Source organism: Gopherus flavomarginatus, chromosome 2, assembly GCF_025201925.1.
Source record: "Gopherus flavomarginatus isolate rGopFla2 chromosome 2, rGopFla2.mat.asm, whole genome shotgun sequence".
NCBI classification, from domain to species: domain Eukaryota; kingdom Metazoa; phylum Chordata; order Testudines; family Testudinidae; genus Gopherus; species Gopherus flavomarginatus.
The window spans coordinates 255,056,681-255,345,038 of record NC_066618.1 but is presented as its reverse complement, the minus strand read 5'-3'; the positions used below and the strand labels follow the sequence as shown (position 1 = coordinate 255,345,038).

General features: G+C 43.7%; 1 protein-coding gene across 1 annotated transcript; it reads right to left on the bottom strand.

Moving 5' to 3' along the window:
• Window positions 1-119,578: 119,578 nt before the first annotated feature.
• Window positions 119,579-271,501, bottom strand: SLC26A7 (solute carrier family 26 member 7). Its single transcript, XM_050941497.1, has 18 exons — window positions 271,030-271,501; window positions 250,853-250,963; window positions 247,520-247,692; window positions 232,869-233,033; window positions 212,423-212,575; window positions 205,952-206,034; window positions 204,028-204,175; window positions 200,679-200,792; window positions 194,371-194,448; window positions 192,786-192,881; window positions 170,181-170,287; window positions 166,304-166,370; window positions 133,419-133,556; window positions 131,889-131,937; window positions 126,351-126,454; window positions 125,246-125,300; window positions 125,055-125,158; window positions 119,579-120,021 (listed from the first exon to the last, which is right to left on the bottom strand). The coding sequence occupies exons 1-18, from the start codon at window positions 271,220-271,222 to the stop codon at window positions 119,986-119,988; spliced, it is 1,974 nt and encodes a 657-aa protein (XP_050797454.1). The 5' UTR covers window positions 271,223-271,501; the 3' UTR covers window positions 119,579-119,985.
• Window positions 271,502-288,358: the final 16,857 nt, after the last annotated feature.

Genomic DNA, 288,358 nt, shown 5'->3' with positions numbered 1-288,358 from the left:
AAGGAGATCCTGACGGACCAAGGGACCCCCTTTGTTTCTAAACTGATGACGGACTTGTGTACCATGCTCCACATACGAACCTTCAGAATGTCGGTCTACCACTCCCAGACCGATGGCCTCGTTGAACGTTTTAATAGGACGTTGAATAGCCTGTTACGGAAGGTGATTAGCCGCGACCGAAAAGACTGGGATGCCCTGCTACCTTATGTACTGTTTGCCGTACGGGAAGTTCCTCAGGCTTCCACTGGATTCTCCCCCTTCGAGCTGTTATTCGGTCGACACCCCAGGGGCATACTGGACCTGGCTAAAGAAGACTGGGAAGAGCAGCCTAACCCAGGGAGAAACATTGTGGAACATGTGCTGCAAATGAAAGACCGAATAGCCCGAGTCACCCCTCTTGTGCGCGAACACATGGAGAAGGCCCAAGGGACGCAACAGACGTACTACAATCATCAAGCACGGTCCCGGAAGTTCCAGGTGGGGGACCGGGTGATGGTGCTCATACCCACGGCGGAGAGCAAGCTCCTGGCCAGATGGCAGGGGCCCTATGAGGTAATCAAAACCGTAGGAGAAGTTGACTATAAGGTCTGGCAGCAAGGTCGCCGGAAGCAGGAGCAGATCTACCATATAAATCTGCTGAAACCTTGGCGGGATAGAGAAGCTCTGGTAGCTGCGCTGGGGGCACCATCCCCTAAAGGCGATCAGCCCAACCTGGTAGGAATATCCCCAGAGCTGACCCCGGAACAACGATCCGAAGTGGTCAGCCTGATCAAACGCAACCAAGATGTGTTCTCAGAAAAGCCAGGCAGGACTACTGAGGTTCACCATCACATCTTCACAGAACCTCGAGTGAAGGTGCACGTTAAGCCATACCGGATCCTGGAGGCCAAGAGAGAAGAGATTACGAAAGAGGTCAGGAAGATGCTGGCCTTAGGAGTCATTGAAGAGTCTCATAGTCAATGGTCTAGTCCCGTGGTTTTAGTGCCTAAGCCAGACGGCAGTATGAGGTTCTGCAATGACTTCCGCAAGCTAAACGAGGTGTCCCGATTTGATGCCTACCCTTTACCCAGGATAGACGAGCTGATTGACAAACTGGGAAAAGCCCGTTTCATGTCTACCCTTGATCCTACTAAGGGCTATTGGCAGATCCCTCTGGCTAAAGCCGACAAGGAGAAGACGGCTTTTGCAACCCCAGAAGGACTATATCAGTATACTGTTCTTCCTTTTGGATTGCATGGGGCCCCCACTACCTTCCAGCGGCTGATGGACAAACGGTCCCATCTGGAGTACGCTGCTGCCTATCTTAATGATGTCATCATATATAGCCCCGACTGGGAGACACACCTAAGAAAGGTAGAGGCAGTCCTGGATACCCTGAGAAAGGCCGGACTGACGGCAAATCCCTCCAAATGTTTGATCAGATTAGCTGAGGCCAAATACCATGGATATATTGTGGGGAGGGGCGTGGTGAGGCCCCAACTCAACAAGCTAGACGCCATACAGAAGTGGCCCCGACCACTCCGGAAAAAACAGGTCCAAGCATTCCTGGGACTCGTGGGGTACTATAGACGTTTCATTCCCCACTTCGCCACCAGGGCATGCCCACTCATGGACCTGACCAAGGCTCGGGGCCCAGATATAGTGAAATGGTCTGCTGAGGCCGAAGCCGCTTTTGCAGATCTACGAACGGCCCTCTGCACAGACCCCGTGCTGATAGCCCCAGACTGGAGGGAGGAGTTTATCCTGCAAACAGATGCCTCTGAAGTAGGGCTGGGGGCAGTGCTCTCACAAATGGTCGGAGATGACGAACACCCCATCCTCTTCCTCAGTAGAAAGCTCCTGCCTAGGGAACGGAAGTACGCCATAGTGGAAAAGGAATGCTTGGCGGTAAAATGGGCCGTTGAAAGCCTCCGCTACTATCTACTGGGACGGAGGTTTACCCTGGTCACGGACCATGCCCCGTTGCAGTGGATGCACCAAAACAAGGACAAAAATGCGAGAGTAACGAGATGGTTCCTATCGCTTCAACCCTTCCACTTCACGGTACGACACAGGTCGGGAGCCCAACATGGCAATGCGGATGGCTTGTTGAGGGTGCACTGCTTTCCGACCCAAGTAGCCCAACCCCAGCAGGGTTGGGGGAGCAGCGGGGGGGAGATATGTGGCAAACTCAGGACACTTAGCTACCAAGCGTGGGGTAGTAATTAGTCCCAGAAGGCTTAACCATGGAGGAATAAGGTTCAGCTGGAACAGGGGTTACCAGGGAGGTAATTAGTTTCAGCTGGCCCCAATGGCTGGAGACCTTTTTAAACCCTCCCTGGCAGGGAAGCAGGGGGGGAGAAGAGAAGTAGAGTAGCTGCCAGCAAGTAGAGGCAGCTGAACTCTAAAAACTTTTCTTGCAAGGAAGGTTGCACTCTCCCCAGAAGGAGAGGAAAACAGAACAAGGGCCTGACTGAGAAGGGATCAGCCAGACCCTGCGCGACTGTGAAGGGCTTTTGCTTTGCCCAAGCCTGTGTCTCCAAGGCTGAGGAGGACTGAGCTAGGAGAGGAGAGACAGGTACTTTGCCACACTAGGCATACTCAAAGGGCAGAGGCCCTGTGTAATATCCCCTCCCTAGAACTGTAACCAGGCAGTCCACTGTCCAGCCTCTGTAACTAATGTTGATTCCTCAGACTCCTCCTGTAGCCAGGGCCAAAGAAAGAAGGAAGGAAAGAAAGACAATGTCTGGGCAGACTGACCATGTGAAAAGAAAAGTGCCAAGCAATGTGATGCCCCCCCATCAGTTGATTTGAAACCCCCCTTGAAGTTGGTGCCCAAGGGGACCATCCTGACCACCCACCTCTAAGTCCTTCCCTCCATCTCCCAGAATCTCTCCAAAGGTGTGAGCCTTCTGGGTTAGTTTCTCGCTCTTTCTGGTGGCTCATGGTAGACGTAGCATATAACTTGCACAGATACTTTGAACAGGGTTTTACAGTGTTGTTGCTCTTAATCACACAAGAGATACACAGATCCATACAAACATAATAAACCCTTCATGCATTTCCCTACTCTCAGTTTCCTCACCACTCTAGAACATTCTTTGGTTTGGGGTCAGGGGCCTTTGTGTTGTCCAGAGTCCTTCTGCTCTAGTGCTTAGTTTGTTCTGTAGCTGGAGCCTTCTTCCCAAGCTCTGCTAGTCTAAGTTTGGCTGGATTGTGCCCTTGGTTTCTCCTGCCCAAAGTCGGTCGGTCTCTCTCTCTCTCTCTGAGGGTTTTCCTTCCATGAGTCCTTATTTAATCCCCTAACTGGTCACCTAGCTTCCTTTAGTCTACTCCTCATAAATTTCCAATCTCTACTGCTCTGCTCCCTTAAGACAAGAAGGCTGAAATTGCTTTATTTCCTAAACCTGAGCTCATTAATGGACAATCAAGGTAATGAGCTTAAGGTAATGTAACGCCCCTCCATGATCATTGCCCTAGGAGAATATGGTACAAGTCATGTCAGGTGTTAACATGTACAGAGGGACATTCATAATGCAGCAATTTTCACAGCAACAGCTTCTTAATAACTTCATAAGATCAATTATAATTCATAAGTCAGACATACAGACTCCCCAAAACCATCACAAGGATTCTGTGTTTATTATTTAACCTGTCATAATGTGCATGAGATCTCTGCAAACAGCATTGATTCTAAGAGGCTGGGAAATCTGTGATGGAGCAGCACAAGAAGCAGATAGCTTTCAGAGATTCATTTAATTCCCTTCTGCTGCATCAAATCAAGCGTTCTGTCTGTAGGGGACACTTTTTCCTACCTGCCTGAAGCTGGGATAATGGGAGATGGTAACAACCTCACATAAGGAATAGAACATCACCATCAAGGAGAACACTGATCATCTTATTCTAGCAGCTTTATTATAATGGTTACTTGCTATCATGCCCCAGTCTTGTATCTGGCTGCCCCGGCCCATCTTCTGCTTCCTTCTGTACTGATAATCATACAATCATAGCAGTGTAGGACTGGAAGGAACCTCAATAGGTCATCTAATCCAGTCCCCTGCACTCAAAGCAAGACTATGTAATAACAAGACCATCGCTGACAGGTATTTGTCTAACTTGTTCTTACAAACTTCCAATGACAGAGATTCCATAACCTCCCTAGGCAATTTGTTCCAGTGCTTAACCACCAAGACAGTTAGGAAGATTTTCGTAATGTCCTCCCTTGCTGCAATTTCAGCCCATTGCTTCTTATCCTATCCTCAGAGGTTAATAAGAACAATTTTTCACCTCCTCCTTGTAACAACCTCTTATGCACTTGAAGACTGTGATGTCCCCCATCCTCAGTTTTTTCTTCTTCAGACTAAACAAACCCAATTTTTTCCAATCTTTTCTCATAGGTCATGTTCTCTAGACCAGTGGTTCTCAACCAGGCCCCCTTGAAGGTTGCAAGTCAGTTTCAGTGCGTCGACAAAGCAGAACTGGTGTTATATTGGCTGGGGCCTAGGGCAGAAAGTTCAGAGACTCCAGCCCCGGTGCCCCCAAACCCCACATCCACAGGGCAGAAACCCTGAGCCCGCACCCATGATTTAAGCCCAGAACCCCAAGATCTTCCCCCCCCACCCCCACTGGTTCCTGCAGTTTTTATAGCATGTAAAAGAAAGGCTGAGAACCTCTGTTCTAGACCTTTAATCATTTTGTTCTCCTCTGGACTTTCTCCAGTTTGTTCACATCTTTCCTGAAGGCACCCAGAACTGGACACAGCACTGGGGCTGAGGCCTTATCAGTGAACAGTAGAATGCGAAAATTACTTCACATGCATAGGTGCTGGAACTAAGAGTGCTACCACATCCCCTGGTTTTCAGTGGTTTCCATTATATACAGGGTTTACAGTTTGGTTAAATGGCTCACAGCACTCCCACCAGAGGCAGATTGCAGTTTTGTGGGGCCCTAGCCAAAGTATGTGGGGGCCCCTCCTCACCCCTTGTGCCTGCTGTGCCCCCCCCACCCCTCCCTATCAGGAGCGCCAGGCAGGCGGAGCAGGAAAAGCCCCCACACCCTGACCCCACTCCACAGCAGGAGCACCAGGCTGGCAGAGCGGGGCAAGCCCCCATGCCCTGACCCCGCTCCCTGGCACAAGCACCAGGTGGGCAGAGCAGTTTCAGGTGCAGGGGTGCCCATTTATCCAAGGCACCCCAAATGACCAGGGCCCCATTGGCCCAGCAGTTAATTCGCCACTGAACTCCACTATACAAATTTTTCCACCACCTGTTCATATGGCTTGCTTACAACACTCCTGGTAACACATTCCAGAATGATGTTTGCTTTTTTTTAAAAATGTTACACTACTGATTCATATTTAGCTTGTGATTCACTATAACCCCCAGATCCCTTTCCACAGTACTCCTTCCTAGGTAGTCATTTCCCATTTTGTATGTGTGCAACTAACTGTTCTTTCCTACGTGGAGTACTTTGCATTTGTCCTTACTGAATTTTATCCTATTTCCTTCAGACCATTTCTTCTGTTTGTCAGATCATTTTGAATTATAATCCTGTCCTCCAAAGCACTTGCAACTGCTCCCAGCTTGGTATCATCTGCAAACATTCTAAGTGTAAGCTCTATGCCATTATAAATCATAGATGAAAGATAATGAGCAGAACCAGACCCAGAATTGATCCCTGTGGGACCCCACTTGTTATGCCCTTCCAGCATAACTGTGAACCACTGATAGCTACTCTCTGGAAATGGTTTTCCAACCAGCTTTGCACTCACCTTATAGTAGATCCATCTAAGTTATATTTTCCTAGTTTGTTTATGAGAAAGTCATGGAAGACAGCATCAAAAGCTTTACTAAAGTCAAGATATACCATGCTACTGTTTCCCTCCTATCTACAAGGCTTGTTACCTTGTCAATGAAAGTTATTTGGCTGGTTTGACATGATTTGTTCTTGCAAATCCATGCTGACTGTTATTTATCACCTTATTATCTTCTAGGTGTTTGCAAATTGATTGCTTGATTCTTTAGTCCATTATCTTTCTGGTTACTTAAGTTAAGCTGACTGGTCTGCAATTCCCTGGGTCATCCTTATTCTCCTTTTTATAGATGGGCACTGTATTTATCCTCTTCCAATTCTCTGGAATCTCTCTTATTTTCCATGAGTTTTCAAAGATAATAGCAAATGGATCACTCAGTTCCTTAAGAATTCTAGGATGTATTTTATCAGGCCCTGCAGTCTTCATTTAACTTGTCTAAGCAATTTTTAACTTATGATCTCTTTTCTTGCTCAATGGTTCTCTCGCAAGTCTCCTTACTGAAATATCTTTAGACTAAATTCAGAGCTGCAGATTCCACTCTTGGGTCTTCCCTACTTTTATGTGATCAAGACATTGATCTTCATAAATTCTCATCTTGTTTAAGTAAAGGACTCTATGGTGAAATATAGAGTGGGACAGATCAGTCGAGGGTGAATCCAAGCACTGTTTCATCCATAGGATTTGAAAAGCGCACATAAAAACAATTCTTCAGTAATACCCATCAGGGAGTTAGCACTGCAATAGTCTTTTATTTTACTGAATGCACCATGAAAACATTTCCACAAGAGACTATTTGATATATATTATAATTAAGCAGATAGCTAAATTGTGCACTCTGTTTTATTTACCCAGCAAAGTTCAGATCAGATGCAACATCTGGTTTTCATTGAGATCTTCCTTAACCAATTCTGCAGCTGGGTTGAGAGAGACTCAAGGAGGGCAGGTGGCTGGCATGTGACTGTAAGTGAGTTTATGGTTGAACTGGAATCAAAATAGGAGTCTCCACTGAACTCTTTGTTAAGGTTATGCATGGAGACTGTACTGGTAACAGGCCTTGGGGACTAACTCACTAGCTTGCATAAATATAAATTTTGCCTGTAAAATAAAATGAACAGAGAATTCTATTTTCTTCTTTAGGAAGAAAACAGGTTTCTTTTCATTAAGAAAAACATCCTTGGAATTTCTTATTATAGATGACAATTTCCTAACTCAAAAAATTATTGCATCCAACATGGGGACATTCTAATTTAGATCTTGTCTTGACAAATAAAGAAGAACTGATCACAGAATTGAAAATTAAGGGTAGCTTAGGTATATGTGACCATGACATCATCACATTTATAATTGGCAAATATAATAAAGTCCAGACCAGTCATGTATATACTTGATGCTTTAAAAGGGCTGAAAACAATTATAAGCCAAATCAGCTGGATGGAAGGATATAGTCAGAAAAAATGTGAATGATAATTGGGAAATCTTTAAGAACACTTTACTAAAACCCAAAAAAAACATAATAAAAAAAGAAGGCCATATTGGTTAAAAAACTGACCTGGTTTAGAGGGGAAATGAAGGTAGTTATTTAATATATAAAATTTATATGACCTTCATTTCCCCTCTAAACCAGGTCAGTTTTTTAACCAATATGGCCTTCTTTTTTGATTGTGGCTTTTGGGGATTTTATTAAAGTGTTCTTAAAGATTTCCCAATTATCATTCACATTTTTTCTGATTATATCCTTCCATCCAGCTGATTTGGCTCATAATTGTTTTCAGCTTATATATATCTCCATATCCAGCAGAGGTAAGAATAATAAGGAGTTTCTTAGTATATTAGGAACTAACGAATCCTAACAATGGTATTGGTCCATTACTATATGGAAATGGTAGAATTATCAGTAATAATGTCAGAGAAAATGAGGTAAGATCAGAGGCTAAAGTAGGAAAAACACAAGTTAAAAATTACTTAGACAAGTTAGATGTCTTCAAGTCACCAGGGCCTGATGAAATGCATCCTAGAATCCTCAAGGAGCTGACTGAGGCGATATCTAAGCTATTAGCAATTATCTTCAAAAAGTCTTGGAAGACAGTAGAGATTCCAGAGGACTGGAAAAGGACAAAGATAGTGCCCATCTATAAAAAGGAAATAAGGAGAACCCGGGAAATTCCAGACCAGTTAGCTTAACTTCTGTACCTGGAAAGATAATGGAGCAAATAATTAAGCAATCAATTTGCAAACATCTAGAAGTTACTAAGGTGATAAGTAACAGTCAACATGGATTTGTCAAAAACAAATCATGTCAAACTAACCTGGTAGCTTTTAACAGGGTAACAAGCCTTGTGGATAATGGGAAGCGGTAGACATGTTATATCTCGACTTTAGTAAAGCTTTTGATACTGTCTTGCATGACCATCTCATAAACAAACTAGGGAAATTCAACCTAGATGGAGCTACTATAAAGTGGGTGCAAAACTGGTTGGAAAACCATTTCCAGAGAGTAGCTACAAGTGATTCACAGTTATGCTGGAAAAGCATAACAAGTGGGGTCTCACAGAGAACAATTCTGGGTTTGTTTCTGTTCAATATCTTCATCAATGATTTAGATAATGACATAGAGAGTACACTTATAAAGTTTGCGGACGATGCCAAGCTGGGAACGGTTGTAAGTGCTTTGGAGGATAGGATTAAAATTCAAAGTAATCTGGACAAACTGGAGAAATGATCTCAAGTAAATAGGAAGAGGTTCAATAAGGACAAATGCAAAGTATTCCATTTAGGAAGAAACAATCAGTTGCTCAAATACAAAATGGGAAATGACTGCCTAGGAAGGAGTACTGTGGGAAAGGATCTAGGGGTCATAGTGGACCATAAGCTAATATGAGTCAACAGTGTAACACTGTTGCAAAAAAAGCAAATGTAATTCTGGGATGTATTAGTAAGAGTGTTGTAAGTAAGACACAAGAAGTAATTTTTCCGATCTACTCCGCAGTGATTAGGCATCAACTGGAGTAGTGTGTCCAGTTCCGGTTGCCATATTTCAGGAATGTTATGGACAAATTGGAGAAAGTCCTGAGAAGATCAACAAAAAATTAATAAAGGTCTTGAATACATGACCTATGAGGGAAGCTTGAAAAAACTGGGTTTGAGTTTGTTTGAGAGGAGACATGATAACAGTTTTCAAGTACGTAAAAGCTTGTTACAAGGAGGAGACAGAAAAATTGTTCTTCTTAACCTCTGAGGATAGGACAAGAAGCAATGGACTTAAATTGCAGCAAGGGAGGTTTAGTTTGGACATTAGGAAAAACTTCCTAACTGTCAGGGTGGTTAAGCACTGGAATAAATTGCCTAAGGAGATTGTTTAATCTCTATAATTGGAGATTTTTAAGAGCAGGTTAGACAAACACCTGTCAGGGATGGTCTATAATACTTAGTCCTGCCATGAGTGCAGGGGACTGGACTAGATGACTTCTCAAGGTCCCTTCCTGTCTTATGATTCTATGATTAATGTTGATTTTGAAGCCTTGGAATACTGGAAGTTCCAGAAGACTGAAAGCAATATGTGCCAATATTTAAAAAGGGTAAATGGGGATGAGCCAGGTACTTATAGGCCTGTCAGTTTAACATAAATCTCATTCAAGATAATGCAATGGCTGATACAGGACTCTATTAATAAAGAATTTAAGGAGAGTAATATAATTAATGCTAACTATTGGGTCTTAAATGTAATTATAAATAGGGAATCATCATTAAGTGGTTGTGTTTCAGTAGAGTCCCACAGCAATCAATTCTTGGCCCTATCATATTTAACATTTTTATCAATGACCTACAATATAACATAACATCATCACTGATAAAGTTTGCAGATTACTCAAAAATCGGAGGACTGGTAAATAATGAAGAAGAGAGGTCACTAATGTAAAGTGATCTGGATCACTTGGTAAACTGGGTGCAACTGAACAATATTTATTTTAAAATGGCTAAATGTTCATTTAGGAACAAAGAATGTAGGCCATACTTACAGAATGTGTCCTGGGGAAGCAGTGACTCTGAAAAAGATTTAGATATCATGGTGGATAATCAGCTGAACATAAGCACCTAGTACGACACTGTGGCCAAAAGGGCTAATGAGATTCTGGAATACATAAATGGTGTAGCCTGATCCAAAGTTGGGTAAATATAATTGTAACTCAAGGATTAACAGATTCTTGTCCCAAGATCAGGCCCAGTAAGATTATTGTAAAATTATCATATAATTTGGGAACCCTAATGTGCACAGGTGCAACACTCACACTATAGGAACTCTCTTTATATATAAATATATGATGTATTAATAATTTAGCAAAGATCATATACACCTTAAACTTAAAGCAGATACAGATAATAATGGAAGTATATTTGGATGTCCATACTTACACCCTTATCTTTCATACTTAAACCTTTATATATCACTGTCATTGTCCCCATCTTCCCCAGTGGCCATCATTCTGGCCCCTCCCAAGGTCTACATTTCTCCAACCTCTCTCCAACATTTCTCCAAAGGTCCATTTAGCCCAGTGTCCTGTCTTCCAACAATGGCCAATACCAGGTGCTTCAGAGGGAATAAATAGAACAGGCAATCATAGAGTGATAAATCCCTTGTCTTCCATTCCCAGGAAGGATGTTGATAAATTTGAGCGGGTTCAGAGAGAGCCATGCGAATGATTAAAGGATTAGAAATCATGCCTTCTAGTGATAGACTCAATGAGTTCAGTCTATTTACCTAAACACAAAGAAGGTTAAGAGATGACTGGTTTATAGTCTGTAAGTACCTACATGGGGAACAATATTTGATTATGTGCTCTTCAATATAGCATGGAAAGGTATAACATGAGCTAAAGGTTTGAAGTTGAAGTTGAAGCTATAGTATTCAGAGTTGAAATAATGTGTAAATATTCAACAATGAGGGTAATTAACCATTGGAACAATTTTCCAAGGGTTGTGGTACTCTCCCCATCACTGGCAATTTTAAAATCAAGATTGGCTGTTTTTCTAAGTTATGCTCTATAAATTCTTTGGGAGAAGTTCTATGACCTGTGTTATGCAAGAAGTCAGACTAATGATCACAATCATCCCTTCTGGCCTTGGAAGCTATGAATCTATGAAGAATATTGATATGTACTGCAGTGGTTCTCAAAACCAATCCGCCACTTGTTCAGGGAAAGCCCTTGGCGGGTCGGGCCAGTTCGTCTACCTGCCACATCTGCAGGTTCATCTGATCGTGGCTCCCACTGGCCGTGGTTCAGTGCTCCAGGCCAATGGGGGCTGCGGGAAGTGGCGTGGGCCGAGGGATGTGCTGGCCGCCCTTCCCGCAGCCCCCATTGGCCTGGAGCAGTGAACCACGGCCAGTGGGAGCCACGATCAGACGAACCTGCAGATGTGGCAGATAAACAAACCGGTCCACCAGGGGCTTTCCCTGAACAAGCCGTGGACCAGTTTTGAAAACCACTTTTGTAGTTGGACCAATTGCTCCACTGCACAGGTTCCAAAAGTCAGGCTCACGGGCTGCCAGCTCATCCCCTTATTACACAGATTCAGTAATAATACTAAGTTCCATACAGATTGCTTCCTACCACAAGGACAGGTTTTCCCTTTCCTAGCAGCCATGCAATTATTTATGTGGCTGTCTGAGTGCTGCCTCTGCCGAGACAGAGCATGACTGCCACTGCAGCTAGGAACAGGATGCCCTGCAACAACTGATCAAAGCAAGGAAAGAATGTCGAAAGGGCCATGTATCCCTTACACACATTGTGTCCCTGGCTGGAAGTTCTATTCCAGAGAGCAACCACAAGAAAGAGAATGTAAAGATTCTCAACAGTGGAACCTCAAACCAACTGGTAATGGCAGAAGAGAGTCTCACTTTCCTTCTGTTATCCATGATGTGATGTACCTGTTCCACAGTCAGAGCCTAGGGTCATGAACACCTACCAGCTCTGATGATGAAGGCAGTTAAACTCCCACCACCTTCTCCAGCAAGCCCTGCTCCTGCCTAATAGGGCTTAGAACAGCAGGAGACGGCTGTGATGGGGGAAGCAGCAACAGCTGGAGCCATGCCTCAGACAGAACACAGCTGGCCCTTACAAAAGGGCTGTGAGCCAGGCACTCTGAGTGCACCTGGGTAGCTAAGGTGGAGCAGGGCTGGGGGAAGGCAAGAGGAGCTGGGGAGCTCCAGCCTGGAAATGCCCCCAGGCTGCAGGCCTAGTATAAGGCCGAATAGGTACTGAGGTTGCAGGGGGCAGCCCACAGGTAGGCAGAGGCAGCAGGCCCAAACCCTCCTTGCCAGTGATGAGTGGCAATCATACTGCAGTCTGTCCCAGTGAATGGGGCTAGATGGGGACTAGCAGTAGCCAAGACTGAGGCAAGGTGGGGATAAGGGGGTGGGGGTTCCCTGGGAAGGGGAGACCCACTGAGACTGCAGGGGTACTGCAAGGGGCAAAAACCCAGTGGAAAGGGGCATCAGGGTCCAGAAGGGACACGGGGGCCTGGCAAGGTGAGACAGGGGCCTGCAGAGGGCACTCCAAGGCTGTGAAAGAGCTAATTTCTAGGATGACAGCAGGAGGCGCCGCAGCGATGAGTCCTCACACAGGGACTTTAGCACCCATGCAGCTGAATGTTTATGGTGTATTTAATAATAAAAACATAATGGTCTGGGTCCCATCCACCACCCCCTTTTAATTCCATTTGAGGACTTTAACACCCAAGGAACTTGAAGCCCAAGTGAGACGAAACACATGGATGCAGCACTGTGCAGGCAGATGCTAAGCATGGGAAGCAGACTGCTAACTTACGATATCCAAACTCCACTAGCAGCACCACAAATCCCTGCTGTGGAAAATGTGTTGGAAAATGTGGTCTGCTGCATAAACTCAATGCATAGCCCACCACAGACAGCCCTCCAGGGCTTGCACAGCTTGGCAGGTCACAGTTATCTTCTTCTAAAATGAGCCCCAGGGGAAAGGATTTCATCAAGTTATTGCAGTGATTTCACTTTAAGGTCAATGAGAAATTCAGCTCTGAATTGGAGGGAACACTACTATAAGCAGTGGTTGATAAGCAGATACAGTAGTTACCATTTCCGAAGTCTTCACCTGCCAACTTTTAGTGCACAGTGGAATCTGAGATTACCATTATTTTCCTTCTGCTTAGAAAAGGGGATAATTGTGGTGACTGTGTAGTAACAGGTTTCAGAATAGTAGTAACAGCTGGCAAAGGTTGACTTTTTATTGGCTTCTATTGATGGTAGAAGGAAAGGATGTGTCATTGTTAGTGACTGTTTCACAACCATCAGTGACCAGGGCATGACGGAGTCAGTCCATATTTTGTCCCTCTTCCTTTTCCCACCCCCAAAGAATTTTTCTTTTCATGTTATGAAAGATAGCATTTACGTTTTAATAAGCCAGCAACATGAAGTTCAACTTTATTATCAACAGCCAGATTTCATAGATCCCCTGTGTCTCTCTCTTGCTCAGTTTTTTTCAAAACAGCTAGTGGTATCATGAAAGAACTTGGTAGATGTCTTTGTTATCACTGCTTCATTGAGTGTGATACCAAAAATGATTGACAGAAAACAACAAGAACTAGCATAAACTGAACACAGACACAGCAATGGGAAATTAGTAGCTAGCTCCAAGCACCAGCAACACACCTTGTCTTGTTCGAGAAGGCCCTTAATGCAGGAAAGCTTCTGACACAACTCAAGGTTTTGATTTCTCAGCAATATAGCGAGCTCTCCAGACCTCTCACTGGAGGATGGAGAGGAAGAGATACAGAGCTAGAGCAAACCAGAAAGAACTGGGAAAAGAAATGAAAGGAAAATACCAGGGGATACTGGCTGGCCATGATTTTTAGGATTCAAAGGGAAAGAGAAGTGTCACTTAAGCCCCACACCTAGCAGATTTCTCTGGAAAACCAGGTGAGTGCTTGTACAACCCTGACAAGTATTAGCATTCTCTTTGAAAGAAGAGTGAGGTTTTCCAATCCATCTCACCTCTCTAATTTCACAGTGGCTGGGTAGATGTTTCATTTTCATTTACTCGTATAAACCTTCTGTCAGGTGGAGTCAGCAGCACCAAGGGTCTGATTCAATATCTAGGGGTTCCTCTTAACAATACAAACAGAACTGGCTCAAGCCCTCACCCAGTAATGTGGGAAAATTAAACACCACCCTGGGCACCTCTAAGAGGCAATACATCCCTTCTCGCAAGCACTGAGTCTGTGTATAGCAAAGTAAAGTTTTAATATAAAGGGGAAAGGAACTTGGCATTAACTTGGGGGAAAGAACAGAACCATGATTTGAAAGCATATGACACTGAGCAAATCACCTAGCCCACAGTACTTGGGCAGTGTCCTTTGCCTCTTGCATTGCAAAAGTCCAACAAACAAAAATTCCTTTAACACCCACTCCCCTCTCCCTGCACCCCACTCACAGTTGCTGTCCTCAGTCAGCAAAGACCCAGAGTTCAGAGCTGCGTTCATGTGAGTTCACCTCCGTCACACATTTTTTATTCAGAAATATTTCATGCAATTAGTATTTGAGACTGCTTTATATTCAGCTGCACTCAAAGAACTTTTCTCCAGGTCCCAACCGAGCATGCAAAGAATCTTATATATAATGTCAGAATAACAAAGGCATGAAATAATCTACCTAGATTTTCTGTATATTACTGACAGTTATTAAAATATCTTTAGTGGAAACATATCAGTTTGCAAAATCTTGGCCTTAGTATATCTGTGCCTAAGTTTCTCTATCTGTAAAATGGAGAAAGCAGGACTCGTCAGAGGGAAGCTGCATTGCCGAGAAGGATAAAGCAGAAAGGCCTATTGTGAGTAAACAAGCATGGAATAATGACAGTAAGGAAGGACCTAACTTCTCTATTTCTAACTCTATGTCTCCTGAGGGGCAACCCAGGAAGAACCCCCATGCAACTGTCATAGCTAATCAGGATCAGGCTTCTCGGTGGGATGACCACAATGGAAGGATTATTTTAGGATGCCTTGGCATAGATTTGTGATACATCTGAGCTAAACATAGGACATGGACAAAAGTCACACGAGGGATTTTGTTGTTTTGGCTCTTAAAATCATTTGGATTCTCACTTGCACAGCTGAAAACTGTGATCCACCTGCTAGGCAGCAGAGAATTCAATGTCACCTTTCACTCTGATAATGAACTGGATTTTTTCTGGGAGCGATTTGCAATTTGGAAAGACTCATCAATCTCGCAACATATTTGTTCAAGTTTAACTCATGCCTGCAAAATACTTTGAGCTTCTCAAAAAAAAAGTCAAGTGTTATTGCGACAGAGGCCCATTTGTGGTTTACTGCTCTTCTCAGCAGTTCTTGTCAGGTGTGACACACTCACTACACCTAATCCAATGTTGTCATAATCTATATCCAAAAGGTGTTGTAAAATATGATTAGAGAATTAGTAACTCACTGATCATTAATATTCTTTCATGATATATGTACAGGGTGTGCACAAAGAGCTATGAATATGCGCTGGAATTATGTCCTTAAAAATGTGTTTGGCAAGCAATGCATAAGTCCAGTCTGTCCTAGACAAAGGACTGTGTGAGGCACAAACAATGAAGGCACGCTTTCATAAAATGTAAACAATGCCATTCATCTGACAAGTGGGGGAGATGGCATCTTGCAGGGTCTGACCTTCAAATGATAAGTAATTGAGTCAAGTGATTGTATACAATATTAGTTCTATAAAAGTAGCTTTCAGAAAAGCTCTCACTTGATAATGACATGCTGGTGATTAGTATCATTGTGAAATGTATGTATCAACACCATAAGAGGAAATATGGATACTTAATGATGTTATGCTTTAAAGTATGTGATCAACCATAGACAGAAACAGGTTCTTTCTCAGACAGGAGGGAACATCACAGCTGTCGCCAATGAAATTAGGCAAGGTGTTTAAGCAACGGAAGCTCCACTTACATGCAAATGAGCAGGGGGACAGGAAGTCCACAGGAAGGGAAGAACAGCAGGAGGTCATCCTGAGTCTAGGGACAAAACAGTGAGTTTTGGAAGATAATATAAGGAGAGAGAAGATAACATCTTGGCATCCATCACTAGACAGACACAAAGGGCCTGAGTTCTTGCAAGCTGAGAAAGATGGGCCCTTCAACCAAGGGTGAGCTGAAGTCTCTGGGAACTGAATGCAAGTGAAAAAGCTTGTTTAGTAAAAGGTCTTTCACCCAAGACGACAAAGGAACTGAGCATATTGGATTTTGTGAGAGATCCTGACCAGAGTGATGGTCAGCCACCTGGCTGGAAGATAGTGTAAAGAAAGAATCTTACCTTGAACCAAAACTGTAACGTTAAGTCTTAGCCTCTAGAAAGTGTTTTTCCACTTTTATTAGCTTGTAACCATTTCTAACTCTATCCTTTGAACTCACTTAAAATCCTCTCTCGTTTTGTTAATAAACTTGTTTTACTTTTAATCTAAACCAACTCAGGGCTCGGCTTGAATGACAGCAATAGTTAATGCCAGTTAAAGTGATGAGCTGTGCATTTTGTCTCTGCAGAAGAGCAAACAAACCTTATTATTCCTCGGAAAGCTCTGGCCATTGCAGATCATACAGTTTGGGGAAAATTTGGGACTGAGAGGTGTTGGGGTCATCTTGCCAAGTGTATACCAGAGTGTGGCTGGGGTGTAACAAGCAAGTAGTTGTAATCAGAGTGCTGAGTCAGAGCTGCTTAGCATAGACACTCAATGCATGCTTGTCTGCTGAGTATCAGTGATCAGGCTGTGAGCCGCAGCTGCATAGCATTTAAGGCCCCTGGGCTATAGGGCACAAGATGACCCAATCCCTCACTGCTCTGGATTTCATCCCAGAACATGACAGTTATTAAAGGAGAAGGACGCTGAATCTCTGAGGTCATGTTGACTGAGAAGATTTTCACAGGTGGCAGAAATGCTATGGGGAGAGGAGAGATTAAATTTTCCATATATATTTAGTGACTTTCTCCAAGATCACACAGAGATTTTGATAGAGTCAAGAACAGAACTAAAGCCTCCTGGCTCCCAGGGTCCTGCTTTAACTAAAGGAGTGACTGATGTTCAGAGGTCTCACAAGATATTTTTTGGTCCTCAGAGTGCGGCTACCGACTTGCTGGTGGCCGCTTTGACAATTTTTCCTAAAATACTTAATCAACTTTAGGAAAATCAAATCAATACACACATATGTATGTCCCAATCATTGAAATTTATTTATGTAGGTTTTTATTGCAGACTCAATAATAAGAATAATGTACAGTTATCTCTATTCTTTACTGGGCCCAAACAGAATGTAAACAAATAAGGTGCTTTGCATGTTCTTGTCTTTTTTGTTGTTTCTTTTGCTTTTTTGGGTTGATATTTTTTTTTAGACTTGCTAGCTGGTAAGTCTGTTTCTGTGAAAAGTGATATGTATGTTTGTTAACACTGTTTTTCCCCCCTGTGATGAGAGTCACTCACCATTCTGGTGCCTACTACCAGTTGTCTTGGGAATTAGCTCTGCTCTCCAGGACACCCTCATCTAGTGGTGCCTCACTGCTATCACTTTTGTTCCAGGACCCACACCACTCCCAGGGGTGTGGCATCCTCTTCACTGTCCTTCAGCTGTGCCACACTGTATTCCCCCCTTCCGGGTGACCTGCAATCTCTGTCCAGCCACTACCTCAGTGGCAACTGAAGTCCATTGTCCTGGGGCCGTTTCCCATGCGACTCCAGCACTCTTTTCTGCCCTTAACTCAGTACCTTGGCCTGAAGGCCCTAGCAGCCAGCCAGGAGCTCTCTCTAGCTCCCCCGGTGCCAGGTGCTGGTGCTCCTTCCTCCTGCTAGAAGCCTGATCTTCTCCCCAGGAGCTCCAGTCAGCTGCTGAACTCTGCTCTGCCCTGAAGCCCCTTCTTATATGGGGCTGCCGAGACATGTTTGGCTGCTCCTCTCAGCCGCTCTCTAATTGGCTGCCTCCTGAGGGCTCTATTAGCCCCTTATGGGCCAGTGTGGGGCTGACATCCCATCACCCCCCCCACCCCAGTCACTGCCCAGGAGGCTGTAGCTGCATGCACATTTGAGAACCACTGTGGTAGAGTTTATAATCATATTAGATCAAACTGAACCTAAAGAAACTGCAACACTAGTTTTAATCCTATTTGTTGCCTGGCAGTTAGGAAGAAACTGAAGCCCCAGAGATAATCTGACTCACTTTCATTTAGAAAAGAAAATGTTCTTTCTTTCAGCACACACCTGTAAGTCTCTTAAAATGTACCTCCATTCTGAAAAGTAATTGCCAAAGAATGGCACATTCTCATTCAACAGCTCTCTTCCTTGTGCATATTTATATCTAATTAATTCAATGACTAAAATATGTTTTACTTCTTTTTTTCTCCAGTTATAAAATTGACACAGCTCTTAGAGAATGAGTTGGCTTCTTTTTGACTCATGTTTCTCTAGAAGAACTATTAACAGCTTTCCAATTCCAGAGTCAAATTCTGCATCAGTTCACACCTCTGAAAACTCAGAGGACAATTGATTTGCACTGGTTTAACTGAGGGCAGAATTTGGCATACTTATTTATTCCTGGGGAAGTTTCATGAGGGAGAAGGTGTACAGCTTGACTTCAAAATCCCAGGTTGAGCCCACAGGTCTAGTAGTTGGGGAAAACAACATATTTTCACTTCTAAACTGAGAAAAATGAATTCAAATAACTGAGATGCAATAACACATGTCAAGGGATATTCTGCAAGGGGTAGATACTCTTTTATTCTGTATTTAAATAGATGAGAGAAATAATTTTCTCTATCAGATAATTTATTCCACTAAATTACATTGTATTATAGTCTCATTGTATAGACTAATAGTGGAATTTTCAAAAGTCCTCAGCATTGGCTTAATTTTGTTGCCATTAAGTCAATGTAAAACTCCCTACAAGGTGAGACTGTAATACGATGGTTTTAGTGGGAGAAATCTATTGTATAATTGTCTGTAATGTATTTATTCATTTGCACATAAGTATTACTATGCACTTGGCAGTATCTTTCCCTTGCCTGTTTTATCAGCCAATTCCAAGGCTTTCCTGCAGTAAACGCAATCCCTGTATTTTCAAAGCTTTGCATGAGGTTTTAGTCACCCAGCTCTCATTAAAGTCAATGATAGTTGAGCTAAAACCCTGAACAGTCCTTTGAAAATCTCTTAACTGCCCTCTTACCTATGTAGTAAGACAGACAAGCCTATGATTATCTTTTTCTCCCAGGAGCAGAATGTTAACCTGCAGTCTACTAAACATAGTTTTTATTAGATAACCCAGGGTCCTTCCAAGCATTACTGAGTGCAGTGCAATGCATTTTGTTTAGTCCCATGTTACAGCAGGAGAAAATACACGGCTCCGATGTGTTCATACAAACTGCAGTGGGATCTGTTCTCGTATTCCATTGTGATAGCAAAAAAAAAAAAAAAAATAAAAAAATCAACCCTATATATTTGCCAAAAAGCAAATTTATTTTATTCTGATGATAGCAGAAGTGATAGTTTGATAGTTCGTACCATTTTCAAAGTAATATCCACCCCCAGGCTTAAATAAACTCCAAAGCCTAAAACCTAAGATTATAGCATTTGGCCTTGGAATTTATTAGCGCTATATACATCTATTTCCTTTAAAATGGGAGGGGCCAACAGGTTATTAAAATAATATTAATCTGAATGGTGCATTTAAATATTTATTCTCTCCTCTTCTATTTTCCCTGTGAGCCACATTCACCTCTCCTTCTCAATACTGTTAATCCATCTGGATGAGGAAAGCTCTTGTCAAGAATACGAGTAATGTGTTATGCTTCTAACTGCAAGTGTGGGATTTTTTTCTCCAAATTCAGATGTGAAAGATGCAGCAAAGATATCAAGTAGCAAAGACGCTGGGGCAGTAGCCCTGCTCAGAGTGGTGTGGAGGCCTATGCAAGCATAGCTGCTGGAACTAGGGTGCTGTGGGTGCTGCTGCACCCCCTGGCTTGAAGTGGTTTCCATCATATCCAGGGTTTACAGTTTTGTTCAATAGCTATCAGCACTCGCACTATAAAAAATGTTCCAGCACCCCTGTATGCAAGATAAAAAATAAGCAGCCACTTGTTGGCTGCTGGCAAAAGCAGCTCTGAACTTCACCCCTCCCCACCACTACCATTATCCTGCCTCCCATCTTACTTACCCAGCAGTTCTTTAAGAATTTTCCCCTTAATGCCACATATTTGCCTACATAGTCTTTCCAACTAACACACTAATTTAAGCACAGTCCTTCTAATCAAGCTGCTCCCATCTCTCTCCCTTTTCACAAATGGTGAGAACATTCTACTCTCCGTTGCATTTCAAATCCCTTCTATTGTTTCAGTTGCCTAGATGTGAAAGGGTGGATAACATGACACATATGAATTAGCCTGTCCTCTTCAAATATGATGGTGTAAAAACTCAGCTGAAACCACTGGCTTCCTACGAAGCCTAGAAGGTTGACCTTGAACTATAGATTCCTTTTCTTCATATATAAATGGGCTGCTTGAAAGCAAAAGTCTTTCAGGTAATTTAAACACAGAACACAATTTTACATCTATTTCTAAAATACAGTTACATGCAGCTATTCCTGGTAATTAAATACATCATTGAAAACCATAATATGAATGTGCTAATTTGGGTTCACACTAGAAGCTCAAAGGAAATAAATTAACACAGTCTTCCCCCCTTTCCCTTATTTTTATGATTACAACTTTGCTATGAAACTAAATGTATTTTCTCTCAGTGCTAAGTAAATGCCTTCAGTTCCTGCAACCTCATCAAAGTCTTTCTTAAACTAAAAAGAAATCAAATGTTGGTTAGGTAATGTTAGCTTCTAGATATGATCAGGGTCTCCTATAAAATGCCAGCGCCTGACAAGTGAGCCAAATTGAGTAAGATATTACAGAGATGCATATGGACATGTCTGATTTGCTCTATGTATTATTGTCACTGGCATGGTAGTGAGCCCCAACTTCAAACCAAAACAAGACAATGTCTATGATAAATTACATTATCTTTCTGATATCTCATTGCTTCTGAAAGATCTTGGAATGTTGAAGAACAAATGATACATTGTGTTTCGAGCAAGAAATGCCCAATTATCCTGAGTAACAACTATCCTGTCTCGAAATAAAATTCCATCAAAATTACTATGTACTAACATTGATATTAATATTTGTCCTACATAGGTTATTCCAAGTACCCCAGAAAAGAGCATCTGTTGGAAGAGTAACACAATAAAATACTAAATTTATAGGAAATTCTTGGAATGTACTAGGGACAAATTTCTGTTTCAGAAAGTGAAAGTAGTAACTGGAGGAAGAGCCATTTTAGACTTGATTCAGACCAACAGGGAGGAATTGGTTATAAATCTGAAGGTGGAAGGCAATGAGGGTGAAAGTGATCATGAAATCTGTCGTTTCATGATTCTAAGGAAAGGAAAGAGTGAAAGCAGCAGAATAAAGACAATGGACTTCAAAAAGCACAATGTTTAACAAGCTCAGAAAAGTGGTAGGTAAGGTCTCATGAGAAAAAAAAATCTAATGGATGAAGGAGTTCAGGAGAGCTGGCAGTTTCTCAAGGGATATTAAATGCACAACTGCAAACTATCCTGACACAAAGGGAAAATAGTAAAAGGCTAATATGGGTCCTTCAGGAACTCTTTAATGCCCTGAAAATCAAAAAAGGAATTCTATAAAAAGTGGAAACATGGACACAATGCTAAAGAGTACAAAAGAATAGAAAAAGCATGTAGGGACAAAATCAGAAAGGCTACAGCATAAAATGAGTTACACCTAGCAAGGAACATAAAATGCAATAAAAAGAGATTCTTTAAATATATTAGGAGCAAGAGAAAGATGAAGGAAAGTGTAGGACCTCTACTTAATGGGGAAGGAGTCTAAAAACTGATGACATCGAGAAGGACGAGATGTTTACTGTTGTTTTGCTTGTCTTCACTGAAAAAATTAATGGTGACCACATACTCAGCACAATATCAACAAGAAGGGGGAAGGAATGCAAACCAAAACAGGAAAACAACAAGTTAAAGAATATTTAGATATGTTAGATGTATTCATGTTAGCACAGCCTGATGAAACTGCTGTACTTAAGGAACTAACTGAAGCAATCTTGGAACCATTAGCAATTATCTTCAAGAAATCATGGAGGACAGGTGAGGTCCCAGAGGACTGGAAAAGGGCAAATACAGTACCCATCTTTAAAAAATGAGAACAAAGGTTATCCAGGCCAGAATTATAGACCAGGCCCTCTAACTTTGATATCTAGAAAGTCACTGGAACCAATTATTAAACAATCAATTTATAAGCACCTAGAAGATAACTGAGTTATAAGGAACAGCCAGCATGGACTGGTCAAGAACAAATCATGTCAAAACAAGCTCATTTCCTTCTTTAACAGGGTTACTGGTCTAGTAGATGGGGGAAAGCAGTAGATATGATATATCTTTATTTCAATAAGGCTTTTGACAGTCTGATTCTTATAAGCAAACTAGGAAAATGTGGTCTAGTTGCAATTACTGTACAATGGGTGCATGATTGGTTGAAAGATGGTACTCAAAGAGTAGTTATTAATGATTCTCTGTCAAACTGGGAGGGTGTAAATAGTGAGGTCACACAGAGGTTAGTCCTGGATCTGTTACTATTCAGTATTTTCATTAATGACTTGGATAATGGAGTGAGTGTATGTATAACATTTGCATATGACACCAAACTTGGAGGGGTTTCAAACACTTTGGAGGATATTATTAGAATTCAAAATGACCTTGACAAATTGGAGAATTGGTCTGAAGTCAGCAAGATGAAGTTCAGTAAAGACAAGTGCAATGTACTTCACTTATGAAGGGAAAAACAAATGCACATCTACAAAATGGAGAATAACTGGCTGGGTGGTAGAAGTGCTGAAAAGAATCTAGGGTTAATAGTAGATCGCAGATTGAATATGATTCAACAATGTGACGCAGTTGCAAAAAAGGCTAGTATCATTCTGGAGCGTCATCTGTAAGACAAAGGAGGTAATTCTTCCACTTTACTCAGCACTGGTGAGACCTTATATAGAGTACTATATCCAATTCTGGGTGAAAATATGTGGATAAATCGGAGAGAGTCCAGAGGAGAGCAACAAAAATGATAAAAGGTTTAGAAAATCTGACCTATGAGGAAAGGTTAAAAAAAACTGGGCATGTTTAGTCCTGAGAAAAGAAGACTGAGAGGGGATCTGATAATAGTGTTCAAATATGTTAAAGGCTGTTGTAAAGAAGACAATGATCAATTGCTCTCCATGTCCACTGAAGAAAGGACAAGTAGTAATGGGATTAATCCATGGCAAAAAATATATAGGTTAGTGTAGCGGTGTGGGACTCACCACTGTGGCACCTCCTGCTGGTCGTTGGGAATTAGCTCTTGTCCAGCCTCTGGAGCACCCTCTGCAGGCCAGTGTCCCACTGCCGCTGGCCCCCATGTCCCTCCCAGGACCCAGTGCCCCGTTATCTGGGATGCTTCCCCCTGGCAATGCCCCCAGTCTCAGGGCTCCCCACCCAGGGGAACCCCCAACCCTCTATCCCCACCTTGCCTCAGTCATGGGCTACTGCCAGTCACCATCTAGCCCCTACTCACTGGGGCAGACTGCAGTGTAAAAGCCACTCATCATAGGCAAGGGGGGATTTGGACCTGCTGCCTCTGCCTATTCATGGACTGCCCCCTGCAACTGCAGTACCTAATTGGCTTTCTGCTAGGCTGCTAGCCTCCTCAGCTCATCTGCCTTTCCCTAGCTCTGCTCCACTCAGGTACTCTGCTCAGGTCCCTGCAGCCAGGTCCATCTCCCCCTACAGCTAACAATAAAGAGACTGACTGTGCTTTGGTCCCACTGCCCTCTTATAAAAGCCAGCTGGGCCCTGATTGCCCTGGCTACAGCTGTGGCTGCTTTCCCCATCAGCCCAGCTTTTCTCTGCCATAGCCCTCTCCTGGGCTGCTTTAAGCCCTTCCAGGCAGTAGCGAGTGACCACCCTGCTGCACACACCCCACCTCAAGATCCCCTCCACCAGGGGGTGGGAGTGTTCTTATCTCCCAAGTTTCCTTCTCAGCTTGGCCCACAGGAGATCTGTCTCCTGCTGCAGGTTTTCATTAAGAGGAGCAACCTGCTTCCCTCTTCTGCAGTCTGGGTCCCCACCGCAGGTCATCCTACTCCTGCGTGGGTTCCACTTTTTATCTGGGGCCTTTCTGCCCCAGACAATCCCTTTTCTAGGGCCCTGGTTCTAACCACCCCCTCCGGGGCAGTTCCAGACCCAGCCCAATCCTTGGGCCTCCCCCTCCTTCTCTGGGGGCAAGGCCGTCTTTCACGGCCATCCTTGTGGCACAGGAAGCACAGCCACTGCCTTCCTTTGGCCACCTCTGGGCTAGGCCTGGCCCTGTGAGGGCACTCCCTCTTCATGTGCCCTGGTTCCCCACAGGCCCAACAGTTTGTCTGCCTTGGCACCAGCCTCCTGCCCCAGATGCCTGGCCCCCGATGATACCTCTGTGCCCTCCCCTGCAACAGCTGTAGCAGCCTTGCCTGCTGCTTAGCAACACAAGCCACACAGGCTCTCCAATAATAGTCTGTCTTCATTTTCTCCATCTTTGATCGCTCAAGTTTCTGATCCAGGCAATAGTCCACAGTCTTTGCCCTTGCGCGGACCACACATGCCCGCATTCTCCACCACTTGTAGCAGTGTGGGACTCACCGCTGCGGCACATCCTGCTGGTCATTGGGAATTAGCTCTTGTCCAGCCTCTATAGCACCCTCTTCAGGCCCGTGTCCCACTGATTGTGCATCTGGCCCACTGACCTCTTATAAGAGCCAGCTGGGCCCTGATTGCACTGGCTACAGCTGTGACTGCTTTCCCCATCAGCCTAGCTTTTCTCTGCCACAGCCTTCTCCTGGGCTGCTTTAAGCCCTACCAGGCAGGAGCAGGTGACCACCCCGCTACACTTAGATATTAGGAAAAACTTCATAACTGTAAGGGTAGTAAAGCACAGGTGTTTCCAAGGGAGGTTGTGGAATCCCCATCATTGGAGGTTTTTAAGAACAGGTTGGACAAATACGTGTTAGGATTGTTCTACATTTACTTGGTCCTGCCTCACTGCAGGGCACTAGACTGGATGACTTCTTGATGACCCTTCCAGCCCTACATTTCTGATTCTGTTATTATCTGTGGGTTTCACAGTTGCTGTATTCTGCTCGTCCATTGCATTTATGCCCTCACAAATCTACTTTGAGGGCCTTTCACCTCCCAATTGCCCCATGAGTCAGAAAAAGCTGCCAGAACAATAGTTTAGATTCTTCCTTCAAGGCATCATTTTGTGATACAATCTACAGCAGCCTATGCAAAGTGATTAAACTCTGCAGAGTTTAAAGGTCACCTTAAACATGCTTGAAAATCATTTGACCGAGTCAACCTGCAACTAATTCCTTTTACATAAGGTAAAAGTTAGATACATTCAATAACAGGTATAAATCACACTTTGTGACTAACGATAGTTAATAGTGGCTTTAAAAACAACTGGATTTGACATGTGTCTGACAAAGTGGGTATTCGCTCACAAAAGCTTATGCTCCAATACATCTGCTAGTCTATGAGGTGCCACAGGACTCTTTGTTGGATTTCTAATGATGTTTACAAGTTGCAAGAGGACAGATTGCAGAATAAAAATATAGTACTGGAGCTTCAAATTTAGTACAGTATTTCAGTTACTACCCTTTTTTATTAGCACATCAAGAAATTTGTATAAACCTCCAATACCTTTAGTTACATATACCCTAAGCAATTGTCAAATGTTATTCAGTGCTGTTAATGTGCCCCAGTTCTAAAGAATAAATTTGTTAAGAATGCAGCAAACTGCTATTTATTCGCAAGAATTGCAAACAACAGTAATGTATGGGTCTTAGTATCTAGATATGGAGACAATACTTTCTAAACTGATTGAAGCCCACAAAGTTCTATAATGGAATTTGCTTATATAAAATAGGGATGGTGACACACAGATCACCAGAGAATGATGCACAATTAGGCTGCCCCCTAAAATGAATGACATTTTAGAATATTCCTTTTACTCTTATAATCATGTTGGTTTTTTACCTTGAGTCATTGTTTATTAAAGCTAAAAATCCAATTCAACAGCTATATTTGTTCACATTCACTTATGCTGCATCTATCAAGATGAATAAATGAACTTGAAATGACAATGTGAGTGTTAAGAATATTTAGAGGGTAAAGGCAGATAGAATTTTGATTTTCAATGGGACCTGGGCTCCCAGATCAGTTTAGGTGCTTTTGAAAACTTTATCCTTAATATTTGTGTCACAGAAAATGTGTTAAGTTACACTAATAATTAAAAACACGTATAAGAAATATTTGAATTACTTGTATAATGTACATAGTGTGATAGACCCAGGCCAGTTGGGTACAGCAGAGTAGCAGAAGGCAAATATACTGGCCACTGGATTAACAGTTTTCTGTTCCCTGACTGACCAGAGCAGGGGCTGCTCCTGGCTAATGAGAACACCTGACTCCAATTAACCTGGAAAGAGTTGGGCTAATGTGACCACCTGACTCTAATTAATGCCCTTCTGATACTATAAAAGGGTTCACTCCAGTCAGGAAGAACAGAGGAGAGGAAGTGTAGCTGAAGAGCTGGTTAATGAAGACACCCTCAAGTCATTGGTAAGAGAGCCCTAAGGTAAGGGTCAAGAAGGGAGATGCAGGAGAGCTGTGAGGAAGTGACCCAGGGAAATGTAGCAACTCTGGCAGTGAAAAGTTGGCTGTCTACAGCTGCTACCATTAGGGTCCCTGGGCTGGAACCTGGAGTAGAGGGTGGGTCCAGGTTCCCCCCAACCCACCACTACAGGAAGACCTCCTGGGAGGGGAAGTCAGGCCCCTGTCAGGACAGGAGGCTAAACTGTTCTGAAACAAGACAACAGAGACTGTGGGAGTTCTCTTGCCAACCTCCTTGCTGGCTTATGCTAAAAAGGGCTTAGTAGACTGTAACCCTGGCCCTAGAGAGAGAAGGGCTACATGGAGGGTTGCAGTGAGCCACTGAGGCTAGCATATACTACCTAGAAGTGTGGGACCCATGGGGACAAGGTTGAAGCTCTGTAGGGTGACCAGACAGCAAGTGTGAAAAATTGGGGTGGGCAGTAATAGGAGCCTATATAAGAAAGACCCAAAAATCAGGACTGTCCCTATAAAATTGGGACATGTGGTCACCCTAAAGCTTTGCCACAATAGTTATAATTTAAGAGTATTCTGAATACACACAGAGAAATACATTTTCAGCTGAATCTTTACCTGGTGTCCACATATGTGCATTCAAAATTGCACATATGCTTTGCAGATACCCATGTGTGCACTTTGGAAGCTTCTGACAGTTTGAGCAATTTATGAATTGTCTAACACGTGCATGAACAAATGCAGAAGTTTACACTGTTAAAATTGGGGCCAGCTGGTTTTGCAGGTGAGTTTGTGCAAATACAGGTGCTACACTAGTCTCATCATACACATATTGTGACCAGGTGAAACAGCCAGGAAAGGGATAAGGGCTGCCTACTGACCATGTGACTTGGCAACAGATTTAAGGAATGGCTATGTCCTCTTTCCTGGGGCTGAGAGAAGAGGCCTAAATACAGAGGACCTGGAGGATACGTCTACACTGTGATTAAAAAACCCATGGCAATGAGTCTTAGAGTCTCGGTCAGCTGACTTGAGCCCCAGCTGCAGAGTTAAAAATAGCAGTTTAAACATTCAGGCTAAATCTAGAGCATGGGCTCTGAGACCCTCCCTGTCACAGGGTCTCAGGGCCCAGGCTCCAACCTGAATCCAAATGTCCACATTGCAATTTTATAGCCCCACAGACTGAGTACTGCAAGTCTGAGTCAGCTGACCAGGGACAGCCACAGCTGTGCCATGGGTCTTTTATTGCAGTGTAGACATACCCAGAGAGACTTGCTATGAGAAGTACAGTCTGCAACAAGGAGTGAGGATAGAAAAGTAAGGGACATTGAAGCTAAGGCAAGACCTACAACAACAGTTTTGGGCCTGACCACCTTATTCCCCAGAAAGGCAAAAGTCTGTAGTCTAATAAAACAGCAAAGATGGCGATATCTGACCCAGCCTTTTTCTAAGCATTACACCTTCAGGCAAGAAAACTGAAACAAAGAACCACAGAGCAGATAAAAGCCTGAGCCCCTAAGCTCAAGGAGAGAGAGAAGCAGTGACTACAGGGAAGCAGAATGAACCCCCAGAAGCAGGAGGCACCTGCAATAAGATGAATCTGCCTTAGTTTTGGGAGAAAGGCTAAGCTTTAGATAAGAACTACATATGTAGGCCTCCTATTGTTTTAACCTTTTTCTCTGAATGTTATGTTCATAGGGATTAAGAAATAATTTGTTCTGAAGAAGCTGTTTGGTGTCACTGCCTTTAACCGCTGGTCAAAGCTCGCAAAGTGAAGTCTTGCAGGTGCCAAACCCAGTTGGACCGGCTAAGTAATCATGGTTGGTAAATGGAGTGTTACAGCTCAGGAACCAGGTCTGTGATGTGGGAGAACTGTGGGATTCAACCTTGAGAGAACTGGAAGTACAGGGTTTGCCACTTGAGAGCTACTAAAGAGGGATCCAAAGGTGTAGCTAACCCTTTACTCATGATGCTTGGAATGGTAATAATAGGGCCAGATAGCAAATGTGAAAAATTGGGACGGGTGTGGGGGGTAATAGGTGCCTATATAAGACAAAGCCCCAAATATCAGGACTGTCCCTATAAAATCAGGACATCTAGGGTTGCCAACTTTCTAATTGCACAAAATCAAACACCGCTGCCCTGCCCCCTGCCGCACCCCCAAGGCCCCAAGGAGAAAAGTACCTGAACAGTCTTTTCTTTCTTCCTTCAGTTATATGTACACCGTGTAATGGGTTTATATTAGCAAAGGGAAGGTCAAAGGAGTGGACCTTGCACTTGAAAAGGAAGATGGTGAGGTTTGTGATGTTCCTTAATTCCTGTCTGCTTAACCTTAATTCACTCCCTTTGTGTGAATGCATTATGAGGCAGTCTTTAATTACATAATCAAATACTATTTATTCCACGGGATCCCAGACTCATTCACTAAATGGGTAATTATTCTTTTTTGTAAATCCTCCTCATTAAATGTGTGGCTCAACACCTAAGATTCATTTAACACACTCCATACAAACCCGGCGCTGAATGCAAAATTATTAATTTCCTCCTATGGTGCTTCCAGTAAACATTCTTGAATTTGTCTACCCAATACCCCTGGGAGATTAGGTGGTATCATGATCCCCATTTTATAGCTGAAAAACTGAGGCACAAATTAAGGCCAAAATTCTCAAAAGTATCCACTAATTTTGGATATCCAATTTCAGAAACATGGAGCCTGATATTTCAACACACTTAGCAATCTTTTTAGCACTTTAGATGTTAAAAGTACTGTTCCACTCAACTTCAGTTGGAGCACTCAGCACTTGGGGAAAATCCAGCCCCAAGTGTCTCACATTGGGCACCCAGAAAATGAAGAACACACAATTAGTGGCCATCTATGGAAAATAGAGTTCTTACATGTTAGGAAAATCATGTAAACTAGATGGCAGAGTGATGGGTTTCCCAGGATGCAACCTGAACTGTTGGACCGTTGAGATCTCTGTCCCAGCAACCAGGGCTCCTTCTCACACTGTGATGCTGTTAGCAAGCTACAAACTTCTGGCAGGTACTGCAGTCACACAGACATCCACAGGCAGGGACACACCCAACTGATTTACTCAATGGAGGCAGGAAACAATAACAGAAAATGTGGAAATGGCAGAGGTGCTTAATGACTTTGTTTCAGTTTTCACCGAGAAGATTGGTGGTGATTGGACATTTAAAATAATGAATACCAGTGAAAATGAGGTAGGCTCAGAAGAGGTTAAAATAGGGAAAGAACAAGTTAAAAATTACTTAGACAAATTAGATGTGTTCAAGTTACCAGGGCCTGATGAAATGCATCCTAGAATACTCAAGAAGCTGACTGAGGAGATATCTGAGCCATTAGCGATTATCTTTGAAAAGTTATGGAAGATGGGAGTGCCAATCTATAAAAAGGGAAATAAGCTGACTGGTCTGTAATTCCCTGGGTTCTCCTTAACTTCTGTACCTGGAAAGATAATGGAGCAAATAATTAAGCAATTAATTTGCAAACATCTAGAAGAAAATAAGGTGATAAATAACATAGATTTGTCAAGAACAAATCATGTCAAATTAACCTGATAGCTTTCTTTGACAGAGTAACAAACCTTGTGGATGGGAGTTGGGGGCGAAGAAGGGGTAGATGTGGTATATCTTGACTTTAGTAAAGCTTTTGATACAGTCTTGCATGACCTGCTCATAAACAAACTAGGGAAATACCTAGATGGAGCTACTATAAGATGGGTGCAAAACTGGTTGGAAAACCGTTCGCAGAGAATAGTTATCAGTGGTCCACAGTCATATTGGAAAGACATAATGAGTGAGGTCCCACAGGGAACGGTTCTGGGTTAGGTTCTGTTCAATATCTTCATCAATGATTTAGTTTGTGGATGATTCCAAGAGGTTGCAAGCACTTTGAAAGATAGGATTAAAATTCAAAATGATCTGGACAAATAAATGATGAAATTTAATAAGGAGAAAGGCAGAGTACTCCATTTAGGAAGGAACAATCAGTTGCACACATAAAAAATGGGAAATGACTGCCAAGGAAGGAGCACTGCAGAAAGGGATTTGGGGATCATAGTGAACCACAAGCTAAATATGAGTCAGTGTCATGCTGTTGCAAAAAAACCAAACATCATTCTGGGATGTATTAGCAGGAGGCGGCCAGCACATCCCTCGACCCACGCCACTTCCCGCAGCCCCCATGGGCCTGAAGCGGCAAACCGCAGCCAGTGGGAGCCAGGATGAGCCGAACCTGCAGATGCAGCAAGTAAACAAACTGGCCCGGCCAGCCATGGGCTTTCCCTGAATAAGCGGCGGACCGGCTTGGAGAACCAGTGGTCTAAGTAATACTTAGTCCTGCCATGAGTGCAGGGGACTGGACTAGATGCCCTCTCAAGGTCCCTTCCTGTCCTATGATTCTATGAATGACCTCCCAGCCACTCATGAACCAACAATAGAGAGGGTCCAGCTAATTCTCCCCAGCCTTGCACCCCAGACCTGTACCATCTTACCCTGGTCAGAAGCTTCACCAGTGTAAGTTCATTACCCAGTCTGCCCCTCCCTCCTTCCCTCAATGAGGAGAGGATATACTTTGTAAACTGAGCTGAGATTTCCCAAGCACGGCAACCAAACACAGTTTTAGGTAAAATATAAAACAGGTTTTTTGAGTACAGAAAGATAGATATTAAGTGAGTATAAGTAATAAGTGAAGAGATCAAAGTTGGTTGCCTAAGAAATAAAATAAATTTGCAGTCTAAGTTCTATAAACTAAGTAGGATTTGAATCAAACAGTGTCTCGCCCTGATAGATGGTACAAACAGGTCACAGATCTTCAGTATACAGGCTGGGACTCTCCTCCAACCCAGGGCCACCCTCCCAATTCAAAGTCTTTGTCCTCCAGACACGTTTCCAGGTGTTTAGTTGTTGGGGGAGTGAGGCCAAGTCATGATGTCACTTTAACTCTTTACAGTTTCTTCCAGATTGCTGGAAAGACCTTTCTGACGTGAGGACCAGGCAGTTCCCATTAGTCAAGCAGTCTCCATTGTCTAACTGTTCTCTCTGAGAAGTCTCCATTGCGTACAGTTTCTGGGATAGTTGATTCTCATTAATGGGCCATCAGTGCATCTGGGTACTCCACTGCTGTATCTATAAAGCTGGTTGTGGTGTTCCCAACCTCACAACATGTTTCAGTAACACACATAGCAAAACTTCATAACTTCACGTATAATGAGAGCACAGACAATCCAACAGGATATTAATGTTCAACAGATAAAGACTTTCAGAATGATACCTCACAAGGCATACTTTGTACAAAACGTATCAGCATTATATGAGAGTGGTGAACATGGGGGTTCCAAAGTATTGCTTTGAGGTACGGCATGCCACACAGAGGCAGAGATAGAATCCAGTTCTCAAGGGTGGCACTCAACTATCTTAACCATGTGACCCTCCTTTCTCTTCCTTCTTCACTACACTCCTAACTTCTTCAGTAAATGAGGCAGGGGTCCTATAGACAACAGTCTCCTTCATCTCTATTCATTCCCAGAGCACCATCCATCTTGTGCACTGAATGAGGCAGGAGTCCTGTGGAAAAATGTGATCATGTAGTGAAAGACTATCATAATACATATGTATGAGTGTGGAAGGGACTTTTAAAGTTTCACAAGCAACCTTAATCCTGGCTTTTTGCAACTTTTGAATGCTGAAATTTGCAACATTAATGTACTTTGGATGGTTTTTTTTAATGTAATATAGCTTTAAAATGCCCCAACCCCTTGTTATTTAAATAAATCTAAAACTTGCCTCAGTTATCACTAATGTGGTACTGCAGTCACCAAACTGTTTTCCTGCACCCAATTTTCCCCTGCCTTGCATATTGTGTAGTAATTTGCACATGTGCAAAGCAGATGTAAAATAATATTTGTGTGAGGTGGAAAATTTTGATTTGGTAGCAATTTACATCAGCTATGCACTTGCTTATTGCTGTTGTTAATGATTATATAAAGGTACTAAGAAGTGGATAGTCAGGCCCTAAAATCTTAAAAAATGGATTCTGCAACCCTCAGTCACTGGAGTCTTATGTTATTCTATCAGTTGTGTGGAATAACTTATGTGACCTGAGGTTGCAAGATTCTGAAGTGGAACCACATGGTAAGTGAGAGGAAGCTCTCTAGGGAGAGTAAATTGAACATAGAGAGAACCAAAACTTTATGGTAATACCTCCGCTGTTATCAGTTTCGAACCTGCTATGTAATATTGTTCCAAATGCACAAATTGAAGTGGGACCCTCACAATTGTCATGAAACGGTAGCAACTTCTCCACCCTGTAGTGACTGGTAAAGTTATACACAACTTGGAGCATGTGCTGCAGTGACATTCTAGAGTTTGGCAGCTGTTTGAATCCCAGTGATCCATTTCAGTGCTACTCTTAATACACAATTAAGCAAAGTGATTGTGTTTATTGCTAAATTCATTTACCGTATATGTTAAGAGATTTTTAGCCAAAAGAAACTGTTTTGTTTGAACCCATATCACTTGCACTGTAAGTGACTCTTGACCCTGCTGCATCTGTACTCCCTTCAGAAAACAGAGCGTGGGTTACAATAGCAGCAGGAGCGCTGCCCACGCAGCCCCGCACATACAGAGGCAACTTTAAAGAAGCCATTCCAATCTACTGCGCACGTGGAACTGCAGTGAAAAGGACAGAGAAGCAGATGGAATTTACCTAATAGAGTGTCTCATTAAGATTTGAGAAATAGGTGAGTGGTTTAATGTTCTTAAACAAGTTATTGAAAGGAAATGAATGTGAAAGGTCTCAATGGTGTTTAATAGACAGAATTACACTGATATGCTTTTGAAAAGGAGCAGTCCTCTTTCCTCTACTGTAACTCAGTCAGGCTTTGATCACTTCTCTCTTGTCTAGGTCACAACTGGGTTTGTTGTTGTTGCTTTTGAGCCATGCTGCCGAGATTGTGCCATGGCTTAGTGAATAATCCAGACTGCGATGTGTCTCTCACTTCAGTGCCCTGCAGAGCAGCGGTGCTGAGCTGCACACACTGGAGTTATAAATGCTTCACAGTGAGATTTAGGGGCCTAACTGATATTTGTGCCTTTGAAAATCTCCCTTTAAATGAGCAAAGCAGGTAGCCTGAGCACCATCACCACCTATTTCCAAGAACATGTTGATGAGACAATACGTAGGCACAGTGTCATGATGAGTATTCCTGAAAAAGTAAGGAGGGAGTCAGACTGACCAGTCCTTTTTTGATCCTATACCTCATTTCCTGAACCTTCCTTTTAAATAATCCCTATTCTCAGCCAGGTTCTGGATGTGCTGTTTAAAACTTTTGTTTTATGACATCATTGAAACATCTCTGTTATGCTCCACCTAGGTAGCAATTTGTATGAGGCACAGGTTCCAAGGCCATACATTCATCCCTGAATATAGAAACTCTTACATTGCATCCCCTTTTGACTCTCTTGTCCCATTAGATTGTAAGCTCTTTGGGGCAGTGTCCCTCTTTTACTTTGTTTGCACAGTGCCTCGGACAATGAGGCTTTGATCTCAGTTGTGTCCTGCTGGTGTTACCATAATGCACATAAATTATATAACTATAATTATAGTTCCATCCAAATCTGAATTTTGCGTTAGGTCTATAACTGACTTCACCAAAAACCTAGGATTTGAACATCCTAAAACTGTCATGTGTTCAGATTTCAGAAGAGGATCTAAATGTTGCCACTCAGGACCATCTGGGACTGTCTGAAGTAGTTACCCCACCTGAAAGGAAGAAGGTTGAGGGGTATTTAAGGGAACAAATGAACCTATAGAGAAAAAGACAATATTTAAAAACATATTTCTGATGGGAGTCAAGTACATTTCCTCAACTCTCATCTCTGATCAGAAATACTGTGCTCACTTTCCCCCTCAAAATGCCAGTTAGTCTGAAAAAATAGTCTACTGGCAGAGAGAGCACATTTCACACAGAAGTAGGTAGTATGCTTACATTTGATTCAGGATCTAGTATCCCTCAGAGTATTAACACCTATAGTGTATTTGTATTACATTAAAATGAGGTAGAAATAAGGGGGAAAATACTAAATACAGTTGTCAGATTCTGGGGTGCAATCCAAACCAGTGAGGAGTTGTGTCACCACCTGCCCTACAACTTGGGTGCCTCACAATGATTTGCTTCTGAAGCTCCCAACTTGGGCTGCTCACAAACAGTCAAACAGCATGCAGGTCATATCCTGAGTGTCTGTGTATAGCCACAGCCTTGGTCCAACAACACTGACCCAGCAACATACTAGTTACACTCTGGCTTCCGGCAGCCTTGGTTATTACTTGCAGGGTGGCCCCAACACACTCCCAGTCCTGAATTTTCCACAAAACTTGTTCTGCACCGTTCAGCCCACTCCTGGGCAGTTCAGATATTAGAGGTCCATCGCCCTTGAAAGGGATCAATAGTCAGCAGCTTGCTGCTTTAATTACAGTTACCCAAACAGCTCAGTTTAACCATAATACTGGATTCACTTTAATTAAAAACATTAAACAAGTTTATTTAACTACAAAGAGAGACCTTTTAAGTATAAGGTATTAAAGTTAGAAGTGGTTAAAAAGAACTAAAGGTAAAATGCTATCTAGGAGCCAAAACTTAAACTAGACTTAGTCCAAGGTAAAATCCTTACCACAGGTTCCCAGCAATATTGCTGACCAAATATTCTGGTCAGCTTCCTTCCCAAAGTCAAAAGGCTGGTTCCTTTGTTTCCTTAGGTGGGTGAGAGAGATAGAGAACACCTGGGGTGATTTGCCCTCACTTTTATAGTCCAGTCACCCTTTGAAATGCACTGTCCTGAGGGCTACCCCAAATGAAGTTCCTTCCAGCTGTCAAGGTGGAAACATGGAATCCCATGGTGAAAGAAGTTCCCTGTAATTGTTTGCTAAAATGCAGTTTGCTCCGTTCGTGCCCCTCCCGTCATTGCTAAAGAATGGCCATTTGACCAGTAATTGCCAATCAACTGGCTAGAGGCATCTGCTTGTCTTTGAGAAATCCATCAACCCATGCTTGCTGTCCCAAGGAACCTGTTCACTACTTAGATGTACACTGAAATAAGCAGACACTTCTTTGTTTATGATAGACCTGTTTAACAACTTCTGCCTAGTCAGGGCTACATGGGTTTGAACATGTGGGAACATCATACCGGGGGGAATTTGTAAGTTCATATGTAATGTGGCTATACATATTTCACCATGATATTATTGACTAGTGAGTTATTAGTTTTCAAATGATACCTCACAAGGCATATTTTGGACAAAGGTAATTACAATAATGAGCTAGAGGATGGTGTGGACTGCATCCTCAGAAAGTTTGCAAATGACGCTAAACTGGGAGGAGTGGAAAATATGCTGGAGAGTAGGGATAGGATACAGAAAGACCTAGACAAATTAGAGGACTGGGCCAAAAGAAATCTGATGAGGTTCAACAAGGACAAGTGCAGAGTCCTGCACTGAGGACAGAAGAATCCCATGCGCTGCTACAGACTAGGGACTGAGCGGCTAGGCAGCAGTTCTGCAGAAAAGGACCTAGGGGTTACAGTGGATGAGAAGCTGGATATGAGCCAATAGTGTGCCCCTGCTGCCAAGAAGGCTAATGGCATTTTGGGCTGTATAAGTAGGGGCATTGCCAGCAGTTCAAGGGACGTGATCATCCCCCTCTATTCAGCATTGGTGAGGCCTCATGTGGAGTACTGTGTCCAGTTTCGGGCCCCACACTACAAGAAGGATGTGGAAAAATTGGGAAAAGTCCAGCAGAGGGCAACAAAAATGATTAGGGGGCTGGAGCCAGGGTCGGCTCTGGGCACCAGCCCAGTAAGCAGGTGCTTGGGGCGGCCAACGGATAGGGACGGCACCTCCAGCTCTTCGGCGACAGGTCCCTCACTCCTTCTGAGAGCGAAGGACCAGCCACCGAATTGCCGCTGAAGACTGAACTAGCAACGGTAGTGAGGCAGATCATGGTAATGGCTTTTTTTTTTTGGTCCCTTTTTGCTGCTTGGGGAGGCAAAAATCCTGCAGCCGGCCCTGGCTGGAGCACATGACCTATGAGGAGAGGCTGAGGGAACTGGGATTGTTTAGTATGCAGAAGAGAAGAATGAGGGGGGATTTGATAGTTGCTTTCAATTACCTGAAAAGAGGTTCCAAAGAGGATGGATCTAGCCTGTTCTCAGTGGTACCAGATGACAGAACAAGTAGTAACGATCTCAAGTTGCAGTGGGAGATGTTTAGGTTGTATATTAGGAAAAACTTTTTCCCTAGAAGGATAGTGAAGCACTGGAATAGGTTACCTAAGGAGGTGGTGGAATCTCCTTCCTTAGAGCTTTTTAAGGTCAGGCTTGATAAAGCTCTGGCTGGAATGATTTAGTTGGGGTTTGGTCCTGCTTTGAGCAGGGGGATGGACTAGATGACCTCCTGAGGTCCCTTTCAATCCTGATATTCTATGATTTTATGAATAGTGTGTGAATACAGGGGTGCATTCTGTCACAACAACTATAAAAGGGACACTATTAAGCTCTTTGGACCTTCAAATAGGAAGTTGTATCCACAGAGCATCTTCTTGTCCCTGGAGCTGTTTCTCCCAGGCCAGGGTTGAGGCACACTGGAAGAAGTCTTGTGCAGTTCACCTTTTCAATGGATAAAGACAAGCCTTCAGACTCCAAGGCTCATATCCCACTGTTATTGCCGAGAACAAATTACACACAAACTGTTGAAAATAAAAATAACTTGCACTCTCTCTCTATCTATAAGCACAAGTTTGAAAGCCGCTATTCAAGGATTTGCTGGTATAACTCATCCCATGTTATAGCTTCACAGTGCATCTGAGGTATACGTGCATATATAATAATCATATATTGCATAGGGATTAGATATGGATAGCTAGAAAATTCAAATAACGGGCCAGATTCTGACAATCTTATCAGGTCTGGCTCCAGAATTTTTGCAGCCCCAAGCAAAAAAAAAAAAAAAGTCCAGAATGATGCCGCTGAAACAAAAAAAAGGTCGGAATGCCGCCCCTTGAAGAGGACCACCCCAAGTACATGAGCACATGCTTGGAATGCTGGTCCCTAGAGCCAGCCCTGAATCTTACTTACCTTGAGCAATACCTTACTCTGAGAGAAGCCCAATTTAAATCAGTGATCAGTGAGTAAGGTACTACACTCAGTGTAAAGTGGCAGAATCTGACCCAAAGTAAAGGTGAGAGAGTGACTTAAAGTTGTTATTACTTCAAGTCTGAGATCTACATAGTGGTGTGTCATGCAGCCACCTCAAATTCATGCTAAGCATAATTATAGCACCATACCCTCTTGTACATGCTATACTATTGGGGGGCACTGTCCAGTTTCTACAAGTCTCCCTAAAAAAGTGACTGAATTTTCTAGCAACAAGCGCCACCACATAGCTTGTTCATGGTACTTGATTTGATCCGTTTTAACCCCCCCCACACACACACACAGCCCCCTCCACTTTTCCCCCCTTTGAAGTACATTAGTTACTATAGTAACAATGATGCCATTTTCACGGGCAGAGCTCAGAGGCATTCGTAATTGCAGTATAGAGTCTCATTTAGAAAATGGATGGAAATTTATACTATGGTTTGTTAAATGAAAAATGTGTTTATGGGCCAAATTCTGATCCCACAGAATTGGATCGGAATTTCACCATTTACTTCGATAGGATCCAGTTTTGTTCTTATGTCAGAGGCGATAAATATAGTGTGTCTCTCTGACCACCTCTCCTGCTAGGTGGTTTGCTTTGTGTAAGGAATACCAGTGTGACACTACAGATTCACAAAAACTAGACTAATAATTTGTCAAAATGATTGCACTGTAGGAGCCCTACAGCAAGATTCATTTTTAGTGCTGTGTAGCACTACTAGGTGTTCTGGTTCCTGACTGGAAAAACTGTCTAGCTGTTCCCTCGCTTACTGTGTTACATCCTGTATTGTGTAGCTGCTGTTTTGTATTACCTGCTGGCTATCACTTTTAAATGAGGAAACAGTAAGCATTTCAGATACAAAAGAGGTGGGACTCAATCCAGGGGAGAACTCAGTTGGTTGAAGGATGAACCTGGAAATTATGACAAATCTTCCGACATCTATTTCACATGCAGTCCCATTATGGGAGTGAAATAGAGAGACTCTTTCACTTATATAATTGAAAATGGGTGAATAGTGGATGTGAGCCTTGGAGACTGACAGCCTGTCTTTATCCATTGAAAAGGTGAACAGCACAAGACTCCTGCCAATGTGCCTCAACCCTAGCCTGGGAGAAACAGCTCCAGGGACAAGAAGGTGCCCCAGCCTCTGTGCTACAGCGACAAGCCTCTCTGCTGAACTGGCTGAGAACTGTGCTACTTAGTAGCAGGGTGTGGACATCTCTCCATTGGAAACTGGACTGGAGTCACTAAACTCATTTAGCTTTAGCCACTGAGAAGCAAAGAGTTTATTATTTTAAAATAGACATGGTCAATCTACTTAGGCCACAAAATATAGTTGCCTTAAAGGAAAGCAAATTCCCTCCTAAACACTGTAGGGTTTCCTCATGAATTTTTAAAGTATCATTGGGTTCTTAATATTTTGGTCAGGTCATTAAAGATACAAGCAATAAGCCAATTTCCCCACTGGTGAAGCAAGTGCAATTCCACCAAAGCCAGTGGAGTTATATTAGTAAAGAGTTTGGCCTTTTCCAGGCAATGGGGCAAATTGTTCAACAAGGTAAATTAGAGCAGCATTTGGTCCAGCATATTGCTGCATTAAATTTCTGTTCTTTAGACTCCCTATTTGGAGTTCCAAAGAACTTAATAGTGTCTCTTTTACAGTTGTTGTTAAAGAATGCACCCCTGTATTCACACTCTACATGCTATTGTAATTATCTTTGTACAAAATATGCCTTGTGAGGCATCATTTGAAAACAATAACTCATTGGTCAATAATATCATGGTGAAATATATGTAGCTACATTATATATGAAGTTATGAATTCCCCCTGTAGGACATTGTTACCACATGTTCAAACCCATGTTTCTAAAAGACAAGCTGCAGCATCTAGCCAGGTGTCATCAAATTACCAGTCAAGTGGCCATTCTTTGGCAATGAACAGACCAATCTGCATTTTAGCAGACAACAACAGGGAAACTCTTTCACCACAAGACTCCATATCTCTATCCTCTCAGTAGAAAGAAACGTCGTCTAGGGGCAAACCTCTGGACAATGCATTTCAAAGGGTGATTGGACTATAAAAGTGAGGGAAAAAACACCCCAGGCTCTCTTTCCATTTCCCTCTTTCACCTGAGAAAAACAAAGGAACCAGTTTTTTGACTTTGGGAGGGATCCTGACCTGAGAATTTGCTCAACAATGTTGCTAGGAACCTGTGGTAAGGGTTTTAGCTTGGATCAAGTCTAGTTTAAGTTTTGGCTACTAGATAGCATTGTATCTTTAGTTCTCTTTAACCACTTCTGACTTTAATACCTTTATGCTTGTACTCACTTAAATGCTTTCTCGTTGAAGTTAAATAAATTTGTTTTAATCAAAATGAATCCAGTGTTGTGGTCAAACTGAGCTGTTTGGTAATTCCAGTTCATGTAGCAAATTGTTGGATATTGACCCCTTACAGGGAAAATGGACTTCTAATATCTGAACTACCCCCATGAGGGGGCTCTACAGTGCAGAACACACATTTTGGGGAAAATTTGTGGACTTGGAGTGTGTTGGAGTGACCCTGCAGGTAATAACCAAGGTTGCTGAAAGCCAAAGTGTGGCTGGTGTGTCGCTGACTGGCTGTTGGGTCGGTGTAGCTGGACCAAGCCTATAGCTATACACAGAGATTCAGGGTGAGGCTCAAAATCAAAAGTACTTTCACAAAACTGTTTGCAAAGTGCTTGCTCGCAACATTGATTTCAATTACCCTATTCACCCAGTTTCAATTAAAGTAGCCTACTGAAGGCCAAGAGACCCCATTCATGTATAAAGGTCCAAACATCTGGATGCTTTTGGATAGCATGGGGTGCTAGTTTATCAGTAGTTTTAATAGGAAGAAAACATTGTTTTACATTAATTTTGTCATGAATGTGCCCTCAACTCAACTCTGCCTGATTCCTGGTGCAATATGGGGCAGGGTGTACTAAAAACTCTTGTAGATGACTGAATCTTATATTGTTGTGCAGCACAGATAAGGCACTACCCAGGCTGACTCACATATACAAAAGGAAATGCTTTACTTAATTTCTGTGCTTTTAGGTCATCTTAGTGGTCTATTTTCAATGTCAGCACTGTTTCTTGTGAAAGAGAAACAGTGACATCTTGTGGGAAAACTTTATTCTGTACTTTTTCCCCTAAACACATTCACATTTCTTAAATGAGATCTCAGTTTTACCTATCAATCTAGCAGAAACATTCCAGAATTTGTCCATGAAAAAGTTCAACCATTAATTAGTTAATATCTATACAGCATTTTAGAAATGCAAAATGCTATGTATACATTAAGGATAAGTATTAAAATCTTTATCCTAAACAAAACAACTTATTTTGAGAGCCATGATAATCAACTCAACAATAACTATTGTTAACTGTGTACTCTAATTATAATTGTTTTTCAAATTTGTGTGGTGTTTTTTCTGTATCTATAGGCAGTGGTTTGTTCTGATTTCATAAGCTAAGCCACATCAGCTAAGCCACCTAATGTCCAGTCCTTGCTCACATAAGTAACTTTGTGTTATCTGCGAAGTCAATTGAACCACTTGCATGAATTAAGCTACTCACATGCATTTGTGTTTACAGGATTTAGACAGGTATTCAATACCGGCTGGAAAAATCTCCAAGGGTGCTGCAAGAAGGAGTAATAGTCATTTTTAAGGAGTACTTTCCCCTCCGAGTCACTATTGATTCAATGATGACCTGGAATGATCATTGTTGCAAAGAAAATAAATAAAAAAAGGACTATGGTATTTCAGTGTGAAAGGTCACTTTTTCACATACAACCATTGTCTACCCCTATTACTTTGTCATTGCAACAGAAATCTCCTGATGGTCCTATGTTGACATGAATGGTACCTCCTGAAAAGGCTGTGACAAAGAAAGATCATGTATAGTAGAGTTATCCTAATGAAAGCAATGAAGATTTTGTTATAGTACCAGAACGATGTTAACACAGAGGCAGAGGGCCTGCAGCTGTGGAATTCCCTTCCCTTGGCACATGCTAGCATTGTGTATTCATGGCATTCTTCAGGACTAGATTTAAAAATGTGTTTCCTTTTCAGATTGTTATGTTTCATCAGGGTTGATTCCCCCATACTTTGTTCCCACTGTGGAATTTATTCACCCAGCTAATGTAGTCTCATCCTATTTTCTTGTAGCCCAATTGTAAATCTGTTTCTAGTTTAGATTTAGTTTACTTTTGTAAAAAGGCCTTTCAGTATAGGAGCTTTTAAATACCAATAGGTCTCTGATCCTCATTGGGACCTAGGGACACTGCTGCCATACAAGTAGTAAATGTTGTTGCACCTCACAACTGTGAAGCCCAAATGTGTGATACAATGCATGACAAAGATCCAAAAGGAAGGTTCTGGGGAACACAAACATTTTAAAACAGAAACACTGAAAATTACAGTCAGAGTCATTGTCTGAGAATACCGCAAGAAGGACAGGAGACTTATTATGGGTTTTAATCACGCCGCAACTTTATTTTATAGATGTCTGGGACTACCCGGCAGATAAAGCGTAGCAGGCAAATCCATGCTTATTCAAATCAATCCTCAGGGGCTTTCACCTGCCCCCACTTTGTTTCCATCCAGGTCCCCCAACCAACCCACGGTTTGGACCTTACCATCCACCAGCCTCGTAAGAGGGTTAAGGAGGGCTATGAAAACAGGGGGAGGAGGGTTGGCTCCCTGCCGTACCAATCATAGGAGTTCCAGGACCCCTTCCCCCATTCTGTTTCTTTATCCTGCACCTTCTTTTAAGTCCTTTACCAGACCATTTATCTGGTCACTGGCTGCCCTGCCTATGGAGTACCTGTAGCATTGAACATCGGCCCAATATTACAAAATAAGTTGCGACATGTGGTCTACCACCTTTTCTATTCACCAGAAAAGGTCCTCCCTGATGCCCGCTGTGGGGGAGGTGACAAAACCACACTCCACTGAAGCCAATTCTGGTGGTGCGGGGAAAATTCCTTCCCAGCTCCACTTTAAAAGGGCGCAATTAGCATAATGCCCACAGCAGGTCCTAACCCAGCCTGCCATTCGCCTCCACTAGGGGCTTCCTCACTGCTCTCACATAGAGACTTGCCCCAGCCAGGTCTCATAGCTTTATGCACATTCCTGGGGAGAGGGGATGAGTCATTGCTGCAAAGCTGACCACCAAGCACCTTTTGCAGCAGTTTCTGACTTTCTTTCTCTCCCCGCTCCCCTCACCCCAACCACAAAGCAGAGCTGCTCTTCTTTGGGTAAGCCCACACAAATTCTACTCCTTATAGTTGTGGTGCCGTCATTCCTTGACTCAAGAACTTCAGTGTATTTACCTGTTCTTTCCTTTTTCAGCAGGGTGGAATGTAGGTAACTTTGGGAATAAAAGGAGAGACATCCCTTGATGAAATGTATGAATGTTAAATAAAAAGAAAAAAATGGCTATGGATTATTTATAAACTATCATTAAAATGTAAACATTTGGCTGTGCACCTTTTTTATACATCCAAATAAATTCCAGAGCCTGGATCTGAGACAAAGACTCTTAAGACTTCAAATTTCTAAGACAAAAGACTAAATCATCTGACATTTGCATTTATTTCATTATGTTTGACTGGCATTTGGTGATCCATAAGCTTGCTGTTAATATATTGGTGGTAGATTTTAATTAAATCGGTGGTCTTAAAAAAAAAAAAGGCACCTCATCTCTTGAGTAAGTTATAATCTATTAAGTTTTAATGCCTTGGTCTCAGATACCATCACTTCAGTGGGGCTAACATTGTTGCGGATTCTGAAAGTTACTACTGAATAATTTTTAATATAGTCTTGAAAAAGTGTAGCAATGGATTAAGCAAAACTCTACCCCCAAGGATTTGCCCACAGAAGGATGAAACTGAAGAACAGAACAAGCTATAGTTCAATCTGTCAATTAGATTTGACTCAAAGGAGTTTGAAAATTAAGTTTTTAATTTCCACATACCTCTTCCACTAATTAGGTTTGTGAACTTGTCAGCTGAGAAGCCAAAAGAGGAAAAACTAGACTCTCTTGAATCAGCCAGATCTTGAAAAACTCCCCTAGGTCACGGTGCTCATTATAAAGGGAATTAAGTCCTGGTTTCTTGGGCAGCGGAGCAAACATCTGCATTCTGCAAGGAGCCAGGTGCTCTGAATCAGGGCAAAACTCAGTCATCCCAAGCAGCAGAATCTGAGCATATCCTCTCTCTCTCTCTCCAGCCTGCATGTATCCATGTTGTGATTGTGTCTGCAGCTGCAGTGACCTCCCAACTGCATAAGCACACCTGGAAATATGGATGAGCAGCAGCTGTCTGGCACCCACAGCTGAATTCCCAACGGGTGTCAGGTGTTTGTATAACTTTTCCTAGAGGAGCAGGGTGCATGTTCATTGTGCAATCGCTTAAAGTGTCATTGCATTATGTCAGTGCATAATATTGGGCCTTGAACTGATATGGCCATGGAAAGGAAGGTTCTAGAGGAGGGATGCCCATTAATGACATAACTGCACGCTACTTTTTCTCATGAACTTCCTTTGAATAAGCTTTTCAAAGAGCTAAATACACCCTTTTGTCTATAGACCATTTAAGAAAAAAGATGTGGTTTTTACAAATTTATTCAAATAATTTTGCACGGTGACCAGTTATATAAACATATTTGTATGTATTGCCTGCTTGCTATTTGCTCTGACCATTGCTCCAAGTATCTGCTCTTTATCCTGTGTGACTGATCAACAAAGCCACATGGTATCTGCTCCCTAACTTCATGACTCCCAAATCTACAAGAGCTTTCAAGAGGGCTACCCAAACACTCAAGAAGTGAAAATATATTTGCATGCAGATTTGTACACACACAGAGATATTTGCATACAACTGATGTGTTAGCAGGTGTAGTCACAATTCCTTCAGCCATGCTTGCAAACAAAATGTTACATGCTTAAATGTCTGCAAAAAGCAGAGACTGCAAATCGCATCTAATGCTGCCTTTATGCACATGGGTCACAGAGTGCTATTTCACTGTGAATCTTTGTGCAGCTGGGAGCTACCTTGAACTGCTTCAGCTGTGCACATTTACCTTCAGCTTGGCTTCATTCTCAGCTTGGCTCAGGACATTTCTGTTAAAAACCTTTATTTTTACACTATCTTGAATGAAACATATTTGTTGTGCTATAACTCACTATTTTTATAAGCAGTAAAAGGTAAAGCAGGGACATTTGTTAGGGGCCAGATTCATTTCTAGTGTCAAATGGATTTAACCAAGAAATGGATTATGTAACAAGTGCTGATCCTTTACCTATCTGACCTGCACCATGTCGGTGGCATGCACACACCGTATACACCGTAGCCGCTCAGTCATGTAGTAGAGAGCTAGCATGTTTAAATGTCCTTCTTCTGAAGCTATTGATGTTCTTTCCTTTTTGTCTTGTTTTTAATCCTAATAGTGACTATGAGATTTACTTGCTATTTTTAATTCTCTACTAACAATAACTATAGAAGCAGTGTCAAAGGCAAGCAAGGTTAGACGGCCCACCTAACACAATTACCAAGACAGGCTCAGTGAAGGCCTGCATAATGCAGTGGGTTTGGATATGGGAAACAGGGCTAGCTTTAGGGAAAATGGTGCCCTAGGAGAACTTGTATTTTGGCGCCCCGGCTAGGGGCACTTTACCCCTGGCCTCTGTGGGTACCCCTCATTGCTGCTAGACCCTTTGGGCTCCCCACCTCCCCTTTGCCACTAACCCCTGCTCCCCCCTTCTGCACCCCCCTTCTGCACCCCTAATCCCTACACTGTGCCCCCTTTGCCCCAATCCCTGCTCCCCAACAACTGCACTGTGCCCTCTTCGCACCAATCCCTGCAGCCCCTCCTGCACCTCTAACCCCTGCACCTCAACACCTGCACTCTGCCCCCTTCGCCCCAATCCCTGTACCCCTTCTTGTACCCCTAACCTCTGAACCCCAACACCTGCACTGTGCCCCCTTCACACCAATCCCTGTACCCAAGACCTGCCGCCTCCCTCACCCCTAACACCTGCAGTGTGCCTCCAGCACCCCCCTCCTGCACCCATGTGGGAAAACTGAACTAGATAAATGGAGCAGCTGGCATTGCTGCTTGCTTCCCCCTCAAATGCTGCCGCTTCACGCACCCCAAGGGGGCTGTAAGGACCGGAGCAAGGAGCAATGTTGGGACTCCTTGCATCCAGGCCATTGTCCCTACCTGGGCTGCGTCAGGAGAGGGCAGGAGAGCAGGAGCACCTGATTCTCGCCTCACTGCACAGCCCAGGTGGGGAAAGTGACTTGGATGCATGGAGCGCTTGGAATTGCTCCTTGCTCCCCCCAGCTCCTTAGAGGGGCCCAAAGGAACATTGGGCGGGGGAGCAATATCCGAGAGTCACTACTTCCTTCCCCCTCATGTTCATCCACGGGGAAGAAGCAGATAGAAATCTGGGCATCCCCACGTCACTCCTCTTGCCAGCGAGGAGCAGTTTATGACTGTACGCCCGCAGCGCGCACCTCTGTGCTGCCACACGGCACTCCTGTGACCATGGCGCTCCCGGGCAGTCGCCTGGGTAGCCAATGCCTGAGGCTGGCCCTGATGGGAAAATAGGGATCAGGTTATTGGGGATCAGTTGCACACAAAATGTCTGACAAAACCAGGCTGTTTGTACACTTCAGTCTGTTCGTTTTCAAACCCTTTGCCACCAGAATGCTGAATAATTAGCTTGTCTTTGACAATTTCTGTGGACTATTTGACTTAAACATTGCGTATCTGTAGCTTACCATCACACAGTGCACTCCGATTATTCATCCCTGATTTAGTGGCAACAGTAACCTGATGCACTGTCAGTCTTGTCTGCTTCTACAGTTTTATGCTCACTGATGAGATGAACCTGCTTGTTATAGATGGAAAAGTTTGTCTCACGAGCTTCTGCTTGTTGGCAAAGTGTAATTTACAAAGCAGAGAGTTGCGTTTATTGGGTGACCTTCACTGTGCATTTGTAACACCAACAGGCCCCGGTCCTCAGTGGGCAGGATTGAACTGAGGACCCTCTAGAGCTTAGTGCATGAGCCTCTACTGTGTGAGCTAAAAGCTAACTCCCTGTTAGCTAAGCCTGTAGAGCAGACTCATTCTTCTCTCTCTTTCAGTGGTCTCAGTGCCACTAGATGGGACACACCACTACACCCAGAAGGTGTGTGGGCTGCACATTTCCATACTTTCCAGTGCTTAAGTTTAACGTTTGATTCTGAAGTTGTCTTTTGGATAACTACTGTCTTTTCTGGTAAGGTTTTTAACATTTCAGATGGTGATATTTGCTTTCAACTCTAACTTGGCCAAGTGAAGTTGTTTGCCTCAGTTGTAACTATCCATCAGCCTGTCTAGGAAATAATATCTTGCAAAGAATAAGGTGTTGGACCTTGATTTGTGACAGTTAGACAGTTTATAAGACTTTTTATTTTAAAAGATGTCTGTCTATTCCAAGGCAAACACATTCAGTTATGATTTTGTACCTTAACTAATGTTAAGGTAGCAGATATCAATTAAGCTAAAACAGTATTAGAATGTTATTTAAAAAAACCCTCACAAATATTTGAAACTAAATGTTTTCAAAAGTTAATGGTCCCCAAAAACCTTAACTCTGAGTCCTATTTCCTGTTCATCATCTACCTGTATTACACTGCAGTACCTGATTAGCATCAGGAAGTTACAACTATGCAGTATATTCATTCCATTTACTATATATTGTGAAGCTGGCAACCGATGTTCTTTGGCTCATATTACAATGGTAAGGTGTTTACGGGATAAGAATTGAGGTCTAAGTGTTTCTTCTTGGCTACGGGTGTTTGATCTCAATAGTTCCAGGTCTTTATGTCTTTACTGTCATTAAAGTATATTACTTGATGGTTTGCATACTCTATTGAAAAGGTGGCTGAGCTGTGAAATGATGTAAGATACCACGATGAGTATGTGAAAGAATATTGCTGATGGATAGGAAGTAAATGAGTGATTTAAGGAAGGGACAAAATCAATGTCAAACCAGGTCCTGCCTTGACTTGGCAGCCGGCTGACAACTGCTGACCCAGGACCCATGAAGCCCAACCCTACCTTGAGGCTCCACCCAGTGCTTAATCTGTGCCAGGGCTGAACCCTGGCACCTCCATGCTTGGCAATTTATAGCCCCAGCACCTCTGGGCCAGCTGACACTGCTCTCCAGCTGCCCAGCTATGAAGGCTGCAGTGCCACCAGCCAGCAGCAGTGCAGAAGTAAGGGTGGCAATACACTATACCATGCCACCTGCACTTCTGTGCTGTTGCTGTCTGCGGTGCTGCCTTCAGAGCTGGGCACCCAGCCAGCAGCCACTGCCCTCCAGACATCCAGCTCAAGTCCCAGCACCTCTTTCATTACAAAAGAATGAACCCCTGAACCCCCATTGGCAGCATCCTAGAGCAGCTGATTGGCCTGCTGTCCCTACTTACACCAGGAACAAGAAGTTGTCTGAACAACTGGGATTCACCCTGCTCTGGACCATGTACCTTGTGCCTCCTGTTCCCGAAGCTTTGAGCTTCCTGACCTGGCTTGGCTCCGGACCTCTGACTTGTGGTTCTGATCTCTGGTTTGTCTCCTGCCTCTGACCTCCTGGTATTCTGACCCAGCCTGATTCCTGACTCTGGACTCTGTTTCTGACCACTAGGTCTGGCTGCCCACAACCCTGCCCTGACAATCAGGCTTATAATGAAAAAGCTAATTCTCACCTTAAATATAGATTTGCTATGTTACTTCCCTGTCACATCAATGGTGTCAAGAACTTTGCCATCTCTTAATATTTCATTCTTTCTTATTCATACGTTAGCCATTACATCTGTCTGTTCATTGTAGTTTAACTTTCAGGAAGGGAGAAGTCACCTTAAGGATAATGCCTTTTTTTGTGTACTCATTGAAGTCTCACTCCTTTCATTCCTGCAGTAGGTTCTCTACAAGCGAATGCTAGCAAAGAAGCTAATGGGTAATTGTAATTGTGCCCTTGTATGAAAGTTCAGGTCTCTCCCTAGGATTGCTGGTGCTCAGGATTTAGCATTTATTCAGGCACACACTAGAATCAATTCAATGTTTTCTTTATTGTTGCTTCTAGCCTACATTGTACTGACTCAGAGAGAGAAAACCGCAGGGCAGGATTAAAGTAACCTTAGGGAATGGAATCCAAATATCAAAAACATGCTGTTTTAGTTGGACTCTTATTCATAAAAATGACAAACTTAAAATAACACGTATGCTGCACATGTATATTCCCCTGGATTCAAAACAGATATTCAACACACATTTAATCAGTTTTGCTGTCTCTGGGGCTTATTAATATTTGGCACTCTCCTCTTGTCAATTAAGAGCTGCGTCTCTCGCTCTTAAATTGAGCCGTTAGGACATTTCTGTGTAAGCATTTTGTTGGAAAATGCAGGTTCTGCAAAATTGAAGTTTTCTGCAGGAAATTACTATTTTCGCACAGTTTTTTTTTTAATTGGGAAAATCAAACCAAAATATTTTGTCTGGGGTCACGTCAACCCCGATTGAAACAGGTCAGTTTATCAAACTGATTCAAAACATTTTGCTGGTGGACAGTTTCATGTTAATCTGTGTTCACCTGAGCTGCTGCAGTGTCTCAGGGGAACTATAGTTCTGGTACCTGATGCCCCATTTCTTCTCTATGGGCCAATCTCCCTAGCTGGACAACATCATCAAGGATGCATTGTGGTCTCATCTCTGGTGGAACCATTCAATTATGGGATATATAGTCCAGATGGGGAGCCTAGCCCTTAAAGCAAAGGGGAGCATGAGGCATTGTTGTATTGATTTAGATGGAATAGATGGGCCAAAGGTGTTACCATAATCCAATCATTGCCTGACATTAAACAGTTTTAAAGGTTTGGGGTTTGCTATACAGAGACCTCAGCCTGCTTAGTACCACAGCAAACACACCATTCAAAATCCTTTAAACCTATTAATAAATATACAGAAAAGGAAAAACTAACTGCTCCTCTCACCAGCAGCAGAGTGAAAAGCACAAGAAAAGTTATGATAAACGTCTTTATGGCTTTGGTAATCTATGAACTGACTGTACAGTGAAAGGACACACAATTAAATGTATAGTGACATCAAACAATGAACAGTGTTTAAATGCCCCTCCTCCTCCACCCAGAACTGCTGACAACAATTCCAGGCCCCAGGGCAGAACTGTCAATGGGCCCCCAAGCACACAAAAGTCGTGCCCATGCAGATATGATCCACCTGACATTTGGGTGATGCTCCACCTGTGCTGCTGGTGCCCAGTGAGCTGCCGGCTGCACTGCTGGGCACGCTTTTTTAGCACAGCCAGGGCTTTCACATGCCTGCCCGGTAGGGTTGCCAACTGTCTAATCACGCAAACCCAAAGACCCTTTCCCTGCCCCCTGCCCTGCCCTTTCCCTGAGACCATACCCCTGTCCCACCCCTTCTCCAAGGCCCCACCCCCTGCTCACTCCATTCCCCCTCCCTCAATCGCTCGCTCTCCCCCACCCTCACTCACTTTCACCAGGCTGAGGCAGGGGTTTGGGGTGCAGGCTCTGGGAGGGAGTTTGGGTGAAGGAGGGGATGTGGGGTGCAGGCTCTGGAAGGTAGTTTGGGTGTGGGAGGGGGTGTGAGATGAGGAGTCTGGGAGGGAGTTTGAGTGTGGCAGGGGGTGCAGGCACTGGGAGGGAGTTTGGGTGCAGGCTCTAGGCTCGGGCAGGGGGGTTGGGTGCAGGAGGGGGTCAAGGAGTCAGCGCTTACCTCAGGCTACTCCCGAAAGTGACCAGCACATCCCTCTGGCAGTGGCTCCTAGGCGTGGGTTCCAGGGAGTCTCCATTCACTGCTGCCTGCAGGCTCCGTCCCTGCAACTCCCATTTGCCATAGTTCCAGGCTAATGGGAGCTGCGGAGTTGGCACTTAGGGTGGGGCAGAGAGAGGAGACCCCCTCCCCAGGGGCCGCAGAGACGTGCTGACTGCTTCCGGGAGTGGTGAGGGTGGGTAGGAAGCCTGCCTTAGCTCCACTGCACTGCCAGCGACTGAGGGCTCCTGGGCCCTTTTAAATCACCCGGGCCTCTAGGCCCCCTTTGCTTCCCCTGTCAGTGGACCTGCCTCCATCTCCACTAAACCCCGACCACTGTGAACCTTGCATATAGCATGCTAAATAGCTGGTCAATGCTACAGTCACAGCTGTCAGGGAACAGTATAAAGACAGCAGTTTCTGAAACCCTTCCCAATCCCTTACGGAACTGTTTTTACAATTGTTCACAACTGATTGAGTGCTACCAATGTCACTCTTTACCACAGGTATTACTGTAAAACAAAAATGTTGCACTTTGATGGCAACTGAGCTGCCTCAAAACCTTCTACAGAACAAACCCATCATCAAAGGTGTTAACCTTGAGGAGATGCCCTCATACAATTGTCTGTGGTCCATTGGTGTAGACATCGGTTGCAGGGGATCAAAACCCAGAGGTAAGGGCATGCAATTTAGGCCTGGTCTACACTAGGAAATTAGGTCAGAATAACTATGTCACTCAGTGGTGTGAAAAATGCACACCCCTGAGCAATGTGGTTAAACTGGCCTAACCCCAGGTGTAGACAGTGCTAGTTTGATGGAAGAATTCTCCTGTGGACCTAGATACCTGATCTTGGAGAGGTAGAGTACCTGTGCCGAAGGGAGAACCACTCCCACTGGTGTAGGTAGCCACTTCACTGAAATGCTACAGTGGTGCAGCTGCGCCACTGCACTGTTTTAAGTGTTGACAAGCCCTAAGTGCCAGTGTTGGCCAGTGCTTTTCCCACAGCAGCCTGGAGTGACTGTCCATCAGCATACCCACAGAAGTTACCTTCTGGCTTCTAGCTGTTCCAGGATGTGACAGCATAGTGCATCCTGGATTTCCCTTGACTGCCAGGAACAGTATGCATGTGGCTGGGATCTGTCTACCTGTACAACCTTTACAAGCCCATTCTGTCCTGTGCCCACTCCATATGGAACTATTCCCCGTTTCCTTCACTTATGTTATGAAGGGCACAGCATGCCACTATAATGTCAACTGTGTTGGCCACACTGGAATCTAGACGGCTATGCAGGCATCACCAATGAGCTTTCAGATGCTCAAAGGTGCACTCAGCAACCACTCTGTAGCTACTGAGTCTGTAGCTGAATTCTCTTTTGGCTGGGTCAGCAATACTGAGTGGACTGTTTCACAAGTCAAGTTAGCAGCAGGTATGTGGGGTCACTCAAAATAACTGTTGGCTCTGACACACCTGGCAGGGTCACATTGTTTCTCGGGAATAAAGGGCCTTCTTCCTCTCTAAAGTACAATCCCAATCTCCTGAGCACTCCGGCATCAGGAACCTTACCTTTGTGTCCATCATCCATGTTCATGAATCAACCCCTGTGGTCCACTGAGCTGTGAAGAACAAGTAAATAGTAAACTTTTTGTTCACATATTCACGCACAGCTTTAGGTGTACAGAGTTTGGGGACATGGGTGTCATTGATGGCCTCTACCCATTTTGGAAACTCCATTTACTGAAATCCAGTTGTAATTTCTGGTACTTGAGTTATGGCAACCACCCCGGGGTAGATGGCAGTATTGATATCCTGGCAAACCTATGCAACCACTTCTCTGACAGTGGACTTCCCACCTCAACCTCCCGCCCAGCCAGTTGGTTTGAAGCAGACTGGTAGCTGTCAGGTGCTGCCAGTGTCCAAAGGGGATTAGACACTCGCTTCCGCACCAGTCTGGGTCTCTGAGAACAAGTGATCTAGCACTGAAGGGTTGGTGCAGACTTCTCTCCATGCTCCCCGAAGGTCTGCGTCCTCATTCAGAAGTTCTGAAGCCTGGTTGTCATCGCAGGTTTCCAGAATGATTTGATCCTACCACACTGTGCTGGTTTTCCTGGACCAAATGTGGTGGTCCACCCAGCAGCATACTGTGGTGATACCAGCAGTGATAACATCTGTTCCATGGGATCACTATGGATAGTCACTCACCCTCTCGGTCTGCCAACTTTGGCTTGTAAAAATATTTGGCCTAATTCCTTCAAGTATCTAACAGGTTGTTTACCTCATGAGCATTTTTCTTGTGACAAGTAGCAGGAACAGAACCAGATCATCCAGGACTTGATCCATGTCTTCTGGCAGAAGGGAGAGGTGAGCGGGAACTGCCATCAACAAATGTGTTCCAGCAACATGCAGGAAGTTGGTTCCTAGAGTGTCTCCTATGACACACACAACTCTGGGATACCACCCCATAAATGGTAGCACTAACACTGCGTGCCAACAAGGGGCAGCATGAACGTGCACATGCAGCGTATCGTCAGGCCCAGGGCAGAATATGTGGACACTCAGTACAAGCATGGGGTACACTTAGGGCCGGCTCCAGGCACCAGCGCAGCAAGCTGGAGCTTGGGGTGGCCCTTGGAAGGGGGCGGCACGTCCGGGTCTTCGGCAGCAAGTCAATGGCGGGTCCCTCAGTCCCTCTAGGAGGGGAGGACTGGCCACCGAATTGCCGCTAAAGAATGAAGTGGCGCAGTAGAGCAGCCGCCAAAGTGCCGCCGATCACGGCTTTTTTTTTTTCCCCTCACCACTTGGGGCAGCAAAAAAGCTGGAGCCAGCCCTGGGTACACTTGCTAACAGTATATGGACTACTACCCCTGGATGCTTGCAAGTGCATTCATAACCTATCCTTGAATCACAATTTCTTCCTGGGTCTACTTCTGGGACAGAGAAACTACATACCATGCCTTTCTCAGGGCTAGAACAAAGGTTTGATCCTTAAAGCTTGTATTTTGAAGTAATTTCTTGGAACCAGTAATATCTAAAGTGAATCAATGAAAATTTGGCAGAGCAGAACAGCGAAATTTGGCTCAAATCTGTTTCAATCATTTTGTTGTACCATTCTCCTTGAAGCTAAAGAAGAAAGTGAGCTTTTTTTTTTTTTAGAAAAAAGTATTGTGATACCATTCTCCCTTTACATATACTGACAAAATCAAAATTGTTCCTGTTGCCTTTGTATACCTAGCCAATGAACTGTTCTCAACATTGTGGTATCTGAATACGCACCTAATCTAAGCCTTATGTCATGTGTTTCACTCCATGGTTTGTTGTACACGTGGGTCAAAACCTTTTTATAAAAATACTTAAAGCTCCTGCCTATGGGTCTTTGTCTCTGAGTTAAATGACTGAGAACCTGATGTTGGCACCACGCGATGAATCTGTGTACTGGGATTTCATGCGCTCGCACCATATACATTAGCCAGCCTTCTCAAGCACACACGCTCTCAGCAGGATTTGTCAAGACACTTCCCAGCACTCCATGCTCAACATGTGGTGCAGTGTGTAGGGGTCCAAGTCACTGCAGTGTGTGTGAGGAATATTTCTGAACTGCAGTAACATTACTGCTGATGAGTTCTGTGAGAGCCTGTTTAACCCTTCTGAGATGCAGCACTGCAATGCGTTTTCCGTCAGCCTTCCCTTGGTGGCCCTTTATTTAGCTTCCCGTCTTCATAAGAAAGCCGTGGTGAGAAATTGTTTGGGTGTTTTTGAGACTATTGCAGGAGCAGGGGCTCTCCATTCCCAGCAAACACAGTTGAATTCACCCATGCTCTCATTTGTCTAGGCTCTCATTACTTCCAGGACTGACTATTTTAATTTGTTCCTGGTGGCGTTCCAGATTGTTTGCTAAACTGGCTGCAGATGGTTTTGAATGGTGCTGCTGCCAGAACTGTTACTAGGACTTGATCTGCAGATCATATTTCTGCCATCTCGTGTTCCCTCTACGCCAGTTGCCTGTTAAACAGCATATGGCTTTAAAATCCTCTTCCTGACCTAAAAAGCTCATGGTGGTTCTGATTCTGTTTACCTTTCTGACCTTTTAGCTTTTTTACACTCTGGCTAAGGCTCTTTATTCCTCTACTACAATGTCTGTTGATAGGGCACAGCCAGGGGAGCTAGTGCTGAGTGTGTTCCAGGGCTATGCCATTAGGGTCTGCTGTAGCCCCACTGAAGTCAGAGGGATGGATTTGCCTCCTGTTGCCTACTGTGCATCATGGCTCTCCACATCTCAGGGATATTAGGGCATCACAATTAGCTTGTATGTGCATCAAGGCAAAATCAAAAATTGTATTTGTACAGGCTCTTTGCTGAGCTTAAGAAAACTCAAATGTGATGGGTCATATCCTTAGCTGGTGGAAATGGCAGCAGCTTTATTGAATTTAGTGGAGCTGCTCCCATTTACACCAATGGAGGGTCTGGCTCATTTGCACTGCATTATGTGATGCATGACCTAAAATCACACAGAACTTGCTCATATCTCTTATGAATCACCTGAGTATCCAGAGCTCAATAACTCTCCTCCTACCTATCTTGACCTGGTACATTTCTCTGGTTCATTTTTTAAATCTGTTTTCATTCTGAAATGTAACTGTGACAGAGATGGCAATTTCATGCAGTATCCTTGGGGAAAAAAAACATATTGAATAAAGTTGAAGTATCTTGGGAGTCCATTGTATGAAATGCAAAGTTATGTATTACTGAGGGCCCAGATTGTATGTAACCTCTCTGGGGAGAGATGTGATGGGAGCCCTGGGAGTTCAAAGGACTATACTGAAAATAGAACAGCAGTACTTGTCGCACCTTAGAGACTAACTAACAAATTTATTTCAGCATGAGCTTTCGTGAGCTACAGCTCACTTCTTCGGATGTATAGAATGGAACACACAGACAGGAGATATTTATACATACAGAGAACATGAAAAGGTGGAAGTATGCATACCAACAGGAAGAGTCTAATCAATTGAGATGAGCTGTCATCAGCAGGAGAAAAAAAACTTTTGAAGTGATAATTAAGATGACCCATAGAAGGTGTGAGGAGAACTTAACATAGGGAAATAGATTCAATCAGTGTAATGACCCAACCGTTCCCAGTCTCTGTTTAGTACTGAGTTAATTGTATCTAATTTGCATATTAATTCGAGTTCAGCAGTCTCTCTTTGGAGTCTATTTTTGAAGTTTTTTGTTGCAAAATTGCCACCTTCAAGTCTGTCACTGAGTGGTTAGAGAGGCTGAAGTGTTCTCCCACTGTTTTTTGAATGCTATGATTCATGATGTCAGATTTGTGTCCATTTATTCTTTTGTGTAGAGACTGTCCGTTTTGGCCAATGTACATGGCAGAGGGGCATTGCTGGCACATGATGGCATATATCACATTGGTAGATGTGCAGGTGAACGAGCCCCTGATGGTGTGGCTGATGTGATTAGGTCCTATGATGGTGTTACTCACCAGCAACTGCACACCATACAACATAAACACTAACCCAGGAACCTATCCCTGCAACAAAGCCCGATGGCAGCTCCGTCCACATATCTATTCAAGTGACACCATCATAGGACCTAATCACATCAGCCTAAACAGAGACTGGGAAAGGTTGGGTCATTACACTAATTGAATCTATTTCCCTATGTTAAGTTCTCCTCACACCTTCTATGGGTCATCTTAATTATCACTTCAAAAGTTTTTTTTCTGCTGCTGATGATAGCTCATCTCAATTGATTAGACTCTTTCTGTTGGTATGCATACTTCCACCTTTTCATGTTCTCTGTATGTATAAATATCTCCTGTCTGTGTGTTCCATTCTATGCATCTGAAGAAGTGAGCTGTAGCTCACGAATGTTCATGCTGAAATAAATTTGTTAGTCTCTAAGGTGCCACAAGTACTCCTGTTCTTTTTGTGGATATAGACTAACACGGCTGCTACTCTGAAACCTGTAATTATACTGAAAATGTTTCAGACAAGAATAGGCTTTTGGGACAATAAGTGTGAAGTGAATTTCCTGGGGAATATCTAGGAATGCCAATTCCCCACCTCTCGTTATGCAAAAACCCAGCCCTCTGAAGCAAAGGTCTGAGGAGAGGGTCATTGTCTGCTGATCCCAGAGACTAGAGATCAAAGGCCTGAGCTGTAATAAGAAATGGCTGACCTGCCAAACCTGGTTTCTGGTTCTGAATCTGAGACAGTTTTGAACATGAAAACATGGGGGAAACCCAGTTGTAGGTTTTGGAGTTCTGGCATCTACCAAAGCCTGAGGTGGGACTTGGGGGTGACCTCCAATAAGCTTTTTAGTATGTGTGTAGGTTATTTTATTGTTTTTAATATTTTTTTGGTAATACTTGCAGCTTAAGAATAAACGTGCTTGCTTAGAAAGAGCTGTGTGGTAACTTATAACTGCTTAGTTACGCTGTTCATAGCCTTTAGAGAAAAAGTAGAGTGCAGACATTGTGTAGATGGGGAACTGTGCAGACTAAAAGCACCCTGGTCAGATGGAGCAAGAGAGATGCATGTCTCCACTCAAGAGAGGTGATGGCTGGGAGTCCACGGCAGGTGCGCTTGGTGGACTGAGGAGGTGGAATAGAGGTGCAATTGCTCTGAAAGTGTGAAAATTTCACCATCCCTGTGTGTATTGAGTCTTATTTGCTTTCTTTCCCAACAGTCAGAAGCTTCTGCTGATTTTTATTCCTGTAAGCACTGCAGGGCCAGCAGAGCTATGGGCATGAGCTGAATTCTGTTTGTGTGCATGCATCATCAGTAGAACTGTTAATTCAGTTCCCCGCACAGGGCCAAATTCCACCCTCATTTGTACCTTCACATTCCTAGTGAAGATGCAGAACTGCTGGGGTTACCCAAAGGAGAGCTACTGAGAGTCTTTATTGCTGGTGATGCTGCATGGGCCAGAAAAACACATGATGAGTGAAATATTGGCCCATTGAAGTGAATGGGAATTTTGCCATCATATACAGTAGGGCTGTGTTTATAGCATTGGTAGAGGCAGGAAATATATTTTTTTTTTTTAACTGAGCCTATTTACTCTGGAAGGCATTGAGACTCAAACATGGAATCCCACAATTTCCCTTTGCTCTCCATTTTCAGAGCAGAACCACACTTTCTTCTTATCTGTTTGCTTTTACTTTTCAGCATCCGATGTAGAGTTGATTCATGTATTCTTGCTAGCCTCGGACACCTTAGAAATACCAAGATGTTTGTCTCCTTTTAGGAGGAATTTCAAAGTGCCTGTTCTGTACCCACCACAGCCCTTGAAATCATCACAAGAGATCAAATGCATTCCAGTGTTTTGTTTTACATTTACTTGGAACATTAGTAATAAGCATGTTGTTGGGAGGATGTATCAAATCAGTTTCAGTCCAGAATTCTAGGGTCTGATTATATTCCCTTTAGAAATGTCTTTGCCCTATTTCCTTGTAGTCCTGCTGCCTGTGATTCTCCCACTTTCTCTTATTTTGTACTCTACTACCACCATCATCTTTTCACCTTCTTGTGTTCGTCACCTCTGTCTGGCAATCTCTTCCTGCTTTTATGTGCAAAACCTTATCCTTTTTAAAATTCAGATCCCTCCTTAAAACACACTTTTCCCATAGCTGATCATCAGGCTAAGCCATCTTAGTTTGTAGTGTTGGGGTGGAACATATTTTATATATATCATCTGACATTAAAGTGTGTTGTGTTTGTACTGTACTGCCAAAATAAGAGCTACAATGTGGCTGGCAGCAGTACCAGTGGGGGTAGGCACAAAACATTCTCACGTTAATGATTCTTCATGGAATTCCTGCTATGGAAAGAATTATGTATGGTACAGGAAAACATGTCTAAATTCAGAATCCCCTTGGAACGTATGCTACATTAGGGTTATTGCTGGAGAGTAAAGGACACTTATTCGAGGGGAAATTGTAGTACATGATGAGAGTTCACCTATCCAAGGAAAGTTCCAAAGTGTAAGGAAGGCAAATATAATGAAAGTGGCCGTTAAGGAAGGTGTGAAGACTACATGTGAGCTTTCATGAATATTAATGAGTTCTCATCATTAGAACTTTACAGTAATGTGGTAGATTTATAAACTTGGAATGCTGGGGAAATTCCAGAAGATTGGAAGAGTGCTAATGTTGTGCCAATATGCAAAAAAAACCAAGTGGGATTGCTTGGGTAACTACAGGCCAGTTAGCCAGACATAAATCCCTAGTAAAATAATGGAAAAGCTGATACTGGGTAAAATTAATAAAGAATTATATGACCAGAGCATAATTAATGCTAGCCAACATGGTTTCATGGAGAATAGGTCCTGTCAAACATACCTGATTCCATTCTCTAGGGAGATTACATGTTTGGTCAATAAAGATAACCATGTAATATACTTTGACTTTTTTGTAAGGCATCTGATTTAGAACAGCATGATATTCTGATTAAAAAATTAGCACTATACAGTATCGATCAAGCACATGTAAAATGGATTAAAGATTGAATAACATCTCAAAAAGTAGTCATCAGTGGGGAATTATCATCAAATGGGGCTTTTCTAGTGAGTTTCCAAAGGGATTGCTACTAGGCCAGTTGCTATTCAATGTTTTCATCAATGATCTGGAAGTAAATATAAAATCACTGCTGGTAAAATTTGTAATAGCCCAAAGATTGGCAGAGTGGTAATTAATGATGAGAACATGGCAGACATGCAGAGTGATCTGGGCTGCTCGGTAAGACTGGCGGATTCAAACAAAATTCGTTTTAACACATCCAAATGCAAAATTTCATACATCTAAGAACAAGGAATGCAGGCCACATTTACAGAATGGGGAACTATATCCTGGAAAGCAGTTATTCTGGAAAGGACTTAAGGGTCATTGTGGACATGAAACTCAACATGAGCTCACAGTGTGATGCCCTGGCAAAAAGGGCTAATGCAATATTTGAATGTATGAACAGTGGGCTACTGAGTAGGAAAAGGGGAGTGATTTAACTTCTGTGTATGGTATTGGTGAGTTCAGTACTAGAATACTGTGTACAGTTCTGGTGTCCAAGTTTTAAAAAGAAAGTTAAAAAAAAATCAGAGATGGTGCAGAAAAGAGCCACAAAAATGCTTTGAGGGCTGCAGACAATGCCTTGCAGTGAGATTTAAAGAGCGCCATCTGTCTAAAAATAAAACGGAGAGGTGGCTTGATTAGTGTCTAGATACTTTCATGGGGAGAAAACACTGCATACTAAAGGGTCTTTCATCTAACAGAGGAAGGCATAACAAGAACCAATGGCTGGAAGATGAAGTCAGACAAATCCAAAGTGGAAATAAGGCACAATTTTTTAATAGAGCTACCAAGGAAAGTGGTGGCTTCTCCGTCTCTTCAGATCCAGACTGGGTACCTTTCTTGAAGACACGATTTAGCTCAATGCAAGTTATTGATATAAATGCAGGTGTAACTGGATGAAATTTAATGCCCTATGATAGAAGAGGTCAGACGAGATGATCCAAATACCCTTTGGGCCTCAAATGCTCTGATTCCGTGTAAAGACTGACCATTTTTATGGCTCAAGTCCTGCTTTCGATGTACTGTGTGACACTAGGCACCGCCTGTTTTAAGTAAAAAATTGGATCTTCTATTTTACAGAAATTCTGGTATTTCAAAATTTGTCTTCATCCTGAACTGGGATAAAAAGGAGAAAGCTTCCCCCCCCTTCTTTAATAGAATTAAAATTGCCAAAAATTTGGATAAGTTGAAACATTCCCTTCTTATATTTCTGATTGAAATGAAATATTTTGACATTCCCAAATTAAAATATTTCCTTTTAATTTGTTGAACTGAATCTAAACCTATTGTTTCACATCAGTTTCATATTATTTTGGGTTCTACTTAGCTGCTGTGGTGCTGTTGTAATAATTGGGTCTACAAATTTACCCTAATTTTGCCAGCTCAACTATAAAAAGTGAGTGAAAGTTTATAAAATGTCAGTCACCTATAATAACAAATGTTGATGGGAAAAGGTACAAAAGGAGAGACAGTCTGAATTAGTCCAAACAAGAAGGACTCCTGATATAAATCTAAGACTGTGTTAAGATCATTCCTGGTAGACAAGACAATGTGAGACTGAAAATCAGTGAACCAAAATTTGTGTATCAGAAACTAGATGGACAAAATATTCTACTCATCACTCCCTTCTGCGGTCCTTAAAGAAAGAGCCTTTGGGGGAGAAATTGCTCTGAGACTGAGCTTCAGCATCATAGCTTCTACCCTCACTGTCCTCTGGTTACTTGACCCTTTGTCATCCTGAGAGATGAGCTGCCCAGACCGGCCCAGAGAGAGGGACCCAGCTACCTCTACCTGGCTCTGGCTGTATCCCAAACAGCACCTGGGTTGTGAGAGTTTGTCTCTCTCTTTCTCTCCCCATGTATCCTTTTCCTTCCCCAGCTTATTTCTTCTCTTTCCTGTCCCTCTCCTTTTTCCTTTGGTCTAATAAGAGTCTGGTTTAGCTGACCAAGACTGCATATTTTGCAACACTGCTCTAAGCCTCTGATCAAAAAGGCAGCTAAAAGCAATGTCCTTAACAGCCGATGCTCATTCAAGTTTGCCAGGTCTCAGAGTGGCTAAAGTAGGGGTGGGCAAACTTTTTGTGCCAAGGGCCACATCTGGGTGGGGAAATTGTGTGCAGGGCCAGGGCAGGGGGTTAGGGTGCGGGAGGGAGTGTGGGGTGTGGGCAGGGGTGCAGTGTGCAGAAGGGGCTCAGGGCAAGGGATTGGGGCAAAGGAGGGGTGCAGGGTGTATGAGGGAGCTCAGGGAAGGGGGTTGGGGTACAGGAGGGGGCTCCGGGCAGAGTGCAGACGGCAAGAGGGGCTCAGGGCAGGGGTTGGGGTGCACAGGGGTGCAGCAGGGAGCGCAGGGCTGGGGGTTGGGGTGCAGAAGGGGTGCGAGATGTATGAGGGGGCTCAGGGCAGGGGTTTGGGGTGCAGGAGGGGTGCAGGGTGTATGTGGGGGATTGAGACAGGGGGTTGGGGTGCACAGGGGTGCAGCAGGGAGCTCAGGGCAGCGGGTTGGGGTGCAGGAGGGGTGTGAGGTGCAGGAAGGGGGCTTAGGGCAGAGAGTTGGGGGGTGCGGTGCAGGAGGGGTTTGAGCTCTGGCCCAGTGCCGCTTACCTAAAGCGGCTCCATGGTGGCAGCGGCACGCACTGGGGCCAGGGCAGGCTCCCTGCATGCCTGCCCTGTCCCCAGCCCCGCGCTGCTCCAGGAAGCACTGCGGCCCCTTGGGGGGAGGTAGGGAACGGAGGGCTCTGTGTGTGCTGCCCTTGCCGCACCTCCAGGTGCCTCTCCCGAAGCTCCCATTGGCCGCAGTTCCCCATTCCTGGCTAATGGGAGCTGTGGGGGTGTGGGGGTGGTGCCTGGAGGCAAGAGCAATGTCCTCTGCCCCCCTGCCTGGGGGCCGTTTCTGAGGCCTGCGCTGGGCCTGTGGCGCCACAGGGGGCAATCCTGCAGGCCCAATCCAAAGCCCTGAGGGGCCAGATCTGGCCCGCAGGCCATAGTTTGCCCACCCCTGGGCTAGACCATGTAATGGCCTGTGTTTCTCTAGCAGTGAGGTTGCAAGTGAGAGCTAACATGAGAGACAGAAGCTGCATTTTCTATCTTTGCTGTTCTTTTCTCCTCCCGTTTGTGTACGTCTTGTTTTGTCTTCTAGAAAATGAGATTGGACAACAGCAACAATGCCGGCTCTAGCCCATCTCAACTACCTTTTCATTTTCCTCCCAAAAAGGACCATTATTACCAGGGGTGTTTTCCTTCTAAGAGCTCTCTCCAGCTAACAGGAAAGGGAACAGGAATGCTGTGAAAACGAAAGCCTTATTTAATACTTTACAGTTCAAAAGCTTAAGTTCTGAGCATCACTCACTGTCTGTACCCCTCTGCAGCTTTCTTTGACATTAGGATATTTTGGGCCCAGTCATGGGAGAGACAGAGAAGTATTTGCAGCATTATGGCACCACAGAGTTGCAGAAATAAAATTCATATGCTGTGACTCTGGGGAACCTCTCTCAAACCTGGAAAAAAAATCCCCTTCAGCATAGTCAGGAAAGAGGGTCTACACACAAGAAAACTGAACACTAACATTGTTGAGAGTGATACATGGAATAGAAAAACACAGCAGGACTGACTTCTGAGCAACGTACATGTTACTGTCTGTGAACCCATCTCCTTGCCCTTGCTCTCCTCCTCCCCCTGACGAGGGGTGAACAGGTGTGGCAAAATTGGGCCAGCTCATCCTGGCACAGGCATGTGCGTGGGTCCCTCCCAGATCCTCGCTGGGCACTGTCCTTCAGACTCATGCTTCAGAGGTTCAGATGTGGATATAGGGGGGTTATGGCACAACAACACCCATGTAGGTGTAATGCCAACAGTCTCCAGGATCAAACCAGGGATCTCTGGAGCTTAGTGCATAAGCCTCTATCACATGAGCTAAATGCCAACTAGCTGTTAGCTAAGGTTGTAGAGCAGACTTATTAGTTGCTATCTCTCTCACTCCATGGTCTCGGTACCACTAGATAGGACAGAACACCACACCCAGGGGGTGTGTGGGTTACATAGGCATGTACGTCGCTAGTGTAGATGTCGATTCCCTGTCCCTAGGGAGAAGTAATTTACTGGGGTCCATGATAGAGTGCATCTCACCATTTTACTTCTCCCAATGTGTTAGCTCAGTTCTGCTGGTGGAGAGATGGGTATCAAAGCTCTAACTCCTCACTTTCTTGACCTTCTTTTCACCCACTTTGATCACAGGATAGGGGGTTAGTATCCCCACAGAGCACGCTCCTCCCCTTCCACCCACAACCTTGATACAAAGAGCCTTAATGCCTTATTCTCCTTTACTCCTGTGTGGCTGGGTAGAGCCACTCAAAATCTAACCCTAAATCTGTAGCCCCTCCCAAAAAGGCTGTTTATGCCCAAGCAGGGTTTTCTGAAATTTCAGCAGGAAAGCACACACTCGTAAAACAGTCATTCAATTTTTGCCTGGAGCCTTTTGGCAGAGAGACTGCTAGACCAATAACAACTGATATTTTGAACCGATGAAGCTGACACTAGAAAAAAGGAGACTATTCTCTGGCTTTTTAATTGTCCTTTCTAACTCAGCCATGGTACAGATTAGAACTGAGTGGTTTAATAGCTGACCCAGCTGCATGCCTTTGATGACGGTTTTATTCAAATGAAGAACAAGCTGCACCTGCTAGGCATTTGCTGAGAGGTTTGGAGGAATAGATGACAGCATCCAGAGCGGGAACAAGAATCAAGATGTTTCCTCCCTGCATTGCCATGAGCTCCCATCCATGGCCTCACACCTCAGGTTCATCCTGCTCCTTGTCTCTTGACCAAGGTGCCTAGTAAGTTTGGCCCCTTGGAATGAAGCCCAGAGCCAGAGTCCTGTGGCTAGATCTGGGATGGGGGGCTGAAACCCAGAGCCCCACTCTGGGGGACTGAAGCCCAGAGCCTGGAGCCCCACAGCTGAAGCTGGGAGTGGGGCCTGAAGCCCAGAGCCCCACCGCCGGAGCCTCCAGCTGAAGTGGGGGAGGGAGGACTGAAGCCCACTCCTGGAGTCACCTGGCTGAAGTCGGATAGAGAGGGCTGAAGCCCACCTGCAAAGCCCCTGGGCACTGCAGGAAAAACCCCTGGTGGCTGCATGCAGCCATGGTGGCTGCATTTGATTTGGGGGCTATGCCACTGGCCAAATACACAACCCAGGCCAACAGTACACTTACTAAGGCAGAAAGAGAAGCAGTGCTTATGAGATGGGCAAAAGGAGTACCTAAATACATAGTTCCCTTATATTTGGAGCTGTCAAGTCCATATTCACTTACATTAGAGAAATGAATGTAGCTAAAAACATGACTTCTGCACTCATCCCAGCATTATCCTCCACTTCCTATTATACACACCACCTCCTCCAGCATACCTATATTCATGTAACCATGACACTGAACACACTGATCACTAACACAGTAGGGTCAGATATACATGGAGATCAAGAAGTGTGCAAAGAACCAGCTCCAGGAATCTAAAATGGCATGGCCGTGGGCTACATGACATGATGCAGATTAGACATAAGGAGAGCTAAAACAATGTTATCCAAAAAACAGTTGTCAGCTTTGGTCTAACAGTACCCTTGATAAATTAGAATTTTCATGAGTCCGTTCTCCTACCCTTAGTTGCCTCTAAAAAGAAAATGGAGACAAATATCCATCTATGCACCCTGGGCATTCCCTGTGCCTCAGGTTTTGATATCCCAAAGCCCAGCCTTAATGAGAAAGATCACATATAACTATATTGCACCTTGGCTTGGAATGTGGAAGATTTAGAGCCAACCAGGTAAAATGCTGTAAACTCTTGGAGGCAACATATTCTCATCCTGTCCACAAGGCACCTGTCCAACCATGGCTTCATACACACCATAATAATCTAAAGGACTGCAGGAAACAAACATTCTTCCAACATTGATAAAAACAGCAACAAATACATTAGCAAAATGTAGATAATGCTAAAATGATTTAAATTACCTCACTCCATTATATTGTTCAGTTCAGAAAGGTCAGAACTATGTGAATCTTTTGTTACAAAACCAGAAATCTGGGGCAGGTCCACCAAAGATTTGTGAGTATGTGCCATCTCCTCAGGAACAGAACATGAAAATCAAGTGAGAACATAACAGGAGCTAACAGTACTTACCAGCTAGAAGGAAAAGAGATGCAGCCTACAGATTTCAGATCAAAATGGCCACTTTAGGCGCGCTGCTGCTTTTATCTCCCACATTTAAAAAGAGAGCTACCAGAAAAGCATGCTGGGAAAAAGTGATCTAACACTGAAATTTTGGGCTGTGCGTGTGTGTAGTGATCACATAAATAGGGAAGGGTTTGGTTTGCCTCCTTTCTGAGTTGAGGTATCTGCGGGTATCTGAGTGGAAGACATCCTTTCAAAACTGGAGCCTTGTATGTTTGGAATAGTTACACCCATTTGTTTTCCTTTAGCATTAGGAGGATACTATTAGAGCTAATTTTTCAGTTTGCTGGCAGTTCGAAAAAATTGCAAAAAATTTGTTCATGTTGAACAGAATCCAAAAATTGCAAAAAATATCATGGAATCAAAAAATCCATTTTGGGTTGAATGAAACATGTTTGACCTGAAATATTATGTTTCATGCATTTGAAGGGTCTAGATTCTATAAGATACTTTCCTTATAAGAGAAAGCATCCTTCCTTATAACCTTTAGCCCAAGGTGTTAAGGCACTCACCTGTGATGTGGGAGACTCAACTTCAATGCCTCCATCTGCTTGATGGGGAGTAGGGATTTGAACTCATGTCTTCTATATTGCAGGAAAGTGCCCCAGACACTGGCATATTTCTGAGGCATGACTCTTTCACTCTCCCCTGTTGAAGCTGTCCCACTCTATATAAATCATTAAAGAGTGATTGGAGCAGGGACTTGTGTCACAGTTCGGAACAACTGCACCTGTATTTCCCCAATGTGGTCCAACAATGGCATCCACCTTTAGGCTTCCAGCTCCCAGTCATCACCTGTCTCGGGTGGAGACCTGCATGTCTCTCTCCCTCCTGATCAGGAGTTTTCCAGGCTGCATGATTCTCTTCCTACTGTCCGTTACAGCTATTCCCCTATTCCATTTTGTTTCCCCAGACTCCATTTTGTTTTCTGTTCTCCTGTGGCCGCCCTTCCCTGGCTGTTAAGTTGTTTACCAGGGCCACTGCCCTTCTCAAAGGGAGAGCCCCTTAAGTTGTTTAACAAGAGCCATTGCCCTTCTCAAAGGGATGGCCACTTGTGCTGCATGCTAAGTGGGACCACTGCCCTGTTCAAAGGGTTAGTCCTGTTATCACCTCGTTGAACCTGGGCTTGGTGTAGGGTAGGCAATGTCCAGAGCTGCAAGGCCTATTGTGGTTTTAAGATCCTGGGCATGAGTCATAGTCTCATGTGCTCTTGAGTCACCTATTGCACAGGACTATGTCCAGGCATGTCTCTGGGCTTACCTTCAGTTTTTCCCGTGCCCCCTCCCCTGTGACAGAGGGAGCCTATCAGGATTACTGGTGGGAAACTGCCCAAGTTTGCCTTTAAAACCAGACATTTTTGAAACACACCTCAGAAAGGTTCCTGCATTGCTGCCTGGTCTGATCAGCCAGGGGTTCTGGGGGGTCCTTTCTCCGCTCTCGTTTTATTTTTGAGCGTACCCCCGTTTTTGAAAACCCCCCCCCACGAAGAACGAATTGCTACCTGAGAGATCTCCTGATTATTGAGACTGTACCGAACCCTCCTTGCCTCTTCTGATGTTACTGCTGCTTCTGCCTTTGCTGCTGCCTTGGGGACTGGTAAGAATCCCTCTGTAAAACTTTCTATACTTTTATTTTATTATTTTAGCTGCTGGCTCTGTTTCCCCAGCACACAGACTCAAGCTAAACCTTGGTCTGTGTCTTAAAACCTCTCTTAAACTACAGGGCTCTTTGCCACTGCTAAGCTCTGCTCCTGTGGGCTTTGCCTTGGGGCTCTCTGCTTTCAGCTGTATCCACCGCTGTAGCCACCATCCCTTGGCTTCCTTGGGAGCTGGGTCCTGGATACATACCACTCTGCCCTCTGTAACCTCCCCATAGCATAAGGTGCACCATAGGTCTTGTTTTTTTTTAATTTAATAAGTCATAGTTTGTTAAGATTGTAGAGCTTGTAAGTTTCTGTGATATTTGTTGTGTTGCCTAATTGTTGTTTAAGATAAGTTTAGAAAATCATTGCCTGGTTGTATTCTGTAGCTGCTTGTCATTTTATATAAGTTTGATTAAGTTAGGGGATAGATAAGATTTTTACTATTTGAATTTGTCTTCCCACTGCCCCAATCCCCCTCCCCCCCGAGCTCCCCAGTCACTCATTGCAGTCTCTCTGCTGTTTAAACTTGCAGCCTGTCTGCTCTCTGTGTCTCCCTGAGTTTAAACCTCCCTCTGTAGCGCCTCTATCTTTGGTTTCTGCTCCACCACGTGCTCCTCTTCCCCCATCCCCTAACCTCATTCCTCTACCACTGCCTTTCTCTCTCTCTCTCTCTCTCTCTTTTAATCCCTTCCCCCACGTGTTCACCCCGCTCCTACTGCTGCCAAACCTCAATTGTATTACTGAAGTCTAGCATAAAACCCCATTGGTTACCCTTTTTCTCTCTCACACACCTCACATTTTATATTTACACCACTGACACACATTTTTATCTAGAGTTGTTGGTTATTTAACGCATTTTACCCATAACTGTTAGTTGGTTATATGCTGCTGTGACACACCCTTTACCTAGAAATTGTTAGCTACCTGTTACATTTATACTTCAGTGTTAGTTGGTTACCAACTGTATTGTACCCCACTGTATTGTACCCCACTATTGAAACCCCCTATACTATACTAAAAGAACTCCCTCCCCAATTGCCTACCTTAACAAACCCCATACCCCTCACTATTAAATTTTCCCTGTTTTTGCATTTTCTTAATAAAGTTTATTTTGCACCCCACCTGTGTGGTAATTGCTCCCCAAGATCCCATATACCTGCAGGCAGGGACACCTACATTGTGCTATTGCCAGCAAACCAGACTGGCTGAACAGGCCAGAGTCCGCACTTTACTTTCTCTTCAAAGGCTATGAATAGCTATACACATGCTAAAAGCTTACCTGTTAGCACTATGAGGCCTTACTAGCCAAAGTTCTCCCATCTCAATGGGGTCCCCCTTGGACAGAAGGTCCTGGATCAGAAGAAGGCCCTAAGTCTACTGACCCAAACAGGCTATTGATCCAAAAGTCCTTGCTATGTTGGTCTCTGAGAATCCGGTTTGAACTAGTATTTGTGAATCTCTTCAGATGATGATACCTCTCTGGAGATGTCACACCATGAGTGAATTTTCCTAATCACTCCCCACTGTTCTTAGTTCCTAGAGGACTGTGGTCACTCTCCCCCATGGTATTACATAGAATTCCTTGCCCACAATCACACATAAATATAATACAGCAAGATCTCCCAAAGATATTGTAGGAAATTACCCTCTCTGTCACAACATGAACTTGATTAAAAAAGTATCCTGATCCTACTGTATTTCTGAGGGGTAAACTGTTCTCTGGATGAAGCAAACAATATTTTCTAAACTGTTCATAAATTCATAGATGTTAATGCCAGAATGGACCATTATGATTATCTAGTCTGACCTCAACCATTCAGAATACTGCTTTTCAATAACAGCATGTGAAGCAATGTATCTCTTGTGTATTGACATCCATCAGACAAAATGACTACATTGCCATCAGTCATCTGGTAAAAGAAAAATAGTGTTATTGTAATGGCTCTAGATCAATATCTCCCGCTTGAAAATAAATCTCATTTCAATAAATGCATTGGCTATAAGACAACAGGAGACTATTACCCTGTGAAAATGTTCTATTCCTGTCTGATTCTCTCTTAATTAAAGTTTATGGGTATTCTATTGAGAGAACAGTCAGGACAATAATCTCTTCCAAAAAGCTACAGCTAACTAGCTTTGTGGTAGGAATTGGAGGACTATGGAAAATTTAGCCTCTTTTCTCTGGTTCCTGTGGATGGTGAAAAGGCTAGTTTCAGAGCCAACAGAATCTCTGAGTTTCAGCAAACTTCCATTTCAATTAATAATTCTTTATACTTAAATATCACACTATCTAAAAGCACTCCCTGAACTTTTAGATAAGCCTTTCCACTAGAGCTGGCCAGGAAATAGATTATCCATTCTATATTGGGACAAAAAGCCAAAACCTTTAAATGTTCCATGAAACGGATTTTTTAAATTGTTTCAGATCAGTTGAAATGTTTCATTTAAATAAATCTGAAACTTTTCATTTCAACTCAGATCCTTTTTAAAAAGTTATATAAAAAACATAAAATAAATTTCTCAATAAAACTTCTTTCAACGTAAAAAAAAAATCTTTCATTCAAAAAATATTTGAAATATCCTGAATTATTTAGAATTAATAGAATTATGCTGGATAGATAGATGAGATAGATTAGATAGATATGCTGGATAAAATTTAACAAAAGAAAATATGAACAAAATTTTCTCCCACAATTATTTTTTTCCATGGCAGGAAAGCCAGCAAGAAGCATCATGAAATGTAAATAGCCTAAGTTAACAGGGATGTGACGAAATGTTGTATCCTTGGGAGTTTACAGTAACTGAGAAGCTTTGAATCAAGAATCCAAAATCTGCTCTCAGATATTCATGTGATTCTTCCCTCCACTACACCAGTTTTACACAGTGCTTCTCTCCATTGCTTTTAGTGATGTTAAGCTGGTATCACTGAGTAGAGAAACAAGTTCATGGAGTTCCAAATGATTGCAAAAGAGCTTTAATTGATTTCAGTGGGAATTGCAGTCATGTATCTGAGGGAAGAATTTAGCTCTACAGCTTTAAAATGCAGCATCTTAACATGCCTATATATTGTTAAAAAACTCGTTAAAAAGGATGGTCAATTATATGGTGCTTTTGTCAGGAGATGCTACAGATTGAATGCGTGCATCCGACGAAGTGGGTATTCACTCATGAAAGCTCATTCTCCAATACATCTGTTAGTTTATAAGGTGCCACAGGACTCTTTGCTGCTTTTACAGATTGATTATTCATTTTGAATGGGTAATAGTAAAGTGTTTAAATAATTGGGATTCTTTATGAATTTGCAAAGTATTTGAATAAATTGGGAATTTTTATATTTTGTAGATGGTTCACTTCAGGAGACCATCGTTAATTTCACATAAGAACACCACATTAGACATAACTGTGGTTCACAGTAGTTAGCCTCCCAAAAGATTCTATAAATAGTACTGAGAGAGTCAGAGGTTAAGGGTGACCATACAAATACTATCACTGGCTAGAACAGTATAGTAGACTTTCTTGTTCTGGCCTGCATATAAGTGAATTTCACTTAAAAACCTTTTTGCTTGAAACTGTGGAGCTGGTAGCCAGATGTTCTCTGTGGAAAGTCTGCTGGCTCTGGAATTCACTTCCTCTTATAGTCCATGAGAGCCCTGCTTTGGCAGCCTTCGTAGTGTATGGGACATATTTATTCAACCAGGTATTTCCTTTATTGTTAGCAAGACAGCTCTGGGGGATGTGCTTGTCAGTGGGTGTGGATTACTAATGGTGGCAATTGTTTTGTTACCTACGGTGAGTAACATTTATATATGCGTGTGTGTGTTTTATTTGATTGTCAACAGATGCCAACTCAATGGGTAATAAAAGCAGCAAGTGGTAGTATTTATTTCCTGTTTACACCTTCTTTTCAGGATAACCTGTATTCAGTGGACCAACACTCACTTTATGTCAGCAATATGTTTGGCCCAAACAGAGCAACTGCTTATTACTTCTCTTTTGTGTCTCCATATGTTTTACATTCGTTGTGCATTAACTGAAGCAAAGGAGTACATCTCTGTTTGTTCTCAAAACTTGTCTCAGGGAATTTTTATATCAGGTAGGTTCTTCCTGCAGAAAGTGCAAAAATTATCTCTTTGAGAATGAAATGTTGTCAGTGTCGTCGTGCTCTTACTCACTTGACTGTCATTAGCTCACAAAACTCCTTCGGGCAGTGGTAGCATAAATAAGAATTCAAAGATTTATGACTTCACTTGTTTAACTAGATGGCACTAATGCATCATGTCAAGACCAGCTGTTGGAAAAGTCAGCTCAGATACCATTCCTTTATGAAAAACTGGAGTTCGAGATAAGGAAGGGAAAAAAGAAGTCTCTGGTGAACATTATTATTTGTTGGAAATTTTCCAATTTTTTTTGCAGTTTCTCTATAGAATATGGCCAGAGTTCATTGATCCACAGACTATCATCCTGAGTAACAGATAAAAAACAGATGGTCATGGATCAGCTCTTGGCTAAAACCTCAGAAGAAACTGGAGGGCATATGGTGGTGGTGGAGCACAACTGAAAATAGGGGATGAATTGTTTTTTTTTCCTTTTTTGGTTTCCCTATAGTTTTATACAGAGTCCATTATAGTTAAAATTTAAATATTATCACACATAAAGTACATGAAGTACACTGAATATAGACAAAAAGTATACAAAGTACACTAAAAATACACAATAGACTTTTTATATGGGATCTGTTAGGTTATTCTGCTGGAATGTTTTATTTTTCAGTACGATATTGTCAGTTAAAAGATACTTTGCAAAAACTGTGTGAAACTGATGGTGGGATCTTTGCTTCAGTGAGTCTGGCCATGTAAAGAGAGGGCATAATTCATATGTCCTCACAAAGAGGGTAAATACACACTAACTGATAAGGAGATACTCTACCACAGAGTAAGTCTGTATAGAGTATTAAGACATATTGTATATTAAATTATAATGCATAAATATAACAGTAAAGCTAGTGTGCTAATATAATAAAGTGTAAACTAGATGACTCAAAATAATAGTCAAATCAATATTTTAGCTCATCAAAATGGAATATTTCAACATTATCAGAACAAGAAGATCAAACCAATTAACTCTTTTTCCCATCAAAAATTTTGTTGAAATCAACATGTTCCCGCAAAACACTTCCATTTTGATGAAACCACATTTTTCAACAAACAAGTATTCTATTGAAAAATTTTCAGCCAGCTCTACAATTTTGGATATAGATAGAACTGAGTTAATAATTCACAATTAATAATGAATCCAGTTAATTTAATCTCTTTCTGCCCATCAAATATCTGTGAGCAGATCACAGCTTCCTCAGTTTATGACAAAGAATATTCCAATTTCCTGTGCATTTTTTAAATTATAGATTAATTGCAAACAGTTCTCAGCAAGTGTTTGGTGTATTCATTATTTGCTATTGAAACTGATTGGCTAATGTGATTGGTCAGAGACATCACATGGTATCGTTTCTGTTCCTAGATTGGCTTACTGCACATGCATATTCACCTATGTAAATTTAAAATTCAGATTCCAAGAACACTTGTGCATGCAATTTTGAAATCCATTGTCCACATACACTACTTACTCCTGGGGGACTTCTGCACCAGTGCATAATGCAAAATTTTGCAGAAATTAACATTGTGCATTTAGAAAAGACGGTTACTCACCTTTGTAACTGTTGTTCTTTGAGATGTGTTGCTCATATCCATTCCAATTAGGTGTGCGCGCGCCACGTGCACGTTCGTCGGAGACTTTTTACCCTAGCAACACTCGGTGGGCCAGCAGGTCACCCCCTGATATATACTCCTGCTGGCCCGCCCGCTCCTTAGTTCCTTCTTGCCGGCTACTCCGACAGTGGGGAAGGAGAGCGGGTGTGGAATGGATATGAGCAACACATCTCAAAGAACAACAGTTACAAAGGTGAGTAACCATCTTTTCTTCTTCAAGTGCTTGCTCATATCCATTCCAATTAGGTGATTCATAAGCCTTACCTACGCGGTGGGGTCGGAGCGAGACGTTGCGGAATGTAAAACCTCTGCGCCGAATGCGGCATCATCTCTAGCCTGCTGGACCAGTGCATAGTGTGATGCAAAGGTGTGTACAGAAGACCAGGTGGCCACGCGGCAGATTTCCTGTATGGGGACATGGGCCAAAAACGCGGCAGATGAAGCTTGAGCCCGGGTAGAATGGGCAGTAAGAGGACCCGTCAGAACGTGGGCCAAGTCGTGATATGCCCGAATGCAGGATGTCACCCAGGATGCGATACGCTGGGAGGAGATTGCCATGCCCCTCATGCGTTCCGCCACTGCCACAAACAATTGAGGTGAACGGCGGAAGGGTTTGGTCCTCTCAATGTAGAAAGTGAGAGCCCTTCGGACATCTAAAGAATGGAGCTGTTGCTCCCGTCTGGAGGAATGCGGCTTTGGGCAAAAGACTGGCAGGAAGATGTCCTGGTTAACATGAAAGGTGGAGACGACCTTAGGGAGGAACGCCGGGTGTGGTAGCAGCTGTACCTTGTCCTTATGGAATACAGTATATGGAGGGCCCACGGTCAGTGCCCGAAGCTCCGAGACTCATCTAGCTGAGGTGATAGCGACTAGGAAGGCCACTTTCCAGGACAGGTAAAGCAGCGAGCATGTGGCTAAAGGTTCGAAGGGGGGCGCCATGAGCCTGGTTAAGACAAGGTTCAGGTCCCAAGTAGGGGTAGGCTGTTTGACCTGAGGATATAGTCACTCCAAGCCCTTGAGGAATCTTGACACCATAGGGTGGGAAAAAACTGACTTGCCAGCCTCGCCTGGATGGAAGGTGGATATAGCCGCGAGATGTACCCGTAGAGAGGAGATCGCCAATCCCTGCTGCTTGAGAGACCACACGTAGTCCAGAATAGTGGGGACTACTACGGAATGTGGAGAATGGCCATGCTGGTTGCACTAGTAGCAGAAGCGCTTCCATTTCGCAAGGTAGGTTGAAAGCGTGGAAGGCTTTCTGCTGCCCAGCAACACTTGTTGTACTGCTGCGGAACAGCGCAACTCCGACTGGCTTAACCAGCCAGGAGCCATGCAGTTAGATGGAGGGACTGTAGGTCTGGATGGTGCATCCTGCCGAAATCCTGCGTGATCAGATCCTGCCAAGGAGGCAGGGGAATTGGGTCTGCCAGAGACAGGTCGAGCAGCATGGCAGAACTAAAAATTACTAATTTTAACACTAACTATAACTATGACTACAATAAAAGAACTATATACACGATACTACACAGAAGTGAAATGCTAGGGAGGTGGAGAACAGCTAGCCGTGCTCCACAGTTCCAACGACCGACACGGGCGGTAAGAAGGAACTGAGGAGCGGGCGGGCCAGCAGGGGTATATATCAGGTGCCATACCGGCGCCACTCCAGGGGGCGACCTGCCGGCCCACCAAGTGTTGCTAGGGTAAAAAGTCTCCGACAAACGTGCACGCAGCACGTGCACACCTAATTGGAATGTATATGAGCAAGCACTCGAAGAAGAATTTCCTTTCCCCAACAGAAATGGGCTGCAATGCTGCTATTTGCCCCTAGGCACCACTGGACTGGGCAGAACCCAGTTTGCACACAGAAGACACTGCTAGGGGGAGGGAGAGGGAGCTAGAGGGTTCCTGGCAACTGCAATTCCCAGCATGCCCTGAGAGAAGGAGAGGGCGGAGTGCAGAAAACTCTGTGCAAATCTGGGACCGAACATCAGGCTGTTTCTCTCTCTGGATCCCTTGGCTCTGCAGGGAAAGGGGACAGATGTCTGGGCTGGGGGAGGCCACTGTGCTCTGGAAGGGAGAAGGGGGTGCGGATATCTGGGCTGGGAGGGCCCTGTGGTTAGGCTTTGGGAAGGAAGGGGTTCAGGTATATTGGCTGGGGGCCCTCCCACAGGTGTGCTCTGGGGTGGAAGGGTTGTGGATGTGTGGCCCCCCAGCTGGGCTCGGGTGGGGAAGGGGGCAGAGAAACAGGAACTGGGTTGTTGTAGAGGTTTCTTTAACTCTCTATTCCTGGGGGGATTTTTGTGTGTGTCTATATTGTTACAGACATACTTGTTGACAGGTATTTTGAATAAAATTACCAAAATAATTGAAACTGGTGTGATTATGTAGTATTATTTTGACAAATAAAATCAGCAGAATTTTAAAATATTGAGTGCAGAATTTCTAATATTTTTGGTGCAGAATGCCCCCAGGAGTAACTGGTGTCTGCAAAACTCAATCACAAAAATATTTGTGGAAAGTGATTACAAAAGAGCACAAGCACAATGAAACTCATTTAAAACTGTGGGTGAATACTGAAATTTCCTGAAGCAGATATATAAAAAGTTTTATGACAACATTTTGCTGTTGATTATTGATGATCAAGATTTGAGTCAGATTCCATCTATCTAACTGAGACAAGCATTTTATATTAGATGGTGACAGCACCTCAGAATCTGTGTCGTTTGGGATGATTAAATGAGCAGGAATGAAGATGCAATAAACTGCTAGCCAGACATGATAAAACCTGTGCTCAAGACTTCTCTAAAAGCTCTGAGGTCAAGTCCTAATTTTGTAGGCATCCACAAGATCAGCTGTTATCCAGATTAGCTGAACCTGAGGCAGGTTCCTTGCGGAGTCTTCCCTTCAACAATGCCTGTGACTTTTCCTCTCTATAAAATACCTCTACTCTTCCCCAACACTTTATCCTCTCATTTATACCAATTTTACCTCTGTGTACATCCACTGATTTGGATGATTTCATCCTCATCTATACTAAACCTGGTTGACATTCTTCTGTCAAAACCGTTTTTCCCTGATGGAAAATGCCTTTCTGCCCAAGATAACAATTTTCTCCAATTTTTTTTTTACTTGGTTGACTTTTTACGTGTGTGTGTGTGTGTGTGTGTGTGTGTGTGTGTGTAATTTCAAAATGAAAAACACTGAACAGTTTCAGAAAGTATTTCATTTTGGTGCAGGAAAATGCACATCCTTTTCGTACATTTCTATTTTCAACCTCCTTTTTAAAGTGGAAAAAAATAAAGTGTTTTTCCCCCAATGACAAAACTTTTTTGTAAAAGTACTCCCCCTACAAAAAAAGCAAATGTTATGAAAATGTATGTCTTTTGAATTTTTTAATGATATATACTTACCTTTTTCCAACCAACTCTAATTTATTACATTGTCTGTAAGATCAGAATTATGACATTGTCTTCTTGGCCGGGGACAGGGAGGTCAAAGGCACTCTATCTAACTTCTCCCTCTTCATGGTGCAACCTGGAGAATTCACTTCTTCTTTTGATGGCCTATGCTGGTCCCACTCCTCTCTCTTAACAAACCATTCTGGGATAGGCCAGCATGCCGGCCTCTTCCCTTACTAGTAGATTTGTTCCAAAGAAACTCCAGCCTGGTGATGGCTGGAAATAATCCATCTCATGACACTGTGGCAATTCCAGGTTTAGCTCTATGCAGACATTTCAAAACACTCAAATACTTCAAAACCACAGTTATTGTTAGCTAGGATAATGAATGCTCTTCATCAATTTCCATCTTTTACAATCTGCATTTTGGGTTAAATTAAGGGTCAACTTTCTAAAGACTTGCCATGATGGAGGGCGGGGGTTAATCAATGGATTAATTTTCAATATATAATCCCTCATATAATCCAAATTTTCTGGTCCTGAAATGATCATTGAGCCCTTGTCTACTCAATAGAGTTTGTAGTCTGATTCTTTATTGGTTGCCAACTGCTACTAATTTAATGAACTGGGTGTAATAGAATTCTAGTCTCAGAATCAGACACAGCAGAAATAAAACTAACAAGCTCAGTATCTTGAGGGAACCCTGGGGTGTATGGCAACAGCACTCACACTGAGGGCAAAGCAAATCCTTAGCCATTTTTATTCACACAATCAGTAAAAACAAGAAAGCGCCAAACCACATAAACAATTAGCAATAATATAGTATTGGAGATATCTTTGGTATCATTCTTTGCACACGCTCATGAAGAACTTGGGGATCTAAAGGTGGAGGAGGCCTGGAATTACTTCAAGTCAAAGTTGCAAAAACAATCAGAAGTCTGCATCCCAAGAAAGGGGAAAAATTCATAGGCAGGAATTGTAGACCAAGCTGGATGAGCAAGCATCTCAGAGAAGTGATTAAGAAAAAGCAGAAAGCCTACAAGGAATGGAAGATGGGAGTGATCAGCAAGAAAAGCTACCTTATTGAGATCAGAACGTGTAGGGATAAAGTTAGAAAGGCCAAAAGCCATGTAGATTTTTCCCTTGCAAAGGGAATTAATTAAAAAATAAAAGGTTCTATGGCCATATAAATAAGAAGAAAACAAAGAAAGAAGTGGGACTGCTAAACACTGAGAATGGAGTGGAGGTTAAGGATAATCTAGGCATGGCCCAATATCTAAACAAATACTTTGCCTCAGTCTTTAATTAGGCTAATGAGGAGCTTAGGGATAATGGTAGGATGACAAATAGGAATGAGGATATGGAGGTAGATATTATCACATCGGAGGTAGAAGCCAAACTCAAACAGCTTAATGGGACTAGTTCGGGAGGGCCCAGATAATCTTCATCCAAGAATATTAAAGGAACTGCCCATGAAATTGCAAGCGCATTAGCAAGAATTTTTAATGCATCAGTAAACTCAGAGGTTGTACCGTAGGACTGGAGAATTGCTAACATAGAGCCTATCTTTAAGAAAGGGAAGAACAGTGATCTTGGCAACTACAGGCCTGTCAATTTGACATTTGTAGTATGCAAGGTCTTGGAAAAATTTTTGAAGGAGAAAGTAGTCAAGGACATTGAGGTCAATGGTAATTGGGACAAAATACAACATGATTTTACAAAAGGTAGATCGTGCCAAACCTCCTCCTTTGAGAAGGTAACATTTTTTAGACAAAGGAAATGCAGTGGATCTAATTTACCTCAACTTCAGTAAGGCATTTGATACTGTTCCACATGGGGAATTATTAGTTAAATTGGAAAAGATGGGGATCAATATGAAAACTGAAAGGTGGATAAGGAACTGGTTAAAGGGGAGACTACAACAGGTCATACTGAAAGGTGAATTGTCAGGCTGGAGGGAGGTTACTAGTGGAGTTCCTCAGGGACTGGTTTTGGGACCAATCTTATTTAATCTTTTTATTACTGATCTTGGCACAAAAAGTGGGAATGTGCTAATAAAGTTAGCAGATGACACAAAGCTGGGAGGTATTGTCAATACAGAGAAGGGCTGGGATATCATAAAGGAGGATCTGGATGACCTTGTAAACTGGAGTAATAGTAATAGGATGAAATTTATAATGAAAAGTGTAAGGTCATGCATTTAGGGATTAATAACAATAATTGTTATCAGCTGGGGAGGCATCATTTGGAAATAACAGAGGAGGAGAAGGACCTCGGAGTATTGGTTGATCACAGGATGACTATGAGCCGCCAATGTGATACAGCTGTGAAAAAAGCTAATGCGGTCTTGGGATGCATCAGGCGAGATTTTGCCAGTAGAGATAAGGAGGTGTTAGTACCTATATACAAGGCACTGGTGAGACCTCCTCTGGAATACTGTGTGCAGTTCTGGTCTTCCATGTTTAAGAAGGATGAATTCAAACTGGAACAGGTTCAAAGAAGGGCTCTTAGGATGATTCGAGGAATGGAAAACCTACCTTGTGAGAGGAGACTCAAAGAGCTTGGCTTATTTAGTCTAACCAAAAGAAGGCTGAGGGGAGATATGATTGCTCTCTATAAATATATCAAGGAATAAATACCAGGGAGGGAGAGGAATTATTTAAGCTCAGTACCAATGTGGACACAAGAACAAATGGATATAAACTGGCTATCAGGAAGTTTAGACTTGAAATTAGACCAAGGTTTCTAACCATCAGAGGAGTGAAGTTCTGGAACAGCCTTCCAAGGGGAGTAGTGGGGGCAAAAGACATATCTGGCTTCAAGACTGAGCTTGATAAGTTTATGGAAGGGATGGTATAATGGGATTGCCTAATTTTGGCAATTAATTTGTCTTTCACTACTAGCGGTAAATATGTCCAATGGCTTGTGATGGGATGTGAGATGGGGTTGGATCTGAGTTACTACAGAGAATTCTTTCCTAGGTGTCTGGCTGGTGAGTCTTGCCCACATGGTCAGGGTTTAGCTGATCACCATATTTGGGGTCGGGAAGGAATCTTCCTCCAGGGCAGATTGACAGAAGCATGGGGCATGGGTCACTTGCTGGAAGGTTCTCTGCACCTTGAAGTCTTTAAATCATTATTTGAGGACTTCAATGGCTCAGACACAGGTTTGATACAGGAGTGGGTCGGTGAGATTCTGTAGCCTGCATTTTGCAGGAGGTCAGACTAGATGATCATAATGGTCCCTTCTGACCTTAAAGTCTATGATTCTATGATATACTTATATCCTTCCATGGGGATCTGGTGGTAAGAAACAAACCTGTCTCTGGTATGCCAAATTAGCCCAATGACCGGGACTCCATGCCAAAAAGTCGTTGGTAGATTATGATAATGAAGAGCTGAAAGGTCAGTGATGGAAAGCTTGCCACCCAGCTACATGGTGACTTGGCGTATTATAGGGCCTAGGCACTATGAATATTCATTCAGCTGCCCAGCCTCCCATGTCCATATCTAAATTCCTCACCCTCATAATATTGGGATACCTGTATCCTATAGGTTACCATATTGGTGCCTTTTAGCTCACTACCATATACAAGAACTCTTGCTAAAGCTAGTTTGTGGTTAAACATCTGCCAACAATTTTATCCTAAAATAAATACCCTAGTATCAGTTGAATATTCCTGCAGTTACCTGGTATCGTTATGTACCTTCCCAGTTCCCCAAAAGAAACAAACCTGTCTCTGGTATGCCAAATTAGCCCAATGACCGGGACTCCATGCCAAAAAGTCGGTGGTAGATTATGATAATGAAGAGCTGAAAGGTCAGTGATGGAAAGCTTGCCACCCAGCTACATGGTGACTTGGCGTATTATAGGGCCTAGGCACTATGAATATTCATTCAGCTGCCCAGCCTCCCATGTCCATATCTAAATTCCTCACCCTCATAATATTGGGATACCTGTATCCTATAGGTTACCATATTGGTGCCTTTTAGCTCACTACCATATACAAGAACTCTTGCTAAAGCTAGTTTGTGGTTAAACATCTGCCAACAATTTTATCCTAAAATAAATACCCTAGTATCAGTTGAATATTCCTGCAGTTACCTGGTATCGTTATGTACCTTCCCAGTTCCCCAAAAGAAACAAACCTGTCTCTGGTATGCCAAATTAGCCCAATGACCGGGACTCCATGCCAAAAAGTCGGTGGTAGATTATGATAATGAAGAGCTGAAAGGTCAGTGATGGAAAGCTTGCCACCCAGCTACATGGTGACTTGGCGTATTATAGGGCCTAGGCACTATGAATATTCATTCAGCTGCCCAGCCTCCCATGTCCATATCTAAATTCCTCACCCTCATAATATTGGGATACCTGTATCCTATAGGTTACCATATTGGTGCCTTTTAGCTCACTACCATATACAAGAACTCTTGCTAAAGCTAGTTTGTGGTTAAACATCTGCCAACAATTTTATCCTAAAATAAATACCCTAGTATCAGTTGAATATTCCTGCAGTTACCTGGTATCGTTATGTACCTTCCCAGTTCCCCAAAATCAGGGTAACTGTCAGGCCATTTTATCTATACTAAGGGTCACAGGCCTGCTTTACTTATGCTTACTTGTTTAAGCCAGTGTCTTACAGGATACATGCCTGTAGATCTATTGGCAACATGTGGCAGCCTTCCCCCTGGGCAAGCAAAGGTGAGTATTAACGGGCATTAAGGAAAGCGTTCAAAAAGGGTAGGCTCTTCTGAAATGCGGAGTGAGTGAGTATCTATGTATTTATGAAATGCTGGGCAATTAGTCATAAATTAAATATATACAGAGAGTTAGCTTGATTATTCTGGTTCAGTGGGTTTGTGCAAAGGAAGTTTATTTTGCTTAATTCATCATAAAACAAAATTAATTCTCTTTTCATCTTGATTAATTAAGTTAGAGCTACAATTCTATGAATGTAAATACCAAGAAATTAGCTATCTCAGCTGGACAGGGCCCAAAGCATAGGAATTCAATAGGTTATAATCCTTTGGTTTCTCTGGTGACAAAAGGGGTCCAAGCCTTCAATACTAAATACTGGATATTTTGGAATTTATGTACACAGTATATACTTTTGAACTTTGTTAAGGAACAGGACAACAATGAAGGTCTTTCATTAAAGTGACTGTCAGCCAAGTTCACAATACTTCTTTGATTAGCAAAACTGGTTTTGCATGTTATGCCTTGGGATGTTTCCTCAAGTTCCCATTTCCCACATTTTCTAGAGTTTGGCTTCATTAACTTTTTGTGTGCTGATATGTTTTAAGTGAGCACTACACCTCCATAGTTTTGTAAGCACAAAATATAAACATTATTTAGATCCTTGTAGCTAAAGCAAATGCTTTGACAATATTTGTCATTTTATATACTTTTTATTTTTTCCATTCTCTCTCTTTTAATACAATAACTTTCTCCGAAGGAGAGATTGATCCAGTATTACACTTAGGTGGTGATGAGCATTTGTCTTTTTGTTCTGCAGGCCTAAATATGGGGCTAAGTGTAATATTCCAATACAGATCTGAATCTGGATTCTGAACACCTTCCCAAAGTTTGGGATTCTTCTAATCAACATAGTTTGGTTCAGATCCATCTTTGATTGTAACAGCAGCACGGTTCCGACTCACTTTGAATAGAAAAAACGGTTACTCGCCTTCTCGTCACAGTTGTTCTTTGAGACGTGTTGTTCATGTCCATTCCAAGCAGGTGTGTGCACGCCGCGTGCACACCAGCTGGAAGATTTTCCCTTAGCAGAGTCTGTAGGGTTGGCCCGGGCATCCCTTGGAGCAGCATCACCATTGCGCCCTATATAAGGGCCCGCTGACCCTCCACCCCCTCAGTTCCTTTTTGCTGGCTGGCACTCCGACTGTGGAGCGAGAGGGTGGGTATTGGAATGGACATGAACAACACATCTCAAAGAACAGCAGTTATGAGAAGGTGAGTAACTGTTTTTTCTTCTTCAAGTGGTTGTTCATGTCCGTTCCAAGCAGGTGACTCACAAGCCTGAATTTAGGCAGAAGGGTCAGAGTTCACTGCAGATTGGAGCACTGTGTGGCCAAAGGCTACATTTTCTCTAGCCTGATGCATGATGGCATAGTGCGACGTGAAAGTAGGGACTGAAGACCATATGGCCGCTCTGCATATTTCCTGTGTTGGGACTTGAGCCAGGAATGCCACAGAAGAGGCCTGTGCCCTTGTGGAGTGGGCTGTGATCAGAGGGGCAGGCACCTTAGCCTGATTGTAACATTCATGGATGCAGGCCGTGATCCAGGAGGAGATACGCTGTGATGAGACAGGTAGCCATTTCATCCTGTCAGCCACAGCAACGAAAAGTTGGACTGATTTCCTGAATGGCCTGGTTCTTTTGATATAAAGTGCAAGGGCTCTGCGAACGTCCAGGGAATGCAGCCTAAGCTCCCTGCTGGAGGAATGTGGTTTGGGATAGAACACAGGGAGAAAAATGTCCTGACCCATGTGGAATTGGGAGACCACCTTAGGGAGGAACGTCGAGTGTGGCCTGAGTTGGACCTTGCCCTTGTGAAAAAATGGTATATGGAGGCTCAAATGTCAGTGCTCTGAGCTCCGAGACCCTCCTGGCCAAGGTGATAGCCACGAGGAATGTGACCTTATAGGAGAGATACAGCAGTGAGCACATAGCGAGGGGCTCGAAAGGGGGCCCTGTGAGGGCAGAGAAGACCAAATTAAGGTCCCAGGCCAGGATAGGTTGTTGCGTATACAGGAAGAGTCTATCCAGGCCCTTGAGGAAGCGGCTGACCAGTGGGTTAGCGAAGACTGAAACTCCATCGGCTCCTGGGTGGAACGCAGAGATGGCAGCCAGGTGGACCAGGACCGAGAAGAGGGAAAGTCCCTGCTCTTTCAGATGGAGTAGGTAGTCTAGTATGAGAGGAACTGGGGCAAGCAATGGAGCTTGACCCTGCTATTCTGCCCGGATGAAGAAAGTTTTCCACTTGGCTGTGTATGTGGCCCTGGGGGAGGGCTTCCTGCACCAAGGAGGACTTGCCTAACCTGTTGTGAACACTGCATTTCCACCAGGTTCAGCCACGGAGCAGCCAGGCTGTGAAGTGGAGCGACTCCAGGTTCGGGTGCCGTAAGTGGCCTTGATCCTGTGTGATCAGGTCTGGGGGCAGGGGCAATGCAAAGGGCGCCTGTCTGGACATCTGCAGTAGTGATATGAACTAGTGCTGGTGCAGCCACACCGGCACTATCAGTATGACTTGATCATGATCTCTGTGAATCTTGAGGAGTACCCTGTGGACCATCAGAATTGGAGGGAAGGCATAGAGAGGCCCCCTTCCCACGAGAGCAGGAAGGCATCTGTGAGTGATCCTGGGCTGTGCCCTATGAGGGAGAAGAACCATTGGCACTTCCTGTTGTTCTGCAAGGCGAACAGGTCTATCTGGGGATAGCCCCAGAGATGGAAGATTGAACATACTACATCCTGGCAAAGGGACCACTCGTGACCATTGAAGGGAGGTAGGATGCCGTCAGGTGGATTGAATTCTGTATGCAAAAGTCCCACAAAGCAAGGGCTTCCCGGTACAGGGAAGAGGAGAGTGCACCCCCGTTTGTTGATATAGAACATCACCGAGGTACTGTCTGTGAGGACCACTACACACCTGCCTGTCAAGTGGGATTTGAAAATCTGCAGACAAGGTGCACCACCAGCAGCTCCCTGACACTGATGTGCAAGGAGAGGTTCTCCAGGGACCAGAGGCCCTGGGTCCTGAGATTCCCTAGATGCAACCCCCTCTCCATCCCAGATCTGATACATCTGTTACCAGGGATAGAGATGGTTGAGGGCTGGCAAAGTGTACTCCTGTGCAGACCTGTCACGGGTCGAGACACCACTGGAGGAAGTTCAGCACTGCTTGGGGAAGCATCTCCACAGAGTCCAGTGCATCTCTGGCTGGTCGGTACACGGTCACTAGCCAGGACTGAAGAGGGTGCAGTCTGAGCCTGGCATGATTCACCACGTAGGTACATGAGGCCATATGCCCCAGTAACTTGAGGCAATTCCTTGCCGTAGTGGTTGGGAAGCACCGGAGACTGAGGATGATGTCGGACATAGACTGAAACCTGGACTCTAGGAGGTACACTCTAGCTTGCATCGAGTCCAGGACTGCCCCTATGAACTCCATCCTCTGGACGGGAGACAGGGTAGATTTGGCCTCGTTTATCAGGAGGCTGAGCTCAAGGAAGGTCTGTCTGGTAAAGGCCAGCTGAGCCTCCACCTGATCTTTGAAACGGCCCTTGATGAGCCAATCATCCAGGTATGGGAACACCTGGATTTGGTGCTTGTGCAGGAAAGCCACTACCACTGCCATGCACTTTGTGAAAACTCTTGGGGCCGTCAACAGTCTGAACGTCAGGACTGTGAACTGGAGATGGGTGCCACCCACCACGAACTTGAGGTAACGTCTGTGTTGAGATATTATTGTGATATGGAAATACGTGTCCTTCAAGTCGAGGGTGGCTTACCAGTCTCCTGGATCCATGGAGGGAATGATAGAGGACAGGGAGACCATGTGGAATGTGAGTTTCTTCACAAACCTGTTCAGATGCTGTAAGTCCAGAATGGGTCTGAGGCCATGGCTACACTGGCGCTTTACAGAGCTGCAACTTTTGCGCTCAGGGGTGTGAAAAAATACCCCTCTGAGTGCTGCAAAATACAGCGCTGTAAAGCCTCAGTGTAATCAGTGCCGCAGCGCTGGGAGCGCGGCTTCCAGTGTTGCAAGCTACACCCATAAGGGATGTGGTTTACGTGCTGTGACCACAACTCACACTTCAAAGCGCTGCCCCGGCCATACCCTGAGGCCCCCTTTCACCTTTGGTATTAGGAAATACTGGGAGTAGAACCCCCTGCCCGTGAGTTCCTGAGGAACTTCCTCCATGGCCCCTACCATGAGGAAGGACTGCACTTCCTGGATTAGAAGTTGCTCATGAGAGGGGTCCCTGAAGATGGACGAGGAGGGGGGCTGGTGGGGTGAGAAGGAGAAAAACTGGACAGAATATCCCCTCTCTACCATACGTAGCACCCAACTGTTCGATGTGATTCGAGACCAGGCACGGTAGAAGGGGGACACATCCATATGGGACAAAAAGGTAAGGTTGGTAGGATCCAGGGTCCTGACTGGTAGGTTGTCCTCAACCTCATCATCAAATTTGGAGTCTAGTCCCCAATGGAGGCCACAGTTGGCCGGAGGACTGTCCGGAGGACGGGTGTTGCGTCCTCCTGCTACTTCTACTCAGCCTATGTGGGGTCTCTGGGTGGTTTTGAGGCTGGTACGACCGCTGAGCTGGCTGTGGCCTCAATTGCCTGCGCTGGGTGGCTGGAGTGTGCAGGCCGAGTGAACACAACGTGGCTCTTGAATCTTTTAGGCTATGGAGACTTTTGTCCATTTCTCAGAGAACAGCGTGGGCCCTTCAAAGGGAAGGTCTTGTATGGTGTGCTGGACCTCATGTGGAAGGCCGGAGACCTGAAGCCAGGATCACCGCCGCATCACCAGTCTGGTGGCCAGTGTGCAGGAGGCTGCATCCGCCGCATCCAGGGCTGCTTGGAGGGATACACGCAAAATCAGCTTCCCCTCCTCCACCAGAGCGGAGAATTCTGATCGCAGGAAGGAGTTCAGAGAACTTGGACAAAGCTGAGCATGTGTTATGGCCATACTGGCTAACTATAACCTACTGGTTGGCTATGCCCAGCTGCAGTCCCACCCATTGAGTACACCTTCCTACCAAAGAGGTCTAGCTTCTTTGCCTCCCTGTTCTTTGGCATAGACCCTTGAAACCCCTGATGTTCCCTTTGGTTGGCCACATCCACAACCAGAGAGTCTGGGAGAGGGTGAGCATACAGGTGTTCATGGCCCTTGGAAGGCATGAAATAGCGCCTGTCTTCTTGGCCATAGGGGTCAGGGAGGCTGGGGTCAGCCATAGGGTGCGGAACGTGTCAGCTATTGTTTTAATCAGCGGTAGGGCGACCCTAGATGGGCCTGAGGGAGCCAGGATGTCCACATCCACCTCTGCCTCCTCAGCCTGAATAGCCAGGCTCTGGGCAGCTCATTTGAGCAGTTGTTGGAGCACCCAGTTGTCCTCCAGAGCCAGTGCTGCAGAAATCCCCATTACCGCTTTGTCTGGAGAGGAAGAGGAGGAAATCACTTGCAAGGAACCTTCCTCGTTACCCTCAGCTCCTGCCAGGTCCTGCGGCACATGGTACTCGGGTTGCGTGGCCGATGCGGATGTAGGAGGTGGCACCGCAACCAGTACCGGGGTTGACGCCGAACGACGAGGTGTGCTGAGCGGTGCCTGCAGCGTCGAAGACATAGCCCCCATCGGTGCTGGTGTCTGACAGGGTGGCGCCAGATCCTGTTGAGAAGGAGGCATGCTTCTTTCGGACAGCGGTGCCGCTGGTGGAGGCATTTGCACCAGAGCCACTGATGTTGAGGAGACTGACGCAGACCTTGATCGTGGGTCGTGCACCTGACCCAGGAACAGAGTAAGCCCAGGGGGTCCAGAACGGCCACTGGCAGGGCAGTTGCCAAGGCGCTGGGTAAGGTCGCTGACTTCTTTGTGAAGCTGACCTCCTGCTCCTTGATCTAGGCACTAGCAAACCAAGCACGCACTTGGGGTGGCACATTTTCAAGGGTGGGATTCTGGCCATCCTTTTTTTTTTTTTTTTGCTTCCAGCGACAAAAGCCTAGAGCTGGCCCTGGCAGCAGCAGCAAGTCTGCACGGGGATGTGCCCTGGGGCCACTGCGGTTCACGCCATGGGGGAGCACTGCCGCACTTTGTGGCTGGGCTGGGCAGGCTCTGAGTGGGGGACATTTGGGCTAGGGGCCGCCCCGCGGGGCACACAGCTGCTGGCAGGTGCTGCAGGGTGGCCGCCCCCCAGCACTGCAGCCGGGGCTGGGCAAAGTGGCCTGAGCCACCCAGGGACTGTGTCAGGGTGGCCAGAAGCAGCAGCAGTGGGGCAATAGAGGGCGGAACGTTGCTGGGCAGGGCCTGTGTCCTGCTCTCCAGGGCTCCGTTCCCTCTAGGTCCACTCTGCCCTGGCTCCTCAGCCCCCTGCCGTGGCTGTCCCTCCCCTCTGCCCTCCTGGGTCATGGCCGGTCCTGGAGGCAGGAGTCCTGACTGGAGGGACCTTGGGCTGAGGCACAGCTGGGAACCCTGCTGCCTACCCCGATGCTGCCAGCGCCAGACCGGCTGGGGGCGAGAGGGGAGCAGGCGGAGTCAGCACTGGTGGGGGGGGGAGCTCAGCACTTGGGCGGCAGGGGGTTGTGGGTGTGGGGGGAGGGGAGAGAGAGACCAGCACTGGGTGGCAGGGGATTGTGGGTGTGGGGGGGGGGGGAAGAGAGAGACCAGCGCTGGGGCGGCAGAGGGTGCGGGTGGGTGGGGGAAGAGAGAGCCCAGGGCTGGGGCGGCAGGGGGTGCAGGTGGGGGGTGGGAAGAGAGAGATCAGGGCTGGGGCGGTAGGGAGTGCAGGTGTGGGGGGGGTGAGAGCCCAGGGCTTTGGTGGGGGGCAGCCAAAAATTTATTTGCTTGGGGCTGCAAGAAACCTAGAGCTGGCCCTGATAAGAAAGAAGGGGCAGACACCTCAAGACACTCCTCTCTCTCCCACTGTCCATTGCATTCACTGCATCTGTAGAAACAAAGGAAGCAGCTGTTGGACTCTGGGGGAGGGATCTGACAGTAGAAGAAAAAGAGTGCCTGAGACATGAGGCCTGGTATAAGAGGCCTGGTGTAAGGCCTAAGGCCTGAACTAAAGTCAGACCCTGCTTAGATAAAGCAAAGTTAGCAAGAGTCAAGCTATGAGCAAAAGTCAGGCCCTGTTACAAAACATGCCAACTTGCAAGTTCACAGAACCGGGCAAAAACAGGGCTGTTATTGCAAAAATACTAATACTTCTAAGAAGAGCTATGCACTGTCCCTTCATAAACACATTCCAGAAGGCTGATGCCAGAAGGCCCTGATGCCAAGATATGATGTAAACGTGGTGCCCAATGATGGTACAAAGACACATTGACCTCTCTTAAAGATAAGGTCAGGATCATGGGGTGATGGATAGAAATATTTTGACTGAACCAACATATACAAGGTAAAAGGTGGTAACTAACCACATCAGAGGGGCAGTACGTAACTTTTTTGTATCAGTCAGGGCCGGTGCTTCCATTAAGGTGACCTAGGCAATCGCCTAGGGCGCCAGGATTATTGTGGGGGGGCGGCATTTTGCCGGGAGGGGCGCGGCAGGCGGCTCCGGTGGACCTGCAGCAGGCGTGCCTGTGGAGGGTCCGCTAGTCCCGCGGCTCTAGTGGACCTCCCGCAGACACACCTGCGGCAGCTCCACCAGAGCCGCGGGACCATTGGACCCTCCACAGGAACGCCTGCGGCAGGTCCACCGGAGCCACGGGACTGGCGAAATGGCCGTGCGCCTCGGGCGCCAAAAACACTGGCGCCGATCCTGGTATCAGTATATAAAAGAGGGGGCCACAGGGGCAGTGTCTTTGTCCAGCCAAGGGTGGAACAAAAAGTCCTGCTGTTCACTGAGCTGAGTCAATTGTCAAAGGCATACATGTGCTAGTATAACTGCAGACATTGATCTGGGGAGCTAGGACCATGCTTTGTCAGCAATAAACCAGTCCAAGTGCTTTCATCACTGAACAGAGTCTGTGGTCTTCTTGGGCAGTTTGATCGAGGTCTGCTGTGTCAGTTATCTGCGCAGAGCCGGCACAACACACATCGAGAACAGACATGCAGCCAACAGCTGACGACTGTGGGTTTTTTCTGTTTTGTGTTTTTTTGTTTTTTCTCCTGTTCAGTTTGTAGAGGCTGGTAAATGGCAATTTGCTGTGAGGGAAGCAGAGCCCTGATTAGGGGATGGAGCTTCCCTAATTAGGGGTCCTATAAAGGCAGCCAAACAGTCAGCCAGCAGCACAAGAGCCAGCAACAGAGCTATAAACAGGAGAGTTTGAATGGGAATTTTATTGGAAGAGTCGGGGGGGCAGGGTATCCTGGTTTTGCTTTGTTTGTTTGGGGTTTTCATTTTGTTTTGTTTCCTTGAAAGGACTTTAGGTGGGAAGGCTGTGACTGACACAGAGGCAGTGACCGAAGCAATGGAAGAGACAATGAAGATGCCCTGGTATGGAAACTGCAGGATAGGCATGATCCTGGAGCAGGTACCTGAAAAAAGACGGTTACTCACCTTTGTAACTGTTGTTCTTCGAGATGTGTTGCTCATATCCATTCCAGTTAGGTGTGCGCGCCGCGCGTGCACGTCTGCCGGAAACTTTTTACCCTAGCAACTCCAGTGGGCCGGCAGGTCGCCCCCTAGAGTGGCGCCACTATGGCACTAGATATATACCCCTGCCGGCCCGCCCGCTCCTCAGTTCCTTCTTGCCGGCTACTCCGACAGTGGGGAAGGAGGGCGGGTGTGGAATGGATATGAGCAACACATCTCGAAGAACAACAGTTACAAAGGTGAGTAACCGCCTTTTCTTCTTCGAGTGCTTGCTCATATCCATTCCAGTTAGGTGATTCCCAAGCCTTACCTAGGCGGTGGGGTCGGAGTGAGAGGTCGCGGCCTGGAGCACTGCAGATCCAAAAGCAGCATCATCTCTGGACTGCTGGACCAGGGCATAATGCGAAGCAAATGTATGAACAGATGACCAGGTCGCTGCCTTACAGATTTCTTGAATGGGCACTCGGGCGAGGAAGGCCAGCGAGGATGCCTGTGCTCTGGTAGAGTGAGCAGTCACTCGGCCCGACGGAAGTTGGGCCAAGTCGTAGCAGGTCCTGATGCAGGACGTAACCCATGACGATAACCTCTGAGAGGAGATCGGCAGCCCCTTGACCCTGTCCGCTACTGCCACGAATAACTGAGGGGTCCTGCGGAAGGGTTTTGTCCTGTCCATGTAAAAGGCTAGCGCCCGTCGAACATCTAGCGAGTGGAGCTGCTGCTCCCTGCGGGATGAATGGGGCTTAGGGAAAAAAACTGGGAGGAAAATCTCTTGGTTGACATGGAAAGCTGAGACCACCTTAGGAAGGAAAGCAGGGTGCGGCCTCAGCTGTACCTTATCCTTGTGGAAGACCGTATACGGTGGGTCCACCGTGAGGGCCCTCAGCTCTGACACCCTTCTAGCTGAGGTAATGGCCACAAGGAAGGCAGTTTTCCATGAGAGGTAAAGCAGGGAGCAGGTAGCTAATGGCTCGAAAGGAGGGGCCATGAGCCGGGACAGGACCAGGTTGAGGTCCCATGAGGGGGCCGGAGGGCGAATTTGGGGATAGAGCCTCTCCAGCCCCTTCAGGAATCTCGCCACCATGGGGTGAGAGAAAACAGAACAGCCGTCCACGCCAGGATGAAAAGCGGAGATGGCAGCGAGGTGAACTCGTAGGGACGACAATGACAACCCCTGGGTCTTAAGGGACCAGACGTAGTCCAGAAGAGTGGTTACGGGAACCTCCGTAGGACGAAGAGCTTTCTCTGCACACCAGCAGGAGAAGCGCTTCCACTTGGCTGTATAAGTCGCTCTGGTGGAAGGCTTTCTGCTGCCCAAGAGAACCTCGCAGACCGGGGTGGAGCACCGCAGCTCAGAGTCAGTCAACCATGGAGGAGCCACGCCGTGAGGTGGAGCGACGGAAGGTCCGGGTGACGGAGCCTGCCGTGGTCCTGCGTGATGAGATCCCGATGAAGAGGTAGGGTAACTGGGTTGGTCACTAAGAGGTCCAACAACACGGGGTACCAGTGTTGTCTGGCCCATGCCGGAGCTATTAGAATCAATTGGGCTTTGTCCCTGCGCACCTTGATTAGAACTCTGTGAATCAGGGGAATGGGCGGGAAAGCATAATGGAGGTGTGTTGTCCAAGGGATCAGGAATGCATCCGCGAGAGACCCGGGCTCCCAACCCTGGAAGGAGCAGAATGTTCGACACTTCCTGTTCACCCGGGATGCGAAGAGGTCTATCCGGGGACGACCCCACCTCTGGAAGAGTGAGAGGGCGACGTCCGGACGGAGGGACCACTCATGTGAGAGGAAGGATCTGCTCAGCCGATCCGTGAGGGTATTCCGCACTCCGGGAAGGTAGGAGGCGGACAGGTGAATAGAATGGGCTATGCAGAACTCCCAGAGACATATCGCCTCCAGACAGAGGGGAGAGGACCTGGTGCCGCCCTGCTTGTTGACGTAGAACATGGCCGTCGTGTTGTCGGTGAATACAGCAACACAACGACCGTGGAGGAGATGGACAAATGCTTGACAAGCAAGGCGGACCGCTCTCAACTCCCGTACGTTGATGTGGAGGTTGATCTCTTGCGGGGTCCACAAGCCCTGAGTCCTCTGAGTGCCGCAGTGAGCTCCCCAGCCCAGGTCGGAAGCGTCCGTGGTTAGGGATGCGGAAGGCTGGGGCGGATGGAACGGGAGCCCCGCACACACTACGGATCGGTCCAGCCACCAGTGTAGAGAGTCCAGCACCGCCTGAGGGACGGTGACGACTGTATCCAATGACCATCTGGTCGATCGATATTGAGTAATCAGCCATGTTTGAAGAGGTCTCATGCGGAGACGGGCGTGCGCTGTTACAAACGTGCAGGCCGCCATGTGGCCTAATAGGGCCAGACACGTTCGGATTGAGGTCAGCGGGGCCGCTCGCAACCGGAGAATAATGTCTGACAATGACCGGAACCTGGGCAGGGGCAACAAGGCCCTGGCGAGGGTAGAGTCTAGAACAGCTCCGATAAACTCTATCCGCTGCGTGGGGAGTAGAGTGGACTTGTCGGCATTGATTACGAGGCCCAAAGCAGCAAAGAGGGAGCTGATCCTGGTGACATGATCTCTGACCTGTTGCTCCGACGTACCCCTGATCAGCCAGTCGTCCAGGTAGGGGAAGACGTGGATTTGGCATCGTCTGAGGTGAGCGACAACTACTGCCATACATTTTGTAAATACTCGTGGGGCCGTAGAGAGGCCAAATGGGAGGACCGCAAATTGATAGTGCTGGTGGTCGGCCACAAAGCAGAGGAAACGCCTGTGATGGGGGGTGATAGCAATGTGGAAATAGGCGTCCTGCATATCGAGGGCGGCGTACCAGTCTCCGGGATCCAGGGACGGGATGATAGTTCCAAGTGACACCATGCAGAACTTCAACTTCACGATGTACTTGTTGAGTTCCCGCAGGTCGAGGATGGGCCTGAGACCGCCCTTGGATTTGGGGATCAGGAAATAGCGGGAGTAAAACCCCTTGCCCTTCTCATTCTCTGGAACCACCTCTATGGCTCCTTTGGCCAGGAGCGTGTGCACTTCCTGACGGAGGAATTGCTCGTGAGAGGGGTCCCTGAAGAGGGACGGGGAAGGAGGGTGGGAGGGTGGGGGTGAGGAAAACTGCAGGCAATAACCGTCCTGTATCGTGCGTAGGACCCAGCGGTCCGATGTTATTTCGGACCACGCCGGGAGGAAAGAGGAAAGGCGGTTGGAAAACTGTGGGAAAGGATCCGTAGGGGAAACTGGTACTGCACCCTCAGGCGCACCTTCAAAATGAAGGCTTAGGCCCTGGGGGGGCCTTAGCGGAGCCCTGACTTTGTCCCGCCTGACCTCCCGACTGCCTGCGGCGGTTGTTCCTGCCCTGGTGTCGCGAAGGGTCCTGTCTCGGGCGGAACGGGGGGTATGGACGCTGCTGCTGCTGTTGGTTTTGTTGTCTGAAGGACCTGCGTTGGGTCGCCGGAGTATGCATTCCGAGCAACTTTATGATGACCCTATTATCTTTTAAGTCCTTCAGCCTAGGGTCAGTCTTGTCCGAGAACAGACCCTGGCCTTCGAAGGGGAGGTCCTGGATCGTGTGCTGGAGTTCCGGCAGAAGGCCGGAGACCTGCAGCCACGAGAGGCGCCGCATGGTGAGCCCAGAAGCCAGGGTTCGCGCGGCCGAGTCAGCGGCATCAAGGGAGGCCTGGAGTGATGTTCTCGCCACCTTCTTGCCCTCGTCCAGGAAGGTGGAAAACTCCTGGCATGCGTCCTGTGGCAAGAGTTCCGCAAACTTCTCCGTCGCTACCCAGGTGTTAAAGGAGTAGCGGCTGAGGAGGGCCTGCTGGTTGGATACGCGGAGCTGTAGAGCCCCTGCCGAATAGACCTTGCGGCCCAAAAGGTCCATGCGCCTGGCCTCCTTTGACTTAGGCGCCGGGGCCTCCTGTCCGTGGCGCTCCCTGTCGTTCACCAACTGGACCACCAATGAGCAGGGAGTCGGGTGAACGTACAAATATTCATACCCTTTAGATGGGGCCATGTATTTCCGCTCCACTCCCCGAGAGGTCGGGGGAATGGAGGCCGGTGACTGCCAGATGGTATTGGCATTATTTTGTATGGTCTTTATGAAAGGCAAGGCAACCCTGGTTGGCGCATCGGCTGCCAGGATGCTCACCACTGGGTCCTCCACTTCCTCTACCTCCTCCGCCTGTAGGTTTAGATTTTGAGCCACTCGGCGGAGGAGATCCTGATGTGCCCTTAAATCCAATGGTGGGGGGCTGGAGGAAGAGGTACCGGCCACCGCCTCATCCGGGGATGAAGACGATGAGATTCCGGGCAACAGAGTATCCACGGGGGGTTGTGCAAGGGGCTGCACCTCGGTATCCTGAGGGAGCTCTGGGTCCCGGGAAGTGTCCTCCGTTTGCGGAGAGAGGGGTGGCCTGGACACCGTAGCCTCCGGTGGTCTACGCTCCGCCAATGGACGGGGGGTGATGTGATGAGGACCTTGTGTCTGGGCGTATGCCCACGGGGTCCAGAATCCCCACTGCGGATGTCCTCTATCTTGCTCCGGGAAGCGGTTTTCGTGCCTGTCGAGTGTCTTGTCATAGGCACTATCATCGAGGGAGGAGACGGAGGGCTCCGCAGCAGGCCAGGGAGGCGCTGAGCTGGAATGGTACAGTGCCGCCGGTGCCGCGACTGACTTTCCCCTCGGTGCCGAGGGTCGGTGCCGTGACTCATACCGGGACCGGGACCGGGACCAGGACCGGCGTGATGACCTGCGCCAAGATTTCGACCTGGAGCGGGAGCGATGTCGATGTCTGGAGCGGGATCGCGACCTTCTGGAGGCCCGGTGCCGAGACGGCAATGGAGACCGGGACCTACTACCAGCGCAGTGCCGGGAGGTCGACCGGGTGCGGGACCTGCCACCGGTTCGGTGCCGGGAGGTCGACCGCGGTGCCGAACACCGAGGCGAATGACTCCTGGAGGCTCGGTGCCGATGGTGTGATGAAGCCGATCGGGACCGGCCAGATGGTGATCGGTGCCGCGAGTATGACCGGCACCGTCTAGGCGATCGGTGCCAGGACTCCGAGCGGTGCCCCGAGCGTGAGTGGTCGCGCCTTCGGGGTGATCGGCGTCGGGACGCGGGAGAGGACGGACGAAGCATCGGCTTGCCCGTGGATACGATGCATCCCATGGGTGGCAGCTGTGGTTGAGTTGGCTCCGTGAGAGCAATCAAGTCCCGAGCCGAGGCGAAAGTCTCCGGCGTTGATGGGACCCTTAGCTCGACCCCTGATCGTATTGGGGAGCTAGGAGGAGCTGGACTCGACGGACCCTCCGGGCCCGGAGTCGACAGTCCTGCAGGCGGTGCCACGGCTAAGGTAGGAGCCGGGCGGTCCACTCGGGTCTGCCTGGGTGTGGAGACAGACATCGAGGGACGTAGGTCTGTCCCCGGTGCCGGAGATGGTCGGTGCCGGGGAGTCTTGCCGGTGCCGGCGCGGTCCGGTGCCGGAGCCGAAGCGGTGGACTGCGCTGCTGGTGCCGGAGAGAGAGCCGCTTCCATGAGGAGGGCACGGAGACGTTGGTCTCTCTCCTTTTTAGTGCGCGGCTTAAAGGCCTTACAAATGCGGCACTTGTCACTAATGTGCGATTCCCCCAGGCACTTCAGGCACGCGTTGTGGTGGTCGCTTGTAGGCATCGGCTTCTTGCAAGTCGAGCACTGTTTAAACCCTGGCGAGCCAGGCATGGGCCTGGTGCCGGGGAGGGCAACAGCCCACCCACAGGCAATGTTCAATAACTATTTACAAAAAAACTTAACTAACTACAACTATACTGAAAAGGTAACTATAACTAACTGAGAAAAAAGGTTTTAGAAACTAAACGACGAGGAGAGCTAGGGACGTGGAGGTCAGCGAACCGCACTCCACAGTTCCAGCAACCGACACGGCGGTAAGAAGGAACTGAGGAGCGGGCGGGCCGGCAGGGGTATATATCTAGTGCCATAGTGGCGCCACTCTAGGGAGCGACCTGCCGGCCCACTGGAGTTGCTAGGGTAAAAAGTTTCCGGCAGACGTGCACGCACGGCGCGCACACCTAACTGGAATGGATATGAGCAAGCACTCGAAGAAGAAGAGCTTCATTTGTATGAAGTGTTGCCTGATAGAGCTGATGGAAGAGAAGACCTGAGGTTTGGAGATGCAGTTGGAAACTATGGTTGAGTTTTGAAGGGGATTCAAGCAGATGATGGAGGGAAGGCAAGTGGAAGTTGAAGGGAAAAGTCAAGACTTGCAGATGCAAGCTGGACTGAAGAACTCTGAGGGGAGACTGCTGGGTGAGGAAAGTGGCTAATGAAAACATGTGACTACAGGAACCAGGCAGAGGAAAAGACTGAGTAGTCAAAGAGAAATAAAGCTCAGGAACAGGTTTGCTGAGTTGGTGAATGAAGAAAGGGCACAGCAGGCAGTAAAACTGAAGGTGGGAGGAGGAAGAATAGAAGAGAGGCTATCCCTATAAGAAGAGAGGAAGAGTCTGTCATAAACAGATAAGTAGGAGTTAATAGAACAGAAGTACTTCATATCTCTTTTGCCTGTAAAGGGTTAACAAGATCTGTGAGCCTGGCTGTCACCTGACCAGACGACCAATCAGGGAACAGGATACTTTCAAATCTTGAGGGAGGGAAGTTTTTGTGTGTGCTGTTAGTGTTTGGTTGTTGTTCACTCTGGGGGCTCAGAGGGACCAGATGTGCAACCAGGTTTCTCTCCAATCTCTCCGATACAGGGTCTTATAAATTCAGAATAGTGAGTACTAGGTAGATAAGGCAAATTAGGTTATGTTTGTTTTCTTTATTTGCAAATGTGTATTTAGCTGGAAGGATTTCAAATTTGTATTTTGCTGAAAAGATTTTAACTTGTATTTGTATACTTAGGCTGGGAGGGTATTTCCAGTGTCTATAGCTGAAAGACCCTGTAACATATTCCATCTTAAATTTACAAAGATAATTTTTACTGTTTTTTTCTTTCTTTAATTAAAAGCTTTTCTTGTTTAAGAACCTGATTGTTTTTTTTTATTCTGGTGAGACCCCAGGGGACTGGGTCTGGATCCACCAGGGAATTGGTGGGGAGAAAGGAGGGAAGGGGGAGAGAGAGAGGTAATTTCTCTCTGTGTTAGGATTACTGTCTCTCTCGGGGAGAGTCTGGGAGGGGGAGAGAGAAGGAGGGGGAAAGGTGCATTTTCCTCTCTGTTTAAGATTCAAGGAGTTTGAATCACAGTGATCTTCCAGGGTAACCCAGGGAGGGGAAGCCTGGGAGAGGCAACGGTGAGGGAAAGGGTTTACTTTCCTTGTGTTAAGATCCAGAGGGACTGGGTCTTGGGGGTCCCCGGGCAAGGTTTTCAGGGGACCAGAGTGTACCAGGCATTGGAATTCCTGGTTGGTGGCAGCACTACAAGTACTAAGCTGATAATTGAGCTTAGAGGAATTCATGCTGGTACCCCATCTTTTGGACACTAAGGTTCAGAGTGGGGAATTATACCATGACATGGTGTGCAGCGTGTGGGATAGATAGATAGAAGTCAAAAAGCCAGTGAGGTTTTTATTTCTCTCCCTGCTAGCTATCTGCAGGCAGACTGAGAGGTTGGGTTTAGAAGCAAAAGCCAGTAGGATTTTTTCTCTCTCTTTTCTCTCTGCTAGCTGTTTATAAGCAGGAGAGAGGGTTTTTAAAACTACAGTCAGAAAATTTTTTCCTTTTCTCCTTTCTGGTTGTGCAGAGAGACTGCCTGAAGGCAGAGACATTAAGTTTAACAAGGGTCTTTTGTTAAACAAAGGGACTCCAGCTGTGAACAGCAGACAACCAGCAGAAGACATTTGCAAATCAATTGTTTTTTTCTTTCTAACTCTACGGGTATAGTAATAGTTAGAAGTCTCTGTTGCTAAGCAACTCTGAGCTGCAGCATTCAAGACACTCAACAGCAGAGGGAGTAACCAGCACAAAAAAGCAGGAGCCATGAGTTCCAAAAAAGCCATTAGACAGGAACAAGCAAAGCTAGAAGCCATAGAAAGAGACAATGAACGTAAAAGAAAGATGGAACTAATAAATGCAGAAATAACCAGGGAAGAGGCAGCTCACAAAAGAGAGCAAGAAGCCAAAGAGGCGGACCACAAAAGAAAAATAAAGCTCCAAAGGGAGGAACACCAGCAGTCCCTGGAATTAGAACAGGATAAGCAGAAGAACACAGCCAATCCTAACAACCCTTCGCCAGTTATAGTTCCACATCCCAAGAAATTTCCCACATACAAGGCAGGTGATGACACTGAGGCCTTCCTAGAAAATTTTGAAAGGATCTGCCATGGGCACAGCATCTCTGAAGACCAGTACATGATAGAGCTAAGGCCACTGATCAGTGGACCCCTAGCAGAGGTGGCGTCTGAAATGCCTAAGGAGAACATGAACGATTATAAACTTTTTCAAACCAAGGCCAGAATCAGAATGGGGCTAACACCTGAGCATGCCCGTCAGAGGTTCAGAGCCCTAAGGTGGAAACCAGATGTGTCATTCACCCGACACGCCTACCACATTGGAAAGAATTATAATGCCTGGATATCAGAAGCCAATGTTAAATCTCTGGACAACATGCACCTCCTAATACAATTGGAACAGTTCTTAGAGGGTGTTCCTGAAGAAATAGAAAGCTACATCCTAGATGGAAAGCCCGGTAACTGAGGCGGGGGAGATTGGACCCAGATGGGTGGAAGTGGCAGAAAAGAAAAGAGCTACTATCAAGGGGAGCGAATACCACAGGGGGCACACCGACAATAAACCCTATAACCAAGGACAACCCAAGACCCCACCTGCAACTCCAGGAAAGCCGCCGACATCCTATTCTCTCACCTCACCAATCTCCAGTAATCCATCTCGGCCCAGTGACCAGTCAGCTGGGCGATGCTTCAAGTGTAATGAACCGGGACATATAAAAGCCAACTGCCCCAAGAACCCCAACTGAGTGCAGTTCATTATATCTCCATCACTCCAAAGATCCCCAGGCCCAGATGCCTCTCAGAAAGCCTCGGAGTGAAGGGAAATTTTGAGAGTGGGCGGAAAGAAGGTTATCGCGTGGAGAGACACGGGGGCACAAGTGTCAGCTATCCACCAATCCTTAGTGGACCCCAAATTCATCAACCCAAAGGCCCAAGTGACAATTTACCCCTTCATGTCACAAGTGGTAAACTTGCCTACAGCTAAACTGCCTGTCCAGTACAAAGGCTGATCAGGAATGTGGACTTTTGCAGTCTATAACAATTATCACATCCCCATGCTACTGGGGGAAGACTTGGCCAACCAGGTAAAGTGGGCCAAGAGGGTGGGAATGGTTACACGCAGCCAAGCCAGGCAAGCTTCCAGACCCATCCCTGTTCCTGAGCCGTCCACAGGGGCTCCGTCTGTGTTAGCAGAGACCCAGACAGAGGTAGTGGACCCGGATCCCCTGCCAACGACTGCAACAGCCATAGTACCTCCAGTCCCAGACCCGGACCTGGAATCGCAACCAGCACCAGAACCATTGCCAGCACTGACGCCAGCGCTTGCAAATGCATCTTCAACCCCAACACCAGAGGGCGCCAGCGAGCCTGAACTGGCAGAAGCAGCAGACAACCAGACCCAAGAGGCTCAACCGGAGCCTGAAATACCACCTGGTGCACCAGCGGAGAGTGGTTCACCAGCCACGAAAACAACCCCATCACCTACATCGCTTCCCAAAGGACCAAGCCGAAGTCCACAGTCTAAGGAAGAACTGGTGTCTCCAGCCTCCAGGAAACAGTTCCAGACTGAGCAGGAAGCAGATGACAGTGTTCAGAAAGCTTGGGCGGCGGCACAGAGCACGGAACCGCCTCTCAGCTCTTCTAACCGATCCCGGTTTGTTATAGAACAAGGGCTTTTATATAAGGAGACTCTTTCTGGTGGACACTGGGAAGACTGGCATCCGCAAAAACAGTTGGTGGCTCCAACTAAATACCGTGGGAAGCTCTTAAGCTTAGCCCATGATCATCCCAGTGGCCATGCTGGGGTAAACAGAACCAAAGACCGGTGGGGGAAGTCCTACCACTGGGAGGGGATGGGCAAGGATGTTGCCAAGTATGTCCGATCTTGTGAGGTGTGCCAAAGAGTGGGAAAGCCCCAAGACCAGGTCAAGGCCCCTCTCCAACCACTCCCCATAATAGAGGTCCCATTTCAGCGAGTAGCTGTGAATATTCTGGGTCCTTTCCCAAGAAAGACACCCAGAGGAAAGCAGTACATACTGACTTTCGTGGACTTTGCTACCCGATGGCCAGAAGCAGTAGCTCTAGGCAACACTAGGGCTAAAACTGTGTGCCAGGCCCTAATAGACATTTTTGCCAGGGTAGGTTGGCTGTCCAATATCCTTACTGATTTAGGGACAAATTTCCTGGCAGGGACCATGAAAGAACTGTGGGAAACTCAGGGGGTGAATCACTTGGTTGCCACCCCGTACCACGATCAAACCAATGGCCTGGTGGAAAGGTTTAATGGAACTTTGGGGGCCATGAAACGTAAATTCGTGAATGAACACTCCAGTGACTGGGACCCAGTGTTGCAGCAGTTGCTCTTTGCTTACAGGGCTGTACCACATCCCAGTTTAGGGTTCTCACCATTTGAGCTTATGTATGGCCACGAGGTTAAAGGGCCATTACAGTTGGTGAAGCAGCAATGGAAGGGGTTTACACCCTCTCCCGAAACTAACATTCTGGACTTTGTAAGCAACCTACAAAACACCCTCCGACACTCTTTAGCCCTTGCTAAAGAAAACCTAAAGGATGCTCAAAAAGAGCAAAAGGCCTGGTATGATAGACATACCAGACAGCGTTCCTTCAAGGTAGGAGACCAATCATGGTCTTGGGCGCAACAGGCCCATAAGATGGAAGCATCATGGGAAGGGCCATTCACGGTCCAAGAGTGCCTGGGAGCTGTTAACTACCTCATAGCATTTCCCAATTCCTCCTTAAAGCCCAGAGTGTACCACATTAATTCTCTCAAGCCCTTTTATTCCAGAGACTTACAGGTTTATCAGTTTACAGCCCAGGGAGGAAATGATGCTGAGTGGCCTAATGGTGTCTACGATGAAGGGAAAAGTGACGGTGGCGTGGAAAAGGTGAACCTCTCCACAACCCGGGAACCTCTGCAGCGGCAACAGATCAAGGAGTTGATGCATGCTCCCATAAAAGTTTCCCAAAATCAACTGGTTAAAAATTGTCCTTACAATGTGAAGACTCTTGTAGTTGTACATAATTAGTAGCATATGTAAGGGTGAATGAGTTTATTGATCTGTTTATTCTAGAGTTCTAGGGAAAAATCACTGCCAGTCTGGTTCCACACTGTCAGCGATTTGGGGGACGTGTCATAAACAGATAAGTAAGAGTTAATAGAACAGAAGTTCTTCATATCTCTTTTGTCTGTAAAGGGTTAACAAGATCTGTGAGCCTGGCTGTCCCCTGACCAGATGACCAATCAGGGGACAGGATTCTTTCAAATCTTAAGGGAGGGAAGTTTTTGTGTGTGCTGTTAGTGTTTGATTGTTGTTCACTCTGGGGGCTCAGAAGGACCAGACGTGCAACCAGGTTTCTCTCCAATCTCTTCAATACAGGCTCTTATAAGTTCAGAATAGTGAGTACTAGGTAGATAAGGCAAATTAGGTTATTTTTGTTTTCTTTATTTGCAAATGTGTATTTAGCTGGAAGGATTTCAAATTTGTATTTTGCTGAAAGGATTTTAACTTGTATTTGTATACTTAGGCTGGGAGGGTATTCTCAGTGTCTATAGCTGAAAGACCTTGTAACATATTCCATCTTAAATTTACAAAGATAATTTTTACTGTTTTTTTCTTTTTTTAATTAAAAGCTTTTCTTGTTTAAGAACCTGATTTTTTTTTTCATTCTGGGGTGAGACCCCAGGGGACGAGGTCTGGATTCACCAGGGAATTGGTGGGGAGAAAGGAGGGAAGGGGGAGAGAGAGAGGTTAATTTCTCTCTGTGTTAGGATTACTGTCTCTCTCGGGGAAAGTCTGGGAGGGGGAGAGAGAAGGAGGGGGGAAGGTGCATTTTCCTCTCTGTTTAAGATTCAAGGAGTTTGAATCACAGTGATCTTCCAGGGTAACCCAGGGAGGGGAAGCCTGGGAGAGGCAATGGTGAGGGAAAGGGTTTACTTTCCTTTTGTTAAGATCCAGAGGGACTGGGTCTTGGGGGTCCCCGGGCAAGGTTTTGGGGGGACCAGAGTGTACCAGGCACTGGAATTCCTGGTTGGTGGCAGCGCTACAAGTACTAAGCTTATAATTGAGCTTAGAGGAATTCATGCTGGTACCCCATCTTTTGGACGCTAAGGTTCAGAGTGGGAAATTATACCATGACAGAGTCAAAGGAGATACCAAGAATTCAGAGCCCCAGGAGGATATAGGATGTCTTGCAGAAGATTGCAAGGGAGAATAAAAGACAAGATGACTTGCAGCCAAAAAGAATAGGAGGAAGGCTGAAGAATCACACCATCACCAGGAAAAGGCAGGTCTACATGATTGTTTGTCTTAGTAGGGAGTCCCCAGACCCAGGCCTGTGACCAGAGCTGATCCTGAGAACAGAAGGGTGTGCTGTCTGCTGGGAGCTGAGATATGGGATGTGGACCTGAGGCTGAAGAGTATCCTAATGGGAGCAGAAAATAATTCACTGATTGTCCTTCATGTTGAAACAAATGATATAGCTAGATTCTTGCTGGAACATATCCAGGGAGACTATGTCAGGTTGGGGAAGATGCTTAAGGAAATGGAGGCTCAGATGTTCTTCAGTGGGATTCTACCTGCCCCTAGTGGAGGATAACAAAGGTGAGATAAGATTATTATGATCAATAGATGGCTCAGGCAGTGGTGCTCTAAGGAGAACTTTGGGATGTTTGATCACTGGGAAGAATTCATGAACAGAGGATTGTTCTCATGGGATGGACTACACCTGAGTAGGGAGGGAAATCGATTTCTAGGGTGGAGGTTGGCACAACTGAATAAAAGAGCTTTAAAGTAGAAACTCAGGGGAGATGGTTGGGAGATGCTCATGTAATCTCTATGCCTGATTCTAATACTGAAAGGGAGGAAAATCAAATAAGAAAGGATACAGCAATGGAGAAATGAACAGCAGTGGGTAGGAGAATGCATATTAAGAGAAAAGATAGTGCCAATACCAATGAAGCTAACAGTCAGGAAGGCTACACTGGCAGTAGAATGACTGTACCAAATTGGGTGAGGAATGTGGAGGAAACCAAGCAGCACCAATTAAGATGTTTATACAGCAATACAAGGAACCTAGGTAACAAAATGGAGGAACTAGAACTACTGGTGCAGTAAGTGAAACCAGATATTATGGAGATAATAGAAACATGATGGAATAGTAGTTATGACTGGAGTACAGGGACTGAAGTGTATGTGTTCAGGAAAGACAGAAATAACAGCAAAGGTGGTGGAGTAGCATTGTATATTAATTATGGAGTAGACTGTAAAGAAATTAGAAATGATGGAATGGATATGACAGAGTCTGTTTGGGCCAAAATCATTTTGGGGAAGAAAGCTAGTGGAGGTTCCCCTGGGCTAGTGCTTGGGTATGCTACAGACCCACCAGGATCCAATTTGGCTATGGACAGAAACCTCTTTAATGTTTTTAATTAAATAAATACTACTGGGAATACTGTGATTATGGGATTTTAACTTCCCAGATATAGATTGGACAACTCAAGTGCTACTAATAATAGTAGGGCTCAAATTTTCCTGGATGTGATAGCTGACAGAGTTCTTCACCAGATAGTCACTGAACCAACAAAAGGTGATATCATTTTAGATTTGGTATTGGTGAGTAGTGAGGATTTCATAGAAGAACTGGTTATAGGGGACAACCTTTGTTTGAGTGATCATAAGCTAATTTGGTTTAAACTAAATGGAAGGATAAACAAAAATAGGTCTGCAACTAGGATCCTTGATTTCAAAAGGGCTAACATTAAAAATTAAGGGAATTAGGGAAATGGACTGAAGAACTCAGGGATCTGAATGTGGAGGAGGGTTGGAATTACTTTAAGTCAAAGTTGCAGAAGCTAGCTGAAGCCTGCATCCCAAGCAAGAGGGGGGAAATCGTACGGAAGGGTTGCAGATTAAGCTGGATGAGCAAGCAACCAGTTATTAAGAGAAAGCAGGAAGCCTACAAGAAATGGAAGATGGGATGGATCAGCAAGGAAAGCTACTTCTTAGAGATCAAACAGTGTAGGAATAAACTGAGAACTGCCAAAAGCCAAGCAGAGTTGGACCTTGCAAAGGGAATTAAAACCAACAGTAAAAGCTTCTATAGCCATATAAATAAAAAGAAAACAAGGGGGAAAAAGTGGTACTGCTAGCCACTGAGGATGAGATGGAGATTAAAGATTATCTGAGCATGGCCCAACACCTAAACAAATACTTTGCCTTAGTTTTTAACTAGGCTAATGAAGAGCTTAGCGGTAGTGGCAGGGTGGCTAATGGGAATGAGGATGTGGAGGTAGAAATTACCACATCCGAGGTGGAAGTCAAACTCAGACAGCCACTGGGAAAATTGCAAACCCAATAGCAAGGATTTTTCAATGTGTAACCTGTAATGAATCTGTAAACAAGGGCGTTGTACCATATGACTGCAGAATTGCAAATACAGTTCCTATTTTGAAGAAAGAGGGGGAAAAGTGATCCAGGAAACTACAGATCTGTTAGTTTGACCTCAATTGTATGCAAGATCTTGGAACAGATTTTGAAAGAGAAAGTAGTTAAGGACATAGAGGTGAATGGTAATTGGGATAAAATACAACATGGTTTTAGAAAAGGTAGATAGTGCTAGACCAAACTGATCTCCTTCTTTGAGAAGACAACTGATTTTTTAGACAAAAGAAATGCAGTAGAATTAATCTACCTGGATTTCAGTAATGCATTTGATATAGTTCCACATGGGAAATTATTAGTTAAATTGGAGAAGATGAGGATTAATATGAGAACTGAAAGGTGGATAAGGACCTGGTTAAAGGGGTGACTACAACGGGTCATACTGAAAGGTGAAATGTCAAGCTAGAGGGAGATTACTAGTAGAGCACCTCAGGGATTGGTCATGAGACCAATCTTAACATTTTTATAACTGACCTTGGCACAAAAAGTGAGATTGTGCTAATAAAATTTGTGGATGACACAAAATTTGGAGGTATTGCTAATATGGAGGAGGACCAGAATATCATACAAGATGATCTGGAGAACCTTGTAAACTAGAGTAATAGAAATGGGATGAAATTTAATAGTGCAAAATGCAAGGTCACGCATTTAGGACTAACAACAAGAATTTTTGCTATATGCTTAGTACCAATCAGTTGAAAGTGACAGAGGAGGAGAAAGACCTGGGTGTATTAGTTGATCACAGGATGACTATGTCACCAATGTAAGAAAAAGGTTAATGCAGTTCTAGGATGCATCAGGAGAGGTATTTTCAACAGACAGAGGGAAGTGTAATACCATCAGATAAGGCACTGGTGAGACTTCATCTGGAATACCGTGTGCAATTCTGGTGTCCTGTGTTTAAGAAGGATGAATTCAACCTGGAACACAGGCAGAGAAGGGCTACTAGGATGATCTGAGGAATGGAAAACCTACCTTGTGAGAGGAGACTCAAAGAGCTTGGCTTGTTTAGCCTAACCAAAAAAAAGGCTGAGGGGAGATATGACTGCTCTCTATAAATACATCAGAGGGATAAATACCACGGAGGGAGAGAAGTTAAGTACCAATGTGGACAGAATAACAAATGGCTCTAAACCAGCCATCTATATCTTTAGCCTTGAAATGAGAGGAAGGTTTCTAACCATCAGAGGAGTGAAGTTCTGGAGCAGCCTTCCAAGGAGAGCAGTGAGGGCAAAAAACCTAACTGGCTTCAAGACTGAGCTTAATAAATTTATGGAGGGGGTGATATGAAGGGACTGCCTATGAAGGCATGTAGCTGATCTGCATCTGCTATTAGCAAATATCTCCAATGACTGGTGATAGGTCACTACATGGGGAGGGCTCTGGGTTACTACAGATAATTATTTCCCAGCTGTCTGGCTGGTGGGTCTTGCCCACATGCTCAGGGTCTAACTGAGCACCATTTTTGGAGGCAAGAAGGAATTTTCCCCTGGGTCAGATTGGGAGAGACTCTGGGAGTTTTTTCCCTTCCTCTGCAGCATGAAGCATGGGTCACTTTCAGGTTTAAATTAGTGTAAATGGTGGATTCTCTGTAACTTAAAGTCTTTAAATCATGATTTGAGGACTTCAGTAACTCAGGCAGAGGTTAAGGGTCTCTTACAGGAGTGGGAGAGGAAGGCTCTGTGGACTGCAATGTGAAGGAGGTCAGACCGGATGATCATGATGGTCCCTTCTGACCTTAAAGTCTATGAGGCACATAGACTCAACCACCCACACACACACACTCACACTACCTCACTCCAATGAGGATGACAAAGAAAAAGACTTAAAAGGATAAATTCTGCAAGATCCTGCAAACCAGTGCTACACTGGACTGAGAAGAAACAATCTGTGGTCAATGCAAGTTACAGTGGTGGACAGCCACTGAAGTTTGTATATCATGTGTGCCTGCTTGGTCACTTGCATTGGAGCTATACATACTTACAAGGGGCTCTTGGTAAAGTACAGTGCACCATGGGTAGATATCCTAGTGTGCCATGCACTGCTATCTGGTACTATGCCTTCTGGAAACTCCTCTAAGATTTAATGAGAGCTGCTTTTGATTCATTTTGGAATCCTTCAGCCTTTTGAGAAGTTGAATGAAATAGTGAACAAATTAAATGTGTGAGAATGTGCATCAACCTCTTAAAAGGACAAGAACTTTCTCATTAACTGTGCATTTGTTTAAATCAGAAAAAAAAGACAACTTTTTTGTTTCATTTCTCTTTTTCTGTAGATCTTAAAATTTATGTGGAATTCCACCCCTTCTCTTTCTAACTTGCCTGTCTTCGTATGTGTAAATGTTTTTGATCAGATAGGTGCATTCTGTGCAACAGGGAAAGAAACATTTTTAATACTATTTCAAATATCCAAAGGCTTCACTGCAGACTGAGAACCTGCCTGAATGTATTTTCTAGCAGCAAGCAATTCAGGCTATAGGGCATAGCAAAACCATTCAATTAAAATATTGCCAAAACTATCTGCCTACATACATCCCATTGACTTCATAGGGAGTTCAATGCAGGAGGGTTGTAGGACTACACTCATAATTTTCCCCTTTAAGAAGCCATAATTTGTAGCTCATTAACAAAATTGCTTGTGGGAAACAATGTAAGTTGGGAAGGCAGCGGCGCGCATGTTGTACTCTAACACTTTTCCTAGTAATAACACCAAACACAGGGGCTAATCCTGCCATCTCCACATGCCCCAAAATGCCACTGACTTCAATAGAAGTATTGTGTGAAGAGGGCTTGCAGAATCAGGCTCAGAGGCAGTAGCTGTTCTTCCAAACAGTAATGTCTGAGCCAAGTAATAACTATTTTAAAACATCAAAACTGGACCAGTCCCCACAAAGAAATCTTTTACCACCTTGACCTCTCCCACTAGTCTCTGTAATGTAAATACTGAACGTAAAAACTTCTACAGTAATAGTGAAAACAGGGTCTCCAATTCAATATATATCAAATAGACAAAATTCTTCTAATTTCAGCACAGGGCAGAAGGTATATTTGAATCTGCAGCAACACCAAATGGTAATTGTGGCCTCAAATCTTTGAGACGAGGTGGATCTATTATGGGTAATAGCAGCATATGCTCCTTTCTGAGTCAGTTTGTGTTATGTCATGGGAAGCATCACCAATTAGTAATTAAGAGCATTTACACATCAGCTAAATTACTAAGCTGGGTCCATAAAATATAAAATAGCTTGACTCATAAGGTAGATGCAGTACTTTAAATAGATGTGAAATTCAACACAAATAAACAAAACAATGAAAATAAAACCTTAAGAAACAAATCAATGTGATAAGTGGCTTTTTTCCCCTTTAAATATGTCAAAGCACCATGTACACTGATAGCCTACCTTTAACTGGCTTAGCCTGGGAGAATTAAAGGAGACATTTGGCTTTCATGGGTCTGTATCAGAACCTGCATGTCCTGAGGAGAAAAGTAGCTGTTTGAAAAGCTGTAAAGCAGCGATGAACAGGCAAAGATTTGGAAAGTCTGAGTTAAATTTTATGGAACAGATGTTGTGTCCCAGAGTTCCATAGCTGCCACAGGCTTTGTCTGGTGTCAGCCCTTTGGTAAATGGGTTTTCATAATGGATTTAGTTGTTAATTCACACATAAAAAGATCTATGTTAAAATAATGATAAGGGACTGTCTTAAATATACAAGAGCCAAGGAATTCAGGCTAAAGGATTGAACTTGACTTTGCCCTAAACTTAGCTGATACAGTACTTCCTAAGTGTTGCAGAATATCTAGTACTGGGTGATGTTACATATTGTGGGATAAATAATGACTGTTTTGTGTTGGAACATAGTCACACAAATCCTATTAGTGCTAATGGTAGCTGTGTATCTAAATCTCCAGGCAGCACACGGAAAGCGTACCCTAATGTCAGCTATAGTACTTTGGCAAAGAGCAGCACAATGCAACACATCCATGAGCAACATCGCTTTTTGAAAATGGTAAACAGGCAATCATTTCCAAAAATGAGTGACAGGTGCCATTTCAGGCTTAGTTCTGAATTTCCTGAACACTGGTAGTTTAAGATAAATTGTCCAGAATCATAGCAGTTAGAGATGGAAAAGACCTATTAAATCTCTATCCCTTTACAATATTCCAACATTGTTCTCCTGGGTGTGTATATCTTCCTCCCTCCCTTTATTAGGGGACAGGGCAGAAACAGTATCTGAATGTTAATGGCCACCACAGGATATATTGCTCACAGCTGCTGCCAGGCTGTTGTTATTTATTTACTATCTATGTCTCCCAAAAGCATGGTAGGCATCAAAAAGCCCATATGCGATGACATTGTTTCTATTCTGAAATGTTTACAAGCAAATTTGAGACATGATGCACTGAGCAATGGTAACAAATGACAGGGGAATAGGGTGAGAAGGAAGGATAAGGGTTAGAGTAATAAGCTCAAGTGGTAACTCAGTAATGACGTGCACAGCTTGATGGGCCCACTCAAAAATAATTTTTATGATCAGTTGTCTCATTTCGTGTAAGTGACACAGCTAGGGGTCCTGTATACATGCTAAACAAATACTGTAATCGTATGCTTTGGAGCTCCCATTGCTTAAAACAAAATATGGCTAGAGAAACAGCCTGCACTGAATGCTTGTTTTTATTCTAAATGTGGCTAATTGGCATTAATAGCATTGCTGTCACCGGAAGTATGAAGCCTGCTGTGTCTCCTAGGAATTCCAGCTAACAGAGAGAGTTTGGCACTGATATAAATCTCAATGCTAAGCCAAAGCCTCTAATGGTAGATCTGGGCACTACTGCTCACAGAGCTGGATAGCAACAACGAATGGTATTATTACCACGAATGCTGTAGAGTCTTTTCTGGACTAGTTGGTGCTAAATAGTGTCTGTTCATTTTCACCTGTAGTGCTTTACCTGATTAATTAATTTTGATATCTACAAAACATATCCAGCAAACAGCTAGTGGGGAGGTCACCAGCCTGGGTGTCAGGACTACCATTCACATAGATAAGGGATTGCCATATCGGGTTTCTGTTAACGCTTCTTACTGATGTGAGTGGGGATTGAGGGTCTTTAAGGGACTGGGCCCATAAATAACCCAGCTAAGGAACACCAACAGAGCTATGTAATTGATAAATAACAACACTCCCCAAATTAATGACTTTGACAGATAAAATCCTAGTGATCTCTCCCATGATTCTAGCTCTGATTAACTGATGACCATCTGTTTTTCTAGATTGGCTTTATATCTCCCACAAGCCCTACTCTCACCTACTTTTTCTCTGACATTTTCTGCACCTTGTACACTGTCCTCCACTGCCTGGGTGCATGCCATGAATGGTTCAGTCATTATTCCCTGCTGTTGTCCAAGATGGCATTTGAAAGGTAATATTGAAAGAGAAATGGCTCTGGTCTTTGGGCTGAATGATAGACATATCCTACTTCTTTAGATGATGCTTGTAATGGGTGTCAATAAGAAGTGGGTGGCAGCTTGGAAGATGCACTATTTCTGCTGCCTCTGAAGGTACCATAAAGAAGGTACCGTGTGACTGAAATGAGGAGGCTGTGAGTTCAGTTAAACACCTGTTTAATGCTTCTGTTGATGAAAGAGCTTATGAACACATCATTTGTCTAAAAAAAGTAACCAGGTCCAAGAAAAAGCTATCTCCTTTTTTATTGCAATGAAGCACTTTATAAGCTGTTTAAGAGCATATGATTAGGATCAATGGATGTGTCGGGGAATTTTGCTCATACCAGTCAGACTATATATACATATATAAAAAAATAAAATAACCCACATGCCTTGCAAGGGATTATCAAAGGCAACCTAATTTGGCAGGCACAGGTCATATATTATATATACGTCTTTATTTGTTATATACCATGTCATGCAAAGTAGAAGCCTCTTTAGAAGCCAGTGCTGGGTGCCATTTAAATATACTCCTTTAATAGGAGTATATTCACTTGCATGGGGCTGGATGGTATGCCCATGAAAATGGTATGTAGAGAGATCTATTAGCTTTGATAGCTGTGCTGCACTTCTCTTTGGCACTCAGGTTTTCTCATTCTGCTCAGCTTTCTTTTTCTCAAAAATCTTTTTGTTTAAAAGACAGATTAGATTGATAAAATTATGGGTAAGACGTGATACAGTGTTCCCCTCTATCCCCATCCCTTGTTCCCTTGTTCCAAACTAGGGAAATACAACCTAGATGGAGCTACTATAAGATGGGTGCATACCTAGTTGGAAAACCATTCCCAGACAGTAGTTATCAGTGATTCACAGTAATGCTGGAAGGGCATAATGAGTGGGGTCCCACAGGAATCAGTTCTGGGTCCGGTTCTGTTCAATATCTTCATCAATGATTTAGATAATGGCATAGAGAGTACACTTATAAAGTTTGTTGACGATACCAAGCTGGGAGGGGTTGCAAGTGCTTTGGAAAATAGGATTAAAATTCAAAATGATCTGAAAAAAATGGAGAAATGGTCTGAAGTAAAAAGGATGAAATTCAATAAGGACAAATGCAAAATACTCCACTTAGGAAGGAACAATCAGGTGCACACATACAAAATGGGAAATGACTGCCTAGGAAGGAGTACTGCGGAATGGGATCTGGGAGTTATAGTGGATCACAAGCTAAATATGAGTCAACAGTGTAAGGATGTTGCCAAAAAAGCAAACATCATTCTGGGATGTATTAGCAGGAGCATTGTAAGCAGGACACAAGAAGTAATTCTTCCACTCTACTCCGTACTGATTAGGCCTCAATTTGAGAACTGTGTCCAGTTCTGGGGGCTACTTTTCAGGAAAGACGTGGACAAATTGGGCAAAGCCCAGAGAAGAGCAACAAAAATGATTAAAGATTTAGAAAACATGATCTAGGAGGGAAGATTTCAAAAACTGGATTTGTTTAGTCCGGAGAAAAGAAGACAGAGGGGACATGATAACAGTTTTCAATATATAAAAGGTTGTATATAAAAGGAGGAGCGAGAAAAAGTGTTCTTCTTAACCTCTGAGGATAGGACAAGAAGCAATGGTCTTAAATTGCAGCAAGGGCAGTTTAGGTTGGACATTAGGAAAAACTTCCTGACTGCCAGAATGGTTAAGCACTGGAATAAATTGCCTAGGGAGGTAGTGGTATCTCCATTACTGGGGATTTTAAAGAGCAGGTTGGACAAACACCTGTCAGGGATAGTCTAAATAATACTTAGTCCTGCCTTGAGTGCAGAGGACTGGACTAGATGACCTCTTGAGGTCCCTTCCAATTCTATGATTCTATGACATATTTAATCAAGGATATTGCATATAGAGAACAAGCAAAAATAGGGAGAGTCTATCATTGAAGGCAGGCAAAACACAAAAAGCAATGACTAGTAAACACAGGGTAAAGTGCTTCCCAGCTCCTGGGAGAGAAAAGAAGGAAGGTTCTGATCCAATACATAACCCAGAAGAAGAAGAGTCTCCAGAGTGATTGGATGCTGGCCAGTGTGTGTATATATGTGAGGAGGAAAGATAGAGAGTGACAGAGAGGAAAGTGATCCGATAGGTAGGTGGAATTGTAAGATCTTTTGTTTTCTGTGTGCTGCACCTTTACATTTCTAAAAACTCTTCCCATTTGTAGATTTCAACAGCCATTTTGTTCTCAAAGCTGATGGAGCCTATGCAGAGGGGCAGTATTCCCAACTACCTGTAGTCACAATTCACGAGTCAAGCCTCAAACAATTATGAATTAAAAATCATAAGGGTTATTTTTAACTAAACGTTAGATTCTTTTTATTTCCCCATTGATCTTTTAGACTTTATGGTCCACTTATGTCAACATTTTTAGCTTTTCTCTGCAATTGTGAAGGACTGAAACATTTTTTTTCTAAAAGAAAGCTGAGATTCTCACCTAATCACAGGATTCCAGGAGCTGAGGCTTTAAGAAAAAACATCAGATATTTTGAGACTCATGGTAAAATTGCAAGATTTGCCAAAACTGTCAAGCACACACACTATGCTCTCTCATGGTGGTTTTACTTCTACTCTTTCTTGCTTGTGGTTTTGTTTCATTAATCTAAAATAAACCAAATAAAGTCATATGTTTTTCCTTCTGTGTGAGCATCACATATTAAAGAAAGTAAGCAGGGGCCTGCTGGCTGGCTGACAGTGTGTGGCTGGCTGGAGTACTGGACTGTGAATATGGTGCAGGTGCTCCCCTTTGGTTGCTGGTTCAAGTGCAGCAAAGGTTGGAAGTGCCACAGTTATTACTATCTGATAGATGTTCAGGAGCCTTTAGTAACAGGAAGAAAAACAGAGGCCAAAATATTTCCCATGTAATTCAATACTGATTTATACCTTTGAAGTCATTTACCCTTGATGTGTAAAAGTGAGTGTAAAATGCTACCAGCTCAGCATGGCAAAGTGTTGCACTCACTTTGCCTCAAAGTAAATGCCTTCACAAACTGAAAGGCACGGAAAATGAGTCTGTTTGCCTGAAGGGGCCAAATTTTCAAAGGGATCTCAAGCTTGCCTCCTTTTATACCATGCACAATGTTTGGTGTATTTTTCCTTATCTGTGCAAATGAGAGAATATATATACATATGCAAACTCCCTTAGCATATACAAACTGCATATAGGTTTCAGAGTGGTAGCCGTGGTAGCCTGTATCAGCAAAAATTAGAGGAGCCCTTATGGCACCCTAGAGACGAACAAATTTATTTGGGCATAAACTTTTGTGGACTAGAACCCACTTCATCAGATGGACGGAATGAAAAATATAGTAAGCAGTGTGTGTATATATATATATATTACAGCACATGAAAAGATGGAAGTTACCTTACCAAGTGGAGGGTCAGTGCTAAGGAGGCCAATTCCATCAAGGTGAAGTGGTCTATCCCCTATTGCATATACAGTCTCTAGCATCTGCAGATAGAAGCAACAGTGCAAAGAAAATGGCACATACAAATGACTATGTGCAAACTGTGCATGAATAAACAGAGGCCACATTTTGAAAGCCTGGCCCAAGATTTCTGTGTTTGGTTATTTGGAGGTAGAAAGAAAGATCTATCAAGAGAGTTTCCTTGCAACCCATGAGGAAGCAGATCCTCTAGATACAGTGCAACTTTTCTATATCCTTAATAAGATTTAATACATTATGAGGCTAGAGAAGGCATCATATGTCATTACACAGTGTTTAGGACAAAGTGTAAAACCTGTTAAGTATTGAAATAATGAGGACATTTTTCACTTTCCACTTGTAAATTTCCATGTTTCAATTTATTTCCATATAAATGTATTGTTGCATAGACTAATACAAAATATTACAAACAAAAAAAAATCCCAATCAAATGTATTGTACAACATATGGGAATGTTCAGATTATGTGATCTTTACTAAAAATCCATCTTAATGATGAAAGCACCATTTAACATCCAGACTGGAACTGCACTCATTCATTTATTTATGAGAGAGCACTTTCTGCAGAGAGGGAAGTATGCTTCCCTGCATAGGAGTGCATTATTTTCAAGGCATTTGGTATGTTCAACAATTCATTAATTTATTTTGGTAACCAGTAAATGTCAAACAATATCCATACATACTATTGACACATGAAGGTTTTCATTAAACAATGAAGATATCTTTCCTCATTACATTATATATTTATAGCATATAGAGCTGTCAAATAAATTATGGCAAAGCAGCTAAAGCCAGACCTTGTGACACCTGAATCATAGAATGAGGGCAAATAACCTTTAAAATGAGAGATATATGATGAAAATTAAGGCCATTTAATTTGCATAAATATAATGTTAACAATCTTCCCCTTATTACATATTTTATGCCTAATTTATAATTGTCACCATGTTTGTTTCTTAACACTGGTTTTGAATACTATTTTTTTTAATCTTCACTTGCTTTGTTTTGGAATGAGCGAAATGCTAACACTTTAAGAAGTAGAAGCTGATACCTGCATTTTAAAAAAGTGTTGAAGGACACATTCTAAGAGGGGAAAATCATAATTCAAATTATGGGGATTTGGAATTCATGCCTAAAAAAGGATACAGCAAAAAGTCAAATAAGTATAAGAGCTCTGAAAATACTAACCTCCTCTTGAAAACAAATACAAGTCAATGCCCTCCTATAAACTGACACATACCAAAACTCTTAAATACTGTACTACTGATTTTCGTAAGCTAAATGAAGTCTAAGTTTACTGCTTTGAGATTTGGGACTGCAAAGTTGGGCATCAAAATTAATATTTAGACAACTAAATAAGTGACCTTATCTTTAAAGGTGCTTAGCATCCAAGGGCCTCCCTTGCTTAATTTTAATATGCCTCCTTTACTTGTTTAATAGTAAACATGAAGTTTCCCCTAGCCTGTTGACCTCAGCTCCCTTTGAAATGCCTTTGAATGGGAGCTGAGGGAATTCAGCACCTCGCAGGATAATGTCTTCACTGAGACTGCAGGACAAACTTATTTATCCAAACCTCACTTATCTAAAAACTCTATTACCTAATATAGTGGCAGGTCCCCAGGTGTTTCAGGGGTGTTCAGATAAGGCTAGAATATGAAAAAGTGACTGTCTGGCTCAATAGGCACAATAACTAAGTCCCTTCATTCTACTGGATAAAATTCAGTCATGTGCAGTGGGCCAGCACAAGGCCAATAAACCACTAAAAGTAAGTAAATAGTGTATAGACTTCATACTGACCCTCTGAATAGGGGTGAATTGCACCCACTAAACGCTGCTGAGTCAGCTGAATAACTTTGGGGAAGCTAGTTTGCAGTCTTGTACTGAAGCTTATGAGCACGTATGTCTCAGTTCTGCTGCATCCTGCCAGCTGGCCTAGGGGAAGACAGATGATAATCTATGATAAAGTGAAAGTGTTGTGCAGGTTTCCTTTGAGGATGAGGACTGATATATCAGACACAGAGTGATCGCTTTGTGAAAAGTATTCACCTACATGTGATATGGTGTTTTTGTCTTTTATCATTTTCCTATGTGAGTTCATTCAAGAGAGTAGTGATTGCCTGGTTTCACCCATGCAGCTGTTATTGGGGTTTTTAGTGCACTGGTTGAGGTACACCATGTTGTGATATGCACGTGTAGAACCCCTGAATCCTAAAAGGTGTGTTGATCATTGCAAAACGCCTGCAGGTTTTGCATCTGCTGTTCTGGCAAGGTCTGGCACCACTTTGAGTTGATGTGTCCTGGTCTGTGGGCAGCTTACTTCTGATGATGAGCTTGGAGAGGTTACGGGGGTTGTTTGCAGGCCTGAAGACTTCCTTCAGGATGAGGTCCCCATCGAATGTGGGTCATAGTTGTTAAAAGACAAATGACAAAAGACAAAAACACCCCATCATCTGTGGGTGAACATTTTTCACAAAGCGATCACTCAATATATGACCTATCAGTACTCATCTTCAAAGGAAACCTGCACAACACTTTCAAAAGATGAGCCTGGGAGCTTAAATTCATAACTTTGCTAGACATTAAAAATCATAGTCTTAATAAAGACACTGGATTTATGGTTTATTACAACAATGTGTAACCCACAAATTTCCTTTATATCCTATGACTACAGGGGTGCTAATGGGCCACTTCGCCATGAATGGTCCCTTAAAATATGCGCAAATTACTTATGTTAAGATATCTGTTCAATCTTGTATTTAGCTCTGACACTCAGGGCATGTCTACACAGCAATTAAAACCCTGTGGCTGGACCATGCCAGCTGACTCAGTGTTGTGAGGCTTGGGTTAAGGGTCCCAGAGCCTGGGCTGCAGCCCAAGCCCAAATGTCTACACTGCAATTAACAGCCCCTTAGCCCAAGGCCCACGAGCCCAAGTCATCTGGTATGGGCCAGCTGCAGGTGTCTAAACTACAGCAACATACCCCCTGGGTATCTCTCCCAGACTTGAAGAGCTCTGTGTAGCTCAAAAGCTTGTCTCTCACCAACAGAAGTTGGTCTAATAAAGGATATTACCTCACTCACTTTGTCTCTCTAATATCCTGGGACCAACACAGCTACAACAAGACTGCATACAGCAAGGCATTACCTTAGTCTCACTGAAAATAATGAAATGGAAATTATTTTGAAAGAGGGTAGTTCTGTGTTGAATTCTCTGTAGTAGAATGTTATTCATTAGTACCTGTTATAAGAGGATCTTCTAGCTATGAAGAATAACAAGGAATAATGACCATTAATCCTACCAAATGTTTTCAAATGAATCTTATGCAGAAGATTTCAGGGAGTTTTAACAATAAGGGAAGTTTGAAGCATGTTTGTTGTTCCATTATTAAGATACTTCAAAAACAAAAAATGTTCTGATGCTGAGTGCTGAATTTCTTAAATAACCCTCTTTTTAAAATTATCTTCTCAGTTAAACTCATTAATCAATTTATTTTAAAGTTCTCAGAAAATGCACTCTGTACTCAAAGAGTACATGCTGCAGTTTGGGGGAGGAGATGCATCTTTCATAGATAAAGAAGAGGATCAACCTCTTGCTTATGTGCAAAACTTAACTACAGAACTACAAGTGGTGCTTCCACAATTAAGGGTACATTAAATAATAGTTTACAAAGAGTTAATAAATTATTAGTAGCTGTTTTAGTAAATAATTAATCAATTGTTACAGACTGTTATAGAGTTCAACAAGGTAAGAGGTTGCTTGCACCATCTAGAACACTGATCTTCCACTGATGTACTTACCTGTAGAATATACTATTCATGCCTGTAACATGCTTTTAACATTTATTAATCAACCCTTTACAAACCATTTATCAATGCAACCTTAATGAAGTCTGACTAAGAAACTTCTGACCATCTGCAAGGCACTAAGGGGAACAACTCCAGGATTCCCCTACATCCTGTGAAATACAGAATTATACACCTCCATTTCCCAAAATCTTTATTAATCAGGTGAAGGGACAGAACAAAAATGAGGGAAAAGCCATCCTTGGCATGGACATGCAGAGGGTCGGGAACCAGTGATACTCCCTAGCCTCCTGCAACACATACATCTGCTGGAGATAACTGGTTGGAGTTGGTGTAGCAGGGAAAGTCTAGCCAGACTCTGCTGCCAGGAACTGGCTGCCTGGACTTTGATCTTGCCTGTTCTCTTCCATCTGAACAGGGCAGCCTGACACTACCATTCTCTCTGCTTTGCCAAAATGACTCTTAGAAGTAATGTGTCCTGCTCACTTTCCTTTCATGCCTTCTATCCCTTTAAGTCAATGGGGGAAGGAATCCACAGCTCGGAGTGAGGCTGGGAGAGTGGTGTCGGGAATATATGCCCTCCCGTTTCCTCTTGCTTTCTATTTTTTAAGTAGGCTCATGCTGGGCTATATAACTTACTGGACCCTCACATTTTACTGCAGTTGTTTCACAGATCAACAAATACCACACGATACCTATAACCATAAACAGCATTATTCAACATATTTCAAGATACATATTTGAACTGTGGTTTCTTGGACCCTTTTATGTAAGCGCATTTGTCTTTTATTCTGTGCGTAACTCAAATACATAAATATATAGCAGCACTGTATGTTGTAAATGTTTTTGGAATAATCTTCCTCTGTATTGCACATTGTTTTCAGTTGTAATGTGACTGTCGCAGCTGCTTACAACAATCTATAACATATTGCAAATTTTAATGACACTCCAGTCAGACCTCAAACTAGTAGAACAACTTTGGGCTGACTGAAACAAGAAACCATTGTGGCAAAAATGTCATTTTTCCCCTGATTTTTAAGCAAATTTTAAAAATTTGATGAAAAATTATGTTAAAATCTCAAACCTTTTGTGATTAAACGCAGAGCCAGCACAAATCTCAAACCGAGTTCTCCAACAGGTTCGTAAACCTTTTGGTGTGCCTCTTCTGAGGTTTGAGTGACTAGTTCCTCAGTGGGGCTACTTCTCCCTCGACATGAGATGCCTACCCCTTGAGGTCCATACCTGTTGCCCTCTTCTTCCTTTCTCCTTCCCCACTTCTCCTGGTTGTCTCTACACTGCATATCATGGCCATTTGGAACAGGGAGAGAGAACTCAGATGATTCTGGTCCAGAAGGACAGATTCCTAACAAGCAGCAGCACTTGAACTAAAAGAGAATTTCCTTTAACTGTTAACAGGTTAGCGCCAATAACAAACAGTGGAGCAGCTGTGATTCCATCCAGTAAAGGAGCAATCAGATATATACACACTATCCAGTACATTACAATACAAATGAACTACCTGAAAATTAAATAGAGGGTGCTGTCTCTGTGATGTGGCACCAATAATCTCTTGGGAGAGACAGACTTCAGTACTTCTGACTAAAGAGCAAATCAGTAAAGTGTAAATAAAGCACTGAAGGTACCTCAGACTAGCTACAAAGAGTCATCTTGCCTTATTTTGCGATGCTTTGGGGACTTAATTTAATGACACTAACATTTACCTTTAGAAAGAAGGAACTAGATAACACACAGCTATCAGTGCACTCTAGTAATCACTTCATTTTTTAATCATAAGATTAATAATAAATTAGGCCAATTTCTCAATTTTACAGAGGGACAGATTACACTGTACACTGCCCTACTCCAGCGCACACTGATTTACTCCAGTAAATCTGGCCCAGAATTTACAAGGCCAAATTTTCAAATTGGTGCCCCAAAAATGTTCATGCATCTGCTTCTATGTACAAGACCCACCTTTACATGTGCACCTGGGCAGCTGAACAGACCATTATCCCACCTGCGTAGTGGGCAATTGCTCATTTACCCACTAAAATATATGTCCTGCATGTGGAATTTTAGGCCTATTTTTGAAAATCTGCTCCATGATATGATGTTTTGGCTAGATCCTCAAGTGGTGTAAATTTGTGCAGTTCCATTAAAGTCAATGGAGCTATGTGGATTTATACAAATTGAGAGTGTGGCCCATAATATTCTTGGGCTTGAGCTGTGTATTGAGCCAGAGTCACATATGTATGCAGACTCCACACGCATCGGTGAGGATCAAACCTAGGACCTTTAGAACCAAAAGTAAAAGCCTCTTCTTCCACTTAACTAAAGAACTCCTTTGGTTTAACAAAATAGCAAGCTGTAATAGTCACTGGCACTGGTCTCTGGAGGGAGACATGATAACATGTACTAAGCCAGTATATTCTTTGCACATCCAAAATTCCCATTGATCTCCCATTAGGCATTAAATAGTATACAAGGATTAAGTCTGCAAGAACTGCAGGACTGGGTTAAGTGCACAAGGTTATACAATATGATATTGCTATTGCATGTGTTTGGTTTTAAGAAGAAAAGGATTAAAGCAGATATTTGAAACAAAATATACTGCATATACCGCACCAGTGACTACAGATTATTTGCAAAAGTTCATAATGTCTTACTCTTCCATACACAAAACTATAATTGTGTGCTACAAATTAAGTTACTATAGAATGAGCTAAAACAATATAAATCACTGTAATAAAAGCTTGATATCCCATGTCTGCTTTCTAATATTTTGTATCTAAATGTGTACAAAAATACTATAAATATCCACAATAGAACCCATTGTATGAACACTCTCTCAGCAGCAGTATCTGAAGAGAACTCTTTGGCAGCATTGATGTCTATTAAACATATTTGGCATACAAAATACTACCTACATGATCTCATGAAAAAAGATGTAAGGAAAAGCAATGGTGTAGTTCATTCTGTATGTTAGCAGATCAAAACAGCCACCCTGCGTCATGTAGACTTCACACTTCACTGTGATCACTGAGTTTGCTGAAATTCTAAAATTGAAGAAACAGAAAGGTTCACCGTATTATCATGTATTACCAAATTATCATCCACATTGTGAGTGCAAAGCACACGAAACAGTAGGAAAGCAAGTACCTCATTTAAAAATCTACATCAAGCACTGCACAGAGAGAGAAATCCAAAGGCTATCCAGCTCATCCTCATTATAAACAAAACAACGAATGAGCCACAAGCCTTTTGGCATCATTAATGAAATTCAGACAGTATGATGTCACTGCTGGAAATCAGATATCCAGAGCCTTGATATTTCAGAATGACAGAGTTTGACGTGGGAGGTAACCATTATGCCAGCCTGTCCCCTCCCTAGCAGTGCAAAACTATTCTGTCCTGCAGAGGCTCAAGCATAAAATAAAACACACAGACACTTTCCATCAGTAGGAACTCCTTCTACCCCATTACCAGTGGTGTCTTCCTCATCTCCCCTCCCCCCATGCTACTTCTCTGCCATCTTCTCCCATCCCCAGGAGTAATGAGAACAAGGAACATATCAAGACACCTAATTCCAGTAAACTGAATGCTCTCTGTTGAGGTTTGAAATTCCTTCACACAAGTTAAGTATAATGGGCCAACTGTAGCATTTAACCACTGGCCTGAGTTGGGGGTGTGTGTATGTGGGGCTGCAACACTCTGGAGGATCTTGGGGACAGATTGTGCCTGAACATTTTTCAAGCCCTTTAAGAATTCCTTGGCTCGTCTGGGCCATTTTTAACTGCCCTGGTTCCTTGCTCAGGAAGATTGGAGGAAGGAAGGTGAAGAGTCATTGACTAATGCATAAGGCACAATCCAATCTAATAAGTTTCAACATTTCTACCTGCCCAGCATGTGTCCTTCCTGTCGCTCTACACCCCATCTCCCTTTCCTCAAGTACTCCATCCTCTTTCCTTCCTCCTGCTGTGATGAATAGCTGACTATGATGAGTCCCACAATGCAGCACTATGATCTTACACACCTCGGGGTAGCTCCTAGACATGCAATGTACTGTGAAGTACAATTAAGTGTGGGAAATATTACAAAATGCAATAGTTGCCATTAAAAAGTTCACATTTGCCAACAGTTACCAGTAGCTACCACAGTTTTCCCCTACACAAAACAAGAAATAACTCTGTAGTAAAGAGTGAGTTTTTAATAGTAACTCTACTTGCCACAGTGCAACTGGCTCACAGCAGAGAAGGGAGCGGTTGGTTGGAGCAGATAGCACTAGGGTCTGTGGGATTCTAACAAATGAATGGTAAGTAGGTGATCAGGAGAAGGGAGGAGCTAGAAGGTGAACATCTGGGCAAATTTTATCAGTCTCTTTAGGAAGATAATCCCTATTATTGGGAGGACAAATGAGTGGTGAGCAGCAGCCCAGACATAGTGGTGGAGGTAGATAACAAAAATCAATTCCTGGTTCAGATTGGAACTTGGTCCAGGATCCAAGTTTTTGAGGGCCCATTCAAGCTCTTTAAGGCACCTCTGAAATGTTTGCATTTTGCAGCATCACTAGAGGAGGGTGGCACTGGACATCAGGATTCTATTCCCAGCTTGCCACCAACTGCCTCTGTGTGTATTGAGGGTTAATTAATGTTGAAGCATCTGGAGAGCCTTAGATGAAAGTTGCTTTTAAGTACAAAGCATTATGTTTTATAACTTAACACACTCAGAGCCAGCAGCGTAGCCAGGTTCTAAGTGTAGGGGGAGCAAACATAAAAAAGGTGCCCCCCCCTTGGCCCCTCCTCTGGTCTCGCCTCCCAAGCCCCGACTCCACCCCCTCATTCCCCCATTGGATCCTTCCCCAAATCCTTGCCCCCAGCCCAGCCCCCTCACTGCCCCATTGGATCCCAAGCCGGGCCTGGGGAGGAGACGCCCCTGTGCAGCATCCTGGGCACATGGGCCATGGCTGGCTGGGGCCAGGAGTGCTGCAGTGCGGAGTGGGCAGGACCTGGGTGGGCAGCGCGGCCCGGGAACGTGGGCCGCTGGCCGGAGACAAGCGGCGGAGAGGGGCTGCGGAAGCAAGACTTGTCCCAGGCGGGGTGGCCGGCGAACAGGGGCGAGGAGCCGGTCGGGGTCCCCCGAACTGATAAACATCCCCGGCACTGCCGGGGAGCCCCGTGCCTCTCCCGCTCAGCTGTGCTCCAGGGGCTCCTTCCCAGTGGAGTGGCGGCTGCCCGGCCGGGAAGGACCCCCTGGAGCGCAGCCGAGTGGGAGAGACGCGGGGCTCCCTACTAGTGGTGGGATGCACCACATGTGCCCAGGGCAGGCTGGGGGGCAGGAGGCTCAGCAGGGAGGGCAGCGCGCGCGGCCAGGATGCTGTGTGCGATCCCGCGGCGTGGTCAGGGCCTGCTAATGGTGGCTGGGACAATGTTGGGGCCTCGCTGAGTGTAGGGCGCGATGGCTGAGGAGCCGGCCCCCTCGCTTCTCCAGCCACGTCTACCGCGCCCCTCCCCCATAGCTCCTCTGGCCGTGCTGTCCCCAGCGCCGGCCTGGCAAGCACTGCTTTTGGAAAATGTGCTGAGGGGAAGTGGCTGCTTCTCCTGTACCCCGCTAGCTAAGCTACTGCTCAGAGCATGGGGTTGTATCCCTGATCATCTTGGCTAAAAGCCATTGATGGACCTATCCTCCAGGAAATTCTCTAATTCTTTACTGAACCCAGTTATACTTTTGGCCTTCACAACATCTCCTGGCAATGAGTTCTACTGGCTGACTGTGCATTGTGTGAAGTACTTCCTTATATTTGTTTTACATTTGATGCCTATTAATTTAATTGGGTGACCCCTGGTTCTTGTGTTATGTGAAGAGGTAAATAACACTTCCACATTCACTTTCTCTGATATCAGTCATGATTTTATAGACTTCTATCATATCCCCTCCCCCGCAGTCATCTCTTTTCTAAGAGGAAGAGTCTCTTTTAATCTCTCCTCTGCTCCATATCCCTAATCATTTTTCCCCTTCTCTGTACTTTTTCCAATTCTAATATATATAGAGAGATACATATATAGAGATATATATCTTTTTTGAGATAAGGCAAACAGAACTGCACACAGTTTCAAGGTGTGTGAGTATATAGTAGCATTATGATATATTCTGTTTTATCTATCCATTTCCTAATAGTTCCTAACATTCTGTTAGCTTTTTTGACTGTCACTGCTCACTGAACAGATGTTTTCAGAGAACTGCCTACAATGATTCCCAAGATCTCTTTCCTGAGTGGTAACAGCTAATTTAGATCCCATCATTTTGTATGTATTGTTGGGATTACATTTTCCAATGTACTTTACTTTGCATTTTTCAACAGTGAATTTCATCTGCCATTTTGTTGCCCAATCATGCAGTTTTAAAAGTTACAAAGGGATCTTATCTTAGCTAGCTTTGGACTTAACCATCTTTAGTAATTTTATATCATCTGCAAACTCTGCCTCCTCACTGTTTACCCCTTTTTCCAAATCATTTATTAATATGTTGAACAGAACTGGTCCCAGTACCAACCCTTGGTGGACCCAATTGTGAAAACTGACCTTTTATTCATACCCCTTTTTTCTCTATCTTTTAACCAGTCCTGATCCATGAGAGGACCTACCCTCTTATCCCATGACAGCTTACTCTGCTTAAGAACTTTTGCTAAGGGTCCCTGTCAAAGGCTCTGACTGCCGGAAGCTGGGACTGGACAACAGGGAATGGATCACTCGATAACTGCCTTGTTCTGCTCATTCCCCCTGAAGCATGTGACAGTGACCATTGCCAGAAGACAGGATACTGAGATAGATGGACCATTGTTCTGACCCAGTATGGCTATTCTTATGTTCTTATAACATTCTTATTATATGCAAAACCAGACAAAATAACAAGTAATTGTCCCAGTCAGCAACATTGAGGTTCATCATGTTTTGCACCCTAGTTCCCTACTTCACTAAGACTTGTAGTTCTCAGTGTAAAATGGTGTGAAAACAATGAACTGAGCATATTTCTCTTATTCTGTAATCCACAACACTAATATCACCAATGCACCTTAATGGGGTGGATCAATGAAGAGGGATTTTGTTGGTGGAGGAGAGAGAGGAGGCATTTATAACCTAAGTAGCAAAATGTGCCTGTTTATAGCAACAGAGAAATACCCAGACCAATGACTAGTTGAATCTTTCTTGGAGGCGGCTCTAAATAGGCTTCTTGCCATCTCTGTATTGCTGAATCAAGCTATGGGAAAACACATTGCTTACAGTGTACACTCAGTTAAAAAGGCATTACAACGAGAAAGGTTTATACTGTTAACATTATGAGCAAAGAGCAGGTTTTATACTTCTTTTAACAAGGAATGCAAAAACTGTTTTTTAGCAAATAAAAACTGGTTCAAGCTTCAACCCTTGTTTCCTGAACCAAGCCTCCCTCACACACCCACATAGCTCTCTCTGCTGCCTTTCAAGAATCATCTGTTCTCTCATCTGCAGACTCTCACCAGAATGCCTTCCTTCCCTAGGGTTCCCCCTTTTACCCTTTCCTCCCCTTTTAAATTCAAGCTGAGGAACTCAGTAGCACCTGTGTAACTTTGTTTTGGTGTAACCTAGATTGTATTACTCACCAGAGCATAGAGGCATCAGAACCTAGCACAAAAAGCTACCAAGATACATAAATCATCACTAAAGGAAGGGGAGGGACTGACGTGAAGAGAGAATCAAATAAGTGAAGTCCAGAGGTTGGAACACCAGCCAGTGGTCATTTGTAAACATGAAACATTAATAATGGGAGTGAGTTGTTTGGTGTGGGTAGGGTGACCAGACAGCAAATGTGAAAAGTCGGGATGGGGGTGGGGGGTAATAGGAGCCTATGTAAGAAAGACCCAAAAATCAGGACTGTCCCTATAAAATCGGGACATCTGGTCACCCTAGGTGGGGGAGAGTTGGTAGAAAGGTAGGTTTGTGTCCAAAGGACTCACTGGATATATGGGACTTCTATACTGTGACAAATTTTTATAAGCACCCAAATCAAGCCTTTGAACCTTTTGGATGTCACCTTTCACTGCTTTAAAACTCACCCTGTTTAAATGAATGGCACCAATTGCAGAGGAAACAGATTCAAAGAAGATAGGATTTTCTGATCCTAGATTTCCACTGTACTGCATTGCTTTTACCAAGGACGCTGTGATAAGACACATACATGAACATTAAAAAGATAATATGAACATTTAAATTACTATTAAAAATTTGTCTGTGGCCTGATACTTGCCTTTACAATGTGCTAGTAACACGTCGATACTTCTGTTTTTAAAATCCATGTAAATCTAAAGGAGTGACAACAATAAAGATTTTACAAAATTGTTTGAAGCACTGACTGTGAATAAAATGCTCAACTTAATTTAGATATTCAAAACAAAACAAGGAACATGCAGTAACAGATTCAAGTTTTACCAAAAACTGACACCAGAGGGAGCCATTCTATAATATAAACAATACTAAGCTATTGGTACAGTAATTTCCCCAGTATGGCCTGACACTGTTAAATACAACAGAAGAACAGTCCTTCATTCCCTTTTAGAATTAATACAGCTATTTGTTTATATGTTCAGCAACTTTATTCTCGTTTGGAAATTTCCATGAAATTGGATCTGTTCTACAGCCACCCGTATCCATTTCACATTACAATTGGGCAGCTTGGATGCTACAACCAGAACTTGACGGATCAAGGATTGGCAGGTCAGACTGAAGAGCAAAAGTTATTTAGGGCCCGCTTGTGCCATCCTAATTTAGTCGTTATCCAGCAAATATCTTCCGCTACATTCAATCCCAACAACACCAACAGGAATTAGCTTTTGGAAAGTAATTTCCGAATATAGCTGAATGATCACTATTATCATTAGATTTATTATTTTTACTGTAGTAGCACAAAGGGGCCCCATTCCTGGGCCAGAACTCCACCATTCGAAGTGCTGTTCTAACACAGATGTGAACAAAATGTGGTGATCACTAAATCCTAACTCCAATGGATTAGGTAGAAAGCAATATTTTCACATAAATAAAAGCCAAAAGCCTAAGGGCCAAAAGTAGGCTTCTTGTAAGTACATGCCAGTCCACTGAAGTCAATGCAACTGCACAAGGTCTGATATTGGCCCTAAATCTGCTTTAGATTAAAAAAGCAGGGGTTTGGGGGAGCGATTGCAGAAGATCTGGCCCCAAACCATTAAACATTAATTTTCGATGTAAACACAGTTCAGTTTAAAGATCAAATCTACGATCACTTTTCTCACACGAGAAATCCTATTGGACCTATTTGCGTGAGTGAGGAGAGCATGGCTTTGGCTCCAGTTCTGTATATAGAAAATATATATAAATACCTGAAGAAGCACAGAGACTCCGGTATAGTCAAAGAAAGTCAGTCCACTGCAGTCTAATATTAAAGCACATCTCTCGTTGGGGCATGGCTGTAATGACAGCTCACCTATACATTTGACAGAAATACTGTTAAGTGTGAAATGCCTATTAGAATCTCCACAGGAATACTGACATTTCTCTAAAAATAAATGGAAAATACCAATGCAAAACTTTCTGTTGTATAGAGAGAAAATATCAAGCAAGAGAATAGCTCAGTTCAGGTGCACAGTAGAAAAATTGGTGTGAAGCAGTATCAGTGGGATAAGGGATGAAATTAAGAAAGGGGGAAATTAGGCTGGATATCAGGAAATGTCTTGCCAGTGAGAAATATTAGACACTAGAATAGTCTCCCTAGGGAAACGGGGGAAGCCTCTTTGGTCATGAATTTCAAAATTAGCCTGGTCAATATTCTAACAGATGTAGGGAATGCTGGCAAGGAGATGGACTGGATCATTAATAGTTCCTGTCCACTGTAATAAGAATGATTAGCATTTATATAGAACTGTACATATTTAAAGCAACAAATAAACATTAATCAGTCCGTAACTAAGGCCCCAGGCCAGCAAAGCCTTTTAGCAAATGCCTGAGTTTAAGCCTATTAAGTATGGCTACGCAGGGATAAAAAAGCCATGGTTGGCCCAGCTGACTTGGGCTCATGGGGCTCAGGCTGCAAGGCTAAAATTTGCTATGTAGTCATTTGAGCTTGGACTTGAGCCTGAGCTCTGGGATCTTCCACCCTTTCAGGGCCTCAGAGCCCAAGTCCGCTGACCTGGGCCAGCCATGGCTCTGCTGCAGGGTTTTTAGTCCTGTGTAGACATACTCTTAGGATTCCATTGGAATCAAATGGATGACACACATATGTAGAACTAAGGACATATTTAACAGCTTTGTTGGATTTGGGGATGAGACTAAGTATTTTAAGGCTTTTGTAATAAGGAAAAGTAGGAAACAAAATATATTTATTGATGCCATACTGTGAATAAATGTTAACTTTAAAGTTAATTATCACAACATACAAAACACTCAAGAAAAGATGGGAGCTTGACTATAAAGATGTGTTAAGTTAAATAGTTGTGACAGAATAGATAAAGAGATTTAAAATCCTTAAGGGGACTTAAGAGTTCCAGCATGGTGTGGATTTATATTGGCACTAATTCCATCCTGTGAGTAGTCTAAAACGCAGAGGTAATCAAAGCCAAGAATGCCTTATTGCTATTGCAGCATACTCTACAGCTGCTTATGCCAGAGCTGAACTTAGCTCAGGGTGTCAATGTTTATTTTTTATTTATTAAACCAATCCCATTCCAGACATCATAAACATGTTTATATAGCGCTAGACTGGGACTTCGGCTCCGTGCCTACACAAGGGAGTGAAGGCAGAAGAACAAGAAAGAATTCCTCAGTATGCCACCCTTGTATGGGCCACACAGCTTTTGGGTCTGGGCATACAGCATATATTTACTCCCTTTCAGAGTAAGTGGGGAGACAATGGGTGGGAAGGAGCAAGGCTGGATTTTCTTCCCCTGTTCACTAGCTAGCACAACTAAGTAGGCACAGTGATGTTACAATTTGCTGCTGGTATATGCCAATGGTAATTTACTACTCCCCTAGAGCAAAAAGGAAAGAACTTAGGCCACGTCCAGACTAGGGTATTAAAATCGATTTTAGATACGCAACTTCAGCTACGTGAATAACATAGCTGAAGTCGAATTTCTAAAATCGAGGTACTCACCCGTCCAGACGGCGCGGCATCGATGTCCGCGGCTCTCCGTGTCGATTCCAGAACTCCGTTCGGGTTGATGGAGTTCCGGAATCGATGTAAGGGCGCTCGGGGATCGATACATCGCGTCCAGACTAGACGCGATATATCGATCCCCGAGCAATCGATTTTAACCCGCCGATGCCGCGGGTTAGTCTGGACGTGGGCTGAGAAAGCGATAATGTGTCTTCCTTCCAGTGCTACTCTTGGAGTGATGCTCAGAGTCTAAAATCAAAATGTAGTCCATAGGTTAGTGGTATAACCACAAACATCCACAACTATATTCCAGACATATATCTCTTTTGAAGAACTTCGGGACTATTTGTTGGTGCTTATTCTCATGCTGCTAGAAACTCTGCTACTATGTTGGTTTCTAGAAGTGGAAGTCCACCTTTTCTTCTCTTTCTCATGTAAATGAACCCAAGTGAAATTCACTGCTGTGCAGAGATTGAGCACTAGGTCTATGCACCGCTTAAATCCTCACAAGAGGGTTTAAGTGTGATCTAAGAAGTACATAGGTCTTATGCTAGCTGTCAGCATGGATACAACTTTTGCACACTGTGAAGAATCAGTTCAGCCAAATGAAATCTGCATTTCACATTGGTTGACATTTCTGTGCTTTTAGGGAAATGCTGCTACAATACTTTATAGTCTTTACTAGAAGTTCTTACATTGCTGTTCTTTACAGCTATAGCCATGCACTCAGTTGCTCCAAATAAAACAATCTAATGCGATATACACATCATAAACAGAGTTAATAAAGGTTAGTAGTTAACAACAGTCAGATAATAGCCCAAATTCAAGTTTTCCTCTATAGCCTGAATGCTAACAAGCTTTTTACAATAGATGTAATAGCTGAACTCCATCCATGCTTGAGGTCACCCATATAAAGAAAAGCCTGCAATTTTTCTTAGCCTCTATGAATGTATGCACTATGTTCTGACATTTTATGAAGTGTGGTATGAGAGGGGTTTAGCATTTAAGTCTTAAATAAAAACAAACCTTTCGTTTGTTCCATATGCTGAAGTAAGGTACCACTGTTAATTTCAATCTCCATTTTCTTTGCTTTTATTGTAAATGGCTTTAAAAGCCATAAAGTTTTAACATGGTTTTAATCCTTTTGTACCTTTCAGTCTTGTACTAACTATGGCTCCAATCCTGCAGTGAACTCTGAGTAGGCACAGGGGCCCACCCGATGCAGATCTTGTTGCATGATCAGGGTATGCAACTGTGTTATTTCCTCATTTTATGAGCAAATGCTGTACATTTAATTTTTGTGTTTCAGTTGAGAGAATAGGTGCCAACTTTCCGATTTTCTGAGGGGTGCTTCCTACCCTCTGTCCCACCCCTTCCCCTACTCCAACCCTTCCCCCTAGCATGCCCAGGACTGGTGCCTCCCCGTATTGGAGTGGCACAATCTAAAGGGGAGGTCATGTGTCTCCACCCACCAACTCCTCCCCCCCATGCCCCCACGGCATGTTCCACCACTCTCCCTGGCAGGAGGGAGCCCAGGCAGGGAGCAGGAGGGAGCTGCTTCTAATGTCGGCCCCTCCCACTAGCTGTTCTGCAGCCTGCCAGCTGCCTGAGAGAGCCTGGTTGGGAAAGAGTTGGGCTCGACTGCTGGGGACCATGGCTGAGCGGGCAAGAAACGTGCTGGGGGGGGAGGAGGACTCCGGCTCGCTCACCCCCAGTCCCCAAGCATGGGCAGGGAATGGAAACTGCCTCCTCCCCAACCATGCTCTCTCAGAAGCCGTCAGCCTGCCATGCTGCAGAGCAGCGTCCCAGTGGCCAGAAGTGGCTGGTCCCGCCTCTTCCATTCCCTGGCATATGGGGAAGTCCCCCTGTTGTTGCTCAGTGCTGCCTCTTCCCACTTTGTTCTGCCCCCTCTCCCCACCTCTTCCAGCGCCCCACCCCCTGCTTCTCCCCCTCCCTCCCAGCACCTCGGGCACACCGCTGAACTGCTGATCCTCGGGGGGGGGAGGTGCTTGGGGGAGGGGGAAGAGCTGATTGGTGGGGCCCCCCACAGGAAAGGGAGAGGAGCGCCCCACCCGTGAGGGCTGAGCACCTACCATTTTTTTCCATGGGTGCTCCAGCCCAAGAGCACCCATGGAGTTGGCGCCTATGGTTGAGAGGCTGAAGTCAGGTCTCTAGATCAAATCTGGACCAGAGCAGTAATAATTTAAATCACCCTGTGGTTAGATTCATGGAACCCTGAGATGGATTCATGGTAATTCTTCTGAAATAAGCTGGCAGTTGCTGAGTATAGCTACATTGGATCAGAATGTGACTGTAGCACACAGACACATCCCAGCTAGCTCGCATCTAGGCAGCTTGAATCACAATAGTAGTGAACCCACAGCAGTACAGGCGGCAGCACAGGCTAGCCTCCCAAGCACATAGTCAGGTCTCCAGGTCGGCTCTTACAGGCCATGCTGCCACAGCCTCACTGCTCTTGTTATTCCAGCTACCTAGATCAAAGTTAGCTCAGGTATGACTACACGTGCTGCAGTCACACCTCAGAGTCCTATCTAGAGAAGAGATATCTCTGCTGGATCCTGTAGTGGCAATCTCAGAAAGGAGCTCAAGAACTAAGTGTAGAACTAAATGAGCATTCTCATTTCTACAAGGGGGCCCTCCAGACCAAAGTTAAGGAAGATTGACAGGGTATTGTGGGGGAAATGGAACTGTTTGTGCTCATGCAATGTTAGTTCATTAATGACTTGGATAATGAAGTAGGGAGGATGCTAATAAAATCTGCAGGTGACACCAAGCTGGAAGGGGTTGGAAGCACTTCGAAGCACAGGTTTAAAAGTCAAAATGGCTTGACAAACTGGAGAATTGGTCTGAATTTCACAAGATGAAATATAATAAAGACAAGTACAAAGTACTTCCCTTATGAAGAAAAAATCAAATGCACAACTACAAAATGGGGAATAACTGGCTCGGTGATAGTACTGCTGAAAAAGATCTGGGGTTATAGTAGATCACAAACGGAATATGAGTCATCAATGTGTGCAGCTGCAAAAATGGTTAATACAATTCCGGGGTGTATTAACAGGAGTGTTGTATGTAAGACACAAGAGGAATTGGTCCCGTTCTGCTTGGCTCTGGTGAGGCTCCAGCTTGAGCACTGTGTCCCAGTTCTGAGCACCACAATTTAGACAAGATGTGGACAAACTGGAAAGAGTCCAGAGGAGAGCAACAAAAATGATAAAAAGGTTTAGAAAACCTGTCCTATGAGGAAAGATTAAAAAACCCAGTCACACTTATTCTTGAGAAAAGAAGACTGAGGGGGACCTGATAAGTCTTCCAATATGTTAAGGGCTGTTATTAAGAGGATGGTGATCAATTGTCCTCCATACCCACTGAAGGGAGGACAGGAAACAATGGGCTTAATCTGCAACCAGGGAGATTTAGGTTGGATATTAAGAAAAATCTTTCTAACTATAAGGGTAGTTAAGCTCTGAAATAGTCTTCCAAGGGTAGTTGTGGAGTCCCCATCATTGGAAGCTCTTAAAAACAAGTTGGACAAACACCTGCCAGGGCTTGTCTAGATTGACTTGATCCTGCCACAGGGCAGGGGGCTGGTTTTGATGATCTCTTAAGGTCCCTTATAGCCATGATTTTATGCTTTACTTGGTGTGTGTCCATGGCATGAAAATTCATTTACAAATAAATGGGAAAATTTGGAACCATCTGACACGCTTGAAACCCCCTCTTGTATTTTACATGGTAAACTCACCAAGGCAGTTTCCATTGGATACTGGATTGAGCAACGTGTTCTGTTCACACTGAAACAAAAGCAATGAACAATATAAGTACTCGGAGTGAAGGGTAATCAGGTCGCGTGCCTCATTTGTCAATTTCCTTATTGAGAAACAGAATTAAGAGTCCAGAAAAAATATCAAAATTGTCTTTCTGTGACTCAATGTTGTGGATCCATTGTATTTGTGGAATAAAGGAAGCAAGCATTTCCCAGTTATCTCAACCTGTTTACTATTGCAGCTGACTTTCACCTTCTGAGCCAACCACCAACCTGAATCTGGATTCAGCGAATGTATTTTTTTAATGACTCTTCAAAGGATGTTAAACAGGGCTGGTAAAAAGACAGGAAAATAATTTTTTGAAAAATTTCAGTATTTCAAAGTTGTTTCCATTTCACAGGGCTCAAAATGGACTATTTTCTGTAAAATTATCTGCAATATTTTCAATTCAATTCTTTCTAAATTCTTCATTTACCAAAAATACGTTTTATTTAGTAAAAAAAGATTATATATATATATATAAACATTTATGATAAATATTTCAGCAAAAATATCAGAAACTTTCACAGAGAAAAAATCAATCTTGCTAATTTTTTGCAAAAAGTTTTGAAAAAAAGGCCAATTTTCTACGAAAAAACTGCAAAATATTTCAGCTAGTTCCAGTGTTTAGCTCTTTCTAGTACAGAGAAAAGACTAAATCCCTGCACCATGAAACCTCTAAACTAATTTCAGACACAAATCAAATGCATTTCTTTCTATCTAGGTACTTATATGACTCCTCTCACTGTAGATTTGTAGTACCTTCCCAGTAATGAAAGAAAAAACATCAGCAACAGTAAAACTCTCTCGCTCCCCTAAAACTGGAATAGGTATGAGTGAGTAAATTGGAATAGCAGGATGCCTTTGGTGACACTCCGTAGAACCACAGTTATATGCATTTACTTTTTTTAATACTCTATTTTTCCCAAAAATATTAGCAGTGTAAAAAATGAAACAGAGTTATTACATTAGGGCCTGATTCTCAACAGTTTTACCAACATAACTCCCTATTGATTCCAAATGAGTTGCTCCTGATTTATAGTAGCACGGGAGGAGAATTGGAAACAGAGTTCAATTTCCAGAGATGTTGAGCACCTGCAGCAGCCATTGACTACAGCTGAAGATTTCTTTTGAAAATCAGGCTTTTAAATCCTGATCCAAAGTTCACTAAAATTAATGGAATGCATCCCTTGGACTTTGGATTGGCGCATTAGCATCTTTCACTGAATCACATAAACAAATATATTACAGATATTAGAGATATTCTTTCAAAATAATAGGAAAAACTAAATATATTTAATCTCCTGAATTTTAGACTTGAACTTTATTCCATGGTAAACAACTAATTTATAGTATAGTCTGATTTTTCTACTGCATTATCTAATTAAATGCTGTGAAATCTTCTGATGGAATGCACAAGAGAAATGCAAGTAAGTTTCATCATTACTAATGCATGCAGTATAACCTACCTTGTTTAGATCATCGTGTGGCTGGGTGCTTGCACCATCCTTCTGGATTATCCTTATTAGGTCATGATGGAACTTCTTGGCATTCAAAAATACCAGTGGGTTGTTCACTGAAACTATCTTTACCTGTTGTAAAGATTCCTTTGGGATGAAATAAACAAAAAACTTAGTGCCTTAAGATTTAAAAAACGGAAATTTCTTTAAAAACCAGGGCCGCTCGGGGGGGGGGGCGCGCGCAGGGCAAGTGGGGCAATTTGCCCCAGGCCCCGCAGGGGCCCCCACGAGAGTTTTTCAGGTGTGGGGGGTCCTTCCGCCCCAGGCGGTAATTCGGCGGTGGGGAGCCCCCACTGCAGGTATTCGGGGCACTTTGGTGGCGACTCCCGGAGCAGAAGGACCCCCCCTGTTGCCGAATAACTGCCAAAGCGGGGGCTCCCCGCCGCCGAAGACCCCAGGTCCCTTGAATCCTGTGGGCGGCCCTGTTAAAAACCCTACATAATACCAAACAACAATCCCATGAGAAAATTCTGAGTTACCATGGTGCTTTAACAGATTACTAATTTGATCAGTCTTCACACATGATTCTATCTTAAATTGAGGAGGAAATATAAGTAAAATTAAAAGAGTATTTAAAGGTATTCACTGAGTGTCACTTGAAGAATTTCTACCCAGTAGATAAAATTTCTGAGCTTTTCATGCATCTAAAGCTCTAACACATGAAGAAGCCTGAGCTACTCTGAAGCAAGGCTGAATCATCTATGAACTACAGAAGCCATTTCTGATCTTCCCAACATCATCCTCGACTACAGGCATAAAGCTAGAACCACTCTCAGCTAGCCAGAATAACACAAATTAGAGCCAACTCCAGGTGTCCCAAAGTAATATGAGCTTAATTGTGCCTTCCAGACACATCCCTAATGGTATGATAACCGCTTCTTATTGGGGGTGCTATTGTATGATTGTGTCTAGGACCTGAGAGAATTCTACTTTCAGGAAGCAATTGATGAGAGGACACTGTAGATGTGGAGAAAGGAGTATAGCCTGCATGTTGCACTGTCTCAGTTCTCTCTCTCTCTTTATGCTTGCACACAGAACATTGTGTCAGAAGTGAGTCATCTCCTACAGATAGGTGAAATCAGAATCTAAGACTATTACAAAACAAACCAAGAGAAAACAGTAATCTAATCATGACAACATACCAGATTCCTGTCCTTGAGCAGATGGCCATGAAACAGAACATGTTTAGCAACTGTATATTTTTTAGAACACAGGGGGAAAGCTATGAAAAAATGTCAATAGAGCTGGATAAAAAGGAAAACAAAGTAAGAACAACCACACTATTAGCTGTAATTAGGAAAGACTGCCTCATGCTCCAACAGCCTCTGGACATGTCAACAGCACAGCAGGAGGACCCTGGAAACAACCTAGAAGTGCATCAAAAACATTTTCAACCCACAAAAAATGTTACATACGAAAGGCATCTTCTCAACAAGGGTAATCAAGAATCTGGAGAAACAATAGATCAGTATATTGCCAGATTGTACAAAATGGCTGACTCGTGAAATTACTAAATCTTGAAAGATCAGATTTGTGCTCGGTTAGTAATTGGGACAACAGATGCAGGAACTGGAATGAGAATGCTCAGAGAGCCCACTCCACAGGTGTGCAAAGCTAGTGCACAAACTTCCGATAAAATGCAGAGGATAAGTGGAGCAAACACAAAGATAATTCACCAAGAAGCACAGGGAAAGCATGAAAATACACAGTACATTCCCAATAGACCCTGAAACAAAATGGCAATGGACTTTTTCACTGCAAACCACACAAACTATCTAGTTACTGTAGACTTCTTTTCAGAATAGTCCTCTGGGAACTAGTCAAATGGTCATACAGTACTGAAGCGACCATCATCATAGACAAAGTCATGAAGCGTTTCACATTTCAGCAGGCACAGTATCCCAAATTGTGTAGTTTAGGACAACTAGTCCAGTTTACTTGCAGAGCATTTGTGCAATTTACCCAGGAATGGGAATTCAGTTATAACATTTCACTTCATCACCATACCACAGCCAACTGAACAGCAAACCTGAAATGGCAGTTGCAAGTACGAATCCGGCATTAACGAAAGCTGCAGAAAGAAAAAAATATAGGGCAAGGCATTCTTGAATGGAGAAACACTCCCACAGGAGACTTTAACAGCAGCCCAGTACAATGCTTGATGTTCAGATGAACACGCATCCTGGTGCCTATCATCCCAACATTACTATAACTGGCAGTAGTAACATACAAAGAGGAGAAGAGACCTGCAAAGGCCAAAACCTACTATGACTGAGAAGCTAATGTCATGTACTTCTTATATACAGTAGGTTGCAGTGCTGCTACTAGCAGATCAGGCTTCTGTGTCAGATATGCCAACTACAGAGCTTCTTTCTGAGAGAGAGAGATTCATCAGAGATATGTCTTACATAAAATCCTTTAATGCTCTCCCAGGGATGGTTGAGGTTAGCTTAAATAAGGAGAGGTTACTTACCTTACAGTAACTTGAGTTCTTCAAGATGTTTTGTCCCTATGGATGCTCCACCATAGAAGGTGCCCACACCCATGCACTCTTGACCAGAGACTGCAACCAGGGCACATAAGGAGGCCTGGGTATGCTGCCAGTCAGTTCCTTCTCAACTGCAAAGCCTAACAGTTCAGAAGGGAAGGAGGGCAGGAGGTGAAGCACCCATAGGGATAAAACATCTTGAACTAAAGTTTCTATAACATAAGTAACTTCTCCTTCTTCTCTGAGTATATGTCCATATGGAGGCTCCACCATAGGAGACTCCCAAGCACTAACTCAATGAGGAAGAGGGTGCTGAGGAAGTAAGTCCAGGTCAGTTTGAAGGACTGCATCATCAAAGGCAGTATCATCTCTGGAAGCAGGTAAGATGGCATGGTGTTTGGCCAAGGTATGGAGAGAACGAAGACTAACAAATCTCTGCTCTGGGAATGTCTTTCAGTAGAGGTATAGATGGAAACTGATCTCTAATAGAATTTACTGTCACTCCATGAGAGGGCTGTACGTCCGCATTCTCGTAACAGGTCCTGATGCAATCTGAAACCCCCTTATATAGTTTTTGTGTAGAAATGGGTTGGCTGTTCATCCTATCCACAACCAAAACAAACAGTCTAAGAGAGGCATGGTATAGTTTAGTCCTCTCCAGAAATAAGGCAAGGGTCTTCCTGACATCCAAAGAATGAAGGCTTGACTCTCCTCTGGAGGCATGAGGTTTTGGGCAGAAAACTGGTAGGTGACTTTCCTGGTTAATGTTATGTTCTGAGGAGACCTTTGGGAGAAAATAAGGATGGAGAGGTAATATAACCTTGTTTTTGTATAAGGTGGTGTATGGTAGGTCCACCATAAGCACTCCCAGCTCCCTCATTCACTTCGCGGAGGTGTTGGCAATCAGAAAAGGAATTTTGAAGGAGAGATGGAGGATGGTTCACTATAGGTTTCAAGGTGGGAAGGCCCACTAGCACTTTCACTTTTGTAGGTAAATATTGGGAGTACTGGGCTTTCTACTGGATGGGAGGAAAAGGTCAATTCCATGCTTGAGAGCTACAGACAAGCCATGCTCTCAGATTCATGGAGGAGAAGTTGGGATGAACAAGGGACCCTGAACTCTGTATCAACAAATCCTTTGTGATAGGAATTCTGAGGGGTGTTACCTCTGAGTAGTGGATGAAGTTTGAGTACCACACTTGCCTCCGCCAAGCAGGTGCTATGATAATAACTCTTGCTCCTTCTCGATGCAGCTTGTGAAGGCTCTTGAGGATTAATGGTATAGGTGGGTAGGCATAAAGAAGGGTAGTGAGCCATGGTGTTACCAGGGCATCCCCCTGGAGACCCACGACTGTAACCTCCCTTAGAGCAGAACAGGTGACATTTTGCATTGTTCAGTGTGTCAGAAAGGTCTACCCCAGTATACTCTAGGTCTGGCAGATGCTGTAGAAGACAGAGTCCTTGAGACCCCATTTGTGATCCTGCCAAAAGTGTCTGCTCAGACAGTCTGCAGCTGTACTCTGGAAGCCTGGTAGATAGATTGCTGACATTGCTATCTGATGAGCGATGCACCAGTTCCACAGCCTTAGCAGCTCTGCACATAAGGCCTGCGGACTTGCTGTGCCTTGTCAGCTGATATAGTATATTGCTGTCTTGTTGTCTAGCATTTCTCTGACTAACATACCTTGTATGGCACAAAGAAAGTGTTGGCAAGTATATCATACTGCATAGTGATGTCTGGATAGGCTGTTTGTTTGGAATATATGCTGTTTTTACTCATGTCTGGAGGCATCTGAATGGCATCTTCGCATGGAAAGTCACATACATAGAGGCCAACATGTGGCCCAAAATATTAGGCAAGTCCTCACTGTTGTTTTTAGGCTGCACTGTAACGTTGAGATTAGAGAAGGTAGGGTGAAGAATCTCTCCTACGGTAGGCAGGTTCTTGCTGTTGTGGAGAGCCTAGAGCAGTTCCTATAAAGTCTATTATCTGAACTGGAGATGGCATGGGGTGTCATAAACAGATAGCTAAGGGTTAATGTCTCTTTCACCTGAAGCACCTGACCAGAGGACCAATCAGGAAACCGGATTTTTTTCAACTCTGGGTGGAGGGAAGTTTGTGTCTGAGTCTTTTGTCTGTCTGCCTGCTTTCTCTGAGCTTTGGAGAAGCAGTTTCTACTTTCTAGTCTTCTGTTTCTAAGTGTAAGGACAAAGAGATCAGATAGTAAGTTATATGGTTTCTTTTCTTTGGTATTTGCATGAATATAAGTGCTGGAGTGCTTTGATTTGTATTCTTTTTGAATAAGGCTGTTTATTCAATATTCTTTTAAGCAATTGACCCTGTATTGTATCATCTTAATACAGAGAGACCATTTGTATGTATTTTTCTTTCTTTTTTTTATATAAAGCTTTCTTTTTAGACCTGTTGGAGTTTTTCTTTACTTCAGGGAAATTGAGTCTGTACTCACCAGGGAATTGGTGGGAGGAAGAAATCAGGGGAGATCTGTGTGTTGGATTTGCTAGCCTGATTTTGCATTCCCTCTGGGGGAATAGGAAAGTACTTTTTGTTTCCAGGATTGGGAACAGAGAGGGGGAGTCACTCTGTTTGGATTCACAGGGCTTGTGTCTGTGTATCTCTCCAGGAGCACCTGGAGGGGGGAAGGGAAAAAGGATTATTTCCCTCTGTTTTTGAGACTCAAGGGATTTGGGTCTTGGGGTCCCCAGGGAAGGTTTTTCAGGGGGACCAGAGTGCCCCAAAACACTCTAATTTTTTGGGTGGTGGCAGCAGGTACCAGGTCCAAGCTGGTAACTAAGCTTGGAGGTTTTCATGCTAACCCCCATATTTTGGACGCTAAGGTCCAAATCTGGGACTAAGGTTATGACATGGTGTAGCAGTGGTGGGATATAGACAGAATCCAGAAGCCAGTAGGAATATTATATTTTTCTTTTCTCTGCTAAGGGCTTTTTAGCAGAGAGAAACAGTTGGTTTTAAAAGGGAACCAGAGAGAATTTTTTTTTCTGCTCTCTCTGGCAGTTTGTGGCTTGCATGTTAAGCAAGAAGCCATTACCAGACTGTTAAGGGTCTTTTGTCACACAATAGCACTCCCATTGAGAGTCATTACCAGCACTATATAAATGCAAATAAAGTGGTTTTTCAGGTTTACTTAACATTGAAAATTAGCTAAAGGCACTGTTGCTAGGCAGACTTCAGGAGGCAACAGAGAACCTGCAGTTCAGAAGATAAACACCGGAGGGCACCCCAACACAAGAAAACAGGAATCATGACTTCTAAGGCAAAAATTGAGGCCGAAGAGCAATTCAAAGAAGCTGAACACAGGCGACAACTGGAAATAAAACAAACAGAGATGGAAATAAGAGAGAGAGAAAGAGAGGCAGCACACAAAAGAAAACTAGAAGAAGAAGAGGTGGCCTACCGAAGGAAACAAGCAGAAGAAGAGGCGGCCCACCGCCGAGACATGGAAAAACACCAAAAAGAAATGGAAAAACACCAAAAAGAAATGGAAAAACAACAAAAAGAGAATGAAGAGAAGGAAAAACAGAGAAAACATGAACTGGAGTTGGCAAAAGCTGGGCTGCATGTGCCAGCCAACCCTAACAACCCGGCGCCAATTATTGCTCCACAGCACAGGAAATTTCCCACCTACAAGGCAGGTGATGACACTGAGGCCTTCTTGGAAAATTTTGAAAGAGCCTGTCTTGGGTACAACATCCCCGAAGACCAGTACATGGTAGAATTGAGGTCACAGCTCAGTGGACCTTTAGCAGAGGTGGCAGCTGAAATGCCTAAGCACCAAATGAATGACTATAAACTTTTTCAAACCAAGGCCAGATACAGAATGGGGATAACCCCAGATCATGCCCGTCGGCGCTTCAGAACCCAAAAGTGGAAACCAGAGGTGTCATTTCCCAAACACGCCTACTACATTGCAAAAAACTATGAGGCCTGGATAACAGGAAACAACGTTCAAACCTTGGAAGAACTAAACCTCCTCATACAAATGGAGCAGTTCTTGGATGGTGTTCCTGAAGACATCACACGGTACATACAAGATGGAAATCCCAAAGATATCGCTGAGGCGGGGGAGATTGGAGCCAAATGGATGGAACTGGCAGAAAGCAAGAAAGCTACTGTCAAGGGGAACGATTACCCCAGGGGGCACACAGACCATAAACCCTACAACCGAGGACAGCCAAAGACCCCACATACCACCCAAGTAAAGCTACAGACACCCTACCCTTCCACCTCACCAGTCTCCAGTAACTCACCTCGGCCCAGTGACCCATCAGATGGAAGATGCTTTAAGTGTAATGAACTGGGACATATCAAGGCAAACTGTCCCAAGAACACCATGCGAGTGCAATTCATTACACCACCATCACCCCAAAGATCCCCAGGCCCGGATGCCTCTCAAATACCCTTGGAGCGAAGGGAAAATTTGAGAGTGGGCGGAAAGAAGGTTACTGCGTGGAGAGACACGGGGGCACAAGTGTCAGCTATCCACCAATCCTTCGTTGACCCCAAATTCATCAACCCAAAGGCCAAAGTTACAATTTACCCCTTCATGTCACAAGCTGTAGACTTGCCTACAGCTCAACTGCCTGTCCAGTACAAAGGCTGGTCAGGAATGTGGACTTTTGCAGTCTATGACAATTATCCTATCCCCATGCTACTGGGGGAAGACTTGGCCAACCAGGTGAGGCGGGCCAAGAGAGTGGGAATGGTTACACGTAGCCAAACCAGGCAAGCTTCCAGACCCATTCCTGTTCCTGAGCCGTCCACAGAGGCCCCGTCTGTGTTACCAGAGACCCAGACAGAGGTAGTGGACCCGGATTCCATGCCAACCACTGAAACAGCCACAGCACCTCCAGTCCCAGGCCCGGAACTGGAACAGCAACCAGCACCAGCAAGTTCAACCACATCTTCAAACTCAACGCCAGAGGGCGCCAGCGAGCCAGAACTGGCAGAAGCCAAAGACAGCCATACCCAAAAGGCTCAGCCAGAGCCTGAAATACCCTCAGGTGCACCAGCGGAGAGCGGTTCACCAGCAACGGAAACAACCCCATCACCTACATCGCTTCCAGAGGGACCAAGCCCAAGTCCACAGTCTGAGGAAGAACTGGTGACCCCAGCCTCAAGGGAACAGTTCCAGACTGAGCAGGAAGCAGATGACAGCCTTCAGAAAGCTTGGGCGGCGGCACGGAACACCCCACCGCCTCTCAGCTCTTCTAATCGATCCCGGTTTGTTATAGACCAAGGACTTTTATACAAGGAAATTCTTTCTGGTGGACACCGGGAAGAATGGCAGCCGCAAAAACAGTTGGTGGTTCCAACTAAGTACCGGGGGAAGCTCTTAAGCTTAGCCCATGATCATCCCAGTGGCCATGCTGGGGTGAACAGAACCAAGGACCGGTTGGGGAAGTCCTTCCACTGGGAGGGGATGGGCAAGGACGTTGCCAAGTATGTCCGGTCTTGTGAGGTATGCCAAAGAGTGGGAAAGCCTCAAGACCAGGTCAAGGCCCCTCTCCAGCCACTCCCCATAACTGAGGTCCCATTTCAGCGAGTAGCTGTGGATATTCTGGGCCCTTTCCCAAAAAAGAAGCCCAGAGGAAAGCAGTACGTACTGACTTTAGTGGACTTTGCTACCCGATGGCCAGAAGCAGTAGCTCTAGGCAACACCAGGGCTAACACTGTGTGCCTGGCCCTAACAGACATCTTTGCCAGGGTAGGTTGGCCCTCTGACATCCTTACAGATTCAGGGTCTAATTTCCTGGCAGGGACCATGGAAAAACTGTGGGAAACTCATGGGGTGAATCACTTGGTTGCCACCCCGTACCACCATCAAACCAATGGCCTGGTGGAAAGGTTCAATGGAACTTTGGGGGCCATGATACGAAAATTCATCAACGAATTCTCCAATAATTGGGACCTAGTGTTGCAGCAGTTGCTGTTTGCCTACAGGGCTGTACCACATCCCAGTTTAGGGTTTTCACCATTTGAACTTGTGTATGGTCACGAGGTTAAGGGGCCATTACAGTTGGTGAAGCAGCAATGGGAGGGGTTTACGCCTTCTCCAGGAACTAACATTCTGGACTTTGTAAGCAACCTACAAAGCACCCTCCGACACTCTTTAGCCCTTGCTAGAGAGAACCTAAAGGATGCTCAAGAAGAGCAAAAGGCCTGGTATGACAGACATGCCAGAGAACGTTCCTTCAAGGTAGGAGACCAGGTTATGGTCTTGAAGGCGCAACAGGCCCATAAGATGGAAGCATCATGGGAAGGGCCATTCACGGTCCAAGAGCGCCTGGGAGCTGTAAACTACCTCATAGCATTTCCCAATTCCTCACTAAAGCCTAAAGTGTACCATGTTAATTCTCTCAAGCCTTTCTATTCCAGAGACTTACAGGTTTGTCAGTTTACAGTCCAGGGAGAGGATGCTGAGTGGCCTGACGGTGTCTACTACGACGGGAAAAAAGACGGTGGCGTGGAAGAGGTGAACCTCTCAACCACCCTGGAACGTCTGCAGCGGCAACAAATCAAGGAGCTGTGCACTAGCTTCGCCCCATTGTTCTCAGCCACCCCAGGACGGACTGAACGGGCATACCACTCCATTGATACAGGTAATGCTCACCCAATCAGAACCCCACCCTACCGGGTGTCTCCTCATGCCCAAGCTGCTATAGAACGGGAGATCCAGAACATGCTACAGATGGGTATAATCCGCTCATCTACCAGTGCATGGGCATCTCCAGTGGTTCTGGTACCCAAACCAGATGGGGAAATACGCTTTTGCGTCGACTACCGTAAGCTAAATGCTGTCACTCGTCCGGACAACTATCCAATGCCACGTACCGATGAGCTATTGGAGAAGTTGGGACGTGCCCAGTTCATCTCTACAATAGACTTAACCAAGGGATACTGGCAAGTACCGCTAGATGAACCTGCCAAGGAGAGGTCAGCATTCGTCACCCATGCGGGGGTGTATGAATTCAATGTCCTTCCTTTCGGCCTTCGAAATGCACCCGCCACCTTCCAGAGGCTGGTAGATGGTCTACTAGCTGGACTGGGAGAATTTGCAGTTGCCTACCTCGATGATGTGGCCATTTTTTCAGACTCCTGGCCCGAACACCTACTACACCTGGAAAAGGTCTTTGAGCGCATCAGGCAGGCCGGACTAACTGTTAAGGCCAAAAAGTGTCAAATAGGCCAAAACAGAGTGACTTACCTGGGGCACCAGGTGGGTCGAGGAACCATAAACCCCCTACAGGCCAAGGTGGATGCTATCCAAAAGTGGCCTGTCCCAAAGTCAAAGAAGCAGGTCCAATCCTTCTTAGGCTTGGCCGGATACTACAGGCGATTTGTACCACACTACAGCCAAATCGCTGCCCCATTGACCGACCTGACCAAAAAGACCCAGCCAAATGCAGTTAAGTGGACTGATGAGTGTCAAAAGGCCTTTACCCAACTTAAGGCAACGCTCATGTCTGACCCTGTGCTCAGGGCCCCGGACTTTGACAAGCCATTCCTAGTAACCACAGATGCATCTGAGCGTGGTATAGGAGCAGTGCTCATGCAGGAAGCAACAGATCACAACTTCCATCCTGTCGTGTTTCTCAGTAAGAAACTGTCTGAGAGGGAAAGTCACTGGTCAGTCAGTGAAAAGGAATGCTATGCCATTGTGTACGCCCTGGAAAAGCTACGCCCATATGTTTGGGGACGGCGGTTCCAACTACAAACTGATCATGCTGCACTAAAGTGGCTTCATACTGCCAAGGGGAACAACAATTAAATTCAACACATCACAGGAGCTTCTAATAAAGTTGCTGATGCACTCTCCCGTGAGAGTTTCCCAGAATTCAGTAGTTAAAAAGTGTTCTTAAAATGTAGAAGTCTGTTAGTTATATACTTAGTAGTATATGTAAAGGTGCATGTGTTGTAGTAATCTGTTTATTTTAAAGTTTTAGAAGGAAATCGCCGCCAGTGAGCTTCCCCACTGTCTGCAATTTGGGGGGCGTGTCATAAACAGATAGCTAAGGGTTAATGTCTCTTTCACCTGAAGCACCTGACCAGAGGACCAATCAGGAAACCGGATTTTTTTCAACTCTGGGTGGAGGGAAGTTTGTGTCTGAGTCTTTTGTCTGTCTGCCTGCTTTCTCTGAGCTTTGGAGAAGCAGTTTCTACTTTCTAGTCTTCTGTTTCTAAGTGTAAGGACAAAGAGATCAGATAGTAAGTTATATGGTTTCTTTTCTTTGGTATTTGCATGAATATAAGTGCTGGAGTGCTTTGATTTGTATTCTTTTTGAATAAGGCTGTTTATTCAATATTCTTTTAAGCAATTGACCCTGTATTGTATCATCTTAATACAGAGAGACCATTTGTATGTATTTTTCTTTCTTTTTTTTATATAAAGCTTTCTTTTTAGACCTGTTGGAGTTTTTCTTTACTTCAGGGAAATTGAGTCTGTACTCACCAGGGAATTGGTGGGAGGAAGAAATCAGGGGAGATCTGTGTGTTGGATTTGCTAGCCTGAATTTGCATTCCCTCTGGGGGAATAGGAAAGTACTTTTTGTTTCCAGGATTGGGAACAGAGAGGGGGAGTCACTCTGTTTGGATTCACAGGGCTTGTGTCTGTGTATCTCTCCAGGAGCACCTGGAGGGGGGAAGGGAAAAAGGATTATTTCCCTCTGTTTTTGAGACTCAAGGGATTTGGGTCTTGGGGTCCCCAGGGAAGGTTTTTCAGGGGGACCAGAGTGCCCCAAAACACTCTAATTTTTTGCGTGGTGGCAGCAGGTACCAGGTCCAAGCTGGTAACTAAGCTTGGAGGTTTTCATGCTAACCCCCATATTTTGGACGCTAAGGTCCAAATCTGGGACTAAGGTTATGACATGGGGTTTCTTTGAAGTCGATAAGGAGGCCCAGAAACTGGAATAACATTAATGCTGTGGATGTTGCCTCCTGGCCCTCTGGGGGTGACAGGCTGTGACAAAGTGGAAATGTTATGTTGTATTTTTATGACACCTGTGAGTTGCATTGTTACCCAGTGGGTGGAAAAGGACTGTTTGTTCTCAGGGCAAGCTAAGAGAGAGAGGTATGAATGTCAGTTAGCTGTCTGAGCTGGGATGGGTCATTAAAAAGTACTAGCCAAGGTTGATCCCATATGAATGGAGAATCTGAGAAGAAAACAGAACACCCAAACACTGACACCTAGCAATCAACGAATCACAGGGAGAGAGGTTTCCCTACCCCACAGCAGGAAAACTGAGCTGTATTTCCCAACTTGGAAATAAAGGACTGGAAAAGTCTTGGATGGGGGATAAGAGTTGGCTGCTGGAAGGAGTCGGAGACTCTTACCTGGGATCTGACCAAGAAGATCAGACTGAGACACAGACAGAGCCTGAACAATGGGGTTTGGCTACAGTTTGTCTGGGCTCTGGGCTAACCAAAATGGTGCATGCTTTAATATTAATTTGCTAACCTAAGGACTTCCTATGATGTGTTCCAGCTGACTATTAAACCCTACCATTTTGACAAATCTGTTTGTGTCACTTGTGATACAGCATGGCCAGAGGGCAGCAGGAGAGTGTTAGCAGGGAGCCTTATTCCCTGCAAGGGGAGGAAGGTTTGTTATAGATTAACTAGAGCACCTGAAGCCAGTTAGAGCACCTGAAGCCAATTAGAGCACCAGCAGTCAGTCATGTGATAAAAACCCCCTGCTTCAGCCAGACAGTGTGAGAGTTAGAGCAGGAAGGTTTGGTTGGAGCAGAGAGCAGTTTGAAGGAGTTGGAGAAGAGAACAGTATTGAAGAGAGACAAAAGGAAAGTTTGGAGGAGTGCTGCGGTGGGCTGAGAAATCCAAAACAAACCCTAGGTAAGGGGCACCTGGCTTGTGTAAAAGGAGGGCAAAAAGCCCCTTCCCAAGCTGAAGGGCAGGAGAGGGAAGTAGCCCAGGGGAAGGAACCGCTAGTTCAAGGGGTTCACCACAACCCTCAGGGCCCCTGGGTTAGGACCTGGAGAAGAGGGTGGGCCCAGGTACCTCCTTCTCCACTCCCCTCCTCAAGGACAATAGTGGGGTAATTAAAATACCGGTTCAGAGGCAAGCAATGGTGCCCTGAAACCTTCCCCAAAGAAAAGAAAGTGTGAGACTCAGCATAACAGTATTGGCAATTTGCCACACACTATAAATGCTTGGTGAGTTGCATTAATCCCTGAAGAGTGTACAAATCTCTACCAGGAATCTATCTCTGTTGGACTCACTGAACAGAGTTCACAATATTAAGCAACAGTGCTGAAGCCCCAGAAGTTCAGTCTCGGGAAGTAGTGAGGCCATGTGGCTTACCCTAGAGAAAGAATGAGATCACTTGAGGTCTGGCACATGAAGGGGTTCCTCCAAGAGACTGCTCCAAAGCTGGGGGTGTAGCACTAATCTTGTGGATCCATGACACAGGCCCCAGAGAAGCTGGTCACCAGATATGGAAAAATCTATATTCCCTACTGACGTAGGCGGGCTGCTGAGAGAATCTTTGTGAACACCCTTGGGGACATGGAGAGTCCCAAAGGAAGAACTTAATATAGGTAGTGATCTGCCCCTATCACGAATCTTAGGAAATGCTTGTGTGACAGGTGGATGGCTACGTGGAAGAGGCGTCCTGCAGATTGAGGGCAGTGAACCAGTCTCCTGAATCTAAGAATGGAATTATGATTGCTAGTGTCACCATTCTGAAGTGTTGTGCTAGGACACAGTTGTTCAGGTTCCTAAGATCAAGGATTGGTCTCCCTTTCTCCTTTCTGGGGAACCAGGAAGTAATTAGAATAGAATCCTCTTCCGATGAACTCTGTTGGGACCAGTTCTATAGCTCCCAGAAGGAGAGAGTGGATGTCTTGTTTTAAGAGTTCCCTGTGAGAGGAGTCCCTGAAGAGGGACAGAGCAGGGTGAGGGTGGAAAGGGGAAATAGTGTGGCAGTTAGGTAGTTACATAATTGGTTTCCAGAGGGACGGGGGTAGTTGCAAACTGTGATCTAGTGGAGTGTAATACTTGATGTTCTTGACCAAGGGAGGGGATAGTTGGGTAGAAGTAGAGGTGAGAAGGCTCCATTTCTGAGGTCTGGCCTGTCTCTTGAAGGGGTTCTGAGTCTTAGGAAAAGAGGTAGCAGAATGGTCTCAATATTTGAGTGGTTTTGGATCTACTAAACTGTCTTCTCATTGCAGGCACCTAAATTCATAGTAGTCACAGCATTGCCATGGAATCCTTGACTGTGTGGACAGAGGAGTCTGTATGCTTGCTAAAGACCTTAGGTCATTCAAATAGGAGGTGTTCCACCATGTTATGACCTTCTCTTGGAAGTCCTGAGGATTGGAACCAGAATGCTCTCTTGGACAGTCTTTAAATCTTTTGCATAGAAGGGCAGTGGTGGTATTACCACCTCATCTGGAAATGAAGAGGACCTTCCAGAAGGTGAGACCTACTCTGTCAGACTCTGGTTCCTCTTGTATATCTTCCGGTACTGGAGAAGTGTTGGGTACTAAGCTGCATAGTGCTGGCGTGTGCTGTACTATAGGATGATCTGTAGAAGCCAGTGGCTGGTACAGTACTCGTGGGTACTGGTGCTTTCTCTTAGATATCTGATTAAGCTGGTTGTCATAGTGGCCCCACAGGTCAAGTAACTGAAGGGGATAATGGAAAGGACCCCAATGATAATCATAATCTCTGGGCCTATGATATCTGGTAGGTTCCCCAGGCTTATCTTCATGCAAAGGGCTCATAGGGGTAGGGTACTATGGTCCTGGAATTCATGTACAGAAATCTGAGTCTGAGCAGTCTTTCCCTGAACTAAAGGGGGGCGGGGAGCTCCAATGTTCTTATTGGTACTGAAGGCTGGAAGTTTAAACCAGTCCCAACGTGCTGCTTTTGTAGCGGTAACATGGAGATGGTGCTGGCAGATCCCCTCCATAACTGGTGATTCAGGCTCATCAGCAATGAGATCCTCTGAAGAAAGAAACCTGGAAAGATGTTAAGAATTCTGATGTCTTCACACAAAGTTAGAGTTAGTATCAAGTGGTGAGACAGAGGCTGCTGCAGTACAAGATTATTATAATATCCTGTCCCTTTCAGAGGTACAGTAAAATACCAACACTGACATGAATGGTAGCCCTGCATGTCTCACCATGCTGCAAGGGAACAGATGACGCCGCTGCACTAGTTGCTCTTCTGGGAGGCACACCCAAGTGGAGTGTCTTCCTCAGTACCAACATGTCAGTATCAAACTAAGTCATAGCCTCTACTGCAGTGGTTCCCAAACTAGGGTTCATTACAGGGGGTTCTCAGGAAAAATTCCCTAATGGCAGACAGAGCTATCCCTAGGGACCCCAAGCGCACAGGACCAGCAACTCGGAGCCCCTGGACTTCCAAGAATTAAGCAGATCAAAGCAAGCATATCTATCACACAGAGGAGATTTAAACTTCAAGAATCCTTATAAGAACTGGAAATGGAGGTGGATATTTGTTGCTGTTTTTAAAATTAAATAGGCAGCTAATATTGTTTTTAAAATTATTATGAAGAACAAGTTTAAGCTTTGTTGTAATGTGTGTTGTTTACCTGAATGCTCAAGACCTGAATGCTTGTGTAAGAGGAACTCTTTGATCTGGTTTCTAAGGGTGTGTCTACACTACGGGATTATTCCGATTTTACAGAAACCGGTATTTGGAAACAGACTGTATAAAGTCAAGTACACGCAGCCACACTAAGCACATTAATTCGGCGAAGTGCATCCATGTACCCAGGCTAGCGTCAATTCCGGAGTGTTGCACTGTGGGTAGCTATCCCATAGTTCCCGCAGTCTCCACCGCCCATTGGAATTCTGGGTTGAGATCCCAATGCCTGATGGGGCATAAACAGTGTCACAAGTGATTCTGGGTAAATGTGGTCAGTCAGTCCTCCCTCCGTGAAAGCAACGGCAGACAATCATTTCGCGCCCTTTTCCCTGGATTGCCCTGGCAGACGTCATAGCACAGCAACCATGGAGCCCTTTCAGGCTTTTGTCACTGTTACCGTATGTCTACTGGATGCTGCTGACAGACGCGGTACAGCAGCGCTACACAGCAGCATTCCCTTGCCTTTGCAAGTTAGCAGAAATGGTTACCAGTCATATTGTACCGTCTGCTGCTGTCATGGGTGCTCCTGGCTGGCCTCGGTGAGGTCAGCCAGGGGTGCATGGACAAAAATGGGAATGACTCCCCAGGTCATTCCCTTCTTTAAGTTTTGTCTAAAGGTAGAGTCAGTCCTGCCTAGAATATCAGGCAAGTCTACTAAAGAACCAGAGAGGCAAACAGCCACTCTGGGTCAGATCCCCAGATATCCTGCAGAAATGATGAGCTACATGCCATTCTAGGGGGTGCCCCTGCAACAACCCCACCTGTTGCTTCCCTCCCCCCCCACTCCTCCTGGGATACCGTGGCAGTTATCTCCCCATTTGTGTGATGAAGTAATATTGCGTCTGCAATCAGAGATAAAAGGGGGAGGCAGCCTCCAGCTGCTATGATATTCCAGGCAGGACTGAATCTCCAGGAGACAAAGCTTCAAGAAGGGAATGACTGGGAGTCATTCCCATTTTTGCACAGGCACCCCCAGCCGACCTCACTGAGGCCAGCCAGGAGCACTCACGGGATGATGATGATGGATACCAGTCATATTGTACCGTCTACCATCAGGAAGGGAAGGCAAGGGGATGCTGCTGTTTAGCGCTGCAGCACCGCGTCTGCCAGCAGCATCCAGTAGACATACGGTGACATTGAAAATAGGCGAGAAACGATTTTTTTCCCTTTTCTTTCACGGGGGGGTGGGGAGGCTGACAACATATATCCTGAACCACCTGCGACAATGTTTTTGACCCTTCAGGCATTGGGAGCTCAGCCAAGAATGCAAATAGTTTTCGGAGAGTGCAGGCACTGTGGGATAGCTAGAGTCCTCAGTCCCCCCTCCCTTCCTCCTTGAGTGTCCATTTGATTCTTTGGCTTTCCGTTACGCTTGTCTCAGTTCCATAAGTTTCATGCAGCACTGTGTTGAGTCCCTGTTGTGGCCTCTGTCTATCATAGTCTTGGAGATTTTTCAAATGCTTTGGCATTTCGTCTTTTGGAACGGAGTTTTGATAGAACAGATTCATCTCCCCATACAGAGATCAGCTTTGTACAGTCCATGCTGGAGCTCTTTTTTGATTCTGGGACTGCATGGTCACCTGTGCTGATCGGTGCTCCACGCTGGGCAAACAGGAAATGAAATTCAAAAGTTCGCGGGACTTTTCCTGTCTACTTGGCCAGTGCATCTGAGTTCAGATTGCTGTCCAGAACGGTCACAATGGTGCACTGTGGGATAGCGCCCGGAGGCCAATACCGTCAAATTGCGGTCACACTAACCTTAATCCAAAATGGCAATACTGATTTCAGCTCTACTCCCCTCATCGGGGAGGATTACAGATATTGGTATTAAGAGCTCTTTATATCGATTATAAATGGCTTCATTGTGTGGACGGGTGCAGGGTTAATGCTATTTAACACTGCTAACTTTGATATAAACTTGTAGTGTAGACCAGGCCTTAGATACTGTCATGCTGTTTCACATCTGATACTTCTTGATTAAACATAGGAAGCTCGTCTTACAATAGGCTTATTCAAAGTGATACAAGCTACGAAAGTGAGATCTTGGAAGACTGTAGCCATTTTCATAATGTAATAAAAATAATGTAATGATAAATAATAAATAATAATAGTGTGTAATAAGCATGTCATAAAAACAAATTTTATATTTCCAAGATCAATGCTTTTATAATTTATACTCAGGTAAAACAGAAAATCCCAGGAAATATTCATTTTTAGGAGGAGGTTTGCGAGACTTGACATTATGGTGAAAGGGGTTCACAGGTTGTTAAAGTTTGGGAACCACTGCTCTACTGTACCCTTAGAGGAACAAGAGGTCTCCCAAGAGTGGGTTGTTTGTGATGATCTTCCCCTGTTCTTTATTTCCCAGTTGGGAGAGGAACAGTTCCTTTTTTCTGAAGTTTTATTGTCCAGAGCTGAAGATCAAGCAGCTACAGTGACCTGAGCTGTCTTTGACATAGATGTCAATGTGCAGGGGGAAGAGGGCCTCAAGGAGCTAAGGCACACTCCATTAGTATAAGCTTAGTGTATCCTTCCTGTCCTTCTTGGATCTACTCTTCAAAGCCAGATAGACCTTGCATTTGGTAGGGGTTGTGGGAGCCCCCCAAACACTTACAGGGAAAGGATCTGTGGCAAGTCTTATGGGTCTTAGACCCTGAGGTTTTCGGCACAACAATTATGCTCCAACACAAAAAATCAGAAGAGGAGGAGAGGAAGGAGCCAACACAAAATAAAGTGAAATAAAGGTATAATGATATTAATTAAAAGAACGAAACTACTAAAACAAATAAGTAAAACAAGAATTCACAAGTTAAGGTGACAAGCTGAATACAGCAGACAGCAGAACTCTCCATCTCATGCTATAGGCAGTTGAGAACAGTAGCGGGCTCATGCCTTCCTATATTCCCTTGTTCAAAGCACAAGGCACTGCTTTGTGCAGGAGCAGGCCTGCAAATACTACTTCGCAGTCTCTGTTTGAGAGCACATGAGTGTACGGATATCATATGTAGGGGGCACCCATAGGGTCCTATACTTGAAGAAGAAGGTATGTTACACACAGCTTCACCTAGAGGCTGAACAGTATGGTACAGTTTAGTATTCCACTACATCTGTCCCTTTAAGTTCTACATTCCTACCATTTATAAAATTTACACTAGCATGCTGTCTTCAAAATTCAGTATGGATCAGTCTGCTAGTCTCTAAATCATACTGGTTATCTAGTTACACGACCCAAACACATCACTGCTTGATCATCCGACTGTCCATTAGTTGCATGGACTGGCTGCTGTTGGTCTTCTTCTTGTTCCACATTCACCATCTATAGAGTTTACTCTGTTGATAGTTCTTTCTGAGGGAATACATAGATGCTGAAGGTTTCTATTGAACTCTCCAAGTCTGTTGGTCTCAATAGCATATGATATTGGTGATGAATTCTCTCTCTTTACTACAGTTGGAATTGTCTATCCTTTTTCTCTATCCAATTTGACACAAACACAGTCACCAGAGTCTGGACCCAGCAGTTCTCAAACTGAGTGAGGCCTGTTGTAAAAGTATCTGTAAGTTCTTTGACCTTTTTATCCTATCTGGCTACTCTCTTCATGTCTGGCCACTTTGATGACAGGCTCTTTTGCAAAATCAGAACAGTAGTTCTGAGTTATCTTCCTATCAGGAGTTGAGCTGGACCATATCCAGTAGCTGCTACTGGTGTTGATCTAGAATGGATCTTCCTGCCATAGGATTTTCTTGGATCTCTGTACACTCTCTAAGCCTCTCCATTCACTTGTGGGTAATGTGAGTTGCTAGTAATATAATCAAAATCATATTTCATTTGGAACGACTTAAATCCTGCTGCAGTGAATTGTGCACTGTATTCCATCACTAGCTGTTCAGTAATACCAAAATGAGCAAAAGTGTACTTCAGTTTTTCGATAATATTTCAACATGCCATGTCTTTCAAGTACATTACTTCAATATATCTGGAAAGATAATCCGCTATGACCAAGTAAGGATGTCTTCTGAATTCACATAAATCTGCAGCTAATCTCTCCCAAGGTCTATCTGGTAGAGATGTTGTATTTAAAGGTTTTTTGTGTTGTTAGTCTTTTAGTTCTGCAATGTTCTTATTCTTTATGTCCTTGCTAATGCCCAGCCATCACACTAACTGGTTGGTCCAGCATGGAATTTAGTTAATCTTTGATGTCCTTCATGGATGAGAGTTAGGATTTCTCTTCTGATTTCATTTGGAATTACAGTTCAGTCACTTTTAATCACGAGACCATTTAATTGTCCAAGTACTACAAAGTAGTCTCTTGATACTTCCCTGACCTGACCTGAAGAAGAGCTCTATGTAAGCTCAAAAGCTTGTTTCTCTCACCAACAGAAATTGGTCCAATGAAAAGATATTATCTCACCCACTTCATCTCTTACTTGGACCAGCCACCTTTGATGTAACTTAGAACTACTTGAAGTCGTGTGTCAGTCAAGGTCACTTATTGTAGCAGGTGTACTTTTCTGACACTGGTCTGTATGAGTCCACAGCAGCCACATCCTTTACACTATTTTCGAGCTCATGAGTAATTGAGTACAATACTGGGCTGCATGAGAGAGGGTCTGTTACTACCAGATTTTTCCCAGAAACATATTTAGCTATTGTGTTAAACCTAATCGACCTTATCAATATATGGTGGTATCTCAACAGCACCTAATCCAGTTCTTTTCTGCTGATCAGTGGTTTATGGTCTGTTATCAGTGTAAATCAATCCAATCTGCACAGATATCTGAAAAAGTTCTCATATGCCCACACGGTTGCCAGCCAGGCACTCCTTTTCAATCTGTGCACATAGTTTTTCTGCTTCTGTTAGTAAGTGAGAGCAGCTTTTCAACTGGCTTCTACCAGATCCATGTTACTGCAACAATACACCATCTAGGCCATAGCTGCTTGCATCCACATTGACCACTGTGGGTTTGTTCAGATCATAGTACTTGAGAATTGGAGCTGTTGAGATCATTTCCTTTACCTTCTTGAAGGCAACTGCTTGATTTGGCCTCCATAGCCACTATGTGTTGGACTTAATAGTTCATTCAGCGGTTTTGTCACTGTAGAAAGGTCTTGTAGGTACTGACCAATGTAAATTTACCATCCTCAATATGCATCTCAGTTCTGGTACATTCGTTGGTACACTCAATTGTCAAATTCTCAGAGCTAGGACTGATTCTTTGTTTGTCTGTCCCAAAAACTGGGTAAGCAAAAAAAAATTATTTTTTTCTTATTTATCTTCAGTCTGGATTGACTGACTGGGCTTAGAATTTTGTTGAGGGTTTTGGTGTCTTCTTCCATTGAAGACCCATTTATCAAAATATTGTCCATGAAAACTACAACTCCATTTGTGCTTATTAACAGTTCTGCCACCTTTCCTTGGAAAATATCAGATGCAGTGATAATCCCAAAAAGTAATCTTTGAAAGCAAAATCTCCCAAAGGATATGATAACTGTAGTAAGTTTAGCACTTTCTTTTGCTAAAGGAATTTGCCAGTATCCACTTCAGATATCCAGTTTGAAGAACTGTAGCTCCTTTCACTTTGGGGAGGAAGTCATCCAGTGTTGGGAAGATACAAGAGAAAAAAATATAACTGCTTCATTACATCTTTTAAGATCAACACAGTTTTATATGTTTCCATTTTTCTTTCTAATGGATACCAATAGGTAACTCCATGCTGTTGGCTCAGAGATTTCCTTGATTATGCCAATCCATTCCATTCTCTTTCTCAGTTTCTACTTTATGAAGTAATGGGATAGGAGTCCGGTGAGGTGTATGTACGCTATATGGTCCAGTATTGTCTCTTAAAGCGATTGGTACTGGATCTCTTTTCAAAAGTCCAATATCACCAAGTATTCCATTGAGTTCTTCCATCTTTCTCACTAGACTCATCATGACTGCCATACTGCGGCTGATAAGGCAGTTGGCCAGTGAGCATTTGATCACATACACTCGAAGATAAAGCTTTTGTCTTTGTAAGTTTTTTTTTTCTGTGGTGAGCTGGCCCATGCCAGAGTACCTTCTAGGCTAGTCAAAACTGTGCCAGGAGACTTCAGCTCTCAGTGGGGTTGTAGGTGATTGTAAGTCTCTTTTCATGTCTGGTACATCTGCTCCTGAGTGAATTTTAAAGTCCATAGTCTTTTGGGAAAATATTCAGCTTCACTCACCAGGCAGGCTCTGCATCAACACATGTGATAGATTCCAGAAACAACAGCTCTTGATTGTCTGTACCATGAGTAAACTCCCTGACTGCCTTGGTATGGCAAACAGCAGCAAAATGTCCACATTTTGTGCATTTACTACAACTTGTGCCTTTGGCTGGACATATGTCATCTTCTGGGCTACACATTTTTCCACCTTTTTGTGCATTTAGCATGAAAACCTTTAGCGTTCAACTGGAATTTGTCCCTCAGCCTGGGAGTTCTCTCTCCTTGCCTAGGGGCTTTATGATGACATTTAGCACTCATGCTGTTTATAGCTTCTAAGCTAATTTTTTTTTCAGTTTTTTCAAGTTGCTCCTGACTTTTGTTCTGATTGCTTTGATATCTGTATAGCTGTGTCTAACGGTTAAGTCTGCCTTCAACTTTAGTGGCTGTGAAAGATTCTTGTCTGTGAACACAATAACCAGCCTGTCTTCTATTTTCATGTTTGCAGTCCCCAAATCAGAGTTTTTAGCCAATATATGCGGACCTCTTATAAAGCATTCGACATTTCCCCTGGTCTTTGAATTACCTGGTGAAAATATGCTCTTTCATAAGCCATACTTCTTTGAGGTATAAAGTATGCATCAAACATAATTAGAAATCTTTCACAGTAATCTTTGTGATAGTCTTCAGTAAAGGTAAAGGATTTAAAGACATGCTCTGCCTGCTTCTCCATAGTTTAAATTAAAAAGCATATCTGAATGTCTCCAGTTTTCTTGTGGAGTTTGTTTGCAAAGCAAAATCTTGCAAAATGTTGCTTCCAACTTGTTGATACTGTAGATTTAGCAAAACTGAAGTTTTCTAAGACACTGAAGAATGGCATGTTGATAAGACTGATCCTGCAAGCTTTGTTCCTTCTGTTGCAACCTTTGTTGCTGCTTTCCTTCTGTTTCTGTTCTCTTCTGGCACTAGTTTATTCCTAACATCATGTCACGTATTTCTTGTACACAGCAGGTGGCTAGGCACGTCAGGTTTCTGTATCAGATAAGGACTGACTATGTAACTTCCTTCTCAGGGTACGTCTACACTACAGGATAAATTCGAATTAGCTTAAACTGATTTTATAAAACAGACATTATAAAGTCGATTGTGCGTGTCCACACTAGGCACAGTAATTCGGTGGTGTGCGTCTGTGGTCAGAGGCTAGCGTCGATTTCTGGAGCGGTGCACTGTGGGTAGCTACTGTAAAATAATGAGGCCAATAACGTAGATTTGCGTCCACACTAACCCTAAATCGATATATGTAATAACCTTAGTCCCAGATTTGGACCTTAGCGTCCAAAATATGGGGGTTAGCATGAAAACCTCCAAGCTTAGTTACCAGCTTGGACCTGGTACCTGCTGCCACCACCCAAAAAATTAGAGTGTTTTGGGGCACTCTGGTCCCCCTGAAAAACCTTCCCTGGGGACCCCAAGACCCAAATCCCTTGAGTCTCACAACAAAGGGAAATAATCCTTTTTCCCTTCCCCCCTCCAGGTGCTCCTGGAGAGATACACAGACACAAGCTCTGTGAATCCAAACAGAGTGAATCTCCCTCTCTGTTCCCAATCCTGGAAACAAAAAGTACTTTCCTCTTCACCCAGAGGGAATGCAAAATCAGGCTAGCCACTTCAACACACACAGATCTCCCCTGATTTCTTCCTCCCACCAATTCCCTGGTGAGTACAGACTCAATTTCCCTGCAGTAAAGAAAAACTCCAACAGGTCTTAAAAGAAAGCTTTATATAAAAAAAGAAAGAAAAAATACAAATAGTCTCTCTGTATTAAGATGACACAATACAGGGCAATTTCTTAAAAGAATATTGAATAAACAGCCTTATTCAAAAAGAATACAAATCAAAGCACTTCAGCACTTATATTCATGCAAATACCAAAGAAAAGAAACCATAGAACTTACTATCTGATCTCTTTGTCCTTACACTTAGAAACAGAAGACTAGAAAGTAGAACTACTTCTCCAAAGCTCAGAGCAAGCAGGCAGCCAGAAACAAAGACCTTAGACACTCAATTCCCTCCACCCAAAGTTGAAAAAATCCGGTTTCCTGATTGGTCCTCTGGTCAGGTGCTTCAGGTGAAAGAGACATTAACCCTTAGCTATCTGTTTATGACACGCCCCCCAAATTGCAGACAGTGGGGAAGCTCACTGGCGGCGATTTCCTTCTAGAACTTGAAAATAAACAGATTAATACAACACATGCACCTTTACATATACTACTAAGTATATAACTAACAGACTTCTACATTTTAAGAAAACTTTTTAACTACTGAATTCTGGGAAACTCTCACGGGAGAGTGCATCAGCTACTTTGTTAGAAGCTCCTGTGATGTGTTGAATTTCAAAATCAAAATTTTGGAGAGCTAAACTCCAACGAAGAAGTTTCTTGTTGTTCCCCTTGGCAGTATGAAGCCACTTTAGTGCAGCATGGTCAGTTTGTAGTTGGAACCGCCGTCCCCAAACATATGGGCGTAGCTTTTCCAGGGCGTACACTATGGCATAGCATTCCTTTTCACTGACTGACCAGTGACTTTCCCTCTCAGACAGTTTCTTGCTGAGAAACACGACAGGATGGAAGTTGTGATCTGTTGCTTCCTGCATGAGCACCGCTCCTATACCACGCTCAGATGCATCTGTGGTTACTAGGAATGGCTTGTCAAAGTCCGGGGCCCTGAGCACAGGGTCAGACATGAGCGTTGCCTTAAGTTGGGTAAAGGCCTTTTGACACTCATTAGTCCACTTAACTGCATTTGGCTGGGTCTTTTTGGTCAGGTCGGTCAGTGGGGCAGCGATTTGGCTGTAGTGTGGTACAAATCGCCTGTAGTATCCGGCCAAGCCTAAGAAGGATTGGACCTGCTTCTTGGACCGTGGGACAGGCCACTTTTGGATAGCATCCACCTTGGCCTGTAGGGGGTTTATGGTTCCTCGACCCACCTGGTGCCCCAGGTAAGTCACTCTGTTTTGGCCTATTTGACACTTTTTGGCCTTAACAGTTAGTCCTGCCTGCCTGATGCGCTCAAAGACCTTTTCCTGGTGTAGTAGTTGTTCGGGCCAGGAGTCTGAAAAAATGGCCACATCATCGAGGTAGGCAACTGCAAATTCTCCCAGTCCAGCTAGTAGACCATCTACCAGCCTCTGGAAGGTGGCGGGTGCATTTCGAAGGCCGAAAGGAAGGACATTGAATTCATACACCCCCGCATGGGTGACGAATGCTGACCTCTCCTTGGCAGGTTCATCTAGCGGTACTTGCCAGTACCCCTTGGTTAAGTCTATTGTAGAGATGAACTGGGCACGTCCCAACTTTTCCAATAGCTCATCGGTACGTGGCATTGGATAGTTGTCCGGACGAGTTACAGCATTTAGCTTACGGTAGTCCACGCAAAAGCGTATTTCCCCATCTGGTTTGGGTACCAGAACCACTGGAGATGCCCATGCACTGGAAGATGAGCGGATTATACCCATCTGTAGCATGTTCTGGATCTCCCGTTCTATAGCAGCTTGGGCATGAGGAGACACTTGGTAGGGTGGGGTTCTGATTGGGTGAGCATTACCTGTATCAATGGAGTGGTATGCCCGTTCAGTCCGTCCTGGGGTGGCTGAGAACAATGGGGCGAAGCTAGTGCACAGCTCCTTGATTTGTTGCCGCTGCAGACGTTCCAGGGTGGTTGAGAGGTTCACCTCTTCCACGCCACCGTCTTTTTTTCCCGTCGTAGTAGACACCGTCAGGCCACTCAGCATCCTCTCCCTGGACTGTAAACTGACAAACCTGTAAGTCTCTGGAATAGAAAGGCTTGAGAGAATTAACATGGTACACTTTAGGCTTTAGTGAGGAATTGGGAAATGCTATGAGGTAGTTTACAGCTCCCAGGCGCTCTTGGACCGTGAATGGCCCTTCCCATGATGCTTCCATCTTATGGGCCTGTTGCGCCTTCAAGACCATAACCTGGTCTCCTACCTTGAAGGAACGTTCTCTGGCATGTCTGTCATACCAGGCCTTTTGCTCTTCTTGAGCATCCTTTAGGTTCTCTCTAGCAAGGGCTAAAGAGTGTCGGAGGGTGCTTTGTAGGTTGCTTACAAAGTCCAGAATGTTAGTTCCTGGAGAAGGCGTAAACCCCTCCCATTGCTGCTTCACCAACTGTAATGGCCCCTTAACCTCGTGACCATACACAAGTTCAAATGGTGAAAACCCTAAACTGGGATGTGGTACAGCCCTGTAGGCAAACAGCAACTGCTGCAACACTAGGTCCCAATTATTGGAGAATTCGTTGATGAATTTTCGTATCATGGCCCCCAAAGTTCCATTGAACCTTTCAACCAGGCCATTGGTTTGATGGTGGTACGGGGTGGCAACCAAGTGATTCACCCCATGAGTTTCCCACAGTTTTTCCATGGTCCCTGCCAGGAAATTAGACCCTGAATCTGTAAGGATGTCGCAGGGCCAACCTACTCTGGCAAAGATGTCTGTTAGGGCCAGGCACACAGTGTTAGCCCTGGTGTTGCCTAGAGCGACTGCTTCTGGCCATCGGGTAGCAAAGTCCACTAAAGTCAGTACGTACTGCTTTCCTCTGGGCGTCTTTTTTGGGAAAGGGCCCAGAATATCCACAGCTACTCGCTGAAATGGGACCTCAATTATGGGGAGTGGCTGGAGAGGGGCCTTGACCTGGTCTTGAGGCTTTCCCACTCTTTGGCATACCTCACAAGACCGGACATACTTGGCAACGTCCTTGCCCATCCCCTCCCAGTGAAAGGACTTCCCCAACCGGTCCTTGGTTCTGTTCACCCCAGCATGGCCACTGGGATGATCATGGGCTAAGCTTAAGAGCTTCTCCCGGTACTTAGTTGGAACCACCAACTGTTTTTGCGGCTGCCATTCTTCCCGGTGTCCACCAGAAAGAATTTCCTTGTATAAAAGTCCTTGGTCTATAACAAACCGGGATCGATTAGAAGAGCTGAGAGGCGGTGGGGTGCTCCGTGCCGCCGCCCAAGCTTTCTGTAGGCTGTCATCTGCTTCCTGCTCAGTCTGGAACTGTTCCCTTGAGGCTGGGGTCACCAGTTCTTTCTCAGACTGTGGACTTGGGCTTGGTCCCTCTGGAAGCGATGTAGGTGATGGGGTTGTTTCCGTTGCTGGTGAACCGCTCTCCGCTGGTGCACCTGAGGGTATTTCAGGCTCTGGCTGAGCCTTTTGGGTATGGCTGTCTGTTGCTTCTGCCAGTTTTGGCTCGCTGGCGCCCTCTGGCGGTGAGTTTGAAGATGTAGTTGCACTTGCTGGTGCTGGTTGCTGTTCCAGTTCCGGGCCTGGGACTGGAGATGCTGTGGCTGTTTCAGTGGTAGGCATGGAATCCGGGTCCACTACCTCTGTCTGGGTCTCTGGTAACACAGACGGGGCCTCTGTGGACGGCTCAGGAACAGGAATGGGTCTGGAAGCTTGCCTGGTTTGGCTACGTGTAACCATTCCCACTCTCTTGGCCCGCCTCACCTGGTTGGCCAAGTCTTCCCCCAGTAGCATGGGGATAGGATAATTGTCATAGACTGCAAAAGTCCACATTCCTGACCAGCCTTTGTACTGGACAGGCAGTTGAGCTGTAGGCAAGTCTACAGCTTGTGACATGAAGGGGTAAATTGTAACTTTGGCCTTTGGGTTGATGAAATTGGGGTCAACGAAGGATTGGTGGATAGCTGACACTTGTGCCCCCGTGTCTCTCCACGCAGTAACCTTCTTTCCGCCCACTCTCAAATTTTCCCTTCGCTCCAAGGGTATTTGAGAGGCATCCGGGCCTGGGGATCTTTGGTGTGATGGTGGTGTAATGAATTGCACTCGCATGGTGTTCTTGGGACACTTGGCCTTGATATGTTCCAGTTCATTACACTTAAAGCATCTTCCATCTGATGGGTCACTGGGCCGAGGTGAGTTACTGGAGACTGGTGAGGTTAAAGGGTAGGGTATCTGTGGCTTTACTTGGGTGGTATGTGGGGTCTTTGGCTGTCCTCGGTTGTAGGGTTTATGGTCTGTGTGCCCCCTGGGGTAATTGTTCCCCTTGACAGTAGCTTTCTTGCTTTTTGCCAGTTCCATCCATTTGGCTTCAATCTCCCCCGCCTCAGCGATATTCTTGGGGTTTCCATCTTGTATGTACCGTGTGATGTCTTCAGGAACACCATCCAAGAACTGCTCCATTTGTATGAGGAGGTTCAGTTCTTCCAAGGTTTGAATGTTGTTTCCTGTTAGCCAGGCCTCATAGTTTTTTGCAATGCAGTAGGCGTGTTTGGGAAATGACTCCTCTGGTTTCCACTTTTGGTTTCTGAAACGCCGACGGGCATGATCTGGGGTTATCCCCATCCTGTATCTGGCCTTGGTTAGGAAAAGTTTATAGTCATTCATTTGGTGCTTAGGCATTTCAGCTGCCACCTCTGCTAAAGGTCCACTGAGCTGTGACCTCAATTCTACCATGTACTGGTCTTCGGGAATGCTGTACCCAAGACAGGCTCTTTCAAAATTTTCCAAGAAGGCCTCGGTGTCATCACCTGCCTTGTAGGTGGGAAATTTCCTGTGCTGTGGAGCAATATTTGGCGCCGGGTTGTTAGGGTTGGCTGGCACATGCAGCCCAGCTTTTGCCAACTCCAGTTTATGTTTTCTCTGTTTTTCCTTCTCTTCATTCTCTTTTTGTTGTTTTTCCATTTCTCGGTGGTGGTTTTCCATTTCTCGGCGGTGGGCCACCTCTTCTTCTTCTAGTTTTCTTCTGTGTGCTGCCTCCTTGGCTGCCTCTTTGGCTGCCTGTTCTCTTTGGTAGGCTGCCTGTTCTCTTTGGTAGGCTGCCTCTTTGATCTGTTCTTCTCTTTCTTTCATCTCCATCTCTTTTTGTTTTATTTCCAGTTGCTGTTTGTGTTTTTCCATCTCTCGCCTGTGTTCAGCTTCTTTGATTTGTTCTTCGGCGTCTATTTTGGCCTTAGAAGTCATGGTTCCTGTTTTCTTGTGTTGGGGTGCCCTCCGGTGTTTATTTTCTGAACTGCAGGCTCTGTTCCCTCCTGGAGTCTGCCTAGCAACAGTGCTTTTTTCTTTTTCTCTCTCTAGCTAATGTTCAATGAAGGGAAACCAGAAAAACCACTTTATTTGCATGCCTATAAGTGCTGGTACTTGACTCCTAATGGGAGGGCTATTGTGTGACAAAAGACTGTTAATAGTCCTTAACGACTTCTGCTTAACATGCAAGCCACAAACTGCCAGAGAGAGCAGAAAAAAAAATTTCTCTCTGGTTCCCTTTTAAAACCAAACTGTTTCTCTCTGCTAAAAAGCCCTTAGCAGAGAAACGAAAAATATAATATTTCTACTGGCTTCTGGATTCTGTCTATATCCCACCGCTGCCGCCATGTAATAACCTTAGTCCCAGATTTGGACCTTAGCGTCCAAAATATGGGGGTTAGCATGAAAACCTCCAAGCTTAGTTACCAGCTTGGACCTGGTACCTGCTGCCACCACCCAAAAAATTAGAGTGTTTTGGGGCACTCTGGTCCCCCTGAAAAACCTTCCCTGGGGACCCCAAGACCCAAATCCCTTGAGTCTCACAACAAAGGGAAATAATCCTTTTTCCCTTCCCCCCTCCAGGTGCTCCTGGAGAGATACACAGACACAAGCTCTGTGAATCCAAACAGAGTGAATCTCCCTCTCTGTTCCCAATCCTGGAAACAAAAAGTACTTTCCTCTTCACCCAAAGGGAATGCAAAATCAGGCTAGCCACTTCAACACACACAGATCTCCCCTGATTTCTTCCTCCCACCAATTCCCTGGTGAGTACAGACTCAATTTCCCTGCAGTAAAGAAAAACTCCAACAGGTCTTAAAAGAAAGCTTTATATAAAAAAAAGAAAGAAAAAATACAAATAGTCTCTCTGTATTAAGATGACACAATACAGGGCAATTTCTTAAAAGAATATTGAATAAACAGCCTTATTCAAAAAGAATACAAATCAAAGCACTTCAGCACTTATATTCATGCAAATACCAAAGAAAAGAAACCATAGAACTTACTATCTGATCTCTTTGTCCTTACACTTAGAAACAGAAGACTAGAAAGTAGAACTACTTCTCCAAAGCTCAGAGCAAGCAGGCAGCCAGAAACAAAGACCTTAGACACTCAATTCCCTCCACCCAAAGTTGAAAAAATCCGGTTTCCTGATTGGTCCTCTGGTCAGGTGCTTCAGGTGAAAGAGACATTAACCCTTAGCTATCTGTTTATGACAATATAGTAATATCGATTTTAGCGTTACTCCTCTCGTTTTGTAGGAGTACAGAAATCGATTTAAAGAGCCCTTTAAATCGATATAAAGAGCAGTGTAGTGTGGACGAGTGCAGCGTTAAATCGATTTAATGCTGTTAAAATCGGTTTAACAGCGTAGTGTGGACCAGGCCTCAGAGATACACTAGAGATATTTCCAGGAGGCACTGGAGATGGATCGGTCATGTGCTTCAGATGAAAACTGATTCTATCACCAGAGTAGCAATAAAGATGGACACCCAAAGACAAGCGAAAACAAGTCTGCCCGAAAACAACATGGCAAAGAAATGTGGAAGCCGAGCTGAAAAACCTGGGGCACAGCTGGTAAATTACTGAAAGACTTGTCAGTAACAAACAGGAGTGGAGGAGTTTCGTCACTGCCCTACACGCCATAGGTGCTGACTCCGTGGGTGTTCCGAGGCTGGAACACCCATGGGGAAAAATTGGTGAGTGTTCTGCACCCACTGGCAGCTCCCCGACCCCTGCCCCTGCACACCTCCGCTCCGCCTCCTACCCTGAGTGCACCACCGAGTCCTGCTTCTCCCCCCTCCCTTCCAGTGCTTGCGCCACGAAACAGCTGTTTCGCGCAGCAAGCGGTGGGAGGGATGGGGAGGAGGAGGAATGTGATGAGGACATGGAAGAGGCAGGGCCAGGGTGGAGATTTGGGGAGGGGTTCAATAGGGGCAAGGAGGGGGTAGAGTCGGGGGCGAGCACCCACCAGTGCCAAGCAAAGTTGGCACCTGTGCTAAACGCCAGAAGCGCAATAGGCAGATGATGAAGAATGGCTGAGATTAGCTTAAACAAGCACCACCCAGTTGCTGAACAGTATAATACATTTGAGCATTTCATTACAGCCCCAAACCCACCAGTCCAAGAATACCAACCAGGAGACCCTGTCAAAATCAAACTTTTCCTCAGGATATGGTTGAGGGGAACTGTGACAACTTTAGATCTGGTTTAGTTCTAGCTGCATTCTGGATGCATTTCAAAATCTGATCTCTATCATTCTGAGAAAAACTGAGCTCCTTTACAATGTATCCTTCCCAAAGAGAAAAGAAAACTGTTTGAAGCAGCCTATTCACTAGCTTCCTAAGGACATCCACAGCTCCTGCGGGCATTACTCAGCACCACATACATTTTGGCAAGAGTTTGATCTAATAGTGTCTGTGATGTGACACGTTTCACATACGTTTTTTAGGAAGTATTCTCTCAATATTTTCCATATTGACGTTTCTGTTTGCTTATTGATGGAATAACCTCTATAAATCCTCAGCACCGTGATAGTATGACAGATGATGAAATTTGCATATTTTCATGTTTAGGTATCCTGTTTGTCACTAAGTCGTCATTTTCAAGGGGAGCCTCAACAATTCCAGCATTCACAAATTTAAAAACTCACCGTGAACAACTGCAACCCAGCAGTTCTAAATTAAGTTAAAAGGCATGTGCCAAGGCAGTTTTCTTAATCTTGAAAATATTTTTCCTCTTTGTTTTCTGTAATAAACTCTTGAGAAACCTGCTTCCTTACTAAAACTTTACTCCCTCCACAGTGCGTAGGCTGGTTTGTTATTGTATGTTCTCAGGCATTGATCTTTCTTGGTGATTTAGGAAAAAAGAGCTAAAGCAGAAAGTTGGAGAAAAGAGATGAAAAATATTTTAAAAAATTCCTTTTAAGAGAAAGAAATATAGATCAAATTTGAGGTCATGTAACTCTCTAACAAAGTTCCTTTAACTTTTTTTCTTAATACTGAAATTTGATCTAATAATCAACAACTGGGACAGGCATCACAACATTGTTTTTAATTAGCATTTTAGAATCCTCCTCTCTCTTGCTTACCACTGTTTTTAGCCTTGTCACTCAAAATGTCTCAGCATGCCAAACAGTAAATCCTCTCAGGCAAACTCTCAACTTTTGAGTCCAAGATAACCCAGATTCAAGACATAATTCAGATATCAAAAAATGAATAATTTGGATTGGAGAGTTTCACTAACGAGGTAATAACTGGCAGGCACGTTGCTAACTGAACTATTAAGAAGACTGGATGGATGAATATTTGAAAAGTCATGTGGACACAGCAGAAAATGCCACACTGAGAGGCAGAATGGTTTACTAGATGTATTTCTAGCACAGCCACGGATGTGCTGTTTGATTTTGGGCACGTCACTGCACCCGTAGGTGCTCAAACTGGGGGGTGTGCTGCCGCATCCTCTGGCTTGAAGTGGTTTCCATTATATACAGGGTTTACAGAGTGGTTCAATGGCTCTAAGCACTGACTCTATAAAAATTGTTACAGCACTCCTGACTGCACCTCTGTTTCCCCTTTAACTTTTGGTCTGTCTATTAGAGCAGAGTGTTTTTGATTATGTATGTGTAGAGTGCCTGGCACAATGGAGCCCTGATCTGACCTGGAGCCCACAGGCACTACTGTAATACAAAGTAATCATAACTGTAATGGAAAAGAAGCAAAAAAATTGTAATCTGCGATTGGGAGGATAAAAGACAGGTGAGAATGCAAGTTCAGAAAACAGTCTCTTGAGGTAGGATCATTCCGTCTAGCTCTCAAGTGGATCCTGACCAAGGTGATCTTGGCTGAGAGGTGTTTAAAGGGGTCTGTGCCAGCTCCATGCAATCCGCCTTCCTTTCCCTACCAAATGTGGGTGCACTGTGAAAAATCAGGTTCTAGATGAGCTGATGGGACTGAATCATGGCTGGGAAGGGGCTCGTGCACATACAGAGTGTCAAAGGGTTGCAGAGGAATAAGGAAATCAGACAGAAGGAAAGAGACAAGTAGTAACTGTCTGGAAACCACTCGTCACTAGTAGATCCCCCAAAACCTGTGGGACTCGGGCAGCTTTTCCCATGACAGGCAAACTCCAACAGAAGATGAACTTCCATAAATTGAAATTCACAGAATTTCATAGCCATGGAACCAAAGATAACCATTGACTAGAACCCTTAATTTTTTTACAGAAACTTCATATTCTGCACACATAATTGAAACCCATAAAGAGACCCAAAGCACAAGATTTCCATGGCATATATTTCCACTGGTTCTAGAAATGGCCATGTAATTGTCATTTTTTGAGTGCACTTACTCTTATAACCTTGGTAACAAACTAAGGGAGATAAAAAGCTATAGATTAATAAAGGATAGAAGAATAGAGGAAGAGTACACTTACACAATCAGCTTCTGTTTTGAATTTACATTCCACTTCTTTCATATTTTTCAGACTCAGTGTCTTTGCTCTGTAATCAACACATGGAGAAAAGATGTGAGGCAGATCATCAATACAGTAATCTTGAATATGGATAGGTAGAGATACAGGTCTAAAATATAACAGAAGGCTGCAGTGTTCTAACAATAGAATTGCTATATATATTTTTGCATGTTTAAAGTACATTTCATATTGTAATCATTCTATAAAAATCAAGACAGGCAGTTACTGGGGAAAATATCCTTCAAGTGTACAAATGCTAAACAGCTAGGTAGGTTTAGGTTGGTTCTGTAGCCTCTTTAAATTCTGAAAAGTTGTTATAGTATATAACTTCAAAATTTCTGCAGCTTTATTTTTCAAATTAAAGTTATGAAAAATGGGACTTTTTTGTAAAGTAGTATTAATCTTCACTTATGTACTGTTACTCCTGTTATGCCGCTGAAACTATATTAATAGGCACTGATTCCATGGGTGTTCTGGGGCTGGCGCAACCACAGAAAAACACTGTGGGTGCTTAGCATCCACTGGTGGGTCCCTCCTTGCCCCCCCAGCACCTCCTGCCACCAGTGGTCCCGCCAATCAGCACGTCCCCTTCCTCACAGTGCCTCCCACCTGCTGCAGATCAGCTGTTCAGACACTGTTGTGCAGCATGGCGGGCTGGGAGCTGCCTGAGAGGGCCTGGCTGGGGAGGTGGCTTCCACACACAGCCCAGCTTCAGGTGCCTGGGAGTGAGAGAGCCACAGACTCCCTCCCCGCAGCATGTTTCTGGCTCACTCAGCCATGGTCCCCAGGAGCTGAGGCCGGGCAGGGGGCAGCTGTCTCCTCAACCAGGCTCTCTCAGGCAGCTGCTGGGCTGCAGAGCAGTGACCGAGAGGGGCCAGCAGTAGAAATGACTCCCTCCTGCTTCCGGCCTGGGTGGCTAGGTGCAGTGGGAGGACAGAGCGTTCCCCCTGCAGGTAATGTGGGGTGGGAGAGCGTGGTGGCCTTGGGGCAGGGTTACTGGGTGGGGGGATCCGTGACCTGACCTCCCCTTTAGATTGTGCCCCCGCCAGTATGGGAGGCACCAGTCATCCCTCAGGGCAGGGGGAAGAGGCGGGCTGGGAGTGTGGCTTTGATGGAAGGGATGGAGTGGGGGCAGGGCCTGGGACAGAGCAGGGGTGGAGCATGCCCTGCCAAATCACAAAGTTGGTGCCCATGACTGTATTTATTATTTGTATCATTGTTCCACCCAAAGACCTCAATCAGAACTTGGGCTTTGTTGTGCTAGGTGCCATACAAACAGAGTAAGAGACACTCCCTGCTTAAACATGCAAGCAATGCCAACACTTTGAGCTAAGAGGTTGCTTCGCAAGCTCCTGTACACATACACACACTAGATCTCATCGAGTTACAGACAAATTTGTACTCAGTATGGCTCAGCTGTGCCTCTGCTGCTGCTCCCCACGCAACTGTAGGTATACTGCTATTTATAGTCATGCTAGGGATGTAAATATCATTTTAAAAGTAAACCGTTACAACAATTACAATTATATAGTTTAACTGGTTAACTGATTAAAGGGAGAGGGGATGGGGCTGCTCCAGCCAGTGGCCGCGGGGGCTCGGGCTGCTGCTGGGGTGCCGGTTGGCACGGCCTGGGGATGCTCTTGGGGTCAGCTGGCTGGCAGGGCCCAGGGCTGCTATTGGGATCGTCTAGTGCAGCCTGGGGCTGCTGCTCCGGCTGGCCGGCCAGTGTGGCTGGGGCTGCTCCGGCTGGCCCGGGGCTGAGCTGGGGGTTAATGGTTAGGCTGGGTTAACCAGTAAGACTAATACTCACCAGTTAACTGTTTACTATTTGACACCCTTAACTCATGCTAGCTCATTAAGAGCTAGTGCAAGGATGTGTACACACAGAGAGGAGTCACATCCCTAACTAACATCCCTAACTCACATTGTAGGCATAGCCCTCAACAAGGTGTGTAATGTATGTCCACATTCCTGAAAAGAAAAAGTGATGGCTTACTACTCATCACTGGATTTAGTTAGCCTACATTTACCTGCACAATATGAACATGAGGAAGAGAAAAAATATTGGCCTGGAAAATTAAAGTTACTACAGAGAGGTGAGTTATAAATGGCATTCACTTGCTATCTGCAAAACTGAGACATCTTTGTGTGACAAAATATAAATATTTCAATAGTTGTCTCAGCATACGGAAACCATGAGCAACCAGAGGGGAGATTGGACGAGACTTGGAAAAGTTGATTGCACTCTTCTGTATGGCATGACCTCTTTCTATAGATTCTACTGTGTTTAATTTATTTTGATTTATAAAACCATGCTCCCTCCAACGCTCTGGAGGCACCCATCTGAACAGCAGTGCGTCTTCCTCAGTGTAGTATCTACAGTATTTTCATCACTTTGGTAGGTGTTTCTAGCCATTCCTACCAGTAGTCACTACACACTTTTCTCCCCAAGTGGATGGCATGCCACACATTATCTTATGCTGCTCAGTTTTGTAGTAACATTTTAAGGCTCTTATGCCTTTCATCATCCTTATTACAATGATCACCTGAGACCTGATACAAAGCCAACTGAAGTCAATGCAAAGACTCCCATTGACTTTAGTTGGTGTTGATTCAGACTCATGGCCAAACTCTGGGCCAAATCACTCACCCATTCCCACCGTAGAAACCCAAACACTCACTCACAGGGGTGTAACTTAAATCCAAATTTGGCCTTTTCCTTCTAACAGGACTTTCCAAACATGTACACTCTGTTCATTAATGAGTAGTTTCTAGCTCTTATACAATGCTGGTCATCAGTGGATCTCAAACAGGGGGCTGCCAACACTGCACTGATGAATTCAATCAGAAGTCATCTACTGTAATTATAATCACTGAGTATTTTAACCTATTTTCACCCTGATCCTGCATCATGCAAATCACTCTGGAAGGACAGATCTTATACCCAGCAGGAGCCTCATTAGTTTCAACATGCATTAAACCAGGCCCTTTATACTGTACTTAACTTCAGTGAAGTTCTGCATGCATGCAGGCAACCAGTCACATGGGGTAGGTAACTTGCAAGATCATTGGTTTACCAGCACTGGGAGGATCACTGACCTCAAAGAATATTTTCCTTTATTCAAAACCTAAGCATAGTTATTTAGTTGTACTGTGAAAATAATGCATATTAATATATGCTATTTGTAGTTTTTTTCACTGTTTGTTTGTTTTTTGGAACTTGTACACAGAATTTACAGTGTGCGGTTTTTTTTCTTTAGACACTGGAATGGTTTTCCTATTGGTTTTTATTACAATATTTTAAAATGTGTAGAATGTCAGCTGGCGCCTCCTTCAGTACAGTATCTAGAGATTTATAATGACACTCAGTAACTAAGGTTTGCCAGACATCCTGCACTTTTCAATGAGCAAAAAAAGGCTCTAATGGAAGGAAATTTATATTGACCTTATTACTGATCTTACCCTAGCTTTGATTTGTGTTCTAGAGATTTGTAATTATTTTTAAAAAATCATAAAATAATTTCACGTTATGAAACTGCTTTAGAATTCTTTAATGTCCAGTAAATGCACCGGTCTGATGGGTTTTCCTTTTATTTGTAAGTGTAAATTCCTTTTTATAAGGGCATTAAGACATGCCACACAGTGCATTTCAAGGCCATTATTGCACTTAGTAGTTAGGGCATTATAAAAATAATCTTATATCTACAATTTTCTATTAGTTACAAAAAATGAGATTTCATTATTTAACCCAGTGTATTGTACATCTATACTGAGAGTAGAGCAATATATGTCACAATGATTGGTTTCTAGAACATTTCAAGAACAAAGAATGTCTCACCTTTGGAAGCGGAAAATCACTATAACTATAGTGCAGACAACTCCATACAATAGTCCCACGTTAGCAGCAAAGCATACTGTAAATACATAGGTACTAACCCATATGCTCTTCAAGGAAGGAAACAAAAGACACAGTTAGTTTAAGCTCTCCATAAAGCTGTATGATTATTTTTAATTTGAAATAAATATGTTTAAAGTTCCAGCAAGAATGATAACTAGAGATTGCAGCCAGACATCTCTGAACTGGCAAATGAGGAAGACTGAATTACCAATGAAAATTTTACCTCTCCCTCAGAGAACACAAGTGATCTGACATTCTAATAAGTTTAAGGGTCATGGAAGTCCATTTTTGAAGCTCTTGTAATGACATATGTTGCTACAGTAGCAATGTTATTCAGGCTGAACTCAACTTGTATTTCAAAGTGAAGTAGGAAAGGAATTATAAATTAATACTTATCTTACTCTATAACTGGTTTAACGATCAGCAGAATGCGTAAACATGATTGTTACTAATAATTAAAGGTCATTTGTAAAACTTCTGACAAAACTTACTCATCTATTGCAATATATGTTGGAAACTTCTAACAGCCAGGCTGAGAGAGAGAGTCAGAACATTACATATGAAAGGCCAAATTATTCAGCCAGGCCTCTTAGTAACTTCCAAGTGAGCATGTGCAAACATGGTTTCACAGGTATAAACACACTTTAAAAACTCCTACAGTGGTACTCTAAAAGGAGCCACACTATCCTGTCAGTTACACATGCATACTAGATAGGAGCCAAGTGCTAGAATTTGCATCAGCATTTACTCATTTATTTGTGTGCATGCAAGTGTAGACATTGTTCAAAAGTGCACATATATTTACACAGACACAGTAATGTCAACAAGGAATTTTACACACTCAGAAGTAGAGGCCTCGGCTGAAGATTTTCACCTCAGAATTGGCTTTGTTTTCATTCTTAAAGTAGGTCCAACAGTTCTGCTCTGTTATGAAACCCCAGAAAGTGTTATGTTGCTCGCATCACAATTACTATAGAAGTTTGCTGGAGCATGGATCGAGCCAGGAGGGGTCAGAGATTGTTAACATCTTTTTTCAAAAGTATATTTCACTGGCATGCAAAACTTGTAATACATTGTTGCCACATTTAATTGGTTCCTTCAATAAAGGGATCAGAGTCCAAGGGCACCTGGACTGGTTACCTGCTGCCCAACTGGGCTCAAGGAAAGGCAGCGGGAACTTATAAAGGGGAAGACATCTGTAGATGAGCTAAGCCGATACCTGAAGACACTGCAGGAAATAAGAGGATTCCTTCAGGGCCAAGGAGTTAACAAGCATCAGAAAGGAAGCCTGTGGAGAAGGCCAAATTCCCGGGAAGAAGTGCCAAGAGAGCAGGATGACAGACCCTCAGCAAGGAAGAGCTGTGCCCAGTTTGGGATTAGGATGAAATAAACACATTTCTAAAGAAAGGATAGACCCTCAGGGAGGAGGGTGGGAGAGAATGATGGACAATAACAGATGAGCCAGCTTTCTGGTCACTGAGCTTCAATTAAACACTGCAGAACAGACCTTGTTAAGAAGAGCTGTACCTACCTAATTGCGGGGTGGAGGAGAGCCGGAAGGATAATTAAGCCATTAGGCAAAAAAAAAAAAAAAAAAAGAAGTAGAGAGAGGAAGAGAGAGATTGATTTTCCCTGCTTGCCTCTGGGGCTGAAGGCTCCCAAAGTCTGTGGGACTAAGGCGGAATGTTGTACAAGGGTGGTGGGAATCAACATTGTAAATAAACTGCTCCAGGTGTTTTATCAACATGAAAGTTTCTCAGAGGTTTGTGGACTTGAGCAGAGGCAGGAGCGAGTGAGCCTGCCACATGTGGGGACTTGTCTGGGATCTTAGCCAGCACAAGGGTTTGGAGGCCTGGATGATGGAGGAGACCCTGCAATGGCTGGTAAAACAGTAAGAACTGCAGAAGACCCTGCAAAGATTTGAACAATCCCACCAACATGGAGAGGCAGGCTTTGCTTACCTGGCAGGCAGAGCAACAGAAAAGCTTGCAAGATTTCAAAAGGGAATAAACCAATGTGCAGCAGTAACTCCTACAGAAGGTGGTGAGTCCCATATGGGGGATAGTGCCTGGACACAGGGCATAGGACTACATAAGACTGGCCCTGCAGATGACCCTGATGCATTTCTGGGCACTTTGGAGAGGATAGCTATGGGTGCAGGCTGGGATAGGTCCACGGGGCTCTGCGGCTGGCTCCCTATCTGGCAGAGGAAGCCCAAGAGGCCTGTATGGCTATGAGTGAGTAGCAGGCCAGGAATTATGAGGTGATGAGGGCAGCCATCCTAGATCAGGTGAGTCTGTCCACTGAGAAGTACTGCCAAAAGTTCTGGACTGGGGGTTTACAGGACCAGGCATTCACCCAAGGCTTGATGGACTGGCCACCCACTGGTTAAGACCAGACACCCAAACAGTGGGGGAAATAATGGATGCCCTAGTGCTAGAACAGTTCCTTCAAGGCCTCCCTAAGAACCTATAAGCATGGGTTAGACAGCATCCACCAGGTACAGTGGATGTGGCTGTGAAATTGACTGAGGAATACACAGAGGCAGACTTTTCTGGGAAAGAAGGACAAGCAGTTATGGGTCTAGAGCTTGGGAGGAAGACTGGAGAACCCACAGCAGGAAAGGGTGTAGAGAGCAAGAAGTAAGAACCCCAAGGACTTCCGGCTGGGGCTTATCCCATTACATGCTATCAGTGTGGATGATAGGGACATACAAAAAGGGACTGCCTGTATATGGACTGTGGTTTTGTTGAGTTTTGTGGCTGGGATGGGACAAGGAGGAAACTCTAGAGGGACCTTGTGGATACAGCCTCAGCTTGCTTCCTTGTCCAGAGCGAGCTGGCAAAGGCTCACTGGATGATTTCAGGAGCAACTACTCACATGGACACATTCTATGTTCATAAGAGAAAAAACTGAGTCCATAGGAGAAACCGTATCAGCCCCTAGTCAACAGCACCCAAGTCAGAAGGAAAGGAGACTTCCCTAGGCAATTGAAGGTGGAGGGGATGGGAATTAAGAAAGCACAAGCTCCTCAGTAGAGGCTGAGGGACTGATGGAACCTCTGCAACACATCCCCAAGGAGAAGAAACCCAGGCACAGTTTGGAGGGTTGGGAGAACCGGAGACCCTAACCGGACAGGAGGATAAAGGAAGCAACCTCAATGCTTTGCCAGATATAAATGGGGAGAATAAGGGAGGAATCCCCAGGGTGCCCATGGTGTGAAGACTTGTGGGCTGAGATGGAGCTAGGGAGGTCTCTCCCCTCACAAAGTGCGATTTCTGTGGATGGAGAATGAGCAGATCCCCACAAGAATGACCAGATGATCAGCCTAGGGACAGGGAGAGACTCCTGCAGGGTGGCACCTCTGCTAAGCGAGGTAAAGCATGGGGAAAGAAAAATCTTACTGTCAGGTAAGGGGGTGGGGCGGTGACAGAGTGCTGGGCAATAACAGCTGAGCCAGCACTCTCGTTATTGCAGCTCCAATTAAACACTGCAGAACAGACATTGTTAAGAAGAGCTGTGCCTAACTGAGGCCATGTCTACATCTAAAATTTTGCAGCGCTGGTTGTTACAGCTGTATTAGTACAGCTGTATAGGGCCAGCGCTGCAGAGTGGCCACACTTACAGCAACCAGCGCTGCAAGTGGTGTTAGATGTGGCCACACTGCAGCGCTGTTGGGCGGCTTCAAGGGGTTTTGGGGAAGGCGAGAGCAAACCGGGGAAGGAGACCAGCTTCGCCGCGGTTTGCTCTCGCGTTCCGCGAACCACCCTGCAAACCGCAGGGAAGGAGACCTGCTTGTTCGGGGAACGCGAGAGCAAACCGCGGCGAAGCTGGTCTCCTTCCCCGGTTTGCTCTCGCGTTCCGCGAACCACCCTGCAAACCGCAGGGAAGGAGACCTGCTTGCTCGGGGGTTCGGCGAACGCGAGAGCAAACCGGGGAAGGAGACCAGCTTCGCCGCGGTTTGCTCTCGCGTTCCCCGAACAAGCAGGTCTCCTTCCCTGCGGTTTGCAGGGTGGTTCGCGGAACGCGAGAGCAAACCGCGGCGAAGCTGGTCTCCTTCCCCGGTTTGCTCTCGCCTTCCCGGAACCACCCAGCAAACCTCAGGGAAGGAGACCTGCTTGCTCGGGGTTCGGGGAACGCGAGAGCAAACCGGGGAAGGAGACCAGCTTGATTACCAGAGGCTTCCTCAGGTATGCTGGGATACCTGCTTATTCCACGGAGGTCAAGAAAAGCGCTGGTAAGTGACTATACTTGATTACCAGCGCTGGATCACCAGCGCTGGATCCTCTACACCCGAGACAAAACGGGAGTACGGCCAGCGCTGCAAACAGGGAGTTGCAGCGCTGGTGGTGCCCTGCAGATGTGTACACCTCCTAAGTTGCAGCGCTGTAACTCCCTCACCAGCGCTGCAACTTTCTGATGTAGACAAGCCCTGAGTGGGGGTGGGGGGTGGGGGATACAAAAAGGCACAAGAAAGAAATAAGAGGGGAGGAGCAGAGAGAGACAGAGAGAGAGATTGTTCTTCCCTGCTTGCCTCAGGAGAAGGTTATTTACCCCGTGCAGTAACTGAGGTTCTTCAAAATGTGTGTCCCTATGGGTGCTCAACTTGTAGGTGTGGCAGCACCCCCTGCACCTTGGATCAGAGATCTTCAGCAGCCGTGCTCATCGGACCGCACATGCGTACCTCCCCACATAACGCGGTGTGCCAGACATATATATAGTGCTGTGCGGTCCAACCGTCCTCAGTTCCCTCTCTGCTGCAACATGTTTTTGGCTCCAAAGCAGAGGGGAGGAGGATGGGTAGGGGAGCACCCATAGGGACACACATCTCGAAGAACTGAAGGCTCCCTAAGTCTGCAGGAGTAAGGCTGTATGGTTACAAGAATGGTGGGAATCAACATTGTAAGTAAACTGCACTGGGTGTTTTATCAGCACAAAGGTCTCTGAGTAGTTTGTGGACTTGAGCAGAGGCAGAAGCAGAGACAACCCATACCTGCTGATAGTGTGTGTGGGGGGGCACAATTTAAAAGTTCGGCCACCCCTGGAAGAGCTTAAGTCACCCCCACCCCCTTACCCTCAGTCTCCCCTCCCAGAAAGCAGCAACCAGCTGTTGCTCCTGCCTCTCCCCGTGGGACGCAGCTTGCCGGTACCGGCAGCTACCATGCAGGGAGGGGGCCCGGCCGCACCATGCAACTGAATGGGGCCAGCAAACCCTGGCAGAAATCTGGGAGGGGCACATGACCCCACATGCCACCCCATGTGTTGCCAGAGCAAGTGGGCCATGCCACAGAGGGGCTTGGCCCAGATGAAAACTGACATGAAGACTTTGTAAGTTTCAATTTTCTTTTGAAACACTTTGTGCAGAACTTAATATAGTGGACCCCAGAAAGGGGAACGGCTTGAATATCTGGACTGTGTGGACTTTTTAAGGGTACCTTAAGGGTAAGGGAAATGGAGGCAGGACTCAGCAGAATCATACTGGCCAACACCGGGCACTGCAGGGAAGGCATGCTCTTTGACAGTTGACTATGATAACATTTAAAAAGTTTTTTCAAAATTGTAGAGCGTACTAAGACAATGACATTTAAATGTGACAGGCCCCATGCCATGTTCCAGTGGATTTCTGTGGTTGACAGAACATCTTAAATATAGCTCATGCTGGGAATTCACATGAGAATGGAAGCAAGCATCAGAACAGGAATACAAACCACAGACTTAAAATAAAAACAAAGTATTAAATGAATAAATGTACTGAATGCCTGTCTCCTGGGGGCACTCAGTAAATATTGGTATAGTTGAGGGAACTTTGAGCAAAGAGTGGCATCTAGTCTTATATAACGTCTCACAGAAAGATGGAAATGAGTTTACAACCTCAGGGATATACCTTTTTCTCCACAGCTGCATGTATCTCTGATTAATTGCAATACTAGCTGTTCAAGTTTGTGGCAAGAACAGACCATATTACAATCACACGACCAGTGTTAACAATGTCTTTTCTCTTCAAAAAAATGGCTGATGCTACAGCAGTTAGTTCAGAAATGCCAGATGCAATTCAGTACTTTGGATCTAATAATGGAAGTTTTTGCCTGAGTAAAGACTTCAGGATTTGTCCCTTTATTGTCAAATATAAATCACATTTTATACAGTTATGCTTTACACAATGTGGAATGTTGTAATACTTTGCTGAGCAAAGTGTTTTCCTTCCAATTCTTTAAAGTGCCAAATTACAACAAAAGAATCTGCTGTCTTTCTTAGGTGATACCTCTTTTGAGCAAATAGCAAAGAGGTAGCTTATTCCTTGAAACCAAATACTGATAAATTCTAGACATATCTTAAAATTAAAACTTACACAAATTACTGTGCATGAATTTATACAGAATATCACCAGGGAAAACAAAAAGTCAAAACCTATTTACCAGGCTGTTTTTATTACACATGAAAAGGCTAATCCAGCAACTTTGAACTTTAAATACAGACTGAATCAAACAGAGCCCATTCAGCCATGGCTTAATCTTTACTGCTTGTCAGACCAAACCACTTGCACTTCAATTTGTAAATTTCTCAAAGCCTCAATGCTACAATGTTGCTAACATCTCACCTCACTTTACCACACTTATGACAGCTACAAAAGTCTCCACAGGTTGTAATAACTCATACACTTACCAATTTTGTAAGCCATGATCTTAGTTTGTTCATTCAAAGCTTTTAAACCCATAGTTTTGTCCAGAAATTTGTATTTCAGCTCTGGACATCACTGAGACCCTCATTAATCTAAACATTTGCTGGACAAATGGAAGCAAAACAGGCTTTCAGCTACTTATAAACGGTATTAGCAGGGATATAAGGGAAATGGAATTGAGAGTACAATCTCATTCTGAGACAAATGGTTCCTTTATAACATGACTAAGATCCACTGGTGGGACAGTGTAGGGAAACACACTGATACTGCCTGTTCTGCACATGCTCAGTGGAGAGAATGCTTTAGATTCAAGGGCAGAGACCAAAGAAAAAGCGAAGGAGAAAAATCAGCCAATCCATACAAAGTCTATGCTCGGGGATACAAAACCAAACACTGTTGAGAACTATGGGCACAATTGATTTTTATTACCCAGATGATGCAGGTCTCATTTAAATGCTGGATCCTAATGCTACATTAGTATGTGTACCCCCCTCAACAACTGTCAGGGTCGTAAAATCATAGAATATTAGGATTGGAAGAGACCTCAGGAGGTCATCTAGTCCAACCCCCTGCTCAAAGCAGGACCAACACCAACTAAATCATCCCAGCCAGGACTTTGTCAAGCCGGGCCTTAAAAACCTCTAAGGATGGAGATTCCACCATCTCCCTAGGTAACCCATTCTAGTGCTTCACCACCCTCCTAGTGAAATATTTCCTAATATCCAACCTAGACCTCCCTCACTGCAGCTTGAGACCATTGCTCCTTGTTCTGTCATCTGCCACAACTGAGAACAGCTGAGCTCCACCCTCTTTGGAACCCCCCTTCAGATAGTTGAAGACCCCCCTCACTCTTCTCTTCTGCAGACTAAACAAACCCAGCTCCCTCAGCCTCTCCTCGTAAGTTATGTGCCCCAGCCCCCTGATCATTTTCATTCCCCTCCACTGGACTCTCTCCAATTTGTCCATATCCTTTCTGTATTGGGGGGCCCAAAACTGGACACAATACTCCAAATGTGGCATCATCAGTGCCAAATAGAGGGGAATAATCACTTCCCTTGATCTTCTGGCAATGCTCCTACTAATGCAGCGCAATATGCCATTAGCCTTCTTGACAACAAGAGTACACTGCTGACTCATATCCAGCTTCTCATCCGCTGTAATCCCCAGGTCTTCAGAAAAGGGACCAATATCTACTTCTCTGTTAGTACAGAACCAAGTGCAGTGGGATCCAACCCTGACTGGGACTTCCGGGCACTAAGGTAATAAATAATTCACTTACTAAGATACTTTAAATGCCTTTCTCCACTAGTGATGTCTGTGTAGTCTCTGAATCTTTTCGCCAGACTATCTATTTGATAAGACGTCTGACACCAAAGCCTCCTGCTACTGAGGACGTTAGAGCTAGTGCAATCTAAAAGACAGTGGAAGGAACGAAAGTATTTGATTTTAGGAAAGCTGGTGAGCGCACTTAAAACCCTCCTTTGACAGAATGATATTCTTCATCTTAGTTGTAACAAGAGACCACAAAGCTGGAGTGTATGAGCCAAAGCAATCATCTTCTCACATGTCAATCACCCTTTCCAAGGTTTATGTTGACTCTTTTAGAAAAGCAATTTTGTTGATACTCTGCTGGACATTCTGATTTCTGGATTGTTGAAAAGTTCAACAAAGAAGACATAGAAACCTCAAAGATGTCTTTGGCGAGCCACTTTGAGAGAGATATCAGAGGCTTATAATTTAACCACAGCATTCTTCAAACCTTAACAATAACACATTCCATGTATGCAGTGTTGTTGTAGCTGTGTTGCTCCCAGAATTAAGAGGCAAATGGGTGAGGTAATATCATTTATGGGACCAACTTCTGCTGATGAGATAGACAAGCTTTTGAGTCCACATCGAATATGTAATGTAGTTGTTTGATGACACTCTGTATGGGTTCCAGTGTGGGATGGTAGGTGAAATCTAGGAATGGGCAGTAGGAGAGGCTTTATTTCTGTATTGAAGCAAGGTCTCTAGGGGTATTTAGGTTGCCTGTTTCATGTTCTGATTTACTTCTCTGGTGGAGTGTCCTTTTTTGGTGAATGCAGGTTTGTGTGTGTTAAGGTGTATATCTCGTACTTTCTCCTCAGAGCATATTCTGTGGTATCTGAGAGTCTTGCTGGAGATAACAAATTTCTTGGTGCGTTTGGGGTGGTTACTGGATCTATGAAGGTAGATGTGGTGATCCATGCATTTCTTGTATATAAATGTCTATAGTGTTCCATTGTCGAAGCTAATCATGGTGTTTGGGAAGTTGACACTGGTGTGAGAGTGTTCCAGTGAGAGTTTAATGGATGGATAGTGGTTCTTGATGTTGAGGTTGAAATCCATGAGGGAGTTTAAGTCATCTGTCCAGAGGATCAAAATATCATCAATGTATCTCAGGTATATCATTGGTATAGTGGTACGTTTGTCCAGAAATTCTTCTTCAAGGTGGCCCATAAAGAGGTTGGCGTATTGGGAAGCCATCCTAGTATCCATGGCTGTTCTCCCATGTGTTTGGGGTGGGTTGTCAATTGTTGTAAATATTTGAGGTAGGCAGCTATGCCGACATTGTGAGGGATGTTGATGTAAAGGAAGGCGACATCCATGGGGACAAGGATGGTGTTCTGAGGGAGGTTGTTAATGTTGCGGAGTTTGTGGAGGAAGTCAGTTGTGTCCTGGAGGAACCTCTCCCTTTGTGTGGTTAGTGGTTTAAGGATGGTTTCTCTGAGTCCTGATATTGTTTCAATAAAAGTGCTGCAGCCAGATATGATGAGTCTGCATGGGTTCCTTTGTCTGTGTATCTTGGGAAGCATGTAGAAGGTCCCTGGAGTGCATTCCTGGGAGATGAGTTTGTAGAGTTTCTCTTTGAGTTGTTTGGGAAAGGATTTGATGATATCCTTAACTTCCTGGGTAAATTGTACTGAGGGGTCTTCTTTGAGTTCTTTATGTAGGTGGTGGTGTCAGAGTGTTGTCGGTTGGCCTTATAAATGTAGTCATCACAGCTGAGGATTACGATGGCACCCCTTTTGGCTGCTGGTTGGATCACTGTCTGGTAGCTGGATTTCAGGGACTGTATACTGTCCTCTCAGTGGTGGAGAGATTGTGGCGGATATGGTGTTTGTTAAGAATTTCAGTCAATTTTCTTCCTGATGCAAACAAAATAATGATCAAGAGCATGGTTTCATCCACTATTTGTTGTCCAATCAGATGATTCCATAGGCATTGACTCTGTGGGTGGTCTAGCCCTGGAGCACCCATGGAAAAAACTAGTGAGTACTCAGCACCCACCAGCAGCCCCATGGATCAGCACCTCCCCGTCCCTCCCAGTACCTCCTGCCCACTGTGATCAGCTGTTCAGCAGTGTGCATGAGATGCTGGGGGAGAGGAGTAGGAGTGGGGGCAGGAAGTGAGAAGAGGCAAGGGGAGGGTTTGGCAGATGGGTGGAATGGGGGCAGGGCCTGGGGCAGAGTGGGGGGTCGAGCACCCCCCGGGATCTGAGTAAGTTGGTGCCTATGTATGATTCTTTTTTCTTATGACTGTCGATGGGACATGTACTTGTGAGTGGTGTCATCACTGTTGTGAAAGAATTCTTTCAGGTGGAGCCAGGGGAAGAATTCTCCTAGTTTTCCACATGCTAGTATGGAATCAGGTTCTGTGGTAGGGCAGATGTTCAATCCCTTAGAGAGTACAGATAATTCATCTCCAATTAGGGGTAGTATTGATAAACTGATGAGGTTTAGGTTTTATGTAATGTCCATGTCATAGGTACTGGTGCCATAATTTCTCCTGGAGGTTGGTGTTCTGTGGGTTGTGGAGTAGTTGTAGTTGGTTCAGTTTTTTGTTTTTGTTTTGGATGGCTCTCGTCAGGGAATTTTTTCTATATATATAGTTTTTTGGATTTCTTGTATGATTTCCAGGTAACTTTCCTGATTTTTTTCTTCCAGTGTGTGGGAGCATGTCATGATTTCTTGTTCAAGCTGGTCCCTTCCAGAATATGTGAGGTGCAGTAAGTGGTTCCTCAGTTTTTCTGAAGTCCATCTGGAGAGCTGTTCAGCATAATTGGAGTTGTATGTAGTGGTCAGAGGGTTATAGATGGTGAGACCTCTTGGGATGATGTTTTGTTTCTTGCATTTGCTCAGGAAGTAGATGTCACTGTTAAGTTTTGCTTCCTTTTTCTTTATGTTGTGGAGTTTTCGTTTCAGATGGCAGAATTTGATATCTTCCATTGTTTTATGCAGTGTTATTGTAGCCACGTTGGTTCCAGGATATTAGAGAGAAAAGTAGTCTTGTGCCTCCTGATACTAGGGGGCACAAAATAAAAGGGGTGGGGGAGACACGTGTTGTCTCTGGGAGAAACTTCAAGCCCCACCTCCCTGGCCCAGGGCAGCCAATCTGCCGGCTCCTGTGGGGCTGGAGTCATAGAAGCGGGAAGCACGTGCCTCTGGGACCAGCTGGGGCCAGACCCAGCCTGGGAAAACTCATAGCTCTCCATGGAGCTCACTCAGTAGGGGAGGTACAGGGTGCAGACAATGCCCTTACCTCTGGCTGAGCAGAAGCTAGGGAACCTGCTCCCGGTGTCTTCCCCAGAACCCCCAGCCCTGCGCCCAGCCCAGGACCCCTGTGCTCTCCCCACCCCACCAGAGGTACCTGTAGGGGGCTCTGACCTTTTCTCACTGTGCCTTCCCCTCCTCCCAGCTTGCTTGACTGCTCTCCATGGCAGCCGGGCCTTGGCAAGGAGCAGGACTCAGCCACTTTTCGGAAATGTGCCAGGGTGCAACTTTGGCTTGCTCGGCCCGTTCCCGGCAGCTAGGCCCAGGCGGGGAACGGAGGAGGTGGGCTGCTCACCAGCTGGCTTCTCATAGGCAGTTGCCACATTGCACACAATAGCGGCCACCCTCAGCTGGCATGAGAAGCAGCTGGTCCCTTTCCTTCTACTCCCTGCCCAGGCTCGGCTGCCAGGGACAGGGTCAAATGTGCCAGGGGGCAGGCATGGCGGAAGAAGGACAGAGCCCTCTTCCTCCCCTGCAGGGCGAGCAGAAATCAGGAGGTGAGGGAGAGGGCACTGGACCCTGCATGCCCCCCATGCGTCACCTATAGTGAGGTAATATCTTTTATTGGACCAACTTCTGCTGGTGAGAGAGACTAGCTTTTGAGCGTATACAGAACTCTTCTGCAGGTCTGGGAGACTAATTCAGCATTACTGCTAAATACAAGGTGGAATAGATTTTTTACCTTAACTACTTAACACATATTTCAAAGGACCATTCAAGGTAGTGGCCCATTAACACCCCTCTAGTCATAAGAAGGAAAGGAAGGGCAGAGGGGAAGTAGCTGGTGGGAAGGGGGGCATTATTAGTGAGTTGCAGCAGATTGTTGTAATAAGCCATAAATACAGTGTTTCTGTTCCATCCTTATTTTTAGTATCTAGCTAAGTTATGAATTAAAGCCCCCAGGCTCATCTTTTGAAAATGTTGTGCAGGTTTCTTTTGAAGATTGGGACTGATAGGCCAGATGTACAATGAGACAAATGTACATCCAGAAGTGATGTGGTGTTTTTGTCTTTTATCATTTTCCTGTGTGAGTTCATTCAAGCGCATAGTGATTATCTGGTTTCACCCACACAATTGCTATTGGGGCATTCAGTGCACTGGTTTGAGGTATACCACGTGTTGTGATAGACATGTGCAGGATGCATGGATCTTGAAAGGTGTGTGTGAGGGGTGCTGATCATTGTAACAGTGGAAATACGTCATCAGGTTTTGCATCTGTTGTTCTGGCAGGGTCTGAAACCACTTTGAGTTGGTTGGTCCTGGTCTATGGGGAGGAAGCTTGCTTCTGATGATGAGCTTGGAGAGGTTGGGGGGGGGGGTGTTTGAAGGCCAGAAGAAGGGATCCCCCTTTCCTTTCCTCTCTATGACTGGTAGGCTGCTACAGATTATAAACCCATTACTTCTCCTACCTTCAGTGGGCAGGGAGAACAATTGATTCTCAACAGCCCTTAATATATTTGAAGAACCCCCCTCAGCCTTCTTTTCTCAAATCTAAGCATGCCCAGTTTTATTCACCTTTCCTCGTAGGTCATGTTTTCTAAATCTTTTATCATCCTTGCTGCTCTCCTCTGGACTCTCTCCACTTTGTCCCCATCTTTCCTGAAGTGTGGAGCCCAGACCTGGACATAGTATTCCAACTGAGGCCTTACCAGTGAGTACAGGGGGACAATTCCTCTCGTGTTTTACACGACACCCTTATTAATACACCCCAGAATGATATTAGCTTTTTCACAACTGCATGACATTGTTGACTCATATTCAATTTGTGATCCATTTCCCCAAATCCTTTTCAGAGGTTCGACACCTAGCCAGTTTTTCAGTTGTGCATTTGTTTTTCCTTCACAAGTGTAGTACTTTGCACTTGTCTTTACTGACTTTCATCTTGTTGATTTCAGACTAACTGTCCAATTTGTCAAGATTATTTTGAATTATAATCTTGTCCTCTGAAGTGCCTGAAACCCCTCTCAGCTTGGTGTCATTTGCAAATGTTATAAGCATATGCTTCACCCCATTATTCAAGTCATTAATGAAAATATTGAATAGTACTGGACCCAGGACTGACCTCTGTGGGTTCCCACTTAGATACGTCTTCCTAGTTTGACAGTGAACCATTGATAGCTACTCTTTGAGAACAGTCTTTCAACCAGGTGTGCACCTATGTTATAGTAACTTCATCTAGACCACATTTCCCTAGTTTACTTATGAGAATGTCACGTGGAACTGTATCAAAAGCCTTACTAAAATCAAGATAGATCATGTCTACTGCTTTCCCCTTATCTACTATCCCAGTAACACTGTCGAAGAAAATTAGGTTGGTTTGGCATGATTTGTTTTCAACAAATCCATGCTGGCTATGTCTTATAATCCTATTATCTTGTAGGTGCTTGCAAAAAGACGGTTACTCACCTTTGTAACTGTTGTTCTTCGAGATGTGTTGCTCATATCCATTCCAATTAGGTGTGTGCGCTGCGTGCACGTTCGGAGACTTTTTACCCTAGCAACACTCAGTGGGCCAGCAGGTCGCCCCCTGGAGTGGCGCCGGTATGGCACCTGATATATACCCCTGCTGGCCCGCCCGCTCCTCAGTTCCTTCTTGCCGGCTACTCCGACAGTGGGGAAGGAGAGCGGGTGTGGAATGGATATGAGCAACACATCTCGAAGAACAACGGTTACAAAGGGGAGTAATCGTCTTTTCTTCTTCGAGTGCTTGCTCATATCCATTCCAATTAGGTGATTCCCAAGCCTTACCTAGGCGGTGAGGTCGGAGCGAGACGTTGCGGACTGTAAAACCGCTGCGCCGAAAGCGGCATCGTCTCTAGCTTGCTGGACCAGTGCATAGTGTGATGCAAAGGTGTGCACAGAAGACCAGGTGGCCGCACGGTAGATTTCCTGTATGGGGACATGAGCCAAAAACGCAGCCGACGAAGCCTGAGCCCTGGTAGAATGGGCGGTAAGGGCCCCCGTTGGCACGTGGGTCAAGTCGTAACATGTCCTGATGCAGGACGTGACCCAGGATGCAATACGCTGGGAAGAGATTGCCATGCCTCTCATGCGTTCCGCTACTGCCACAAACAATTGTGGTGAGCGTCAGAAGGGTTTAGTTCTCTCAATATAGAACGTGAGAGCCCTTCGGACATCCAAGGAATGGAGCTGTTGCTATCTTCGGGATGAATGCGTCTTTGGGTAAAAGACTGGCAGGAAGACGTCTTGGTTAATATGGAAGGCGGAGACGACCTTAGGGAGGAACGCCGGGTGCGGTCGCAGCTGTACATTGTCCTTATGGAACACCCTATACGGAGGGTCCACGGTCAGAGCCCGAAGCTCCGAGACTCGCCGAGCCGACGTGATAGCGACTAGGAAGGCCACTTTCCAGGACAGGTACAGTAGCGAGCATGTGGCTAAGGGTTCGAGGGGGGCGCCATGAGCCTAGACAAGACCAGGTTCAGGTCCCAAGTAGGGGTAGGCCGTTTGACCTGAGGGTATAGTCGCTCCAGGCCTTTGATGAATCTTGACACCATAGGGTGGGAAAACACGGACTTGCCAGCCTCGCCTGGATGGAAGGTGGATATAGCCGAGAGATGGACGTGCAGAGAGGAGATCGCCAAGCCCTGCTGCTTGAGAGACCACACGTAGTCCAAAATGGTGGGGACTAGCACGGAGAGTGGGTCGTGGCCGTGCTGGTTGCACCAGCAGCAGAAGCATTTCCATTTCGCTAGGCAGGTTGAACGCGTGGAAGGCTTCCTGCTGCCCAACAACACTTGTACTGCATCAGAACAGCGCAACTCGAACTGGCTTAACCAGCCAGGAGCCATGCAGACAGATGGAGGGACTGTAGATCCAGATGGCGCATCCTGCCGAAGTCCTATGTGATCAGATCCGGCCAAAGAGGTAGGGCAATTGGATTCGCCAGGGACAGATCGAGCAGCATGGTGTACCAAGGCTGCCGCGGCCAAGCCGGAGCGATCAGGATGAGGCGGGCCTTGTCTCTCCGGACCTTGATCAGGACTCGGTGGACGAGAGGGAAGGGTGGAAAGGCGTAGCAAAGACGTCCCGTCCACGGAATGAGGAACGCGTCCGACAGGAAGCCTGGGGAGCGACCCTGTAGAGAGCAGAACACCTGGCATTTCCTGTTCGATCTGGAGGCGAACAGATCTATCTGGGGAAACCCCCACCTCCGGAAAACGACACAGAGGACGTCCGGACGGATGGACCATTCGTGGGACAGAAAGGATCTGCTCAGGTGATCCGCAAGGGTGTTCCGCACTCCCGGGAGAAAGGAGGCCACTAGATGAATAGAGTGGGCTATGCAAAAGTCCCACAGACATATTGCTTCCTGACACAGTGGGGAGTACCGGGTCCCGCCCTGCTTGTTGATGTAATACATGGCCGTTGTGTTGTCCGTGAATACCGCGACACAACGGCTGTGCAAATGGCATTGGAATGTCTGGAATGCTAGGCGAACTGCCCGCAGCTCCCGCACATTGATGTGAAGAGTCAACTCTCTCTGTGACCATAGACCCTGTGTACGCAGGGTCCCCAGGTGCACATCCCAGCCCAGCGATGACGCGTCCGTTGTCAAGGACACTGAGGGCTGAGGGGCGTGAAACAGTAGGCCCGCACACACTTGGGAGGACGTTGTCCACCAGCCTAGGAAACCGAGAAAGTTCGGTGGAATCATTACGATTGCGTCTATGGCGTCCCTGCCCGGTCGATAGACTGACGCGAGCCAGATCTGCAGCGGGCGCATGCGGAGTCCTGCATGTTTGGTGACGAAGGTGCATGCGGCCATGTGCCCCAGGAGAGCGAGGCACGTTCGAGCAGACGTGGTCGGGAAGGCCTGCAGGCTTGTGACCATGGACACTATGGCTGGAATCGGTGCCGGGGGAGGCTGGCCATTGCGAGGTTGGAGTCTAGCACTGCCCCGATGAACTCTATGCTCCGCGTAGGCACCAGAGTGGACTTGTCTGGGTTGATGGTCAGACCTAGGCTCGCAAACAGCTCCCTGATGACGGTGATGTGCCCGGTCACCTGCGCCTCCGATGTGCCTCGAATGAGCCAGTCGTCGAGGTAAGGGAAGACATGGATACGACGGTGGCGCAGGGCAGCGGCGACGACCGCCATACACTTGGTGAACACCCGGGGGGCTGAGGAAAGCCCAAAGGGGAGGACCGTGAACTGGTAGTGGTCCTGATTTACCACAAAGCGAAGATACCGCCTGTGCGGGGGAAAGATCGCAATGTGGAAGTATGCGTCCTTCATGTCGAGAGCGGCGTACCAATCTCTGGGATCCAGGGAAGGAATGATGGTTCCTAAGGTTACCATGCGGAACTTGAACTTTTTGATGAATTTGTTCAGGCCTCACAGGTCCAGGATGGGTCGAAGGCCCCCTTTTGACTTGGGGATTAAGAAGTACCAGGAATAAAACCTCTTGCCCCTTAGCTCCCTTGGCACGTCCTCTATAGCTCCAATGAGCAGGAGCTTGCGAACCTCCTGGATGATAAGTTGCTCGTGAGAGGGGTCCCTGAAGAGGGACGAGGAGGGAGGATGCGAGGGGGGTGGAGAAATAAACTGAAGATGGTAACCAAACTGCACCATGCGCAGGACCTAACGATCCGAAGTTAGCTGGGACCACGACGGCAGGAAGGGGCGGAGGCGGTTGAGGAAATGAAGTGGATCCAGGGAAGGGATTGGTAAGCTGCTCTCGGGCGCACCTTCAAAAGTTCGCCTTGGGTCCCTGCGGTGGCTTGTCAGACCCTTGTTACCCCTTTGAGGACCTGACTGACGTCTATGGTTCGGCCGGCCTCGCCTCCGGCTGAAATCTTGCCTGGGGCAAGGCGGGGGGTAAGTGCGCTGATGGTAGGGGCGGAATGGCCTTCTCTGAGTCTGGGGCGTGTGCATTCCCAGTGAGCGCATGATGACCCGGTTATCCTTCAGGCTCTGTAGGCTGGGTTCTGTCTTCTCAGAGAAAAGGCCCTGCCCATCAAATGGCAGGTCCTGAATCGTGTACTGTAGCTCCGGCGGTAGTCCGGAAGACTGCAGCCACGATATACGGTGCATGGTTATGCCCAATGACAGTGTTCTTGCTGCCGAATCTGCGGCATCTAATGACGCTTGTAGCGAGGTCCTGGCGACCCTCCTGCCCTCTTCCAGGAGAGATGAAAATTCCTGGCGTGAGTCCTGGGGAAGCAGCTCCGTAAATTTGCCGACAGCCTCCCAGGTGTTGTGGCTGTAACGGCTCAGGAGGGCTTGCTGGTTCGCCACACGGAGCTGAAGGCCTCCCGCAGAAAAAATCTTGCGACCCAGCAAGTCCATGCGCCTGGCTTCCCTGGATTTTGGTGCAGGAGCTTGTTGGCTGTGGCGTTCCCACTCATTGACTGATTGTACCACCAAAGAGCAGGGAGCAGGGTGTACATAGAGGTACTCATACCCCTTGGATGGTACCATATATTTCCTTTCCACTCCGCGGGCAGTGGGTGGAATGGAGGATGGAGACTGCCAGATGGTGTCCGCCTTCGCCTGGATCGACTTGATGAAGGGGAGGGCTACCCTGGTCGGTGCCTCCGCAGAGAGGATGCTTACCACCGGGTCCTCTACTTCCGGGACTTCCTCAACAGGAAGGTTTATGTTCTGGGCAACTCGCCTCAGAAGGTCCTGATGTGCCCGGAGATCAATCGGCGGGGGCCCTGATGAAGATGTGCCCGCTACCGCCTCATCTGGGGACGAGGAAGAAGACACCCCAGGGAGGAGTGGTTCCTGAACGGAAGCCTCGTCCAGAGGGACCTCTACTTCCCGAGTATCCTGCTGCGCCAGGGGATCCGTAGGGTCTTTCTCCATACTTGAGGGGGGAGGCCGGTTGACTGTGGCCTCTGGTGCACGATGCTCCGATTGGTTGGAGTGAGCGGGGCCCGAAGGTTCGCCCTGGGCTTGGTGGTATGCCCAGGGTGTCCAAAAGGACCATTGTGGTGGTCCCTGGTCCGGGCGGGCCTGAACATCCGAACCCCCGTAAGAGGCGCTGTCCATATGGGAAGAAGCGGACGAGTGCCTTGAAGGCCATGGAGGAGCCGTCGATGACTGCGTCAGGCCTCTGCGCATCCCGACGTCGCTGCGCGGTGCCGGCGAGCGGTACCGGGAGTCATGGCGGTACCTCGATCTGGACCGGGACCTGCTACCAGCTCGGTGCCGGGAGGTCGACCGGTGCCGTACGCTGCCGTGCCGGGATCGGCTGCGGTAGGAACATCGGTGCCGCGATCTAGACCGGTGCCGAGACTAGTACGACGGCGACCGGGATCTTGAACGGTGCCGCGAGTACAACCAGTGCCGTAGGTAGCGGTCCCGGGACTGTGAGCGGCATCTGGATCTCGAGCGGCGACGCTGAGAGTGGTCCCTGGATCTGGAACGGGACCGATGCCCAGTAGTGCCCGGCGAATGCGGCCGCACCATGGCGGGCTTGCCCATCGATTGGAGAACCCGCACCGGCGGTGCCGGGGGTTGGGGCAGCTCGGGCTCTGTCAGGGCGGTGAGGTTGCGTGCAACGTAGAAGGTCTCCGGCGTGGAGGGCGCGACAAGCTCAACTGCTGTTGTCACTGGGGAGCTGAGATGCACCGGACTCAACGGTCCCTGAGGAGCCGGAGTCGACGGTGCGACGACGCTCGGTGCCGCGGCGGATGACGGTGCCGGGTGGTCAGGTTTGGAGGCACGCTCAGACTGCGGTGCAGTTGGAGGCACCGCAGGAGCCCTGTGCTTCTTGCTCCTCGGGGAGAGGGAGCGGTACTGGCTAGGGTGCCGGGCCGGTGCCGAGCGGGAAGTTGAAGCCTTTGCCAGCGCCGGGCGGTCCGGAGCGGAGGCGACACTTGGTCCCGGTGCCGGAGTCGGTGCCGACGGTGGAGTCAGCGCTGCCTCCATCAGGATCTGCTTGAGGCGACTGTCCCGCTCCTTCTTCATTCGGGGCTTGAATGCCTTGCAGATCCGGCACTTGTCCACAAGGTGGGACTCGCCTAGGCACCTCAGGCAGGAGTCGTGCGGATCTCCTGTGGGCATCGGCCGATGACAGGCCGCACAAGGCTTAAAGCCGGGTGAACCGGGCATGGGCCCCGGCACCGCAGGTAGGAAAAGGGGCGAACCCCCTATCCTCTGTATAACTATTTACAATTACACTTAACTAACTTTATAACTACAACTATTACTATAATTACAGAACTATATACACTATACTGTAGAAGAGTGAAACGCTAGGGAGGTGGAGAATGGCTAGCCGTGCTCCACAGTTCCAACGACCGACACGGGCGGTAAGAAGGAACTGAGGAGCGGGCGGGCCAGCAGGGGTATATATCAGGCGCCATACCGGCGCCACTCCGGGGGGCGACCTGCTGGCCCACCGAGTGTTGCTAGGGTAAAAAGTCTCCGACGAACGTGCACGCAGCGCGTGCACACCTAATTGGAATGGATATGAGCAAGCACTCGAAGAAGAACTGATTGTTTAGTCATTTGCTCTAGTATCTTTCCAGGTAACAAAGTTAGTCTGACCTGTCTATAATTCCTCAGGGTCCTCTTAATTCCCCTTTTTATGACAGAGAAAGATAATAATTTGACATCATATCTAATATTCTGTTTCCAGACACTGCATTTGCCAAACCAATGAGCATAACAATCTTGACTTCTACATTACATGACACACATCCTTTTAAATGCTCTTTATTCACATCTGTTCCAAAAGGACAGCTGCTAGTTATTTCTAAATGTTTTTAGTATAGTTCCCATCTTCAAAACACTTAAAAACCTAGGCAATAGACCTTTTTCATTTCCAATATACTGTCAGTTGCTGCTGGGATCCAATACATTCTAAAATCAGCGCTAACTTTAGTCACTCATATTACTTGGTCTTGGTGGGTCTCCTCAACCAGTTCTGTTATATAAGATCAACACTTCTATTTACAAAAGAAAACAATATTTCAATTTGAATTATACTATCTAGAGCAGGGGTAGGCAACCCATGGCACGCCTGCCGAAGGCAGCACACAAGCTGATTTTCAGTGGCACTCACACTGCCTGGGAACTGGCCACCGGTCCGGGGGGCTCCGCATTTTAATTTAATTTTAAATGAAGCTTCTTAAACATTTTAAAAAACTTTATTTACTTTACATACAACAATAGTTTAGTTATATATTATAGACATATAGAAAGATACCATCTAAAAACATTAAAATGTATTACTGGCATTCGAAACTTTAAATTAGAGTGAATAAATGAAGACTCGGCACACCACTTCTGAAAGGTTGCCACCCCTGATCTAGAGCAATATTCTTTACCATTTCATTATAAAGACTGAACAGAGGGGATGATACAGCTAGCCAAAGATGAATTATTGTTCTAATATATGCAACAAACAAGAATATATAGATGGAATCAGCATGGGAATTCTACTATCCAATACGTAAGCCTTCTTGGTTCTTTTAGGAGCTAACAGAACTACTGACAAGCCTGGCACTGGAATAACCTAAATTATTCTCCTAGGAGACTTCAGCACCTATGTTGACAACATTCACATCCCAATGGCTCAGGCCCTCATGTACAAAATGGTAAGCCCGCGATTCTCCAAGGTACATTCCAGGCATATTCACACAGCCAAATACACTCTTGATTTTATCTTAACATTAATTGATAACCTAGGTGTGATAACCATGCTCCTAGCCTTGTCTGATGTTCACTTCTGAACAGATATCAAAGCTTTCTAACCTTCCTACAAGGGAAAAAGAATCAGCCAGGCTAGTCTGCCTCTGAAAGATGATGAGTCAGGTGAGCTTCCAGAATATCCTGGTAGAAAACATCATCTAGTCATTAGAATAACATGCTGATGGAATAGTTATAGTCTCCTATCAACTGACATCAATTTACTTGTCCAGAAATACATCTCTCTCCACATCATCCACACAGATCACGTGGGTACTCTGGCAACCATTATCACCCGTGTGTGAAGGACAGACTAGAATGTAGATTGTACAACACAGGCCCAGAACTCTACCACTTGAAGCACATAGAATTCATAAAAGACTTCACCATACCTCTGGATGAGACCCAGCGATCCTCCTCCTCCTCCTCTGTTACAGTCTGAAAATTATCACCCAGCTGAACTGTCCCTAAAAGTTATCAGTTCAGTTTTTTAATGCAATACCTGTGAAGAGCTTCTGCTATGCTACCTGAGATCTTATTTCCCTAAGAGACCAGATGAATCTAAGATGCCTCCCATAAACATAACAGAAGGATGCAACCATTAACACTCCTTAACAGAATTACATACAGTGATCACAAACAGGCTTTAAAATGTTTCAAGAGATGTCCAAACCAATAGCTATAACATAGAGCCTTGTAAGGAATATTCAATGGCTCCCTCAGAGAGGGAAAACTACTGGCCCTCCTGAAACATGACCAACACTCAACAAATCACCACCACAACCAGCTGACTGAATGTCAGCCATATTTGCTTTGAATATTTGATAGGGGTTCTTTGCTGTGAATACTAGTGTCCTGTTCTGATTTCTATTAGAGTATGATGCTGCATTACTTTTTGTTTCACCAATCTGCTCCATTTAGGGTGACCCAACAGCAGTAAAAAATCTGCACGGGGTGGGTAGTAATAGGTACCTATATAAGAAAAAGCCCCAAATATCAGGACTGTCCCTATAAAATAGGGACATCGCGTCATCCTAGCTCCATTTCACATTCCTTGCTATGGAATCTTTTGTTTTGACCAAACAAAATCTGTTTTACTGTGCAAACGGGAAAGCATCACCCATCTCTAATACTATTTTCATATGGATTAAGATCTACGCAACATCATTAGAAACACACAATATCTATTTCCACATCTTTTGTACTTTTATTTCTATATGTCCTGTATAGTTTTCATTCCATGTACCAGGCTAGAATACCAGATTTTTTTTACACTTCCATACCAGCAAAACTTTGCAGACTAGCTAACCAAGGGATTTGTATACATACAAAATTGGACATTCTAAATCCATTCTGATTAACCAGGTCTGACTGAATAAACTTTTTTTGTCTTAAATTATGCTTTATCCTTAATAATTTGCCAAAATTCCATTCCTGTTTCTTATAAAGGCAATTAAAATTTCAAATGCTGCTATTTTGTGATTGAGAAAATAAGCTGGCAGTATATAAAAAACTGGCTTGCACTGGCATATGGGTTCTCAGCCTAAAGCAGTGTTAAGGTTTTGTTTAGCAAGCATGTGTTTAAGCCTCTGTCTCGAAAACATCCTTAGGTTACATTTCACTTACCCAGTCTATTTTATCCACATTCCAATATTTTTTTAAATCACGGAACTGCATTAGCATTCCCTTTAGACCCACAACAATGATACTTGCTAGAACACACTGAAAAAGAAGCAAAAGGAAAAGGCTATTAGGGAATTGCTAGGTAGCAAAATTGGCATTTTTCCCAAATTAGTAGTTGATATAACTTAATCCTAGAAATACCAAGGGAAATGCTTCAAAAATGTAGTGAGTACAGATATCAAGGGCACAGGCAAGGCACCAGACCCACTCTCCTCACCCTAACAGACTATATAGGAGAGGCCCTGGACTGAAGAAGACAGGAAACTCTGGAGAGAAATACCAGGCCTATCTGTTTTAGTAGCAGCAGGCCCACATTCTATTGCTACCTGGTGAGGTTCTCTGAAGCAAAGGAGCTAGTAACTTCCAGGCACTGATATGATTCCTGCCCTATTAAGCAGCAATTCCACTCCTCACCACCTTCTGCAGAAGGGTCCTGGAGCGGAGAATCCAGAGATTTGGCAGGCAGAGTAAAGGTACCAGGCCAACCCTGCATTAGTCTTTTCAATTTATGGGCCTCAGAGCAGGAAGGAGGAGGACAGAATCAAAACAGGAATAGGAAGGGATAGACTCAAAATATGGAGGTAGGAAAGGGGGAATAAGAAAGATTCAAAATACGGGTAATAGGATAGGGTTAAATAAAAAAGGAAAATAGCAAAAGGCTAAAAAAATACCCACAAACAGGAAAACAGGCAAAGGTTAAAATACAAGCTACACACACACATATAAAGGAAACCAAGAAAGGATAAAAACAAAGCCACATGGTGCATCCCTTATCCAGTGGTTTAGACTGCAGATTATGTAATTAGACAGTAACCTATTTCAGGCCTGGACCCCATACGTGGAAAGCACCTTGCATACCTATGGCAATATATCAACAATAAAGCATAGTAAAAGTAAGACATGGCTGACCCCAAATCCCTAATATAAACATCCTCAAACTTTGGAGAAGTTTGGATCTGAATTTTAGTCGCTTTGGCCATTTTCTACTAGTGATTTGGTGTTAACTTACAATGTTTATGGCTAGATATTTTACATGGCAATACTCTATTTGGTCTATCCACATCTCAGTGCAGATTTATCCATAATTCCATGTGCAGCAAAACAAAAACAGTTCATAACTTTCTATAATAAAAGTTAGATCACTGGCTACTATCAGTGTGGGACAAATTTATTTCTAAAGTAAAATCACAGACAACATTCTCTATGCAGGAAACTTGTGCAACTACTTTGACTTCAGTGGAGCTATGCCAATTTACATGAGCTAGAATCTGGCCCCATATTTTTAGACCGATTACAGATCAAAATTAAGTTAAAAGAAAATATTTCCCAACACAAAGAAATTGGGGGGTAATCTAGGTATTTTAAGACTTGCAGAGGTGTATTCTCCTCTTTCTATTATGTCATTAACACTGGTGTTTATGGGAGCTATGTATTCATTTCAAAAGGAGAACCATCTTCTATGAAATATATGTATATCTTGTTTGGAAACGTGCAATGAAACTTTAAAAAATAAAAACAAGTACTGTACCATGGGCAGCCAATATAGCATTGGTCCTATTGCATAGATCACCACAAGTATCAAAATACAAGATATAAGGCAAGCCACCTAAACAAACAGGGAAAGCACAATAATGTTATTCAATATTTATAGCCAATGAAAAGTCAGTTGAATATGCTGGGTTTACCAGAAATGGTCAGAATAACATAACATTATAAACACAAAAGATAAAGGAAACAGACTACAGATTTTGGCTATCAAATCTGTGGATGAGAACCATGTGCGGATCATTTAAATTTTCACCTCTGGTGGATTTCCTCTAGCCACTAAATGCACGAATATCTGTATCAAATATCAACAATGGGCTTGACTTGATGTTAGATACATAGGCACGAACCACTTGTAAAATCAGCTACTGTAACAGTACGTGTGTGCAGTAATTTCACGAGATCTGCAGCAATGTATGCCCATTCTGTACTTGTATTTATGGTAACATAACCTTCATATTGTGTCATTTCACAACAGCTTATCCCTACACTGAACAATGCAACAGTGATATTTGAAGAACTCTAGATCTGTTGGTTGTTTTTGAATAGGAGGAGCTCTTTTCTTCCTTTATTATGAGAAAACATTTCCCTTGTACGATCAGGTATGAACAGAGATTCCTGTATTAGCATTGAAACATTTTACCTTTGGTTGATGCATCAGTAAATCATAATCTCCAATATCAGAAAGTTAATGGTTTATGCAGGAAACATGAATCTAGGCAAATGTATGTATTATCACAGTGTTAATCTGGTGGAAAATTACAAAACAAAATAATCCTTTTTAGCAGTAGGAATAAAACCCCAAAATGTACTCTAGAACTCAATCAAATCCTCTCCAGGTTTTGGTGATAAATATATGCCTGCTTGCTTTATTATGATACTGATAGGGAGTGTCTTTAATAAAGTTATCGTTGCACACTTTAAGGGATGATTTAGCCAAAAATAAAATGTCAGGGAAAAGAGAGGTAAAGGACAGATGCTGATATCACCTGAGGGAATATTTATCAAGCCTGGAATCCAGTTCTCACTTCTTGCAGTTGCTAAATTAAGATATCATGAAGAAGGAAATGCTCAGGATCCTACTAAGTCCAAGTAGAGGTTCTTGGAAAACATGAAGTCCATTATAGATTCAAATAGGGCTGGTACTAGTCCTTGTGGGGCCCCTTACATCTCTCTCATGACATACAACTAAATTCACTGACCTCTATGTTTTCAGAACACCCCCTGCCTCTGCTCTGCTTGTTGTCATCAACATTTGTTTGTGACATTCTTCAGTCCTCTGCTTGCCATCCCACCTATATGGACCAAGAAACTGGAAATTCAAGCTGAAGTGCACCTTTCCAAGAGGCAGAAGAAGAAAAGAGGTAAAGGAATTTAGTCTGTCATAGCACTGGGGTTAGAGAAAGCCACATACTGGAAACTGGCACTCTAGCTGGCAGATCAGGTACTACAGTGATGAGCATGATAGAAGAACCTGCATAGAATAGAAAAGGATAGAAGGGTACATATAGCGTAAGGTCCATGCAACAACAGAGCCTGCACAGCCAGCTGGTGGTGGAATAGAGCAGTGGTCCCCAGACTGTGGGACATGCCCCCCTAGGGGTGGCACATAGGAATGTTCAGGAGGGAGCGGCAAGGCCAGGGCCAGCCCCCAGGAGTGGTGAGGAGAAAGCGCCACCCAGCCCCGCTCTGCCCCCAGCTCTGATATGGTTCCGCTCACAGATAGGAACCCAGCTCCTAGCCCCCCAACATACCCTGCCCACAACTAAGCTCCTGCCCCCAGCCCTCCCCACAGCCTTGGCCCCTGGCCATGGCCCCAGATCCACCCCCAGTCTCAGCCCCTTACCCCTGTCTGCGCCCCCTCCGCCTGGGAGCCGCACCCCACTCCTAGACCCAACTCCTGGGAGTGTCTATCCTGAAAGCTGGCCATATGCCTTTGCATGTGATCCAGAACTAAATCACAGAATTACAGGGGCACATTCTCTCCTATGCTAGAGTTCTGACTGAGACAGGATAGGGAAGGTGTCAGGGAGCCAGGTCCAGCTGACTAATTCTGAGAGCCAACTGTGAGCCTGATGCAATTTAGAGCTGCTCCTCGCATAGGTGCTGACTCCGTGGGTGTTCCAGGGCTGAAGCACCCACAGGGAAAAATGGTGGGTGCAGACCACCCACTGGCAACCCCCATTAGCTCACTGCCCACCCTCCCCCAGTGCCTCCCACCCACCGGTGAGCTCCATGGATCAGCGTCTCCGCCTCTCTCCTCATGCCTCCCACCTGCGGCGAACAGGTGTTTCATGGCATGCAGGAGATGGGAGAGAAGTGGGAGGAGTGGGGAAGCGGCATGCTCAGGGGAGGGGGAAGAACAGGGTAGAGCCTTGGGGGAAGGTGTGCAGTATGTTCGGGGCCTGGGTCAGAGCCAGGGGTCCAGCACCTCAGCACTTTGAAAAGTCGGCACCTGTGGCTCCTCGGTACTTTTAAATTATGCCACTGGCAGAGCAAAGCAAAGCTACAGTTCACTGTTCCTACCCTGTGGGGGAGGAGTAGGGCTTGCCAGGGCAGAGGTGTGCCAGTAGGTAGTTCCCCTATGCCAGGGAACTCTCTGCAGGTGACTTACAGATGGATTTTGGTATCATTATGCCACCAGACAAGTACAAAGGAGTCGTAACCAATCAACTCCATGGGAAACATTATGATTTCATTCTCTTTATACTTTCCTTCAACCATACAGGCCTTCAGGGTCCTCTACAACCTCCTAGAAGATAGCTGGATAAAAGGGAAGGTCCTCACATGTATTAGTAACTGATTAAAAAATAGGAAAGAGAGGATTGGAATAAATAATCAGTTTTCAAAACAGAGAGAGGTAAATAGTCCCCCAGGGGTCTGTACTGGGACCAGTACTAGTCAACATATTCATAAATGATCTGTGAAAAGGGGTAAACAATGAAGTGGCAAAATTTTCAGATCATACAAAACTACTGCACACAGTTAAGTCCAAAACAGACCGCAAAGAGTTATAAAGGGATCTCACAAAACTGGGTGACTGAACAACAAAATGGCAGATGAAATTCAATGCTGGTAAGTGCACATTGGAAAACATAATCCCAACTATACATATAAAATGATGGGGTCTAAATGAGCTGTTACCACTCAAGAAAGAGATCTTGGAGTCACTATGGATAGTTCTCTGAAAACATCCACTCAATGTTCAGCGGCAGTCTAAAACGCGAACAGAATGTTGGGAATCATTAAGAAAGGGATAGATAATAAGACAGAAAATATCATATTGCCTTCTATATAAATCCATGGTACACCCATATTTTGAATACTGCATACAGATGAGTTCGCTTCATCCCAAAAAAGATATATTGGAATTGGAAAAGGTTCAGAAAAGAGCAACAAAAAGAATTAGGGGTATGGAATGGCTTCTGTATGAGGAGAGATTAATAAGACTAGGACTTTTAAGCTTGGAAAAGAGACAACTAAATGGGGATAATGATCGAGGTTTATAAATTCATAACTGGTGTGCTAAGTAAATAAGGAAGGGTTATTTACTCCTTCTCATAACACAAGAACTAGGGGTCACCAAATGAAATTAATAGGCAGTGGGTTTAAAATACACAAAATGAAGCATTTTTTCACACAACACACAGTCAATCTGTGGAACTCCTTGCCAGAGGATGTTCATAGAATCATAGAATTTCAGGGTTGGAATGGACTGCAGGAGGTCATCTAGTCCAACTCCTTGCTCAAGGCAGGACCAATCCCCAGATTTTTACCCCAGTTCCCTTAATGGCCCCCCTCAAGGACTGAACTCAGAACCCCTGGGTTTAGCAGGCCAATGATCAAACCACTGAGCTATCTCTCCCCCACAAAGTCAAGACTATAACAGGGTTAACAAAAACTAGATACGTTCATGGAGGATAGGTCCATCAGTGGCTATTAGCCAGGATGGGCAGGGATGGTGTCCCTAGCCCGGGGGTGGGCAAACTATGACCCGCAGGACCATCCTGCCCAGCCCCTGAGCTCCTGGCCCAGGAGGCTAGCCCCTGGCCCCTCCCCTGCTGTACCCCCTCCCCCCGCAGCCTCAGCTCGTTCGCTCTGCTGCCGGTGCAAATGGCGCAATGCTCTGGGCAGTGGGGTTGTGAGCTCCTGGGGCAGCGCAGCTGCAGAGCTCTGCCTGACCCGGTCTCTGTGCTGCGTGGTGGCGTTGGCAGCTTGGCCCAGCTCCAACCAGGAAGCGCAGCTGTAGTGCCGCCAGCCAGCAATGCTCCAGGCAGCATGGTAAGGGGACAGGGAGCAGAGGGGGTTGGACAGAGAGCAGAGGAGTTTGGGGTGGTGGTGTGGATGGCTGTCGGGGGGGAAACAGGGGGTTGAACAGGGGCAGTCAGGAAGGAGGGGGGTTGGATGGGGTGGCAGGGGGCAATCAAGGGCAGTCAGGGGACAGGGGGAAGGGGTGGTTGGATGGGGCGGGGGTCCTGGGGGGGGCATCAGGAATGAGAGGAGGGGTTGGATGGAGTGGCAGGGGTCCAGGGGCAGTTAGGGGACAGGGAGTGGATGTGTGTGGATGGGGCAGGAGTCCCAGAGGGGCCATCAGGGAACGGGGCCGGGGGGGTTGGATGGGGCAGGAGTCCCAGGAGGCAGATAGGAGGACCACAACCCCTCCCCTAACTGGCCCTCCATACAATTTACGAAACCCGCTGCGGTCCTCAGGCCAAAAAGTTTGCCCGCCCTTGCCCTCGCCTCTGTTTGCCAGAAGCTGGCAATGGGTGACAGGGGATGGATCATGTGATGATTACCTGTTCTGTTCATTCCCTCTGAAGCACCTGGCATTGGCCACTGTGGGAAGACAGGATACTGGGCTAGATGCACCATTGGTCTGACCCAGTATGGCCGGGTTTATTTTCTTATATGCAGGAACTAAAATGAATTCTACAGTGAACTATGGGTCTGAAGCATGGATAAAGTGGATCTGGGTGGATAATGGAAAATGATGCTGCACAAGGATGGTGAAGCACTAAATGTTGTCAGACTCTATTACTTGAAACATTCAATAAACAGCATTAGAACTGTCTTTGAATATTAATCCTTTCTAAAGATGTTTATTGTTTAAATTATTCAGTATAATTTACCTAGCTCACAGGGTACTGTGTGGGTTATCAATAAATACCTGAACAGTGTTTTGTAAATATAAAGACCTAAATAACTTCTAGGTATTATGACAACTTGTGACAAACAAATGTGATAAGATCTGAAGAGTTCAGCATAATCTACAAGCCTACACCATGAGTAATAATCTACCCTCATTTAGGTCATGAACTGCCATTAAGGACAAGCATAGCTTTCCCCAAAATGGTGTTCATATGGTTGAGTTAACATGATGAGCACAATTAGAAAAGTTATACTTTTGCAACTGTAGTTCTGATCAATCTCAAATTTAGTTCCTGTTATCTGAATTGCTTTGTCAAAAACTCAAACAGCTAATATCTGTCATGGAGAAGCTGAACATGTCATCTCCACAGGCCTGATATGTACTGTACGATATGAGCACATTGTGACACAATACAAGCACATAGTGACACAGACCTTCAGTGGGCAGATTATGACTTTTTAGGAGCGGCTTTCAAGGCTGATTTTCAAAATAAAGTGAAAAAAAAACAACTGGAAAAGTTGGATTTAATTAATTTTAGTCACGATCTGATTTAATTATTTAAATCGAATCAACCTAAAGCTAAAGACCAGCTCAACATATAAAGTGAAATCCTTCACATACCACTAGAGGGCCCTTTAGTCATGACGGTGATAATTCAAATAAAAATGCAAGAGTTTACATGTAGATTCTGCAGTGTATCCACGCAGGGGAGAAACACAAGGATTGAGTTCTGTTTCCCAGACTTGAAAGCTCATAATAAATTAAAATCTAAGTAGATTAATTAATAAATCAACCCATTTGCTTTTTTAGCATGGCTGTAGCACATAATTGTGATGCCATGCAGATTATTAAAGCCAAAGGGCAGACTCATGCCTCTCCCCACCTGAGTTATTAAACTAAAATTGTGTATTGGGGATACATGCTTGGTTGCTGGGAGGAATGAGGGGCATCCTCCTCTCACCAGCTGATTTTATATGAAGCTTGAAGGGATGGTAATCATAATGGCTTCAGAAGTTGGTTCCTGAGACCTCCACATTACAGGTAAACGGAGAGCAAGAAAATATAGTGGATACAATCAGTATAATACATGATAAACAGCACAATAATCTCAGCTTCTTACCAATTTAAGTCTAAGGAGTTACCTGTGTTTTTGCTCCCGTGCTATATAAAAGTGCAGTACGTCCCATCGCTGCAGCGCTTGGTATGCAGAAGAAAAACGAAGGAATCACATTGCTGAGGCCATGAGCCAAAAGTTCCTGCAAAGTTTTTAAAAAGAATACATTGTTTTATTCTGTTCTGTCATTTCAACATTTCTTACCAACATGGGAATTCTCTATGTAAATATTAGCAATTATAAAGAACAAACTTTTACATTGTATGTTACTGTATTCCCTTAAAAGATCTTCCCACTGTAGGCTTTCTCATGACTCTGTTCTAACCTGAATGATCCAGATGCTTACCTAGATTCAAAGGTAGACCAGGAAGTTATATTGTGTTTGGAGAATAAATGGCACTCCTAGTTATTAGAGATAGGCTCCAACCACAACATTTACATCCAGATCCATTTTGAACAGCCCAAAATTTGGGGGTGTTTAGCTCTGAAGTATGTTCAGGCCAATCTCAACTTTCAATAAGAAAATTTGAAAAAGAATGGTTAATTATCTTCTTTGACAGCAAGTTTTAATGGAGTAGCAGAAATGGTAACTTGCATGTATATGGTATCTTTCATGACTAATGTGCTTTATACCTCACCCAGGTCAGAAATGCAACTACCTCTGAGCAAAGTCTTAGACATGAAATGCCTAGTCAGGGTGAGGAAGCCTTCCGAGATCTTGCAAACTGCATACTGAGGTGAACAGTGTGTTCAAATACAGTGTCTGATTATGGTTCTTTAGCATCAGTGCACTGAGTCAGGGACAGAGTCTAGGGAGACTCTTTTTCCTCTTCCCCACGCAAAGAGACCAATAATGGTGCTGCACTGCCCCATAGGTGGCACACTCAGCCACCTGCCTGACCAAGTATCCTCCCACTTGAAGACCAGCAAGCTGCTGGAGGGCTCAGCTGTGGATGTGCATGCTACACATTTACTAAAGGCGCAGCAAGGGCTGCAGACTAAGTACCCCTGAAGGCATTATCTTATTCCTGCCATTTGCAGCTATAATGCCTGCCTTCCACCATCACTCAGGCAGGACTTCCATCTTCTTTCCCTCTTCCCTACAAAACATGGCTTTGTGACATAAGTCAAAACTAATGGAAGATTGCGTGCAGAAATATTTTTTAAAACATGAGCGAAGAGGACATCCACACATCCATGTCTCAATGATGTACTAATATAAAAGTTGCAAAGACATGGGCTGGTCCAAGCAAAACTGCGGTGTCCTGCAAAGACATTCAAATGAGTCTCCAGCTACCAGGCCAATCATTCACTGTTCAGCCATGGCTCATCCAACTCACACTGCTCCGCAATGGGGCAGGAAGGCAGGGTAGCATTTCAGTCCCACAGGCAGGCAGACAGAACAGAGAAAGGAACTGTTTTCTCATCCTGAGAATATTTTAGAGAGTTTGAACATTTTTACAGTCCTGACTCATGATGAAAAGCCAAAATCTCAAAATAGTTAGCAAGCTGTACAATTTTTTTTCCACATTGAGTCAATCAAAACATTTTCTTTTGATAAGTTCAAAATGTTTTGTTTTGATTCTAACCTTTTTTCAGTCTATTTAGCTTACATTTCAAAACAAAAAGTCAGTTTGAACTGGAAAACTGAACATTTTTGTTTTGAAAAGGTCAAAATGGAATATTTAGACAATTTTGAAATGTTTTTTCAACATTTTTTGGAGTTGAGAGATTCAGCTAAACTGACCTTGTTTCATGAACAATTTTGCTTTTGACTAACGGACTTTTCTGATGAAAAATGATTAGCTGAAAAATTCCCCATCAGCTCTACCTGTGGGACCATATACAATAGAGAACTTGTCCCTAAGTACTTGTATTTCCCACCAACTGCTTAAGTTATTATCTTCCCAGAGCACTCAGCCAAACTGACGTCGCTCCTACATCAGATTCAGCAGCAGAGTGGCATAAGCAGTAAACAGCTCACTGACACTTCAGCCTGTCCCTTGAGTAGTCGAACCCTCAGGACTGACAGCCCTGCAGCTGAAGGTTTGGCAGGGTTGTCTGAATCAGCACTGCTCCTACTTCTTATAAAGAGTCATCCTTTTCTTGAAATGGAACTCATGCTTTGCACAAGCCCCATTTTGTAAGAAAATCAGGCAAGTCCATCGGACTATAAGTTCCTAGCTCACTCCAGTTACTGCTCTATTTCTTCAGTCTGTGGCCCATGTAAAATTCTCCTCTCACTGATTTGCCTTGGAAGACACTGCCTCATGTTACGACACTGAAGAACAACAGACTGAAACCCAAGCTGGCCACTGTTGGTGCCTAATGCAGCATTCCATGGCTGCTGCTGAGGCTTGTGTCCCCTTAAAATCAGCAGCAGCCTCCACAGACTAGGAAGCTTTGCAGAGCTCATTTGGACTGCACTGGGTGTTTACTCAGGGCCGGCGCTTCCATTAAGGTGACCTAGACAATCACCTAGGGTGCCAGGATTATTGGAGGGGCGGCATTTTGCCGGGGGGCGGCAAGCGGCTCTGGTGGAGCTGCCGCAGGCGTGCCTGTGGAGGGTCCGCTGGTCCCGCAGCTGCGGTAGACCTGCCGCAGGCGTTCCTGTGGACGGTCCGCTGGTCCCGTGGCTCTGGTGGACCTCCCACAGACACGCCTGCGGCAGCTCCACCGGAGCCGCGGGACCATCGGACCCTCCGCAGGAACTTCTGCGGCAGGTCCTCCAGAGCCGCGGGACCGGCGAAATGGCCATGCACCTAGGGCACCAAAAACACTGGTGCCGGTCCTGTGTTTACTACTATCATCTGAAGTCCTCATGATAACATATGAAATGCCTCAGTCACCTAGGGTGGCCAGACATCCCGATTTTATCGGGACTGTCCCGATATTTGCTTATTTGTCCCACGTCCCGACCTACCTTCGGTCGGGACGCGAATTCTCCCAACATTTTGCCTCCGCTCACAGGCGGAGCGGAGCCCGGAGGGGGCTTGCGCCCTCCTGCCCTGACTCCGCCTCCTCCTTCCCCCATTGGATCCCTCCCCAAATCCCCGCCCTGACCCCGCCTCTTCCCCAAGCACGCCGCATTCCTTCTCATCCTCCCTCCCTCTCAGGCTTGCACTGATCAGCTGTATAGCGGCACAAGTACTGGAGGGAGGGGGGAGGTGGAGATGGAGTGGAGACATGCTGGTGTGGGGAGAGGTGGGGTATGGAGCTCTGGCAGCTGTTGGGTTTTTTTTGCTCCCTTCCCACCAGTGTCCCTATATTTCATCTGTGTGATCTGGTCACCCTACAGTCACCTGCTAAGCCTCAGTCACCTGAAAAACATCATAGTCATTTTATGATCTGCCAGCACTGAAAAGAAAATACTTTACCTGGTTATCATCCACAGAGTATTTGAACTGTTTAGCAGAGCCTTGAGCCAGGGCTAGTGATGCTACATAACCAACTAACGCTACTCCAAAAGCTTCAGTAACTACTTCAGAGAGGATGTTCAGGGATGGGGCTTTTGGTGCTGGTATCCTGTAAAGGTAAATACAATCCTTTTTACTGGACTTGATACATGTGTGATAAATCCTGAACTGAAGTTATATTTAATTGAAACGCATACAAGCTCACAGAGACACAGGGCTTGTAAACACTGTGGCATTTTGCCCTAAATGTCACATCATTGCTACCACTTTTTCAGTTGCATCAAACAATAGTAACAACAGCAGGAGTACTAGTGTAAAAAGGATGCTGGCAGACACTAGCATTTTGAGAACCATGTTGGGTAGACCTCCTTTAAAGCACACAGTGCTTAAAATACCAATGGTAGCCTGTCACCTTGACAATATTAGTACTCCTGCTGCCAGGGGGCAGAACTGGTGGTAGCCATAGTGCCCCCTATCTAAAAGCTATATCAGTGTTAAATCAGAAATGTATGCCTCAAAATATGTATTTTGCTGACTTAATATGTGGGGGATAGGAGAATGGGATGACTAATAATAGTAATAAAGTAAACCTCACAACAATTTAGGAGAGGCAGACTACCATATCCATTTGAAACTGCAGGGAAAAATTGAGACAGCCTAAATGAAACTATCTCAAATGGAATCTGCCATATGTAAAACAATGAACTAGTGAACTGGCAATGGGTCCACATAAATCAGCTCAGCCACTGAAATCCTGTTTCCTCATTTTGTAACATACAACAATTTAATTTAAGCCTCTCAAAGCATTTACTGTTTTTTGGAGGTTACGGGCTGCATTTGCATTCTTCAACACTTTCTGCAGCAATTCTTTAAGTGTTATGTAGCACACAATAAGCTTCTTTTAATTAAAGCTGCACAAATAAATCTTAACTCTTCATAATACATATCAAAGAGATGCATTTAGCCTTGTCCAAACCCTGAGTTTAGATACGTGATGCCTAATTTGCCACCCAACAGCTCATATAATTGGCTCTCTCAGTATCTTCCTCCTATTGCTGCAATACACACACTGTCTCCTGGGCTTCCCAGAATGCACTGGGCCTATGTCAGATGGGGAAACCCTAGAAGTGGTTGGAAATCTAATGGGTTAACTTGCTGAGCCCCATTTTTAAATCTTATAAACTGATAATGATCATGAGAAGCATGCGGTATTCTGGGATCATGGACCCCAATGAAGTAGGTTCTCTCTATCTATAATGTGTTCATCACCATAGTAACTATGGTGCGTCTATATTTGTTAAAATGCTATTCAAAAATATATCATTTGGTAACATATTCCCCCGCACTCCCCCAAAAAAATTATTTCTTAGGAAATTTCCTATTAGACACCAATAGATTACTTGGGAGAGTGGGGGGAGAATGACTTAATATCCCAGTTTAGAAATGAAAAGAAAAAAAATAAACTAAAAAGGTGTAGAAACACTGCTGCAGAAGAAGGGTGCTATCTATACACCCTCTGCCCATGGCAAGCTCCTCCATAATACCCGGTCTGTGGCAGCACAGAGAGAATTATTTTGGTAAGTGTACTGGAGAAGGAGGCCTAGCAAGTTGTGTTGTAGAAGGGGAGAGTGTTTTACTGTCCAACCTTTCTTAGATCCACTGGACATCATTTGTCGTATAAAATAATGAAGCAGTCTCCATAGGCACCTGAACTTCTGCATTGCTCAGGATGGTTATCAACAAACTTCTCCAGTGAGGGGCTATATTTGAGGGCCGAAATGAGTATTGCAGGTACTCTCCATTTTCATTTTATTTGATCTTTTCATGGACTGTTCTGTAAACACATATACATTTTAAAACCATAAGCAAATAAAGAACACATTACCCTTCGGGAATATGTCCCACAACTTCTAGGCCATAGGTGTACTCCAGATCAGCACAGTAGCAGCCAATGGATGTAGCAATGATCTATTTAATTCAGTACAGAAATGATGTTAATGTTCTATTTATTAGGTTCTAATATTGCTGCAATATCTGAGTGCTTCACAATCTTTAATACATTTATCTTCATGATACCCCTGTGAGATAGGGACATGCTATTATCCCCATTATACAGAAAGAGAACTGAGACACAGAGCGGCCTAGTGACTTGCCCAAGATCACACAGGAAGTCTGTGGCAGAGCAGAGAATTGAAACCAGATCTCTGAAGTCCCAGACTAACGTCCAGTCACTGGACCATTCTTCCTTCCTAAAGTTGCCTACTAGAGTCCTGAAAGATGCCTCTCTAAATATTCCTTCCTAAAGATGCCACTCTAATGTCTTAAAATTTGCACACTAGTTAATAAAAATACCTTTATTTAAGCATTAAGTGCAATATTCTGTTTAGAAAGGGTGAGGGCCGTATTCATGGAAAACTATGCAAAAAAAAATATATATATATATCTCTTGTAAGTTTCACTACAGGATGCCATAGTATATACAGCCAAAACATATTGCTGCAACCCACTGAGGGCATAGCTAAGAAAATCAATGCACAGAACCAGAATCTGTAGGGATTATGTAGAGAAAATCTCATACTTCACTAAAATCCAACAACTGTTAAAAAAGTTTTACAGAGCTGGTCCAAAAAAGTACATCTGCAATGTGTTGAGCAATTACTGTAGAATACTGCAGTATTTTTGTATGGGAACATGAACATTTATGGCATTGGAGATAAAAGGAGACTGTGCATATTTAAGTACACATCTGCCAAATATGACTGCTGCCCCACACCCACACCAGTTATAGATGTTCAATTTGTATCCACAGACCCACTAACAAAATGCAGCACAAAACTGTATCTTTCAAAGTGCATGTTAGTATGCAGCCTGTCAATGCCGATGTCTTTTTTTTAAACAAATTCTAGTGCTTTGAAATAGAAACATGCTCATAGACTTTCAGGTCAGAAGGGACCATCATGATCATCTAGTCTGATCTCGTGCACATTGCTGTTTAGGTTGCCTTCTTGGCTACACGTTTTAAATTTCAGAAAACTGGAAAACACATGTGCAAACTATTATTTGTATTAAGAATACCCTATGCTCTATAAAAGTTTTCTTATCCAAATGTGACTGTCCCTCTTCAAATCTACCCACCAAGGGGACAATCCATGCATGATCCACTTGTGGCTACTAGTAGGGGAGCAGCACCATAATTCCCACCCTCTCAGGACCAGCACATGGTGTTCTGTGGGAATGGGATCTACACGAGTTGGTGGGTCTCTGCACAGTGATGCTAGGAGAAACTCAGTAAGGGGATCTTCACAGAGTTTTCACTCCACCTCATACAATTTTTCTGAGAGTTTTTCAGCCCATTCATGTCCTTTTCCTTTTCAATTTTTTTTTAAATCAGTTGCAAAGTGGCTGAAGAATTCCACTGTAACCTGACATGTTGCTGTGTATCTTAGCTTGAATAATAGCATCTCTCTTAGGCTGTGGTGGTTTAGGTCTAGTGGTTTATTGCCTGTGCATTCCCACAACTTCCTCCTGATTTCCCCTCTGTCTGACTTCCTTCCTCAAAGTATTTTCACAAGTATCTGATTAGGTCTCTCATGGTTTCTGGGGCATGCTATACAAACACTTTTCTTACTGGATAATAGCTCATCCTTTCCTGCTCAGATATGAAATTGCTTCTAGCTTAGACCTTGTCTACCGTGTACTTCCTGCCATTTGGGGGGAACTACTATGCCACAACAAAGTAGTCCCTCAACAAATAGTTAGGTCTTGCAGTGTACATGGGGCCAAGCTATGTTGTGATAATATTCCTAAATCATGCTAGATTCTCAGGTGTTCTAACACCAAAAGTCTCTGGTCTTACAAGCTGCTGTGTTTCTAGATCAAACTTCTAAACTAAGTTTGTGCCTCTCAGAGGGTTTATATATGTGGCGAAGAGACATAAATATTAAATTCTATCCAATTTGCATTCTTAAGGACACAGCTAAGACATACAGTCATGGGCAGTGGCTATAATAGGCCAGGGAAGACTAAGCTTTCCCTGGCACAGCTGCTGCTGACCTGCTGCCAGACAGCAGGGCAATGGTGGCCATGCCCCTTCCCCAAGGCCCCCACCAGCTGCCTGACTGGTAAGTCTTCCTCCTCTCCTCCACTCCACCCTCCCTCTCCGGAGGTCCCAGCCACTCATGGCATCTTCCTCACTTCCCTTTCCTGCGGGAGCAAGGGACTGAGGAGGGATGTGGCAAGCCAGCAGCAGGCAGGAGAGTGAGGAGGTCAGCAGCAATTGGATGGGCAGGGGAGTGAGGAGGCGAGCAGCAGGGGTCTTGCTGCAGGAAAGGGAGTGAGGAGGCGAGCAGCAGGGGTCTTGCTGCAGGAAAGGGAGTGAGGAGGCGACCAGTGGGTGGGTAGGGGGTGAGGAGGCAAGAAGCAGGCATGCGGGGGTCTTACGGTGGATGGGAGGGCTCTAGTGGGGGAGTGAGAGGGTGAGCAGCAGGCGGATGGCAGGGAGGGTTGAGAAGGCGAGCGGCAGGTGGGAGAGTGAGGAGGGCCCCAGCAAGACAGCAGCACGGCAGGCAACAAGGTCTTGCAGTATGGGGGTGGTGAGGAAGAATGCAGCGGGCGGGGTGGGGATGTCTCCCATGGGCCAGGGGGTGAGGAGGGTCTTGGCAGCGGGGGGCTGAGTGGGCAGGGAGCCAAGCGGAGGCAAGATGGGGGTGGAGTCTGGGCAGGGCCAAGGGCAGAAGAGGCAGGACCATGAGCTAGCCTCCCCCAGGGGAAGCTTCACCCACCGCCCATGGATACAGTATCTAATTATCTCTCCAGTCCACTATAGTAGAAAATTCAAAGGGACAGTGTCCATTTTCATATTAATTTTGAAAAGCACTTACAAACTTCAATAGGATCTTACTACTTTCTAGAAACAATATTTTAAAATTATGAAAGCAAAGTGAACGTACAGTCTACATTTGTCTCAAGGACTGTGGGTTAAATAGTTACTCTACACAAAAGGATATCTGGGTACAGCTGTGAGAATAACTGACTTTTCTGTGTGCTGGCCTTTCTGAAATATCAAAACAAAAATTCATTTCAGATCAACCCAAAACAAAAATGTTTCAAATGTTCTGGCAAACCAAAGAGTCAGAAAAAAATCAGTTGAGTCTGAACATAAATTTTATTTCAGATTGAATGAAGCAGTTTTGTTTTCAACCTTTTAACATTTTTATTTTTTTAATAAATAATACATTTCAAAGTGAAAAATAATTTTAAAATGAAACATTGAAATATTTTATTTTGAAATTGTTAAAATGAAATTATTTGATTTTTTCAGAATTATTTTGGAGGGTTTTTTCCCAGCTGACATTTTGGCAAAATTGTCACAAATTCACAAAATGTTTTGGTTCACTCAAACTTGTATTGTTTGGCAAAAAAAAAAGTTTCATCCAGCTCTAAGTATGCAACTCCATCTGCCTGATGAACATAACACCTAGCAAAAGACAAACGCTGATAAGAAGAGGTTCTAGAAATACATTACAAGGAAGAGAAAGCCAAAGGAAAATGTGGTGAGGAAGGAAAGCTAATAACAGACATCAAGAATGCTGAGGTGTTTAATGACTATTTTGCATCAGTCTTCACTAAAAAATGTATTGTGATCAGATGCTAAACATAGTTAATATTAACAACAAGGGAGAAGCAACACAAGCCAGAATAAGGTTAGAACAAATTAAAGAATATTTAGATAAGATAGATGTGTTCAAGTCAGCAGGACCAGATGAAATTCACCCTAGGGTATTTGAGGAACTTGTTGAAGCAATCTCAGAACCATTAGTGATTATTGTTGAGAACTCCTGGAGGACAGGGGAGATTCCAGGGGATTGGAGAAGGACAAACATAATACCTATCTTTAAAAAGAGGAGAAAGAGGATTCGGGGAATTATAGACCAGTCAGCCTAACTTTGATACCTGGAAAGTTACTGGAACAAATAATTAAACAGTCAATTTGTAAGCACCTAGAGGATAACAGGGTTATAAGGAATAGCCATCATGGAGTTGTCAAAAAAAAATACACATCTACCTCGATATAACACTACCCGATATAACGCAGTAAAGCAGTGCTCGGGGGGGGGGGGGGCTGCGCACTCCAGTGAATCAAAGCAAGTTCGATATAACACAGTTTCACCTACAACACGGTAAGATTTTTTGGCTCCTGAGGACAGCGTTATATCGAGGTAGAGGGGCAATGACAAAACCACCTAATTTCCTTCTTTGACAGGGTTACAGGCCTCGTGGACAAGAGGAAAGCAGTAGACATGAATTATCTTGATTATAGTCAGTTTTTGACACATTCCCACATGATGTTCTCATAAGCAAATTAGGGAAACGTTGTCTAAATCAGCAGCTCTCAACCTTTCCAGATTATTTGACTCCTTTCAGGAGTCTGACTTTCTTGCATACCCCACGTTTCACCTCATTTAAAAACAATTTGCTTACAAAATGAGACATAACAAAAAAGTGTCACAGCACACTATTAATTACAAATTGCTTACTTTCTCATTTTTACCATATAATTATGAATCAATTGGAATTCATATTATATTATACTTACATTTCAGTTTACAGTATATAAAGCAGTATACACAAGTCATTGTCTGTATGAAATTTTAGTTTGTACTGACTTCGCTAGTGCTTTTATGTAGCCGGTTGTAAAACTAAGCTAATATCTAGATGAGCTGATGTAGCCCCGGAAGACCTCTGTGTACCCCCAAAGGTACGTGCCCCGGTTGAGGACCATTGGTATAGATAAAACTACTTTAAAGCGGGCGCACAACTTGTTAAAAAATCATATACAAAGAGTAGTTAACAATGATTCATTGTCAAGCTAGCAGAACGTATCTAGTGGAGTTCCTCAGGGTTCAGTACTGGGTCAGTACTATTCAATATTTTCATTAATGACTTGAATAATGGACTGAAGAGCATGTTTATAAAATCTGAACATGGCACCAAGCTAGGAGGGGTTGCTAGTACTTTGAAGGAAAGGATCAGAATTCAAAAATTGACCTTGATAAATTGGAGAATAGTTCTAAAATCATCAAAATGAAATTCAATAAAGACAAATGCAAAATAAAGTACAAATACACAAATAAAAATAGGGAATAAATGGTTAGGCAGTAGTACTGCTAAAAAGGAGTTCGGAGTTATAGTGGCCCACAAACTGAATACACGTCACCAGTATGATACAGTTGTGTAAAAGACTAACATGGTTCTGGGGTGTATTAATAGGAACTTTGTATCTAAGGGCTTGTCTACACTACTGCTTAAGTAGATGTAACTTACATCACTCAGAGGTGTGAAAAAGCCACCCCCTGAGCAACATATATTACATCGATTTAAAGTGGTGTCTACATGATACTATGTCAATGGAAGACACTTTCCCACCAACATAGCTTCCACCTCTCATTGAGGTGGAATAATTATGTTGATGGGAGAGTTCTCTCCCATTGACATACCAGAGATAGCCTGCAAAAAATCCAGTCAATTCAGCAGCATACAGAATAGTTAGTAATTAATTCAATGTGATTCCAAATTGGCCACAGTTCTTTATGAAAAAATGCCCAAAATAGTTTCTTATAATGAACTATGCAATGTTAGTTGATTGTGCTTCAGCATTTTGCTTCCTTAGAAAATGTATCCTTTTGTATAAGAGAGTCCAAAGAAAGCAAAAATGTAAGATTGATACACTGTGAAGAACAAATGGACTCCAGAATTTTTCTCTCAAAATCTGTTTGCTTTCTGTAAGAGGTTCTAGGGAAAACAAAATCCCAGCTCTGGGTGCAGGGAAATGTCTGAATTACCACTTGATTGTTTGAATGTAGAGCACTTACAGCACTGTAGCTAATTTCTATTTAACCTACACCACATGAAAAGAAAACTGGAAATAATAGAAAATGACAGTTTAGGTACTGATTTTGTCATAAATAAATGTAAAAAACAATGTCTGACTACAGCTAACCAGCATTAGTCTCTCACAGCTTCAGATCAAAAACAATCCAATTACATTTTTATTTTTATACTTAAAATTGCTCATATTAACATCTTAGGCCTCATGGTCTTGTATTTACGTAAGAAACAGTAAACATATGGAAAACGTTTTATAAATTGAAAACATATGTCACTTCTTTTTTTAATTATTTATCCAAACTGTTTCCTCTTCATACATTAACATACAGCCATGCAAATTAGCTCTACATTTAATAAGTTGCAGGTGTGGCCCTGGGTAGCAATTGACAACATAATAAGCTTTAGCAGTTTAGTTAAACAACTGCAAGCTTAGAAAGGCAAGAAGTCTGATACTTGATTTCATACTTACCAGAATGAAATCGATGGGAAGAACTACTTTAATTTTTCTTTTAAATTTTTCATTCAGTTCTTTAACAAGAACGAGCACCACCAGGCTTACCAAGGACAGAAGTAAAGCTTCTAATTGAACTGATTTGATGTTTTCAAATATGTAGGCATAAATCTACAGTGATAAAAAACAAAAAACAAGACAGAGATGACAACAGAATTGTATACATGACAATATGCCACATACTAGGATGCAATCTAATGTCTTCAGATGTGCAGAACTCTTTAAAAGCTGAATCAATGCTATAGGAGTTAGGCAATCTGGCATACTGGTATTCACTCAACATTTTGGATGGAAAAAAATCATGGATCTGTTATTACGAAAGGACTTCTGCTTGGAACAATTCTGAAAGATGTGAATACCTTTACAATAACTTTTTAATACAAACAGTACTATACATTTCCACTAACAGAAACACACGTAATAAAACAAAATTATCCTGGAGGTACAATAGAGCAAATCTTGATGTCCTTAATGAGATTTTATTCAATCCTTATTCATTCAAAACTCCTATTGAATTCAGTCAGAGAATACTGCGTAAAAACTGAGTACAACCTTCATATTTTACTCCAGGATCATGAATTAAATATTTCAATCCTGTTAGTACACATATGTATGTAATATGCTTCACGAGAATGAAGCATATTGGAATTAAACAAAGACATTTAAAACTGGACTGGACAAAACACTACAAAATTTATCTCAAGGAACAATTCTACCCTGGCAGGGGGGTTGGCTACACCACCATAGAGGACTTTTCTATTCTAATTTCTACGATTCTGTCATTCTTGGATAGGACTATGATTTTTTTTTAAATGGGCAAGTTTAAAAGCTCCAATTTTTGTTAGATTTTAGGAATATTTCAGTTTTTGATTATGGAAAACAATCACAAGAAAAACATTACAATGGGAAAGGAGAAAAAATACTGGAACCCACAAGGAGAAAAAATACTGGAACCCAGGCCAGAATAACAACAAGCATATTTCAGTGGGAATGTTTCTCAGAGCCTGGAAAAAACTCTCAAATTTTAAAGTCATCTTATTCACTCACTGTCTAATCTTTGTAAATAACATTATTTTATAAGAGTAATAAGTAATAGGTGAAGATGAGTAAAAAAAACACAATCTCTAACCACATGGTATCCTTGTGTAATGCATCAAGGAGGATGTTATACTGAATGGCTTGAGACTTGACTATTAATATATCATCAATGCCCAAAAACGTACATTACAGACAGCATGGGACTTTGTCTCTGTGCCCCACAAGAAGCTGGGATCAATTAGGACAAAAGAAAAAAATTGGAAAGCCGTGTCAAAGTGTCTACAAAGTCATCCTTGGCTCAGAAACTATGAAAATACATATCTATATCTAAAACAAAGTCGGTAAGGAAACAGAAGAGTTAGACTGATTCTCATTCTCAGAAATCAAAGGGCTGCAAGCTTATTTCAAATGACCAGTTTCTGCTGAAGTGTCAGCATTTGATGATTCGTGTGTAGCAACAATGAATTTAAGTCTTTACTAGATGAACTGAGAGATCCTGGATGTATTTAATTTAGGCAAATCAGAAATGTCTATCTACACTGTCCAAAGATAATTTTTATGTCTTTCCTCTATACTAGACATTTTTAAAAGCAGATAAAAATTTCATTTCCATGAACTTGAGGGAATCACTGTAGTGTTTAATCAAGGATCTCCATCAAATAGAAGGTTTATAACTACGCAGGAGAGTCACAATCTAATGTACAAATCAGAACATGGAATATTCTTACACTTGGACATTCTCTTTAGTGTTCCTTCTATGAAGGATATAGAGGCTACTGTGTCTGTCACTTAATCTTTAAAATATTTCAACTGAAGTTATAGCCAAGGCTCTCAGAAGTCCATAGTAGTTATAGATCAGTTTCTGTAACAAACATTTCTGTAGGAAATTTTTACTAAATTCTATGACAATAATAATCTGTGTCCATAGCATTTCCAAGAATCATAAAACTTTAATCTCTTTATATATTCATCTACATGCTTAAATACATACATATACATACATTACACAGTGTTGTATACACATGCACGCACACATACACACACACACGTTCCCCACATGCATGGTAAAGACTCTGTCTAGACTAGGATTTAAAGACAATGTTAGATAGTGTTAGATAGCTTTATTTAATTAACATCTTATAAAGCTCTAATCAAGACAAAGTAAATGTACCTTAGGAAACAGTAAGTACCATTGTTGTCTCTTGGCTGGAGGTTCTAGAGTCAACTAGAAGGTGTTATTAGATTGAGCTAGCTAACTGAATCTCACACCATATCTTTACATCTTAGTCTGGACAAGATCTATGGGATCAACTATAGAGCTATATAATAAACTGAATTTATTATGAACCTTCAACCACATCACTTTATCTATCTCTAGCTATATCTACCTTCCCAGCCCCATGAGCAGTTTCAAACAAAAGCCATTTTAAAAAAAAATCTCTAACTTCCCAAACTAATGTTTCCCCTTTCCCTTTTAAATCTGGAATTCTAACACCTTCCCCTTGCAATTACATCCCACAGAGTAAGGCTCACAGGACAAAAAATGGAGCTTAATACCTTTGCAAATGAAGAATTTGCAATATTCCGTGGAATAAAAGCTTTGCTTCTGGCCCCAGTAGGTCCAACATCTCAAGACATTCAAATAGTGACATTATGTATAGAAAAGTTATTATACGTAATTTTAAATTTTAAATTTGTAGGTAATTTTGAGGCATGTGTTAGGATATAGATATTCAGGCCTGTCTGCAAAGGCCTATACTTCAAGAATTTAGGTGTATTCTTATCACTTAGCTAGTTATAGAGATATAAAAGAAAGAATAAAAAATCACTGTCTGTCTGTGTAATGGCCCTCTCTTACTGTGACAGTCTGAAGTCCTGTTTAGTCATATTGAAATAAGGCAATCTGGGGCTCTTAGGAAGGTGATCCAATCTATCACCTCCAGAGAAAGGGAAGAGCCTAGAAGATGTAGAAGGAAACTTAGTTTCATAGCATCCTGTCTAGTAAGAACTCAGGCCTTGGCTACACTACAGAGTTGCAGCGCTGGTGAGGGGGTTACAGCGCTGCAACTTAGGATGTGTACACACTTGCACAGCATGGCCAGTGCTGCAACTCCCTGGTTGCAGCGCTGGCTGTACACCCGGTCGAGCCTCGGGTGTAGAGGATCCAGCGCTGGTGATCCAGCGCTGGTCAGCAAGTGTAGACACCCACCAGCGTTTTTATTGACCTCCGTGGCATAAGTAGGTATCCCAGCATACCTTAGAAGCCTCTCTGGTAATCATGCAAACTCCACTGTCCTGGGCTCACCTGACCCCTCCTTTAAATGCCCCGGGAATTTTAAAAATCCCCTTCCTGTTTGCTCAGCCAGGTGTGGAGTGCAATTAATCAATCAATCAATCAGCGACCATGCCTCCACGCACCAAACGAGCCCCAGCATGGACCAATGCAGAGCTGCAGGACCTCATAAGAATTTGGGGAGAGGAGGCTGTGCAAGCACAGCTGCGCTCCAGAAGGAGAAATTATGATACCTATGGGCAGATATCGCAGTCCTTGATGAGAAGGGGCAATGAACGGGACGCGTTGCAGTGCAGGGTCAAAATAAAAGAGCTGAGGAGTGCTTACTGCAAAGCTTGTGAGGGAAATCGCCACTCAGGAGCTGCCCCCACGACCTGCCGTTTTTACCAGGAGCTGGATGCCATACTTGGGTGTGACCCCACTGCCAATCCGAGGACCACGATGGAGAGTTCACAGCAGGGAGAAGTGGGGGAGGGTGTAGAGGAAGGCGACAGTGAGGCCACTGGCGTGGAGGGAGACTCCCCGGAGTCCCAGTACACATGCAGCCAGGACCTCTTCTCAAGCCAGGAGGAGGTTAGCCAGTCGCAGCAGCAAGAAGTTGATGGTGAGGAAGAAACTGAGGATCGTGCTCAGGGTAAGTAGATTTTTATGTTTTGGGAAAGGAGGGTTTGAGTTATGGCTGCCTGCATGCATGCCTAAACGTGGAATAGCCCATTGATTTGCTCTATCACTTCTCTGTAATCTGCCTCAGTAATCTCTTGAAAAGTTGCAGCCAGAGCGTTTGCAATTTGCTTTCTCAAGTTGATCGGGAGAGCCACCGTGGTCCTTGTCCCGGTCAGGCTAACTCGTCCGATCCACTGTGCAGCGAGGGGTGGGGGGACCATGGCTGCACACAGGCAAGCTGCACAGGGGCCAGGGCGGTATCCACATTGCTGTAGAAGACCCTCCCTCTCTTCCCAGGTTACACGCAGCAGTGATATGTCTGGCAGTAGGAAACCTTGTTGAGAATTTAGGGATACTTGAGTGCAGGGCGCCAGGTTCGCGTTTCCCCAGCCCCCCTCCAAGCACGTAGCCAGCCAAGCGGGGAGCTCCGGTGTTATGCACCTCCCTCCCAGCAGGCATCCAGCACCGCGGTGCGCTCCGGTGTTATGCACCCCCCTCCCAGCAGGTATCCAGCACCGCGGTGCGCTCCGGTGTTCCCCCCCCTCCAAGCACATAGCCAGCCACGCGGTGCGCTCCGGTGTTATGCACCCCCTCCCAGCACGTAGCTAGCCCCGCGGTGTGCTCTGGTGTTATGCACCCCCCTCCCAGCAGGCATCCAGAACTGTGGTGCGCTCCGGTGTTCCCCCCCCCTCCAAGCACGTAGCCAGCCACGCGGTGCGCTCCGGTGTTATGCACCCGCCTCCCAGCACGTAGCTAGCCCCATGGTGTGCTCTGGTGTTCTGCACCCCCCTCCAAGCAGGCATCCAGCACCACGGTGCGTTCCCCCCCCCCACCAGCAGGACGGCGTGAACGCGTACCAAAGCCCAACCCCCTGCCCCAGCAGCTCGCCACCTTCCTGTTCACTACTGTCCCCTGTTCAGGACACCAGCTACCTCCTGTACCCATTGCAGATAAACCCCAGTGACCCATCGGTCAATTCCCACTCACAAGGGGAACTCGGGGGAAAACCACTCACCCCATTGCTCGCCATGACTTTAGCTTCCCTGCCCTCTCTGTGTTACATGAGGTATGTGAGAAGGATGCCACCAAAAGTCTAAAAAGTCCTTCACTGTGTGATAATAAACAATGTAGCCTCTGTGTATTACACGGTTCTATCTCTCTTTTTTTCTAGTGACCTTGACTAATGCAGCCGGATCACCGGCCTCACGTAGATTGCAGAACTTGAGACGAAATCCCAGAAAATCAAAAAAGGAATTGATCAAATCAGTTATGAGTCACTTCAACAGAGAAAATAGGAAGACACAGGAATGGAGAGAGAAAATGTATGAATGGAGACAGAGTGTACATGAATGAAGGCAAACAGAAAGCAGAAGAAAGGAATTGTCTGCCAAAAAAACCACAAAGCAGATGATAAGCCTCCCGGCTCGCCAAACTGAGTCTTTCGAGTCTCTCGTAGCCATGCAGACAAATATGTACCGTTGTAACCCACAGCCCTCCGAAAGCCCTCTTTCTTGTTCCCCAGTATTTCCACAAAACAACTTTCTCCAGCAGCCAGTTTCTTATTACCCCCAGCTGCCCCCAACACCTGTACGATCACCTACCAGCCCTGATAACTATAATTCTTACCCTGTTCACTCCACCCCCATTACCCTGCAGCATAGTAATCCTGAAGTGCAGCAGACATTGAATAGTGATCAAAATAGGACATATTCAAACCTGTGAATGTACAGTCCACCACCCCAACCCCCTTGCCTTTTATGTACTGTATGTTGAATAAAGGATTTTTTTTCTTTTTCACTACGTTATATTATTGCTGGAAGTGGTAAATATTGTACCCCAAGGTACAGCAAAGCACATCAAATGCACCAAACATTGCTGTTGGCTCTCAGCATCAAATTGCTCCCTTAAAGCATTCCTAATCCTTGAAGCCCTTTCCTGGGCCTCCCTATTATCCCTGCTCTCTGGCTGAGCAAACTCATCCTCTAGGCGTTGAACCTCGGAGGTCCATTCCTCACTGAATCTTTCACCCTTCCCTTCACAAATATTATGGAGGGTACAGCACGCGGATATAACAGCGGAGATGCTGCTTTCCCCCAAATCTAGCTTCCCATAAAGACACCTCCAGCGGGCTTTCAAACGGCCAAAAGCACACTCCACAGTCATTCTGCACCGGCTCAGCCTGTAGTTGAACCAGTCCTTCCTCCTGTCAAGCTTCCCTGTATACGGTTTCATGAGCCATGGCATTAAGGGGTAAGCGGGGTCTCCAAGGATCACAGTGGGCATTTCGACGTCCCCTACTGTGATCTTGCGGTCTGGGAAAAAAGTCCCGGCCCTCAGCCTCCTGAACAGGGAACTGTTCCGAAAGATGCGTGCATCGTGCACCTTTCCAGGCCATCCTGAGTAAATGTCAGTGAAACGCCCACGGTGATCCACAAGCGCTTGCAGAACCACGGAGAAATACCCCTTGCGATTAACGTACTCTGATGCCAGGTGGGGTGGTGACAGAATAGGAATATGCGTCCCATCTATTGCCCCTCCACAGTTAGGGAAGACCATTTCTGCAAAGCCATCCACAATGTCCTGCACGTTCCCCAGAGTCACAGTTCTTCTTAGCAGGGTGCGATTAATGGCTGTGCAAACTTGCATCAGCACCATTCCAACGGTGGACTTTCCCACTCCAAACTGGTTCGCCACCGATTGGAAGCAGTCTGGAGTTGCCAGCTTCCAGATTGCAATAGCCACCCGCTTCTCCACTGGCACGGCAGCTCTCGATCTCGTGTCCCTGCGCCGCAGGGTAGGGGCGAGCTCAGAACACAGTACCATGAAAGTGGCTTTTCTCATCCGAAAGTTCTGCAGCCACTGCTCGTCATCCCAAGATTGCAGGACGATGTGATCCCACCACCGAGTGCTGGTTTCCCGAGCCCAAAGGCGCCATTCAACGGTGCTGAGCACGTCTGTTGCTGCCACAAGCAATTTAGTGTCTTCACCGTCAGGCGATTCAATATCATCGTCTGACTCCTCACTGTCACTATCACTCTCACTTTGCAGCTGAAGGAATAGCTCCACTGCCATGCGTGATGTGCTGGCAACATTCATCAGCAAGGTCCTCAGCAGCTCAGGCTCCATTTATAACAAAAACCGCAGAAATCGCGCTGCAGAATCACAATGCCGCCAAACTGCTCGGAATGTGTAGCAAAGCACCACGGGGCGTTGGAACAGGAAGCGGAAAGACCCGCACACTTCCTTCCCCTTCCCACAAGCCACAGCGCCAAAATGGGACGAGGTGCTCTGTGGGATAGCTGCCCACAATGCACCACTCCCAACAGCGCTGCAAGTGCTGTAAATGTGGCCACATTGCAGCACTGGTTGCTGTAAGTGTGGCCACTCTGCAGCGTTGGCCCTACACAGCTGTACTAACACAGCTGTAACTACCAGCGCTGCAAAACTGTAAGTGTAGCCATACCCTCACTCATCAATACACACAGCTAGAAAACTCTTATGTCTGTATAGGTGTAGTTGTGAAATCCTCACTTCTACATTGTTTTGTATGTTTGTTTGCATGGTCTCTGTCTGGTTCTGTAATTGTTTCTGTCTGCTGTATAATTAATTTTGTTGGGTGTAAACCAATTAAGGTGGTGGGATATAATTGGTTAATAACAGTGTTACAATATGTTAGGATTGGTTAGTTAAATTTCAGTAAAATGATTGGCTAAGGTATAGCTAAGCAAAATTCAAGTTTTACTATATAGCCTGCAGTCAATCAGGAAGTGTAGGGGGGAAATGGGAACAGGGACTGGGGATGGGGGAATTGGGATCATGTTTTGCTAAAAAGGGAAATGGGAACAGGGGGATGGGAACAGAAATAGGGACACAGGCAAGGCTCTGTGGTGTCAGAGCTGGGAAGGGGGGCACTAAGAAAGGAAACTGGAATCATGCTTGCCGGAAGTTCACCCCAATAAACATCGAATTGTTTGCGCCTTTGGACTCTGGGTATTGTTGCTCTCTGTTCATGCGAGAAGGACCAGGGAAGTAAGAGAGTGAAGGAATAAGTCCCCCAACAGCATGTACAGTGGGAATCATTGTGAGAAAGATTCTGGCTTTTGAGATGGAAGGAATTACATTAATTATATTTTTAAAACTAAAATTTTCTGTAAAAAATGTGACATATACAGAAAATTATTGTTATTAATTATTATTTTACATCACTGAAAAATGTACCAGGCAATTTACAGTACGTATAAAAGAAAACGTGCCAACTCTGCAATTGGGATAAACTGGATTACTTACTTTGACTTTACCATTAATTAGTAATGTGATCAAACCAAACAGACTGATGACACTTTTATGCCATACCACCCCACACCACCATGTACACAATAGAATCTACCCTTAATCGCAAATTCAACCAACTAAAAATGGTCTTGCTTCATGGTTGTGATGGCCACAGAATGCTGTGCTTCCTGATTGATTTAGTTCCCATGAAATACGAGTTCAACCTGTCTTTTTAAAAAAATTATCCTACTAACTGCCACTTTTCAAACAACTCGCCTATGCTGCTCTTTACTTTTTAGCTTAAGGTCTTAACTTGGATATTTGAAAACTTCCAATTAAGCTTTATAAATAACGAAATGTTAAAAGATAAGTGTTAATGAAATCCACAGCCATGCTTAGAGTGGAAACATTGCCCTTCTAAGAACTTAAAATGCAAGCTAGTGTAGATTTATCCAGAAATTTATTTACTTACCAAGGTCAAGGTAGCATAGTACATTAGTTTTTTCACCTCTAGACCTATTGATTGCAACTGTACTTTTCACACACTTGAAAGTTAAGCAGGTGAATAAGTGTTTGCAGGATCAGGGCCTTAGATCAGATAGTAAATGAAAATATACTTCATTACCCACATTACAAAGCTACTGCTCAGTTTAGTATTGACAATCACTGTTCAAAAAGGTCTGAACCTTTTTGTAGGTTTAATCTGTACTGCAGATGAAACAAAGGTGGCAGAGATGGGTCATATTAAAGTGCTTCCATCAATAAGTGCACACATATGAAGCCATGCCTTGGAAAGCCTGAGCCTATTCATTTCATTGGAATGACATCAGAATAGCAGAATCAACCGTTTATTTTTTATGAAACTATGTGCATGCCCTTTGCAAAATATATAATATACCTCTTAGTATTAAAGCATTTAACCACATATTACACTATACATTCAACCAGTAAGCTCAAAATGTTTTATAGAGCTAACACTGACCATTTTTATATTACAGGTCTGTGATAACACCGATGTCTGACCCACAAAACATATGTATAAACATTTTCAACAGACACATCATGAATTACATATTTAAATATAAAAACATATACTGCTGATGTATATACTGAGAGAGCTCATAAATATGTACTCAGTGTATCAGTTCTGGATGGCAAATGAAATATAATGTGCATAAATATAAAGTAATGCACATTGGAAAAAATAACCCCAACTATACATACAATGTGATGGGGGATAATTTAGCTACAACAAATCAGGAAAAAGATCTTGAAGTCATCGTGGATAGTTCTCTGAAGATGTCCACGCAGTGTGCACAGTCGGTCAAAAAAGCAAACAGGAAGTTAGGAATCATTAAAAAAGGGACAGAGAATAAGACAGAGAATATATTATTGTCCTTATATAAATCAATGGTACACCCACATCTTGAATACTGCATTCAAACGTGATCGCCCCATCTCAAAAAAGATATACTGGCACTAGAAAGGGTTCAAAGAAGGGCAACTAAAATGATTAGGGGTTTGGAGAGGGTCCCATATGAGGAGAGATTAAAGAGGTTAGGACTTTTCAGCTTTGAAGAGAGGAGACTAAAGCGGGATATGATAGAGGTATATAAAATCTTGAGTGATGTGGAGAAAGTAGATAAGGAAAACTTATTTACTTATTCCCATAATACAAGAACTAGGAGTTACCAAATGAAATTAATAGGCAGCAGGTTTAAAACAAATAAAAGGAAGTTCTTCTTCACACAGCGCACAGCCAACTTGTGGAACTCCTTACCTGAGGAGGTTGTGAAGACTAGGACTATAACAGTATTTAAAAGAGAACTGGATAAATTCATAAAGGTTAAGTCCATTAATGGCTATTAGCCACAATGGGTAAGGAATAGTGTCTCTAGCCTGTTTGTCAGAGGGTGGAGATGGATGGCAGGATAGAGATCACTTGATCATTACCTGTTAGGTTCACTCCCTCTGGGGCACCTGGCATTGGCCACTGTCATTAGATAGGATACTGGGCTAGATGGACCTTTGGTTTGACCCAGTACAGCCATTCTTCTGTTCTTATGGATGTTATTACAATATTATCACTAACAGAATGTATGAACTATAAGAGTAATCAGATATTTATGTAAATTATCATAACTAGTTGTTTCCTATCTTCTTTTTTGCATGTCAGACTTTTTTTACTAGAAAGAGGCATAGTAATATTGTGGATTATATTAATTATTTCAGTAGTCTTACCCCTTTCCAAATTAAAAAAAAAAGTATTTTGGAATTTACAAGTTCGTCTCCCCTCCCAAAAATAAATCTGAGGATCCCGGAAAGTTAAAATTAGGTTGATGTAACTTTCTGCATAATTTTACTACATACACAGTGTATATTTAGTCAAGACTGTACCCAAAATCTTAATGTCCTATAAGGAACCATGCATATTTTTGCAGGAATTCAGTGAAAGTCAAGGTAATTCCCATTGAAGTCTAGTAATTTCCCAGCAGAGCAGTAAGTAAAACTTCAGGTGACCTTCACACACAAGTAAACATACAGAGTGAAAATCACCTAAGGTGTTTCTACTCTGTTGGAAAATTACTGGCCTGCAGGGAGAATTACCTAGAGTGCAACTGAATTTCTTTAAAAATTATGCACTGGCCTTATAGAGTAATAACACTTTTAGGTGACCTTAACTACATGCACACTGTATATAAGGCAACTGTAAATAGGATTGCCAGGTGTCCAGTTTTCAACCAGAACGCCTGGTTGAAAAGGGACCCTGGTGACTGTTGACTGGGCCGTTAAAAGTCTGTTCAGCATCACAGAAGGTAAGGCAGACTCCCGGCATGCCATGGCTCCGCGTGGCTCCCAGAAACAGCAGCATGTCCCCCTTCTGCCTCCTAGGTGTAGGATTAGCCACGGTACTCTGCGTGCCGCCCCCGCCCCAAGCACCTGTTCCACAGGGAACCACAGCCAATGGGAGCTGCAGTGGTGGCGCCTGCAGATGGGGCAGTGTGCAGAACATCCTGGCCATGCCTCCACATAGGAGCTAGAGAGGGGACATGCCACTGCTTCCTCTAGCTGCCTGAGGTAACCGCCATCCTGAGCCTGCGCCCCAACCCCCTTCAGTGCCCCAACCTCCTCCCGCAACCCTGATCTCCTCCTCCACTCTGAAACCCTAAATCCCAGCCTGGAGCACTCTCCTGCACCCCAAACCGCTCAGCCCCATTCCAGAGCCTGCACCCCTCACACCTCCCCATGCCCCAAACCTCTGCCCCAGCCCCAGCCCTGAACCCACTCCTGCACCCCAAATCCCTCATCCCTAGCCCCACACCAGAGCCCGCATCCCAAGCCGGAGCTTCACCACTACCACCACCGCCTGTACTCCAACCCTCTGCCCTAGCCCAGAGCCCCCTCCCACATCCTGAACCCGTCATTTCTGGCCCCACCCTGAAACCCACACCCCCAGCCCAGAGCCCATACCAACTCCCACACCCCGATACCCTGCCTCAGCCCGGAGCCCCCTCCCATACTCCAAACCCCTTGGCTCTACTCCCACAGCCCAGAGTCCCCTCCTGTACCCCAAGTCCCTCATCCCCAGCCCCAACCCAGAGCCCACACCCCCAGCCAGTGTCCTCACCCCCTCCCATGCCCCAACCCACTAAGCCAGCCCAGTGAAAATGAGCGAGTGAGTGAGGGTGGGCAGAGCAAGCGACAGAGGGAGAGGGGATGGAGTGAGTGGGAGTGGGGCCTCAGAGGGAGGGGCAGGGCAAGAGCATTTGGTTTTGTGTGAGGAGAAAGTCAGCAACTCTAACTGTGCATAGTATAGAAAGATTGTGTACGCTGAAACATTAGTGAGTTCTTCTGCCTTTTTTAACGGTTAAATTAAAATCATGAAGATTAGCTCCAAAAATGGGTGCAGATGTTAAAACAAATAAAATAAGAGATTAAAAACAACAAATTAGTCAAAAGAGTCTGTTCTCTAATCAATACAACTTAACTGGCAAAAAGACCCCATTAAATTTTAAGTGTTTCTTTCCATTGTTTGGTCAGCAAATGCAACTCACATTGAGAATAAATCTACTGGTAGCTGCTGTAGATGATTTAAGCCTAAAATCTGAACAATTTAGTTAAGGAACATATTAAAAGTTAGAAGGCCAAAGTGAGAGTGTATATAGTAACTCCCCATTTAACGTTGTAGTTATGTTCCTGAAAAATGTGACTTTAATCGAAACGATGTTAAGCAAATCCAATTTCCCCAAAAGAATTAATGTAAATGAGGGGGTTAGGGTCCAGGGAATTTTTTTTCACTCGACAAAAGACTATATATACATATACACACACACATATACATATACACACACATACACAGTATAAGTTTTAAACAAACAATTTAATACTGGTACACAGTGATGATGACTGTGAAGCTTGGCTGGGGTGGAGGAGTCAGAGGGTGGGATATTTCCCAGAGAATGCCTTACTGCTAAATGATGAACTAGCAATTGGCTGAGCCCTCAAGGGTTAACTTTCACACTCTACAAGGTAGTAGGAATGGAGAGAGGGGAGACAGCATTGCAGACAGAGACACACACCAGACAGAGACACACTGTGTGTGCATTTCCCTTTTAAGTACACTGCCTTGTTAATTAGATCAGCTTGCTGAGACTGCAGCTGCTGCCATCAAGCTCCCTCTGTCCTGAGCCCTGTCCTGTGTCCCCCCTGCTCTATGGAAGATGGGGTAAGTGGAGTGCAGGAGCAGGGGAGAGGGGGACACCCTACATTAGTCCCCGCTCTTCCTCCCCTGCCCCCCACCCCGGCCACAGCAAGCAGGAGGCTCGGGGAGCAGGTCCAAGGCAGAGGGCAGGAGCAGCATATGGCAGTGGGGAGAGGGACAGCTGCAATTGCTAACCTGCTGGGCAACTGTTGCACAGGGAACTGAGGGGAGCAGGGAGCTGATAGGGGGTGCTGATAGGGGGGCTGCTGGTCCATCCTGGTTCCAAGCCCCCACCAGCTAGCTGCAATGAGCTGCTCTTCCTGCAAGCAGTGGACAAAGCAGGTGGCTGCCAAACGACGTTAGAAGGGAGCATTGCACCTCTTTACATGAGCACGTTCCCTAATTGATCAGCAATGTAACAATGAAACAACATTAACCGGGACAACTTTAAGTGACAAGTTACTGTACAAGAAAATAAGATTTAATAAATCACAAAAGTGTGGTCTTTACTCAGAAATCCCACAGGCCCTTGGTCTTCAAAGTAGAATTGTTCTCCACATATAAATCTCATTTGTACATATTTAATTATGAGATCATTCTCATTAAAAGAAAATGTTTCATTGCCTTGTTTTCCTTTTGACTTTCCTATCCCACTTCATTAACATTCTTGGTTCCTGCTTTGCAGCCCGGAGGGGTATCTGAGTCAGAAAACATGCTAAAGTAGGTGGGAAGGAGGTTTGAGTGGAATGAAGAAAAAAAGAGGCTATGCAGCTGTAATAACCTTAGTCCCAGATTTGGACCTTAGCGTCCAAAATATGGGGGTTAGCATGAAAACCTCCAAGCTTAGTTACCAGCTTGGACCTGGTACCTGCTGCCACCACCCAAAAAAATTAGAGTGTTTTGGGGCACTCTGGTCCCTCTGAAAAACCTTCCCTGGGGACCCCAAGACCCAAATCCCTTGAGTCTCACAACCAAGGGAAATAATCCTTTTTCCCTTCCCCCCTCCAGGTGCTCCTGGAGAGATACACCGACACAAGCTCTGTGAAACTACACAGAGGGACTCCCCCTCTCCGTTCCCAATCCTGGAAACAAAAAGTACTTTCCTATTCCCCCAGAGGGAATGCAAAATCAGGCTAGCGATCCAACACACAAATCTCCCCTTGATTTCTTCCTCCCACCAATTCCCTGGTGAGTACAGACTCAATTTCCCTGAAGTAAAGAAAAACTCCAACAGGTCTTAAAAGAAAGCTTTATATAAAAAGAAAGAAAAATAAGTACAAATGTTCTCTCTGTATTAAGATGATACAACACAGGGTCAATTGCTTAAAAGAATATTGAATAAACAGCCTTATTCAAAAAGAATACAAATCAAAGCACTCCAGCACTTATATTCATGCAAATACCAAAGAAAAGAAACCATATAACTTACTATCTGATCTCTTTGTCCTTACACTTGGAAACAGAAGACTAGAAAATAGAAACTACTTCTCCAAAGCTCAGAGAAAGCAGGCAGCCAGAAAACAAAGACTCAGACACACAATTCCCTCCACCCAAAGTTGAAAAAATCCGGTTTCCTGATTGGTCCTCTGGTCAGGTGCTTCAGGTGAAAGAGACATTAACCCTTAGCTATCTGTTTATGACAGCAGCAGTATTCAGATTATGTGAGTTTCAGAGAAAATAAAAGAAAATGTTCAAAAAGAGTAGCTGCCAAACTCGCCTTTTACTCTCTGGTCACGTGCACAATTGTACATAATTATTTAGTACAGTTCTCATATAAAACTAATATCATGGCAACTAGTGTTGGCAATTTTATCACATGGTGCTTCTGACAGCGATACTGGTGCCTTCTCAAACCAATCCATATGTATTAAGGAGTCTTTCTAGTTTTTATAGTGCCATTAAAGCAAAACCATGCCTTCTAATAAATAGACATTTCTTTGTTTCACAGTGGTGCAAGAGGGGAGGCCTCCTGATTCATACTGAGAAAGTAGGGCAATTGGCTAGTTATCTTAGGTGCCGAACGAAAGAAGCCAGAAACAAGCAGGAAGAATTGGAAGTCCTGGCACAGTCAAGGAACTATGATGTGATTGGAATAACAGATACTTGGTGGGGTAGCTAACATGACAGGAGCACTGTTGTGGATGGTATAAATTGTTCAGGAAGGACAGGCAGGGGACAAAAGGTAGAGGAGTTGCACTATATGTAGAAGAGCAGTATGACTGCTCAGAGCTCCGGTATGAAACTGGAGAAAAGCCTGTTGAGAGTTTTTGAGTTAAGTTTAGATGCAAGAGCAACAAGAGTGATGTCATAGTGGGCCTCTGCTGTAGACCACCAGACCAGGAGGATGAGATAGACAAGGCTTTCTTCGGACAACTAACAGAAGTTTCCAGATCACAGTCCCTGGTTCTCATGGGGGATTTCAATCACCATGACATCTGCTGGGAGAGCAATACAACAGTGCACAGACAATCCAGGAAGTTTTTTGAGATTGTGGGAGACAAGTTCCTGGTGCAAGTGCTGGAGGAACCAACTAGGGCTGCGCTCCTCTTGACCTGCTGCTCACAAACAGGGAAAAATTGATAGGGGAAGTAGAAGTGGGTGGCAACCGGGGCAGCAGTGACCATGAGATGGTTGAGTTCAGGATCCTGACAAAAGAAAGAAAAGGAGAGCAGCAGAATATAGACCCTGGACTTCAGAAAAGCAGACTTTGACTCCCTCAGGGAACTGTTGGGCAGGATCCCCTGGGAAACTAATATGAGGGAGAAAGGAGTCCAGGAGAGCTGGCTATATTTTAAAGAAGCCTTATTGAGGGTGCAGGATCAAACCATCCCAATGTGCAGAAAGAATAGCAAATATGGCAGGCAACTAGTATGGCTTAGCAGAGAAATTTTTGGTGAGCTTAAACACAAAACGGAACTTACAAGAAGTGGAAACTTGGACAGATGACTAGGGAGGAGTATAAAAATATTGCTTGAGCATGCAGGGGTGTAATCAGGAAGTCCAAAGCACAATTGGAGTTGCAGCTCGAAGGCATGTGAAGGGTAATAAGGGTTTTTACAGATATGTTGGCAACAAGGTGGTGGTCAGGGAAAGTGTGGGGCCCTTACTGAATGGAGGAGGCAACCTAGTGACAGATGATGTAGAAAAAGCTGAAGTACTCAATGCTTTTTTTGCCTCGATTTTCACAAACAAGATCAGCTCCCAAACTTTTGCACTGGGCAGCACAATATGGGGAGGAGGTGAGCAGCCCTCAGTAGTGAAAGAACAGGTTAAGGACTATTTAAAAAAAGCTGCACATGCACAAGTCCCCGGGGCTGGGTGCACTGCATCTGAGGGTCCTGAGAGAGTTGGCTGATGTGATTGCAGACCCAAAGGCCATTATCTTTGAAAACTCATGGCGATCAGGAGAGGTCCCAGATTATTGAAAAAAGGCACATATAGTGCCCATCTTTAAAAAAGGGAAGAAGGAGAATCCAGGGAACTACAGACCAGTCGGCCTCACTTCAGTCCCTGGAAAAATAATGGAGCAGAACCTCAAGGAATACATTTTTAAGCACTTGGAGGAGAGGAAGGTGATCAGGAACAGTCAACATGGATTCACTAAGGGCAAGTTATGCCTGACCAACCTGATTGCCTTCTATGATGAGATAACTGGCTCTGTGGATATGGGGAAAGCGGTGTATGTAATATACCTTGACTTTAGCAAAGCTTTTGATATGATCTCCCACAGCATTCTTGCTAGCAAGTTAAAGAAGTATGGATTGACTGAATGGACTATATAGTGGATAGAAAGCTGGCTAGATCATCGGGCTCAATGGGTAGTGATCAACAGCTTGATGTCTAGTTGGCAGCCGGTATCAAGCGGAGTGCCCCAGGGGTTGATTCTGGGGAAAGATGAAGGGGGGGAGGGATAGCTCAGTGGTTTGAACATTGGCCTGCTAAACCCAGGGTTGCGAGTTCAATCTTTGAGGGGGCCATTTAGGGAATGAGGGTAAAAATCTGTCTGGGGATTGGTCCTGCTTTGAGCAGGGGGTTACACTAGATTACCTCCTGCAGTCTATTCCAGCCCTGATATTCTACGACTAATTATTTGAATGAGGGATAGACTGCACTCTCAGCAACATTGCAGATGACACTATGCTGGTAGAGGTAGATAAGCTGGAAGGTAGGAATAAGGTCCAGAGTGATCTAGACAAATTTGGAGGATTGGGCCAAAAGAAATCTGATGACGATAAGCAAGGATAGGACAGAAGAATCCCATGCACTGCTAGAGGCTGGAGACTGACTGGATAAGTGGCAGTTCTGCAGAAATGGACATGGGGATTACAGTGGACATGAGTCAACACTGTGCCCTTGTTGCCAAGAAGGCTGACTGCGTTAGTAGGAGTACTGCCAGCAGATTGAGGGAAGTGATTATTCCCCTCTATTCAGTAATGGCGTGGCCACATCTGGAATATTGCATCCAGTTTTGGGGCCCTCACTACAGAAAGGGTGTGGACAAACTGGAGAGAGTCCAGCAGAGGGCAACAAAAATTATTAGGGGGCCAGGGCACATGATTTATGAGGAGAGGCTGAGGGAAGTGGGCTTATTTAGTCTGCAGAATAGAAGCATAAGGGGAGATTGGACATCAGCTTTCAACTACCTGAAGGGGGTTTTCCAAAGAGGATGGAGCTCGACTGTTCTCAGTGGTGGCAGATGACAGAACAAGGAGCAATAGTCTCAAGTTGAAGTGGAGAGGTCTAGGTTGAATATCAGGAAAAACTATTTCAGTAGGAGGGTGGTAAAACACTGGAATGGATTACCTAGGGAGGTGGTGGAATCTCCATCCTTAGAGGTTTTAAGTGTGGCTTGACAATGCCCTGACTGGGAAGATTTAGCTGGTATTGGTCCTGCTTTGAGCAGGGGGTTGGACTAAATGACCTCCTGAGGTCTCTTTGAACTCTAAATCTTCTATGATTCCATTATCATTTAAAAGAAACTTTTTACAAAAACTTCTATACAAGAAAACGTCCTTTTTTTTTAGGGAGGGGGCAAACCGAACAAAGGAGATATCAGTTTGATATCAGCAGAAGTAAAGAAGTGTGGCAAAGACAGCGAGCATATGTTAGAGACAAACAAAAATACAAGGGATAAGGAAGAAAATTTCCTCAAAGGTTTTTAATGACTTCATTTATGATATCACCAGCATCCTAAAATAGAATTATTTCCTTGTATTATTGCTGTTCTCTAATAACATAACGGCCATACTGGGTCAAACCAAAGGTCCATCTAGCCCAGTATCCTGTCTTCCAACAGTGGCCAATGCTTCAAGTGGGAATGAACAGAACAGGTAATCATCAAGTGATCCATCTCCTGTCAGCCATTCTCAGCTTCTGGAAAACAGAGACTAGGGACACCATCCCTGCCCATCCTCACTAATAGCCATTGGTAGATCTAGCCTCCATTAATTTATATAATTCTCTTTAAAATCCTGTTAGTGTCTGGGCCTTCAAGTCATCTATTATGTCTTATATTGTATGATCTGATTGTCTCTTGGCTGCTGTACTTAATGTTAGTTATCTCCACCAGATGACAATATTCCTTTATGTAGGTACGCTCTCCACATAACTGGCATAGCAGCTCCAGAAGATTCATACTTTATATCAAAGATACATTTATAAAGGGTTAATAAATGGTAAATCATTTGTTATAGTCCAATAGGTTGCTTTTGATACCTTGCACATATATGCATACAACCATCTGGAACTCGGATTATTCATGTTTGTTACATGCATAATAACAAACATTAATAATTTATTACCCCTTTATCAACTACTTATAAATGTACCCTTAATATAAAAGTATGACCAAAAGAACCTTTCTAAAAAGCAAAATCTCCTAATCAGGGAGCTCATTAGACCAATCTCCCCGTTGCCTTGAAATTTTCACAGAGAACTTATTTTAAATCCTCCCCTTGCCTGACTCAAATATGGACACTGAACCAAATAGTGATTGAGGAACAACAGTGCACAAAGAAATATGGTTAGTGTTAATCAAATAACCAGCTCTTCTTTAGGGGTGAGAAAAACTGCACCTGTTCTAAGTAGAAATGGGTAAGAATTTTTTTCCAAAATTTTTTCAGCAAGAAATGCAGATTCAGAGACACTGAAATGTTTCTTGAATTAATGTCAATTACTTCAAATTGTTTCAATTATCGCCCTCAAAATTCAGAACATATAGAAATGCTTGATTTCAACATTTTCTAAATGAAACATTTTGATTTTTCAATTCAAAACAACTTTTAGTATGGAAATTTTCTTTTATTTTTTTAAAAAATTAAATGTTACAAACTATTCAAAATTGAATAAAATGTTTTGTTTCAGGTTGAATAAAACACTTCATTTGATTCAAAATGAATTTTTTTCCTCAACTTTTCTATTAGCTAAAAATGTAACAAATATTGTTTTTAAGTCCATCTGAAACAAACATTTTTTCAAATTTTGTTTAAATTTTGTGGCTTTGCCAACAAATACAAATTTCTGCTATTTGCCCAGTTCCAGTTCTAAGGACAAGGGCCCTTGCTTCAGATAGTAAACAGACACTCATTCTTTAGCTGCCCATCAGCTGAGTGGATGCAAACTATCACCCTAACAAGCAGCAACATTATTATTTATACTGTACCGGAAAAGCAAGGTCAAATGCCTACAAGGAAAGTTTTTTTCTACCATGGATTATCCTGGAGAATGTGTTCTCAGAAGTGTGTTTCTCATGTAAGGTCATGTAAGTTTGCCATGGAAGGCTCCGTGCAATCATGTTTACCTTCAGAGTTTAAATTCCCAAAGAGCTGCAGCTTTATAAGGCATGCTGCATGCACGATACGGAGATTAAAATAAAGTGATAAACCTGACCTGTGTTTGTGAGAAGAATGTGCCATATCATAAAATAGCTGTAGCATATACAAGGTAACTGTTGCACAGAACAGCCACAAATCATGTATTATATTTCTTTCACCTCACTAATATTCCAGAAAATGTGACATGAAACATGTCTGGAATGAAAGCTGAAATGCTGTGGTATTTCCTCAGACAGGATATTCAATGAAGGTTAACACTCCCTGAATCACCTTATAAACTGGGTATTGTTTAGCCTCAGTTGAATGAAAAATTATGAAATATTGCTAATTTTTAAATCTAATAATTAGAACTATTGACAAATCTACAAAACTTGACCACTTATTTTTAAACCAGAAAACACAAAGGATCAGTCTGGGGCCTAAACCCACTAGTTCTTACTCACTCAAATAACCCCTATTAACAAATCCTACTAATTTGAATGGGACAGCTAACATGAGGGTTCACACAATCATGTCCTTACCTCCACGTCTCCCTTTCCAAAAACTATAGATGTTAAACAGAATGTTAGCAAACCAGTGTGATATCTCTGCTCATGAACTCACATAAAAGAATCCCAGCGGCCCAGATATATAGGGCATTTTCATTCCCAGGAGATACTTGACTTGTGAAGTCACAACATGCGTAGCTGCTCCTGTTGTCATTGCGCTTATCACCGGTTCCGTCAACAAGAACGTGGCGCTGCCCAAGTGCAGCACAAACATTGCTACCTAAGAAACCAAAGATATATATCAGTGATTACATTAAAATGCAGGTTTCCTAGTGTTAATGCAATGAGAGATACCCTTTTAATAAACCAGGAGATAAATGGCTGTGTTAGCAAATCAAAAGGACCAGTTTCAGATGCATGCTGTGAAACATGAATATAACTTAAAATGAAACACATTCAATCTTTTTGTAAGTTTATTTTATACTATCTCACTAACATAACTAGTTTACCAAGCTCTAAAATGAGATTAGTTACAACAGCTGGGTCAGTCAAAGTATGTTCACACAATGACTTCTCTAAATATTGGCTCTACTTGTTATTCTCCCCTGTTCAAATATATGAACACAGTGAACAATGTAAAAATCATCTACTCATCAGGGCAGCATAAAGTCAGAGACTTCACATTCAATATTTGATTAAAGTATCTGAAATCACAAATAACTAAGAGCCAGATATCTGGGCCCAGAGAAAGTTGGCTCTAAATCACCGTTCCACTCTTCTGATACTAGGCTTGAATGGACTGAGGGCTACAATAAATTATGCCAGCTAACCTATCCCCAGCTACACCATCTTAATATTACCTGGGGACTCCTCTTTTGTCAGGAGAATCTCCAGCTTCTCATGGCTCCATCCCCTTTGCACTGAGTGGCACAAAGAAAATGTAGCTGGGAACTGGTTCTAAGACATTGGAGCATCCATATATGTTTTCTCCTTACAGAGAGACTTGGATGTCTATACACCTATTTGCTCCCCTTTGATATCCACAGGGAGTACCAAAATACATGTGCTATAACTGTCAGAAGAAAATCAACAAGTTACTGGTTGAAAGTTGCAATAAAATTAGAATGTGATAAAGATATTTAAAATCTAGTTTTCTATGTTTAAACAATGTATTTGGAAATCAGTTGCATCAACTTAAAGCAGAATGAGACAGAACATTTTAAATTGAGAAAGTAAACGACAGTGGGACAAATGCTACTTCCAGTTACACTAGTGTAATCCTCTGCTAACAAACGTAAATTGGATTCCACCAGTATAATTAGGAGCAGAATTTGGCCCAGCATTTTTTGAATATAAAGATGACTTCACATTTTTTAGAAACTTGTATAGAAACACAGGAATTGACATATTGAGACAGAACAGTGACCTAGCTAATCGAGTATACTGTTCACATCAGTTGCTGTCACACCAGATGCTTCAGAGGACTAAACCACCATCACCTCCAACTGTATAGAATCCTGTAATACTATAATGTGATCAGTTTGATAGCCCTAGTAATTTTCTTCTAGCAGTGAGTGTAACTATGGATACTATTATTAATCATGTAATACCTAACCATTTTCTGAATCATACTGAACTCTTTGCCTTAATTATATCCTGCTACAAACAGCAGGTTCCACACATTGTACATTGGGTAAAAAAAGCATCCGCAATTATCTCTTAATTTTTTTTCCCTTTTACATTGTGTATGTCCATGTGTTTTTGAATTACTGCACAGGTAACCAGCTGACCATCTCTCTACAATTTGTTATGATGCCTTTATCACTTTTCCTTTTTCATCTAAATAAGTGCATCTTTTAAAATTATCATAGTATAGAAACCCCACCATGCCTCTCATAACTTTCACTGCCTTTCTTTGGACTGTTTCTACTACTGTATGGAATTTGTGTGTGGGACTGCCCAAAGCTGAGTGCAGTATTCAAAGTAAGTTATACCAGTGTAATACACTGACACTTTAATATTTTCTTTAGTACACTCTGTCCCTCTGTAAATACACTCTAACCCCTTATTTGCATGTCTCCCCATTCCTGCAGATACTGCAGACGTCCTAGCTGAAGAGTATACAATGACATCTTGATCCTTTCCCTGAAAACTCTCAAGTCTATTATGTATAAGTAGGTTAAATTGATAATTTCTGTGAGGATTAGTTTGTGTTTATCCATGTTGAATTTCATCCTTCTGGAGTTCCTTACAGGCTCCTTAGTAGTGACTAATCTAAAGCAATTACTTGCATATATTATTGCTCTTTGCACACAAGAATCATTTAATTTTTCACTATACATTTCACCTGTATACACAATGAGTAGTCATTGTACCAGTGTGTCTGTATTGAAACTCCCAGAGTGGCTGGCTTTTAGTTTTCCTTACAAATCTCTAGTGTATGCAGTGTTGTTGTAGCTGTGCTGGTCCCAGGATATTAGAGAGATAAGGTGGATGAGGTAATATCTTTTATTAGACCAACTTTTGTTGGTGAGAGACAAGCTTTTGAGCTTAGACAGAGCTCTTCAGAAGAAGAAGAGCTCTGTCTAAGCTCAAAAGCTTGTCTCTCTCACCTAGGGTGACCAGGTGTCCTGATTTTATAGGGACTGTCCCAATTTTGGGGTCTTTTTCTTATATAGGTTTCTATTACCCTTCACTCCCTGTCCCGATTTTTCACATTTGCTGTCCGTTCACCCTACTCTCACCAACAGAAGTTGGTCCAATGAAAGATATTACCTCAACCACCTTGCCTCTCTAAAGTTCTGGTGAGCACTCTTCCTACTCCATCTGAGAGTAAGGAACCTCATATGAAATTATTTCCTCTATACTGCCCTTAAATAGCTGGCAAATTGCTCAGTGCCATAAGAACTGAGAGCACTGGATCCACTAAAGAAATTGCTGATAAACTTATGGTGAATATTATTATTATTAATTTGTATTACTATAGTGCCTAGAAGCCCTAGTCAGAGACTAAGACCTGATTGTGCTACGAGCTGCAGAGACACAGCATACAAAGATGGTTCCTGATCCAAAGAGCTTATTCAAGAGCCTTCAGGATGGGGTCATTGGGCATATCAAAGGTCATTACTCCACATCCACTAGGAAGAGGGTTGCAGTCACTAAAAAGGAACCAGAAGCGTAGAGAATGAATAAAATCAATCCCTATGAAACAGCCCTTAAACTGATAAACTTTTGCTGTGAAAACTTCCTCGGTAAAGAATAAATACCTAAAAAGCCAGCACCATCTCAGTGAAATTCAAAGGTCAAGCAGTCCCTTGGGAACCTACCCTTACTGAACACTATCGGGGAGGCTGAGGGATATGGCCCTGGCAACCAATCACAATGTAATTCTGCTGGAGAATATAGTCAGTTATTAATTGTTATTTATTATTTATATTACAGTAGCAATCAAAGACCCCAAACAGAGATTAGGGCCCTGTTTATATTAAGCACTGTACAACAGAAGCCTGTGCCAAAGATACCATGAGCTGGAAACATGTCATCATATATAGTTTTGCAGAAATGAAATAATTACTGGCAAATATATATCCTGCAAAGAACACAGGAAATAGAAGAGTGCTACTGTCTATGCATGCATAAGAAATAAAACAGCACTTGTAAAACCAATACTTTAAAACAAAAAAAGCTACATTCCCATCTTTCATAAAAATTAAGACTGCAATAGGAAAGGACAAGTTTGGCCTCTCAAGCCCAAAATTAGTAATTCCTTTTCATAAAATGTTGGTTGGCTGTTTACATTGATGCCTATCAGAATTTTCAAAACATGTTCACAGTACCATGGTTCAGTAAGAAAGATTATCTCTGTCCAATAGTGAAGTTTTCTTTTGTTTGTTTTTTAAATCATCTTATGTTCTAAGTACAACAAATCTTTCTAACAATGCAGTGTAGTTTAGTCTCCAGTGAATCAGGATGACATTTATACAACAGTATACTCTTGGCAACAAGGTCACATGGACAACTATGGAGAGAGAAGTACATAAACATTACTGAAAAACTTGATATTTGGTAGGTGAGAGGTGAATTATGGGAAATTTTGTCATGTTTGTAGAAGACTGACACATGCTCTACATACTTTGTGTTTGATAAGGTTATTCATCATCTTAGATCCAACTATTTTGCTGATGCTAGGGAAACTGTAGTACCACCGCCACCTGAAGTTCACTCAGATTTTCACCTAAAACCTTCAGAATTTTTCAGACTGTTATTATTAATTTATTATTATTTGTATTATCATGGTACTTAGGAGCCCTAGTCATGCTTCAGGACCCCATCGTGTTAGATGCTGTACAGACACAGAACAAAAGGGACAGTCCCTGACCCAAAGAGCTTACTACCTACAGAGACAAGACCAAAGACTTTCTATCACAAGCGCTATGAAATAGGTCATTTTGAAAACATATTGTTCAGGGTACATTTAAATGAGGCTATGTGTGAAACACTGCAAAACTATTAATATGGCCACTTGAATATTTATGCAGCCATTCAAATAATTCAATAGTACGCAGAAGACCTATAAACAAATCTGGATTTGGTCTCCCATTGCAAAAATTAACTGCTGACTTTCCTTAAGTAAGATGCAAGACCTTATCACTATACATATATTTGTACTGCAGTTAAACAAGAACCATGTACCCACACATCCTCCATGAAACTACTACAAAATAGGAAAGATTGGGAAACAAAAAGGAACATTCCAAGGATAAATGGGTAGGGGAAATCCCTGATGTCCTTCCAGCATCAGCATGTGAAACAGAAACTACTTACATGAACAATGAACAAAGATCCATCTAAGGAAGAAAGACATAAGGAGAATGTTTTGAAAAAGTTCCTAGATTTTAGTTGGGTGTTCGTGTTTCTGAGAAATCTGCCTAATAATATCAATATTTATATAGGCCCAGATAGACTCTCAAGTTAACACCTCATTGTGGTGAATGGACATACTGTCCACATCTTGGCGGCTGCTGCTACTAGTTGGTTGGAGGCAGCTTGGGGAAAGGCTGAGCTAACAGAACAAAATTCCATCAGCTTATATTATAAAAGCTATATTTCCAAAGTAATAAACAAAAATAAAAAATAAAAGAACACTGTTAACCTGAAATGTAGTCAATTCCCTAAAATAAGTTTTAAAATAGTTTCAGATACTACACCCAGCCTGGCATTCCTTTGCTGATTTTTGTGTATTTGCAGTCACACTTCCCCGCATTTCTCAATTCTGTTCCTTCTCTGTCAATATAAGAAAGACCAACGCAAAACAGCAGGATTAATTACCTGAATGAACAGTTAAAACAGTGCAACTAATAATACATAAAATGATGTCAAATGCACAAAATAACCTCAAATGAGAGAAAAGCATTTTGCTCTTTTTTTTAAACATATATTTATATTAGGTCTTACTTGCAACTGTAACAAGAACAACATTTTTACAGATTTTGATGTTAACGGTGTGTCTGGTTTTCCTGTAAACCAAAATGTAAATTCTGGAGAAAAAAGTGACTACTTAAAAAAATGACACAAAAGCAGCAGTGTTCCAGTTTCCTTGTGAGAGAAATTTTTCCAGAGTCCTTCATGTCTTCTGAGCAATCCTGATGGAGATAAAACAGAACCTGCCTCGGGTCTGCCAGTTTAACATTACTGTGACTGGCATGAGCTAGAACAAAATGAGACTCCAGAGAAAGGAGGAATGAGCAGAGGAGAAAGTGAAAGAAAGAAAATGAAACAAAAAAGCACAAAGAATATAAAGAAGATAATGCCCAGAAGGAGCAGAGTAGAGCATGGAGACAAAAGAAGAAGAGCAAATAATTAATTAGGACTCTGACAGGAGATTTAAAGAGGTGCTGAACCTGCAGATAAAGAGTAGAAAATACAGTACAATAGTTGGAAATGGGAGAAATGATAAAGAGGAGGCAGAGGGGTAAATGCTGCTTTCTCCCAGCTAACCTTCACAAGTTTATTCTGACAAAAGGGAGAGCAGAGTGAGTGACTGCTTAGCTGAGTGAAGAGAGAGGTGACTCCAAGCTGCAAAAACTTTCTGTGTACATCAACCCAACCCCTACCAAAACTGTACTGTTGGCCACTCCCAAAATATCACACACACCCTTATGGCAGGTACCCTGGTTAATCACTTTGACAATCCAACTACTCTTGTATAGCCAATTAGCCTTTTCAACCAGCCAGCTGGTTGTCATACCTCTCAAACTCTCCATCCATAGGCACAGAGTAGGTGTGAGTCACTAGTTCTGGGGCTATTGTAACTCTGCTGCATAGTAATGGATACGAGTATGGGAGAATGAACTTTAAAAGTCCTTGGACAGCACTCTTCCAGTCATTGGAGGATGCTGCTATGTTAGAACCTCAAGAGACCAACAAAGTATATTCGGTGACTCTCCCTAGAGATCATCTGCCACATGTGCCAATCAAGCTAGGTCAAAATCACAGAGAACACTTCTGGAAAGGAAGCAGCATATACAGTGAATGTCTAATTTAGCATTCTGCAACTGTTAACACAGAATAGGAGGCTGCAGAGATCATGGGAGTTCTGAGGGCCAACAGCCAGAGAGACACATTTCTGTTTGACTGAGCCTGTAACCTGTAAGCCTTGTTGTTCTCATGGAACTGTTTAAAATACAGCATCTGAAGCTATTAGAAAAGGACAGGTGTATTAAACATACTGTTACTGAATTTATGCTATGTCTTATAAACAACTCAGTTTATAGGGCATTAGTGTACATTATATAAATATGGTATATAAACATATAAATATATATATATGTTACACTACAGATTCTATTTTTCCCACAATTATGCAAACTAATGCATAAAGATATTAACCTGATAACACATGCCTTACTTATCCTTTAGATAAATAGTGATGATTACATAAGACTGTGTAGTTTTGTTCCCGTGATAAATAGAGTCATTGTTTTCTGTCTGATAATGCCTGCTGATAACTAATTATATTCAAGTTTTTAAACTACATACCTAAAACATTTACTATAGCTCATGTAGAAGAATGGAATAGGGGAGGCAGGTCAAGTCTCACTACACCAGACTAACTCAATTGAAGTTGTTTACACTAGAATAATTAATATCACATGGACCGTAGGTTCTTCTAGTCTCAAAGGGATTTGTTCTTTACTCTGATTGGCAAATAGCTCTCTCTAATTATCCACAAACCACTCAGAAAATTAAATTATGAATTTCAGTTTGTCCATTTTTGGTCATACGGTGGACCTCAATCCCAGACTTTGCTTACTTGAGAAATTAATTAAGCTTAATTATGAAACTAATTTTGGATTGTTCAGAAATCTGTTTTTGCATGACCAATCACGAGTTCACAATAATGAACAACAAGTAAGCTAAAAGAAACCATTCCCAAACCAACCAATAGTCTTAAATCTTTTGTATTAGCTTTCCTGTGAGAAATGATCAAAACCAAAAAATATTGTGCAAGTATGTCAACATTTACAATCAGAACGCAGAGAAAAAAAGACTAAATTTCATCAATCTTTGCTGCTACAAATGCACTTCTACTAATCATCAAAAAGGTTCTTGTAGTGATCAGTTTCATTCTTCTTTTGCTTCCATAACTTGTAAGGAGACAACTTCACCTCTTTTTCCTTGATCCTTTGCACTGAACCCGTCTTCTAATCTTTTAGCCTTGAACTACTGAGTTCACACTTCATTTCTAACCTCAGCAACACTGGGTTCCCCCACTGGCTTTTCTGTTCTGACCACACTAATAGCCATTATTGTGTCCCTATAACTATAATAATTTCATCCTTTGTCCATTTCACTTTCATAAACCTTGTTCATTAAGGTCTATGGATTTTGGATTAGCAGTAAATTCCATTTTTTTCCATTGTATTCAATGGCTTTTGATCAGGCCTTAATCTCATGAATTTTTTTCCTCAAACTATAAAGTTCCTATTTTCTGTCTCTCACATCGTTAGAAAAGACTTGCCTAAAAATTCTCTCCTGATCCTTTTTTTTTTTGGCTTGACTCATGGCCTGGAGGTTGCAACCATTGTGATGAGTTTCTTTCCTATATTTATGACTATTAAATTCAACAAGCACCTAAAGGTCTCTCTTTTACTAACTGATGTTGCCTTAATGATGAGTGAATGATCTTGAAAGAGCATTTAGAGATTTTTCTCCTACTGTGTTTAATTACTGTATATTATATACTATTTCTCTTCAAATTAAAAGCAATGGAAAACCCTCAGGAACATTTAAGAGCTCACCAGGAAGCTTGATTTACATTTTGTTTCTGCAGGAAAAGGAGGTGGAGAGGTAACAACAGCTGAACCTTAGAGCTCTCTTTTGTCAATTTCAGCTGGTGCCTGGCTGCTAAGCACTTCACATTTCATTCTCAATTTTTTCTATAGGCTTTAGGAACCATCCCCAGATGGGTTTACAAAAGTAACAAGACAGGTCTTTGTAGAAGGCTCTTTAGCCCTTCTCTCCATGATATTAGGAGTTTCTACTACCAACCAGCCCACAGGTTACATGGATACTTCTGGAGTATTCAGACTCATTTTTCAGTAGTAGCCCTGTTAGTCTGTATCAGCAAAAACAACAAGGAGTCCTTGAGGCACCTTAGAGACTAACAAATTTATTAGGCCATAAGCTTTCCTGGGCTAGAACCCACTTTAATGGAAGCATGAAGTGAAAAATACAGGAGCAGGTATAAATACATGAAAGGATGGGGGTTGCTTTACCAAGTGTGAGGTCAGTCTAATGAGATAAATCAATTAACAACAGGATACCAAGGGAGGAAAAATAACTTTTGAAGTGGAGTCTCTTACTACTTCAAAAGTCATTTGAGGCTTCCTGTAGCTGAGTGGGCAGGTAAGGGCTGGATTTTAGGGCTTGATCCAAAGCCCACTCTAGTCAATGAGAGTACAATAGAACCTCAGAGTTACAAACAGCAGAGTTACAAACTGACCAGTCAATTACACGCCTCCCACCCCATTTGGAACTGGAAGTATGCAATCAGGCAGCAGCAGGGGCCCCCCTTCCCCCTCCAAAAAAGGAAATACAGTACTGGGTTAAAAGTAAAACTACTAAAAAAATTAAGGGAAAGCAACATTTTTCTTCTGCATAGTAAAGATTCAAAGCTATATTAAGCCAATGTTCAGTTGTAAACTTTTGAAAGAAAGACCACATAATGTATTGTTCAGAGTTACAAACATTTCAGAGTTATGAACAACCTCCATTCCCGAGGTGTTCGTAACTCTTGAGGTTCCACTGTACTTTTATTGACTTCAATAGGCTGTAAATCGGGCCCTTAATTGATTTTGTTTCTTTTCAACTCTTTCTAAGTTTTCTGTTGGAAACTGCGTGCTCAGTTTTACCCTGCTCATTTTATAACACTTTATAACATTTTATAACATTTTATAACATGCTTCTAGATATGCAGATGCTACTCTCATTTCCATCTTGCTGGCAATTCTGACAGAGGGGCAGGAGGGCAAGTAATGGAATGGACATGAGCAACATATCTTGAAGAACAACAGTTATGAAAGGTAGGGAACCGTTTTTTCTTCTTCAAGTCCTTGCTCACGTTGATTCCATTCTAGGTGACTCACAAGCAGTATCCGTGGAAGTGGGCTCGGAGTTCACGGTCGTGCAGCTTGCAACACTGCTCTACCAAAGCCAGCATCGTCTCTGGCCTGCCTCGGTTAAGTGCATAATGACACAAACACATGGACAGACAACCAGGTGGCAGCCCTGCAGATATCCTGGATCGGTACTTGAGCTAGAAAAGCTGCCGAAAAGGCTGAATGGGCGGTCACAATCGCCGGAGGAAGCACCTTTGCCTGCTTGTAGCAGCAACGAATACAGGCAGTGATCCAAGACGTAATTCTCTGAGCAGACACTGGACAACATTTTATCCTGTCGGCCACTGCAAAGAACACCTCTGTTCAATTACGAAACGGCTTGGTCCGCTCAATGTAGAAGGCGAGTGCCCTTCTGACATCCAGAGAGTGCAACCTGCACTCCTCCTCCATCTTATGAGACTTTGGAAAGAAGACAGGTAAGAATATGTCCTGGCTCATATGAATCTATGAAACAACCTTGGGTAGGAAAGCTGGATGCAGCCACAGCTGGACCTTATCCTTGTAAAACACTGTATAGTGTGGCTCTGAGGTAAGTACCCTAATCTGAGACTCTGCAGCAGATGTTATTGCGACCAAAAAAGCAATCTTCCAGGAGACAAGGAGGAGGGAACAGGAAGCCAAAGCCTCTATGGGAGAACCCGTGAGACACAACAGCACAAGATTCAGGTCCCACAGAGGTACAAGATTCTGGATATACAGGTAGAAGTGCTCCAGGCCCTTGAGGAACCTGACAGTCAAGTCCTGGGGAACAACTGGCCTGCCCTGGAGTGGAGGATGGAAGGCTGAAATAGAGGCCAAGTGGACCTTAATAGATAAAAGGGACAAGGCTTGGAGCTTGAGATGCAGAAGGTAGTCAAGGATTAACTGCAGGGAGGCCCGCTTGGGTCTAATACCTTTAACCAAGGTCCAGCCCATAAACCATTTCCATTTGGCCAGGTAGAGATGGAGGGCTTCCCTGCCTACCAGGACCTGCTGGACACCAGCCAAGCACTGTTGCTTCTCGGCATTTAACCATGCAGCAGCCAGGCCACAGAGCTTTTGCAATCTTAAGGACCCCTGGGTGGAAAGGCAGTGTGATATGGGCCAGGATGGTGGAAGATATGATGTTGAAAAGGTCATCCAATTGCTCTTTCAGCTCCTCAGTTTCCAGGTTTAAGTTGGCAGCCACCCTTTTAAGGAGAGCCTGGTGCTCATTAAAGTTTTTGGGGGGACTGCCAGTCAGGGAGCACCCCGCCATCACTTTGTCCGGCGATGAAGACAATGAGTGCATTGCTGGGAGAGGGGCAGGTTCCCCTTCCCCTTCTGGGGACAGCTCCTAAGGCATTGGAGCTTGTTGTGCTGCCCCTGTGTTGGATTCCGCACCGTGCTCCAATTCCAGCGGTGCCAGGGTTGGTTTGTCTGAGGCAGCCAGGGAGGAGTGGTGGGAGTATGGATCTGGCATCATTGGTACGCCCCCAGGGTTCCAAAAAGGCCATCGAGCTGGCCACTGGCCCTGCTGCCGCCGCGAATGCTGTGCCAGTCTCATGGATTGATGGTGATTGACATTTTTTGGCTAGGGGCTGAACTTCAGCTCCGACTCAGACTATTCCCCGTTCGGTGACCAAGATGGGGCTGTGGAGGCCTGTATCTGCCGACTGACCCTTGCCGGAGACCAGTGCCTAGAGGGTAGGGATCGATGCCTGCCCCCCAAGTTGTACCAGGAAGGTGGAGACCTGTGTCGGGATGCGGAGTGGTCCCGCACCGGTGGGGATCAATGCCTTGGAGATCATCTAGATGATAGTGACCCGCACTGGGGCAATCTCTGGTGAGAGGCTCGCCAGTACTGAGCATACGGAGACTGGTGCCTTGATTACAGCGTTCCATGCCTCATAGAAGGAAAGCGTGGTGCCGGGGACCTGGATCTTCTGGCCGGAGACTGAGGCTGCAGGGCCGGGGTCCAAGGCTATGGGGATGGGGATAGATGCCTGCGATCCAGGGACCAATGCAGTTCCACTGCCCTTTGGGGTAGTCCTATTGCTGGCTTGCCCTTGGATTGCAGGGCTTTAGCTAAGTCCAGCATCTGGCGCGGCAGCATCTGCAGTGCTGCCAGACCCACTAGGTCTTTAGTTGCCCAAAGCCCCCTTCCCCTCCTTATATGGTGCCAGGGAGCCCTTTTTGTTCTTCTGCTTCTTCAGCACTGGTGAGGCGAAACTGTGCTGGGTAGAGCCCAGTGGCAGCAGTGCGCTCCACACCAAGGCCAAGGTGAAGCGGAGTCCGACTGGGAGGGTTCTGAAGCCAGATGAAGCATGGCTTCCATGAGGAGGGCCCTCAAGCAGATATCCCGCTCCTTCTGGGTTCTGGAGGGAAAGTTCTTGCACTTATCCTTTATATGGGACTCCCCCAAGCAGTTTAAACAGCTGCGGTGGGGATCACCAACAGGCATCAACCTGTTGCATAACAAACACAGTTTGAAGCCCAGGGAACGGGGCATGCCCCATTCCTGGTGAAGTCTCCGCCAGGACTCTAACTACTAAACTAACAACACTTAATCTAATGGCTAAGAACTATATACAAAGAAGATAAACAAAGGGCTGTTAAGAACAGCAAGAATGCAAGACAAGGCACTCCGACCAACCGTCACGGGTGATAAGAAGGAACTGAGAAGGCATGGGGCCAGCAGTGCCTAATATTCCAAAGCATGACAGCAGCACTCAAGAGAGCACCACAGCCAACCCTACAGATACCGCTGAGGCAAAAATCACCAACCAACTGTGCATGTGGGCACACACACACCTAGAAGGGAATCGACATGAGCAAGCACTCGAAGAAGAAGAAGAAAAACTCCAGTCAAAACTGCAGAAAGTTTTTTAAGAACCAACAGCCCTTGCTTTGCCTGCTTCTGCCCTTACAGATGGAGACTCTAGCAGGCTCCTTTCTGAAGCTTACTCCTAAGCCCACATGGTTGAGGGAGAGAGAAAGCTGTAGGGAGGCATGGTCTGATTCCTAGAGCCCCCAGTATGGGAGAGGAGGGTGTCTCTCCTGCACCGTACTGAGTCCAGCAAAATGTTGAGGAGAGGGTTAGCCATGGTTGGGTCCCTTTTTGCCCCTACTCTTCCCCTCCAACCTTCCCCTCCCACCCCCAAGAGAAGCAGTCTCTATTATCAGTCAAACCCGCCAGAATTTTTTTTTTTAATCTGTGTTGAAAATTTTCAGGGCCCTTTCTTTGTCAAAAATCAAATTTTCAATAAAACATTTAATCAGCTAAATCATTTTTCAACTAAAAATTTAATTGAAAACTCAATTTGGAAAAAATTGTACTTCTACAAGGAGAGAGTTGTTGCTTCAACACTCAGGTAGGAAACAGAATCCTGCATTCTAATCTAGGCTTTCACACCCTCCATGGTTTCAAGTAAAGTCTGCACTAGAGCTAGGTGGGAAATAGGATTCCTATTCAGTGAATATTTTCAAGAGTTTTAAAATTTTCCATATTGAATCAGGATAAAAAGTCTAAATTTTGAAAGTATTCACAAACCAAACAAACAGATTTTTTGGGATCAAGTCAATCGAAACATTTTGTCAAAATAATTCTGTAATATTTCATTTTGATTGTGAGCTCTCTCTCTTAAAAAAACAAAACAATACAAAAAACTTTTTAGCCTCTTAGCTTAAATTTCTAAACAACAGGTCATTTCAAACTAGAAAACTGAAAAATTGTGTTTCAACAACTTCAAATCTTTTTTCTTTACTCTTTTTTGAGTTAGGAAATTAATTAAAATGAACCCCGTTTCATGAAGAGTTTTGACAAACTGGCATTTTTTGACAACAAAAAGATGGTTTGTCAAAAAATTCCCAATCAGCTCTAGTCATAACTTTTCTAGCTCCATTTTTCCATCTTTGAAATGTGGGCAGAAATATCTCTACCTCACACAAAGGAGGGTGCTGCGAAGATTAATAAGTTAATATTTAAAGATGAAAGGTGCTATTATAAATGTGAATGTATTTGGAAAAAGTATTTTTATTCAGTATTTCATCATGTATCCTGAAAAGAATGAAAGAGAAGGCATGATTATCTTGCTAATAGGGAACATAGGCAAAGATGTTTTTTATTTAATCTCTTGTAGAAACAAGTATGGAACTAAAGTGGTTTTGAGATAAAGATCAACTGATCGTATGAGAAGGTAAATAACATTTTGATCTAAAAATCATTAAAAATAATAATAATAAAACTTAATATGCTATTAGTTTTCTTTTGGATTGAATGGTTTGTCTGAACAAAAGGTAAATGAGATTATCATACAGTTTGTTAAATGCTTCGATGATGAAAAGCACTATACACATGAAACCCATTGGAAACCTGTGTATAACAGGTCTCCCACTGTGCCAATACACAGAGGATATGAGTAAAAGCTATAGCAACTCATGCTTTTAATTCTGGTGGTCCCCAGTACAAACCTTGGTGTATCTGCCAAAATAGCAGCTCTCACACAAGCACTTACACCTTCCACTGAAGCATCTGGTACTGGCCACTGTCAGATGCAGGATAGATATGGCAATTCCTATGTCAGTAAGTGCTAAGTATTACTATAATTAATGATAATAAAAGTTGTTGTGGGCTATCTGCATAAGGCAAATAAAAGTAAAAATAGAAGGGGATATACTCATTAGGCCCTGTTTTTGGCTCTAGTGAAGTCATATACAAAATTCTCATTTACTTTATTGGGAGATGGATTTGTCCCTTCATGGCCACCATAGCACAAGCATAATTAAGAACTGATTGTTTGTCTTGACATAAAATGAGATAGGACATGGCTTTGGCACCCCCAAAAGTGCAGGAGTCATTTAAATCATATTTGCAGACTCCTAAGCACTAGACAAATATAGAGCCAAATCTGTAAAAAATAAATAAATAAATAAAGTAAAAACATGGTAGAACCCTGCTCAATAGGGAAGCCTACTGGCCAAGGTTCAAAGAGCTGGACTTGTTATGAAATAAAACGAAGTCATGTTTTCATCACCAGAGTCATAGCTGTGATAGACAAAGGCTTAGCTATAGTGTACTTCTCACATATGTTAAAATAAACGTTCATTGACTATTTAGACTACCTACCTGAATAATTCCTCCTAAAAATGAAACCGCTGCAGCAACTCCAATCCTCTGCATTTCAAACTCCGATAAACCTAAGACTCCCGAATTATTGCTTGTAGTGAAATTGTTGCTTGCTGAAGAAACAAGACGTTCAACTGCATTGGCAGATATCAAGGAAGTTAAAGCAAAAGTTCCTGGAAAAGAAAAGTCACATATCAGTTAGCAATAAGTAGCTCAATATTTGTTAGAGTCACTAACATTAATTTTTCAAAGTACGGCCTCTATCCATGAATGTGAAACTTTGCACATTCACTTCAGGTGTATTTTTTAAAGCACTTTCACTTGTTGGGTGCAAATTTCTAAGTTTAAGATGGCATATGAGCAGATAAACTGAGTGCAAATAGTTTTTTGTGGGTAAGTTCTCTTCTGTGTGCCTGAAAATAATGGTGCTCAAACAATTTACAAGCAAATAATGTGCACACAGACAAACAGAGGCTGAGTTGAAACACTTATGAAATTTTTAATCACATTCTGCTAAAGAAGGATAATTCAGTATGTTAAAGGCATTAAAGCATCATGGAAAGCTTTGAATAACATCCTGTTTGGAAAAAGTTTTGCATACTTTAGCTCCACCTGAAATCATAATTTCTATTTGCAAAAAGGTCCCAATCCTGCATCCTTTACTTAAACAGAGTTTCACTGACTTTACAGAAGTTAGCAGAGGGGATGGAGATTGTCACCTCTGAGTAATGGAAACATGAGGCATTGGCATCTGGGGAGCTGTAGTACATGATTTAGCCGTAATTCAGGAAAGCATCCTTATTTGGGATGGGAATTAAGCACGTTTAACTTTAAACAATGAATGTTCAGCACATGCTTATGTGCTTTCCTGAATCAGGGCCTTTGGGATTATGGGATATGTGCAATAGTGGCATACTTCTGCTGAAATGATTAACATGAAAATACATTGTGTTCACATTTACAATATCTTCTTCACAACCACAAGGGACAGAAACATTTCTGTATGAAAGTTTAGATTGTGAAGCACAATTCTGTGGCAAGGGCTGGAGTCCAAAAGGTGGATTCTACAGCAAATCCCAAACCATAGAATTGTAGGATACAGGGCCTTGAGTATACGCCACAAATCCTGGGCTGAATGACATTTGCTCATTTCACCCCATGGATACTGTGTCTATCCTGAAGTCCTGCCCTTTGTCCATTTCACCACCCTCATGCTACATAACAGAGTTTATTACCACCAGGTATTTTTTCTGCACATTAAGGGTGCAATGTAAGATGATGAGTGAGGTACTTTTTTCCTTTAGTGAGCTTTAGTTTAAAAATCAACTGTTCATGGAGAAATTTGTAAACATTGTCTATTTTGAAACAGTTTTCCTCATATTTTCACCTTTTTTTTTTAAATGAAAAAGGGATATACTAATGAGAGAAGACAAATAAAGGAACTATAAGTGTTATATCCTTGGGGGAAGCCGGTTTAGGAAGAAATCACTTGAGGCCAGACAGCAGACAGCTAACAAAACCACCATTTATTTACAGACACAGAGCTCGCCTAACCAGCCGAAGCTGGCTGGGCTATCCCCTAATAATCTAACTCAGTTGCCATAGGAACAAAAACCGTGACAACCAAATATACAACAATAAGGCTATATACCAACCTACCTTTACCCTAGCTCCTTCCACATAATTATTCTCCAAAAACTAAGCTTTCATTTAAAAGAAAGTTTCTCACTCCTGTGAAGTGAGTATGCCGATCATTTTAGCAGAAGCATCCATGTAATGTATTTGTCCCACACTCCCAAACTGCCTCCCCAGGTATCAAAGGCCCCAGAGACGTCCTCCCTGACAATTTCTGTGTGCATAACACAAGGGATACTGTAACAGTGATGTTATTCATGTGAATAGTTCATTGATTAAAATAACTTTTTTTTCAAAAATAGGCTTCTGCAGAATTTCTAGTTTGCTACATCAGAGCAACAAAACCCAAGGACCTTGACACAGAATTCATGTCCTGTTTGCTGTAAATTATATGGAGATTTGACAATATAACATACATATATTGGGATACAAATTCTACGTACTTTGGAATGTATATTGGTTTCCCAGTAGACCACACAGCTCTTATGGAGCTGTTAACAGTATTACTAACCGCAGATTTTGGCACACATATCAATTTCAAAGCCATGTAGTTACTCAAAAGAAAGTGTTTGCTTCTTAGAAAACGTATTAGCCAGAGGGGAGATGTATGCAGTTGAGCTATGTGAATCCTGCGGGGTGTGCTTTGCGTGTGGTTGCCAATTTCCAAGAACCATCTCCCCTCCTCTCAAAAGGCTCCCACCACCACTCCCCTTCCCCTAAGGTGCAGGATACCCCTTTCACATTTTATCTTTGGTTGATTCGCGAGAGGGGCTACTACCCTGCATTCAAGCTCATTGTACTTGCCTACTAGAACCAAGTGTCTGTCTCTATACTTCCCCTGGTCTTCTAGGTCACTGGGAGGCCACTATTCCCACAGAGCAGTTTCTTGATAGTCTAACCTGATGAATACAATTGCCTTCCTCAGTTCATAACAGGCTTTCTTAGGGAACAAAGCAGTCAATAATCTAGCAGGAGCTCGTAAACGCTTCTTGCCCCTGTGGGTAGCTCTGCTCAAAGCAGTGGTGAGGAGGCCACATAATCACTAGCATGGCAGCTAGGGAAATCCCAGCGGTTCCTTAGCTTCTACAGTGGAAGTGATGGGGCATCTGCACCCTTCAGCTCAATAGAAGCAGCTGATCATGAGTAATCCCAATTCTACTGAAGTATTTGGAGTAGGGAGAGAGTATTTTTTTGGTGAGAAGTACTGGGGTTGTGTTTTAGCAATGTGAGAAATAATGAGGTTTTTCTATAGCTTACGAACAGTCAAACTTTTAGTTGTTCCTGTTTATATTTAAAAAGGCTCTCTTTAGCTGAGCTCTTGTCTGTTAAAGTTTTAGCTTCAAGCAAATTTATATAGTAAAGTGCATAAGCCCCTAATAAGCTGTATTTATAAAGGAAATATTGATGTAGTATTCAGTTATAGTGGTAGGAATGGCTCCAGTATAATCTTAACAAGGCTTTTCTTTTTCTTGAAAACACTTCTTAAGCAGAAAAAGATGTAGCTATAAAGAAAAGGCACAAAGAAATGTAAACAGGTTAATCTGTTTTAAGACACTTCCCTCTTTCCCACAACTGATCCTGTGATGCTTAGTACCTTCAACTTGCACTGAGATGACCAGTTGCTGAGGAAGCTCCTCATTTCACAGAACACACTCAGCAACTTGCAGGATGGGAGCCTAAATGTTTCCAGATACTTACCTGTTGCAACATGGCGTCCCATTCCAAACACAGCATAAATGATGACAGGAAAGAGAGAGCCATATAAACCAAACACTGGATGAACTGAAGACAGAACAGCAAAGGCCAGCCCTATAGAGAATGATAATGGGAATTAGTAAACAATACATTAAGAACATAAGAACAGCCATACTGGGTAAGACCAAAGGTCTATCAAGCCCAGTATCCTGTCCTCTGACAGTGGCCAATGGCAGGTGCCCCAAAGGGAATGAACAGACAGGTTATCATCAAGTGATCCATGCCCTGTCACCAAATCCCAGCTTTTGGCAAACAGAGGCTAGGGACACCATTCCTGTCCATCCTGGCTAATAGCCATTGATGGACCTATTGTCCAGGAATCTATCTAGCTCCTTTTTGAACCCCATTATAGTATTTGCCTTCACAACACCCTCTGGCAAGGAGTTCTAGAGGCTGACAGGGCATTGCATAAAAAATACTTTCTTGTGTTTCTTTTAAACCTGCTACCTATTAATTTCATTTGGTGGCCCCTTGTTCTTGTATTATGAGAAGTAAATAACACTTCCTTATCTACTTTGTCTATACCACTCATGATTTTATAGACCTCTATCATATCCTCCCTTAGTCACCTCTTTTCCAAGCTGAAAAGTCTCAGTCTTATTAATCTTTCCTCATATGGAAGTCATTCTATTCCCCTAATCATTTTTGTTGCCCTTTTCTGAACTTTTTCCAATTCCAAAATATCTTTTTTGAGATGGAGTGACCACATCTGCATGCAGTATTCAAGGTGTGGGCGTACTGTGGATTTATATAGCGGCAATATGATATTTTCTGTCTTATTATCTATCTCTTTCTTAATTATTCTCAACATTCTGTTCGCTTTTTTGACTGCTACTGCACATTGAGTGGATGATTTCAGAGAGCTATCCACAATGACTCCAAGATCTCTTTCTTCAATGGTAACAGCTAATTGAGACCCCATTGTTGTATATATATAGTTAGGATTATGTGCATTACTTTGCATTTATCAACATTAAATTTCATCTGCCATTTTGTTGCCCAGTCACTCAGTTTTGTGAGATCCTTCTGTAGCTCTTCACAGTCTGTGTGGGACTTGAGTAGTTTTGTATCATCTGCAAATTTTGCCACCTCACTGTTTACCCCTTTTTCCAGATCGCTTATGAATATTCAAAATAGGACTGGGCCCAGTACAGATCCCTGGGGGACACCACTAGTTAACCCTCTCCATTCTGAAAATTTACCATTTATTCCTACTCTTTGTTTCCTATCTTTTAACTAATTACTAATCCATGACAGAACCTTCCCTCTTATCCCATGACTGCTTACTTTGCTTAAGAACCTTTGGTGAGGGACCTTGTCAAAGGCTTTCTGAAAATCTAAATATATTATATCCACTGGATCTCCTTTGTCCACATGCTTGTTGACCCCCTCAAAGAATTCTAGTAGATTGGTGAGGCATGATTTCCCTCTACAAAAATCATATTAACTATTTCCCAACAAATTATGTTCATCTATGTGTCTGACAATTTTGTTCTTTACAATAGCTTCAACCAATTTGCTGGTACTGAAGTGAGGTTTACTGGCCTGTAGTTACCAGGGTCACCTCTGCAGCCCTTTTTAAAAATTGCCGTCACATTAGCTATCCTCCAGTCATTTGGTACAGAAGCTGATTTAAATGATAGGTTACAGATGACAGTTAGTAGCCCTGCAATTTCACATTTGAGTTCCTTCAGAACTCTTGGGTGAATACCATCAGGTCCTGGAGACTTATTACTGTTTAGTGTATCAATTTGTTCCAAAAACCTCCTCTAATGACACCTCAATTTGGGACAGTTCCTCAGATCTGTCACCCAAAAAGAATGGCTCGGGTTTGGGAATCTCCCTCACATCCTCAACAGTGAAGACCGATGCAAAGAATTCATTTAGTTTCTCCATAATGGCCTTATCGTCTTTGAGTGCTCCTTTAGCATCTTGATCATCCAGTGCTCCCACTGGTTGGTTAGCAGGCTTTCTGCTTCTGATGTATTTAAAAAAAATTGCTATTACTTTTGGAGTCTTTGGCTAGCTGTTCTTCAAATTCTTTTTTGGTCTTTCTAATTATATTTCTACACTTCATTTGCCAGAGTTTATGCTCTTTTCTATTTTCCTCATTAGGATTTATCTTCCACTTTTTAAAGGATGCCTTTTTGCCTCTCACTGCTTCTTTTACTTTGTTGTTTAACCACAGCAGCTCTTTTTTGGTTCTCTTACTATGTTTTTTAAATTGGGGTATACGTTTAAGTTGAGCCTCTATTATGGTGTCTTTAAAAAGTTTCCAGGGATTTTACTTTGGGTACTGTATTTTTTAACTTCTGTTTCACTAGCCTCCTCATTTTTGTGTAGTTCTCCTTTCTGAAATTAAATGGTACAGTGTTGGGCTGCTGTGGAGTTTTCCCCGCCACAGGGATGTAATATTTAATTATATTATGGTCACTATTATCAAGTGGTCCAGCTATATTCACCTCTTGGACCTGATCTTGTGCTCCACTTTGGACTAAATCAAGAATTGCCTCTCTTCTTGTGGTTTTCCAGGAGGAGCTGCTCCAACTTTATCTCAGCATCCCTTCCTGAGGTGATATGTACCCAGTCAATATGGGGACAGTTGAAATCCCCCATTATTATTATTGAGTTTTTATTTAATAGCCTCTCTAATCTCCCTGAACATTTCAGAGTCACTAACACCATCCTGGTCAAGTGGTCTGTAACATAGCCTTTCTGCTATATTCTTATTTTTCAAGCATGGAATTACTACAATCCATAGAGATTATATAGTGCAATTTAGTTCATTTAAGATTTTTACTTCATTTGATTCTACGCTTTCTTTCACACATAGTCCCACTCCCCCACCAGCACAAACTGTTCTGTCCTTCAGATATATTTTGCGCCCTGGCATTACTGTGTCCCATTGATTATCCTCATTCCACCAGGTTTCTGTGATGCCTATTATATCAATATTCTCATTTAATACTAAGCGCTTTAGTTCACCCATCTTATTATTTAGACTTCTAGCATTGGTATATAAGTATTTTAATCCTTTGCACCAACACATCAAATTACTTTACATTTGGTTTTGGTGGTAAAGTCCACAGATTTAACAGCAGGATTAAAACTACCTGCAATGATAATTACATCTATAAAAAGCTAAGGCATAAACCAGCCACTAAGTAATGCGGTTTGGAGGAATCTTCTGTTGTGGGTGGATTTTTCCATAATTATCTATTAATAATACCTAGTTCTTATATAACACTTTTCATCCATAGATCTCAAAGCACTTTACAAAGGAGGTCAGTATCATTATCCCCATTTTACAGACAGGAAAATGGAGGCACAAAGGAGGGACATGACTTGCCCAAGGTCACTAAGTAGGACAGCAGCAGAGCTGGGAATGGAATCCATGTCTCCCGAGTCCTCATCCAGCACCTTCCTCTAAGGCATCTGGGATTAGTCACTGACAGAGATAGGATACTGGACTATATAGATCAGGGGTCAGCAACCTTTCAGAAGTGGTGTGCTGAGTCTTCATTTATTCACTCTAATTTAAGGTTTTGCATGCCAGTCAGGGCTGGCTCCAGCTTTCTGCAAAGAAAAGCCGATTAGCAGCAATTCGGCAGGAGCTCAATATCGCACCACTTCAGTCTTCTGTGGCAATTCGGCAGCAGGTCCTTCACTCCCTCTCTGGCAGCACTTGGGCAGCAGCTTAAAGAGGACGAGAGGGACTGAGGGACCCACCGCCGAATTCCCGCTGAAGACCTGGAGGTACCACCCCGATACTGGATGGAGTGCTGCCCCTTTGTATTGGCCGCCCCAAGCACCTGTTTCCTTTGCTGGTGCCTGGAGCCGGCCCTTGTGCCAATAATATATTTTAATGTTTTTAGAAGGTCTCTTTCTATAAGTCTATAATATATAACTAAACTATTGTTATATGTAAAGTAAATAAGGTTTTTAAAATGTTTAAGAAGCTTCATTTAAAATTAAATTAAAATGCAGAGCCTCCACCAGACTGGTGGCCAGGATCCAGGCAGCGTGAGTGCCACTGAAAATCAGCTCGCATGCCACCTTCGGCACGTGTGCCATAGGTTGCCTACCCCGATATAGATAATTGATCTCATATAGCAATTCCTATGTCCATGTCGGGGACAGCAAGACAGGATTCTCAGCCCAAAGTCCACAGAAAAGAGAAGGCACATGGTGAAAAGAAACACACCAGAAACTCCAGAAGAGGCAGAAGCAGAGGAATACTTGCCCTGCCTAAAGGGGCGGGCAGGAAGAAGAGGGGAGCATGGGGAAAGGAGAGGACTACCTAAGTCTAATCTACGCAGCACAATTATTTAAATTAGTGGGGTGATTTTTTTAATCCAGATAGTTATACCGGTACAACTCCTACTGCCTATGTAGTTTTGCTGGTATAAAGGTGTTTCATGCAGGTATAGCTTATCCTTTTTCCTGTTTGGGAATTAGCTATATCAGTATAACTTCATCCACTCTAGGGGAGCTGTACTAGTTAAACTAGACCTCTACAGTCAAAGTGGTACAACTTTTATGTGTAGATAAACTCTGAGGAAATAGACAATGGACCCCTTACTGAATCGCTAGAACCAGGGGTCCATTTTCTAAGCAGTGTGTGTGAAATGGGTCCATAAATCCTGGCTAAGGTGAACTGCAAAACTTCGTACGTTTAAGATCCAATGTCATTAAACAGTATGCACGTGCAAAGTAGACAATTACAAATATAGAACATTTACATTTAAAAACAAAATAGTAACACTTCAGTGAATGGAGTACACACTCTGAACTACATTGGTAACTATTCGACACTGCTCTACAGAATTTAGTTCTTGTGTATTGTTTTCGGTGTCTGTGATCAGTTCTTTCCTGCAGGGGAAGTACAGAACGTGACCTGTTATTTATATCAGAATAATTTTCAAATATATATTTTAATGTATAAAGTCAGGTGGGGGTAGTCTGTGTGTTGTTTTTTAGTCTGCACTTACAGATTTGGGATGTTAACCAGTTTTAAGATTAAATAAAATGTGTGAATTTTACCTTTAATAGGTATTCATATGCTTAAATTAATAGAATTACTCAGTTCAAGAGGGATTAATTGAGGAATTGTAATGGCTAGTGGAGAGTACTGTAATGACCCTCAAGCCAAATTAAGAAATTTCCTGCTGTAGGATGTTTACTTATTTGCTACTCACAGCTACTAATCAATATGGGATTAAATACAGTATTACTTTGTTTCCTCTTAGCTCTAATGGGGGAAATGAGGCTTTAGCTACTGGGAAGCAAGCTGTCTCTATCTAGTTATAAATGTCAGACTTACCAGATTCTCACCCCTCTGCAAGCGTTTACTTTGTTTTTCAGTTTCCAAAAAATGGTTTGAATCCGAGACTTATGACTAATGTGGCCAGACTGTGTTTGGTCCAGCACTCATGAACAAGATGTGTCCAGGGCACAAGGAGTCCTAGGTGCTTAGCATTCAGGGAAAACGAGAGCCATAACCCATCCCCTCCTCACTGCCCAATAGAGCTGGCCCACACAAACAGAGTCCACATTGAACACTGGAAATGGTGTGGCAGGGGCCACTTAGATCCACACATCCCCAGTGTCCCTGGAGGAATTCCACCTATTTTAGGGAGCTGCTGCTGGGCAGTGCATTTTCACACCCTATATGTAGGGGCACAATCTAGGTATAATTCAGCCCATCTTGTTTTATTTTTAAACTCTGTCCTGTTATGGCCATTTAGTTTCCAGAAGTAGTTTCTCATTCCTTCTATGTTACCTAGAAAACAATGAGACAGTGCTGCTAGTGGTTAGGACAGGTCACCAGGACTCAGAAATCCTAGATTCTATTCCTGGCTCTACCACTGATTTTATATGGTTTCAGACAAACTGCACGTTTCAGTTTACCCATCTATGCAATGGCTATCATCAGAAGGGTGTCATAAAGCTTAATAAAATCCCTCTTAAGCATGAAATCCTCAGGTGTAAGGTATTATAAAAATTCAAACCATTTTATTAACAAATAGAGCAGAGGGTGGTTTGATTTCACTCACTAATTTTAGTTTTTCAATTTCAACTTTGTTACAATACATTAGTTGGGTTCAAAAAGTAGTCAAAAGACAGGAAACAGATGGTAATAATACTACTGTATTGCACTTCTTCACACTGAAAAGTAATTAAGAATGGAGTTGTCAGCTCCTCATTTTTAAGGAAGGAGAACCCCACTGGCGGCGAAAGTAAGGCTTTCAAGAAAGAATGGCTATTCCAATGTAAAGAACTGCAAACAAGAAATGAACAATAGGTTCAGATATTATATATAAATACTGTGGTGGCATGCTTTAGTTAACTCACTATCAGAAGATAACATTGTGTGCCACAGTTTCTTTTAAAATGGAGCTCTCTGGCTATCACTGGGCTTCATGACACATCACATGCTATACTGTGTATGCTACACTGGCCAAGCTGGCGACATGTGGCACCGCTGCAGGTAGATGGCAAACGCAGATAGCTATAGAATAATGAACCTGGGTACAAACAAGAAAAGCTAATAAGTCCTGTATCTTAACTTGCTGACTTGGGAATTACTATTGAATGTGCCAGTTTGAAACTACAACTTTGACAGTAACAAAGTGTCACCAAAGAAGCAAATTAGGGTCAGATTAGTCACAATTACAGTTAAATTCCCACATCTGGATATATACACCTGAACACATGGCTATCCAAATGGAAAAGCTACACCATCTCTTTTTGGCACCATGGTATATAAAATAAAAATATTATCCTAGGACAAGAAAAAGACGACAGTATCTCAGGTCTACAATTAATCTTGTGACTTTTGCAAATATCTCACAATCCACTATTCTCAATGCAAAATTAAATAAATCTTGCCTGAAGTCCTGTACACTCAAAGAACTTCCTTGTTGGGGTCCAGAAGGGCATTAAAATTGTGCTTGTTGACTTCAAACATTTTTCCATTGTTCAAATCTGGATGCCCTAATAAGATGTCCAAATCCCATATCTGGGACACTCAAATAAGCACTAATAAATTTGCCCTTCAATGTGGTAACATACAACTCCTCACAAGTTGCACACACATATCCAAGGACAGAATTTGGCCCTTAGACATGTGAAATGCCTAAGTACAGACAAAATGACATACTTTAAGTGTCCACATTTGAAAATGGGCCCCCAGAGTGAAGTACTCATCTCTATAATACAATGCAAAAACATAATCATCTCTTTTCCAAACTATGTTTAAGGGGGGGACATGACAGTGGTTTTCAAATACTTGACAGGCTGCCATAGAAAAGATAAAGAAAAGTTAATCTCTCTTGCCACCGAAGGCAGGATTAGAGGCAATAGGTTCAAACTACAGCATAGCAGATTTAGATTAAATCCCAGGAAAAACTTCCTAACTATAAGAAGAGTAAGACAAAGGTAGACTGCTTAGAGAGGTTGTGAAAGCTCCTTCACTGGAGGTTTTCAAAAGGAGGCTGGATAGCCATCGGTCTTGGAGGGTTTAGCCACAACAAATCCTGCACCTTGGCAGGGGGTTAGACTAGATGACCCTTTCTGTCCCTTCTAACCCTATGATTCTATAACATTTCATCACCACAGGGCAGAGAACAAATATAAAGCTCTCTACGTCTCTTAAACTGTACTTAAGCCCTTAAAACAGAGCTCAAGGGAAGAATAGGGGTTAGTGTGGCTCTTCTGCACTAAAGTGAAGTTCACCCTGAATACAAGCCTCTTGATTTTAACTTAAAAAAAACCTTCCTCTTGAAGCAAGGCTGGAAACCAAGGATTGTCATTAATATTTGGACATAGCATTCTAACGTAAATTAAGGCTATAAAGCCATAAAATCATTTATTTAGATTTAACATTAAAAATAATACATAGAAAAACTATGAGCACACTGTTCATAAGAGTTACAATATCCACCCAGCAGCATTATGACTAATATACAAATGAATTAACTCTCCCAGTGAGCAACTTTACACAACAACTTCCCACGAATGGCCCAAATAAAAATGGAAAAACTCCAGAAAATCCTCCCAAACCCAAATCATAACTTAATCCTTCCCAAAATGAACCCTACCAAGTCAATGTTTTTTGCAGTATCCTGGGAAGATCATTAGGTTTGGGCAGATCTGGGCCAAGCTGGGGAGCAATTTAGAATCTGCACTAGTTCTCTACTTTGTCTTCATTTTTCCATCAACATTTGTCTTGTTCATCAGCAGAGCTACTCCTTGATATTACTGATCATACAAGCCTGTGATTTTCAAGCAAAAAATGTGGATTTTTGTCTTGATGATAACACAGTTAACTGTTAACTCTGGTTCTATAATATGTGACCATGGATTGTTATGACAACAATGGTAATATTTTCTATTGTAACTAAGTCACAAGGCCCACTTTGTGGTAATCTATTGTTTGTCATACATCTCTAAGGCAGTGAATGTAAGTTGATTAAAATTTATAAAATGGAACAGAAACCAAAATTTAAAGGAACAATATCCATTTAAAAATGAGATTTTTTTTAAAAAGTTTACTTATTAATGCATCTCACTTTAGATGTTTAAAACAAAGAATTTAAAATGTAATTTATGATTGTCCAGAATCAGTTATGATTGATATCTGGCTTTTGCAGTTTGCTGTGCTTGTTGTTGATAGTGAAAGTTGGCTGGATTTGTTTAAAGTTTATGTCTAGCCAGTTTCACTTCCTTGTCCTCCTATACCACCACAATCCTACATTAATTTTTGAGTTCCAAATAGTACAGGAAAATGTTTGAATTCCAACATACAATGATTTTCATTGAAATAAAAAATAGAAAACATTTCTATTCATATTAGGTTTTGTAAGTTTCTGTTCCATTCCACTCCTACATTTTACGCCAAAACTACTTGAGTGTCCCTGAAACTGATATTAGAAAAAACAGTATCAGAAAAAACAAGAATTTCAGGGAGTGCCCTTTTCACTAGGAAAAGCAGTAAAAAGTAAAAGAGGCTCCACTGTAGCAATTGGTGTGTTCTCCCATTTGTGTCCTCCTTGCAGTAATACCAGTCTTTATATTTCATGGTCCATTTCATCTAAAATTACCTCCCACTTTGTTTTTGGTATGAAACTGATCAACAAATGGAGGGGAAAGGGGAAGATTGAAAAATTTATTTCAATTTTTTGAGTTTCATTTTTGATGAAATTTTCCAATCAGCTCTATTATTGACTTTTTCAGTGTTGCAGAACATGGTGGCGTTTCTTGGATGCACCCCCAGTGTTGCTCCATGAACCAGCCACATCACTTGAACCACACCTCCCTGATGTTCTGTTGGAAAATCAATGCTTCAGAATGACATATCTGGTATGTGAGGCACTCTGGATGTGCACATTTTTAACAATGTTACCCATAGTCAAAATTAAAGAAGTCAGAGTCATGCATGCAGGAGGTCCTGGGGTGTATAGACCCCATCCAGTCACAGCCATGAAAGTATTAATAGGGAAATTGACTGCCTTCTCAGCTAGGCTGTTTGGTGACTTCACAACAGCTGTGGAGAGAAAAAGGCTGCAGGGCAAAGGGCATGGTATGGCTGCCAGAAAGGCTGAAGAGCCTCAGAGCAGGAGCCTTCAGCCATATATTGGTGAGAAGCCATCCAGGAAGCTGGACTTCCAGGAGAAGAGGGCCACAGGATGAGACTCTGAAGAACAGCCTGCAAGAGAGGCATGGAAGCAAGCAAGACAGGGGAACAGGAAGGGGTTGGGGGAGATTGGTACCAACCACTTTATACAGGGTCCCTAGCCTGGAATCCAGAGGAGTTGGTGGACCTGGGTTCCCCTTCCAAACCCAGCAGGGTTTTTTGTTAAATCTTGAACAAGCGAGTCACATTCAAAAAGGCCAGGAACTATAAGCTCTTTATCTAGGGCAATTGGTCTCCTGACATACTGGACTCTTTAGCACACTGAGAGGGAAGAAGACTACCAATGACTCAGCAGAAGGGCCACAGTCGTAACACAGAGCTAAAACAGACTAGACAGCAACAAGTCCATCAAAGGAAGGAAGGAAAACTGAGGCAAAGTTGCCATGTCACCCCAAGAGTGGGCCTGAATGCCAACTGCAACCTCTGACATGAAGCCTTTGAATACTTTGTTAGTTCACTAGAACTTGGAACTTCACATTCCTGGGCATCCACTGAGAATCTGTAGGAATGTGAACCTCTGTAGCAGATATATATATTATCATGTTACAGTTCAGAACTCTGGGCTCAGAACACCACTCTTTGCAAGAAGTGAGAGATTTTCTTCCACCACAAGGAATATAATCACATGGGCTGTAAATTACATGGCTGCTACAAAGCTCTTCTCTATGAGGCTTCTCTAGCTTTGCTTCCAAGGAAGTGCATTCATCTTCATCTGCACATACTGCAGTTGTACATTTATAAGACAAGCCTTCCCCTCACCCCATTCTCACATGCTAGAACACAATGATTTTACCTGACTAACTCAAGTGAATCATTTTGCGTACATTTATGTCAATGCTTAAGGAAAGAGCCTGCAAAACCTAGGCAACAGATCACCCTTTGAAATAACACTGCTGGGGGTCCTGCATCAGCGGTCTGAAAAAAACTAATGCTGGCACCATGCCTCCAAAACCTTGAGCATGAGTGCAGGGATGCATGAAACCAGGTAATGGCAGTCTCCAGTCAGTGTGTGGGATTTCCTTTGTTCAGCAGTAAATCCATCTCTAGACTAAATTAACTTTAATTAAAAAAATAAACAAAATGAACCAGGGAGGTGGCAGAGATGGAGAAATTGATTTAAATCAGACTTCAGTTGCATATTTTTCTCTTCTCAGCAGGCACACATATAAGAGAGAAGATAACTACGTGTCAGGAGCCTTTTTCAGTTTGGTATGAATGTTTTGAATGTTTTTAATTGGCACAAGGAGCTGATCTGCAACCTTCTGTGCCCACAGAAGGTCATAGAAGAGTCAACAAGTGTACAATGAATGCTTTCACTGGGCACAAGAAGCTGATCTGCAACCTTTCGTGGCCACAGAAGAATCAACAAGTGTATAATGCTGCATGTAAATTCCACATGAAAATCTATCCTTATGCTGTCACTGTAACAGGGAATGTTCCCCAGTACCCAATTTTGATTTATTTGCAAATGAATGTCCTTCAAATATTGTACCTACATACTGCCATAGAAGTGATTTGCCCATCTTTTTAGTGCTTATGCATATAAACAGTGTACCATGTGGACAGACCCATTCTCAAAACAAGTGACATTTCTTATGAATCCCGCGAAATGTCATGATCTTGCCAAGACAAAGTCTGAAGCCAGAGATAAAGCACCGCTGGTTTTCTATTCATCTTCTGAGGTAATTTTCTCTCTTTAACAGTTATAAATATCACTGTATTTGTCAATTCTTGGAGGGAAGGGTATTGATGGGGAAGGGTAGTCGTGTGGCTAACTCTTAGGAATGGCAGGCGATAGATTCTATTCTTGGTTTTGCTGCAAAACTACCCTCATGCAAGTCACTTAATCTTTCTATGGGGATAATACTTTACCACCTTGCCATTCTACTGTTAGACCAAATAGTTGTAAAGAGCTTCAACATCCTCAGATGGAAAGGACAAAGTAGTATTAAGTAGATAGCAGGAAGGAGAAATCTGACATGTGCACGCTCAAATCAGAAGTGCCTCAAGTTATAAGGGGTGCCAGCAGGAGATTATGGTTTTCAGAACCTCAAGAGAGATATTTAGGTACCTCTACACTGCAATAAAAGACCCAGGGCACAGATACAACTGACCTGAGTCAGCTGACTTGGGCTCATGGAGTTCAGGTTTTGGTGCTTAAAATTGCAGTGTTGACTTTCAGGCTTAGGCTGGAGCCCACAGTCTAAAACCCAACAAGAAGGGTGGGTCTCACACCCAGACTCCAGCTGTCATGGTATAATTCCCCACTCTGAACCTTAGCGTCCAAAAGATGGGGTACCAGCATGAATTCCTCTAAGCTCAATTATCAGCATAGTACTTGTAGCGCTGCCACCAACCAGGAATTCCAGTGCCTGGTACACTCTGGTCCCCCCAAAACCTTGCCCGGGGACCCCCAAGACCCAGACCCTCTGGATCTTAACACAAGGAAAGTAAACCCTTTCCATCACCATTGCCTCTCCCAGGCTTCCCCTCCCTGGGTTACCCTGGAAGATCACTGTGATTCAAACTCCTTGAATCTTAAAACAGAGAGGAAAATGCACCTTCCCCCCTCCTTCTCTCTTCCCCTCCTAGATTCTCCCTGAGAGAGACAGTAATCCTAACACAGAGAGAAATTAGCCTCTCTCTCCCCCTTCCCTCCTTTCTCTCCACCAATTCCCTGGTGAATCCAGACCCTGTCCCCTGGGGTCTCACACCAGAATAAAAAAAAACAATCAGGTTCTTAAACAAGAAAAGCTTTTAATTAAAGGAAGAAAAAGGCAAAAATTATCTTTGTAAATTTAAGATGGAATAGGTACAGGGTGTTTCAGCTATAGACACTGGGAATATCCTCCCAGCCTAAGTATTCAAGTACAAATTAAAATCCTTTCTGCAAAATACCAATTTGAACTCCTTCCAGCCAAATACACATTTGCAAATAAAGAAAACAACCATAAGCCTAACTCGCTTTATCTAGCTAGTACTCACTATTCTGACCTTATAAAAGCCTGTATTGGAGAGATTGGAGAGAAACCTGGTTGCACATCTGGTCCCTCTGAGCCCCCAGAGTGAAGGACAACCAAAATCTAACAGCACACACAAAAACTTCCCTCCCTCAAGATTTGAAAGTATTCTGTCCCCTGATTGGTCCTCTGGTCAGGTGACAGCCAGGCTTACTGAACTTGTTAACCCTTTACAGGCAAAAGAGATATGAAGCATTTTTGTTCTATTAACTCTTACTTATCTGTTTATGACACCAGCCCAAGCCCAAACATCTACACTGCAATTTTTTGCCCCGCAACATGAGCTAACTAGTTTGTACTGTGAGATTTGGTGCCACGGGTTTTATTCTTTATGCCAGTGCACAGTACCCCTTCAGGGTCTAACTTGTTTGTGGGGGGAAGAGGATGAACTCAGCTGCATGACTACATGTCATCCAAGATTTGACTCTATTGTCTCATTCTCTCCCTCTACATATCATAATCCAAGATTAAAATGAAAATGGGAAGAGGTCAGGCCTGTTTTAGATCAGACCTTTACCAAAAGCAGGAGCTTATTCAAAATACTGTTGTAAGTCATGCATATTAGGAGCCATTTGCTAAATCTTAAACTTTTGAATTTAGATACACTAGGAGTTATTGGTTATCCTATGTGGTTTTGAGATTATGAATATTGGAGCTATGCTCACAATCACCATGTTTAATGGGGTAATCCAATATCCCCAAGAGAAACAGAAAATAAAAAAACTAGCCATTACCATTAATGAGAGTCCAGTCTCACCCTACCCAAATTTATTATTAATGTTTTTTGTGGGTGGCAGAGGTAGCACCAGAAGACCAAGAAAAAAACATTACTTTGATTCTCTCTTCTCATTTTAACAAGAGGATAAGGAATTAGGGTACTGATGATGATTGATGCATCATGTGCAGGGCAAAATTGCTCATAGAGCATTTTTCCCACTCTCTCTGCAAAATTAACTTAAGTGGCATCCCGTTTACATGATCTTCAACACTGTGACATTCCCCAGGGTACAATCTGGACTGCTGAACAGCTGTGTTCCCTCAATTCTCCAGCCTGGAGTGCTTTTTACACTGCTTCACAGTAAGCACAACCACTCCTGGCTTGTTCATAAACAACCTCTAGCATGGAAAATCACCCCCAACTCTATTATATGAGTGCTTCTAGCCAGCCACTTGTGAATTATATTACAGAGTGACACCATCAAATTCCCAGTGCCAGACTTATCCCCCAAAATGTGTCTTGTACTGCCCAGCTCTTCCTTTCTGGACAAAACAAGCTCATAGAAAGTCCATCATTTCATTAATAGAAAATGATATGTACAAACCCTGTTATCTCAAATGGAGGTTTCCAAGCACTTCAATCCAAACACACACTGCTTTAGATAGAACAATAAAGCAAACGTATTAACTATAGAAAGATAGATTTTAAGTGATTACAAGTAATGAAGCATAAAAGTCAGAACTGGTTACAAAAACTAAAAGGCAAAATGCAAACTAATACTTAATTTATCAAGCTAAGTGAACTTACAGCAAAAAGGTTTTTCTCAGCACCTGCTCACAGAAGTCTGGCTAGATTCCTTCAGCCAGGACCACTCACCCAGTTCAATGGTACATCCTTTGTCTTTCAAATGAATAGAGATGAGCAAAGAGAGGTGATTTGGGGCCTCTCTTCCTCGTTTTTATATCTTTTCCTCCTCTCTGAGAATCAGCTCTAGCTGCAGTTCACGTGATTCCCAGCTGTTGCATTGCCAAAATGTAAATTTCTTGCTCACACTCTTCTTCCTTCCAAAGAATGGCCACTTAATCAGCTGATAGTCTATTTGATTTTATTGACACCTGGCTGAGGTGTCAGTTTGCATTTTGTCTCTGAGGAACTGGTCTGTGCCTGCTTTTCTAAACTTGAAGCATGTCTCAGTAAAGTCATACAGTAGAATTTTATAACTTTACATACAATGTGGTCACACATGTTTTACTAGTACAAAAATGTTATGCAGATTATGAGTTTTTAAATGATACCTCACAAGGTATACTTTGTACACAATTTGTCACAATCTTGTAAAAAGGATGAACATGAAGGTACAGATGGTCAGAAACAGCAAACATTCCTTGAGTTAAAGAGGCAGGCTTTATAAGCAAGAGCTGTAACAGCTTTGCAGTAGGAGGGGGGTACAAAAGGGAATAGGTAATACAGGCTGACTAATTGGTTACAACAAACATTCATAAAGAATAATCTGTCATCCCTCCTTAGTTTTGTTGACAGTTTTACCCACCTGGATTGTCAGCAACCAGTGGATATGACATTGGCAGAGAAGTATGATCTATTTTCTAGATTTTGAGTACCAGATTTTTGAGAAACATTGTCAAATTAAGGACCTATTGCCAGATCATGAAGTCTCAAGTTCCTTGGCTTTCTGAGACAATTTCAGGGCAACTCAGACTTGGAGCTAAAGTGGTGGGCTTAATCCCACAACCTGAGATTCAGATCCTTGCCTGACAGTTTATTTTAAAAGCAGTTATATCTCTTTTTTCAACCATAGTGGAGTTAGCAGAATAAGAGGGAGATGATTCCATGCTCTGAAAAAAGCTGGAAGTGAAGCCTATGTTATAAAAAATTCTCACTCAACCTCTCTGCAACTGGTGAATTAAGATCTGACATTCTGGGCCACAGTACTGGGGAAGGACGTAGTGACAGCCGAGTGTGTCCTGTGGTTAGCACTGATCTACAGGATAAAAATCTCTCTGGCTTTAGGAAATTACATATGCTGAGTTGGCCCTCCTCAGCCAGTATAACAGTGGCATTTAAAGTTGCTGATCATATGAAGTTTGTTTCATCGGCTGGAAGACTGGTTGAGCATGACTGAGAACGTTCTGAACTGATTCCAACATTGCTTGAAGTAACAATCCTAGATGATAAATTCTTTGCAGAGATTACATATTCCCTTACGGAGAGGTGTTGAGTATGATGATTTTCAGTTCTATATGTTGCCTATTGGATATCTTTGAGAGAGAGAATGGATGGGATAACACCGTTAGACATCCAATCATATGCTTTAATCTCCACTGACAACAAGGGTGATATTTGTTGTTTTCGCACTTGTATCACAAAAATCTAAGAATGAATCTGAACCTAAGCAAGACCAAGAATACAGGATATGTAAGAAGAGAGGCCTTTCTCTAGGCCGCCAGATCTTTAATAAGAAGTGTTCTCCAGCCACATCTTTCACGAACTGATTTCATGCTCCACGTCTTGTGACACTGAAGACAGAATTTTGCAATGTTCTCCACCGTAACTTAAAAGGCCACAGATAGCCCAAAATGTTGCAGCTCTGTCACAGTGAGAGTTGAGCAGGGGGATTTCTAGTGACCTATTGCTGGGTTCATTTCAACAGCTGTTTGTGAGGGCACACAACAAGCTTGATTGTGGGGGGTTAATTTTAAGATACTTTGAGCTCCATCCTCACCTGTGCTGAGAGGCAACAGGGAGACAAAGTTGGCTCTAAGCCACCTCAGGGCTGTATGAACTTACACTAGCTGGAACAATTTCTTAGGAACTATTCCACTGGGCCAGAACTGCCAGAACATATTATGTTCTGGCTCTGCCTTTGACGAACCCCATACACCAGAGAAAGTCAGAGAGCAGGCGATGTAAAGTCAGTGATATGAGGCCCGATACCTTATTAGTGCCTTTTCTAATGCCACTCTTATGCATGGGACACTCTCTCTATCCCAATTCGCCAAGCCATCTACTACTGAATTTAAGTTGCTCCTAAAACTCACCTCTTCCACAAAGCATGAAAATGTGAACCAAACCAAATATTAAGTGGAAAAAATGCTAAGTAATTTCTTTCTAAGTTCTGGAAGTCACCCTACAACTCCCTATATGGTCTATGAGAAAATTTCAGGCCTACAGTTTTCCAAAGTGACCTACAAGTCCTGGTGCCTCAAGTTTCAAGTGCCCAGCTTCACAAACCTTAACGCAGCCTGATCTTTGGGAAGTACTCAGGATACCTGCCCTCTGAATATCAGTCACCTATAAGCTGGCTCATTTGGGCACCCAAAACTGAAACACTCGAAAAAATCACTGGTTAGTTTGAAATTTAGGTGGTAGCTCTTAAAATCCTACCTAAAGTAAAAAGCGACTAATACACAGAGGACATGAAAGATGATTGCTCTGCAGATTGAAGGGTCAGTTGGGCTTTTTGTTGTTGTTTTTCGGGGGAGGGGTGTCTTTTTGCTTCTGATCCTCTATTAAATGCACAGAGATGGACATTTTACTGTCTCTACAATGACCACTATCAAAACACACAAAATACATAATCTGCACCTGTTAATTGTTGTTCTCTCTCTTTCCTTGCTCCTAAGTTTTTACTTTTATTTAAAGCAGACAGCAATAGCAAAAATTGCTATTGAATTGCAACTCTATCCAAATGGTATCAAAATACTGTAGGAAGAATAACTACTAGTAGGGCTCCGTGACTGTCATGGACTTCTGCAGCTGTCAATGACGCTGACCCCAGGTCTGCCCAAGTAGCTGGCTCCAGGGCCCGCTGCTCAGATGACACCAGGGACAACACCACCTGCCGTTGCTGGAGTGGCTCTGCAGCCAGCCACTTGGGCAGCCCTGCAGCCAGCTACACCAGCTGCTGCTGGAGCGGCCCCAGGGCCAGCTGCACTGCCTCTGCTTGGATAGCCCTGCACAGCTGGCCCTGGACCACCGAGCAGTGGTCCTTGGAGCGGCCAGAACAGCTGCTCCTGGTGGTCCCTGGGCAGCCGGAGCAGCTGCTACTGGTGGCCCCCCGCAGTGGCTCCCAGGCACCCAGAGTTGCCACTGCTCAGCAGTCCCCAGGAGGCTGGAGCAGCTGCTGCTCAGCAGCCCCCGCTCAGCAGCCCCCGGCAGCTAGTGCCACTGGCCCTGGACCCCCACCCCCAAGCAGTGCCGCACACCGCCCCAGCAGTCGCCCAGGTGTCCGCCCCCCCAAGATTTAGTGAGGGGTATTTATAGTATAAGTCATGGACAGATCACAGGACCGTGAATTTTTGTTTACTGCCCACGCCCTGTTCATGACTTATACTATAAACACGATGACTAAATCGAAGTCTTAACTGTGAACATTATCTTTGTGGTTTGAGCTGTAATATATGATGCAAGGACAATGACTTCCTTTCCTCATATTCTCCTATCCCCAACCAAGAGATAATGGCCATGTTGCCTGGTATTTTGTTCAGACACAGGAAGTCACACCGGATAAGAACAGCCCTCTCTTGAGTCTAGTATCTTGTCTCTGAACATGGCCACATCTGATGACTTAGAGGAAGGTGCAAAAATTCCCATCATGGACAATTACGGAAAATACAAATGGTAAGGAAAGTTTTTTTCTTAACCACTATCAAGCTAGTGGTTGATTTATGCCCTGAAACTTGAAGGCATCTAACCCTTAAAAATATTTTATCCCATCTAATATAACTGCAGGATGATCTCAATATCCATATAAATAGCTCATCCTTTTTTGAATCACACTAGGCTTTTAGCCTCAATATCTTGTGGCAGTGAGTTCCATCTGTCAATTATCAGGCGTTTATAAATTTAACTGCTTTTAACCATTTTAAATTTGTTGCTTTCATTTTCACCGAATAACTCTTTGTTCTTGTATTATAAGAAAAGAACCCCATACACATAAGGTTTTCAAGATTTGTATTCTCTTCTTCTTGCTATAAAGCAAACTGGATTGGTTCTTTTTTTCTGTCTATTCCTAATCTCTGATTAATATTAAAGTATAGCCCCAGTACCAGACAAGAGATGCAATGCTATGAGAAGACTGGGTGCAAACAGTCTGAAAATATATTTCTCTCTCTCTCTCTCTCACAGACACACACTTCAAAATAGTTTCAAGCAAAATGGACAACTTTGATGTCAAAAAAGAGACAATTTATTCTCAGATTTTATTTGAGAGTTGCTTTGTTTTGTTTAGAGAGGATGGAGTTTGAGGTTTTTTGTTTGTTGTTTTAAGCAACAGAATTAATTTAAAGTTGTATCACATTCTTTCTAGATTACATAAACAAGATGGAATAATCTGGAAAAGCAGCATTTTTCCAGCACCACCTGAGCTTTTTAAAGTTTTATTTCGTAAGTTAGATCATTTTTGGGAACAACATTCAATTAAGATTATGCTGGATAAAACTACTAGTAATGTATAACTGTCCCTAATTTGATATTTTTGTTAGAGTTTAACATATTGTTATTAGCAGCATTTTAATTAAAATTGTTGTATAAGACTATACCAGTAAAATTAGATACTTATAGTTCACTACAGTATTAAGGTTCTTAATGTTAAATCATGCGAATGCAGATGTTCTTAATTACCCTAAAAGCACAAATACTTACACAAACCGGTTGGCTCCAGCTACAGAATAATTCAATTAAAGAAGTGCTTATAATTGAGCAGCATGAATGATAGTAAAGGCAAGCCATTCTGCAACATCTACAGTGCGCATCAGAGAAGTAGCTAGAGAGTCCATTTTGGGTAGGCAAGAAACTAACATGGCATTTGCCAGGGACGGGTATAAAGTGTTGCCTAAGTCTGCACAATGATGTTAGATAGACAGAAGACTTTGTTTCTCTGGAATCGTTCATTAGTTTGTACTTTTCACCTGTAATAACCACCAGATAAATCCAGATTGGTGTTACTTACCTATGGCTGCCAAAATAGACTACAGCTCCACCCCTAGTTTATATTAGTGCTGGAAAGGGAGATGCAATAGGTAATGTGATACAATACATCTCATTAGACCAACATAAAAGCTGAAATCACAAGCTCTCCATGCACACAAGATCCTGTCTGCAGATAATAGCTTTGGCAGAAAGCCTTTTTCCATGTATAGAATGTTTTGTTACTCGTTTACTGAAGTTCTCAAGGCTCCTACAGGTAATTGTGTAATACTGATGCTTACTTCTAAAACAAAACATTTCAAGACACAAAGTTATTTTGTAGCTCTTTGTTTGTTTCTAATGTGAAAGTGGGTAGTGAGGGCCAGTTACACTAGTAATACATTGCATAACACCAGCATTCGTCCTTGTGTCACTGCTCTCTCATGCGCTGCAATATGTCTTGAGTTACTGTCAAAGTGACAGGTTCATAGTAACATTAATCCCCTGTTCACAGACCTTGGTCAAAAACAAGAAAAGATGTTTGTTTACAATGTATAAAAAGTGAGAGTTGTAAAAAACTCTCTTCCACACATCCCATTAGATTAGGTCTAATTAAAATGTACAATTCTTTTTTTTCTATGTTTTTTTTAAACCATGCTTCATCCTAACACTAAGAAGCAAGAAATGAAAACTCTACTGAAAAGTGACAATTGTCTGACTAAAGCTATTTAAAATGTGATAATCAGATGTATTACTGTACCTTGAGGTACCTGTTGAATTGCAAGCATCATCCCAGAGACTGTATCAGGAATCAAGTTTTCCTTCAAATTGTAGCTAGGTGCCCACTTCAAAATAGGCAGCCTTCTTACACACCACAGTTTGATATCTTCACAGCGAAGAGCATGGATCTTCCTCCACATGGCACTTTTCTTTCTCCTTTTTGCCCCTGCCATGCTTTATCTCCCCCAAAGTTTCTCCTTCTTAACAAATTACCACTGCAGAATTACCCTGTTCAGAGCCGGTCTCCAGTTCTTCTTCTGAGTTTTCAGTTTCAAAGCTATAGAAAGATGAACAGAAGCACTTACATTCTGCAGCTGTTCTCTTGTATTCAGTATACTTGATAAGTATGTTTGCTTTTAACCTTTTAAAAAGCCATCTGAAAGGGAAAGATTATTCATATAACATCTTCTTCTCTTTTCAGAAATTTGGTCTACTCTTAGGTAAGTTTACAGTTCTCGTCTCTGTAATTTCCCCCTTATATTCACTATAGTGCTTTTGCTTTTGGCCTCAGGCCAGTGGTAAAATGAGGTAGTGCTGGGCGTATGTTTAGTGTGGGTTGGGTTATGCTAATACAACCAGGAAGCGTGCAGCCAGACAAGTCTCTCCCTGACAACCACACAGAAAACAGCTTTATGCTCTCTTGTGAGGAAAATGCACACAAAACCCTTCTCTCTGCATTCAGAGGCATGTATTCGCCATGCATTAAGCACTAATTATCATTTAAGTTACCAAACATGTTACGTAAGTTTCGCAGTATTCATTTCTTATGTTTGCTGCTATATGAGACCTTAATCGAAGCAATCGTTCAGAGAGAGAAGGTTAAGCATTAAGCTTCTGGTCACTGTAAACTGGTGCTGAAAAGAAACACACGGTTCTTAAAAATAAACTGAAAGGTCAGATTAAACCAGTGATAGGCAGTATAACAAAATTCATACTGCACTCTGGAAGATTTGCAAACTATCAGTTCCACCTGCAAAGTTACAATAATACTTGTGTCTACAGTTCTTTTACAACTATTCATTCTGTTATCTTCTACTGTTGCTCCTGGCAGTTTGACACTTATACTCTCTACAGAGACAGTACATAAAATATCTTCTTATCTTACAATAAATTCATACTCCTTGTTTCAGGTGCACAGATACCACAGTGATGAGCAAGGTAGCAATATAAGTGTCCATACATTTAAATGTCTTGTGCGTTACACTGGCTCCACTGGAGCAGGGAAATAATGACATTCCTATTAAAAAAATACAGTCTGCATTTATAGGTAGTGCAAACTAGTGATACAATATATTAAGCAATAGCTCGATAGCCAAGTATGAGTACAAGGTGTATACCCAATGAGGTCCGCTCTTTCAATCTTCATTCTGAAGTCTCTGTAGCATTCCAAATGATCTCTCTCACATATTTTCCACTTTTTTTTAGACAGCACTTTCAAATTAAGGTGAACAAAACTGCAGTGTTGCCAACTCTTGTGATTTCATTGCGAGTTTTACACTGTCTGGTGTTTTTCTTAAATCGCAAGCTCTTTGATTCATGTTAGTATGGAAAGATTTCAGCCTTAATTTAAAAAAGCAAAAGTAGGTTTCTAGGCCTCATGGCTATGGAGAAAATCTTTAAAAAGTGATCCCTACAAACTTAAACAAACAGAAGGCAAACAAAAAGAACACCGATTTTATTATCTTGTACAACCTCCTGATTTTTAAATCAATCTCATGATATTGTGGGGCTTGACTCATGATTTTTGAGCATTTGATGTTCTTGGTAATACTGAACTGTGCACAGGAATCCAAAGCCCTGATCTTGCAAGTATGAGCTTGATGTCAAAATCAATGATATTATTCACATGCATAACGTTAAGCATATACTTAAGCGTTTGCATGACTGGGTCCAAAAGTGGCCTCATTCATCTTCTAAATAAGACTAATATAGTTGTTTCTTTAATCCACACTGCCACACTCTGTTTCTGTCATCTGTGTGTTTAATTTTTTTTTAAGCACTGTACTAAACTTCCAGGTTTTATAACAATTCATATTTTGTAGTATATGATGTTTTTATCTGAACTGCAGTTTAATTGGATTTTTTGTTATATGATATTCTTTCACACTGTTGATATGTAGCATAACCAAAATATTACAGTAATGCTGTGTCAACCTAGGAGACCCAAAGGCCAGCTGTAAAATTATACATATATAAAAGCTCAAACAGTTGATTCTTTACACAAAACTGTCCTGTTGGAGTTTTTCTTTAGTGGGGACTCCAGGAAATTGAGTCTGCAGCTCACCAGGGAATTGGAGGGAGGAAAAAGTCAGGGGGAAAATCTCTTTGTGTTAAATTTACTAAGCCTGACTTTGCATACCCTCTGGGTGAGGGGAGAAGAGAGATTAGCTCTCTCGGTACTTGTGTTTCCAGGACTGGAAACAGGGAGGGTGGAATCCCTCTGTTTAGATTCACGGAGCTTGCTTCTGTATATCTCTCCAGGAACCCAGGGAGGGAACACCTGGAGGGGAGGAGGGGAAAGGGAAATAGTTTATTCCCCTTTGTTGTGAGACTCAAGAAATCTGAGTCTTGGGGTCCCCCAGGGAAGGGTTTGGGAAACCACGGTGAGCTAGGCACTGTATAAATCCCTGGCTGGTGGCAGCTTTACCAGGTCCAAGCTGGTAACTAAGCTTGAAGGTTTTCATGCTAACACCCATATTTTGGACGCTAAGGTCCAAATCTGGGGGAAAATGTTATGACAAAAACTAAAAAAAAAAAAGATTGTCAAACTTTGGACTTCATCTGACAACGCTCCACATGAGTACTTTGCATTTAAAAGCATATAGGAAAAAAGTAATGAGCACAAAGGAAAGCAAGGAATCACAACCCTACGCTAACGAGCCTCAAATGCTGCACGGCCTCAAAGTTATGGCCAGGAGAAAGGGTGAGATCAGGCAGGAGAGTGTTTAATTAATTCCTCATTCATATGCAAAAATCATTGTTGAAGATAATGCAGACATGCCCATTCTCTGCCTTGCCCCTTTTTTATTTTGTATACTTTCTGAGGAAGAGAATAATCATGCAATGGGAAATGAGTGTTATTTTTGCTCAGTGCAGTGGACATTTACTGATTAACTGTTCTTGCACCCACACATGGTGTCTACTCACAGCTGCACTGGGGTACAACCACTTTGTGCTTCCTGCTCACACCATATAAAGACTTCCAGGACTGAGGTCTTTACTTTCACTAACTCAACTAAAAGGTCAGGTCAGAGATGCACAACCTAGTCCTTTCCTTATTTTCACATGGCAAAAAGCAGGTAGAAATCCTCCTATGCACAGCTAGAGGCACCCAATTGTTCTTTAATCTTGATGTAAGATTCAGCATGTTTAACTGTAACATTTACTAAGCAAAAAACCCTTAGTATTTGTGTCTGTGTGAGAGAGAGATATACCTATTCATGCACATAGAAATATGAATGCAAATCTAAATGTAGAAAGAGTTGCAACTCACCAGTGCCCACGGATATTTTGAAACACTCGTATAAGCACTAGTGAGTGGAAGAACCATTCAAATCAAGATCACACTTCCCACTCCTTAACCCTTTGACACCAAAGTGCTGAAACATTTTGAGAAACCCTATTCTTGAGATTTTCCAGTCTCATGTTTGCAGAGCCATTAGATTTGGCTAGTTTGGATATCTGGATGATTAACCAAACAACAGACTTTTGTCCATCATCAATAACATGGAATGGGGTTTGTGTCTCTGTGTGTGTATATGTATATAACAACATGAATGGGGTCTCTGTGTGTGCGCACACGCACATAGACAAACCCCATTCCATGTTATTGATGATGGACAAAAGTCATATTATATTAATTTTAAATGAAACTTCTTAAATATTTTAAAAACCTTATTTACTTTACATACAGCAATAGTTTAGTTATATATTATAGACTTCTAGAAAGAGACTTTCTAAAAACGTTAAAATGTATTACCAGCACGCGAAACCTTAAATTAGGGTGAATAATGAAGACTCGGCACAGCACTTCTGAAAGGTTGCTGACCCCTGATATACACACACACACGCACATATGCATGTGTTGAATTTAATTCTGGAAAATAAACAGTTGGCTAGAGGATGATTGAACTCCTTGGGTCAAGAAGAGGGAAAATAGCTTATTTTCATAAGAATCTTGAGTTCCAGTGCAAATGTGGAATTTTAATAGAAACTGGATTTTACTGCAGGGATTTACATTTCAGAAGTAGAAAATGGATATCAGGATTTATCCTAACAATACTGTCCCTGTTAGTCACCCTGAGCACACTAAAGCACTTCTTTCACTAGAGGCAATAATAAGAATGACACTAAAAATGGCAACATACCAGAGCCCTGCTCACAGACTAGACCTAAATTTTAACTAATTATTTTTCCATTGAAACCGAAACATTTCATGGAAACATAACAGTTTTCATGAAAATTCTGTCAGGAAGGTTTCTCAGGTCCAGGATGGAATTTCATTTCTATGGGGGGATACAGAGCGTGACCCCACACCTGCAGAATAGTCAGTAGTCTGGCGATTAGACCACTCACCTGAGATGTGGGAGACCCAGGTTCAAATCCCTGATAGCTCATTTAATACACATCAGTCAGAATTATCCCAAGAGAAAACCTTATTAAACCTAGAAAAGGGCCCACAACAAAAACCCAGATCCAACCAGCCTGACTTGGAAAAGTTTATGTCCTAATGTGACTTTATGGCTTGGCCTTGTTTAGGGTGAACAGATGTCCCAATTATATAGAGACCATCCCAATATTTGGGGCTTTTTCTTAAATAGGTGCCTATTACCCCTCACCTCCGTCCCGATTTTTCACACTTGCTATCTGGTCACCCTAGCCTCGTCTCTAAACAAGATTTTCCACATTGCTAGGTTAAATATGTTGCCTTTTTCAATAACTGAGTGAAGCAACAATGAGTGAGAAATATCTTTTAGTGGCCAACTTCTATTGGTGAGAGAGACAAGCTTTCAAGCTAACATAGAACTCTTCTTCAGGTTGTCTCCTCCAGGCCCCAAAGAAGAGCTCTGTGTAAGCTTGAAAGCCTGTCTCTCTCTCATCCAAAGAAGTTGGTCCAATAACAGATACAGCATAGATAGTTTTCACCCCTCATCATCCCTTTGTTTCTAATATCCTGGGACCAATACAGCTACAACACTGCATAAAGCAACAGTGACATCCAGTGGTTCTGTTAGGTACATTAGTGTTGATTAAGCTGTATGAATAAAATCACAGGAACAGTGTCCACAGTGGTTGGCTCTATGACCAAGGTTCTCTAAACTTGGCAATATTAGCTGTACAATTAAATGGCATTGTATGTAGAAACCGAAGTTTGATACTTGCTAAAAGAGACTTACTTAATATATTGCAAATGCATTCATTGCTGAGCAAGTCAAGAGAAATGAAAAATAGTTGCACAGAGCCGACCTGCTGTGAGACTAGCAAGATATCAGTCACATTCACTGCTAGAACAAGGAGGAGTCCTTGTGACACCATAGAGACTAACAAATTTATTTGGGCATAAGCTTTCATGGGCTAAAACCTACTTCATCAGATGTATGGAGTGAAAACACAGTAAGCAGAATATATATTATAGCACATGAAAAGATGGGAGTTACCAAGTAGGGGGGTCAGTGCTAATAAGCCAGTTCAATTAAGGTGGAAGTGGCCTATTCTCAACAGTTGACAAGAAGGGATGAATACCAAGGGAGGGAAAATTACTTTTGTCGTGCTAACGAGGCCAATGCAATCAAGGTGGCCCATTTCAAACCGCTGACAGAAAGGTGTGTCAAAATAAGTACTTTTAAAAATGGATTTTCCCTCTGATACTCAGACCTTCTTGTCAACAGTTTGAAATGGGCCACCTTGATTGTACCCCAAACCTCTCTTCCCAGCCCCACTCCAGAGCCCACACCGCCAGCCGGAGCCCTCACCTCCTCCCATCCCCGAGCCAGCCCGGTGAAAATGAGCAAGTGAGGGTGGGGAGAGCGAGCGACGAGGGGGTAGAAATGGCGTGAGTGGGGGTGAGGCCTCAGAGAAGGGGTGGGGCATTGGGCAGGGCAAGGGTGTTTGGTTTTGTGCGAATAGAAAGTTAGCAACCCTAAAAGTGGACCTGTCCTGACTAATCAGGCTTTGTTGGTGCAAAGTGCACTCTGGGGACGTACTTTAGAACTCCTTGTGTCAGATTTGCTCCATTTGGCCCATTACCTTAAAACAGCCGTTATTTAATAAACACAATAGAAGTGTGCCCCTAGGGCCCATCAGATAAAGAATTGCCTTCCAATTCCAGGTGGGTGGCCCCTTCCACCCTGCCATGTGGGCTTGGGAGAAAGCTGCAAAGAGGAGTCAGCCAGAGACTCCGGCCGGCCTGTAAGGGCACAAACAGCCAAAACAGGCACCTCTGGACACTGAGAGAACTTTCTACAGATTTGACTGGGCTTTTTCTGCCCTGTGCTCTTTAGCTATTTGCTCCAACCTTCCCCCTCCTTCATAGTCTCTTTCTCTTCACCTCAGCTTCACTTCTCTCATCCTTTTCTCCCCTGCCCTGGCCCCCTCAGCCTCCTTCCATTCAATGTCCCTTCCCTTTAGCTGATCTCCTCTTACCTGAACCCACCAAAAATCCTGGAACTAGCATGACAGACATTAGCTGCCATCATTTCAAATCACTTTGCTTGTATGTTATATCTCTTCCCCCACCCTTTCTGGCTCTTCCAGTACGGGGACCATTTTTTTGCTCTCTGTTTGTACTGTGCCTACCACAGTGGGGTTCTGGTCCATGACTAGGGCTCCTAGGTGCTACAGGACTAATAAAGAGGAAAAACAGCCTAAAATAATTACCCAACCTTCATTCTAGATCAGGGGTCGGTGGCCTTTCGGAAGTGGTGTGCCGAGTCTTCATTTATTCACTCTAATTTAAGATTTCATGTGCCAGGACACACATTTTAACATTTGTAGAAGGTCTCTTTCTATAAATCTATAATCTGTAACTAAACTATTGTTGTATGTAAAGTAAATAAGGCTTTTAAAATGTTCCAGAAGCTTCATTTAAAAATTAATTTAAAATGCAGAGCCCCCCAGACCAGTTGCCAGGACCCAGGCACTGAGTGCCACTGAAAATCAGCTTGCATGCCACCTTCGGCACGCATGCCATAGGTTGCCTACTCCTGGTCTAGACTGTCTCAATCAAAAACCACTCTGCTTTGCAAGCCACAGGTCCAGACCTTCAAGTATTTCCTTGATTCTCCTGAAAAGCTGCTCCATTGACCTTAGTCCACTGGCTCCACAAATGCTATGAGCTGGCTCACATTTGGTAAGAGCCCAGGGTTTCTCCTGATAGAAGAGGAGGGATGTGATCATTGTTAACTTCTTGGCAATTATACACCAAATCCTTTTAGTCAGCCCCAAAATGGGTATGAGTAGAGAACTCCATTTGCATGTCTACCCTGGGCAAGCCACAACAAATATCTTAACAGTAACTCTATATTTTCCACTAGTTATATCTCTCCCTAAACTGATTTTCATTACCTTGAAGTCAAGTTGTTAGGACTCAAAAATAATTCTGTTTATCAGAGGCAGCACATCTCCCACAATGGGTTTGATAAGACTTACCACATTTCTCAAATAAGCCCTTTCTGCTCTCTGGCCAAGATACTTACTGGTGGGGTTATACCTGAAACAAACACTTCTGGGAAAAGCGACAAAGAGTCCTGTGGCATCTCATAGACTAATAGACTTATTGGAGCATAAGCTCACCCACGAAAGCTTATGCTCCAATACATCTGTTCGTCTATAAGGTGCCACAGGACTCTGTCGCTTTTTACAGATCCAGACTAACACAGCTACGCCTCTGATACTTCTGGGAAAGTCTTCGCTTTGGTGGTGTCTGTTCTGCCCAACAAGATATCTTGAATTCCTGTCCATTTCCTATTTTAGCTCTGACTTGCGATTTTGATCAATTTATTCTTAAGATTCAAATACTCTCTGTCCAAATTCTGTGCTGTGCATTGGGTGTTGCTACAGAGGAAAAGTTGTAGGAGTAAAGGAATCCTCCCATAATCCCAGCGGCAGAGCCAGTCCATGACTGTTACTGCAGCTGTGAGGCTGCAATTGTACCCAGGAATCTAATATGTTAAGTAGCTTGCCAACACGCTAACCACAATGACAGAAGGATAATTATGGTTGTACCATGCCTCAGGGTCATACTGGATTCTTTACTGCTTTTGGACATGAATACTGTCATGGTAGCCAGAAATGCCTTCTATTTTCATTTAACTAGAAAACCGCACCTCTCACCCCGCTTCTCTCAGAAGAGATCTTAGCCAACAGCTATCATTCAATCTTGTAGAATAGCCAAATTAGTGTTGCAGTACAATTTACCTAGCACTGAAAGTGACCAGCACAAAAAGGCTGCAATTGGTACATTGCTCAGCAGCACATAAAGACTGACTCCAACACAGATAGGTTTTGCAAACTCCATTGAATTTCCATTCACTTAACCAAATTTCCAAATCAGTCCTAAAATACAAAACCCTTAACAAATTGGGACATGGCTACCTCAGAGACTACTTCCCCCTCCATGACCTAAAACATCTGTAGCACACAGGGCTGTGAAGGAAGGATAGTCCAGTGATTAGGAGCACTAGCCTGGGACTTAGGAGATCTGGATTCAATTCCCTGTTCTGTCACAGACTTTCTGTGTGACCTTGGTCAAATAATTTAGTTTCTCTCTGCCTGAGCTCCCCATCTGTCAAATGTGGATAACAGAATTTCCTTATCCCAACAGTGGTATTGTTGGGAACTCAGATACTATGGTAATGGGGGCCACATACCCAGAAATAGATAGAGACCCAAATTTGAACTCTGAGACGTTAAGCATTCTCGCTGGCAGAATCCTGTTCTTGCTGCTGATTGCAGCCATATAAATACCTAGATAAATAACAAAGAAAGCCAAGGCCTAACAGTGTTAAATGTGTAAAACACACCTTTCTCAGGAATGAGTCTTACAAAAAAAATTAAAAACAAACAAGCTCAAGAAATGCTCTCAAGAGAAAAACATAATTGCTCTCATTTTCCAGCATAAATCCACTCTCTGCTTGGATACCCTGGTGCTCTAACAGTTACAGTAGACAATGTTAACGATAAAGCAACTCTTACATTGGTTCCTGGGACAGTGCTGATGAGCTCCAGAAGGAGAGTTACTTAGCATAACCAGTGGGGGAGGGTTATCGTTTCTCCCCTAAGGTATGCACTAACTGAAAAGAGTATATGTTATTCAGAAAGCAGTTTTCAGATCCTCTGTCATTGGATTTCAGAGTTTCAATTGTGTTGGCAGATTCATAGATTCCACGGCCAAAAGGGACCATTGTGATCACCTAGTCTAATGTCCTATATAACACAGGCCATAGAACTTCCCCAAAATAATTCCTAGAGTATACTTTTTAGAAAAAATATTCAATCCTGATTTTAAAATTGACACGATAAAAAAATTATCACACTCCTTGATAAACTGTTCCAATAGTTTAATTATTCTCACTGTCAAAAATGTACACTTTATTTCCAGTCTGAATTTGTCTAGCTTCAACTTCCAGTCATTAAATCGTACTATGCCTTTCTCTGCTAGACTGAAGAGCCCATTATTAAGTATTTGTTCCCCATGTAGGTACTTACAGAGTGTAATCAAGTCACCCCTTAACCTTCTCTTTGTTAAGCTAAACAGATTGAGCTCCTTGAGTCTATGACTAGAAGGCATGTTTTCTAATCCTTTAATCATTCTTATGGCTCTTCTCGGAACTCTCTTCAATTTATCAACATCCTTTTTGAATTGTGGGCACCAGAACTGGTCCACAGTATTCCAGCAGCAGTTGCACCTGTGCCAAATATAGAGGTAAAATAAACTCTCTACTCCTACTCCGCTTGTGTGTCCCAGAATGGCATTACCTTTTTTGGCCAAAGAGTCAAACGAAGAGCTCATGTTCAGAAGATTATCCAACACCACTCACAGATCTTTTGCGAAGTCATTGCTCCCCAGGATTCTGTAAGGAAGAGGGGTGAAGACATGGAGTGACTGATGTACTGGGCAATTCCAGCTCAGCTTTCTATGATTATATCTGATTGGTATTGCTGCTGTGGTGTTTTACAGAATATTGTGTCAAACGTAAGTGTCAAATATAGCGGTAAGTAAAGCAAGTATAGTGTTGCCTATGCACATCTGCAGTTTTAGAGCATCAATGCCACTAGACTCCCATTGCCATTCATATACACATTTTGGCTCTCCAACACAACAGTGGGCAGTACTGTTATCAACCAATTCATTTTTATGTACTACTGCAGTTCCTCTAGAGAAAGAGTTGAAAAGTCATCCTATAGTTTGGACACATTGAAAAGCAATGTGGTTTAGTCTAGTGGATAAGGCAGTGGACTAAGATTCAGGAGAATGTGGTTCTATTTCCCAGCCCTACCACTGATCTGTTGTGTGATATGGGGCAAAGAACTTCACCTATCTGTGCCTCTGTTTTCCCCTACTACCTACTATCTGTCTTGTCTATTTAGACTATTGACTCTATACAACTGTCTTTCCTGCGTCTGTGGACAGTGGCTACCATAACAGGGCACTAATCTGAACTGGAGCCTCTGGATGCTAATGTAATATAAACAATAATGATAATTATTTTTATAATTATGACAGTAAACATAACCACTCAAAAGAAATATTTGTAAGGAGCCACAGGTCTAAGTTAGTAATAATATAACCAGTAACCTTGATTCCTGATTACCTTTCAGAACCAATGGAGTTCCAGTCTGTCAGCCAAATGCATTCAAAGAAGAATGCCTAGATACAGTCTAGAGATGTGTAAACTATTAGAAGGATCACTGAAAACGTCTAAACTGAATGTGTTATTTAAACAATGCACATTACCATTTATTTTAATTTTCTGTTTCCATTGTAAAGTACAAATATCTGAAACTTTATTTCTGAGACTGCTACTGCATAGAGCAAAGTGAACACTTCAAAAATGTACCAGTCTTTCAAAATGAAGAATTCACAGTATGCTCTAAGTAAAGCGTCCGAGGCTAACTTTGTAACATGAGCTCAGCAAGTCTTACAAGCTATTTTCCTTCCTGAAGATATTTTTGCTGAATTGATCATTAGTAGCATATAAAAATGCAAATCAAAAATACTGTACACAAGGCTATGCTATTGCTGACATTAAGAAATCATAATACTAAAACATAAAAAGTCTTGTTTGAATAATATACTATTAATAGTATCCTGAACTATAACAGCATTTATCGGTTCTCAAAAAATCTAGGAGGACAGAAATAGATTTGAGTGAATGATTTTCTAAATAACTGTACTACTGAAAAGGAAAATCATCTTAGGAAATGTATATATCTAACACAATTGGACTGAGCCTCCTTTATTTACCTCATAAACCTCAAATTAAGACTTATGCAAAAGGGCTGAAGCCTCTATTTATCAAGTAGACTTATATGAAATAATTATGTCAGGCTTAAAACATTTTAGACTAGGTCATATCACTCAGCTGCTTGTAAATTATTTCCTCCGAGTCTGCCATCGCTCTAGAAAGAAACCAAACCAAATAAAAAATTATGGTGTACTTGCCTAGTGCTTTGCAATTGTACTGCACCAGTTGTTTCTCTCTCAGAAACAGGAATTAAAACAATCCAATGTGTACTGCAACTCTGAACACGCAGTCAGTATGCTAGATTCTTAGTCTGTCATAAAAATAAAAAAAAGAGATGGCTCATTAAAGGACCAAATCTGTACAAGCCTGTGCATTTCTGATCAAAACACTCATTAAAAAAACCTTCTGCCTTTTGCACATATCTAAGTTTTGTCACTAGCCTTTATTTCACATTCCTTTAGTTTACAAGACTGATGATATAGGAGCGTCCCTCTTGATCTTAAGTGTTTTCAAAGGAAAAATAATTCAAGTATTTACCTTTACATTTGACTGAAATTTTCCTTTGGAACTGATCAGGAAAAAGCTACATATTTCTAGGATGTTGTAGTTATAATTCAAAACTAAAGTATTTTTTATTAAACATTAAGGGGCTGATTACACACAAAATAGATGCACAGTTGCACAGCCAAAATACATACCTAATCTGTACACAAAATAATAGAGAGCCACCCAAGGGAGGGAGGGGGAAAGGGAGGCAATTTGCCCCAGGGCCCGCAGGAGAGTTTGCCCCAGGGCCCCCCCGAGAGTTTTTTGCGGCCCCTGGAGTGGGGTCCTTCATTTGCTCCGGGACCCCCGGAGCTTCTTCCGCTCTGGGTCTTCGGCGGCGGGGGTCCTTCCACCCTGGGACCCGCCGCCGAAGTGCTGGGTCTTCGGCGGCAATTCGGCGGCCGAAGACCCCAGGTCCCCTGCATCCTCTGGGCAGCCCTGGGCTAATAGCATGCACAAATTATCTAAATTAGCTATTTGTGCATTTAATCATTGCAACTGCATGTGCAAAAATAGGCACAGAATTGTGTGTGCATTTTGCACAAGTAATTGTGCATCTAACAAAGTAAAACTTCTCCATGGAAGAATGCTTTTGGCTGAACACTTGTGCTGTGTTACTGCTCCATATTTATTGCAAATAAATCTGATTTCTGTCTTTTGTTTCCTAGTTGTTTCTGACCTGGTATATATATTTAAAGATGCACTTCAATTATTTCACCCCTTGCATGCTAAAACTTTCCTTTGAGAAGAACAGTTTTTGCAAATATCCATTGTTCTTTGCAAAATTAAATCAATTTCTTGCTTGCTACAAACAATTTAGTATCTAAATTAGTCCATCTATTAGCTTTACATTTACACATTTTCATTTTATTAGGTAAGTAAGTGAGCTTAGGACTTTCTTGCCCAAGAGACCTTCTCTCTCTCTTTGTGCCTTGTTGCCAAAAATGAGATTAGCAGAAACATTTGAACTGAAGTTCCATTGCTCTAACTGCAAAGATGCTGCCAGCCAGATATTCTGTGAGGACCCCATGGCTTTGGAATCACACATTCCCTTGTTCCAAAATACCTTGACGATCTTCATGACATACTGAAAAACACATCTTTTTCCCCCACACATTTGAAAATGGAGAATCGTAAGGGTGGGAAATTGTTGGTGTAGGAAGGCAGTTTTAAATTTTGATGCTCCTGATTTTCTGATTTGGGGTATATTAAATGGCATAGCTGTATGTAATTGCACCTCTCACCTCCAGAGTGCTTCCTAGCATCCAGGTACACAATTGCAGGGGTTTTCTCAGTCTAGCACCTCTTTAGTTGTTCTTGTGCTGTAATGGTCTGTTGATATACTTGGTGTAACCCTCTTGTCAGGTCACTGCTCAGTCCATTTCCCTTCCAGGGATTTAAAAAAAAGCTCCCAAATAGGAAATTCAAAATCTAATGGTCTTCAAGTGCATCTCCCAGCATCTGTCTGCAACCTGTCATTCTTGGCCTTTTACTCAACACTCATGCACCCCTTCCTGGTCTGGGGGAGAGGCAGGGGAACCCAGGCACACCTACTCTCTTGTGTTCCAGCCCAAGGACCTTGTTTTAGGCACATAAGGACTGTGTGTTTTTTTGATCCTTCTGCTTCTTCCCTGAACTGTCCCTACAGTCATCCTGATTGATGATGTCTTCACCAGGTCTCTGCTATCCCTGCCTGGAACTGATTGCTCACAGCTTCTCCTTAGCAAGCCATGAAGTACCTTCTCTAAGGCCTTGGCTACATTGGCGCTTTACAGTGCTGTAACTTTCTCGCTCAGGGGTTTGAAAAAAACACACCCGAGCGCTGCAAAATACAGCGCTGTAAAGTGCCAGTGTAAACAGTGCCGCAGCGCTGGGAGCGCGGCTCCCAGCGCTGCAAGCTAATCCCCATTAGGAGGTGGAGTACGCGCAGCACTGGGAGAGCTCTCTCCCAGCACTGGCGCTGCGACCACACTCGCACTTCAAAGAGCTACTGCGGCAGCACTCTCGGGGCAGCGCTTTGAAGTTTGGAGTGTAGCCAAGCCCTTATCATTCCCAGCCCTCCTCTGAAGCAGCTGGGCTATGTGTGAGCAGTACCATTAGAGCAGTAGGTATCTCCGTGCTCCAGGCAGGAGTTCCCGCTCAGCCCTCTTCTTTGACTTGGGGTTTGTGTCTCAAGCCTCTTGCTTGGAATAGGCAGCTGCAAGGCTTTATCCAGCTCCCTTTAACTGAACACCCTCTCCAGTTAGTCTGTCAGTCTGCCAGCCTTCTCCGGACAGTGTGGCCCTGCTGTGAGGGAGGAGGCAGCCTTTATACTGGTCCCCTTCTCCTGACTCCTCCCCAACTGATGGGGTGAGAGGATCCTTGCCCTGCCCTCTCTGCAAGGCTTTGGGCCCTTAAAGATACGTCAGGATTCCTTCCTCAAGCATCATGAATTCCTGGGACTCTAAGGTCTCCCTATATATCTAGTGGACTCTTCTAAGCCCTTAAAGGGCCATGCCAGGTGGCTGGGTGGGCTGACCACTAGAAGTCACTGCCCTCCATGGACATGGACTATGTTGGAATCACATGGACTATGTTGGAATATAGAGTTTGAAATTCTGTTAAGAGGACTTATGGGCTAGGGGCCAAGATTTTCAGTTTTGGCTCAGTGCAAATGAAATGGTTAATTCATCATTACCTCACACACATTATGTGGTTTAATTATTTGTAAAATGCTTTAATATTCTTGTTTTAAAAGTGCTTATGTTTGTCACAGTTTCAGGTTTAACTGACCCCCTCCTGTTCTTCCTTGAGGGTGCCGACTCAAGGTTTAGGCTTCTCAGCTATTACCTCTCATGGGGCAGAGACCCACATCTCTCTCCCTTCAGAGGAGAGGTTTGCTGTCTCTCTGCACTTCACTGCTATTTCCAAGCAGGTCTGACCGGGGTCGATTCATGCTAAATACTTACCACAGGTCACCTATTACTCTTATGGGGCCCTAGAAAGCCAGTTAGTACCCCCACCGCAAGGGTTAGTACCCCCACCCCGAGACAGAATGTCCTGTCCATTTGCTGAATCAGACAGATTGCCGCAAGTCAATTTAAACCCAGCTTTTTTTTTTTAAATAAAAAAATCCCTTTTCTTTGTTAGTTTCTGGAAAACTCAGTTTGAACCAGTATATGCAAACCTCCTTGGAAGGGTTCCTCTCTGGAGGTGTTTACAACCTAACTGATTCACCTTAATCAACCCCCAGTGTTTTTTGTTCCTGGAGCAGTGGGAACTGTCCTCACTGCAGCTGCACACAATCCCTTGCCCACAGTGATACATGAACTTAATACCATATGATTCCCAAAGATAGGCTGCAATATGTCACAATCTATACAAGTGCAGCATATTTCTATTACCTGTGACAAAGTTCCTCCTCTACTTTGGTGGGTCCTGCGCTCATTGGCAGATTTGCTCATCTCAGTGATCTTCCCCACAGTTCGGGTCAACTCCTCCTGAGTCTGATCAGGAGTTGGGAGGTTTGGCGGGAAACCGGGCCAGTCCTCTACTCCGGGTTCCAGCTCAGGGCCCTGTGGATTGCAGCTGTCTATAGTGCCTCCTGTAACAGCTGCATGACAGCTACAACTCCCTGGGCTACTTCCCCATGGCCTCCTCCAAACACCCTTTTTCTCCTCACCACAGGAACTTCCTCCTGGTGTCTGATAACACTTGTCCTCCTTAGTCCTCCAGCAGCACACCCTCTCACTCTCAGCTCCTTGCACCTCTTGCTCCCAGCTCCTCACATGCACTTCCTCTCCTCTGGCTTCCCCCTGCCTGACCCGAGTGAGCTCCTTTTTAAACTCAGGTGCCCTTATTAGCCTGCCTTGATTGGCTGCAGGTGTTCTAATCAGCCTGTCTGCCTTCATTGGTTCTAGCAGGTTCCTGATTACTCTAGTGCAGCCCCTGCTCTGGTCACTCAGGGAACAGAAAACTATTCATCCAGTGACCCGTATATTTGCCCTCTACCAGACTCCTGTACCCAACTGGCCTGGGTCTGTCACATACCTTAGAATTGGTACATACCGTCAAATGCACTAAAGGCATTCTCAAGTGACCAATTGTTACATCAGACATTATCAATTATTTTTAAAGTATGCTCAGGGTTCTAGCATGGTCTAAGCATGAACAGTACAGTATTCTGTGTCTGCTGTCTTGAAATCTCCCTTGCATAGAGTCCCTTTTCAACCTATCCCAGATGCAGTAAACAACTTGAATTAGGGAACGTACAAGCATGACAGATTCAATGGATTGATTTTAAACTGAAGCAAACTTATATTTGGGGGGCTCTTTTACTACCACTGGCTCCTATTATTCCTGGTGACCAATCTCCCTTCCACCCAGCTATTACTAGCTTTGCATTCTTCCTCATTCATTTGGATATTTACTGCTTCTTCATTCAGATCAGACCCTGTACCTTCCCACCCAACTACCATTATTTGATGTGGATGGATCCTTCCTTGTCCCCCTGCACAACCTTCCTTGTCAGACTGTCTTCATCTTTCCCAAGTGTTCAAACATTTGCCTATATCACAGCTGAGCCCCACATTACTGGAGCTTCCAGGGACTGCATCGAAGGTGAAGAAGCAGAGTAGCCTTTTTAAGGGGTGTTCAAGCTGCAACTCAGGCTAGTGTTGTGAAAATCCATTTATCAAATATTTTATTTATGCATAAACATTTTGTTCACAATTATAGATGAATGTAAATTTAACTTCAAAACTCTTTTCAGTCTGTCTTTCCTTGGTTATTATGTGAAACTATATTTCTTACTAAGAGTCCTATGAAGGCCCTTTGATCTATGTCCAGGGGCCCTATGACGACACCACAGTGGCGACACTTCAGTGTGCTTAGGCATTTACAACTCTTTCTGTTCTTTGCCTATTGTAACACTGAGGTTACACAAGTAGCATCACACAGGCATTGATACACAAGCATCATTAGTTAGCCATATAAACTGCACAATGAAAGGAACAATGATAATCCACATTGGTTCATTCCTTTTTATTAATTCCTGCTAGCAGGAGCAGCAAGATTATTGAAAATCCTTCTGTGCTACATGAGGTCTGCATAGCAGAAAGACATCTGGGAAAAATATCAAAGGAAGTAAAATACCCTTTGGAACTTAAATAGCAGGTGAACCTTCATTTTTCACACTCTCCATCAGTTTACATCAGACCTGCTGGATTTCACTTACCTATAGTAGTTTGAGATTCTTAGTTAAGATGGAGGCATATACTACTTCCACAGGGCTCATGACTTGGGGTATGAAGAACCTGC

What these genes read in the sequence shown, in the direction of transcription:
- SLC26A7 (XM_050941497.1), bottom strand. Translation starts at nt 271,222, where the DNA reads ATGGCAGGGGCAAAAAGGAGAAAGAAAAGTGCCATGTGGAGGAAGATC. An exon ending in TTCCCATCGATTTCATTCTG is followed by an intron (nt 206,035 to 212,422) that starts GTAAGTATGAAA and finishes TGAATTAAATAG; the next exon opens with ATCATTGCTACATCCATTGG. An exon ending in GCACGGGAGCAAAAACACAG is followed by an intron (nt 194,449 to 200,678) that starts GTAACTCCTTAG and finishes CTGTTTGTTTAG; the next exon opens with GTGGCTTGCCTTATATCTTG.